Consider the following 285,099-nt stretch of genomic DNA (forward strand, 5'->3'; position numbering starts at 1 on the left):
GCTCTGTGTGGAACATTCCTCCCCACCCCTTCCACTCTAGTAATACTTTTTTCTGCCTTTTGAGCCCTAGATGGAAGCCCGAAAACTTGCCAAGTTTTGTGTTTGTCTACCTTAATCCTGCCAATGTTTTCTGGCTCTGGTATTCAGCAAAGTGTGCCCCACTTGATGACCCCACACACAATTGACACCCTACAACACTAGACTGTAACTTTAAGCAGAAGAAACCCCTCTGGGTTTTATGAAGAAATTATCTCTTCATTTTTGATTTACATTGTAATTTTTTCTATGATGGTGGATCCACTTTCCTAACAAGCAGATGTTTCCTTTAATTGGCATGTTGCCCCTTGCCTCCTAAATGACTGGTTTGACTACAAATTGCTCAGACTCTGTGATTTATTTTTCATCTCTTTTATTGCAGGCATGAATACAGGAACAGGTAAACAGCGGAGCCGTAAAAGTTTCTCTTTAGGCATGTTTTCAACAAAATGCCATCATACACTGCCTGATGATACACGCTGCTACTCAGGTGAAACAAAATGGTGTGAGCAGTCTTGCTTTAGAGCTGCTACCCACCACTCAATGCTGCAGCTGCCAAAGAAGCCTTCTCCTCCACTCACTCTCTATCTTCCCTCCTTCTCCACATCATCTACAGCTTCTTTTACGGCGCTTAACTTTACAAAACACAGTTGTGAGGCTAATCTTACATGCAATTACAGATCAGTCTCAGTATATTTATTGCAAACTCCTTGAACATCAGGACATTAAAGAAAAAAAAGAAAAAAAAAAAAAAATATTCCATTTCATAATTACAAGTAGGTTTTTTGTAGCAAATGAACCAGAAGTGTATTCAGAAAAAAATAAATAAAAGCAAAGGCTATTTGTAAACAGTTCAAACAAAACATGATGCTGCCTCCAATGAAACATTTCACTGCACTGCTAGCTCTGTTTCAAATGGGCACATAGGCATCCTGTTGCAAGAGAGTGAAGCCATGAACTGAAACTTTGGAGGAGTTAATTTTCAAATTTTGCACTTCCAGGGTCTATGAAACATGAAAAGTCTGCACACACAAAGGGATCTGAGAAAGGTGTGGAATCTCAACCAACATTTCTAAAGAAAACTCAGTTATTCCTTTTAAAACAAAATAGTGGAAACAGCTGAGCCACACAAAAAACAATTGGTTGGCTTCCATAAGAGACCGCAAAATGAGAAAATATTTAACTCCTTGCATAGCTATTTAAATGGCCAATAAATTTTGCTGGAATCACCCAAACATGACAACATTGCATTCCGCTGCTTAGAGACTTCACGCTGAAAAGCTGGGATCTGCTGAGGGGGCCGGAGCATCACTCGGGGCACTGCGAAACGCCAGAGCCACCCCGATTAGCTTTGCCAGCATGGCTATAGCAGGAGGTTTCATCAACCAGCTACTCCCAGATGGAGCATGACTATAGCAAAGCCTCTGCGCTTATGCCACTGCAAGTTGTTATCCCAGCTCTCTGTTCTCCCACAAGGGATAAAAGCTGTTCTGACAAAAGGAGTTTATTTACACCCAATGCGTGAGGCTTTCGCTGGCACAGCTACGCCGATCACAAACCATACCTCAAAGCTGAGCCCTGGATGATGCAGCTGAGTCAGCAAGGGTTTGCAATGTAGACCTGGCCAGAGGGACGGAAAGCAGGATTCATCTCACTTAACTTTAATAAAGGTAGACACTTAAGTCAGAGGCACCTCCGGAAGACAGTTCCTTTGATCTCTCACCAGGTGAGAGCTGAGCATTTTTATGTTAGATGAGATGAACCCTTTCCCAGGAGAGCTGAAGAGACAAAATCCTTTCAGCCACCCTTTTCTGTCACCGGTTCTGGAGACCATGCTTCAGAAGGCTGCTGTTCAAATGCATTATCTTTACACATGTCAATGTACATGATAATGATAGCCTGTGCTGGGCTTCATGCTGCCACAAGTACAAATGCAAGCTTAAAGCTAGCTCAGATACTTCTGCACTATTATATAGACATACCTTCAGGCAGAGTATCCTTTAACACCTGTAAAGTTAAATAATAGGAGCAAATCTGCAATATCTGCCCCTCTGCAATATGTTCATGTTGTCATTGTCTTGATCACAGCAGTTTTGGGTAACAGGTGTCCTAACACTGTAATTCCCAACCAGAGGTGAGGCAGAAGTGTTTCTTCAGAGGATGTGAAAACTGAGATGCTCAAGCATGGCTGAAGAAGGTACGTAGTAAGAAAAAACAAGATGATGACATTCCACAGTTAAAAGTTTAGTTTGATTTCAGTAAAACAGTTTTAATAAAGCTCCATTAGACTGCAGAATAGGAAACAGTGGCAGCCAGTGGATAAGACACTAAAACACGACAAGGCAACATACTTGGAGTTGTTCTGTAGAAAATGTCCCACAAAAACTAAGCAGCCACATGAGCCTTTCCCTCTTCTCCTGGTGGGAACAAAAGAAGGAGGAATCTCTGCCCTTCTTCAGCTATCCCAGAGCATGCCTCAGCTATAAAGACTTGGCCATATAAAGTAACCTTGGTTCATGTTGCTTGTTTTCTGGTTCTGACTGTTTCAGCTGAAGAAATTTTATACAATGGGAGCAAAAATGATGCATTATAAACAATAAACTAATAGACTGTTTATGAGCCATCTTGTAGGCTAGTCTGACTCAGACATTCAGTTTTGCTAAAAGGTTTTGCTTTAAGTGACCAGACAGTCCTATCATGGATGTGTTTTGCCCCCAAACCTGAAGGCATATTGTGGGGTTCCTAAAATCCACTCCATTGCAATCAGTATGACTGAAGGGTGTGTTCAGATTTTTTTCTGTTTGTTTGGTTGGGGTTTTTTTCTGGGTTTTCTTTGACAATGACTTTGTGAAACTGTTGCCAGTTCAAACACAACTGAGTGTTACCTAACAGGCAGAAAACCAGACTGAGCTAGTCAGCACTGTGCCATTCTCAACCTTACTTCATTTTCCTCTCCCAAACCAGCATTGCTAGTTGCAATTTTCTTTTAGTTGTTCTTTAAAATGCTCACTGTGATTTGGACACAGGCAAAATGTGCTGCTGCTTCTCCCTCACCAATACTTTCAGGGAAGTGGTGAGAAAAGAGTAATAGGAAATTGCAATCTTCTCTGTTTGTGCGTTTTCCCCTCCTTTCTGATTTCCTCACAGGGATTTAATGTTCCTAATCAATTTTTAAGAACCCTGGATTGGTGGGGTGGGGCATTAAAAGGAACAGAAGTGTCCTGGCACTGCATCTAGCAGGTGGACAGCATACAAGTTATATCTGATTACCCAGAAAAGTCACAGGAATGCCCTTAAATCTACAGTCCAGGTGTGGTTGTGTGGCTCCTTGCGCCCACAGCTAATGTTGACACACTCAATTAAATTTTGGAATGCGATTTTCTACCTAAAAGTTGTGTTGTGTATTTTGACCCAATTTATGGCAACCAGAAAGTGTTGTGTTTGGTGGATTTAAATGGGAAGCCTGATGTTAATTTTTTGTGCCTTCACACTGCAATCCACAGTCTTACAAAGCTCTCCAGAACCCTCATTTTAGAAAAACAGCAGTAGCTAACTCTGAAGGAAAACCAATCTCACAGCAATCACTTCCCAGCCTCCACACAAACAAACTGCTTAAGCTGAGATAAAGCCATCGTAATCAGTGCCAAATGAAGGGCAATATTTTATCTTAATACAAATAAGAGAACATAGTGTACAGAGTAACAGAAAAATATACATCTTCAGCCATACAAAATGCACAAAAGCTTTCCTGTTGAAAGAGTAGCTGACAGTCAGATATTGTTAGTTTTCTAGATGACCCTGCACTACTGAACAAGGGGAAACAGAGACCTTTTTTTTTTCCCCTAGGAGACAGTTGGTAGCGTTACCTGTGTACCATTAATTCCCTCCCTGCGGCTGTGGCTCTGCTAGTGTTGGACCACTCACCCCCCTTCATGCCTGAGATAGCTCCACTGGATGTAGAGGCTGCTTGGGTGTTGGAGGTGAATGGGATGTATAGCCCTGCACAGGTCTGCTGGGACATACATGCTGATTAGTAGAGTTAAAAACATGGGTATAGGCACAGCTATGCCTTAAACTATCACTGTTCTTGTTCCTGAAGGGGACCAATTAATTCATGTCAGAGAGGAAGGTGGTTTATTTACCCAGAAAGGAAAAAAATTCTCCTCATGTGAGCTACGTCCACACCCCTGAGGCTCTGCAACCTTCAGTGCTGGGGCAGAAGATGTCTGAAGCGTGGGCTAGCCTTAAAGCCTAGGCAAACTGGAGAAGGTAAAGCTCCTCACTTGCTTTAAAAAAGTCAGTATCAAGCTAGAAAGTCAGTAGCAAATTACTTTAAACAACGGATTTTTTTCATCCATTAATGGAAACACGGTAAGATTTTGTTGAAGGTTTAGGTCAAGGTGATAAGCTATAGGGAGTATTGGGTGTGTGTATTTGTATGGTGGGGTGTCTCTCCCCCTTGCAGCTACTTATATCTCTGAGGGAAGGTTACGGTTAGGAATTTAATAAGACAGCCGTTTATTCTGTGGAGACTAACAGTCCTGGGGTTAGGATGTAATAATCATTCTTCTGCTTTAAAAATGGTTCTCTTAACAAATAGCAGTAGCTCATTGCAATTTTCAGTTGTACAAAATGACATATTTTCTATGTTACTATCAAAATATTCTGCATAACATTAATTTCTGTGCACTTATTAACATATGTACAGAACAGTGTTTCCCAATAGAAATCAGTATGCTCCTTGCTGATCCTCTTTGCCCTAGATTTACCAAAACCAAACCAGAAATTAATTGTGTTAATAGTATAAAATCTCAGGAGAGAGAAAGGATTGAAGGTTTATTTCCCAGCAGCAAATGAATAAAGGAACTCCTTCAAGTTAAAGTCTAGCCAAGACGTAATTGTAACCAACCGCGGTGAATCCAGGCGAGCCAGGAATATCACACATTTTCCCGATGCATTATGTTGAGTACACAGAAGCAGAGGAATGTAAACAGACAGAAGGCACATGAAAGGCCCCAATCCATTCTCCATCTGATGGAAGTGCGAGTTTCATAATTCTGTCATCAAGAGTCTTTTCATCATTTTCTCTCTCTCAAGTTCACGCCTCAGAGTCTCAGCACTGTGTAATTAATGCACAAACAGCCAATTATGGGAACAACAATAAGTCTCAGATTTCAATTTAAAATAATTAACATTTTCAAAATACCAAAGGAGGGGAAAAAAAAGGTCAGACACAATTCAGTGAAATAGCTGATAACTGATGGCTGATTCAAAAACAAGTATCACTCGATATTTCTGATGAACAAACAGAGGCAAGAAGAAGGATATTAAAAGATCCACACGGCAAAACAGTTTATAATTTCATCTAACCCCCATTAAAGGCTACCAATTTCAAAGGAAGCTGGACAAGGACTCTAAAAATGGAGGAGCTACAGCAAATGCCATTATGACAGACTACTGTTACAGCCTTCTGCTTCTTGATGTGATCTGGTATTGAGGGATATATATATAGATATATAGCTATGCTGAATTTACCACAGTCCTGCACATATCAGGATGATAATCAGAGCCTGAGGTCCTTGCTCTCACCAATTCACTCCAGAGCCCAGAGGGTTTGTAACCCAGAGAATGCCTTGGTTTAGTGATTCAATTTCTGAAACTGTTGACTATGCTGTTCTGAAAGTTATGTATCTCACACTTGTAACAGTTTGGAGATTTAAACTGCATTGCAGAAACCCTGCAGCCCATTCATGGACAAGCAGGGTTAGAGTCACCCACCTGTGCATGAGACATTTTACAGAAGCTGAGTTTAGCACCACAGCTTCAGAATTACTTTTTCATTTGAATGATAAATTTTTAGATGAGTAAGCAATGTTGAATAAGTGTGCAGGTGCAATTAACCAGCTGCAAAAATAATTAACAACCAAAAATGGGAATCAACTGTGAATACAAAAGCATAAAAGATTCATTCATTATGATGTCAAATAAATAATTTTTTCTTCATAAGCCTTGAACTATTTGTGCTCCAGAAGTACTGACTATATCCACTGCCACATTTAGATTCAGTAAATTATCAGCTTGGGTAGTTCAGCTTTGATTAAATTATAGAATAAGAAGTCAGCATGCAAAACCAGTAGGATGAAAGAATAGAAAACTGAAAAGAGTCTGTCTGTGGAAAGGTGGTATAGCTTGTTGATTCCCTGAGAAATCACATGACCGCTGTAGTTTGACATTACTAAAATAGAAAAAAAAAAAAAAAAGAGAAAGAAGAACAAGAAATAAAACCAATGCCTGTTTTTCATTTAGAAGAACAGACATTTCTCAAACTCAGGTTTCCCCCATGGACATCTAATTTCAAAAAACAAATTGTAACAGCAGTTATTAAAACTTTTGTGGTTCAGACAAAATTACTTGCCTGAGGAAAATCTGCTTTGTCTCCAGGCCATTGGTCACAGAAATGGTACACTGCTGGCTGCAGCAGTTAATTAAGGCAGGCTTTTCTTTAGTTCAGAATATAAGAATATGAGTTACAGATATTTCTTTGCATAACCCACCTATTCTGAAGTAGTCAAGCAAAAATCTTTCAGTGTAAAGAAAATGACACTTTATGGCAAATATGACAGAAAAAGAGAAATCAGACTGATTTATTTAATGCAGAAAACATCATAGTATTTCTGTGAAAGAACTGCACAGTACCTGTCTGCCAGCGAAATGGGCTTATGCGACGTATATACTGTCTGGACTGTTGGAGTCGGTATAGTCTCTGCCAGAGACCTCAGGACAGGTGATGGAGACACCAGCGTAATCTTAGGAGATGACTGCACCCCACAGCATTGTAACTTGCTGTCTGCAAATTCTGCCTGCAAAAAAAAAATTGTATACACACACAGAGAAATTGTAGATTAGCTTCTACTGGTCTCGCCATCCTTCACTATCCAGTTCATTGCCAAGCACACAGTAACAACAACTAAGAATGAGAACAAATGGGAGGCTGTGCCTATAACCTCTCAGTGCAGCCTCTGCAGAGGCTCCACAGCCACCTCTTTGGATGCCTGAGGGACCAGCCTGATTTCAACATGCCCTGAGTGGGATGACACATGTGGCACTGGCAGCATTCAGGTAAAAAATGTGATCAGTTTGGAGAATGACACTTATCATTATTGTATTTTCCCTAAAAATTATGCAGAATATTGACAACATGAGATTTCTGGAATATTCTTCAGGAATCTTATACAATTTTCTGGTGGGTCCTCTAACTACTCTGTGTTTTGTTAACAGCTGGGACTCTGGGCTTTTAGGAGTCCAGGTTTCAAAATCTCCATCTCTTTCCCACTTTTGCTAACTGAAACATACCTCAAGAGAAATATTCTTTCAGTATCCAGTGAAAGGCAATATTAAAGCAATATTGGAAGTGCAGATTTAAGACAGACAGCAAGCAACCATCTCCTGTCTTTCAGGTGAGGTATTTCAGCACAACAATATTAGAGCAAAGACAGGGCTATTTTTACAACCAGAGGGAGAGGACCCCTAAAAGTCAAACAACCCTGTCTTGCTTTTTGGTGTGGGCTATTTCTTATGCCAAACCACAGCAGCTAGTGTCTGTGGTGCATGTCTGACCTGGGAAGAATACAGAGCAACTGCAATTGTCAGTGTGACAGGTCATTAAAACACGATCCTACTGGTATCTATAGCCTACCTTTCTTCCTTGGTGACTATTTCTTCTGAACCTGGTTTACAGTTTAAGGCAGGGAGGAGGAAAGGTCACCATCATAAGAAAGCATTTATTTCAAGAGCAACCTTTTTTTTTTGGTCTAATTATTTCTCAAATTCTGCAAGTGATTCACAAACTAAGTTTAAACAGTGGGAAAACTATTTGAGCCCAGGAAAGACTGTCTGTGTTAGATTTGCTTGCTTATTGTCACTTTTTAACATGTTTAAACACATCTCTAATGATCCAAAATAACCTCAGAAGCAAAAGGAATTCCATTAATTCCACAAAATTAGTAAAATGGAAAAATGTGAAATCAACTAAAGAAACTCTTGTGTGTGTAAATAATGGCTAATAGGACCTGTTCAAAATTCTCTGTAATTCAGCTTTTAAAACTCAACATAACAAACTGCAGGGGTACGAAATTTGATGTCATATGGGATCCCTGTGCTCCCAGGACTGCCAGATCTCATTCTATGGCATGAGAAGAAGACATCGCTCTGAAGCTGATGTAAATTCTCCCAGCCTCACTGAAATCAGCAGAGTGATGACAAACTACACTTGCTGAAGAATTGCCTTGAGTTCCATAGTGTGTTTGCTCTGGATGAGTATTTTACAGTAGATATCCAAAGCATCCTTTTATACATATGTCTGATTGCACAGTACACTTAAGCCAAATATTTAGCTGGTCTAAACAGATATAATTTCATTAATTTGAATCTATGTGACTTACATATGTCTGAGAATATGGCCATCATGCCTACCATTTTTCTATGGAAATCTCTGAAATTCAGGGGGTTCCTGGGTTGAAGCTTATATTTAAACATTCCAGGTAACAAAGTCATCTAATTTTTCATCTGATCAAATCAACACAACTGCATATACACCACCAAATTTGAAGCTGTACACGAAAGGTAAAGCCTTCTACACATCACTATTCATAATCCTTTTCCTGCTCAATAACTTTCCAATGTTTTCTTCCAAGGGGTGGGCGGGTGGAAAAAGTGGAGGGTAAGGGGAAGCAAGGACAGGAAAAAAGAAAAAAGAAAAACAATTGCCAAACATTACCATGTGGGTCTGCACGTGACTGGAGACCAATCAGAGTTAGATGTGCCTGCAAGTCCTAGCTACCCTTCCCTTACAGCTCCTGCCTGTGGTGTAGCTCTCTTCAGGCCCTCAGCAGTGCATCAGGATGATCTAAAATGCTGCTGTGGAGAGACACCTCCCTTTGGGCTGGGACAGAGAGCTATGAAACACAGGACGAAAGCCACTTAACTCTCCTAATTGTTTTCCCATCTCTGTGCAGCCCCATGGATAGCTGCTTGTTCACCACAGATGTGTGTACATAACTCACTAAAAGGAATGTACAGAATCACGTGATGGATCATACATAATTCGGTTTTTATTGCAATGGTATTTTAAATATTTGTGATCTCAGTTTTTCTCTCCACCCTGCACAGGGAAATGGCAATCTATGGGGAGAAGATGGGATTTCACAAAGATTAGTTTGAATTTTTCTTTGCTTCTTTTCCCCCGACAGAACATAACAAAAATTCACCATTTGAATTTGGCATGAAATAGCCATTTTCTGCAATATGGAAATTTCTGTGGGTAAGTATATCGGTATATCTTCTGTTTATATTTTAGAGTTCTGACACCACAATTATGAAAATGTATGTTATATAGCCCTCCTAAATTTTGCTTTCATCCTAACTGTCAGAGACAGAAAAATAATGTCTGACAATCAATACTAATTAGTGGGAAAGCTATTTTGGGGGCCACATCGCTTTGCTTAGATAAAGGAGTACTGTGAAAGACACAAGCACTGTAGCTTTGGGTTAGGTTTTATCAAATTTTATAGTCTGGACTTGGCTGACATAATTAAACATTGATGTGACATTCTGGTATACTTTCAAATGCATTTAATTAGAGCTCAACTGAGGCACTTACACAGCTTGGGAAGGCTAACTAACTCTGGCTTTAAAGTACCTATTTGGAGAGGAGGAAAAACACATTTACATAGAAGCCCATGATCAGGTTTATTGTGAAAGAAAAGCCTCTTTCTTTAAATCATTAAATACAGACAGAACTTTCACGTGACCCAACAGTAAATGAAGTAACTTATCTTGGATTATATGCCAGATATAGATTGCTGCAACCAGTAAAATTTAAGGTAAAAGTCTGAAATGCTTCATTTTGCAAATGTAACTTTAAAATTATAAATAATTTTACACAGTGTTTATAAGCAGAGTGTTTTTTAAAGAGTAGTTAATTTTGTCTTTTTTTTTGTCATACTTATTACATAATGCCTCTGCCACAAAAGCAAGATTTCAAACTTACTTACTTTTTAAATTGTCAGATAATTGTTTTCTGCTTGTATGTAGTTTACCTCACCAAAATCCCTAAGTCACATCTTCTGTGAATATTTAACAAGAATGAAGTTCAATATTGGATTCAAGCTCTTGGGTAAACATGAGAGTTTGTACAAGGATACCATTGCAGTCATTCACACACCAACTATTATTCTTTAAAGTTCAGCTGTACATCCAACAAAAATCGGGGCCCTCTTTGTGATGGCACAGCAGGTGGTTTCAGGCAGGAGGCCATGCAATTGCTGGACAGAGGACTAAATCTTCCCATTCCCTTACTGCTCCCTGTAAAGAGGTTATGGAGCATCACCAGTGTCCTCTACAGTCCTGAAATAAACAACACTTTGGGACTGACTTCATTAGTGGTGAACCTTGACCTTTGACTTTTAGTCCTCTGTCTAGTAAGCAGCAAAGTCTGAATGCAGGCAACATTTTATATAATGGGAATATTTAACTGCTTCATACTCTTACTTTCTACTTGGAATTGATTTTTTTTTTGAGGAGTGATTAGTGCATAGATTTCTGACACTTAAAAAAATCAGTTGGAATTGTGTTAAAACACAGTTTTTTATTTGTACGTTCTACTTACAGAAAACTGTGGTACTGTTGTAAAGGGATCGAAAAAAGGATTAGATGTATCAGCAGGGAATGTCTTTATCTTTAAAAAAGATAAAGAAAAAGATGTTACTTTCAGAGCATAAAAATGCAAAAGAAAAAAAAAAAGCAGCAAAGCATTGCAACTACATATCCAGTGACATATCCAACAAATCAGAGCAGTTCAGCAGTGCTTGAACTAGACCCAAAAATGACCCTTCCAAAAATGCATACAGAAACCTGATGATGAATAGTGAAAGCATAAATATGAAAACTTGATAAATTAATTTTACCATGTATTTAAATGTGTTGAGCAAATACAGAGCTGGTTGCATACAATACATCTTCCAATTCTGTCACCAGAATTATGATGTGATTCTTTCAGCCAGCACTACATTTTAAGATATGCAATAAGAAGTGCAGGAGCAAATTTTGCTGTACAGGAACTTTGGCTAAAGAACTTGTGCTTTAAATATTTTAGACTTCCAAATTTTCACTTACACTGTTGCTATGAAAGACAAACAATCATGCAAGGTGGGATCAAAAGAAAATCATATATTAAAAAACCATGTGGACAGCTCTTTGTTTCAGGCAGCTAGGATGCACTGTGTTGAGTAGAGGGCTGTGGATAAAGGATGACCCTTGGAGGTTTTTTGAAAAGTGCATGGAAACAAAGAGGAGACAGACCAACATATCCATCTACCAAGAGGGTTTGGTCCATGAGGATACAGTCACTGGTATGACCAGACCCTGCTGGAAGTCACTTCTGCCCTTAAAGTAGTTTTAAACATTAGCTGAAATTAAAAATATATTAAAAGCAGCAACAATCTCTGTCCCACTTCATTGTGAATGCTGTTACTCATTATTTTCCTTTTAGAATGCAGACATTATTATTCACTCATTCAGAGAGGACAAAATAGCAAATAAACATTTGAATTTTGAACTGCACTTCATGCTTTCCCTTTGGAAAATTACATTTTTTCACTGTAAAGGTGTGTTTTTCACTTTATTACAGAAACTGCTGTGCATTGCTTGTTATGCATGTCTTCAATCATAATTTACTACCTACAGCTATACAACTGTTGTCTAATAATGAGGAAAGCTACCTTGAGGGCCCTGAGCCCCTGTAGGCCAAGGAAAAACCTGGAATTATGACATCAAATATAATTAAGTAAATGTACAGTGTTTATTTTGCAAATAAAATAGCAGAAACATATTGGCTTATAAGGTACCAAGGGAAATTAACAGCTATCTGTGGGCTTCCTTCTGCAAACATGTGGAATTAAGCTTAGCATTAATTGTCAGGCTTCTTACACATGAGGAATATGGATAGCAAAGATACTGTCAAGCATGTAAATAACTTTTAAACAGAATAAAGGTGTTAGTAAATCAATTACACAGGCGTAAAGGAGCTAACAACTCTGCAAAGGAGAAATTATTTCAAATCACAATTTTCTATGCAAACTTATTAAAGGAAGTTTCACAGTCCTTTTACAATACCATATTCATGTCTGTTAACAAAGTCTATGTATGTCTGCTGTATTGCTGATTGAACCTAACTCATTAGGCTGACATAATAGCTCCTCACAAGTTTGTTATTGTACATTATACCCATAGCCAAATCTGGACAGCTGTAGCATATCTCACTCTTTTGAGAGACAGCAAATACCCATGAGCTCAGGCTGACATTCTCAGGATATGAAGGATTTACAATATGATGTTACAGTACAAAGTACAAGTGTACTCAGTTACAAATAAAATCTTTGAGCCAAAGACAAACAGGGATGGGAAGCTGGTTGCTCGTGTGCCATATGAGTTTGATATCCCACAGCTAAAATCTCTCCAATTTTGCTGGTTAGTCTCATTAAGGAAATGAAGCACAGTTACTGAACACAGGAACGGAAAATTATGCAGAATACTGGAAACTCCACTGAGAGTTGGGAGCAGAGGCACATAACAGGAGTCAGCCTGATCACATGCTGTGACCCACAGCCATGCAGAACACCCCTTGCAAAACCAGCACTTCAATCTGTGGATGTGCATGAGGCCAGCCTGTGCATCAAAACAGGGCAAGAGATGGTTAACCTGGTTTAGTTATCAGTGTGAGTCCCTCTCTCAGGGAGCTGTGCTGTTTTAATCTTGAGAATAGGACAATGTTGACAAATGAAAGGCTCACTATAAACCCCTCAATTTCTGGCCTTTTAAACAAGTGGAAAGAGAAATGGGGGAACAGAGAGGAAAAAATTTAAGAGTGACAAACAAGCCATCCCATTTAGCCTTTAGTATTTACTCTTCCCCCATATTTTTTTGCCTCTGAGAACAGGCCACTGTTACTCAAAAGGCACAACAGAGTTTATTGATTGGCTCAGGCCTTGATTAAATTATTGCTGCCAGCTTCCATAGGCAAGGCAGAGAGACAACACTGTTGTTGCCTCTTCAACACTGGCAAGAAGTTCTTATCTTCTGAATAGGAAGTTGGTACAACATTCTAATCCATACAATACAGAAAAAAATATATTCAAGAATATTGTTTAGACAGAGAATATGCAGGATGGGGAGACAGCAGTGTGGAAAGCATCACTTTAAAAACCGGTTTATGTGAAACCTGACTTGGAAATTTGAAAGGTCTCTTCAGCCAGGAATGTACTTTGACTACTTTGACCTAACTGTCCTGCATGCTCACTGTGGCCAGCAGTAGCAGTTTCCAAGACCTGGAAGGGGGAAGGAAAGCCTGTGATTCCCACCTTACCACACAAGGAAAGCAGCATCATGGGTGAGTCTCTTCCTCACCCTAGCACTGGAGTTGAGTTTATTGTGTGAAGTCAAAAGTCTCAGAGTAGCTCAGAAACCAAAACAACTCCCTGACCAGAACCTAAATGTTATGCCTTCCCAACACAGCCTCTCTCCCTGCCCTAGGAAGAAGACATACCTTTAAATATCTCCTAACTCACATGGAAGAAGCAGATTTTTAACATTTCCAGGGTGCTTTCTTCTCCCTGTCATGGCAGCATCAGTTGAAAGATGCCACCTGGAAACTGAGAACAGAAGGGCAGAGCCAACTCAATTGCCTACTTCAAAGCTGCAGCTCCTCCAGCATCTGGAGACCCTCAGCGGCTTCCAGGCTTTACTTCGGATGGCACACACAAAGGGAAAAGAAAGAGGGAAGAGGAAGTGAGTAGTTCCATGGGCAGGTTGATCTCATGAAGCTGAGCTCCAGCTGCTCAGAGAAGTAAAACACAGTAGCTGTCAGTGCATGGACTGCCTATAGACCAGAGTGAGGTTTGCTGTCTGCTTTTGTATGAAACAAAACAAGTAACATCTTTAAAGTTTACAGCTGGGCACAACTCCTGTCATGGCAGACGGAGCAGCAATCTCATCCACATCATTCAGATGGGCATTTTCTGGTACAGTCAGGCTCTTCCACGAGAGCAAAAGGGACTAACTGGTGTCATAGGGGCTACAGAAATAGCACGAGCAACAAGAGGTTAGAGCTGTGCTCTCCTTAACAGCACAGACAGACTTTTAAGTACGAAACTTGATTTCAAGCACACTTGCTCTCTCTGCAGGAGTGCCAAGAGTCTTGCAGCCAAAGTCACAGCCATAAAACAGCCTTTAAGGCTGTCAGGTGGCAGGGGCATGGCATGAAAGGAGAGTGAAATAGGCTGGCATTCCAGCAGCATTTCACATGCTGAGGGCTTGTTTCACAACCTGAAATGACCTTTGCATTGACCTTGAAAGGTCAGGGTGCATTACCATAGCAGAACTACTTTGGATAAGTAGCTCCTTGTCTGGAATATTTAGTTTGGTAAGTTGAGACTTTACTAAGCTAAAAACCCAGTTGACTCTCAAAAAAACCCAACCAAAAACAAAAAACAAAACAAAACAAACAAAAAAAACCCAAACCAAAAAACCCAAACCAAAATAAAAACCTCAAAAAAAACCCCAAAAAAACAAACCAAAGGATTGGCATAGTCTCAAGAGAAGTCCAATGCTGAGTAATCTTTAAGATGAAAAATCTGAAAACCAGTCAGATATAACAGTCACATCAATTTTCATGGGAAAAAAAAAAAAAAGCAAAAATTCATTCCTCTGTGGATAATTTTCTGCTAGTACTCAAAGATCCTAATTGCATTATTGCTGTCCGTTGGAGATTCCTACAATGTTTTGGAGGAATCTTTGCCACAACCAGAAAGAATTAACAGTGCTGATTTTCCTTGATATTTATATAGCAAGGGAGAATGAAGAATAGAGAAGGAAGAAAAAGGACAAAAGGACAAAAGGACAAGAGTCTTCTTCTTTTCTTAGCATTTGGTATAAAATCAGCTATTTGGTATTTCTATTAGATGGAAATATTATAAATGTCCTTGCTTGGCAAAAAAATACTGCTTTTGGGAGAAGGGGGCTTAATTTGGACATGTTCCCTTGCCTTTGGAATAGTATGTTCACTGCCCTGGCACAATCATCCTTCCACAAAAGTCCAGTAACATTTTCTGCTGTTGACACTTGCTGTTGACACTTTGCTTCACTGCCATCCCCTGCACCTTAACCAGAGGCATTTGTAACATTATGGTGAAGACGTGTGACCTCAGTGGGTTTGCACTGTCACTTTATATACTGACCAGATGGAAGACAGTCTTTAGGCCAAACACTTCACTGGATTCCCATGCATTGCAGCAAGAAGAGGCAGAGCTGCTAACACCTGAAGCAGTGTCATAAATAAGGCCCTCAAGATACACATAGAGCCAGAGGAATATTCTGTGGTACTTTATTTCAAAATACACAATGTAAATTGAATACCATCATATCTATACAGCACAGAGACTTTTTTCTACTCATCAAATTAATCAAATTAGAAAAAGACATCAGCTGAGATGTCTGGAGGATATTGCCATACCATTTCCCTGTCCTGACATGTGTCATGACTTAAAAAATACCACTTAACCCTTAGTCCTGGTTTCCAAAACCAGTGTGAAGATTCCAGGCTCCACAATGTTTCAGTAAAGCTTCTTGTCTGCTGTCATACCATTTCAGTGGCTGAAATGAATACCGAGGCAGAAAATGTAAAAACCCAAAGAGTTTCTGGTACTTTTTACCATGCAATATCTACAGGGACAAACAAATTCTTTTGAGTGGGAGCAGTTTCAGGCTCAAATGATCAAACTCTTGGATCATGTCAACCCTAGTTCATGTCCTTCTCATGTGGCAACATAACCAGCACGACAGGTAGGCATAATCACTGCCAGGATGCACAGGGCGATAATCAGACCAAAACAGTGCAGCAAACTTGCAACAGGACAGAAATATAAATCAGCAACATTATTGACTAATTAGTCTTGGAAAAAGCTGTGTGAACTTAATGCCCTGATGAACAATATTTGGTGCAAATCCCACACACGTTGCATGACAGGCCACCTTCTTTTCAGGGGAGGCAGGATTTTTTCTAGTTTTTGAATTGATATCCAGGTGCTGGTTTCAGCAGACAGATTCTGCTCACACTTATTAAAGAGGGCACTTTTGCAGAAATGTACTATTGAGAACACCCTGAGGCACTAAATGAGAAGTTTCTTAAGAGGATGGGTTTCTGTTCAAGCCACTAAGCCAGGGAGGAAGAAGCTACATGTTCAGAACCTCCTTGCCCTGTCACTCTCTCTGAGGAGACAGCACTGGAAAATCTCCCTCATAGTTCCATCTGGTATTTGGGTCTCCCTTACTCAACTTGTAAAAAACTAGGGGAGTCTGGATATCAAGGAAATAATTCCAAGAATATTCCTTGATTCCTAAGAACCACCTAAGTGCATCCAAGTCTTTGACTCATCTGATTTGGTGTGAGTTTCCACAGGACCACTGTACTGCAATACAGAGTTCCCCTTCCCACAGGTACCACTCAATTCCTTCTGGTAAACTGAAAAAGCTCCACTTTGAAAGCTCCATATTCATCCCACAGCATCCTTGATGAGACAAGTTCTCTTGGGGTCCCCTCAAATGGTGAGCTTACCGTTCCTCTGCTCACTGATGTATACCAGCCCTTCTTTGGACCTTGCTGCAGGCTGAGTCCACCTGCTCTGGAACATGACCTGGCAGCACACACTGCCTTCTTGATGTCTCACCAGCTGCTTGTACTTTCCTCTCCATCAGGTGTTTTCCTGCCTCTTAGAGGGACACTGTGCAATTCTTCCTAACACAGAGGCATTGTCAGGAGGTGGCTATGTGGCTCCTTGATTGTGCTCCAGTGACTTCTGCCTCCCAAACAGATGTCAAGGGAGTTCATGAGAGCAGGAGATGTAGAAGGTTCTGTCTCTGCTAAAGCTTGGATTTGCTGCAGTTATAGCATTTCACAGATACTTTATGCATAGTAGTTTGTGGCTGCAGTATAAACTATACACTATTTTCAAGCAGGTCTACCTAAATCACAGTAGTTAAGATGCTCTGGATATAATCCCGAATCTTTATGTCACCTTCTGTAACAATTTACAAGGACAGTCCTAAAAATTTTGTGGATGCTAGTAGCTTTTTTATGCTACCTTTAGGGATCAAGTACTCTAGATTTCACTCTAAGGACTGTTGCTAGCAAAGGGATTTTAGAGGTATTGGGAGAGCATGAGGGACAATGGTAATAGTGTTATTAAATCAGTCCAGCATCTCTACAGCACATTGGAAGAAAATGCAGGTCTTGGATCATTTTTAAGACATAACTTTGAGTTGCAAATGTTTTTGAGAAGACATTCTTCAAAAAAATACAGAATAAGAACAATTCAGATGTGACAAAACAAGACAGTGTCCATGCTCCCACAGTCTTCAGGATTTTCAGTACTCTTTCACTGGTGCTGTGAAGGTGAGCAAGCTTAAGCAGAACATAACCACAGAATGAGCTGGCAGCTCAGTCACCATTCCCTAAGGAAAATGTGGCAAGGCAAAATGATATCACAGTCTTGGTGTGCTGGATAAATGCAGACTAAAGATTTCTCGGTCTTTGTTTAAAACACAGAAATTAAACAAACAGAAAGCAGTAGGTAACCACTGTATATGGTTGCTCTCCAGCAGTTGCTGCGTTAGTTGCATTTCTGGGACAGTTAATGCAAAGTTACTTTTTTTGTCCCTTGGTTTTTACCAATGAAATCAACGGAGATCCAGCGGCAGGTGCCTGTACCATGTGCATAGCTAACAAAATCAAGTGGCATCTCTGCAGATGGAGGCTGTTTTCACAGAAGAAAGTCACTAAAGATGGATAACATGAAGAGGAGGAAATGAGTGTTGTGATTCCTTCCGGTTGAGAGTGCCTCAGGTAAGACATATACTTCCCACTTTCATTGCCAGCAAGCAGACTGTATTTTGTACCAGATGGAAAAACTCACCCCTCACCACACCTGATTATTTCTAGGTATAGACACTGATGGCTCATCACCCAATAACTGTTAGTTCACCAACACTTATTAACACGGAGAATTTGAACCCAGGAACATTCCCACAAAGGCTGATTAATAACCATGTGACACACCTGCCCTTTTTTAGAACCCTCAGGATCACATTCCTCTCTTGAAGGGTTATGACACATTGGCACAAGCAGGGCTTGACCTTAGTCCAACATAAACAAATAGTTTGTCTCTCTAGTGTAATCAATCTCTACTTGCGTAAGAGCAAAAGCTGGCTGAAAGTCCTTAAGCATGTAGAAACTCAACCCATCAGAGTCTCCTTGAATGTCAGGATAGTAAGAAATACTTTGCACCAATTTTCTGTCCTATTTTTCTGGGCTATTGAGCTCTGATAAAATCCCCAGGAGTTTACACAGTTCATTATTATAAAGGAAAAGAATAGCACAGGTAGATTAAAGTCAGTGGAGCTGGGGGAAAAGTTAAAATTACAAACTGGTGCACTATTTATATATCTATACAGAAGAACACTTGAGTGTATTTTCAACTTCAGTATGTGACCAGTCCCAGGGACTATTGCAGCCTTAATCTATGCATGTGCCTACAAATTTTGGTGACCTCTCACAAGTTACAATCTCAAGTACACATAAGAGTGCTGACTGCTATGCTGTGCTGCAACTGTCTCACTACTCTAAAAGTCTACTCTGAATTAAGCCTCTATAAGACAATAATAATTTCCCATTATAATATGTCACCTTTTCCAACATGCATCAAGGAAGCAGAGCATTGCTTCTTTAAATGTAGTGGATACAAAACTATTTTATCCTATCAAGACCAGCTGGAGTGGAAGTTGAAAGTCTGTAAGGAGCAATGTGTTGCTTGGTTTAAGATTCATGCATGAACAAATTCAATCTCATAACTAGTAAATGTTTTGTGATAAATGTTATAAATAAAGACCTATTTATTCATAACCTCACTCCCTTGACTATGAATCATTCATATTGCCAACCATCAAGCATTAAATAAACACAAAGATTCTGTCTTGCAAGTAAAATCTAGTTGTGTTCAAACACAAGAGCTCATTAGGCATATGCAGATTCAAACACCTGCATTGTAGTACTTTGCCAATTCAGTGTCGTGAAACACATCAGATGCCTCTGTGTCTGTGGGATATTACCCTAAAAGCCAGTCTCCCAGTCTGAGACACTGCACTCAGATATGTCCCCTGGCTAAAGAGATTAGTCCCAGCCAAGGGATAATCCAAATCAGTTAGGGCTATTAGCACATAACTCACTCTTTCCCATCCTTAACTACAAAAGAAATATCTCCTTTGGACCAAGAGCACAAGTATAGAACTCTTCTGCTTGGCCCAGGAATGACAGCAGTTTCAATGCCAGAAGGCTGTTCTCATTTGAGGAGAGCTCTGCTTCCCCATATTTTGTTTATTGGGCAAAGGATTGAGAGGATCCCTTAGTAAAGACATCTCTGTGAAGACAACTGAAGAACATTACAGGGAGCAAAAAAAGTAAAATGGAAATGAGAGAGAGGCCAAACAATGACAGTCCTCTTCCCAGAGATCTGCTTGTGGCACCTCTTCAACAGAAGAAATACACTGAATAAAATGTCACAAGCAGATCCTGGTCCCCAGTCACCAACTTCCTGCCCATCCCAACAGGAGCTCACAGGGGAGCCAAACTGGGCCTGAAAATTTCCTGTGAGGCATGTTTCCAACACCAGTACTTCAAAGATCCCTTTCCAGCACCATGCAGTGATGGACGGGGTGAAAACTGTTGTCTGGCAACTTTTGCTGATGTTGTGGTCCCTGAGGAGATTATAGTTTACCCTTTCAATTCAGAAAAACCCTTCTAAAATGTAAAAGGAGCAAAAACTGGTCCAGTCAGCTTTATAACTTGGGAATGATGAGGGGGCTTACAGTGCTTACTTTTAAATTTCTTCACAAGAGCCCTGGGATAGCTGCAGCCTAAGACCCAGGATACTCTCTTTTCTTGGGGGAGGGAAGAGCAGGGTGTCATTCTGATTTGTTGCTGAGTTTTGGTTTTTGGTTCGTTTTTGGGGTTTCTTTTGCAATCCTGTGCCTGGCGCTTTTTGAGTGTGCTCTCTATGAGGTTGGAAACTAACTGTTCCTGGTGCAGGAATATGACCAACTTGAGCCACATTACAGATGTACAGAAAAGTCTTTATCCATACTGCCTCACCACCCTGCTCTTGGTGAGGAAGAAAAGAGAAAGCACAGTTTCTTCAACCCTTTCTCAAAACCAGTAGCAGCAAGACATGAGAGATCTGAAGGGCAAAATTACTTTAGAGGCACACACAAACATGGGATCTCCTGACCACAGGTATTTTGAAGAGAACAAGTTTTGTCTGAAGTCTGGGCAGCTCAGCCACTGATGCAAACATCAGATTCTATCTGTATGTGAGCACTTGAGCTTCATGGTTACAAATTGTGACAGTTTGCTCAACTTGGATGCAGCATGAAATGAGTGCCAAATTGTGCACAAATTCAGGTGGTCGGAGGCCCACTGTGCTTGGCCCATGACTTCCCATCTCCAGCACTGCCAACAGGGCTCTCAGCAGAGCACATGCACATGGCTGGGTGTGTGTGCCAGATGGCAGGGCCAGCTCCTTCATTACAATCCATCCTGGCAATGTCTGGTACTTTGCCAGAAGAGGCCAGGTGACATTCCACAGCACTGGAGCACTTGCAAGATTCTAGTCAACCTTTTGACAAAGGACCAATAAATGACATTAACTTGCTAAATATTTTTATAGAGGTTTACTTTCCTGACCTCACCAGCTGTATCTCCTAGAAAGTAGGGGCATTTGGTCTTGGTTTGCTGAAAATGAGAAGAATGTCATACCATAAAGCAAATCATAAATCCATAGTTCTTCCATAGTGATTGTTTTGTGGACAAGTTCCAAGGAATAATTCTGAGAAGTATGCAAGAACCGTTTTCTATTAATCAGGCTTAAAATGGTTGTACAGAATATCTAACTCTGTAGAATTTTTCTTCCTCAGCTCAAAACAGTTTAGCTTTTTTTTTTTTTCAAAGAGTCATATGAGGGATATGAACAGAAGGGAACCCTTCCTACTGAGGTCATTGGTTTGCAGTCCAGTTACCATGATAGCTAATAAGTTAGAATTAGGGAACTCCTGTTTTCTTTCTTCCACAATTGAATCACAATTTTCTTCTATGATTTACAATATCTGGGACAAGGCATAGAACTGTGGAATTACCATAGATGTGCTGAGGTTTATGAAAACTTCAATTTTATCAGTTTGACTTATTGTTTATTCTACTATTGCTATTTCTCTGAATTATAAGATTTGTACGAGGCTCTGAATAAAGTCATAGCAAAAGATCTGTCTGGATATAAATCTCACAAGTCAATGATTGTATTTCTGTTTTGGTTTTGCTTGCTAGTAGACAGACTATAGAAAATTAAATATATATTATGCTTCAGTACTGTTGTGAATAACAGCAAAAAGCAGAATAGGCCAGAATAGAAAATCTCTGGTCACTTAGGTACCATTTGTGGTTCATCAAAAAGGACTGCTACTGCTTAGGAATTCTCATCAGAAAATGTTTATTTATTCAAACTGAAGGTGTTACAAAAGAAATGGTGCTGATTCAATTTCCTCTATATTAAAAAAAAAAAATTAAAGGGCTTCAATCAGCACTTTGTCAGTGCAGTTTTAGTGCCTAATTCAGAAATGACATTTTGGTTGGAAATGTGAGTTCATTGAAATTAATAACCCAACATCACTAGAAAATGAACCACTACTTAATTTAAAATTGGACTGATCTTTCTATCTACCCTTCTTACTACTCTCTGACATTCAGTTCAGGGTATTTGCCAATACAGACTTTTGAAAGGAAAATGTAGACAACCAGATTTTACTTTAATCAAAGAAGAAAAAAAAATTCTTATCAGTTCTGATTATTCAATTGTGTGGCAAATAAAAAGAAAGTTTACTTGATCTTTTTGCTGGTTTTACAAGTTGAGTCACTCAAACAGTTCAGAAAGCAGATGTTCCCATTTTCTGAAGCCTGGAGACATTCAATTGAAATTTCACAGAACAGCCAAGCTGTTAGTATCACACTTGTTATCACACTGGAAAAATGTGAATTAGAATTACACATATATCAATTCATTAGATGGCTGAGAAGAAAACAAATACACAATAGTTACTCACTGAATTCTAAATGGAATTGTCACTAATCACAGTGAGGAACAGAAATTAGGAACTTCGCAGCTGCTGAGACAAAAGGAATAATGCACTTCTCAGGTCAAAAGAAAGGTGATCAATATGCCTTTATCAAAAGTCTTTGTGACATAATAGCTTCATCACTGTACTTGTCTCATTGAGAGCAAATGTAAAAAGATATACCTGGTTTCAGTCTTTGCACAGAAGCTGAGCATTCCTGCATGGCATTGATTATTGCAGAGTGGAAGAGGAGACTCAGCCAGTACAAAAAGCTTTATACTCTGTGTCTGCAAAGCATTGTCTATGTATTGTTCACTTCTATTTTTCTTAGGCAGATATTACACTTGCTTACTGCTGCTCAGAACATGGAGCATATTTGCTTGAAAAGTAAAGCAACAATCTTAAATAAAAAAGATGCTGAGCAAAAGTATGATTGAACATATCAGACCTGATTTACAACAATTCAGAGGTTATAAAAGCTTTGCTAAAGATTTGCCTTCTCTGCTTGCTATAGGAGGTAGATACCAGCTGGTTTAAAATCTGTTTGCTTGCATTTACTTGATTCCTTTCACTTACTCTGATGTTGATTTCAAGCAAAAGAGAAAGCTGCTACTGGCATGGAATGATCCTTTATTTTTTTCTGAGGAGGCAGGAGAAAGGGATTTCAGGTAGTTTTCTTCTTATTTTTCTTTTTTTTTAAGCTTCAATAGTGTTCACGACCCTCAAGTTTTCTGACCTTCCTAAACACTGCTGAAGTGGTGGCAATCTGTATCACTTCAGAGGTACTGAGAAAATCTCTGGACTAAAAATGGTAAGTGCACTAATTGCACAAAAGGAGAAGCACACAGACAGTCTTGCACTGCCCTGTCTGTGGTGTTTGGCAGATGCTCTCCATCATCAGGGAGCAGATTCCCTGGGACCTTGCCTGTCAGCTGGCCTCAGGTCACCATCACTGCAGTCAAGCACATCCTATAACCCCTCCCATAAACTGATCAAACTTTAAAGTAATTTCAACCACCACAGTACTTCCACTACACTGCTTGCAAATGTACTTTATCACTTCTACAGTCCTCAGGAGAGCCATCTGTGAAACCCCAGGGCTTTATAGATTATTTGACCTAAAGCTAAGTAATTTCCTTTGTAGGGTTAGTGTTCAGCCCCACTAAGGAAGCTGGAGCAGATTAAACCATCCAGCACCCATCTACATGTGCAGCTGTGACACCACAACCTCAGTCCTCCAGCTTCACAGGCAAATCTGGAAATGGCCACTGAAGCACCCATCGTACAGGCACAGCAAACATCCCACCACAGCAAACATCCCACCATGACTGCAACAATCTCACAGTCATTAGCTACAGAGCATTTTCTATCTCTGCAGGCACACAGGTTCTACAGGATCCTCCAGTCGTCTGATGTAAATATCTTCTCAAATGAGATCCCATCTGCTCAGGCCTGCTATGGAGTCCAGCCAAAGTCTTAAGTTCCAGAACCAGCTCTGCTTGCATGATCTGGCAGAAACCAGATTTACTGATAGACATTTGCACATTTTATAACGTCTACAACCATAAAGCAGGTGCATGGAATGCCAGAGAATGGTTAGGACAGCATATGAAAAAGGACAAAAAGTGACAAAAAATAGTTGCACATGGCAGAATTTATCACCTCTCCAGGAAAAAGATTCTGCCTTCTTGATCCAAACTATCTTCTGACATTGCACCTTACCTTCATCTCAAGTTTTATAAAATGTTAGCCAATGGACCACTGATTATTTAAAAGCACTGAATTATATGATACATGCCTCAACTTTTTTTTCTGTTTAACACCATTCCCTATTTTTGGAAGCTTTTCTTGCTCATATACACATCATATCTAATTTATCATGGGGTCCACAGGTGCAAAGTCAGCAATGGATTTCACTTTGTGGGTCTTTTTATTTTTTTTTTGAGAATTCACTTTCAATTAATTGAAGAAATAGAAAAGTGTTGAATCATTTGTCATATATCTACAGAGTGCACCAAGTTGTTCTTCTCAGAATACAAATAACGGGGGAAAATGTACTGAGCCAATGAATTTAAATCACTTAAAACAGAGGAAAAATAAAAAGTAAATGTAGAAGCTTAGAGTTCATCTTTTCAAATTCCATCTTGTTTCTTCACTGACTATTTCTATAATGGATGAATAGGACAAAATCTGTAAATAGCAAATCCCTAAATAGCAGTCAAAAAGTTTTAAGTAATTTAGTGAATTTTAAACTAAGATTCAAGGGGCTGTCTCTGAGCCTGACACTCCATTGTCTTGCATGTTAGTAATTCAACAGACTGCTTATGAAACTGGCATCTACCAATAAAGCCCTGTACTTTGCAGAACTACATATTAGTCACAAGTCCTATTTATAATTCTTTATGTATTCACCCATTTGTCTGGTTGCCCAAAGACTATGATTGTTCTAAAATGTTCTAAGTCCTATCCCTACTTACTGACATGCCTTATATAACCTAAATGATGCTCAGGTAATCTGCATCTGCTTGATTCAAGTTGTGTGCTCCCAGGAGCCTTATGCTGGATGGGCCCCGAGCACTTCCTGCAAATCCCAGTCAAATGTGCTGTGCTCAGTTTGGCTGAGCCTTACAGCGCACCCCTTTGCAATGTGTTCTCATCCAGCTGGTGCCCTTTTCTTGCAGCAGAAAATAATGGTCCTTTGCAACATGAGTAAATTTAGAGTATTCCTTGAGTTCACATGGAACTAGATTTATTGCCTGTTGCTGTAAGTTTTTTGTATTGATGTTGTTTGCTTTAGTGATTGCTGTCCTTCGCTTTATCTTAGTTTAATATAGAGTTAAAGGGCATGAACTTGAAACTGGGAATAAATGTGCATTTGACATCCTGCTTTTTACTTTTACTTCTTATTCCTATGTGTAACAGACAAACTGTTTCTTTTGCCAATTCTTTTGCTCATAATTTGCCATTGCATGTAAATTTTAGTGTGCAAATACTGTTAATTGAGAAGCTGGCTTGGGAAATAACATTTAAAATATTCCCCATTGCATACTTATTGCATCCAATTCATCTTATACTAAGAAAGTTGTTGTTGTTGTTGTTTTTGTGATAAAGATGTAAAAGTAGAAAAGTCCTAATTCTGAAATATATCACCCAGTCTTCAAGAGTCCTATTTTTTCTTCAGTATATAGTTCAATGTAAATAAAGCATTTATAAATTTGTCTCTGACTGAGCTGTTTCAAAGATCTTGGGGGCATGCAGAGATACTTGATCTATACTTTCAGTCAGTTAGATAGTAGATACATGCTAATGTTCTTATCAAATATCAGTCTTGAATTACATTATACTCACTCTTGTTTAGAACTCAATGCCAAAAGGACTGGTTATGGAGATATTAGAGTTTGATATGTTTGCCTGTCTTCCACTGAAAAATTGCTTTGCACAGAAAGTGAAAAGTTCTTCATTTCAAAATGAAGGCAAGAAGTACTGAACTCACTTCCCACTCTGTTATTTGGCCTTATTGCAACTTTGCAACATTTTCATAAAAATTTACCAACTAAAAATTAAATTAACTCTTCCTTATTAATAAAACAAACATTAAAGGGAAGTAGAATGAAAAAATACATTACTTATTTTGCTCTATACACTACCTTTTGCTCACTAGCTACTATCTACTGAGAGTTTGAAGGGATGTTTTGTCGCCTTCATCAAGATAGAAAAACTTCTCCCATTTTCTCCCTGAACTGACTCACTTTTGACCTATTTATTTCCAAAATAGTAGATGCTAATGCATCAAATTCTGTACACTTTCAGACTGAGTGAGATCCCTTTGAATGAACAGGACTGCATACCCTAGCAATGCTATCACTAAAATAGACATACTTGTTTCCAACTCATTCTAAATAAAAATATCTTGTATTACAATGAAAGCATTTCTTTTTCTTTTTTAAACTATCATACTGGTAATTTACACCTTTTAAACATTATATCTCAAGCTTTATATAGGCAAATAATTTTCTGCTTTCCGTTTTCCACCAATAGATGGCAGGTCAAGCTCTAGAAAATTATTCATTTGATACAGCATGAGATAACCTATAATTTGAAAGCACATAGCCAGTTGTAAATTACTGCTCTCTGATACCTCTTTGGATGTGATCATGACTTAGTCCTAGCCCATCCACCTTGCATTACAAACCTTAGTCTAAGTTTAGGAATAGCTCCATGTTGCATGTAGAACTCTTATTTCTTTTGTCCCACTCCATTAGGTCAAACTGAATTTGTGCACACTGATTTCTCTCTTGGTCAAGAAGGTATTGTCAGTGTGGTGTAGCAGCTGTTACATTCATTCAGTGTCTTAAGACTGAGCTCTCTGTAACTAAACAAGAAAAGCTCTGCATTCATACACACGTTAGAAATCACACCAATCATAAGCCACAACAGAATAGCTTAAAGCCCAGTGATTTCCAGTTCCAGTTAGAAACACAAGGAGGGAGTGCAGGAGGAGAAAGAGACTACTACAGTGACAAAACTTATTCTAATATACCTCATTAAGGATGCTCTTAATGTGTTAAAATAATTTTTCATATATGATGCAGCATTTTTTAAAATCCATTTGCTTTTCCGAAACACAAAAGCAGGAGGGATTGAATATTGTTCACATACAAGCTAAAAGGATACGGTGCTAAAATTCACAATAGAGTGACAAAAAAAGATGAAGACTCATGCTATAATTGTTTTAAGGACAACAAGTAATATGTTGTAGTCAATTAATTGCAGGATCTAATTGAAAAATGAATAGAAGTGTGCATAAACCACAGGGGTTTTAGGACTGCGGAGCACAAAAGGATACCTTTCCCTCTAGGCAATCTGCATTAGTAAATGTACATTATTTTTCCTGCAAAATGATTTCCTGAAATCAGTCTGCCTCATAATTGCCCTGCTGTTACTGGCAGTCTAAGTATTGATGACTAAGTGACCATTAGAACTCAGCTGGTTCTTGTATATATCACAATACCTCCTCCAGGCTGACTGAGTAGACAAATTTGATTGCTCTCATCCCTGCATTGCAGCCTTGATGATTTCTATTAATTTACTCTATTCAGTAATCCTTACATTTTTATAAGTTAATTTGGTTTTCTGAGCTCCACTTCTAAGTGTAATTCTCAGCATATATTCCACTGTATTTGGTACCTTTCACTGTTTTGCTGGCAACAGCAGCAAAACATGGATAAAACCCAAGGGCATCAGGAGGCATCAATGGTTAGACAATGAACAACAAAGATCATGCACTTCACTCAGTGACTATTAATCACCCTCTACCAGTAATGTTACAGAAAAGAAGGGAGGATATCTAAAGCTGCTTCAAATGACCAGCTCTCCAATGAACTGGGGAAGTTTGGCAGCATACATCATGACCAAAACAAATTACAAAACCTAATTTTGGATGACCAGTTTAGGTGTCTTTTTCTTTCTAGTCCAGACAACAAAGACAAGAGAGCTGTTTGAATAACCCTCTGCAGAAAAACCTTGACTACACAGGAATCTGAACTTCTGTCTCTATAACCTCAGGCAAATACCCGAAATAAGACAACATGATTGACCCCTTCAGATACTGTATCTGCCACTGAATGTGAAATAAATGGGTGCAATTAACAACCAAATTCCCAAGGGCCAGGACACAGCATGCAAAACCAGCACATGACCACAGACTTGAGAGCAACACGATGCTAAGCTGTACATTGCCTTGACCCTCAAATAACAGACAGCACATTCTATCACAACAGAACTATTAAATAATCAGACTGTCTCAAAGCTACACATTTGCCCTTAGCTTGTCTTTGCTTGGAGCCTCTCTCCCTGAAGAGTAAACTTTTCATTCAAACCTCAACTGAGAGCAGCCTGTAGTCAGTGAAACTGCAGAGAAAGGTCTGTAAACAATACCTGCTCTGTAGAGAACAAGCTGACCTTTATAGATGTTAAACAAAACAAAAAGGGTTGATTGATGCTGGGCAGTACCTGCTCTCCAAAATATTAAAACCAAGAAAGTCAATGGAAGGTTAGTTCATGAACATACAGTGTGATAAATTATGTCAGTGGGTGGTGGGGTAGGGAAGGAGAAAGCGTGATTTGGTAAAATATTTAGGGCGAAAAGCCTGTATATTAGTCTGAAAAAGGAAAAAGTGTGTATTGCTGATTTCTGTTAAATGGGAAAAAAACCCCAAACCCAACCAAACTTATGTTATCTAGAGCAAGTCAGTTGCTAAAGTCTTTCTGATTCATTTATTAAATTCTGATTAACACAGTAAGACATCGTATGTTTTTTAGAATAAGAAATCAATTTGTAAATTCCAAAAGATAATTACAATTTAGCCACAAATGTGCTACTAATATAGAAAAGGACAATCTAACCTAGATAGAATCATGAAATCACTTATGCTGGAAAAGGCCCTCCAGATCAAGTCCAACCAAAACCCAGCACTGCCAAGTCCCCTCCTTAAACAATGTCTCTCAGAGCAACTTCTACAAGTCTTTTAAATACCTCCAGGGCTGTCAACTCAACCACATCCCTGGGCAGCCTGTGCCAATGCTTTACAAACCTTTCAGTGAACAAACTGTTACTAATATGCAATTTAAGGCCGTTTCTTCTTTCTCTCTCACTTCTGACCTGGGAAGAGACCGATACCTATCTTGCTACAACCTCCTTCCTGGGAGTTTCGGTTTCAGTCTGCCTGTGTCATGTGGATCCCCACAGCTCTCATCCAGTGGTAACAGGACACAAGCAGTTGTTTACAGACAACGACAATACTGCCTCGGAAGTAAAAGGCACAACCCCACAGCACCTTTCCAATACTGTAAACTATTACCTAACCATATACTGAAAGCAATGCCTGGGACAGAATTACCTAAATACAAAAACATCTATGCCCAAAATATAATCTGTCCTTATCACGCTTTCTGTATGCTTTAACCATGGTTTCTAGAAGACAGCAAAAATGCCTTTGGGCAGCAGAGGAGCTATCTGGCATTAGAATTTTTTGCAATGCAGGATGACTTGGAGGAAGTTAAGGATCATATTATGATTATGCAGGAAATCTGCTGAGAATCTGAGATGAAAGAGTTGAGATCACTGAAGTCAAGAGGCATTTAGATTTCAGACTGGTATCTCTCTCTGGCTTTTAAGCAAAAATATAAATCAAGTAGCTCCAAAAAAATAAGTTAATAATCAACACATTTTAGGCAAATTTGTCTAAAGTGAGGAAGGGAACTCTGCTAATGAAACACCAAAGTGCAGGTACATGTCTTGGGATTGGCTATTAGGTAAGCTCTCAACAAAATTGTGGCAAAAAGAAGTGACTTTTCAGACAACTCCCAAAAGCAAAGTTATGATTATATTAGAAATCTGTGTTAAAGGGACAAAGAAGCTTGTGAAACCAGTGCAGCAATGTGTAAAGATAGGAGAGTGAAACAAGTAGTTATCCAACAATAAATGCATTCAGAAGATCAGCCATAAAACTTGTTGATGTGGAATGATTTTCAGAAATTCTGAGCTGAGTTTGACAGAAGCTCAGGATCACTGAATATCAAGAAAACTTTATTCCTGTGCATTCTGTAACACACTGCATAGTATCCCATTCACTTTAGCTGCAGATAAATAATTGAAAAGTTCTACATTTTCCTGGTTACAAACTAAAACTATTTACCATTGGTGTGGCCTCTGTGAAATCCATCAGGAGGTCACCTGGCTCCAAAGCAAATGTACTCCCAGCATCTGTTGAACTCTAAAGGCAAAAAAGAAACCCAGCATTGGAATAAAGAACCATTTAATTTCTGTAATTTTGTTGGTTATTTTTGTTGGGTTTTTAAAATTCATTAAATCACAGATTGCCAAATGGATTTTAAATTTCACACCTTGTTTTTCAGGTATGGCTACTCAGGAAAGAGAAAAAAACATAATTACACACTTTTAAAATCCATGTGAGTAATGCTGATCCACTGCACACTAATGCTGAGGAAAAACTGTTACGGATTTTATCTGGGTCTTGGAGCAGGCTCTTACACAACAAGTTAAACATATCACTACACCTCTGCATTCAAAACTGCCTTTAAATGTAGAATTATTCCATCTAGGGAAAACCTTTTACTCACAGCTCCCTCCTATCCTTCCTGAACCCTCTCCCAAGTGACATGAGCTCACCTCTTCATGTGTTACCTTGCCACCGGGCGAAACCTGTGCTTGGCCTTCTGATGTTTGTGGTGTACATGTTTTCTGTGACCCGGGAGATGCTGAAGACACAGGTGTTGATGCTGCTGCTGCTGCTGCCAGTGCTGGAGGAAGGTCATCTTCATCACTGCCGTTGATAAAAACAGATAGATTTTCTCATTAGAAAATGCCACTGTACTTTTGTCTGCACTTGTGTCAGAGGAGGCACTGGTAACCTGTATGTCTGATGTAGTGCTTTGAAGTGAAACTTCATTTACTCTTCCCTCTGAAAAGTAGCTCCCTTTTCAAGTAAATGGATTTTTTTAAGCTTTAAAGACCCTTTAAAAATGGGTTGACTAGGTACTTCTCATCTGCAAATGGAAATCTTATGGTTATTAGGTGTGAGTAGGATTTCTATGGATTATGCATATATGCATGAGTGAACAGACTAGATATTACTCCACTTTAATGTTTTTTCTTTTCTATGGAGGCTGGCAGCATTGATAAGACCAGATATGGTGACATCCGTCCATGGATCTGACTGCTTCATTGGCATCAGACAACGGTAGATTTGACACCCATTATGGAGCCATTCTATGCTGCTATTTTCAAACTGTATTTAAAGGAATTTGATTGACTCCAAAAAGGATCTCTTTAAAAATATTCTTGTGAGGGTACCTTTTTCCTGTCCCATTTATTCTATTTACAGAGAAAACATTTTATTTAAGATGAGGTTGCACGCTTCCCCTGGGCTTTAGGCCGTCAAGCTGAACTCTTTCCATCTCACCTACTGTCACTACTAAATTAAAGCCAGTAAAGAATGTTATACCTTCATTTACTTTTGCAGAACCCCGTTGACTACAGATCACTAGGATCAGTCAGTCCTGAGTCAGGATGTTTCCAGTTGTTAATTACAATTGGATGGAGGTAAACAGAGGCATAATTTGGCCTACAGAAGCCTTATTACTGGGAATGATGTGTGAAAAGGAAAGACTACAGATTGACAGCTTAATGCACAGTGAAAAATAATGAGAAAAATTACTTCTGCTCATAAAACAGCACTAATTTTAACTACCAATTAGGTACTCACAGTGCACAGAAGCCTGCCATGCCAGCTTGACTGCATGTATCTGCCTTGCCAGATACTTCCAGAACAGAACTACACTTGATTTAGTGCCACTTGAAGGCAGCATGCCTGGACAACACAAAAAACTTCAAAACTACATGACATACAGGTTACACAACCTTATACTGGGTTGCCTAGCAATGTTTTTTAATTATGATGTAAAATGTTGGTGATTAATATTATCTTTTTCAAACTTCATTTTTTATTCCTTCTGGTTAAGGATAGAATTCAGCATGCTCAGTACACAGTTTTACGCTGGAAAGAAATTGTGAAATCTTTTGGGCCTGTTGAATGGGCATTTTATTAACGTAACAAGCCCAGAGCTGAGCTGTTGACCTAGTTAATCTCTCTTTCAGAAACGTGTAGATAACATTTTCCCAGTCCTTGTTCTCCACTCTCAGCAGGAATTCATTGGCACCCTCCCTATCCTTTCTGAGTAAAGCTCCTCTGGTGTATACAAGGAAGTGTTAAAATAAGAATTAGGGTTGATTTATCAGCCATGAAGCTTCAGCACACTAGCTGTAAGACTGAGAAATGGCCTAATGGCCTTCACTGTATTATTTTCACAATAATCCTCTGCTGTTTCTTCAGATTTCCCATATTTGCATTCCAGATACAAGATAATTTAAATTGAACAGAATTGTAGTTTACAAAAAGAACAAAAATTGCAGCCCATATTTTTCTCTAGGAAGTCTTTGGCCCAGCATAGGTGACACCTGTGGTTAGATGCGTACATCAGCTGTTCCTCACACCTTATACTGGACAACTGAAAATCCACACGGGAGCAAGACATGTTCAAAACTGTTCATTAAAATCTCATCAATCAAAAGTGATGGTATGTTTCCACATGCCAGTCTTGGCCTCTTGGGCAAATACCAATTTGGCTAATAGCTCATTTTCCTCCTAGCTTCAATATGATTAGTTCTTCTGTTTCTTGTCCTAAATAACTTTTCAGTTTTGGTAATGCAGATTGTTACAAAGACAATATTCTTAACAGTGAAACAAAAAATAACAATGTATTGATATTTATTAGAATCCTTCTGAAGAGACAAAAAAGTTTTCCTAATGTTGATATATATTTACTGAATTAGAATGTTGAAATCCTGGATGGACTAACAGTTGCCATTCCACACAGAAAACATACATATATTTTTTTCTTTATTATGGCATTGGTATTCTTGTACTAATAAGTTTATGCTGACATTATCCCTTTTTCTCCTTAATTTCTGGTGGCCTTGTCTGTCTTTTCATGGGAGGACAAATCAACACTGACTTTCACTTCTGCTCAGTACCTCAGGTCTCTAGAGACTTTCAAGTGGAATGAATTATGTGTAAATGGGATGCCAAAACCCTGTAGGCACAGATCCCTCTTTCCAGGACTAAGAGAATTCATTTTGCTGGCTGTAGCCGTAGCAGGCTCAGCAATTTCTTCATGTGACAAATCACAGAGAGGGAGGGTGTGCTCTCTGAGAGAGCATGGCTCACAGCACAGCTTGATGCCCCAACAACTAAAGAATGTTTTCCTCATTTTGCAAATGGGGTTGTAATGAAGCCAACAGAGCAGCTCGTTCCAGCTCACACCAGGTCTTTGACATTTCATGTGGCAAAGAGGTTTTTAATTCCTAACCCATAAGCTTGGGAAAAGGTGGATGGCCTGCAATTCAAAGGGTTAGCCACTGCACAGGAAAGACAAATTCATTTTGTATTAAAAGCATGAAGATTCTCAGTGATGAAAGGAATGGTATCGGTATAAGATCATTATCATGTAATTGCACTCATGCCTTTCGGAAGGCACAGCTAGAGCAATAATTAGCATCCCCTTTCATTTTCAGCTGTAGTAGGCAAAACCACAAAGATAATGCTGTGTGTTACTCACAAACTGTACTGCCTCGTTAACTTCCTCACACGGGGAGCTTTAACCTCCTGCTTTTCTGTAGGGACAGTTGTTGGTGTAGTTTCAGGCCTCACTGGAGCTGGACTCCTAAAAATAGCAAGAAAAACATATGTCATACAGGCTCTATTTAAACTACTTCAGGCATATCACCAAAGTTCTAACTCATCAACACTTATCTTGCAAAGTGGCAAGTGCCCATTGAAGTTCATCCTTTTGTTCCATTTATAGTTCACTGGCCAGTGTGTGTGTGTGTACAGAAAAGGATGTGTAAACTCACCCTCCTGTGCTGGGCATACCATTTATAGAAGTAGCCACTGGTTACAAACACAGAGCCTATGTGAAAGACCATGTGGAAATGTCACTGTTTCCAAAATACCACATTTTAATAACGGACCAGCAGTTCAGTCACATCACAAACATTTTTACAAAACATATGTTTAACAAAAACTATTTTATGAATTGTGAAACCTGTTCTGCTTAAAATATTTTTATTTGAAATTAAACATTATCCTTCCGCAGCTGAAAGAGCAGCTCAAGAGAAATGAACTAATGGATATGATCCAAGAAAAATGATCAAATTTTTTTCCAACTTGCTAGAAAAAGGCAAAACTCAGACATGTTTCAGATGCTCATTAATGTGAAATACATCTGCAGAGCTCCAGCAAAGGAAAGATATGGCAATGAGGAGGTCCATATGGAAGAATCTTCTCCTTAACCATTTATCAGTAGAATTGACTCAGGCTTCAATTAAAAAAAAAAATCATAAATAGTAAATAAAAGATTCTCACAACCTTTGGAGGAAACCATTTCAACCATGAGCTTGAGGGGCATGAAGACACATGAAACATCTCAAATACTGCTTTCATTTGAAACAACAGGTTATGATTAAATACCCTATATGTGTACTATAAACATAATAAATATGCCAAACATTAAAAAAAAATTTTGAAAGTCCTGATTAAAAATGTGTGAAATTCTGCCATCTAATCTGAAGTCAGATTCTAAATTAGTAACTTGACTAGCCCTACTGATTGCTAATGGGACTGCACATGCACTGAGGTACATTTCACAAATAGCAAAAGTTTTTCCAGTCTACTTACATTGCATTAGCCTTCTAAAGCCTTAATAAGATAAGCATGTTTGATTTTCATGACTGCAGGTCCCTCTGATGCCCCTGTGTGTTTTAAGCTTTGTTAACTCTCTTTGATAACTTCTGAATCTGATGTCAAGCTACAACAGAACCCACTGAGATGGCACAGCCTTCAGGTTGTATATTCAGTTTTCCTAAATGTTTCTTAGTCTTTGGAGAGTTCACAGAGCATAAGATGGAACAGTGGAAACTATTGAAGTACAAAGGGCATAAATACATAATAAACCTGATTACTAGTTCCACTTCTCATAAAACAACTTTTGTCAATTATTTACCTGTTATTTGGTCCCATTGATTTCAAGAAGTTAGTATAGATAGCAGCAAGATATCTATAACAGATATATTTCATTTCCCCAGCTCAAATTTCAGTATCAGTCATTTTTATCACAGATTTCTCAATTACATTAATGCAGAACAAGTCAGCCAGATCTGAAGTCCTTTTGCTGCGTTTGTTAGGCTATTAGGCAGACAAATAAGGGGAAGATAAGCAAAGGGGGGCAAAAAAGCCCAAATCATCTATTTTAGTCTTGAATTCAATATATCTGAACTGAAAATCTGTGACTCAACCTCATTATGGAAGCTCCCAAGATTATTTTGATCAAGTCAGACTTCAGATTGGAAGACAACACTAGCTCTTCTTTTGCTGAAGCAAAGGTAGCTTTTGGTTACTGAAAAAAATTACTTTTTCTATTTACCCAAAGTGATTTCCAACTGAAGTCTGACATAAGCAGGATAAATATATTAAGACACATTAAACAACAGAAAATCAAATTCTGAAGGGGTGTAAATGACTGTAGTTATTTTCAGCTCAAATATATTAGCTCACATTCTTGCTCTGTATGAGTGGTCCTCACAACTTTCCAATAATTTTGTAAGAGGGTACCTTACAATTTTCAAACCTTTTCACCAACTCAATGAGAGTGGAAGCAAACAGAGTGGTATAAACTACATGAGTTGAAGAACATTTCCTCAAAATGATAGAAGTGATGAACTAATGCTATGAAGGGGTTCAAGAAACAGCAAAGTGTAGAATAAGAACGCTGGTTATAAATCTATTTCCAGTTCATGGGTGCTTCAAATTTCTCAGGACAACATTATAACCTGTGATGTAAGTCACTCAGATACTTTCAAACAAAGGAAGATTTGAAGTGATAATTTCAGCTCTTTTATTATGTTTCATTTTACAAAACCTGTGTATCTGCTTTGGAATACTGTGGTTTGTAATTTAAAAAAAAAAAAAAGAGGAAGAGGTGGTGCTTTTGAAGCAGTTATTTCAATAGTCACAGTCAAATTTTTGTTTGAAAAGATGTAGTGCAATTTTGTAACTAAAGCGGTTTACAATGATTTGAAAGCAAGTTATAAATCTGACTTATACATATGAAAAAATTTAAAATTCTAAGTCTGAATTAATGCTGAAAAAAAATGTTTAACATGAAAAATTTCACTCAACTGTAAATAAAATGTTTGAGATACAAACAGCACCTACTCTCTAATCCAATATAAAAAAGAAAAACTTATTATTTTCCTTTGAATGCTACAGATTTTTAAGTAGGGAAAAAAAGTCAAGTAAATATTAGACACACCTACTCCTTTTTCAGCCATCATGATTGCTCAGATGAACTTCACTTATGTTTTGTACCACACCAGTAAAGTATTCCAGTCACTTCTGTTGCAAAATCAATACTATTTTAAAAGCAAAATCTTCTTTCCCATTACAATAAAATTTTGATACAAGTTTTGTTAAAGGCTGGTGGCAGCAACTACCTTTTCCCTGATATTTATCAGGCCACTGGGGAAGAGACGAGCACCATTTATTGCACATTTTGAGATGCTGCAGGTTAGCTAGGATGTAAATTGAAGTTACCTCCAAATGAAAAGGAGCTGTGGCAATGCCTCTACCCAAAGAGGCTATTAGCACAAGATGAAACGTTAGACTAGTCCTACAAACTGCAGAGCTGGAATTTTGCCCTCATTAAAAGCTTGCTAGGTTACCTCTTTCCACACCAGACTAAAAATTCCACTACAGCTCTTGTTTCATCTTCAAACACTCTTCCTCAGTCTGAACCTGCTCAAAACTGTTACTACTCTCTCAACAGCAACTAGATGCAAGAAGTCCTTAGCTTGATCAACCCAGCACCCAATCTGTGTTTTAAAAATGGCGGGCTTTTAATATCATAGAAACTCTTAAAAAAATCTCATTGATATTCCAGAAAAAGTAATAGAATAACTTCTGTTACTGTGCTTTGATTTCCACAGTCAGAATTCTTATATGGAAAGATATGATTTTTGAAGAGAAGCCCTGTAATTATTTTAATTATTTAAATAGAGTGATTATATGGAGATATCACCATTTCATGTTTGTAGTCCTATATAAATTACACAGCTATATAGACTACTGTAGTCCTGTACAAAATATACAGCTTGAGGAAAACCAAAAGTGCTAAAGGATCAGTGGGACTCAGAATTAAAATGAAAAAGAAAATGTACAGTGCATTACAGTTCCTTTAGAAGGCTCTTTTTCAATGTCATTAATTCACAAACCTTTTTCCTGTAACAGTACCCAACCACTACTGCATACAAATGAAGGTACTGAACCAAGACAGAGTTACTTAATGACCTGGCACCTTACATAAAAATCTGTCACTTCCTGGTGAGAATGACAATAACAACCACGAATGTCAGCATGCTGTGGCAGGTCATCAGAAACTGCCTGTGCACTGAGAGCCCCAGCACCCTCCTGAGCCACAGCCAGCACACTCTCCTGAACTAGCTTCAGCCTGTTCCATAAGCCTGCAAGGAAACTCAAACACGACTCAGAGAGAGATCCCCCCCAAACCCAAGGAATCTGTTTTGTTCTCAGACTAGCAGCCAAGAAGATGACTGAAACCAAAACTGCTCACAAAAAAATTACCCTGTGGAACATTTCAAGTGACCACAGATGTACACTGGTTTACCTTGAACCTTCCTTGGGAGTGGAATGCGTGTGCTCATGTTGAGAGACTCAGGGTGTCCCACCTCACCTGGGCTCTGATTACAGGGCTGAGGCCACTCCTGCACCACCCATTTGTATGCTGTGGCATCCTTGTCCCCTGCTTGGGTGGCTCTGGGGAGACCTCCATGCTTGTTTGAAACGTGGCAATTGGGCAAAATGGAATAAAATGATTGTCCACATCATAAATTGAATGGCATTAATTAACTTCTCTACCTTGGAGGATCCAGTTCAGGATTTTAAAACTATCAAAGTCTGCTGGGGGAACACACTTCCTGCACTTGTCTTTAATGGGCTTTATCCTCTTTGCTTCTCTTTCTCTTTGTGCTTATTTTGTCATCTGGAACAATCCCTCTCCCTGTGTCTTCCCAAACTGATGCCAAGAGATAGAGGATAAAACCTCCATGATTACAAGGATACAGCCAGCTGCATGAAAGTCATCCTGCTTTCAGATGCTGACTTATGGAAAAGGAAAAAAAAAAGCCTGAGAAGGCTGATTTTGGCTGCAGAATTCCCTTTGAATGGGAACATGATAGTGAAAACTTGGGAAGAATAAGCAAGAAAGAAAGGAAGGAAAAGGAAAAATATCTGATAGATGCATCCTCTTGTATATCAAAGACATAGCCTAACAAGCTAGGCAAACACAGACAAACACTCAAATCTTCCCTAAGCCTGTGCTCTTAGGATTTCACACATTTCATTTCCAAAGGTCATCTGAAGTTAAGAAACACTATGTTCTTTTTCACTTTGATAAGGTACCTTTTCTCAGAAGACAGATTAGCTCTTCAAAACATTGCTTGGACATTTTAAAGCTACTGCCCATATCAAATTTTCTAAATAAAGTTATTTTCTTCTTTTTACCTCCCATACCCTCTCGTGATAGATTGCAGATGTATAACAAAGATCCTTGTTGATTGCAGATGTATAACAAAATCCTACAGATTATGTGCTTTTCTTACTACCAAATTGAGTTCTGCTTCTTGTAAAGGAAAAAATTCCACACCCTCCATTGCCCCTGCAATGAAAATTACGTGCAGTCTAGACAAAAGCATGGTGCCCCTGTGGTCCAAAAGATAGATAATGATGATACAGGAGCTGACTTTCCTTTCACAGCTCAGGGTAATGTAGGAGGTCAACACCTGGTATCTAAGGTCAAGCTGAGCCACAAATTCTACCCTTCCTCACAGCAACCAGGACAGCCATAATGAGTCCTGTGCTTTCCAAGGCACAGTTTAGGGGACACAGGATAGAGCTAAAGAAATGCACCTCCAGTAGGGTATTTCATTAGCTTAACCTCATCTGAAAGGTCTGAGTGCTGCTCCTTTCTCTGTAGTTTGGAATACAATTACAAACAATTAATCAGCATTCGGCTTCAGGCAGCAGTTCAAAGAGGTCTTTAATACTCAGAATAAAATCAAAGAACGTACCTAGGTGTGCTGTCTGCAATGTTTAATGCAGACTGGCATGCAAGGGCTATTCAAGAGTTCAGCCTGAAGTTATGACTTTGATGCAGAAATTACTGTGTGAGGTTCCTGCAAAAAGCTAGAGCAGTAGATCCATTAACTTGTCCCTGGACTAAGGCCAGGGTGATGTGTATTTAGATATTTATTTTTGGAAATGTTGGTTGAAATTTTTCAGTTGGAGAATGATTCTTTATAATAATTTTTTAAGGTAAAGACTGAATGAGAAAACGAGCTTTTTAAAAGCAATCCAAATTTCTTAGGAAGAAACCAACAGAGATAAGTATTTTAGTTTACCTAGAATATTTCACAATATATTTAGAAGGAGATATTTAAATGTAATATTTCAGACTTTGCCTCACAGAGTTAACTCCCTTCTCAGTTTAAGAAAAAGCAGCCTGCTTGAATTCACTGAAGTTCATGCCAGGTAAGAGCAAGCACATAATTCTTGATCAGCTTCAGTTCTGAATTTCCTGGAAGTTCTTTTGGGCATATGTAGTTTTCCAGAGAACTGAAGTCTTCAACTTGGGGACACTAGCTGCCCATAATCATGCAGATGAAATATCAGGTAGCATGAAAGTTACCCTGACTAGTTTCACATTGAATTTTGTACAGATTAGACAAACATCTTTGCACCTTGCTTATACAGTCATATTTTAAGAACACCTGCAGAGAACAAGAGTTCTCTAAAAGACATGGTTCAGGTTCAGACTGAGGTATGTCAGTAGGATGTTAGCTCAGAGTAAAAGATGACAATTTAAATGTTAATAAAGTTTGTGCAGGTGAGAATGGAGAGACAAAACCACAAGAGTGCAGACATTACTTTGAGAAACACTCCCTCCTTGATGATACATGGAAGTTGTATTTTAGAAGTATCACTTTGGTCACAAAAGGTGTTGGACATTTTCCCATAAATTGTGAGGCAGCAGGACTCAAAGTCCAGTGCACCCCAGAGGCACAAGCCACAGCAGCTTAATCACATTCTGACAATTTGTATGAGCAAAGCTTACTCTGTAGTAGGCACTCAGAAGAGTGCCTGAAATTACTTCTCCTGATTCATCTGCACCCCGTAAAACTTGATATAATTTAATGTTTTCCACCCCTCTTTTCTGGTGTGCAGCATCATCAAGCTCTACGAGATAACATTTAATTTTACGTTACGTGTTGAGCAGCTCCTAATGTAATTAGTCTCAATGTAATGGCGTAATTTGGTTTTGGATGGGAAGATTTACAAAGAAAATTAGAATAAATGAATGCACAAAGCACCAGCTGGTGCTTATACCTACTCCCACATAAGAAGAATATTGCTATTTGCAATCCTGTGAAAGATGAGATAATTTGGATAACAAGGATCAACAAAGGGTGATGCAGCAGTTGGTCTAAACAGAAAGAAATCCACAGACAAATCCTGAACCATGTGGGATATAAAGCCTGCCAAAGCTGGCAGTAACCCAAAAGCATATTTTAAGGGAAATAAATATTGCAGTGCATAAATGTACCACATGGTGCATGACAGCAAATGGCAACAGCAACAAGAACAGTAACAACTGACCAGCCATCTTGAGGGCTTCAGCTGAAAAGGGCTCCTGCCTGACAACTGAACTTATGTTTACACTTTTGATCACTATTTTGAGTAAGAGGCTGTCCAATCTCCATCCTGTGTTTGGAGGTTTTCAAAATTCAGACAGATAAATCCATGGCTGACTTGAGCTGGTGACAGTCCTGCTTTGAGCCCTCATAAAATGAAGACTAACATGTAGGAGATGAAGTAGGTATTAGTGTTTACATGTACCAAACATATCATATCTAAGCTTTCCTGAGCAGCACGTGAACATGAAGAAAAGTCTATATTATCAGCAAATCCTGTTGCTAGGTAATTCCTGTCTTAAAAGTTTTACTTCAATTGCTTACCCAACTTGTTTAACTTTGGGCATTTTTACTAACATTTCTACTGTTGGACTCATCCCAAGATTAAAATTTACTTTGGCAAACAGGCTATGCCCAAAGACAGACAGTATTTTGCTTTGTCCTAAGTAGTAGCAATTCTTAACATCTGAACTATTTTGGTGCAATTCTTAATTCTGTAATTCCTTAAGCCAGTACAGCAGAATTATATCTGGGCTTGCATTCAGATATGTTTGAAGAAGAAAACAAAATAAAAAAAGTGCAGACCTTTATCTCAAATACAGTCTAAATCTGTACGTGTGAACCTGCATGCACATGCACACAGGTATCCGTGCTATAGGATTATCCAGGTGGTCATATCCAGAAAGAAAACATACTTCAAAGAGTTTTCAGGAGAAATTAATGTAATGGGCACTGGGGAAATTGTACAGCTGATGCTTCTGTCTGGCAAAGCTTTGACTAAGAAAACAAATTCTCTTCATGGGGATCTGTGGTTAGCCATATATTCCTTATATTTGATACATTAAGCAGGCTGGCAATTAGGCAATAAATTTATGCAAAGAAAGTTCACAAGTTCATCTTTCTAGCATCCATCCCCTTACTGAGAAATGGGTAAGGTTTATAAAAAGGTGAGAAGGTGACTTTGCAATTCCCATTCTCTTGATATGCTGCAAGAGAGAAACATCCATGTCCCAAATCAGAAGGCGGGACACACCCCTGATCAAGAGGAAAGTGTGACCAGAGGTGGTAGGAAAGCTGCTGCTGATGTTTTTAGTTTTTCTACTTTGCACAACACTTTATTTTTTTCACTATATTTTCTTCATTGTTTCTGGCAGACAGCTGGAACCCTGAACTCTCAAGGCTAAATTAATCAAATACAAAAAAAACCTAGTCGGTAGAGGCAGATGATGAGAGCCTTATGAAAACTATAAGAACATTCAGTAATCTCAAACGTTAATTAAATTAGATATCTAATCAACAAATTCTCCCAAAACACTTCTCCCTCAACACTTCCATCTGGACACAGAGACAGATACCTGAGTGAAAGGAATTCTCCAACAGATGAACTCTGCTGCTTCCTCATAATCCCTTCTGGATCATTTGCCACCATGACAGGTCCTTTTACAATACTAAAGAAGATAAAGAAGAAACTAATCTATTAGAAAGGCTTTTCTAGCTCTATGGTAAGATGAATTCCTCTTGTTAGCCTTTAAAGGACTGATATGATCACTTCTTCCCTTGTACACTTGGGGCCTACATCCGGAAACAAGTACTAGTAAAAATCCTAGCATGCCTCATCATGTTAAGTGGTAACTGCAAACTAACTGTATCTCTTCTTGATTCTACACAGGTAGTATAAAAAAAAAAAAAAAAGGCAGCAAATACATAACACTTTCCCCCCAGGTATTTCTTCTTCCAAAAACCAAAGTTTTCTTCTGCCTTGTCCAAAATGCATACACCATATAGCCCAGCTATATAGTTACTAGAATGTAGTTATAGAGTACATATTACTTTGGTGTTGAAGAAAATGTGTGTGCTTTCAGATCTCTTACAACAGAGTTGTAATAAAGAAAGGTTTGCTTCTTCTTCAGAGGATTCCTGTGTCTTATCAAGGTAACTCATGGCTATCCTATTTAACCTGCTAGAGAAACTCCCTTCCTGTTAGCTGCTCTCATTTGACTTTGCTCAGCTGAGAACTCTGTCACATGCAGCCCGGACGGATCCAGCTGAGGCAAAAATCCAACTTCCCTGTAGCCACTGTCCAGGTTTGCAGCTCTGTTACAGGCTATCTGCAAAGCAGCAGAGTCACCAAGGGGAATGTACAACTATGTCCCAAATCACAGTGTGCTCTATCAGTCTTAACTGAGGATTAAAGAGGATGCAAGCTGGAACACTGCAGCACGTATTGGGTTACTGAGTCACCAGCTTTTTCATCGTTTAATGTTGGAACCAGCACTTGAAACAGTCTGGGAGGAAATAAAAATCCTATCCAGAGGAGGAAAACCTACAGAAACATGCAAGACTGCTCTCCAGAAGCAGGGAGTGAGAAAGGACTGCAGTCTGCTGTGATCCCATATCCTCCTGCAGCCTAATCTGGTGTGTACAGGTTACCTATTAACGGCAAGATCAGGAGACAACCTTGCAATTCCAGCCTGTGTACCAAATGACTGAGCAAATTGAAAAGATTTCTCCTCCTGAAAGCTGAAAAATTAGTGCTACTTCAGCTTCAGCTCTGATTCCCTCTTCCTCATATTTAAAATTACTTACATAAAGAAGCGTTAGGAGGTTGCCAGAAGACACAGAAAACAGGTGGATAAACTGCCTGATACATGACAACTTTGCATAGTACAACATTATCCTGGGGCCATGCCCAAGAAAATTACTGGAGACCTACTTGTAGGAAAAGGGCTATACCACACAGACATATGAGTAATTACTAGTTGAACCAGAACTAATTCTACAAAGAGCTCTAGAAATTGTTAGCCAAATTGAGTCTGTCATGGCAGATGCTAAAATAATTGCTATGGGAGATTACAGGCCATATCCAAGCAGTTAATTCATTAAAAGTGTAATATTCAGAATGGCAATGGAAGAGCAGACAAAATGGTAGCAAAAAGAGCACAGTTTTTTAATAAAATAAGCACTACCGCCCTCCTGTGACACCCTCTAGTTCCCCATTAATACGAACAATTCATGCTTCAGTTACTGCTCAAAACTGCATATGTTTGCTAACTAGCAGGTCTGAATGAATTTCCCTATGTCTTGGGTTTGGAAATAACAAAGAATTTTGTAGTGTTTTGTACAGTTATCAGTGTGAAAAATACACAAAGTCATTGTCCCTGCTATAAATCCCTTGTATGGATGAAAAGAGTGGAGTATTGTTAAAAACTGTCACAGCTACTGGTTTCAACTGGCAAGATATTTCAGCAAAGAGTCCTCAAAGATTCACAGAGGTGTTGTTTACAGAAATGTCTGTATGAGTACTTGCAGGGAAATATATATATATATATTCCACATGAAAGGGTTTTTTACCAAGGGTTGTTTTGCTTGTCTCTGCTAAAGAGAAGAGAAAAGCTCTGAGACAATTTGTCTCCCAGTATGAACTAACCCTTGGCTCTACTCAGATGCAATTCCTAGCAGAGCAAAGGCTCATTTATGTCCATCAAATTCCACAAGACAGAGGTTATAGAGAATGTTATTGGCAAATAGATCACATGCTGGCTGGCTGCAAAGGTGCATATAGCCCAGCAGAAAGGGTAGCTGCTTGAAGGAGAAAGAAAATGGTTAGACACTGGATTTATTTTGCATTTTTCTCAGAGTTTTGAATGCATGCTGCTAAAATTGGTCTATCCCATAAAACTGGTCTACTCCTGAGCATTGATTACTTGTATATGTGCACCTTCAGGACACAGCAATAAAAGAATACCATTTCATTTGGTACAACTCACTGTAGAGGAAATGATGCTTGACATAACACAGATAAAAATAAACATTAGACAAATATACACCAGAACGCTGCATACCAAGAACTCCATAGTGACTTTTACAATTTTATAAGCTTGGATGTGTGTGAAAGAAAACAGTAAAATTTGCTTTGCAGCCAGGTTACCAACCTTACCTCATGCTGAATAGTACTTTACTAAAAAGCACTTTACAAAGCACACCACTCATTTACAGTTCAACATGATGCAGCAGGAGAGAACCTATTCCAAAATGTGGAGTAAAAAGGCTTTTCTACAGATATTATGCAGAAGTTCAGCAGAAGTGACTAAGGAAAACAAGTCTGTAGCCACATTCTCAGTCACACAGGGATATACAAATTACGTCCTCCTGAACTGCTTCTGAAAGTGACAGCAAACCAACAAAGTGCTGTGGCAGAGACAACATGGGAAACCCATTTCAATTAAACAAAGAAATAGGTTACTGTGCAATGTATGTGATGGGTTTCCTTAAGAAAGAAAAGAATTTCTCAAGAAAGTTTTGTGCAGGTCTAAAAAGAGCAATGACACAGAGGAAAAATGGGTGATTCTAAATATCAAACTGACTTTACAGCGTCTTGGACAAACAAATGAGAAAATCATGGCCTCTCAGGTGAGACATTTCAGCTCCACAGGGTATCCTGAGATAAGAGACAGAAAAACAGGGAATCACAGCTGCCCTGCAAGCAAGCCAGGCGCTGCCATGGGAGGCAATAGCATCGCTCTCGCGTCTCCTCCTGCCTCAGCCCCACCAACCATCCCCACCATTCTTCTCTAGGTAGCTGCTTTCATTAGGCAAACACAGCAACTCTGCTAGCCCAGTCTGGTCAGAAAGGAATTTCTGAATGAAGTGGTTTTTGAAGGCTAGCACAGATTTATCACATTGTAGGGAAAATACACATTTGAAAAATAGGTTAACAAATTTTCCCAACTATAAGTGTTTTTGCTTGAGTTCAGAATGACTTAGTTTTTCAAACCTAATTCATTATTCCCCTCAACTACATTTTCCTATAAAGTGATTAAATGTCTGTTTTCTGTTGCAAGAATCACCACCCAAAAATAATAAAATAAAATCATGAGATGACTAGTGCTCCAGTACATATGTATATTTCATATACATGAACATATAAAAAACAGATGCACTTGTGTAATTAGCTGATTACCAGCCATGCTGTGAATCCACAATATTTTTCCCTCCAACTCTCCCCTCAGATTTCAACACTGCAGATGTTCAAAATAATGGAACTACTACACACATAGAGGCAGGAGATTTCCAAATGCTCCTGCTGTAACCTCTTCTCTAATCACCTGCTGGAAGACAGCATACTGTGCCACTCAAATAATGTTTACAATTAATATGCCTCTTCAAAAGGGACACTCCAATAAAGACTATTATGCTCTATCAACAGAAGAAAAGTACAATCAGAAGTAGTCACTACTGTCTGCAAATGAGCCATTTTTTCTAAAGACTGTATACCAAATGCCTCTTCTTCTGCAAAGAAAAGACCTTGCACAAATCAGGAAAATGCAGACACAGGGATATTCCAGTTTGGACACCTAGCAAACTTCCGATAGAAAAGTTATGAAAACTGACTTATTTTTATATAAGCTTTTTAAAGATTGTCACTAGACCCAATATCTTACCCAGAGCTTTTGTCATTTATTCAAATAGAAACACTAAGCCTGATCTTTAAAGCTAAGATTTTATCAAGTCTTAAACTATATCTGATATAGATGTATAAAATAAGCAGTGTTCTGACAGCCACTTTCTCCTCAGGTCATTGCATGGTGAACTTTACACAGCAACCTGGAGATGAGGAAATTGAACTGTAACAACAAGTTGAAATAATGTTTGGGAAATGCCTCATTACATCATACATTAATTTTTTGCTTCCCCTACAGACAAGAAGCAACAGACCTTACATTAGGGTCCTGCAGACTGGAGGTCTTACTGGGATTTACAAAAGAGGTCTCTTCTTTCACAGCCTGTTAAAAGAAGGAGCCAAAGTTTAGTACAAGGTCCATGCACTTAGGATAATACAACTGTTTATTAAAAAAGTATTCCTGTAAGCATCTCAGAAAACTGCAGTACCCAAAATGCCTACTCTGCCCAGATTTAAAATACATGATCTTTTTGGGTTTTCATCTCCTAGAGCTGAGATTCACTGTGATGAGCAACAATGTACAATGTGCAGGGCAATAGTGTAAGGGAGAGATTGGTACTGGAGGAGAAAGAAAGGAACACCGATATTGATGGCCCCTCCAGAAAGCACTTGAACAGAAATCATACGAAATCTACACAGACAAACATACTGTAATTGAGCTGTCCTTTCAATTGGAGTAGAATAAATATTTATTCTGAAATAATGATGCCAACTTTTCATTCAGTTTTTGAAAACCTAACTGAAAAATGTGATCCCCTACATATATTCACAGTGTATGCACAATTCACAGAAAATTTCACTCACTACTGCTCTCTGCTAAATTACAGAGTCCTGCCTCTCATATGCCATTTGTCTGTTGATCTGAAAATACTGGTATTGCGAAATAACTTGCATGGAAATTGCTTTATCACCCGGGAAATGCCCAATCTAGGCAGGTATTGATATACTCTTCATCTGAGATGCAGTATTCCCAATCCATGTGTAAATGCCAGTGTGAGGACAACACTGCACCCCACTACAGAAAATACTGACTACAGAGACAAGAGTATTTCCAAATCAGTCAGGGACTTCTTAGACTGTGACATTTGCACCCCACTGTGTGAACAGATGGGGACTGAAATGGTCCCACAACAGAGTGGTTTTTCAGTGTTCAGTATCTGAACCACAGTAATTTCAGGCCATAGGTCCAGATCAAATTAAATTAAATGTGTCAGTCTAATCCTCTTAAAAAAGGATGAAACAGATTTCTTCAAATCCATCAAAACCAAATCAAAGGATTTTACAGACATGTAAAAATATTGTAAAGTTACATAAGACCTTCCATTCAATAAAAATGTATATATTCCATTTGTGGGTACTCATAAGAAAAGGAAACAAAATCAAAGCTGAGTTTCTTCTATACCTTAGTAATGAACTAAAATAAAATATCAGTAGGGATACTCAATGCTTGGGGAAATCACCCAAGCTGTGTTGGGTTTGTTTTCCCCATGTGCTAGAGGGAACAAAACCCTCAATACCACTTCCCAGATCATTATTTACGAGATCATCAGCCATGGTGGGAAGAGACTGTTCCAGCTTGTACACACAATTAATTGTATGGGCAATTAAACTGGAACCACTGGGAGCCTGACAGAAAGTGAACTCTGCTCTGGGTCTTCTCCAGCCCAGCAAGTACCTGAAGTGATGGGTTAGAGGGCATTTTGAGACTTCCTTTAGGAGGAAGTTCATCCCTTCCTATTAGAATTGTTGAACCTTGCATGTTGACACCAAAACCCCCATCTGCAGAGAGGGGACCCTCTGACCCTCATCAGCAGCTTTATCCCACTCCTAGGGGGCTAGTTTACACAGAGGAAGCTGGTTTGCTGCTAGGTTACTTGGAGGAGAACAGGATCAGCAGTAGGTACAAGGAAAAGCTCCACTCCAATGCAGTGCCCTTGCATATTTGGCTTTAATCTCCCTCAGGCAGAGGTTTTCTCAGTCCTGCACAAACACTCCAGAAATTAAGGAATCAGATAAATGTGGGACACCATCATTGTAACTCAGCCACCAAATGTTTTGCTGCTAAGGTTTTCAGTGAATTAGTCTCACATCATAAACCATTTGGGGATCAGGAGTGCAATTTTAAAATTTTAATAAATTTGTAGCTTTAAGAAATTCAGCTCAGTTTTAGAAAACATTTTTACTAGTCTTCTAGTTGCTCTGTCTAGCAGAATGTTTATTCAAAATCTATTGATTTCTTGAAAGGAAAGAAAAAAGTTTTTAAGGACTTGAGAGAAAGCATTGAAAATCATTCTTTGTTGCCACAGGTGAGCAGTGGAAGCAATATTTCTTTGTTCTACAGAAATTATAATGCTTTTTATAAAGCTGTTTGGTTTCTGAAATCTGCAAATGTGAATCCAGCTGTCAGAAACCTAATACAAGGTCTCTTCTTCCACACTGATGTCTTAGCAACATTTTATTGTTAAGCCTGTCAAGCTAGCTGCTTATTATGTGTCAAATTGGTTACTTTTTAAAACTATAAATTTTAGTTCATTCCAGTTTTCACCAAAGCAATTGATCTGCATTTTAAGATGCACTTGAACACAACAATAGAAAAGAGATTACATAGATCAAGAATGCAATGCAGGGGTTGTGATCAGCAATGAAAGTTTTAAAATTCCACTTAAATGCAATAAGCCATGGATCTCATTAGCCAGCGGAGAGGACTCCACTGTGTTAGACCCTTGACTTCTCAGCTCTGTGACTATATTATTTCTCTCTTTTGTCTTCTCTCCATTAGAAGGCTAAGCCTGCATCTCAGGAAGTCATATGTTCCTAAGCAGCATGACCAGCATCCTCCATCAATAAGGAATTTCTCTTGGTACTAATTTTTCTCCATTATTACTCATGTTTGAGAGATCAGAAAATACTCCTGTACCCACAAATAACCACTGCAGACTAGTGAGCAAATAATCCCACTCTAAATTGTAAGGAGAGAGGGAGCATGCAAAGAAATGAGGGGGCCTGAACAGCCTCAGGTGATGAGGCCTGAGCTCAGGGTGCCATGGGTGTGCACTGGCAGGTACAGATTAACAAGGATGGGCTCATTCTTGTCACCTTATGCCTCTCCTCCCTATCTGTGGATGAACAGACACAGGAAAATGTTATACTTGCAAACCCTTCTGCAAACTGTCAGAAAGTGTACCACCCCTGCTTCACTTGAGGGCTTACTGGCTTTTGGGCTGTTTGTTTCAGAATGAGGTCAGTAAGTCATCAACTGGCAGCCTGTTGCTTTTATTCTTCTTCTTAACACTGCAAATCACATTCACTAAATCAGAAGGACTATCTCAGCCTTACTGAAAAGACACAACTGTAGAACAAGGGTTATGCCTGTAGACAAACCTTGCAATATAATTCCCAGAGGGTTTGCCTTCATTTGAAAACAAGTGCACCTGCTGGAGCCGCGACTTGGGTTTCCATTGCAGGATGCCTTCCAGCAATGGAGCAAGGGGGTTTAGCCAAGGGTGGCAGGAGGTGCCTGGTAGGGAACATACACACAGAGCTGGGCAGAGGCTCTCACCCATTGAAAGCCCAGCACTGAGCTGTGTAGAGAAAGACAGGCAGAAGCAAAGCATGAAGCTGCTTAGATCTTAACTAAGGCGGATTCTCCCCTCCCACAGAGGCTGCTACTCTGAGTGAGAGATTTCAGGGCATAGCAGACCTGGAAGCCCAATTTATACAGCAGATTAATTTAATAATTACCCAAAGAGAAACAAGCTACTCTTTTGGCTACCAGACTGCAAACCAAATTAAAATTTGATCCATATAATCCATCCACACAATGCCATTCTCTTTTTTTTTTTTTTTTTTTTTTTCCCTGCATCAGGCCCAGAGGAAAAGAAAAATCATTAATGTTCTGTTTTCATATGCCATTAACTTTCTGGATGATATTAGAAACAAAGAATTACTTTATCATATTAAGCCTTACTTTATTCTATTTAGGGACAAGAAACATGACTGGGCAGCAATGCCATTGTACAGGCTCTCTTAACAGATGATTGCTAAGAAATAGTTTCACCAAAGGATGAAAAGAGGAGAAAAGTATCTAAATTTGCCCACAGCTCTCTGAACTATCTAGCTATGGGCAGCTGGGAGTTCTCAGACTACTTTTCAGTCAGCTCCTGAGCAGTGCTAATCCCTGCTGCTGTCTTGGCAGCCAGGTCCTTTGGAGCCTTAGAGAGGGGGTGGATGCTCCAGGGATGCTACACCAGACTCTGCTGAGCTTTCTAGAGGGGGTGGGAACACTTTCTGGCCCATGAGAGTAATCCCATGCATGAATTCATAAGCCCTGGTGGCTGGATTTGCCTAGTGAAGAGCAGCTCCTTCAATTTTCTTCTGAAGAAAGAGATAGCCCCAGGATAATGGAGGACAGAACCTGAAAATGGGAATTGGTTGCACCAAGCATGTACCAAGAGGGAAAATACAGTAAAGACAGAACTTTGGGTGCAGCCTTCTGTGATTTTTACCAGTCTGTGCAAGGCAGTCTGTGTTCTTCATGCCTCAAGCAAGCACCATGGGGAGCTAGTGTCATCTGTGTCCCTCCTCCTTCACAAGGGGCATTGCTGCGGCTCTCACCTCTACTGATCCAAAAGAGGAGTACCTTGGATAAGCAAGAAAACTGCATGAAGAATCAGATCACTGCAGCCAAAGGGGAGTGCCAGGTTCTCTGAGAAAGACAAGGGTCTAGAAGGCTCATAGGAAACAGATGATGGCTCTTATTTAGCAATTTCACAAAGTTCTCAGTTGCAGAAAGGAAGGGAGAGCAACACAGCTTTCACATGTTTGGAGATCTTCAAAAGGAAGGAAGGAAGGACACTCACTGCAGTGGCCTGGAAATACTTCTCTATATTGGCTCTTTCTGAATCTGTAATGATGGTAAGGAGGACTGAATCATATTTGATTTTTCAGCTCTTTATCAACAATTTAATCTTTTGTCAGCTATGCCAAATGTTGGCTGATCTCATTAGATAATAAAGACTAAGGAACAAGTCATCAGGAAGAATGTTCTGCCAAGGTAAATCTACCTTGGTGATTTAATATGTCAAATGTAAGTTTTCAGGCAGAAAAGCATGATGTTTACGTCTCTTGGGAACAGACTACTCTGTTTTTTCCCCTCTGAATGAGGCCTGGCACCATGGGCTATGGCGGGGCTCTCACACATCAAGGCAATTAACTGTACTTGTCTCATCATGTCCTGGCACGTAGAGTCACACCAGAGAGGAGACAAAGCTGACATACCCGCAGCTCCAGGAGTCTTCTGACACCACTGTCACATTTGCCTCCACTATCCCAGGGAATAAACTGAAGGTCTCATCAGTTCCCATATTCTGTTTATATAAATCTTCAATCCCCTTCTGTACCTCCAGCAAGGCTGCCACATCATTTCCTCAGTTCCTTCCCTGATTTTGAGGTATCATTGCTGACACACTTCTAATGAGCTGCCATGTATCACATATTCATCACACACAATCAAAATCTTGTAGTTTTATACCAGTGGAACCATCAAATTCCCGTAGCCTCACTTTTTAAGTTGAGCAAACCTGTTTCAACATAGCAACTGAACACAGAGAATTTGAAGCTGAGCCATTTTTAAATTCCATTGTTATGAACAATTACAACTGATGTGATGTTGCACTTGCTGCTGTTCCAGCTGAGAGTCCCAGAGCAGTTGCTTCTTTTTACCTAGCCTGAAACTTGACAGTGAGGTTATTGCTCATCCAAGTGGGTGACTAACAGCAACAGCTTTAGCAAGGAAGGCACAGTGTACATAAGGAGCTGTGGAAGCTTCCCCCACAGCCTGAACACCTCAGCTGTGACCTGTTATGCTCACATAATTTCAGTTCTGATCTCTGTGCAAAGACTGTCAAATTGTGCAGTAGCTCGATGCTGTGAATAAGGATGGAGAGAGAGAGAGAGGGAAGAAAGGAGGAGAGGGAAGCAAACAGCAACTAATTCATGATAGAAGGAGCATGAAATGTTGGAAAAGCTGATCCTTTCAGGGTACTTAAGTCAACATCTAGTGAAAGCTGAGAATTCCTCTGGGTATCCAGAAGGATTTGTTTAAGTCCTATTATAAGAAAGATAGCATATGATTATAAATCCTCAAGTGTCTTCCCCTCACCTGCTCTATTTTCATTCATGACCTGATTAGGGTTTGAATCCAGATCTCCTTAAGTGAATAAAGCTCCAAAGACCCAGCTTACATAAAGACAGGGAATTTTTTCTAGAAATATATGGCAAAAGCATCTGGACTTTGAAGAAGATAAGTCCTTGAATCTTTCCTTAAAGGAGGCAGAACACTAAAAGAGACAAAGAATCATCAAAAATGTAACCATGACAGATTGGCACTGTCGATCACCTCACTTATGCACCTTTTCTACCATAAATAATGCATAGATGCCAGTCTCATTTACATTGCAGCCATGGCTTGCATCTGTGTAGAGAGCACAGGATGACACCGGTATCCTGCATGACCTGAGCTATTTTCTGTACCATGGACCAGTCCTTTCCTCAAGAACACTTCAAACAACACAGACAACCTGCACTTAATCACATATTCGCAATACTTAAGGCAAATCTACATGATATTCAGAATGTATTTGTTTCTAGGATAGGGAGAAAAAAGAGAGAGATGGCTATCGACCTGGCCTAAAAATTTGCATGTGTATAGGCTTGTCAAGAAAGTTAGAGTGTGAAAGGAGTTAGAGGACTGAACGTCCCTTTGTTCAGCCTAAATGTCCCTTTGTTTATTGAGAACCAAGGCAGGGGAATCAATGGTTTGAGAACCCAAACCTGGCTGATTGAAGAGACCTCTCCCTGGCCAAGAGTTTCCATTGGGGTTGAAAAGGGACAAAATAAATAGGATATTGTATGCTCTTTTGTAAGGACCCTGCAGCTCCAAACCACCTTTTCTCACTACTTTTCTTTCTCAGCAAACAACCCATAATGTAGCTCACTAGTAATGACACCTCTATTTGTCTTCTATAAACTGCACTGCAAAAATGTACCTGCAGAATAAGCTTGGCCTTCCCTTATCTGCAGACAAGGGGAAAATGTGAGTGATGCAAAAATCAGCTGCAGTAGAAATCTGTAAGAAAAGGGATCCTTCCCTAGGCTAACCTGCTGGACACATCAACCCGAGGATTTAGGAAAGCTGGGTAACAGGTGCAGAATACAGACACCACTTGTGGATGAAAAACTGCTAGAACTCTGCCTGCCAAAATAAAAAGCCCTGCTGAGATAGCTGTACATTTGCTCAGGACCCTGTGCTTAATTTTAAGGATAATTAGGATTTGTCCAAAGCCAAAATGGATTAAAATAGCAACTGAAACCTTCAAGTATCTTTCCTTCATCACTTGGGCCAAGAACTTTCTGGCAAAAGGGACTCCTTGTGATACCAACAAGTCATGTCTGCTCAATCACAGCATACCAGCACTGACTCATGCAAACTGCAAAGGGGTTTTAAATGCTAGGGAGAGCTGGTCTTTTGTATTCTGACAGCTCCTTACTGCTGCTTTATACGAGTACCTCTCAAATGAAGACCCTGAAATATATGCAAAAAAAACCCCCAAAAACTGATATGTCAGTTGCTTCACAGTGTTTAGGGCTCCCCTGGAGCTTAATTATGTGGGAACTGTGACAGGTAGTCTGTCAGCTAAAAGGTGGCAGATCCCTGTGGCACAGTTTGAGAGGTGTGTTGTGAAACATTACTCATTTGCTCTCGCCCTACAGGTAACTGTATGGCATGCCCTGTGCAAATCACAGGTTCCCACAGCTGCATGTGGGCTCCTCACGTTTCTCACCTGTGGTGTCCATGGCAGTGAGCTCCTAGATCCAGCTTCCAGCATCCCTGTGCAGCTCGATTCTACATTTAGATGAGCAGCATATAAATATTCCTGCCTTTACCATATAAAAGAAAACCAACCCTCACTCATGTTAGTTTTCTGCTGCTCTATAACTCTAAACCACAAGCAGGGCTAAGTGATCAGCACCATAACCTTACAAATTTTCTGTCTAACTCAGGGCTATAACTGTGGGAGATGTATTGTCCCCTAAGAATGTGATAAGCTCTTCGGCACAATTCTGAAATGAAAAACCACAGAGATCATATTCCAGGATATATTTTCAAATGTCTTGCAACATTTCCCCTGGTTTTATTTTTTAAATCATAAGCACTGGAATAATTCATTTCTAAGGCTTTCTCTTGTGTTGGTGCCTAGCTGCCACAAAAAAAAAAAACAAAAAACAAAAAAACAAAAAAAAAAACCAAACAAAAAAAGTAAACTACAAAAAAATTCTGTCCCAACTTATATTTTCCATTTGGTAACATTTACTCCGTTCTCTGAATTAACAAGGAACAGCTTCTTCTTCTACTACAGGAGGTGCAGGAGGTGCTTTCATAAACTTGTCACATCCTGATGTTAGTAGCATATGGTATTGAAAATATTCCTACTGCTTGAAGGGAGAGCTGTTACAAATACTTCAAGCAACAGTTTGTTAATTTTGGATACAATCCTACAGTGCACCAATATTTTTCTCATGCTTTTAAACCTAACCATATAATGAAGATGCCCCATGAAGTTTCAAATGAATAAGTTAGACCATAGATTTTTTGGGGGCACTTAGAAGAACATTTCCTTTCAAACACCAATGTGCATAAGACAGAGCACTTCTTTCTTCTTCCTAGAGGAGAAAATTATCTTTTTTTCCCCTTCTTTTTTTTAAAATTTTTTTGTGCTATCATGAAATATGGGAATAACTGTTCTCTACATGAGGAAAAGCAAGGCTTTTCAACTTTGCTTTACAACTCAAGGAATATGGGCTGTGCCTTACAGACCCTGGATATACCTCTTGTTCTGGCTGCCTAGTAAATTGAAATATGACAGTACAAAAAAGAAGAGATGAGAAATCGGAGTGTTAAGAAGAAGGCCAGAAGGCAAGACTCCTCGGGGATATAATATGGAACTGGCATAAAAAGATAGAATTGGTCAGAGGATAACATCATTAGTCCTCCAGATATACTGAGCAGCAAGATATGTCAGATGGGGTCAAAGAGGGGCAGGATCACAGCCCTGGTTAAAGAGTTGTTTTCAATGAACAAAATTCTTCCTTATCTACTTTCCCGAAAGGATGCTGTGTCTCTCAGCAGTGTAATTCCATCCCAGCTCACTTTTCCCAGATGACTGAACTGACACTGGGAAATGGCTTAGCTATTGGTATTCAGCTAGTTGTCTGGGGAGCTGGGGGCAGGTAGAGAAGATAACTGGGTGGATTTATGGTATCTAATACTATAAAGTGGTTTGTCAGGTCCTCCTGTAGCAGCCTTCCCTTCTCTCACCTTCTAGATGATAAATGTTGTGTTTCCACTGGTTCCTTCACCATGACCATTTTTCCTACCCTTTTCAGGGCTTGTGTAGCCACAGCTTCTTACTGTAACAGCTGATCACTGCCTGGTCTCTGCCTGCTTATTTTTGCAATGTATCTGATATTTTATAATTGACAGGAGGGGAGCTCAAGTTCAGAAGAACTCATCTCTAGTTACACAGACAATTTTGTGGCTAATCAGGTAGTTGAATGGGGATTTCTAAGATTAAGGTGACTTCCTATTTTACTGGCTATAAATCTTAAGCCACACTTTGTTAGCAGTGAAAGTTTCAAGGATTTCAAACTGAACCTTATGCAATTATTTTCCCACAATGTATGTTCTACTGAGACAGTCTTCTTTACCTTCCTTCCTTTGAAATAAGATTTTTCCCATTGAGGAAAAGTCCACACACATCTACTTAATCCAATTTGATTTTTAAAGCCTTGTGAAAAACAAGACAGGCAAGAAGGAAAAGAGGAATGTTCAGTTTGCTCTGAAAGTTATTTACAACACAGCAGCAGCTAAAGAATATGGTTATGGCAGAAAAAGCAACCCAGGATGCTTTCTCTTGGAAAGCCTCACACTGAAAAATTAAGGCAGAGCAGGTCAATTGGGAGATGCATACTTTAAGCACATTTCCTATCTTGCCTTAATAATGTATTCTGAATGCAGCAGCACACACTGCTTCCAGCCTTTATCTATCCAGTCAAACATGATCATTAAGCTTATTCAGGAGAAAATACAAATATGAGAAGTATACCATGACATCCTGTAGAAAAAACACACAGGAAAAACAGAAGGTAAACCTAAGGGCAGAAATATGCTGCATAAAATAGAGTGGATACAACACAGAGTTCAGAGAGGTGAGAGAACTGCTTTAAGCAAAAACAAAAAGAAAAAAATCACCCAAACAACTCCTTCCTCCTTATGCTGCCAGATTTATGGTTTCTGCTATTGAGATCTAAGGCAGTCAGAATAACCAATTTCTGAAGCTTCCTCAGATCTAGCTAGAGCAGATGTAATGTAGCTCTCAAATGAAAGATCTGCCAGGGAACAACAAATACACAAAGCTGATTGTTAACCAAGTCCTTTGCAGGGCAAGTTGACCTGGTATGTTATTGTGAAAAGAAACAAAGCAATGGAAATACCAACATAATTTGTATTCAAAGGGAATAATGTGCTCAAGGATACCACAGGAACTTGGGATAACATTGTAACAATCTTTCTACCTCTATTCTTGTCCCTAAAACTTTGTATTTGGCTTTAGTTTTTGGCACTGATGGCATTATCTTTTGTCCACAAATTTTACTTAAGAAAAATCACTAATTTTAGGTTTCAACCTAAAATTAGTGACAGGGAAAATAACTTTTTGTAGTCATGCTATTTAGCATCAGTTTTCAGTTGTATGGCATAATTAAAAGAGTATTTTTGAAAAAGGATATATCTAATGCAAACACTAACCAAGCAGTGAAAATAGAAGATCAATATTTAGTTAAAAGCACACAAACAAGTAGGAAAGCAAAAGACTAGATAATATTTCACACTCAGACCCATCCCCTGAAATAATGGTTGAATTTGGATATATAGATATTATCATTAGAACAATCTTAACCCCAGTTTCCATGAGTAGTGGGTCGTCTCAGAAAACTCCAAACTTACTCTTTCTAAGCTACAAAATAACTAAAAGCTACAGTGACAAAACAGAGATTTCCTGAGGCCATCTTTCCTATTTTCTCAGCCTCTTCTGGCTGTATTAATCATGTCAGTTAGGATAAATTTCTTACTTCCACCCTATCAATCATTTGGAGTTACCTGAAGAAACTGCAGGGCAGCTAGAGAACACTCTGTCAATGTGCATACTTGACTAAAAATTATGTTCTTCCTCAGGAGGAACAATGGGATTTTGGAAAACTGGTGAAAGCTATACAAAAACTAAAAAAGCAGAGTATTAAACACAGATTACCTGGGCACCCACTCTAAAAGCAGCTTCCACTTGAGCTTTGAGGATATTGCACTTCAAATGGTCAGGTACAGATGAAGGTGACACAGGGGCATGAAGAGTCTTTTCTGATACCTTCTTGTCTTCAGGCTGCATTTATTAAAAAAACAGTGACATACATTAGAAAGCTAAGTTAATAAAATTATCAAAGGTTAAATTTTTACTTGATTCAGCAATACCGGCTAAAACTTCCATATTCATACCCTGATAGATACATCTTATAAGTTTTCAAAATATTTAATGACTTGATACTATGTTCAAGACAAGAATAGCCCCAGGGAACCTTGAGTAATAGAAGCAACAAAATGATGTGGAATGAAGATATATTAAAAAAGCCCAGCCAAGCCCTGGAGTAGTTGTTCCAACCTTTGATCACACTGAAAAAACAAAACATCATCTCAAAATATCCCACAAAAGGCAGAAGAGCAAAGAGCACAATTATAGTGAGCACTGGCTTTTTATACCACCTTTAAAATGCAAAGCTTTGTAAGTTCAGCAAGAGATGTGAAGGAATCTCCACTTAATTGCAAGCCAAGCAAAATCTCCTTCATCAGAAGGAAAAGAAAAATCAAGGAACTTTAAACATTGCTAATGCTGTTTCCAACTGATATAAATCCTTTACCTACGCAGTGATCTGAATCAGAAATGTTGGCCTCAGGATAGCTAGTGTAGTGCCCTGGTCAAACATGACCTAAAGGTTTTGTGCCTTGAACAAACTATATCCAGCAGAAATGCCACATTAATAAACTTCCCATGCAAAAAAGGAAAACAAAAAGACAATGTAAGACTAATGTATCAACAAAAAGAGTATGGTGAGACCAGGATTGTAAACATGAACCCTTAAACAGTCAAACTGTAATATGTCACATACTTTTAGAGAATAATTGGGCAATGGCATAACAGCCATTGCAAACTTTTCTATTCTTCCTGGAAGTGACACCTGAGATACAGATGAGTAACAGCCTGGATTGTGCATTCATTTTCTGCTCTCATGGCTGAGAAGGGTGAGTGGCTGTATACACCCAGGCAGAACAGATATGTAATGCTGTCATTCAGATTTCAGCCAAAACAGGTATAATGCATCAGTATACCAGTTCCAGTGATCCTTGAGGTTCACCTCTGCCAAGTATTTCAAAACAGAACCAATCATTTTTTTGCTACTGAAATTACCATATGATTAGCCCTTTAACTTCAAAATCTGTCTCCTTTATCCTTCCTTCTGCCCTCCCCCATGGCATGCCACTGGCTGATGGTAACTACAGTCTTACTGACTCTTTTCTCAGGTCCTCAAGCAAGCACAGACAAATGGGAATACCAAGATTCAAGGAACATCGTCTGCAAGTGCAACAAGTCACAAAAGCAGTTGTGCTGCCTGAGGAAACTGTTCAGCAAACACTGGGGATGGAAAGAGCCAGACCTTAGCAAAGCTCTGTTGACACTGCAAGATATTTATGTGTAAGCAAAGTTGGTCTAGCAGCCTTCTGCATCCAAAATTCCATAGCTGCCAGGTATGATTTTGAACAACTGTCTGTTAAAGGACTGCTCGTCATGAGATGATTTTTTTCTCTGCCAAATTTCTAATGATTCTTACATGATTATTTGTCAAGCTACATTTACTTTGTTTAGAGGAAGATATATTTGGACTTCCCATTCTCCCCATTCTTCTCCTAAGGGAAAAAGAAAATACATAAAATGAAAAGTGAGAGTGTCTAGCTGGGGCAACTTATGGAACTGTAGTCATCTATTCAGTCTTGATTATAACAGTAGTTCAGCAAATATATGAAGAAAAAAAACAAACTACCAAACCCAAACATGAAATATTTGACTGCCATAGGTGTCTTTTCTGGGATACTTGTGAAGCTGAGAAGTGGAGATAATCAAAAGGACAAAATTATTTGTAAAGAAAGCACAGCTTTTACTTCACCGATATTCTTGGTAGACAAAGTGAACCCATTTTAAAAAGGCTGTTATTGCTGCCAACATTCATGTGTATTGATTTCTAACAGCAGAAAAAAAACCACATTAAGCAGTGGCATTTCTAAAGGCCATGCAAAATCTCACCTTTGTCTTAACACTGTATACTAATTAAATAACATTTCAGTCAAGCAAGATTAAACAATTGTATTTTACTTGCTATAGCAAGACAATTGAGGCTTGTTTGGGAGACAAGCTTGTTTCATAACAAGAAATGTTCCCAAGTCCCATCCCTCTGTTATTCAGATGGATATAGATATTTTTCAGTCCTATTGTTCTTCTTCCACTGCACAACTTTCCCACATCAACCAAGAGGAAGATAAAAACTCCCAGGGCTGTCCTATAGTGGGGAATCCTCAAAAGATCTAAATCTCCTGCTATATTCAGTATCGTGCAGATGATTCCATTTAATGGAGATCCCCAGTGTGAGATCTGATGTGCAAGTCCCACAATGAGATTCTTGAGAGGTCCAAGTACTGATAGTGGTTGACCTGGCTGAAAGAGAAAGCTGCTGCTAGAAGGTGCACACTTCTCAGAAGCCAGTGCTGGGTATTCAGTTCTGCTTTAGTCCTTGTGTGGGTCACATTTTAAGGGTTTCACCTTCAAGCACTGCAACAGGAGCAGCAGCACCTTTAGTGACTGGTCAGACATGAAGAGCAGACACTGCAGCAACTGCTGCTTGGCCTTGTCCTGCTCAGCAGCTGCTGAGCCAGCAGCCAAAGCCACCATGTCCCCCTGCCCCAGTGGAAATGCCAACTGCACACAAACCACACACGGGGCTTAGGAGTGCTCGGCCTGACCCAGGCATTCTTTAGCTTCTGAACATATGTCAAAGGCTTCTTTGCCTGCCTGCCTTGGCACTGACAGCCTTTTCTGCCACAGAGCAGCACATCCTGAATCATTGCTGAATTCTGCTCTTCCACAGCTGATTAGCTGAGACTATTACACACAGAGTCAGTGGCACTGAGGATCCAGATAAAAAGTAAACTTTAATCACAAAACAAAGCAGCACCTCCTTATTGCAGACTATTAGCACTTCTAAGCATCTGTATAAATTCCTATTTTTCCCTAATGCCACTAATCTTTACATACAAGCTGGTTCATCTCCCAGTTTAACTCCTAAAGTATAACAGTCATCAAGAATGCAAAAGAAAATACAGTATTTCACAGCTACAAAAGCACATGCAGAATCTTCTGTGGTTCATTTCACCAGTTGGTAAGAAAATCAAAGATCTAAAATCTGTCTGCATTAGAAATCTCCACATACTATTGCTACAAGAATGAAATCTGTGTTCTACTTTATTTTGCTGTATAATAAAGAATTTTATATTTCCAGAATCCTTACTGCTCTCAGCATAAAGAGAGCAGCTATTCATATTTTGAGCCCGGCTGGCAGTTATTAACATTTTGTTTTAATTTATACACTCAGAGTATTCTATTTGGAAATTATTACAATGCCAAGCATGGCAGGATGTTAATGAAACTTCCTATTTTATCATTTTTATGACACAATTCAAAAGAATCTTAGATGCCCCTTTCAAGTGAAAGTCCTAGAGTCAAATTTACATTTGAAAGAGATAATATACTTGCTTAGAATTACAACTTAAACTCATCCCATAAGGTTTATAAATTAAGAAAAAAACCCATTAGGATTCCTCATAAAACTCCAGTTTTCCATGTCCAATTCTGCCATTCTCAATAACAGCAATGTGTTTACATTTTTTTCACCATCAATGCAGAATTTTATTTTTCCATGGAAGGAGAACACTGGAGAATTGCTTTTAAATGGAAAAAGTCAAACAAGCTCAGATATATACACATATAAAATTAGAGGCATTTTTTTTCTTTTTGTAACTGAAGTCTTACATTTGTTTTTTCTCCTCCCAAACATTTACTTTAAATTCAATTATATGTGCTGATACTAGAACTGAAGGCAGATTTGTAGACTGTTAGACAATCATGACACTGACTTTGGTTTGCAAAGCTAAGTGAATGTTAAGTACACATACTGAATATAAAAATAATTGTATGAAACACAGCAATGGCACTCCTGTAGATAACATTTCCAAGCTCTGCTTTAAAAGGTTCATGCTTTGTTCCACATCAAACTTTGTACCAAGAGCAAGATTCATGATCTTGTGCCACTGTGAATTTATTAATAGCCTCTCCTTAGCCAAACAGCATGTTTAAAACATGTATTTGACTGGAGATAACTGAAGAATAGAATGAATATTTTCTTTAGGAATGCAGGTCTATCTTTGTCGCTAGTCATCACTACTAGTGGGAGGTAAAATTTTAACAAAGACAACACAAATATATAGGTTCTGAAAGCACATTAGCTAAGTGAGGTTTCCTGGGACTCAACTACATCTGCAAATGTGCATGGAAATCTACAGACCCTTTTGCCCCTTTTTCACCAGGAAATTTATTGCTTTTAACCATGTGACAGCTAACACCAATTATGAACAGATACCACAATGATAAGAGTTGTACAATTATGTGTTATTCTTATTTGAGGTAAAGTTTACAAGCAGAAACTGCATCTTCTTTATTAGAAAAAAGTACAATTAAAAAAACAAACAAACAAACCCCTCATTAAGCTGTCAGACACAGAACATTTTCCTCAGGTTAGCTTACTTGGTCTAATGAAAAATATAACTCCCAACATGCTTATATCCTTGGAGTAAACCTCTTTAATTCTTGGTATAATATTTATTTTATAAAATGCTATTGTTCAATGTTATTAAATCCTACTTTTGTCACTGCTAGCTTCATGATAGTCTTAGAGGACCATGGCAGCCTCTCTTCCTGGGCTATACCCTCTGATCTATGTACCACACAGAAGAGTCACAGGTACATCAAAAAGGTGGGTTCATTTTGTGAGTTTTCTTAAACTACAAATGATTTTTGAAACCCCAGTGGCTTTGGACATTGCTGTTTAGCAGGGAGGAGGTAGTTCCACAGATTTTTGCAGGTGGTATCTTTCAGAAGCATATAACCTGTGTAACAGGGCAGTCCCATAATATACTTTTGCCCTGCTAGCAAAAGGCCATAAGTTCTGAGCAGAGTTTGCAAAGATGTTAAGGCTCATCTGGCTAGCTCTGTCTGAACCTCTCTCAATCTGCCTACAGCTTTGTTCTACTAAGTTTAGCTATAGCAGCTATATTTTTATATAGAAAACACTAGTGTTCTTTGTAGAAAGAGATATTTATGACCCTAACACAAACATGTAGTTTAAAACAATGTAGGGCTGATATGAAGACAGGGGCCTTGAGAAGGGAAGGCACTGGACATGGTCTAGAAGAGCGCTGATATGGAGTGATAGCACAAAGGGCACACTCTGGCACTGGGGACCCAAGGCTGTAGACAACTCACCAATGGCCAGTTAAAGTGCAGACCTGAACCTGGACAAAGTTGGGTTTAGGGGCAATAAAAAGAGCGAAGACATAATATATTGCATATATATGTGAAAGCCACCACGTACAGTAAATTTGGGTGTAATGTGAAGATGTAGATCAGTGAAGAAAGAGCAAGATGTAAAGACTTATTTGAAAACATACAAAAGGACCCAAAGTATATTGTGGAGTGAGGAGAAAAAAGAAAACATGAATATGCCTGGACAGAGCATTGGAACAGGCTGCCCAGGGAAGCGGCTGAGTCACCATCCCTGGAGGAATTTAAAAGATGTGTAGATGTGGCACTGAGGGACACGGTTTAGTGTTGGACTTAGCATTGCTGGCTTAAGAGTTGGACATGATGGTCCTTTCCAACCTAAATGGTTCCATGATTCTATAATCATCATAATTCTCTGACCCCACCAAAATGAAATCACCAACCTTAGGACCCACAGGTGTAGGGAAAGGGTGAGCATAACACCAGGAAAAGAGGTAGAAACAATTTGAAATGTATTATTTTTCTTTATTTTTATGCAATAATTACAGCTGGACTAATAATTACTAGACTCCCAAGATTTCAGAAAAGCTAATGGTACATTCTTGGCTTTTTATCACACACACACACACACACACACACACACACACACACACTGCAACGGGAGATGGGAGAACATATTTTTTAATGAAAGGCTTCCAAGCAGAAAATCAGAAATACATTCACAGCTACAACACTTAGGATTGTCTGTCTTGGAAATTAAGGAATTTGCTGGTACCAAAGGGCATGAAACACAAGTTGAAACAGACTTTCATCATTCAGTAGGTGGACAGACATGTACACCATACCAAACAGCTCTGGAAAAGAGGTTGGACACATCCATTCATCATTCCCATGAGACAAAGTTTGCTATAGCAGACAATCAAATTAATTAACTGCAGAATCTAATTTACCCAATTTCTTGCTAATTCTCCTATGGGTCGATTATTATGCCTGACAAATTCCAGCCTGAAAGCATTTTGCTTGAAAAAAATAACAATTAGCAACAGGAAGGGAGTGAAAACTGGGACTCCACAACAGATGTGGAAATGTTTGGGTTTTGGTTTTTTTTAATCAGAAATAGAGTAAATGAAGCAGCTTTGTAACAGCTTCAGTGGTTTTATTTAAGCATAATATTTTGGAGGATGCAAGAGTAGGCCATAAAAAGCACTTAGTAGACCAGAAATCAATGGAGTGGTACAGGAGAGGAGTTAACGCTTCATTTTTTTCCCAGAAACTAGACACATTGAACACTCATTGAAACCTGTTTGCTGCTGGACTGAGTAGCTAGTTAACTACCATAACCAAAGGAACTTTGAAGGCCCCACTCTCAGTTAAAAATTCTTGTCACATTTTGGGGTTGTTCAATCCGGTCTAACCTCCCTTGCTACCTTTGTGCTGGGCAGTGCTCTATGGCATTTCAACACAGAGTTAGCCCAATATTTGCAGCATGTCTCTCTCTTTCACTGGAGAAGTCATCTACTGAGGCAACTCCAGGCTCTGCTCAGAGACTTTTGGTTTGTTTGTTTTAGCTTTGTGAGCTCTGTATACACATTTCACCAGAATCTAGGTCAGACAATGGTACTTGAAGAAGAAACCAGAAGCGAAAGGCCAAAAGAACTTCAGAATTATTTGCTGGTCACAACCCATAGCCTGTAATGTAGGGCTGAACCACTGAAATGCTTTCCAGGGGTGATTCTGGGCCAGTTTCAAGAGTTTGTACAATTTTCAGATTGCTAAAACCAGTAATTTTAATACATTTTGAAGGTCTGGCCTCTTTTGCATTCACATGGTAGCTGCTGTTCATGGGAATGCTGCCCAGTTCTTAAACCCAAACCCTCTCTGACTGCCAGGGGAGGGCTTTCATTAGACAGCCCATGTCTCTAGCCTTGCTTTTTGCTGAGCTTCTGCCAGAAACAGAAGCATTTAGCAGCTCTTGGTGCTCATTACAAGACTTTTTCATCAGCTAAACTTTGACTGATGGCAGACTCATCACAGCAGACACAGGCTGCATTTACTGTGCAGCTGCATTTATTGTGAAGCTCTTACTTGTTATGATACTGGGTTCTGCTAATTAGTCCTTAAATAAATAATCCATCTGACTGTGGACAAGATTCTAGATCTGCCGGGACAAGCCAAAGAAAACCTTTAATTATAAAAGAGCTGAGTCCTCCCTCCACAGACTTGCAGTGAATATGAACAAGCGAGAGGATCAGAGATCAGGCAGAAGTTGCAGGTACAATATTTGGATTACTTGCACAGTATGGTGGAATACAGGACCAAAGTGTTTTAAGCTTTCAGTTTAAGAAAGCAGATAGACCATAAATCTACTAATTTTGAAACCACAGAGGTACCACTAAGATCACATCTTTGAAGCTTTTGTGCAGCACAGGTCAGATTGGTTTACCCAATGTGTGCTATGGTCACTGTGGAGGGAGTCCTCTCACATCTTAACTTTGGCCCTTTAAATATGCCAAATTCAGCTCTCAGTGAGCTCAACAGTGTAGGACAGTCCTTTAAAGCATGCTTTGGACATTGCACCTGAGTGAATGTTCTCCGCTGGGTTCAGATAGCGCATCAGTAATCACATCTGAACAACACAAGTCCTCTCACAACACCCAGGTATTCATTGGATGAGTCTGAGATGGAGAATTTTCCTTTGGCAAACTATGTCAGTGCTTAACAAGCTTTGCCTATAAAAAGCTGTACTTATTATCAGTTGAGAGTATTTCTAGAAGATGAACTTGAGAAATGCACATAGGAATGAAAGGTGACTTTTTCCCATTTCACCCCAGTTTGCTGACTTTATGATTTATCTTTTTAATTCCCACTTGAACTAGACAAAATTAGAACTCCTTACAGGTGAAAACCAAATAGATTTGGGAGAAAGTCTAAAATATTCCACCTTCTTCTGTTCATTGAGAAATCTCCAAAAATCATGACCTTATGACTACATTAATAAGGCATAAGGACTGCCTACCTGAACTATGCCACAATCCTATCACAAACACTGAACATAGTTCAAGCAAATCTTAACGACAGTAAATCCTCTGCATTACAGAATAAATTCAATTAACTGTAATATTGAAAAAAGTCCAATATTTAATTTTCTCATTAGAAACACCTGGTTCACTGATTTTTAGCCTTGACCTCCATCTCCTGGGATCTCTCATCCAGAGAAGAGAAAGATTTTGCTATATAGATATACGGTCACCTTGTGCTTACATTTTTTGAATGCTTGGTCATGTTCCCTTGGATTTTAATTTCTCTAACGCTTTTTGAATTAATATCAATAACAAAAGGCTGTTTGTAAAGCCAAGGTAAAATAATTTAGCTGAGTTCTTCCTTGAGCTGACGAAGAACTCTTAAAACACCATTTCTCTTCTAAAAGATCTGTACAGAGTCACTGGGGGCCAGGACCCACCTCTTTTGAAGACAGTGGCAATGCTCTCATTGACTTCACAGGGTCCAGCTCAGGACCTGTGTGGTTGCAAACCAGAGATCCTGGTCCAGATTCGGATCAAGGGATCCCAGTTCAGGCACAGTGGATTAAGCCTTCCATGGATACGAGGAATCACTGACTTGCTGATCTCTGGCAGAAACAGCAGGACATGGCTGTTTGGCCACCCCTGCAAAAACTGTCTCATAAAACGCCCACTAACATCAGATGCCAGAGGGAGTTTATGGCATAACACGGACTCCTCATGTAGAAAAACAAGATTTTTTTTTATCACTTAAAGTGTTGTTATTTTTTTACAGCTCTGGGCTGCCTAGATGACTAACTCTTCACAACTAAACTAAAACTATAGCATAACATTGTTGCAGCAGCTTCTGAAATTTTAAAAGGCAAAGCTGATTGAAATGCTAAATCTAAAAACCAAATCCCAGTCCCATAAGAAGATGGTGAGAGGTGATTAAGAGGCAAGCCAGCTGAAGATGAATATTGATTTGAACTGGAGGTGAAAAAGCAGCAGCTTTTGAATATGAAGTGACAAAGGTGCTCTGGCATATATATGTAAAAGTATATATGTATATGCTATACCTTGTTCATGCTGACGTGCAGGGCTGGCCATGGTCCAACTACCTTCACACTCTCCGTTTCTATTTTCTTCAGATGAGAGGTTTCATCATAAAGAAGGGGAAGTCCTGAGCTCAGTTCTAAAAGGATTCCCAAAAGAAAGAAAGAAAAAGACACAGTCTGAAGGGAGGCTACAGAGGAACTTCAGAGCAAGACACTCAACTGCATTTGAAGAGACGGAGGTTGGCAAAGCATCTTCTCTGTAAGACCCTCTAAAATGTTCCATAATTATGCCTGTTGGGTCATTTTGCCTTTTTCTGTTTAGCAAACAATTCCTCCCCCTCCTCCTTCTCACCCATCCTTTCATTTCAGCAGAGCTTTTGCCAGCTTTGGGCTAGATATTTCTCTTCTTACCTCCTCGCCGCCTCTACCCCCTCTATATTCTAAAACTTAGTTGACACCAGAGGGATTATTTATGCAGCCAAGGTGCCACTCTCAAAACATGTGATGTGTAAAGAGATCAGAGTATAGCTTTTGGCTTCTCTCAGACATCTTTATTTATATGCCAGCCTCTTTAAGACTGTTGTCAGGAATTTGCTGTGCTTTGTCAACAGAGATTTTGAGCAAGCTACTGGCACAGAACGACAAGGAAAAAATACTTTTTCAGACAGCCCTAAAAGATCTCTGTCATTATATTGGGGATGCTGTGGCATATATGTACATACTAGCAAGTACCCTGAGAAAAATAAACTTCATCATGTGATGATTTAATGAATCTCTGTGTCCTCCCGTATTTCTTCTTGCCATGGATTCTAGATAATAACAGTTGGGAACAATCCAGTTCTGTGGAGTCTGATTCAAAGCCTACTGAAATCAATAAAAAAACCTTGCACTGACTGACTTGACTGCAGTTTGGTTTGGATCAGGTTCTTAAGCTGTCCTAAGAATATTAAATATTACTCACTCAAGATCTAATTCTACAGCTGTTTAAATATACATTAAGTGCTTTGCTGACTAGAGACAAATTGCTAAAATCAGCTTACAGGGATATAAGCAAAAAGCTGGTTTTGGCATTAGTGAAACATTATCAGACCTTGAGGTAATAATGCCCTAGAAAGGGTTACAATATCAGCATTGACCTCCTCTTGGTGGTCTTTCATCACAAGTTAGTGTTGCCAGAGTTCAGCATTTCTCACATCACAGCTGCTTCTGTGCATATGAGACTGTGAAACTGCCTGATACCCTGGGAATAAATTACCACAGCCATAAAATCAGACATGATGATGGGCAGTTTTTTTGAAGAAACACAATCATTCTAATTTCCTCCTAAGAAAGAAAATAAGGGGTGAGGGGGAAATGCCTTATTTAAATTATTCGAGTTTGCTATTATTCAAAACTGATTTTTAAGATGTGGGGTTTTTTTGGTTGTTTAAAGGGAGAGCTCTGGAAGACAAGCAGGCCAGTTTAGCCTTTTAACCCAACCTCAAAAACAAACAAAGGAAAAGGCAAAAAAAATTAATTCCTACAAAAGGCATAAATTTCCTGAGTCAGCATCAAGTCTTGGCAAACCCAGGCTTTCATTCCAAGAAAGGATCTGGCAGCACTGTGGTTTTTCAAAGTGCTGTTTTCAGCTTGAAATTCAGTCTGTGTTAGACCATTCTCTGCTCAGGGTTATGCAAGGTCTTTCATAGCGAGCTGCTCAGGAATAAAGGACGCCTTTTTTTGAAGTGATAACCTGCAAGCTCAGCCCAGAGTTCAAGAGGCAGCCTGGGTCCCCTCTTCCCATTCCTCATTTTCTGTCATAAAAATTCTGTGAGCCGCACTGCATACGTGTTGGCATCTGCTCCCAGTGATAGCCCCAGCTGCTGACGGTGAATCTGCTCATGTGCACCAGGTAATCCATGCACGACCTTGCCATGCCAATTAGGCTCAGCAAGCAGCTCACCCTCTCTTCCCTGTAAGGCTGACTGCTGCATAGAGTGGGAATTCTGGGGTTCTGGGATACGCTAGGGGAAGATGTGCTGCACCACAAGATGTGATCTGTGTACATTAGCTTTGAGGTGAGGAGTAGCATCGTGAGTACAAGAATCAGGCTGAATGCAGGAAAACAACATCTTCTGCTGAACTGCCTTCATAAACACACACATCAGATTTGTTTCACTGGGTTTCACCTCCTCCAGTAATTGAAGTAGACAAATTACTTGGAATGTGAAAAATCAGGCAGGTCTGGCCTGGGTTTGTTTTCTGTTTGTTTCTGTGATGAAGTCCTGGGCTGTGTGTTTGCTGGGAAACATGCACTAGTATTTAAAGGAACCCTGGCTGGGCCCATTGTTATTTCCCTCTCTACTGCCTATGTCTCGCTAATGACACTGGAATTTTGGAATTTCTCTGAATAGATGTAAGTGGAAGAAAGGCAGATGCTTTCTCCCTCTCAGCCTAATGGTGGGTACATATCAGTGGGTCACTCCATGTTCCACTTCAGAGGAATTCAAAACCATCTCAGAGCTCAGTGACGAGTCCAGTCCATAGCAACTGGAACAAGTCACAAAACACCTGTGGTCCCATGGAAAAGCACAAGGTAGGTTAAGTGCTGGTGTCACCTCTGTCAGCCTTATGGGGAAGTTTCTGCTAGGAGAGTGTATTTGCCCCATGAGATCTTTTTGCTCTTCAGACATTTCCACTTGAGATATTTTGGTCACAAGCACCCTCTTTCCTGAGAGCATCCCCATTTTAGTGACCACTTACTTCCTAGAAACACTTTCCGAGCACTGGCCTTTCCACACAGCCTGGAGCCAGACATCAGTCCCCCATGTCCTCACGTTCCTGAGCCAGACTGCTGATAATGTTTCCTCTCTGCCTGACTTTTTCTTGGCCCACACACTGTGCCATGTCCTCCACAAATGACCACTGGCCAGCATGCTCCTAACCATTTCAGTACATGCACTGTGAACCTTTCCCACAGGCTCTCTACAAGAGTTTTCTCAGCTGAAATAGCCTGAGCAGCATTTTAATGAAACCATTAAAAACAAACCAACCCTAGTCCCCTGAGCACCAACCTTGAAAAGGCACTTAAACCCATCACCCCTAGCTGCAAATGAGTAAGTTGGATTCTGTTTTAAGGGAAGTGCTCCTACCCAGACTGCCACTTCTCTCACAGCATTAACGTGCCAGATATAACCACGGACTGGCTTCTCAAGGGAAATCAGCTTTGTACCTCCAGCTGAATGCACGGGTGCCACAGAGGATCGGCAGTGGGTTGCAGTAGGGCAGCATGCCAGCATTAAGACACCCAGCACACTGCATGCACAGCTGCCTAAAGAACTCAGCTGGGAGCAGTCAGCACGGCTGCACCACAGCCTCACCTTGGAGGTCTTCCATCCCTTTCCACTCCCTTAGAGAAACTGGGAACTGGCATTCCGTGCTACTGGCATTGGGCAGGAACCAGACCAATTCTCTTCTGCATCAAATAGTTAGTGTGGAGCAGCCTTCAGGAGACAAAGTGAAGAGAAAAGGTGAATCTGTCTCCAGCAACAGGTGCCATACATGCCATGGCTTCTGAAGTCCCTTCAGAGCATGGCAGCTGCCAGACAGGCCAGGGAGGGAGCTCCCCACCACCAGGGCCAGTCTGGGGGAGAGGGCTCACTCTGCCCACGGCTGGGGGAGGACATGGAGCCTTCTTGGGCCCCAGTTTCATCTCACAGGTAACACTCACTGGGCACAAAGAGAACTCTCCTGATGTTTGCCCTTGTGCTCTTCTAGGCTTTTCCTAAGGTTATTTCTGCAATAAGGAGAAGCAGGAAAGCTCCGTGACCTGAGAGTGCTGGAATAAACACCCGGTGCTGTGTGGTTTTTGCTGTTTCTTTAATTCCCTCCTGTCCCGCAGGTGGGCCCACGGCGGGCGCTGGGGAGCTGGAGAGCAGCAGCACTGCGGGGACTGAAGCGGGGGCACCGGGAGGGGAGTCTGCACGGAGCTGTGGGCTGGATGGGAGCCAGGAGAAGGGGGTCGGGGAAAGGCAGTGCCTTCTGGGTCGGGACACTCAGCAGCAGCATAGCTGGCTCTGAATTAATTTCCTGGCATGCTTCAGCTCTAATTTGGGAAAGGAAAATATGGGCTGGCACACCCCCCAGAAAGGTCACCGCCTCCCACGGTGCCAGGCTGATAGCCGGGAGAGGTTTTCCAGCACGGCCTTGCCAGCATGGCCCCAGCACCTGCGCCCAGCCCGGCCGGGGCCCAGGCCGCCCGCAGCCCCACGGCAGCACGGCCCCGCCTGAGGCCAGCCGGCGGCTGCAGAGCCGGGCCGAGATGAAAACACCTCGAAACTATCGCACTCTCCTGGGGAAAGAAAATGAAAGAAAATGTTTCTGATCTTCTGAAACCGAGTCTGATTAAAGTGCTTGTCCAGAGAGATGCCGGTGCAGTACTGCTGAGGTGGGACAGCTTACAGTCAGGGTCACCCAGTACAGTCCAAGACCCTGGTTTCAGGAATTTGAAAATTATCAGATTAACTGACCAGGGTGAAAAATTCTGTAATGGATAGCTATCTCAGGGCCATTTACAGTAATGAAGGCAAAAACCGGGCAAGGGAAGAACTCATCGTTTCCTAGAGACAAGGAATATAATAGATCATATATCTTGTTTTGCCCATCATCTGACATTCTTACACAGCTTCAGCATCTGACACACTGCAGAGTGCAGAGATTGTAAATCTGGAGAGCAGGAATTAGGACTGCTCAATGACAGGGATGTTTCTCTTCCAGTTCCTGTGTAAAATATTTGGCCAAGCTCTGTACTCTTAAAAATGCTTGTACACATTCAGCAGCAGACTTCCACCCAAACTCCCCCAGACTACATCAGGAATGGATAAGCTTCTCTCCTCGTTGCTTTCTACAAGCCAAGAATTTCTCCACTAAGGAAGCAAGAATATTCCAGTCTTGGTAGCTAAAGCTTGCAATTATTCCGATTACCCAAAGAGCAAGATGCTGTATGTCCAGGGTTCCAAAATTTCTGCTGCCTGTGCCCAGACATGAAAACAAGATCCAAACAATGAGGGCTGAGGGCCAGCTGGACAGATCAGCAAAAGACAATAGCAGATGAGGGTAGGTTTGTGAAACTATACAAACAAATAGTAACAATTAAAAAGGAGCCTGTGCCAAGTGGTTAGAGAGTCAGTATCTGTGACTAATGGGGTATTTGTTCAGCTATGGAACACCCACCTAACACTGAATCCCACAACCCTGTAGCAAACCAAGGAAATTGCAAATCTTGTTTCATTTGCACATGCTAAAAAGCTAGCAAATAATAACAGGAAGCACATTCTTCAAGGAGGAAAACCGAAATTCACAGTGTTTTACTTTCCTTTCCTTTGCCTCCTTGCCCAAGACAAGCCTGAAAGCAGCACAGTCACTGAAATAACAATCACTGCAGTGGACTTACTGGTTGGATTTGGAACCGCAGAAACAATGTCCTTGCTTTCGGGAGCAAGGGCACCATAATTGGCGTGGTGGTGGTGATGCCGATGGTGGTGGTGGTGCCTTGCAGCCATTTTTGTGGTATATGGAGTTCCACCATTCTCTTCAATGTTGAACGGATGCAGATCGCTGTTGTTCAATGGATAGCTACAAAATAAATCCAGTTCGAATTAGAGCAGTAAACAGTAGCACCAATTGTACTTTTGGAGAGACAGAGTGAAAACTTTCTTGGGAAAAAATGCACAGCATTTTTGTAAATAATTTTTTTTTTTATCCCAGATCTTTACAGTTTTCTATCTCCACAAGATTTACGTGATGAGAAAAAAGGATGCCTCTGCTTGTTAGTATGACTTTAAGATCAGAGCTCGTTTTGATTTTACACAGTACATAATCTCTGCTAGAATCTTTCCTGGGATAGGAAAGTCATCAAGCAGAAAACAATAACTCCTTTAAAGTGAAATTGTCCAAAGAGCAGAGCAAGGAACAGAGTAAGACTACATTCCCGAGAATGTTCAGCTCTCTAAATTTATGATGCAAAATAGCAATATAAAAAAAATTCTGACTTTTAGGCAAAAAATTGGGAAATAAACTATTTTACAGATAACAACCTACAAAATAGCACTTGGTCAAAAAGGAATACTACCGGTGCTGGTATAAGTAGTTTGGATCTTGGTGGGGGCTTTTTGCAAGTGTTTAGTTAGGAGATTAACTATTGTCAGTCTGCAATAGCTCACAAACAGGGACACATTGACATTTTAAGTCATCATCTCTAACTGAGAGGTGACAAATTACAGTGCTGCTTTTCTTCATTAGCTTTAACTGATACTATTTCAGTTTATTGTTTGAAATTATGATAAATTTCTAGAAGTGATATTTTCTCTCCATTCTAGCAAACAAAAAAGATTGAGATAACTCTACACAGATATTGCAAACGACTTGAATGTGCTTTCCTCAGAGGAGTGCTTAAAATTTTTATAAGGTTTTAACTTATTCTATAGTAGTGCATTAGACAGTAGTTGCAGTAAATCAATCAATTTCAACAAAAGATGAATCCCCTGCCTATTTGAAATATGCTAAAGAAATTATATCTTCAGCTGCATGGGTTTCAGTTTGCTTTTATTAATAACAGCAGCCAAAAACCTGACAACATGAAATGAAGGCAAACCGAATAATTAAAGGAACAATGAATAAATTATACCTAAGATACTTGCTACATATGTTTTCTGCAGATTACTTAGTGATTCAAAGCAAAGTTAACCAGTCATCTGTAAATAAACACATCTGTATAATTTCCAAAGTTCTACTGAAACATGCAGCTTGGTACATCATTAATAACCACTGTCTTCTTAGTAACAACTTCAGACAACATGAGGTTTCTGACTGGGTACTAATTGAATAATACTTTTATGCTGGTTACTTTTTGAAAGCAGGAGGCGGGCAGGGGAATGTTGTGTATATTAATCTTGGCAGGTTCCCTGCATGAAGCAACCGCTGCCAATAAAGGCACTTCTGATGGCTTTCTTGCCTTAAGGAAACAATAGAAATAGGTGTCTGATCCACAGGGGACAGCTTTTGTGAGCTCAAATAATGCAGGACTGGTCTGTCTTTCCAAACTGCACTATATCTTTACTGCTATAATCAAATCAAGCAAGTGCCTACAGGGGGAAAATGGTACAGGCTAATGAGATTGCACACTAATTGCAGCAGCTCTCCTGCACTTTCCCTTCAAGGGCCTTGGATTGGCATGACATTTTTTGACTGAGAGGATAGGTGGTTTTGTTCACATGGTTAAAACCCTGCCAGGAAATGAGTTTGGGGCTGGAGCCTCAGCACATTTTTTTTTTTTTTTCCATCTGATTCAATTTTTTTGAAGACACAAACCCCTACATGTTGGGAGTTTCATTTCACCCACTGGCAGGCTGGTCAGTTGGTCTTTTCAAAATGAATCACACCAAATCCTTACACTGACTCCTCATACTGCTATGGTCCCAAGGTATCTTCCGTGCTGAAATGAGAAGGAGCTGAGCAACTGAACGAGCCAACTGAATTGACCTCTGGCACAAGGGCAAATGTGCACCAAATTCTCTAGATGTATTTCTTGATGTTCCAGAGAGGAGACTAACACGTAAAATGTAAAAAGCAGGGAGAGCATTGCATCAAAGTAGTAAAGAGCTAGCCCAGCAAAGCTGATGTTCAGCTATGCACTGAAATCCTTGAGGAGAGCAGGTCACAAAGCTCCAGGCAGGGTGTCACTACCCAGGCAGCGCTCTCCGATGTGAAATCCCACGTTCAAACTGCCGGCCATGTAAAAGCGTGTGGTCATCTGCACTCTTCTAGCAACTGACAGATGTCAAGGCAAACTTATCTCAGGGTCAGCCAACGCTTGCACGTCCGATGCATATGAGGCTGGGAATTTGCACAAATACCATCACTACAAAGGAGTTACTGAGCAATCAGAAACAATAGGCCTTGCAGCAGCCACAGACCTAGCCAACTAGAAAGGCTGACAGCACCCAAACAAAAATGTCATTAGTAGTCCAAATCCCTTTTCTATGTACTCTCTCATATATATTTTAGGGGGATATTAGGTATCTTACTGTAGTTTCTACAAGGTGACATCATTATTATCTCCTATCATATGTTTTTCACTTTTCTGTTCTTCCACTGTCTTAAATATAGAGACTTGACACTTTTCCACTCAATGTATCCTTTTGTTTGCTTTCTATTGCTTGCTTCTATCCGGCTTACCTAAATAGAAAACATGCTTATGTATTCTTCCCAATCTATTGATGTAAATAAATCACTACTTTCAGTGAAGCAACTTTTTGATCATATTCTAAAGTGTTCATACTCCTGACCTCCAGGAATTTATACCTGCTCCGCAGACATCAAGTAATGCTCTCAGACTATGTGCATTATATGGACAGGTAGCAGTTTTGATACTTTCTCTTGCACCTGCCTTCTGGCCATCCTAGTATGCCAATATCACACCTTTGGTTTACTTCTTAAACATCAGTTGGCTGTCTTGCAGGTTTCCTCTTTCTCTGCTGTTATTTACTTGTGTGGCTTTCTCAACAAGCTTGAGCTGTTTTCTATACAGACGTCCCCTGTCTTTCAAAGAAAATGAGGCAGGGCCCTACAGACAAGTGTGCAAAGGAAGCAAACATGTCTTTCTTCTTTGTCCTTCACTCAGGGAAAAGCTCTCCTGAGGATTCAGTTTCTGCAGGCTGAACCTTCAAAAAGGCCACTCAGTGTTCACAAGAAGGTTAGTGCTGCCTTTAGTCTCAAATTCACATTAATTACTTCCTTATGACCAAAAAGGCAGCACATTGAGGAACAAGGAAAATAACACATACCTACTAATTTCCTTTTCTATTTTACAGTTTTCATTTACATTACTAGTCCTCTGTCTCAGTTTTACACTCCTCACACTTTACCCAAAAAGCTGTTTTCAGTTGACATTCTTAGATTTCATGTGTTCGAGTCACCTGCTGCTTTACCAAACTATGTCTCTAGTATAGAATTCACACACACAACAGTCTTAAGAGCATATAGGAAAATGGGGAACAGAAAAGTTTTTGAAGGCCTTCAAAACCAAACACGTGGGCCCGTGTTACCTGAACTGAACCTCCAACACTTTCACTAGCAGAGACTCCATGACCCTCTTGTGCAATCAATTTCAGTGTCTCAGCATGTCTACACTTATTTCTTTGTTTATTCTGTCTCCTTTACTGCAATTTAAGCCACTATTTCATCTCCCATCTATCACAGACACAGTAAGGAGGTTATTTCTTGCTACAGAAACCTGTGTTTTTGAAAATGGCCCTTTACACCTCCCCTCAGGATCTGAACAGCTCTGAATTCCTCAGTTGCCCCCTCACAGGCTGCACATTCCATACAGCTCTGGGACATTTTGTCATCCCTGTCCACCCAGCTGCCCCTTGCTCTGCTTCGAACATGTGGTGGTAAGAACTGGACTCCCCATTCCAGCTGAAGCCTTGCAAACACATTTCAAAGAGGAAGCGTTGCTTCCCGTGTCCTACAGGATCTACTCCTGTTTATACACAGGAACATGACATTTTTTATATAGTCTGGAATTGTTGACCCATGTTTAACATGTGATCCTCAAGAGCATCAGATCCTTTCCTAATCTGGCCAGGTTTCCAGCCCCACAATCTCAGCTGTTGCATCACTCCTACCTAAGAGCACAAACATTCCTTCTGAGCTGTGCCCTAATCTTTCTGATGTGCTAAGATCAATACCTGATCAGGACTTTTCTCTCATACATTACAGGCCCGGTATTCAAGGACTCCCATTTTGGTGTAACCTGTGAGTGACAAGGGGTTTTTTAAAAAACATAATTGCCTTTCCAAGCCATCGTCCCAGCTACCAGCCTCAGTCTCCTGTAGAATATAGTGGTGCAGCCCTGCAGAAACATCTTGCACCTGTAAGAGCAGGCTTACTCCTGCACCCTGCCCATGCCTCTCTTTCCCCACTCTTCCTCTAGCCATCTTCCACCTGTCTGAAGTTACACGTGGAGAGCAAATGGGGAGACTTCTCTCCTCTCCATGGGGAGGCTGGAGGGGCAATAGCAGAAAGCAGGCTCAAACTATTGTGCCCTGCGGATGACTCTAAGAGTTTAGACCTTCCCTACCATGGCTGAAAATCCCAGGCTTCTAGGTCTGGTTGTGATAAATAACCTTCAACAATTACCACACCCACCTCTATTTGCTTTGAACATTCCTCCTGCACCAAACCACTGCAATTTTCCAATATTTAAAAATCCTCAAACTTTCCACAAACATCTTCAGAACCACTCTCAGTCCTCTCCCATCTGTAGCTCAGAGCAAGCCTGGTGGAGATTTGCACAGTTTTGGCAGCAAAAATTCACACTGCCGGCGTTGCACTGAATGTGCTGGGAGATGTATCACCCATCGCCGTATCATTACAATACCTTCTCCAACATCCAAATGGGCTTTACATGCGCACCCAAATGGCAGCCAGGGGAAGTGTTGCAGTGCCTGTTAACATATATGTGTATTAATGTACACGTAAAGAAAGCAGCCACTGCGTGTGAAACTTCAGTGTGGCAGCCAGCGGGAGGAGACTTAACAGCTATGCTAAGCCAAATATTCATTTTTGGGTTTAGTATCTCCCTTTACTGGGATGAAGGAGGGTAGACTCTGGGTTAATTCCCTGCCCATGCTTCAAAAGCAGTTAAAACACCCAACCAAATAAACTACAATGAACTTTTAGCTAAACTTCCTTTAGTCATATTTAGAATCTCACATACCACTTGTTTTGCTGAAGCATGGCAAGTGGCACAGAGAGAGAGAAGGAATTTTGCATTCTCTGAAAATGTCCCTGTGGAGAGGAAAGAATGAGGGGATAGGAAGAAGGCAGTATGTGTGGATATCACTTAATGGCCAGGGCTATTGGACTGAAGCAAAAGACTTGACCCAGCATTACATGAGAAGGGAACACAGACCACAGCAGGATGACTGCAATAACAGGAGAGAGGGCGAACTTTCATTTTGCAACCAAGGACTGGGACATATAAAGCAATGAATATTCCTAAGTAAAGGAAAACTGGGATCACTAAAACCAAACCTATGGTTTTTTTTCTTCCTGCACCTGACCAAGATGTAACCAAGATCTCTTTGCTGGCCAGAATTGGCTTCCTGAGTTGTGTGAACTGTAACTAAAGATAACAGTGCAATTATACTTCCATGCTCTGCTCTGACCCAGAACATCACAGCTGGCCCATTTACTTCCTTCAGGGAAGGCATGGAAAATTGTGTTGCAGATTTCTTTCCCTGCTGCCAGGAATGATCCACAGTCCCCATCCAATCCTAGCGACACCTCAGAAAGGAGAGCAGGCAGCCAGCAGCCTGCTCCCAGACAACCTTGAAATTAAAGAGAAAATTATAGTAGGGGAAAAATATATTAATAAATGGTGACGGAAGCCTGCTGTAGGACACATGATTCTGAACTAAGTTTTGAAGCAAAACTAATCTGGAATTCTCCACAAGAATAAAGCCCGCAGCAAAGCATGTTCTAATAAAATACTAAGGAACAAATCTTGACTTAATAAAGACATTGTCCTCATAGATTTCACCTTATCTGCATAAAGATCATTAAAAAAATACTGTCTTGCAAAACTGTCATGCAAAATATGCCCACTGGGGAACTAAGTGTGCTTTTCTTAATTTACAAATGCTTTTAATTAACACTAACAATAGCTAATGATATTTAATCACCTGTCAAAAAAAAATTCATTGTCCCAGATGTCCTTGTAGATGAGAAAACTCTGAAAAGCAGACATAAAATTTTCTAAGACCAACAAGATCCTCCCTCAAGTCTGCTGTCTTCCCCTTTCAGACAGAGACAAAGGCAGATTTCCTTGTCCATAGGAAATAAAACAACGTAGGGTGGATAATCCAAGCAAGATAGCTCAGGTTAAAACAAGAGCAAAGCCAAGCAAGGAACTGTGGCCTCTGAGGTAGCCTGCAGCTGATCTCAGATTGCTAGCCATGGTGCAGCTTTTCCCACTGCTTAACTCATTAAATAACTCGGGTCCCGTGAGCTAAGCACATCCCTGTCTCATCTCCACTGTGCTCAGTATCACATTGCTGCCAAAGGATGCAGAGAGAAGCAGGCACAGGCTGAGGCTCAGCTAAGAGAGGAGTACATGAGACATCACAGGATGTGACAGAAGTTTCTGGACATTTAAGATTAATGCAAAAGCAGCTAAAAAATGCTATAGAACATGCCCAGAAGGATTGCTGGAATTCACAGGTACTTATGGTAGGGATACATGAACACTGGCCATCACAGAGCTCTGAAGGGGGAGTATCAGGGTCTCATGCAAGACCAGCACTGGCTAAGAACTATATCAGTAACTCTGTGTAATGTCCAAACTACTGTGAAAGCCTTGGGACATTTGAGTATGGACTTAGCAAAACCAGAAGCAATGCAAGGAAAAAGCAGGGGTACCTGCAAGGAGACAAGAGAAAGGAAAGAGGTGAATTCATGTGCAGGATGAATTTCATTCAGGATGCACGTGAGAAAAGTGACCAGCCCCATGTAAGCAAGTTGCTGGTCAGTCAGCTTGGCTGGTCAAGCTCTGATCACCACAGTCCAGGGCATCTTCTCAACTGTAGTCCTATTTTCTGTTTGCATTGAGGATGGAGCTCTCGGTGCTGCCCCACATTTGTGAGCTGCTGTTTGTGTATGCAGATGCTGCTCAAGGTACTGCCCTTCTCTTCTGCTCCTCAGCAAGGCTGGCTGAGTGGGTGCTCAGTGAGCATTTACATTTCTGGAATGAATGCTCAGCATCTCATCCTGGGCTGTGAAGCCAGGAACTACAGAAGCCTTGCATCTGGCAGATTAGAAAGGTATAATCCCTTTAGCCTTGAAGCCAATCCACTGGATTTATCTTCCCTTAACAATATGCTCTCATCTTACAAAATCTCTTTTCTGTCTACATCCTTACTAAGCTGAAATTCCTTGGGAAAAAAAGTTGGTTTAAAATAAATTAACCAAACTGTTAAATTCTCTTGCTTCTAAATTATTCTGATTCTGAATTGTGCCAATGCTTTACAAAAAACATGCTGTCTTGTGAATTTTCAGTAATTTGCCATAACTTTAAAGTCCAGCGTGAACACAACCTACTCCATTGCCACGGAAATTACTTCTTTTTAGGTTATAGACTTTTGCCCTTTTTAAAACACAGTATTAACAGGTAAAAGTAGTACAAAAATCAATCCTCAGCACAGCAAGACCATTCTTAATTACATACTTGCAATCTCTGCCCTATCTCTGGGCAGCTTCTCCCTTTAATACTTGGGCAACTCATCTGACTTACAGCAGAAAACTGATCATTTTACCTTTACAGCCATTTTCACAGTTGTTTTTTTTTTTAAAGTCAGAAATAGAGAATGAGACACAAACATTAAACACAACCATTGAAACTGAAAATGAGTAATAACAAACAAAGGTCTCCTGGGCTTGAAATTTTGATACAGAAGTAGCATCCAATTTTACATTCAAGTTTCTTGAAGTTTTCTTCAAGTCAGCCTCACTGCTGATTCAGAAAGCCCCAGGTACTGAAGACACAGATGCTGAAATCACAAAGCTCCCTTGCTGCTTTCATTCCTCTTCACCATTCTCAGAGTTTCTAGCAGAATCCATTGCTTTTCATTTTGTAGTTCCTTTCTTTTGCACATAACACTGTAAAACTCTGCTTCTCCTAAACACTCTACTTGAGCTTTTTGTTTGCCTGACCCATTTTTTTCCTGAGCTCTTCCTTCCTGTTTGACTCCCATATTCCTACCGATGAGAAAAACTCAGCTCAGAGGCACTGTAGTGCTGGCTCTGCTGCTTGCCAGCAAGGCCTTAATATCCAGGGTCTTAGCGCCTGGAGATGAAAAGAAACAGCCACTCTTGACATCTGTTTAGGTACTGAGTCATTACTGTGCAATTACACAATTTAGAGAGCACTGGAGATTCATTAATGATTTGTATTTCTACTTCTCTAAGGAAGACAAAATTGCAGAAATTGGTAATGGCAGGTAAGCTACTGTGATTATAACTCCAGCACAGAGTGTTATGGGTTTAGGGAGGAAAAAGTAACTTATAAATAATTAGCTTCTTATCCGGAGTTTAATTGCATTAGATCAGTACTTCCTACTTCTAATTAGGTGTGGCTAATTCTTTCATTTTTGTTGTGACTCGGAAAGTAGATGTTTTTCATTGCCTCACTTAAAAAAAAGAAATAGTGTTTTTTAGAATCCATCAACATAAGATATTGATAAGTCAGCAACTAGAGGTTTTCCAAATTGCTCTTGTATGAAACACCTGTTCTTGTGTAATCCAAAACATCATTTGTGTGATGAACTGCAGATTTTGCTGTTTGATAGTTTTAAAGATAAAGGTTATACTACTACTGCTATGAAAGGAAAATGAAGAGGAAAGGGAAGAGGAACAGAAAGAGAAAGCTGAAAATGGAAAAGAAAAAAAAAATCAAGCACACTACAAAGATAGTACGTTCATGGTGGAAATATAATTGTGGTGGCAATTTGAAAACAGAACCCTAGGGGCACTTCTACTTGTTTCCATAGCCACAGCTCAACATTTATCTTAATTTTAAATTGGCAGATTCCTCAGTTCTGAGAGGGCGTGATGATTAAGGCAGTCATCATAAATGCTTCTGCTAGTGACAAACTAGATTGCTTCTGAAGAGATACAGGCAACAGATCATAGAAGATAAGGCGCCACCAAACCCAAAGGAGCATCCCACAGCCATTAGAAAGCTGTTATACAAAAAAACACAAAACAAAGAAGTAACATTGGGTCAGGCTGTGGAACTTCTTATCTCCACCAATCTTTGTGCCAAGTCTTCCAAGATTCTAACTGAAGGGGAAGAAAATAATCTTTAGAAAAGCTGGATGGAAGATAAAGGTTTTTGGTTTTTTTGAAATTTCTTCTTTCTGTTCAAAACTGAAAGTATATTACATGCATAACTAAAAGCAATATGCAAGTTGTTACAGACATGCTTGTACCTTCCATAGCAAGATACTCATAGCTGCAGGGAAAGCACACAGGGAGGCCTGACTTTACAATGTGAACTTTACAATTAAATTCAGATTAACACTTGTGAAGTCAGCTGTGTGAAAGTAAGTTGTTTTGCTTTAAAGCACAGTCATGAAACAGTCATTAGTAAGTGCTTGAGAACAGCATTTACTCTGTAGCTTTATTACTGGAAATGATTCATACCAATGGAAGAACTCCAACTGAATTATCTGTTGGGGTTTTTTTTGGGTTTTTTGTTTGTTGTGCTTTCTTTTGGCGATGCAGTGGCAACAACACATACACTGAGGAAGGGAAACTCTTTGGCCAGTCCCTTCAAGGTACAACAGTAGGTAGAAAACAAGGAAAGCCAAACAACTTCTTCATGATCACTACACAATGCTTTGCCATGTACTGCAGGAGGTAGACAGAAAAGTGTGGCCCACCTCTTACGTGTTTTTTCTGATCTGATTTGACTAGGACTGGTTTTTTTCCAAAAGCTGTATCCTTCTATGTGCCCGCTGGGAAGGATGACTGATTTACCTGCAGGCTCTTTGGCACTAAAATTTGGGAGCAGCATAAGAGCATTGTGATTTTCTAAGCATGTGCAATTTGACTGTAACATAAGAAAAAATTATTTATTCTGAAACAGTTCAAAATCTCCATCCTCACAATGTAGCAAAAGTTTGGTTATGGTACAGATTGTTAGTTCAAGGTGGCTCTCAAGGTTTCACGGCTAGCACATAAAACTTCTGTCTTAACAAAAGAAGCCAGGGTGGATCAGTGGTCCTGGTGGATCAGTGCCCTTTCAAAGCACAACACACAGAGTCTGAGGTCAATTAAAAAATTACACTTCCTAATTTATGTCCATTAATGCTGGTATGTAGCAGCTCTGGCACCAGCAGTCTCTTGCTGCCACTAGCAATGCTGCAATGACAGCATTTGCCCTACAAGTCTGTTTTCCTTGGTTCCTTGTTTCAGAGCAATAGAAAAACTTCTCATTGCCAACGTTCTTTCCGAAGAAGTGGAATGTCAGGTTAGATGGATGTGCATCAAAACTTCTCTCCTTAGAGGTAGGGAGAAGTCTGCCTGCTTGATACACAAACCGAAAAGATTTCTCCTCTAAAAAGATATGATTGCAGTGCTGAACTGTCTCCTCTCTCTCAGAGAGCCCCATCTCACCAACTCTGATGCCTGAGAAGCAGGTAATATACTTGGTTTCATTTTTCCCCTGCTGCCTTTGATGTTCCCCAGCTCATTCCCTGCCTGCACCTGAAGTTCCATTTTCAACATTACAGGAAGGCCTGACACTCTTTCTCTTGCAAGCTGAAAAGACATCTTCTGCAGTGCTTATTCAGAGGAATAGAAAATCACATTTTACATCACCAGGCCATAATATATGCCTTGTTGCCATCCACAATGTGAGAAAACAATCCTCCTCTTGGTCAGTTTGCACATGGGTTCAATGATAACAGGGTCCAGAAGGACTTAATCCTTTCCTTAAAGTATGCAAACCCCTGACTGGCAGCTTTAGAAATGCATTATAAAACCTGATTCCTTTGTTCACTTTGCCTGTGACTCACATCAACTAGAGAAAAATAGCTGAAAATGAAAGTTTGATGAAAAAGCCCACACTAAAACAATATATTCCAAGTGACAACAGTTTCAGTATTGTATTTCAGGTATCATATTTCAGTATTCAATATTAGTCATTAGTTTGCATACCAGGGCCTGGCTGGGACTGAAAAGCGATATATTTCAGCTTGTGTTACAGATGTGGTGTCACAGAGTCACAAGCTTTTCAGCTCCCCCAGCAGTTCCTTGGGGAGAGGACATGGGATTATGGGTTATTACAAGGCAAAGATAATCCCTCTGCAAATCCAAATACACACAGTGTAGAGCCAGGCCTAAGATCTGCTAGGGAAGACCTGGTTTCCAGCTTTATTGAGCACAGAAAGAAGGCGTGCAGAGAGATGATCAAAAGATACCCTCAGCCAGGTGTATCAATTAATTCTCCAGCAGATGGAAAAAGCAATTCCATGTTGGACTTCAGAACAATGTATTTTCTCCAATGCCTATCGCTATACTCAGACTTCCCCTCCAGCTCCCCTGCCCCCAAGCTGATCCAGGGATAGTGTTTATCACCTGCAATCAAATTACAGAAGATTCTAACTGTATGCTGGATTTGTAAAAAGAAGGTTTCAGACAACAAACACACTTCAGAACAGGGTGGAGAAAATTTGCACATGCAGTTCAATGAGTACCCCTGAGAACACGTTTCATTTGGATTAAGAAGGTGTTACCTCCTTTTAGCAATTTTCAAGGCTTTTTTAAAAAAAAGCAACAAAAAAACCAAAACACCCCAAACCTCCCTGTGTATATTTAGAACACATTTAGAATGTGTTGACTTAGAGTGACTGTGTAACATGCTTTTTGGTAAAAATTGTGCAGCATTTCCTCATGAAAAACTCCTAGGTAAAGTAATTCAGTCATTCAGTGTATAAACACTCATATACCAGGGCCATCAAGTTCCTATATTGAGTTTGTGCCTATAAACTACCAGAGGATTCCTGAAGCAGCACAAAATTAAGAAGCAGTATTGATTTTTTTTTTGACAGAACTTTCCCAATATTTTAAATAAAAATAGCTGCTGTGTTTAACAACAGACTTAACCAAACATGTTCCACTTTTCTTTTTGCTCCCCTCTCTACATGTAATCTGGTTTCAGCTGCAGCGTTTTGTGTTGCTTCAAACAAAAAATTGTAATCTTAGCATTACAAGAGCTCTATGACTTGTTAAAAACAAACAGCTTTGAGTTATGACTGTGCTAATTTTAGGAAAAAACATCAATTTGATTTTTAACATTTAAAGCAACTCTTTTATACTACCCTGTTCAGACAGATACCACCCACATCCACCTTTGTTCGGGTGGTGTAAGCTGCACAGGTGAGAGCAGTACTGGGGTCAGAGAGGAATCAGGCTCTTGCTTAGACTGCAACCCCTGGTGCGAGGACACGAGGCTTGACTCCATTTTGATCAGAAGGCTGATTTATTAAGTTATATATTATACTAAAATGCTACATTACAACTATACTAAAAGAACAGAGAGAAAAGGATCAGAAGTCTACAAAGACAAGAAATAGAACAGGAATCAATAACAAAAATCCTGTGACTGCTCACAGCCTTGGCACAGGTGGCTGTGATTGGTCACTGATTGAAAACAATCCACATGAACCAATGGAAGATGCACCTGTGGCACTCCACAGCAGCAGATAGTTATTGTTTACATTTCTTTCCTGAGGCCCTCAGCTCCTCAGGACAGGGAAAATCCTAGCAGAGGCTTTTTCCCTAAATTATCACGGCAACATCAGGCAGATATGCTCCCTCTCCCCAGCTGCATCCCAGCCCATTTGCTACAGGAAGCCATCTACGTCTAGAGGAAGAAGGATAGAGACACTGATCTCTTCTTACCTAGCTGATCGCTCGGTGACTTGGCTGGTTCAGATTTCTGCAGGGAGGATGAGGGATGAACAAGTGAAAAGGGACTGCAGAATGTGTGGGCTCCTTCTCCAGAGGAGCAGAATGACAAGTGCTTCCCTCGAGGCGACACACACAAACTGCAGAGCGCACAAGGCCCACAGGTTGTTCTTCCCCGATGCGCCTGAGGCTTTTTAACACTTACAGGACCACCTGGGCCTTGAGCTGTCTTTTTCTTGCAGTCTGTCACTTGTTCAGTGCACCTTGAGCAACAACCCAAATCACACATAGCAACACAGGATGAGGTGGAACACTGGCAACAAAGCACATGGAAGCTGACAAGGTTATATGACAAGAATGATACTGTATTATGATTGTAGCTGTGTAAAGAATAAAGCACCATTGCCCCACACTTTAATGTCAGTATTCAAAAAACCCTCCTCCAGAGAGCTTTCAGAGCAGCAGCAAAACCAGACTTTTGTTCCAGTGGCTCCAACAAAGTTTCTCCTTCTTCCTGTCTTAAATAAAATGCTGCTGAACTAGAGGAAGACTAATCTGGGGAAACTGAAGTCAGCCTGTGTGATTACACACCTTAGGCTTACTCTGGCATTTTTACATTTCAGTGCACAACTGCTTTATTGTCTTGCTCTCTCTACAGATGGTACTGGAAACACTGATCCACCACAGCATTAGTAACATGAAGGGAAATCAGGTACAAGCATATCTACCCACCCTCCCCCAAAATCTTTCAAAAATAAATAATGCATCATAACCAGATCAACAAGATTGACATTTTTTATTTGTACTTAGCACATACAGGAAAGATCAAAACAAATAATAAAAGATAGCATTTGTAAACAAATGTACTTCACCAAAAGGTACAAACTATCAAATTTGCTCTGAAAAAATTCGTTATAGCCATTATAAATGTGTATTTATCAAAAATCAAGTTAAAAACTACTTCATTTTGAAAACATCCCAAATGAAGATTCATTCATGCCAACAACTTCAGAGAGACCACAGATATAAGGCCTAACTAAAACAAATGCACAAGTGAAGATGGCACTGTGATTTTTGGTTTAAAGATAACAAAAAAAATCTGCAAGTGATCAAAATACCAGCCAGTCCAATTCAAAGTCCTAGGCCTGCAAAATATACATTCAACTTCACAAATGTCTAACTTTAAAAAAATAGAGCTATTCCACTGGAATGTCCTCATTTTTTAATGTACTGATTATATGTTGTGTTTTTGAACTAATTCAGAGAAAAGTTATCAGCAGGTTTCATGTAATTATAAAGTTCACTTCCATAATCACATTAAAAATAAGATGACAGCAGCACCCTTATAGCAAAGACTAATTTTTAACATTCTTGCCTTTATAGCAGCAGGTATGGTTTTGGGGAATGCTATCAATATAATAAGTAAAAAAAAAAAAAAAAAAAAAAAAAAGATACTCTGTGGAACTTATTACAGTGTTCTTTCCCTATACTTGTTTTCAAAGTTAGGTAAGCACCTCTATTTTCTTTTGCAGAACACAAAAACTAGAAAAAATGACATTCAAACCTATGACTGCCTCAGTAGGCTCCCTTTGTTGGTGGCCCACAAGCCAATTTGATTACCAGTATGAATTCTTTTCCTCCCTCCAATCTCCTATTTGCATGCCACTAAAAACAAGGTTCTCAATCTATTAATTTGACTCAAAAGACACAAGGCAATAAAAATAACTAAGGCACAAATGTCTGATCTTCAACAGCAGGCAGAGGGTTACAGATTTGAAACTAGGGTAGAATGAAACCCCCAGAAATATTTCTGGTCTTGGGGCACTGGAAATTCTTACCAGAATTCAAAAAAGGTTTTTCAAGATTTTTTCTTTTTTAACAAAGATATGGAAAACACTTTTCCCAAGAATGTCCACAAACACTAAACAAGGATGGATGTACATACAAAGACACACACTTTATGCACAATACACTTTGAACATACTGCAGACAGACAAGGACCATGGAATGCAATGATGTCTAAGATGGCAGGTGAAATGAAGATGGCTCTTTTTCAGAGAGTCGTCATGAGTTTATCTTGGTACACCATGCTTTGGACTCCTCCTAAATTCTTCTGGTTCTGCTCCTGGATATACCGTAAATTGCTGTCCTCTCCACTTGTGGGGGGTTTCCAATAGGGCCTGTCATCATGATAGGGTGGCCTGTACCATTTGCACAGTTATTGGTTAGTGAGGAATGGAAGTCAACTTAGGAGTGCTACACAGTAACATGAGCTCATCCTGCAAGTGCTAAGCATGCACATGGAACTACAGCACAGGAAGGAAATGGGGACAGACCTATAGGCCTGATGCTGAAGCTGCTGAAGCAACTGGGAATCTTCTAGCTGATTTCAAAAGGCTTTCAACCAGAGCTCAGTCATTAAAAACCCTCTCAGTTTCCAATGTTATAGACAAGCATAGTGCATCAATGCTCCAGAATGCCAAAGGTGGGGGGGTGGGGAGGTGGGGAAGGAGAAGGAAGCTACAGGAAAACTAAATTTGTACAACAAACAAGTAAAATAAAACATATCATGCAAAACACTGAGCTCATGGCAGTACATCCTTAAAGTGCAAAGGGTTAAGAAAGGCAATCCTATTATGAATGAAAATTGCTCTGTAGTTGTTGCCATTCCTTTGGCATTGGTGCAGTTAATTAACACTAAAGCAGCCTGTAATTTACAGAATTGCATTTTCTTAAGAACACCCCCAGTCTACAGTTAGTACAGGTAATTCTCCAAGACTTGCAAAAGTCTACACGGAAAATATTTTTCATTAGTTGTTCATTACTTATTGCTGCTTAGATACTAACTTCAACCATTCCTACAGTGGCCCCTGAATCATTGCAGCGGAGTGGGGAATAAATAAAACAACGATTTTGAACACTATGTAGGAAACCACAACATTTAACATTACCTTATTACCAAATTGAAGCTGCAATTATTATATATACGGAAGAAATTCTTTTCTGTGAGGGTGGTGAAGCACTGAAACAGGTTGCACAGAGAAGCTGTGGATGCTCCATTCCTGGAAGTGTTCAAAGCCAGGTTGGATGGGGCTTTGGGCCACCTGGTCTAGTGGAAGGTGTCCCTGGCCATGGCAGGGGGTTGGAACCAGATGATCTTTAAAGTCTCTTCCAACCCAAGACATTCTATGATTCTGGTAAGTTTTTTTATAGTAGCAGAAACACAGGCAAGGTTTAGATTTTACCTTTTTTTTGGATATATTCTAAAGTTATATAATGACAGCTGTTAATTGGAATTTTTTTTTCAGAAGGTTAAATATTAAGCTAACTGCAAACAATTTCACTGAAAAAATCTGCAAACAATTTCAGTGAAAGAATTTTACTAAGAAAACTGAGACACAATTCCACATACTATTTCACAAGTTATTCAACAAAAGCTCCATATATAACACATATTACATAGGTGATTTCAGCCCATGCCTATTCCAGACTCTCATGCACAGCAGAAAGAATTTTATGCATCTGTAGTTGTGATCTCAAGTTCACAGTCGAATGGAATAAGCTTTTTCAAATCAAGCTGTCCAAGATCTTAAATATCCAATTATTGCACTTCGACTCCAAGTTAGAATAACTTGAAACTTCCACTTTAACCACACATTTAAATGCTTCTACCTGAATGGGACAAAAATTCTGAGCACCTTTTCTATCAAGCTTCTATGACTGAGCTTTTAAGTATGGGTTGTTTTTTTTTCAGCCTTACAAGCCTTGCTATAAAAAAGCCATTGTTCATATTTCACTGACCTTAGTCTTTGCCCAGGCAGTGGAGGGGCTCAAGGGGGAGGTTGTCTACACACACTACAATACATTATTGTGCTTATTTCAATATCACTCTGCTCCAGGGTGAACTATTTGGCTTTAAAATGTCACGGACTGGTATCCTAAGTGATGAAATCTTTAGAAAAATTCCAGCAAAACCTCAAATGATTTATAAAATCATTAGGTTCTCTCGGCAGCCGCTCTTTCATAATGTGAAATTGTACATTTTAAAGAGCTCATAATAAACTGGATAATGAAACCCTAAAACCAGGAAGACTCCTGAGCCTGAAATACAGGCAAAGTTCATTACACAACTTCAAGTCTCCTGTTTCTAACATAAATTTAATATCTGCTTTACTGCTGTGCACTAGGAATTTTGAGATGACAATGCCTGTCTACTTCTCTGCCTAGTATTTCTAATAATGTACTTGCCCTTTTCCTACATTCTCAGACTCAAACTCACACCAAATTGTCTTTTCATCCATTTTAAACTCAGCCTCATCCCCAGAGCCTGCCCACACTAAAACCAAAGTCTACCTATCGTGATGTAAGAATACAAATGTTAGATAAGGAGAAACAAAGATTAGGGTATTGGTATTTTTCACTGAAGACAGTAATTATTTGTCTAAAAGACTGAGTCATCTAAAAAGGTTAGTTTTTATTAGGATAAAAAAGTGGCTGGTTTTTATCATGTGTACATGTATAGACACATATCCACCAGCAGGTGCATGCCTTCACTGTGCATTCCACCAGGTGGGTCTTAACTGGACTGAACTTCTTCCAAAATTTCTTTTTGCTCAATGTCTCTCATCACTAGCTACAAACAAAAAAGTATGGGAGAAGATAGCACAACAGCACATGCAGGAATGTTTTTGTGAAACGTTTCTCAAAAACTCATTGCTGTAATTTTACTCATTATCTGTAATGTTCCTGATAAATTGTTCCAAGTACTTGTCATTTTTTCATATACATTTTCTGCAAAAGATGAAAATAGTGCTCCACTGCAAGAATATAATTATTAATAACTTAACTTCACACTAAAATGAGTTTCTTCTCTGTCTTAGGAAATTAAATACAAACCAATTTGCAATTAAGTTACAGAGCAGCTCCCTATCCAACATACTCCCTACAGGAGATCACTAACATTCTATTTTGAATTTTGAATTAGAATCAACTAGAAAAAAAATCATATTCCAAAGCAAAACTTAGAAGTTATTTAATACTGTCTGTATATCCCACACTTCTAACTTTTGTTTGCTTTTCATGTGCAGAGAACTGCCCAACAGGGCCACCAAAGCTTCATACCGAGCAACACAAAGAAAGAAGTAATCATCTTTTCTTCACAAAGGGAAAACTGCTTACCTTACATTCACAGGTGTGTGTGGATGCCAGTGTGGCTGAGCAGGATGTATATTAGGATGATACGGGGGCTGCAAATAGAAACATTGAACGTGGTTAATGAAATCATATTAAAGCTCCCTATTAGCTTTTAACTTTTATTTTCCTGGTGAACCCTAGAAACCCTAATGCTTCCGACCTTCTCCCATGTCATTGAGCACATACGTGAAGCCTCCTGGTGCTGAGCCTGCTCATTAGGACACACTCATGGGACAATGCAAAGAAAATTGCACTCCTGTTTGACAGACAACCTGGCACATCTAGTGCTTCTCGTAGAAAGCACATCAAAAAATGTCAGCTTTGATCAAAGGTGGAGTGTAAGAAAGGTTAAAAGAGCAGGCTTCAGGAGGTCTCCTGTCTTTGGTGATAGGACTTCCCTCTTATATCCACAAGATCTTGAAGAAAAACAGGAAAACAAAATCACTGGTGAGAGTTTTAATAAAAAATGTTAAGACTAAGTTCTCATGCACATACAGAGTTTGGAAGCTTGCTTTTTCTCAGTACCTACTGACTGTCAGCAGCACAGATGAAAACCAGCTAATGTTTTCCCCGGAGTGTATAAAAAAAACCCCAACAAGCATTTGACCAGCAGGGAACTCTGTAAGTGTTGTGATGAGGGAGGTAATTGCAACTTTGAAATTGTCACGATCACCTACTGTGAGAGGCTGCTCTAGACAAAAGCTTGCTCATAGAGCAGTCTCCTGGGGCCCATCACATTCATAGTCCCAAAGGCTTTAACTTGCACAGAAAGAAAAGGAAGGGAAAGAAGATGGCAAATGGAGTGTACTGAGCTTGCAGAGCATCCAAGAACACAGGGGAAAAAAAGAGAAAACTCCTTAGCCCCAGTATGGTACTGTTTATTTCTGACCCATCAGAAAATCTCACCCCAGAGTAAGGAAAGGGGAACAAAACAGCTCCCACTACAAAACAGCTCCCACTAAAAAGATGGAAATTCCACATAAAATATGGAAATGACCACATTTTCCTCTGTAACCAGTATGCTCTTACCTGGTAGTTAAGGACTTCAGGAGTATTTTTAGCACTAAGAGAGAAAAAAATGTGCTGTTATGTAATCAATACATCTACATCACAATGTTTTTTGGTTCAGGGAAGTACTACAGAGAAGTAAAATTCATATTCTTAAGGACAAAATTATTTTATTCAAGATATAGACCATAGCAGCTACCATGTGAAAGAGGGGTGTAAAATTTGTTTGTTTGCTTTAGACGTAAAAAACATTAACAAATTATGCTTGATAAAGTATTATAAGAGCAGTGAGAAAAAAGGAAGTATGTTTTACTTTACTTTAGTCTGATTTCATATATAAAAATAATAGAAGAAATAGATTAAACAGTGGTAGCAGACAGGCCCTAAGAAGAATCTGGTGATGCATAATGAGACAGGCCAAAACAATTCATCCCACGCCAGAGAATCTGTTTCTACAATTCCTAAAGCAGATATTGTCTTCAGAATCCTTTTAGCCTGAGAACAGCAACTGAGAGGTAGAAAAAAGTTGGGCAGTCACTTACCACAGCTGTGCTGCTTTCACAGGATTGTTTGCTTAAAAAGAAACAAACACAAAAATCTTAAGACAAGTGAAATATCAGCTATTTTGCAGCCTTTGTTGGCTAAAATGAATCCTTATACAGACATATTTGCACAGAATTGTCTGAATATCAAGTGCAGCCCTGTGCTTTCTAGTAATCCTGTGCAACATCGTAAAGTATGAGGCAGACACAAATCTCCCTCTGGTCCTGCAAGAGTGAACGCTCTTTAGAAATAACAGCAGGCAAGCATATTCTTCCCAAATGCCACAACAGAACTTTTGGCAGAGTATGTTCTGCACAACCAGGACACTTTTTTCCACATCTTACTGTAGTTCCATGCCAATACCATCAAGTACGGTGTTCACATTCTCTGAACAGAGAAAGAGAAGAGAAAACAATTCTTGTCTCTACTTGCTGCGCCTGTTGTTTGGCACATGTGGAATGTGTTATGGAGATTGTTTACCGAGAGTGACTTGTTAATTGGACTCTGCTGATGGTTGTTTGGATTGACTGGCCAATTGGATCAAAGCGGTCTCAGACAGTCATGGGTTTTTCTCTAGTATCTTTTTAGTATAGTATCTCTTTTATATAGTACAGTATTAGTGTAATATAACCTAGCTTAATAAAGCAATTGTTCAGCCTTCTGAATCATGGAGTCAGAGCCCATTATTCCCTACACTAGGGCCACCTTTCACCAATAATCAAATCCATTGGAAATCAGAAACTACCCCTTGCAGAAATTTTCACTGTCTTACAGAAACCAGAGTATTCACAAAGTTGGTAATGGCCTGTGTGTTACTGCAGGGAACAATGGTAGCCAAAATAACCCATTAGTTGGTAATCCTGTGAGGCACTGAGTAATCTTGAGGAACAAGGTCTTGGCCCCTGCTTTGGACAGGCTAGAAAGAATGGTGAAGGTGGCAGCTGAGTAACTGGGGTATATAATCTCTTTTTCATGATTGTGTGTATTTCAAGAGAACTGAAAAACTTCTCGGAGAGAAAGTGAAAATCCAACTGACTGCTGAATGCAGGAAGTTAATGACACACTGCAGAAGTCTCAGAAGTGACAGAGCTAGGAGAGAATCCAACCCTTGTGGGCTGCATTTAGGTACAGAGCTTGATGGCCAAAAGGTGCATGAAAGACAACAACCTACAGGGAGTTTTTGCATTAACTTAACAATCATGCTCTTGAGCTCTCTATAAGGCAATCACTTGTGTGTGAAAGAAGTTGACTGGCTGCAATGAACAGAGAACATAATTAAGTATAAGCCACACTTTCTCTCTTCTGCCTCTATCTCACAGGCATAAGTACAGAAGCACTGAGACTCAAGGCAAAACCTGCAGGTCTCTCAGATTCTGTTGCAGCAATTAAATTTAAAGAACTAATTCTTCCACTTATAAAATGGCCCACACTATACAGTTGTCTCTCATGTCTCACATAACAGCATCTCACAGATTTGCATTTCAGTTAAACAAACTCCTTCCATGTACTAAGGAAGGAAGCAGGAGAAAGAGTTACAGCCTCTAGAAAGCATGCATGCTTGTTACCCCTTCTCCCCCCACTGTAAATAAGACAAAATGTCCCGATAATACCACAAGGGCTGCTCATGGAACGGCAGTTTATATTCTGGGAATGCAAACGAGTGCAAAGACATTCTAAGGGAAGCTCATCTCACCCTCCTGTGTTCAGCAGCCTTGCTCCATACGGCAACTATAGCTGCAGGCTCAAGTAATACAGAATTTGGAGAGGGTTATCCTGCAGTGCTCCTTCCTAGGTTTTTCTACATAGAACAAAAAGCTCAAGTTTTTAAGGACAAATTACAAAATCACAAGGGAAATTACTTCCTTGTCATTCCATTTAAATTCAGCACATCTCAATTCCCAGGGCAAGCTAAGGTCAGAGTCTGGACAGGTGAATAATATGTCATAACAGTCAGGAAAGCCACAACAACTGCATAATGAGACTACCCAATAACCCTAAAATTGTCTGTCTAGATAATCAAATCAGTGAGGCTTCTGGACACTGCTCCACCCCACATGACAAAAGCAATTCTTAAAAAAAAAACCAAAAACATGCTTTGCCTTAATGGGTTTTCTGCAACTTTTCTTTCCTCCTCAATAGAGCAACAAAAGAAACCATAGGTACCTCCTCCATAGATGGGGGTGGAAGAATTAATTGTAGATAGAGATTAAAAACAGAAGAGGGAAACAACGAGTTCTGGCAAAAAAAAAAAACCTCCATGCACCTTCTGATTTTTTAGGTGGTCTGATATACTCTTCTTTTTATAATGTGGTACAGATATCATTATTGTAATGTGACATTTATAGGATTTAATGGGACACCTGCATGACCAGCTCAGTGCACAGATGTCTAAAAACACTTACCCTTATAAGTGGAATGCCTCCGAGAAGGGTATCTCTTGCTGGGCCTTCTTTCAAATGTACTAGTTCTGCGTAATCTCGTCCCGTGTGTTGCTTGATATTCTGTCCTCCCACTTGAAACACAGAAATAAACAAAGTAAACTGCTGCCTTCTGCTGGAAGCTGTACCTGCTCCTTTGTATAAAGATAAATATATTGCTGTTACTTCACTAAATACCTGAATCTGAAGCGTGATCCCAGCCTTATGAAGTCGGATCTACTAGATTTACTATTTGCTGGGGCTCGCAATCTGAAGAAAGCGTGGTGCTCCACCGCACACTTCCACAAATGTTTGCACGTTTTGGCACTGTCTAACCGGAAAACAAATGTGTGCTCTTGCTCTCTGCCCTAAATGCAGAAACAAAAGCTTTGGAAGTTGGCATGCATGATATTAGTTATCGTCCTTGGTAGGAGAAAAACAGCCTGGGCCAACAGTGTGCTGAGCCTCCCTTGTGTTCTCACCAGCCTGAGCACACACCACACTTTGTTGGATCAGGCTCAAGTAAGGGAAAGAAGTTACCTGTTCATCATCTTCTACAACCACGAGCGTTAGTTTGCTCTTTTTGAAGTCCATTTTTGTGATTTTAGGCCTAAACACAAGAATCAAAAAGAACAGAATTAAAATAATATTAAAATAATTTTATTTCTACAACTATTTCACATTTAAGAGTGGTACTTCTAACCAGGCCAATCCACCTTCAGATTTAACCTTCAGATTTTAAACTTTGTAGATTCAATTAAAAATTACAAAATACAGTCAAGATCCCATTATGCAAAGAAGAAAGATTTCAGCGTTTTAACAAAAAGGAATGTAACACAAAAGCAGATTACCAAAAGAATAAGCCTATTTTGTTGGCTCCTTCAAAGATCAATATGCCTGTTGGTGTCAGTCCAAGAGCATATTCACAACCATCTCTTCCCTGCAAGCAAGTACAGAATAAATAATGAATCTGCCATGAGCAGTGTAAATTTTAATACAGTAGTATTGCAAAATCCATAGGTCTTAAACTAAACAATAAAGTTGCCATTACAGAGCAGAAGAATGTGCATCTGTATTGGGTTCAAAGTGGCATATTTTGGCAATAGGAGGCTGCAGGGTGCCCTTTGTGGGAGGAGGCCCTGTGCTGTTCAAAGAGGCTCTGAGATCCATGGAGATGGATCCACACCAACACTGCATCCAGGGCAGCACACACCTCACCTCATCTGTTTAAGAGCAGGCAGTTCCTGCCAGGGGAAGGAGACACAACAGGAAGAAACTGAGGGACACAGGAGAAGGCATGTGGAAAGGGATGCTGTGGGAGCCCAGAGAAGCACCCTTGGAGGGGGGGTGCTCCAGGTGGGAATGACTTCTGAGGGACCATGGTCCATGGGACACCCCAGCCCATAACAAGGACACTCCTCAGGGCACAGAGCAGGGACCTCACACTAATAAAATAAAACATCACATGGATCTTACCTTAACTACATGCATATCTACACCATACATTTCTAGCCATTTAGCTTTGTTCAAGTAGCACAATTCAGCCTGCGCCGGGCTCTTTCCCCTATGAACATAAAATTCATACTTCATGGTAAAAAAAAAATTATCTGCTTTAAATGCTTTCAGATTAATTCCCCTAACACTTTTCTTTGAGTCCTCCATCTTAATGACACTAAGTGCTATTTCAAGCTTAGCTGATGTTTTTTCCCTCCTAATGAAAATAAAACTGAAAGAGGACTGAAAATGCAAAAAGGTCTAAAATTGCCAATAAGGATGAAAGTTCAGGTAACAAAGCATCACTAAAATGTACCATTTATTAACAAAATACAGGAAAATGAGTTTGCTACCACCCTGAACATAAAATTTATGTTTGAATGAAAGAAGGGGAGAAAGAGGGAGATTTATTTCCAATATAAACAGGAAAAAAGACCCGGCTCCTTACATAATTACAAAATAATCTAAAGAAAAACCATTGAAAAATTAAAACTCACCCCACCAATCTTCCCTAAATTACTGCCTGCCATTTCTAGGGAAGGAGAGGGCTCAAAGCCTTTTTACAATACTCCAGTGACAAATATAATCCCCATTTCATGCCTGTTGAAAGGATTTGACTTTGGAGGAGAAGAAAACCTGTTGCTAGAGACCCCACTCCCACACAGGTACTCTACCTGCACTCTTTCCATTTCTGAAAAATGTCAAATTCCATTGCTTCAGTCTGGTTTGGTGCAAACCTGAATTCAGACACGAGCTCTGGTGTGTGCTCAGGGTGCTCACACTCTCCCAACTCAGCTGAAATCAATCAATTGAGAAATTAAAAATATAAAGATCTTAAGATGACCAGAAATATTTAATTCCATTATGCCTAAAAAGACAAGGATAGTTTGTAAGTTCCTAAGCATGTTGCAAAATGCTTTAAGTTAACACCCCATTCCCCAGCTCCTGGCCCCAGTAAATTCAAGCCAGATTTCATAGCAGAAGTCAGATAAATGCATTTGCAGGAGCAGAGTAAGGTTGTGGTACAGAATTCTGACATTCAGGAATGTTATGACTGAACCAGCTCAACTAAAGCTGCTTCTCTGAATTTTAAAGCACTTATAGGAAATAAAGTTTCTATTAAAAACAATCATCAATGCATCTTCTGTTTTAGAAGAGGTGACTTTGAAACTTCCCCTCACTGCATGCTTTTCCCTAACCATTCCCATTCTATCGCACGCTTTGTTATTTGTCCCAGTTTAGGACAAATTTAGGAGTTATGTTTCTGTTCATGTCAAAACATGAAGGAAATACCTAGTCTCATTAAAGCAGTGATAAAGCTGTGTGGTTTTTTAAATAACAGTGGTGGTGTAATATTCAGATTAATAATTTTAAGGACAAAAATGCTGAAACAGTGACATAATTAAGGTGTCACTTTCTACTTATATGCTTAGGCTCTGGTGTTTTCTAGGAGCAGAATACTTTCCAGCTCCACTGAGCTCAGCAGGAGATGCAAGTGCTGAGCTTTTCAGTGGCTGTCACCTTTAACTGCCTTATGTCTGTGACAGCTTTGCTCCTGGAGCCTCTCAGCTGTACTCAGAGGCTGCAGCATTGCTGCCTCAGGACTGTGTGGCAAGCATCAGTGGAAAATACACTCTTCAGCAATACCATGTGTCACCTGACACACGATGTGATTCCCAACCAGGCCTTTGTCAGTCAGCCTTTCTTAACTGTTTACTACTCTTCCGACTACTACCAAAATAAAAATAAAAATGAAAAAGCATAGAGGGAAACAAAATCCCTCGAAGAAAACAGTTTTATTCCTTCAGGGCGCTTTTACACTTAACAGCTGCAAAAATTTCAGTCACAGCCAGACTTCAAAAATACTTAACAGGATCCATCAGTAGATAGGAAGTTACATTCAAAATCCAATCTGTTGGCTGATAACACCTACTAGGTGGTTTTGAGGACTTGAGCTTTGCTGAAACATTTAGCAGTCCTGAGCATAATAGAGAGATTGAGTTCATTGGTCTTCATTTTTAATTACTGTCTCACACACATTTTTTTCTCTCAACAGTAATCTTCCATAGTGAGTTACAGTATTCTTATCTCTGTCAAAGAAAAGGACATACAGGTATCTCAGCTCCGTGGCTGCTCCATCAAAGCTGGAAGACTATTTAACACAGATACTATTAAGAATTACTGGCACTCCAGTTTCCAGTATACAAGAGGGAGCTACAGCAAACACATTAGCAAGGAGGACTTCAAGGGGAGAGAAAAAGGTAAGGATCTGAAGTTTGATGTGTTGCCAACCATCTAGGAAAAACATGGGAGATTTCTCTACTGCTTAACTGAGAGAGAAGGTGGGGAACAAAGGCTGACTGTGCTGTGAAAAGGATGTGTAGGGATAAGAAGAATCATGAGCTTGTAGGACAGAAGACACACAGAGAGGCTCAGCAGCACTAATATTTTGAGATGCAAGGGCACAGCAGAAGACCCATCTCTTCCTTTTTGTCTTCATGACATGCTTTGGCACGCCCCTTCTCAGCCCTTTTTTGGGGGGTGGGTGGAAGGTGGGGCAGGCATTACAGAACACACGCATATACATTATCTGTGTTCTTCAAAAAATAACCCGGGGGACATTTTCAAAAGGAAGTTCGCTAAAAAGCTTTTGAAAACTCCAAAAATATATTTATTTTTAAATATATAGCTGATTCTTTTATACAGAGGGAAAAAAAAAAGTTTGCAGTATTCCATGAAGATGTCTTATGATTAGAACTGAAAATTGGAGATGTGAGAAAATGTTTTCCTTTTCAATATAATCAGCAGCTTCAAAAGTATATCTGGTTAAACACTAAGACCATACAACACTAATGATGCAGTTAAAAACTAACTATAACAGTGAGAATTCAAGTTTAATGACAACATTTCCACAGATAATCCCTAAATGAAGCATAAAATTACCTATCTGCTTCATATGTTACCCCATACTACAAACCAATGTTACTTGTTACCGAATTTTCTTCATGGGATTGGCAACAAATCAACTATTTATGTTTGAAAGATGATTCACCAAAAAAAAAAAAACCCCAAAAAACCCAAACAAACAAAAAAAAACAACCCACCTTGGAAACTGCTATTGGAAACCAAGAATTACTTTAACAGAAAACTCCCTTAATAAAAAAGAGACATGTATGAAATGTAAAGCTTATCTATAAAAAGACTCTCTTAGGAAAAAGCACACTAAGGAGCAAGACTGCATTTTACAAAGAAAATGTAACCCACTGAGGAGGCAATAATCAAAATTTCTTTATACTTTTCTGCTTAATTATGTCTCCAAAGTCTATAAAATGTAGCAAACTTTACACCAAAAATGCTTATTATTATGTATGTCAGCAAAGAGAATTAATGAGTTGCAATAATGAAATAATTTTGGACAAGCTTATTGCAATGATGTCAAAATAGTGGAAAAGTGACACTGCAAAAAAAAAAAAAAAAGAGGAAAAAAGTGTAAAAGCATGTTCCCACAGACACCATCAAAGAGTATTAGTTATGGTAGATAGCTGGACACATCATAAACATGATGGGCAGCTATTGTATTGCATTTACACAGTAATCACAGGTGGCAGCTACTACCCAAAATGTTGAGGCATCAACCTATTATTGTTTGCTTGGTCCTCTTTGCTTGGACCAGATGTGAGGCTACTGGAGTTTTTATCTGTGAAAACATAAGCAACAATTCCAATCTGGGCTCCACATTTCCTTCACCTCAAAAAGACAAAAGGAGTCTGCCTTGAGCAGTTCTTTGCACACCTGACAATCACATTTGTGCCAACTGGTGCAGTAAAACAATCCACTGCCTTAAGATTTACACCTGTTGCTGCCTGGAACTGAATTCCCAGTTTTGCCGGTCAAGTCCATCAAGAATCACTGAGTTACTTCCATTGTTGTATTAAACTAAGCAACTCTGTTCAAGCTCTCTGTGTGCCATGGCCCAACCACCAGTGAGACATGACGAGAATTTTTCATTTCAATTAATGTTGCTGCTGATATGCTTAAAATGGTCAAGCTCACTGCACTTTCTTTTACAAAAAAATGAACTTGATTTAAGCTTCATTGCAATAATTTCCTCCCCATCTGCAAAACGAATTGCTTGGAATGGAACAAATATTTGTTTATTAACAAATTAACATGCTTTCAGCAACAAAAAAAAACCACATTGTCCTACAATAATGTAATGAAACCCAGTGCTTTTACACAGTGAAATCCGTGCTCCTGCCACAGAAGTGATCTTAGTTCTTACCCTCCCATGTAATTCTCTCCTCTCCAGTACCTGCCACTCCCTCCCTCCTGCCCTGTAACCATCTCCTGAGTCACCCACTGTGGAGGCTTCCTCTCCCAGGCACTGTTCAGGCAGCAGGAAGCCCAAATTCACAGGCACCCACCTCCAGCTAACTGTGTGAAGGGCCAGCTGGCTCTTCAGGCTCAAGTGGTAACACTTGTGCATGCACCACAGCTTCTCCCTCAGCAGGGAGCTATTTTGGGTCCTTCTTCCCTGATCAGCCCTGGGTTTCCATGAAACTTTTGTCTAGCCATGCTTTAGAGTCTCCCTCCCCAGATCAGGTGTGCTGATATTGGCTAATGTAGTTCAGAAGTTATGAATGGAGGCAAGTCAGGAAAGTGATCTCCCTATAATTCTTCTCCTTGGGTAGAAGAATGGCATTTATATATGATCAGTGAGAATGCATTAGTTACAAAGGAAAAGGAACCAGTAGGTGAGTTTTTTAATAAATTAGGACAAACCACTTTCAGAAGACAGCATACCTTGAAGACACAGAGCTGCTAGTTCAACAGCAGTTTCGTATGGGCATTTCAGTCTTAAAAACAAAACAAAAACCAAAACTATAAAAATCATGTCTCTTATCTGTGAATTCTTGCAATAAAGCTAAAAAAGAAGCCTGATACAAAAACTGGAAACATTAACTACCACAAACTACTAATGCTATGAAGCATCTACAATTAATTGTTACTTGTATATGATTATTTGGTACAAATATACCTAAGCTGGTACATTCTGATTAGCATTAAACATGATACACTTCACCATAAAACAAGTTTGAACAGAGAAAACACTAAATCAATTAAGGAACTATTTTTGTTTTAACACTACATTTTAGAATATATGGGTTTAAGGTTTTTTGTTTAATTAAAAAAAAATAAATGGTGCAGGTGTGAATGAATATTGGTCTGGGTAAGACTATAAAAACACAAAGTATTTTTTCAGAGTTGACCTGAACAAAAAGTGTTGCACTTCAACTTTCTCATTCTCTATTTCATCCACCATACTGAAAAAATGTGGCAAGTCCATGTTACATTTTCAAGTCAAAAACCCAGAACAGCTTTCATTCTCTTTAAACATTTCTGTTACCTCCTCAATCTATCAAAATTTTTACCCATTCTGTTTGTCAGTAATATAGGACTTTATGTGTATCAAGACTATATGTCTGTATTCTAAAGAAAAACAAAATGCACTAGGATGTTAACTATTATAAATTCTTCAAATTACAGTTGCAAGTGTAAAAAGGTACTTACTTCCCTGAAAGAATGTCTTGCCGGAGCTGTAATACAAACAGGTACCTGACAAATAAAAAATTCAGAAAGTCAACAGTAATTACAGTGGCATCCTTCTAGTTCCACTGGCTGGAAGAATATTCCAATTCATTAAGTAGTAACAGCAATTTGAATAACTTGCTCTTTACAAAAAAAGACTCTTTGGGATCACACAGATACACCCTACAAACTTCAAAGTTCCCTTAGTTTTCACTAAAATCAAAGAGAAGAACATTTTTTGTCCACTGGTTGTGTTCAGGACATTGTTCAAAGTCTTGCTGTTTAGGATGTGCTCTATCTGAGCATACACCACAGCAACCAGTGTTCTCCTAAACTTGGGTCTTACCTAATTCAGGCAGGAATCGAACTACAGTATCTAGAAACAAAACACAGATAAAGGCATGTAGGCTTCAGCGCTGCCTTCTCAAACACAAATAGAGAACATGGAAAAAGTCCAAATTGGGCAAAAGGAAAGCTTCATACCAAAATGTCACTTAAAAATAGCAAAGTTCTGAATAGAAGAATTCCATAGAGCTCACACAGTTATTTAATACGCCTAGTAGGAATTTACAGCCTTCACACTGCTGTAGTATTTTAAGCTGTTGCTTTGCAAATCTTCAGTTGTAGGCATGCTTCACTGACACCACTCAGAGCTGGGCTTGAGGCATGTACAAGTGCCCTGGGTCATGCAAGGGGTGTGTAGAGGACAGGAAGGCAGAGGCAGGCTCTGCACTGCTCTGGACACTGTGGGGTGAGGCTTGCAAAGATGAGTGACTCAAGAGAAGAAGGCATGAAGCACTCCTGAGAGCCCAGTAAATGCAGACACAGACCTCTCTTGTCTTTACAAAGGATGCTAGAAAGGCAAAGTGGGGTTTTTTTTCATCACAGAGGATGTGCAGTGAACATGGCGAAGGACAAACAGCTGGAATCAGACAGGGAAACAGAAATGAAAAGGAAGATTAAGATTTCTCATGATAACACTAGAGCAGAAACGATTTATCCATGTTAGCTCTTTGGTACATCTCTGATTCACATACTTGGCTAATACCTGACTGCCAATCAAATCTGGGTATTTGCACGTGTAGATTAAGGGTAGGCAAGTTTACATCCTGTTCTTATTGATAGCCCAGATGATTCACAATCCCATGAACTCTGCTAAACTTGCAAGAAGACTCTGGGCAGTGCACCTATCAGTTTCAGGGGGCTTGTGCAGGGCTGCGGCCCCACTGTGGTGGGTATGGCTTACCCTTCTTCCTTTTCTGTGCACAGGCTGACAAACACTGGCATCTCAATTGTTGCTACTCCAAATCAGCAAGATAACTTGGAAAATTCTCCACAACACAAAGTACAGACACGTTCCTCTGTTTTTCTTCTAACTAAAGTAATGAAGCAGGTTGCATACAAGTGACAGATAATGTCTTCCAAAATGAACTGTATTTCAACTGTGTTTTTAAGCCAAAAAACAAGAGCAGGTGAAGGGTTTTAATGCTTCCCAATAATGTGTTAATTATGAAAATTTGATGTTTGTAGCTTCACTAGATATTGAAGTCTACTACAAAGCAGATCTCCAGAAGGGATTTTGAACATCTTCTACCTGGAAAGTTCACAGTTATTGTTAAGGATGATTTGTCTTCTACTTGGAATTATTTTAAGTATACAGTTATTAATCTTCACTTTTTACTCAACATGCTACATGGAAAATATGATCCAACTAGCATAAAAACTCTTTAAAAAACCTCCATAAATCAAAGAATTAAAAATTTAAGAACTATAAAATTCTTAAATTCAAAATTACTTCCCCCCCCACCAAAAAAAAGGCATCCCAATTTTTCTTACACAGTTTCACAGTGGTCTCCTGTCAAGCTTATAATTAAAAGAAATTGTTCACAACACTGAATATTTAGCTGACTAAAGTGTTTTTCTAATTAAAATAGTCTTCTGAAATGTCACCTTTCAACAATAATTAGATCACAAGGCATCAGAGGTTAATACTTTCAGACAAAATGTCTTACTTGATCACAGCAATGATCACATAGCTCAGAAACCCAATTTCACTGTGACTAAGATCATATGCTTCAGAGCATTAAGCAAGAAATCTTGTGGTAGACAGTAATGCCATAATTTGACCACAGGGGAAATGTAATACTTATCAGACATGCACCCTGATGTATGAAGACTTACATCAATTTCCAGAAAACACATATTATTCCTACTAATTTAACTGCATTTTCTCATTAGAGATGTCCATAAATCACACAGATTTTTGGATTCTCTTAAGATCTTATACTTAGCTGCATAAGGCAGGGATTTCTGTAAGTTAATTATACATTCTATAGGAATATGCCCTTTTATTGAATTATCACTGCTGGACTAAATTGATAACAGATATTGAAGACCCTATGTCTCTATCATGAGGTGGTGACAATTAGCCCTTTAATCTTGTCTCAGGCAGTGAAAAAACCCATGGTCGGCACAGCAGACAGCGAGGGAGACAGGAATCATCTGCCTGCAGGCGAAAGTTTAATGTAAACATCACATGCACATGAACTACAACAATCAACCATCCTTAAACACCTTAGGCTGATTAGGAGTACACTGATTATTGCCAAGCAAATTAGAAGACACAGAAAGAGCCCTGCGGTGAGAGGCAGAACAAAAGAAAAGATAAAATGACATTAAGATAGATGACTACTATATAGAAAAGACACAAAGTAAGCAGATACAAAAGATAAGTAAACCCTTTCCTACAGCTGCTCCTTTCCCAGCTTTCAGAATATCCTCTGAACCAAGGTGCTATGGATCCAAGAAGGTACAGGCCCACAGAAAGAGCCCAGCAGACTGAAATGAAAGACTTCCAGGTATTTGTAGTGTGACTTTATACAATGCAGGCTTCTGCTTCACAGAGAACCACGGGAAGCAGAAGCGATTCAATCAACTCTCAACCCAGAGCTCAAGCTGGCTATTCCCACAATTCTCTACCCTTGGTATCGTTATTAAATCACCCCTAAGTCTCAGGGCAGGAGGAACAAAGCAGGACATAATGGAAACCTCTCTCAGAGGATGGCAGCTATCAAGAGCAGGTGTCTCCCAGCTGCAGCTTTCCCCACCCAACTCTGCCTTTCTTTGCCAACTTCAGAGCACCAGAACACAGCATCTCCTACACACCAACACGCTTGGAGAGGCCCATGAATGCTTTCTGGCAGCAAATAAAAAACATGATGTTTCTCTGACAGCAGGAAAACACCTAAGAAGGCAGACAAGATGAGCACCCTTAATAAGAAAGCTCGAATCACCCACTTGCAGTACCCCCATGTGCCTCAGGTGTGTTAAGTCCCCGTCGGCCACACACAGCTCCTACCTTGTAAACTCTTCGTGAAGGTTGTTCGGCTCTGACGAGTAGTACTTAATTCGAAAATGCAACGTGTACGGAGGTCCAACTGCACATGCAGAGATTTTAAATGGGGAAGAAAGGTTTATAATCCTTACAGTCCTGACAAGGCAGAACAGTCGCCACACCACCCAAGAAACCCAAAATTATAACATTTTTCAGATTCGTCAAAGAAAATATTTAATTTTTTTTTTAGTTAAAAAATGCATGCAATAAACACAAAATATAGATGATTACCATACTTTTTGATACTCATTAATTCAAATTTATCAAAGCAATAGTCCACTTGGCAAACACATTTTTTGTCCAAAGAGGGGTGCCTCACAGCATGCTGTGAATGACAGCAATTTCTAGGTAATACTCCCTGTTGCTGGACCCAGGGGGAAATGGAAGGAAGAGGGAAGGAGATGATGTTCCTTCTTGCCAGGCACAAACACTACTCCAAAAAAAACCCCCTACCCAATAGATCAGCTTTCAATTGAAACACATTAATTTGAAAAAGTAGGATAAATAGACTAAAAAGTGCTAGACAGGACTCTGGAAGGCACCCATGAATACAGAAAGCTAAAAAATTCCATGGGGTTTCAAGAATTGTGTTTCCTAAAATCAGAAGGTGAATGCTACATTGGACTTCCCATGTAACACAGATAATAGGAAGTTATCTAGCTGCCATCAAACTGTGACCAATGCATCTTTATCTGCCTAATCCTCGTCTTCTGACCAGCTGCCTGCTGATGCATTAATTGATGGAAAAATTACTTTTCCTCGCTTTTTTTAAGGTCTTCTGTAACACCACATCAACAAGCAAACATATGCCTATTAATGACCCCTCTGTTAAATGATATGCAGCTAAAAGTCAAATAATTAGAGCTTTATTCTGTCTCCATTGCAGCTCCTGTAAGTCAGGTTGTGGCACCCTGAGCTCACAGCTCAGCACCACTGGTGAGGTCTGCAAAGGTGAGATAATGACTTGGAAAAGACAGTAGTGAGCAACATCCGTCGTGAAAGAGGAACTCTTCACAAAGCATCTGCTGAATTCAAGGCAAAGGAAAGTAACCTGTTGTGAGACAGACCTTTACAACACCCAACAAACTGCTTCCCTCTCCAGCCTTCCTCAGAGCCAAGACTGGCCAAATTATTTTTAAAACAGGCCCTCGGCTCATTAAAAACAGACAAAAACGTGCAACTAACTTGGCTGAAGATGTTACAGAATCACTGATTTTCCAGGACAAGGCTATTAGAGAAAGTGCAGCTGCCAAGGAGCTAGTCACCTAAGGTAAAGCAGTCTGTGGTGTGATGAAAAGGGGAGAGAAAACCAAACAGCAAAAACCTTACCCATAGCAGCTGTCTTCACCATGGATTCTAGCAGGCTGACACCCACACACCATGGCATGACAGCAAACTATCCTAAAGGCCTCTGAAGAACTCCACTGGTAACAAAAATCATCTAGATACTTGGGTACTCATCAAAAAGAAAGGCAAAGCACCACTGAACTAATCAAGATCTGTCTCTGTGAGGTCCTCCAAGGCAAACAACAATTTTCTTGAAAACCACATTTTAATCTCACAGAAGCCATGTCTTCATGGCTTATGACTGTTGCCAGCTGCAGTGTTGTAACAAAACATGATAATGCCAATGGCTGTACTGTACCCAAGCCTGCAACCAGATTATCAAAAATCCAGGAGCTACTTCCCTGCCCTAGAAAATTTTCACAGAAAACACAGTCCATCAACCCCTCCATCCAAAACTACCTTTGATGGAACAGCAGCTATTTCAAAACTACATTTCACAAAACAGCAGGTATTTCTGCTAGTTTAACTCCTAAAATAATAATCTGGGAAAAAAATTTAAAAATTAATCATTACACAATGAAGTATTTTCCATTTACTCTCTGAAAGAAATTGCAGGATATCTGTTGTGGATCAGAAGCAGTGACAGGAACTGCGATCTGTGTCCAGGCAACCCAATTTCACAGATCAGACTGAAATTACCTGGCAACCTACTCTGCCTTAGACAAACAGCACAGTTTTAACAAGAGCTTCTGAAGGCTGGGCTACTGCTTAATAAGCGCTCTTGCCCTTAGACATAATATAGTCATCCAATTATCCATTAAATTAAAACTATTTTCTAAGGAATATTTATTCAATTAAAGGCCATATTTAGACATTCTCTATCATGTTCTAATACACTAAATTAAAATTCTTTAGGAAGTAACAAAATAAACAGGCAGAGACACAGTACTTACTTTTTATTTGCTTCTTAATGAATTTTGAATGGTCCAACCAGTGCTAAAAAAAGAAAATCCACACTTAGAAGCAGTTCCATTTCAAAACTTTTTTGACTCCATAAACTGATTACAATAAAATTTAACAGATAAAAATCTCTTATAAGAAAATATTGCCATATTTATTTTCTAAACTTCTGCATATTGGTAAAAGTGTTTATTGGCACGTTTAATAACTTCCCTTCTTCCACATGAGAAAGCTTGATTTTTAAATTCATCAGTACTGCCAGGGAAGCCATTCCTCCAGAGAAGAAGCTTCAAAATGCAAGGCCACAAAGCAGTGGTGTGTAAGGAAGGCATCCTTTTGCCCCAAACCCCCGAGTTTCAGCCTCCTTTGAACCTCTGTTTGATGGAGACCCTCCAGGGTCTGTACTGTCCTGCCTTCAGGACAGTCCTGCTCCATAGGCAAGCTTTTTCAAGGTAAGGAAAGAGACTTAACCCCATTAAAAGCATTTGGGAAACACTGATGTATATCCCACCCCTTCGTTTTTAAACTAAGGCAAAAGATATGGAATAGTGCAACAATGATGACAAAAACATATGATTCCCAGCAAAATTTATGCACCCTCTTGTTGTTGCATGTACAGAAAGGCAGCAATAAACACAAGCTGGTGTAAATTTAGCTTAAATCTTTGACAGTGTCTGCTCAATGTCCTACAGAAGGCTGCCATCTTATTTGAATCAACTCCATGTAAATGCTTCTGTCATACAAAGTGGTAAGAGAGTTTTGGATTTCTTTGAAATAAGTGGTTTTCTATCTTTGAATGTATTTTAAAGTTATAAACTAGGTACTATGAAACAAAATCTCAGGAATAAAACCCTCTTCCTTCTTTGCTATTACATAATTAATGTTTTTTCTGAAAACTGACTACTTTCAGTGACTATTTATTGTTACACCACCACCATGCTACTATGGCTGAATAAATGTGCAATATTATTTGTTGTCTAGTAATACTGGTATTTATTTACTAACTGTGTTCTAAACCACGGCAAAAATTTATCACAGGTATAGATGTGCACAGATCAAAAGTCTGACAGCTTACAACCCTTATGGTAAATAAATCACACAAGAGGGAGAAAGAGAAATGGAACAATGACTCTGAAGGTGATTTTATTTGCAGGAGACTTGCAAGACTCCCTTAGGTGAGGCTGCCAAGAAATCAATTCTTATAATCCCTAATCTGGTAGAAATCTCTAGCAGAATGGAAATAAAACATTACAGCTCATATAAATACATTCCTTAGAGTTGCAAGTAATTTATTTTGTCCCTATTTTGCTCTCTTATGAAAAATTACAGCTTTGTGAAATCTCAAATTTTTGATAAAGAAAAAAAAAATCAACATTTGCCTTTTTTTTTAACTGAAATTATATAAGTCTGTTACTTTCATAGCTCCAGGGCAGATAAATTTTTTATTCTTCAAATACCTAGCTGTGAAAATGTCTTTTTATTCAGTATTTATTTTGGCTAAAAAAAAGCCCCTCAAAGACAAATATAATTAATGCATTAAAAGAAAAGTTTAGCTTCATGTAAAAAGCATCTATACTACATGCCAAAAACTCCTGCTAGTACCATGTTCTGGAACAAGCACCGAACAACCTGAACTGTAATAATTCCAATGAAAAAACAGCTGATAGTCCCTTTTCTTGGCATGTGGTCTTTAAGGTACATTAAAGCTCAAATAAGAGTAAGTTTCAAACTGATTATTTGCAAGTGCAAATACTTCAAATAATGGCTAAAAAATACTTAACAAGACTCCAGGAACTACTTGTGCAGACCATTAACTGAGACTACAGCTTAGACAGGAAGCTATCATCACTCTCTGCACCTAAGCAGGCAGAGGCAGACGGCTCCAGGAGATAAAGCACAGCAAGCATTAATGTCACCTCTCTTCAGAGGCAACAGTGAGCTGCTGTTTTACCCCCATCCTGCACTACACATCCAGTGTGTGATGTGCCACCGCACAGATCATAAATACATGGCAGACGTAGGGCATGGACTGGCAGTACTATTGGCCCAGAGCTCCCAGGCGTGGAAGTTTTTATGCAGATTTATGAACCAACTCCAATTTCAGAGTTGGATATTTTGTGCAATTTCTGTGAAAATCAGGCTGAATTTTAACACTTCTTTGCCTCAGAGGGCTTCTTCACACTGTGTACCACACCAGCCTTCCAAATGTCCCTCTCAGCCGAAAAAAAATCAAAGCATTCTAGCTAAAGCCTAAAATAGGTTTGGGCTTGGCTACATACTGCTTGCTGACTCAATTAGAGGGAAGTGAAAGCAATGAATTCTGAAGTCTCACTAGGAAGCTGAATAAAACCAGAGGAGCCTAGCTCTTCTCTCAGCACCTAAGACAGCCTATCTTGTGCTCTGGCTAAATGACCATACATAATTTCAGGATCTGGACTCACCAAAGAAACTTAACGATGGATCTCACAGTGTAGGACCAAGATGACCAAACTAATTTCAACCATACCCCCCCCATAATCCCTGTATCTTGTTCAGACTCGGAAACATCAGTGCAGAACAAGGAGGAGAAAAGGGATTAATCGCTTTAGGACTGTGTTATGATAGGAAGACAGTGTCTAAGCTGCTTTTCTTCTTTTAAGGGAAGAAAAACCCAAACCTGATCAAACTGCAGGTAATCAGAATTCTATGATTATGCTAGAAAAGAACAAGTAGTTCAGCTGGAAGGGACCTACAATGACCATCTAGCCCCACTGCCTGACCACTTCATGTTAAGGGCATTGTCCAAACATCTCCGAAGACTGACAGGCTTGGGACATCAATTATGGTAGGAAGTCTGTTCCAATGTTTGACAACCCTCTTGGTAAAGAAATTATTCCCATTATCCAGTCTGAACCTCCCATGATCCAGCTTTGAACCATTCCCATGCATCCTTTCCATGGATACCAGGGAGGAGAGCTCATCACCTCCCTCTCTACTTCCCATCATCAGCTGCAGAGACCATTGTGGTCCCTCCTTTAATTTTTTCAGGTAAACTGGAAGGTTAAATGCTAGATTAGCTTCCATTTATTCCTCTTTAATCTCAGCAAAATTTCTTTGCTCTATCAAATGAATAATGCTTCCTATGGTATTAACTGACATAACACAGTAGTCATTGACTGGGATTCATGTCTTTAAAACAAACGCCAATCAGTTCCACATGAAAGAAGCACCATTTAAAAAAAAACCAAACAACTAATTTCTTAAACTACTGGAAGTGTGTATTTATCTCAGCACGGTCTCCTGTTGATCACTCACTTTATTGAAGTGAAGAGGAAAAGTAAGTAGCTCAGCATTTCCTAATGGTAGTAGCCAATATTTTCTCAAAATAGATATACAGCATGGGAAGGATATATTTGTGTCGAGATAGAGCAGATAAACTACAGCTGCTAAAGCAGTCAGCTTATAAGGACCACGTGAGTGCCAAATGAAAGGAGGATTTCCACAGCCTGACACAATCCCATCACACACCTGAGCTTTGTAAATTCCGCCACCTCTCTACTTGCTTCCTAAAAGAATGAAAATTCCTTGTCTTGGTTTATACAGCCCTCAAAGGTGACCTGAAAAGGAAAAAAAATTGCATCTGACCCTTTTTGGTTGGCTGTCTTTGGTAGTTTAAAATGGATGAAGAACATCTTGAATAGACTGCTCCTCCTCATGCTTATTTATATATTCAACTATCAGTAAGAGAAAGCCCATTTTTACTGATAGTTTTATTTGTCCTCTGAAAAATATTGGTTGAAAGCATTCTCAAGTCATGCTGGAGGTACAAGAGAGAGAATTATGCTCAATGATCAAGTTCATAAAGGAAGGTGTGCTAAACAAAAGCCGGCACCTTTAAAACCAAAAATCAATTATCCCTTCAACTGTCTTCTTGCTTTCTGGTTTCCTAGGCACCTGAATCCTACCAAGCTGCCTGCCATTACTCACACAACCTTCTAAAGCAGAGAAGTTAAAAATGCATGTATCACATGCAGAAAAGAAACACCAAAAAATCAAGCCAATAAAAATTCTACCCACCAAACCGCAGCTTGGGGATTTCTCTACATTTACAGATTTAAAAGGGAGCAAAAGCCCTCTTTTCTTTTGCAGGTCACCTTTCAACATTATTATGATAGTAACAGAAAACCAAATGAGGACTGGGGTCATGTAGAAACTCAGGGAGTACACAAACATACCCTTAGGACAATCTCCCAAGAGCTCACAATGTAAAACAATGAGGTACTGTTCTTGTGTTTCTCTAATCCCTTCTAGAAAGTTATGCTCCTCTTGAAAATGAAGGCTCACCTGACAGGTGACTTCAGCTGCCTACTGAAAGACTGTAGAGAAGATGATTGACACTTCTCAGAGGTATTCCAAGGCAGAAGGATGAGTGGCACCAGATTCAGGAGAAATCCCAGCTAGACAGGAAGACTGTCTCCATGAGGCTGTTCAGACAAAGCACAGGTGCCCAGAGGGACAGTGGAGCTACCGTCCTTGAAGGCATCCAACATGACTGAACAAAGCCCCAAGAAACCAGATACAACTGAAGCTGCTATGAAGAGCTTGGATAGAGACACCTTTTAGCAGACGAGACCTGCAGGGATTTTTCAGGATGCCACTCTACAACCCCACCTACCCAACTTGAAAGAAAAAAGAGAAAAGGGAATGCACTTCTACTCAAATAGCATTCACACAATAAAACCAAGCTGGGATTAAAGAGGTGAAAAATTTGCATTTGGGCTCAGATGAGACCAACTTTTCATGGAATACTGGCAGGATCTTACAGAAGTTTCAGTCTCAGCTGGCCAGTTTTGATTTAGGCCCTCTTTGAACACTGTTGTCAGCACTTTATTGAACAGGGCCTTGGCACAGTGGTACAGAACCACATCAACACCACTGAGGACCAACCTGATCCAGGTGCAAAATTTTATCAGTTTTCTAAGTTGTCCCTGGCCTGAACAAGACAGACCAGCTGCCCTCTTCAACTGACACCATTCTACAGCTCCCATGCCAAGTTCTCTTCGCCCTGTGAAGAAGAGCTGCCACCTTCCACAAGTCAGACACAGTGGGACAGTGCAGACAATGCAGGGTGCAAGCAGAGCTGTCCAGCAGCAGAAGGGCAGATGGAGCTGTGATAAAGCTCCAGACTGTGATCTTGGGAAGTACAAGGCCACAGATGCTAATTCCAGAGCCATGAGGGCACTGGTAGGCCTTAAGGGTCTTTACCAGCCCTGACCTCCACATATTGTGTGGCATTCATGGAAGCCTGGCCTGTCCCAATCTGAGTCAGCACAGAGCCATCTCAGAAGCATCCTGATAAATGATGTGGTTTAACTACAGACCAGAGAAACTAACCAAGAATAATAGAGAGATGCAAGGACATCCTTCAAGACCATTAGCCTATCCTAATTCATATCCATGTGATAAGCAAATAATATTTTGCTTTGCAGACTTGACAGAAGTAAAACACAGAATTATTAAAAAATATATATTAAAAACTTTCCTGGTCTAGTATATTTCTCATTAGATTTACTTAACAGACAATGAAAGCAGATACCACTCCAGATCAATTCTAGCAATTTACTTTTAATTTTGATGCCTACGTCCAAACATTCAAAAATAAACAGAAGGGATTTGTAACAAGTAGGCAACAAACCTGACTGTATCAGTGGAAGAAAACTGAGAAATCACGTCATCTTATGCTCCAACCACACAGAAAGACAAAAGAAACCAGCACAGACTGTTTGCTGTCCCAGAGAGAATTCTTTACACTCTGCAGAGAGGTGCAGAAGCATCACTGACAGACAGCACAACAACCACCTGCCCTGTACGCCTGCTTCTCACGTCTGTGTCAGAGAAATATCCTCCCAAAACAGCAGGTGCTACTGGAAGACTAGAGACTGGAATTTGTTAGTGTTTTGGAGTCTTCCACCACTTGTTCACAAACCACAATGCAGACTTGGACAGCAACAGATGGGAAGTGTTCCACATTCACCAGGTGCTCTGCATCGCTGTGGAGTCAGCCACACTGCCTGTGCCCAGTTCCTGAACTGGCATTTCTACCACTGCCACTATTAGAAACTGAAGCGTCGAGTGCTACAGGTTGTTCTACAGCTTTTAGGACTCTCGATCTGTGACTGGTATTTTTTGCCTTTGGTTACAATCCACAGACACATGTCCTGCAACCACCACAGTCCTAAAGTGCTAATCATCCAGACGAAGAGAGTCAGGGAGGGGTAACTGAGTCACAGAAGAATATCACAGCTTATTCATGGAGAAAATAGCATGTTTAACAGTAGCAGAAAAGGAAATACTTAGAATTATCAAAATATTTACAGCAGTCTCCCTTCTTTCCCACATCCAGTATGTTGAAAAAAAGGCTTGTCCCTATTTTCTTCTGCTTCATGAACACTCGTTAAAGTATAAAGAAGTACAAAGAAAAAAGACTCCCAGATATCACACTATGAGGCTAATTGACTGGTTTGAACTGCTCATTTTTCCCCATCCCTCACATTTTGAGAATCACAGCAGTAATATTAAAAGCAGCAGCTGAAAAAACCCGATCAACGAGCCCTTACAAGAAAATTCAGACAGATACAGCAAAGGCAGTCTTAATGAACCAAGGCCCTACAGGTCCCTGACCCAATACCTGCTGAAACATCCAGGAATCTAGTTCTTGATGTGTAGAGGAAACAAAGGTACTTACATTATTTGTTGTCCAGCTTGCTTCCTACCTGCCCCCTAGCACTGCTGAAATCCTTTGTCATGAATCATACACGGTCCTGACTTTCTCAGAAAAAGCTGGCCAGAAGGCAGCCTTTCATAGGGGTGAGGATGTCAGTGTCAGAATCACTGCATCCTGACACACTGCTGCTGGTCAGACCCACTCTGGGCAACACAGTTCTGGCCATGTTTTTTCCCTCTTGTTTTTCTGACTTGGAGCAATTGCTTTCATGAAAGTCTATTTCACTCCTACACATCCTTCTCCATGTCCTCCTTCCACTCTCTTCTCAGCTCTTGCATTAAAACCCAATTTAGAAATTGGTCAATACTGAGAAGTTCAGATGCAAACATGGTTTACCAGGACAATTCACTGCAGGCTGGTCCTAGCACACATCTTCCCAGGAAACCCTGGTCCCCACCATAGCCATGGGCAGCATCTGCAGAAGGCACAATGTGCCCTCACACACCAGTCTTGCTGTACACACAGTGTAAATCCAGTGCTTCCCAATGTGCCAGACACACTGGCTGCAACCACACATCCTCAGAATGGTTCAACAGGCTGCAGAGCACAGCTGGGAAAGGCTGTTCCATATGGACCTTCTTTAGGGGTCTTTGTGACATTAGAGATCAGACATAAAGGACTTAAAAGACTTAGAGGATCACTGAGACACATGTCAGAAAAGGGGCATTTTAATTCTTTTTCTTCCATCCATTCCCACAGATGACAGCAACTCATTTGCACAAACTAAAAAAAAAAACCAGAGAATTCAAAAATTTATCTTAAAAATTCTTCCCTCTCAATTACTCTGTAATTGCTCTTGTGAAGAGAAACAAAATCACGATGAAAGCAAGCAAATTCCAAGCTAATAAATGTGGGCAATTTTTCAGTTATGAATTCTTGTAAAACACAGGAGGGGCTGGGAGGTATCCATGTTTTAGCATCACAGGACAAAATATTGGAACAAAGAATGCAACTGTAGAAATGGAGATATCTAAATTTTGAGAGACCCTATAAAATACAAAGCTCAAAATGAGCTGCTAACCACAGAAAGCCTTTTTTTTAGTAAGATGATTTAGAATAAGACACAAAGAAAGGACACTCCTGGATTGAAAATGGATAAACATCAGCTACCAATGGCTAAAAACAAGTGTCAAAAACCCAAACCAACCATTGAAAACATTGCATGCAACCAGTTCCTACAAAGTTCAATTAAATACTTCCTCGTGGCAACTGAGCTTCAATAGCTCCTAAGATTTTATTATTGTTATTCCCAACCTCAGCTAAAGGTTTCAAGGCCTCCTGCTTCACTAGAAAACACAGACTGTAGTAAAAGTAACTGAAAACCCAATAAGCTTTGCATTTTCTCTAAACCACTGCAGAGACCTCCTACATCAGAGTGACAGCCTCCAATCACCCCAAACACTACATCTCTGTTGAAGTTCTATAACACCTAGATTAAGAATTTGCTTTCTTATATTAGAATTTCTATTTCTAGAGTTAATAGCAAGTAACTCAAAATACAACAGTACACTAAGATTTGTTTTAAAATAAACTATTAGATTATCTACATTCTTCTATCCTACTACATCCTTCTACATTCTTCTGATGGATATCTTCAAAGAGCACAAGATACAAAGTAATGCAGAGTTCACTGAATAGTCATTACCGTATTTTCTGGATTACTGCTGACATCTTGCTTTTTGGGGGGGGGGGTTGTATTAAAATAAGCTGTTCAAACAATTAAAGTTTTTTCTCTCTCAAAGCAGATAAACTAATCACGATTTTGTTTTCTAAATCACAGCTATCAACACTGCTTGTCCCAACTCCTTGGCAAAGTTACAGGACTGCAGGAAACACAGTGCACTCAAAAGCTGCTGGCCTTGGAGCACACAGAAGCAATCTCCACTATTCAGAGACTATTTTGTGCTCTCTTACTTGTAATGGTGGCTTAAACATGTTTAGCCCTTAACAATACATACTAAAGACAAAGGCTTAGAGCCTCAAAGGGGTTTACACAACTTTAATCTCCCAGTCCCCCACTTGGCATTGTGTCTAGGTTGGCACTAAGCAGAAGCCCATGGAGGCCATGCATTAATTGCTGTGCAAACAAAAAGAGCAGGTCACAGGTTCAAAACAGCTGAAGGAAGGCTCTTAAAGCATGGAACCTTTGGGCACAGGGTGCTGGGCAAGATAAAAGCTTGTGCCTTGAAGTTCTCTAAGCTCTACTCTCTGTCCAGCTTGAGCCAGACAAAAAAACCAAGAGCCAAGAACTTTTGGCCTTGCACTTCAGTGAAAGTAAAGAACTTTGCCCTCAACACTCCTCTTAATTCAGGAAACTACAGCCCTACCACCAAAACCCCTCACCAGAACTGTCTTTTTTCAGACCCCCCTAGCAGCTCTCATCCCTGTTGCAACTGCAGATGCATCATGCACTTCCTTCTTTAACAGAGCAAAGAAATAGCAAACAAACAAGGCTGAAACACTTTTTCAGACACATTTTTCCCTCAATACCAGTGAGGTACATACAGAAGACATAGCTACTCACATCTGCACCTTTCTTATGAGTCAAAAGAGCCCTTCAGTTTTGCAAACATACAAGAAAATGAGTCTTCCCAGCTTCCTCAGCCCCACTTTTGGCTGATCTGCCCTCATCCTTGGTAAGAAAGGATATTTCACTCTCCCTTCCTGCTTCCCTTCTTTCAAAACATTATGGAACTCCTTGCTAGGTAACTATTCCTAGCTATCAAATTCCCAATTGGATGATTTGACAATCAGTGACAATATAATGTAGTTTTCCCATTACAAGCAGGGTCTGCCCTATTAGCTGTGTCCTTATAATCAGATCTATCACAAAAGTACACGCAATGTATTTAGAAATTTTATCAGGAGCACACACACACGAAACCACCTAAAAATCCCAAACCCATTATGGACATACTTCATTCAAAACATCCATTTTCAGTGCTATTAACCTAAATTCATTTAGACAACAGGATAATGTTTAAATAGTTTAATACTGCTTCTCCCCAAACACACAGATTCTCTTCTTCCAGTATCAAGTCATTAGTACAGCACCTGGATAGATTTCTTGTTTGTTCTTTACAGAAACACAGATGATAATGTAGCTGCTTAAACCCTGATCCATCCTTTGACCCAAGCTCATTAGAGAATAAAGCTGAGAATTCTGGGATGATAAACTTAGAAACTAGTCTTCCCAGGATGTCAATATTGCAGCTACATTTTCCCATTATTTTATTATATTATCCCAGAGAAGACATCTTCTGTTCCTTCATGGAAAAAAACATTTACGAACTGACCAGAGAGCACTAAAAGAAACACTTATTTTTTCCAAATATGCATGTTTTTTATCCACAGTGCAGGTTTTTGTCAAACTTCCTACTCACACAGAGTGAGCAGACAAAGGAAAAGATTAAATATATGTCAATACAGTGTAATCACAATGCTGTAGTCTTTTAACCCTATTCTATTAATATATCTATTCAGATCTGTAAATACTTTTTGAAGATTTATTTATTTTACCTGTAGATACTGGAGGTCCTTATATAAGGAAGAGAAGGAGAACATTTAGTTAAAACGTTTTGCTCTTGCAAATGAACCTAAACCTACAAAGCGACACAATGTGTGCACAGAACAGCAGAGAGAGCAAATTTACAAGAAATCTTTGCTTGCAAAACATTTTGAACACCATGAGTCTATCCACCATAAAGCACATTTTTCTTTACCAAAATTCATTGTTGTTTTAACTTGTGTGCAATCAAGTCACACGCATGTGTCCTGGCTTGTAAAGTAGGCATGTATTCTATTTTGCCATCTGTTGGGGGTTAAGCAGTTTTTTCTTATCTCTTTCAAGAACAATGACACTGCCTGGAAGATAATCTCCTGCTAATGGGCTATATAATGTCCTGGCTTGTAAAATAAGCATGTATTCTTTCTTGCCATCTGTTGGGGGTTAGGCAGTTTTTCTTATCTCTTTCAAGAACAATGACACTGCCAGGAAGATAATGTCCTGCTAATGGCCTATTGAATTACTCACTGTGGCTGGTAAGATTAGTTACATCATCCCATTTGGAGATGCTCCACCCAGAGGGAGGAGCCAAGCATCCCTGCCACCATAAAACAAGCACTTCTGAGACCACAGACAGCCTTCTTCGCTGGATTTCCGAGAGGAATCAGGAACTGAGGCCCAGCTGCTCCTTCGCCGCATTTTCGGAAGGGATCTACACCCTTCTGCAGATCGCCACTCCAGGAGGAGCAGCCACCATTTGGCTGGACTGCTATCAGCACCCTGACTTCTCAGGGTGTCAGGTTTTTTCTCACTCTGCCAGTGGTTGTTTTGCTTGTACTAAATTACATTGTTATTTAGTTTTTTTCTTCCTAGTAAAGAACTGTTATTCCCGTTCCCATATCTTTGTCTGAGAGCCCTTTTTAATTCTGAAGTTGTGATAATTCGGAGGGAGGGGGTTTACCTTTTCCATTTCACAGGAGGCTTTTTGCCTTCCTTCACAGGCTCCTGTCTTTTCAAACCAAGACAGCATGTCATGTAGGATGACACAGGACTCATTCAGAGGATGTAGCTTTATGTGCAAGAACCAAACATGGCATCACTTGTTTCAGCCCCCAGTGCTGACATCTCTCCATGGAACTGCATCAGCAACAAAGTTACAACAGACAACACAAACTACCGTAAAACATAAAAATCAAGTTATACTCACTGTAATTTGGGAAGCATCCATGAATTGCAGGCCAAAGTAATCAGTTTCTACAAGGTCCAAATGATACACAATCTGGTCAAACAACTCCTGTCCCTTTGCATTTTTCTGTAATACAAAAGAAAATGCTGTTTTTAAAACTGGTAGTGTGGGTTTGTTTGGGTGTGTTTCTTTTCAAGTTCAAATGTGTGAGAAGAGATACACAAACGAAAAAATATCAGAAGAGCAATTCTATTTATTCTGAAGAAATGCATTGACATTTCTTTTTACTTTTCTCAGAAAACAGAGTGAGACATGCCGTTCTTGTCTGCAGCTATTCCAACAGCATCAGATTTCACTCTCAAAGCAAGCTTTCAAAGTTCATCATAATTTAAAATGTACAAGAGAAAGGGAAGGCTTATGCCCTACAAGTGTCCTAATCACAGAGCCATCATTTTGTACCCCAGGAAGTCAGATTCTCCAGGAAAAGCTTGCTTAACATACACTGCCTGAAATTTGCTGGCTATCAACAGCAACTGCAGTCACACAGTGCCAGACCACCACTGCAGCTGGAAAATAAATTCTGGACAGCCTGAACACTCCAAGAGCATTGTGAAGAAAATTAATGGGATTTGATAAGATTTCATTTATGTTGCCAGTTGCCATCATATTTACTGCCTTTAAATGAAGAAACAAACAAGGACCAAAAAAGCTGTAAACCTTACTTGGCATGCCGTCTGAAACATGCAGGCATGGAAATAAAAGTTAACAACTAAAACCCCAACTATGGCCTCCAGGTAAGGGTAGAAAATTTAGCATATTCTTAAATGTAGGCTGCATTGGCCTGGGTACTTTTTATTAGGTTAAGACAAGAATTTAGGTACTCAGTCTTCAACACTAGAAAATCAAAGTTTGAAGATTATAGGTAGGCTGAAGGAAAAGGCAATAACAAACCAATTTTTTTTTTTTTTTTTTTTTTTTTTTTTTTTTTTTTGAGCTACTTGGGGAAGAAAGTTTTCAAGTTCTTGAGCAAAATCACCCCTTGGACAAAAATACATGAGACCATCATAAATCTGAGGAAGAAACTGAAGCTACAGCTGTACTTTATACAGGGAAGGATCCACCTTTATACAGGATCAGGATCTACCTGTCCCTCTTACAACTTTAAGGATTTTAAAAAAAAAAATTTTTTTTTAAAACTAACATAGTAGGCATTTCCACTTTACCCCCAAATTCACAGTTAAGCATTCAGCTCCTTTAGTTTGGTCTTCTGCACAAAGGCACCTTCAATCATAACACGCAGAACTCCTGTTCAGGGTTCTAGACTGCCTAACATCAGTTTTTTCTTCAGTAACAGACAAGATAACGAGTTACACCACTGTTTTTCCAAGGAAGTCAAGCAAGCTCAGGAATAGACAGCAAATTTTATTTAAGTTGTATTTTTTAGGGTTTTTAACTAACATAACAGAAGCACAGAAATTGAATCATATCAAATTTCAAGAGTGGAATTAAAGCTTCATAAAAGCTTAATACCAACATTAAACTGTCATTGTAAGATACTGTTTCATTATTTTGAAGGGGGCAAGAGCAGGATAATAGACATTATTAACCGAAGTTCAACATTCTATTAAAGGTAGATGAGAATACAATGGCTTCTTAAAACAGTACATTGCTAAGATGTCATCATCTTTATTTGTACAGCAATTGTTATAAACTGAACAAAAAATATCCAGAAGATATTTTCTCATATGGAGTAAAATCAGCACTTGTTAAAAGAAGCCAAACCAAAGCTCAACAAAATCTAAACAAGTGAGGGAGGAGAAAACCCTCAAAAGCAATAAAAAGAGAAACAGCAGAACATGAAAAATTCAAAACGTAGGAAAAATGCACTTGATGCCCTACTCTGCTCGTGGTTGCTTGCTTTATGGCATTAACTACCAGTATATGTTTATCTTCCACTGCCACACACCCAATAGAAACCAGAGAGAGCACACTCCACCTTCTGTATCCAAGCAGTGGTTAATGTTTAACACGTGTTACATGCAGAATAGCTCTGCACTGCACAGCTAGACCATAAAATGCAGTATTACATACACGGCTTACAGGAGATTGTAACATTTAACTTGTCACTAAATGAGCTTTCCCAGCAACTTGTACCCCTTAAATGATAAAGCTGCTGCAGCTCGCAAATTGCTGACCAAAAACTTTCTTTGAGACGTTGCACTACAAGGGGAGATAAAAGCAACTGACTCTTTACTAGCAGTAAAGGATTACCTGTCCCTTATTCTGCCTCATCACTGACTGATAATCCAGCAGGTCAGACTGTGGACTGATAAATAAATGTACACTGAATGAAACGGGGGGAACAGTCAAAATAGAAGGCTTTTTCCTTAGGCATTACATGTGCATGATAGTGGTCTCAAAAGCAAAATTATTTTGATTTTCATTGTCTTTTTCTTCTCCCCTCCTTCTAGACAAAACATTAGCTAAACGACAAGCTTCCTCTTTCACAATCTGGTACCACATAAAGACAAGAAAATTATTTTGTACAGTAAAATTTTCATAGTTGATCTAATAATCTGGAATTCAATAAATCATACTCTCTCTACAGACCCTTGACTTGTACTTATTTTCTGAAGATATAGCTACAAAACCCCAACCATAAACTAAACATATGTTACAGTCATACCTTACTAGACAGATGGTTCAGAAGTATCAGATGTAAATGGTCTGCATAACTTATATCCCACAAAATGAAGTACATAGCAATAAACAGTATGTATATATTATTATATAGAGTTACTATTTTGTTGGTATGGAAGTTACTATAATTGGGAACAGTGATGCAAGAAAAGTTGCAAAACCTCGTGTTGACTTGGGTTTTTTTGTTTGTTTCTGTTGGGTTTTTGTTTTTGCTGGTTTTTTCTTGTCTTTGCTTTCTGTTTTGGTAGGGTTTCTTTTTGGCTTGTGAGTTTTTGTTTGGGTTTTTTTGTTTTGTTTTGAAACATCAATTAAAACACTGCCAGTGTTTCTTGGAGCTCAGGAGAACTTGTGTGAGCACCATGAAACCTCACAGGCAAGCACTGGGAGGGTGGGCATGAAATGTTCAGCTTACAAACAAAACTACAGCTGCAACCTAAGGCAAAACTGAATTATCATGAGGCAGGCACTTGATGAAACACAAAGACTGAATTACACTTGCAGACTGGGAACCTCCCTGATAATGTGCAATCACTGAGAGAAAGGAAAAAAAAAAAGTTTCTCATGTCAGTTGTCCCTGTTCCACCTAACTGTTCCACAGTTGTGCGAGTTTTGTCCACTGTTTCATTAAAGCCATTCTCAAATAAACCCCCATATCATCTTCCTTAGGATCATGAATCACATGCAGAGAGAATTCTTATGTTAAATGAGGACTCACTGCAAATCCTACAAGGACCCCAGTTGGGATAGGTATACAGCACCTTGCAATGACAGCTGCATGGCCCACACTTCAAGTAGGCTACATTTTCAGCTGCCAGAGAGTTCCCAGTCTCAGGGAATCTATGGAAATTCTTGTCAGCTAAAACATGACAAAACAAAGATTAACTTCTCTAATTAGAAACTCTTCCAGACTTGACATGGAAATAGGCAAGAGAATTTAATGTGCTTCTGGTAGACATGAAGGAAAGAGAAAATTGATCAGCCAGGGACATTTTACACCAACCAGTCTAAACAAGCTGATTAGTGTTCATCTTAGCTATTCCAGAGCTCTTTGAAAGGTTTTTGCCAAAGGGCACAAAAATTGGACATACATGCCAGAAAAGTCCAATTTTAGTGCAGATACAGTGCAAGGATGCCATTGATCACTCTCAGAGCACATACAAGCAGAGCTGGAGAGCTTCTGCCCCCACTTTCCTCAAACCCAAGTGCAGTTACTTGAACCCAAGTGGAGAGGCTGAAATTCTTGAGTCATATTAGAGAGCTCAGACTACAGGGCTACAAACAAACTATTAACAGATTTCAGAAACAGTTGAAGCACTGCTTGGGAAAACAACCTGTCAAATAGGCCAAAAGGTACATGAAATAGTCTGCCAGCTGACAAAATGACAACCAAAATTAAGGAAAATAAGCTATCGCCAAGAGAAAAGTCAAAGCAAATTAGCTTTCCAATCAAAGCCAGTGCATCTCAAACTGAACAGTGAATAGCAACAGCAATGGGTAGGTAGGGCAGGCTTAGTTTCTGTTTTGAACTGTATTATTATGATTATGTATTGTGTAATATGCTAAATATTTCTTCAGAGTGGGCTGCTATGGTCTGATGGTCAGTCACTCCAGGTCTGAGCTTCTAGTAAATTCTAAAGGGCACCTTTGCAGCTAGCAAGTCTTATCTCCACAGGCCTGATACCGCCCTGCTCTGATGGCACCAGCATTTCCTCTCCTTGGCACCTCCTGAAACAAGAGTAGCTCAATATGGTCTGCTCAGTCCTCTTACACCTGAACTGTTATTAACTCAATTTTCAAACCTAAAGCTCATTTTCAAACTTAAGGCTTTAGCTGTTGGCCATACTGCTTAGCAGTGAGAATTCGCTTTGCCTTTTAGCAGTCACTGGCAGTGCTGTCTGCAAGTGTCTCAGACAGGCTAAACATGCATAAAAGCCATCTGCGCTCCTAATTAGCCTTGACTCCTGGTGCTCAGTTATCATCTGTCCTTTAACTTGCTTTCTTCTGGATAATCAAGCCTTCAGTTTCTCAAACACATTCAGCTGTACTGAAAGCCAGCACTATTTCCATAATTTTAAGCACGAAAATGCCACTGTTCTACATTCTTATAAATCCAGGGTATCTAACAGCTTCAGCCAAGTACATGTTGGAGGCCATGGCTGGGCTTGCAAAAGCTGCACTGAAAACCATGTTTTCCATCCCAGTAGTGCTGCTACAGGCAGTATTGTCAAAGTCAACTGCTTGTTTTCAAGTTCCAGTTTGCACTCTGCCATCTAGAGAGGACACTGGCAGAGGGCACACGGCAAACCAGCCATGACCTTGGTGCCTGTCCCACCCTCTTCTGGTGGCCTAATAAGCACAACCAGAGGAGTGGAAAAGAGTCACATTTTTTTTTTTGCTTGAAATCATGGAAATACTACTTCATTTTCATAAAATCAGTGCTAACTGAAGAACAGCAAGTTATTTACTAACACATCATAGTTCCATGAAGCTGGCTAACTTGCTTAAGCTGCATTGAAGATGTCAGGTTATTTTCTTATCAGCCAACCATTGACTTAAATTTTCAGTTCTGGCTACAAACTCACTTGAAAATGTGACACTGTTCAAATAACCATTAAGCCTCTCACCCTGTCATGGCGATAACACCAGTACTGCTTCAGAGCCTGCTACTGCATGCAAATGATGTTTAAATGTAGTACAGACCATAGGAACAAGCAGCTTTGCTGAATGTGCCCAGAAGAAAATGCAAGTGATGACGCATGTGAACTTTTATGTGAAGGAGAACAAAATTCAGTTTAGTTCCTTTGAGAAATTAGCTGAAAATAAGAGTCAAAATCCCCTTAACTTCCCCCTGCATAAAAAAACTGAAACCAACAAAAAATGCCGAATGCATACACACACCACCAAGCCCTCAGCCCTTCATCAGCAGACAAAAACATCCCATTAATGGTATTTACTTATTATAACCTGAAAGAACAAACATTTTGCTCCCAGTCATTTCTGTCAAGGCCCTAAACTAAGAAATTCCTATTTCCTGAGTCGAAGCGGCTCAGAACCAAAGTTAAAGAACCCCTTGAAGAATGACAAAAACACCAAAGCAAAAAGAACCCCAAATTCCCACAAATAATAAACTAAACCAACAGACCACCAAGCTGCTTCCTTCAAATTACTCTCTAAGCCTATGATAAAAGTCTCAAAAGCTAGCACTGTCACAAGTCACATCCCATCTAGGGGATGGAGGGAACCTCAGAGAAGCACACAACCACTTCGGAATATTCCCTCTGTGGGCAGATTGGCCGACAGTGCAAGCAAGCTGGGTTCCTGCAACCAAGATGCCAATGAGAATTTGTAGATAGCCATTAAGAAAAAAAAAAATCCCCTAACAGTGGGTGTAGTAAATCTCACTATTGCTGCACAGCAGCATTTCTTACCAGCAGCCAGACTTTCAGCTCTCCACAAGCTACTGACAAGAAGAATCAGCGCTCACTGGAGGAGAAGCCTGAACAAGGACAAATAAATAGATCACTGTATTTTATATGTACCAAGTCTCTGCATAAACCCAAATGGCACTGGGCTTCTAGTACATTTACCATGCCAGTGTGACATTGGAAAAGTCTCTTGCACTGGCTTATGCTTTCTATTATGTAAGGGCAGTCACTTCTCAATAAAAAATAAACAAATTTATAAATGGTCCAACAACAAAAAAGTAACAATAAAAACAAATAAACAAAGCAAACAAAATCAAGAAACCCAAACTACTAAGAGCTAAGGGTAGGGAAGGATAATATGTTATTTTCAAGCTCTGCAATAGGAGGAAAGAAAAGATTTTTCATTATTCATAAAGTACAAACTCATTAAGATGAATCAAAGATTGAATTGGCAGCACAGCATTACAGAGAACATACAGAAAAAAGAGCAGAGAGGGAATTGCCTTAGATGGAAACAATCTCTAAAGAGTCCAAAATCCTGCCAGGAATCTCTCACTGGAGAGATTCCTATGTACAGTAACACAAACATAAAGCAGATCCAGGAAAGTCAGATGAGATTTCAAAAGAGAGTGTAAGGTTTCCTTTGCCACTTCACACATCCCTGCTTCCAGTCACTTCCTTCCCCACCTCTCAATCACATTCTGTCTCTTCCTCAACTGGACAAGTGAATCAAACTTATACAATGATCTGAACAATGCTAACTTTTTCTGAAAGCTGGTTTTGCACAGCTGTTTTTGAAATAGGCACTTTTGCTAGCTGAATTTTACAGTACAGCCCTTCAAAAACTGATTATAGTAGCATATCCAGAGGCTCAGAAGCCTGTTTTGCTGCTGAAAAAAAGGAGCAAGAAACTATAATGTCTTGAGACCTCCATTATCTGGAAGGGATAGTTTCACCACTTGCTTAGTTTTTTTCAGAGAAGATGTGGCTGTCCCAGGCTGGACTCAGCTGGTTTCAGTCATCTCCAGGACAGACCCACTGACTACTGGTGGTGGGGCTACAGAAGTTAGGAGTGAAGGAGTGGATTTGAGTTAGGGAAAGAGCGAGCTTTACCTCGACCCACAAGCCTTTTAATTCCCATTTTTTTCTCCATATTTTCTACACCCCCATCCTGCAGACTGAATGAGGGGCTGGGTAGGAGCCTGGCTGATGGCTAACCCACTGCAGTGGGGAAACCCTTGTGCAGGGTAATTTCACATTTCCATCACTCATCTAAAGGGCACGCTGCCTTTGAAAAGCCTTTAATCTCTCCAAAAGTCACAGGAAGGGCAGGCAGGTACTACCACGGTGGGTGCCCTATATGTGCAATTACTATTGTCAACATTATTACCAGCAGTGACATTTTTATTTTATTTGACTCAGATGAGGGTGAGGTTCTGCTCATTGTCCCTATCACCTACATGTACTACTGGCAACACAGATCTCTTCCCAAGAGAAAAGCACTGTCAGCACTTCTAAATGGGATCCTCAGGCAAGAGATAAATGCAACCACCAGCCACAGAACAAAACAGTAAAAAAAAAAAAATCCTTACTTGCAACTTTATGTTCTGGAAGTCAGTCTGGACTCCAGTTATTTCAGGAACAGACAGGTTACCCCATCACAATTATAAATTCAAAGGCACAATTTTTAAAAGGGTTACTTGTATGTAAAGAAGATTCCTTTTCACCCCTAGAATGCCAGCTCCCTCTCCTGACCCACTTGAAATATTACACGCCCCTCATACACAAAGCAGAGGTAAAACGAAGCAGCTAAGGATAAAGAGAACAAAAACCTATGCTGAGACTCCTTAACCTACATGATTTCACACAAAATAAACTTTACAGTTCTGCATTCCCAGAGGAAGAGGTATTATGTAATAAATCTAAGCTATGGGCACTGAAGTGGAAGCCACCTCTGAGATAATGCCATCAAGCACAACACAATGTTGTGCTTTAGGCTGCCCTTGCCCATTGCCTTCCTGCACAAATCACGATGGGATAGAGGTGCCATTTTTCTGGAGAGCTAGAGAAAATTCTAGGCCATGACTTTAAACTGTATTTGAGAAATAACACTGGCATAAGATGACATTAAAAAGAACAAGGAGAAATAGGCGAGTGCTGTCAGAAGAGCTCCTGGGAGAGTTTAGCAAAGACTCTGCACTTTCTTATGCTAATGCAGTACCAAAGTTTCAAATGACATCTTTGCTTTCTTATATACCTGCATTTGAACTCTCCAGGAGTAGAAATAGTTTTAAATAGATGCAATTGCACAAACAGAATTTTCCATATAGACACATCCTTCATATACAATTCACATGTATGGGTGCCTGACTCAACTATTTCCAATTTTTTTAACTTGTTTTTAAATAGGACACATTTATGACTGCCTACAATAAAGTAATTTACCTAAAAGGCTCTACTGGCAAACTTGCTTCAGCATAAATGTAGCTCGGACCAGCAGTAATGGCCAGTCAGACGCACAAGCAACACAAGTAACTGTACTTGACAAAAATTAAGGCTGCAGGGCTCCCACTCTCCAAGCCAGACAAGTCACAGGTTCTGTTCCTGACTCCTACCCAAGAGGTCTGTCAGGGCAGCTGAATGCCTTGTAAAGAACTGGCTACAGGGGGAAGTTACATCAGTTAAACATCACTCCTAATTCAAGCTAACAGCACTTTCAAACCCCTCCCCACCCAAACGACCACACAGCACAGCCTGGCGTGGGCCTGGCATGCCAAAAGCTGCTTTCTAACACTGGTATCCAGGCAAGGAGGAGGCCATGAATCTGTGATGTGGCAGGAAGGCAAAACCTAGGACATCTGCTCTAGGAACTGCTATCTTACATAATGCCTTAAAGATTGTCACTTTTGGGTGCATAGAACAGGATCCCCACCACCAAGTGCTGACCCGTAAAAGCAAAAAGGTGCAGATTCCTTTAGCAGTATCACATCATGTATGCTGCATCAATTTACTTTTATGTCTGGATAAAACATAAAGTTCCTTAGAACCACTTCTCTCCTCCAGCATAAACTTGCACACTGTTAATGCTCACATAAGTCACAGTCAATTATTTCTATGTCTTTTTTTTAAACTTAAATAGCATATACTATTTGTGGCACTTTTCATAGCACAAAATTAATTCCACATGCATGCTAGCATTAGAATTAATTGCCTATATTAATTACCCTATAATGTGCTAAACCTTCCATATAAATCATATTTATTATTAATCACCCTGACAGTTACAGCCAGTGAAAGAAGTTCAAAGATGTGAAACAGAAGCAGTGACCAAAAAGGGAGTTTAGGACTTGAGGACAAAGCTCTAATGTGGTCTTCTCCTCAGAAGCTCTGAGGATTTAAAAATCCAAAGAAACTCTTTTTGAACTTGTTTATTCAGCCAACTGACTTCAGTACTCTTCACTTTTTGTTCTTTCATACACTAAGTCACAGTCTTCTCCAAAGAATCAACCTCAATTATTTGCTTCTCTCTGAAGAGACCCAAAAATCCAGAGATTCAGAAAAATCAGTAAACCCTCTTAAACTGCAGGTTTAAAATCAGCAGGTTTAAGATCTTCCTCAGATCAGAGGAAGATCAGGGAAGTTTGCCAGTAAAAGTATTTAATTTAGTGGACAGCCAGGAAGACAATTATTTTTAAACACAAACATAATTAGACAAGTATATGCAATTAAAGGCAATCACTACAAATTACATTTACTTTCAAGAAAGACAGAATAAGATGAAAAACCGTGTGGCTCTTATTCAAAAAACTTCATTAGAACAACTATAAAAAAGAATAAACAGCAGTTAATAGAAAACACCTCTCTCAGACGATGCTACTGCTCAGTTAAAACCAATGGCAGACCTAGGTTTATTATAACGAAGTTTAGCACTCTAATCTTCTCACTTCTCACTCTAATTCCTTCCTGCCAAGGAATTACATGACCAGATAAATTCTCATCATACTATAGTATTTAACTTCATGCTCTCTTATAAATATTCAGATCTGAAGGACAAGTGAACACCTTATTGTACTGAAATAGGCATGGCAGCACAACATTCTGTTTACATTTATTCTAAAACATGAACAAGGACTCATGTCTGGGGGTTTTTACTGAATAAATTTAGAAGTTCTGAGTGGTAATATGAGGAGCAGAAACACTGGGTTTTAGCCAAAAATGATTTGTTAATATTTCACACCAATCAACAGAACATCCAATCCAGCTAGGTAAGATGCTCAGAAGATAAAAGTTCTCATTATAAACAGAACCTCTGACCCCAGAGTCAGTATGCAGAAAAGCACAGTATTCATCAGAATCTGGAAAAGGGATGTTTTTGAAGAAGTGAGAAAAGAAGAACCACTAATCTGCACAAGTGTCAGGCTTCTTTCCTGTCAGGTTCCCTGAATGCTGCAGTTTTTGCTGCCTACTTGGAGCGAGTGTTGCGTGCCAGCACTTCCTCTGGATGTAGTTTAAAAGACAGCCTTCAGAAATTTTAAGGCAAAAAATACAGATGAAAACACATGATCAAAGGTACATGTACATACATTCCAGAGAGACTTGGAACAGCCAGAAAGCTGCCCCACATATGGTTTGATTTGAAAATCCATTTGGAGCAAGCTGCAGCTTTTAGTAGTCTGCAGGAAGGTTTGAGTTTTGTCCTTTGCTTTCAGGGTCAGCTACCCTGCCTGCTCCATGCCATAAAATGAATTCCGGACATGTGCATGGCAAGGGGAAATAAAACAGAATAAAAGAAAACTCTCATGGAAATTAAACCCAAGAAGCATAAAGGAGTAAAAAAAAATAGTATCAGCTCGTCAGCTGGCTTATTATCCATGTTTATTAACAACATCTCAATAGGAGCTTGCATTTTTAATTCAGACCACCACATAAACGTAGGGAAACTTTGCTATTGCCATAGTGTCTGCCAGAGATTCAGCAGAACTCATTAAACTGGTGACACTCCCAGTTCTCTGTGATAGGCTGATGGGGCATTCCTTGTGGCTGGTTGTTTCACCGGGGTATTTTACCTCAACATAAGTTTTGCTCTGCTTGACAACTTTTGCATTTTTTTTTTTCCTTAGAGTCTGACTCAAGATAGATCAGACCTGACACTCCCAATTGGCCAGTCACAAATGACTGAACTGCTACCACCTCAGATGTTTAAAATAAAAATTAAATTTTAAGTGAAAGTTCATTTTTTTTTTATTTCAGGGAAAAAGTGTCACTAAGGTCTTATAGTATGAATACATAAAAGTCCATATTCAAAAGTCACTGCAACACAAAGCCACTTCACAGAATGGGTTTTAGTTGGAGGGATAACAAACTACTTAAAAATGAAACCACTCTTTGATGGCTCCAGCAAAGACAGCACCACCAGTTATTTGCAGACAACAACAAAAACCTTCATTTATAAAGCCAACAAAATTGGTAACAGTCCCTTTGTCTCAGAAGAATTTTATTTCACAATGAAAGTGAACACAAGAGCAGAGAACTCCCACAAACATGCAATACCTCAATTAAATATCCAACAGAACTTAAACTATCAGCATTAATACCAAATATTCTGATGGTCTGAAAAGTCACTAAGTCACTGGAGGATCATATTTTGCTGCCCTAATTCTGTTTTCTACCACTAATCATAGAATCATAGCATACCAGGTTGGAAGGGACCTCAAGGGTCATCTGGTCCAACCTTCCTTGGCAAAAGCACGTTCTAGACAAAATGGCCCAGTACCCTATCCAGGTCAATCTTAAAAGTGTCCACTGTTGGGGAATCCATCACTGTCCTGGAGACATTAATAGGAACAATGTTTCTCATTACCTGACTTACAGACTTGGACAGAGTCAAGAGCAAACTCAGGCTTTTCTTGGAGCAAAGTTCTGCGAGCCAAACTCTGGCTGTAGGGACAACTTTGTTGCCTGACAGCTTTTAGATGACACCAGCAACTCAAATGACTTCAAAGTCACACGTATGTAACCAGCAGAGCCTTTAAGGGCAACCAAATACAACACCACACTGATGATACAGGAAGAACAAGTGTCAACTCACTTGTTCGGCTGTGCCGATTCTGAAAGAGACAGCATGTCGTGAAGTTTATTCAGGCTGAGCAACAAAGCACATATGACTGTTGATACAGCCAGAGAGTCTGTAGACTAAGAGAGACTAGTCTTTCATCTCCGTGTATGGAAAATACCATATGTTGGGGGAAAACAAACAATTTAGATGAAGGGAGTGATAAGCTGAATGCTAACTCACCAATCACACACACTGAAGATCTTTAATTATGCCTTTTCATCATCTTGGATGAGAAACCAACAAAAGTTGTTTATCTCGATTGCTGGGTCTTCAGCATGGTCTCCCACAACATCCCCACATCCACACTGGGGCACTACAGTCTAGATAGGTCCATTATTGATGTCTAGATCACTTGTCTCAAAGGGAAGTGGGCAGTGGTTTGAACACTACCTGGAGACATGCTGTAACAGGAATTCCCTAAGGCATCTATCCTGGAACCTATCCTGTTCAACACCTGCATTTAGCATCTGGAGGAAGAGATGGAACACATCACTTGTCAGAAGACACCAAGCTGGGGTGTGCAGGTGACCTGTGTGAAGGCAGAAGACAGGGACACTGCCAAGCCAGAGATCAGGGAAGAGACACAACAGTGTTACAAGGCTGGGTCATATATCCTGTCAGGTTGACAGAAGTACATAAAGACCACTACTGAGATAGGCAAAACAAATTCAACTTGAAGAAGATTAACTTATCTTATTGCTAATTAATAACAGCAGGATAGTGAGACATAAAACCAGAACTAAACAAACTCCCCCCACTTTCTTCCCAGGCTCAACTTCACCCCAGACTCTTCTACCTCCTCCATCACTGAGTGGGTCTGGGGAAGATTGGTAGTGTCTCTTCACTGCTGCTTCCTCCTCTTCCGTTGCTCCTTCCTTCCCCTGTTGCAAGATAGGATCCAATCCCATGGGTTACAATCCTTCACTGGCTTCTCCAGAGTGCAATCTTCTCATGGTTTACAACTCTTCAGGACTTGCTCCAGCATAGGGTCATTCCACAGAGCAGAGTCTTTCAGGAACAGACTGCTCCAGTGTGTGCTCCAGCCCCTGCCCAGCATGGGCTCCTGTCTCCATAGGGGCACAGTCTCCTTTGGACATCCATCTGCTCCTGCTTTGGGTCCTCCATGGACTGAAGGTGGATCTCTGCTCCCCTGTGGGCCTCCATGGACTGCAAGAGTGCCATGGGCGTGCCTCAACCCACTCTTCACCACAGGCTGCAGGGGAATTTGTGCTCCAGCACCTGAAGCACCTCCTGTCCCTCCTCCTCCAGTGACCTTGGTGTCTGCAGGGCTGTTTCTTTCATGGTTTTCTAGCTCCTCTCACAGCTGCTGTGCAGGGCTTTTTTCACCACAGAGGTGGTCCAACATTGCTGATGGACTCAGATTTAGCCAGTGGCAACTCCATCTTGAAACTTGCTGGAACTGGCTCCACCTGACATGAGGCCAGCTTCTGAATCTTCTCACAGAAGCCATCCCTGCAGCCTCCCTGCTACCAAACCCTGCCACATAAATCCAATACATATGTTTATGCCCTTTTGCAGACTCCACTGTCTTGACCTTGGTATGCACGCTTCTCATACATCACATACAGATTACTGGGCCATCAGTATGAAATTCAAAATAGCCAGGGTTCCAGAGGGAGGGCAGAGAGTCTTGCTGTACTACCTCAAGGCAAGGTTATCTTAGATTTGCCATACATATCATTACTGAAAGCCAATACTCTCTCTACTGACAATATCACTGAACTCGCGTCCTCAACAAAGCATAAAAACTCTTTCAGTGTCTGAGAACTAGGCTGTCTCCTTTGTCTGCCTCTCTCATCTTCCCTCCCCACTCCCAACTTTCAGAGGAGGAAATGATTCCACACTTGTTATTCAATAACTCTGGGCATTAAATTAGAAGCCAACCTTTTAACAGATGTAATATATTTACTGATACAAGCACAGTCGACCAACAAAACACAGCTCTCTCCTTTCTGCTCAGACATTCCACACAAAGGGAAGTGCCAAGACTCCATGGGCCACAGGGAGTCAGTGGGGAGTGCACACCTGCCTGCAAGTAATGCCAAATGTTTTCCAGCTTCATTTTCACAACACCCAGGGGCTGTGAAATCTCATGTGCTGGAAACCGGCCTTCTTCAGCCTGAGCTATTCTCCCAGTGAATTCATTTTCCCCAGTGAATCATGAAGACACAAAATTTACAAACCACAATATGACAAATATTTAACAGTTTGAAGCATTTTTTAAGCCTTATGTTTTTTTAAATGTAAACATAGGTTTAGATTTATTATTTCCCAATCCATGTGAGTCATAAATGCTCCCACTTCCCCCCCCACCCCCCAATTTAAGCTTCCTGCAAATGAACAGACATAAGATTGACAGTTTGTTGGTAACAAGCCTTTTCTGACGTTGTGTGTAACTCGTACTGAATTAATGCCATTTTGTTTACATGCAGCATTTAGAAGCAAAGCATTTTCTCAAGTTATGTTCCAGTTGTCTTCTGGTTTTCATCACTGTTAAATCTGTTGGTTGTTTTGAATTTTCAGGATGAACCATGATCTGGGGTGAGTATTAAATTGTAAGATTTGCTTAAAGCACAAGGGGTAGGGTAGACATCAAACTAAAACAATGATCTTTGTTATTCTCCTCTGAAGCACCTACTTAGTTAAGTATAACTGCATGAAAAATGGAAGCCTAACTACTCAAAACAAGCATTTAAAAAAAAAAAACCCACTGCCATAATACATCTGGTTCCCAGGACACAAGATCAAACAATAATTTTCAGAAATACACGTCTAACCAATTTGCTTTAAACCAACAGAGTCAATGCTTAAAACATCATCATCCAGAGGGTCACAAGTTGTCTTCAGGACCCTGGAAGGAATACACAAATGAAGGGACGGGTTACAGCTTGTTTACCATCTGGATACAGGCAGATGCTTTCATGGTCAGTAAGGTAACTTGACACTCCGCTTCCCACATGAAGAGGTTGTGCCACAAGCAATTTGTTCTGGAATAACTTCTGCACTTCAGTAAGCTCAGCACCCATTTCAGAATAGGAAGTCTGCGAGGTAACCACAGTAGAACAACTCTGCTAGAACTACTACGGCTAAGTTTCTTATGGTGTTAAGTCTTAATACTAAAAACTAGGTTAAACACGTATCACTTTCAACTGCAGAGTGAGACTGACTCAGCAAGGACTAAAAAGGGCTTAAAAGGCAAACCAAAGACATTGCTCAAAATAAAAACAAACCAAAAAACCCAAACAACTACAAGTAGTTCTGAACATATCCCACCAAGATGAATAAGAGCTCAGTGTAATATGTACTTAGTGGTGTTTTTCACTAATATTATTTGCATCATCCTTAGACATGAGGATTTACAAAAATTGCAAACATCTTCCTCCCTTTGGAAGATATCAGCAGGTATGCTGCACTATTTACAAAGCTTCACAAGGAAACCAGAACTGCCTAATTTACAAGTCAGAACAAGCTGGTGCACATGTAACACCACAAAATGGAACAGACGTCACATACCATACTTTTATCATGCACTAAAATCACATCTTAATTTTTCTCAACAGCTTTAGAAGGCATCTGTATTTTTTGTACTTCATAGCAGCCCAGCTATTGATCCTGTATTATTTTGCATCATCTCTATAAAGAGACAAAATCTTATTTTGATGTTTTCAGACAGGATAGAGATTAGTGGAGTCAAGTAATATTCTGTTTATATAATATCACAATATTCATACAAAAGCAGTGGTTTATTCTGTATTGAACATGGTAGGCAGATCAGTTAGCTGACAGAGAAAGCATGCAATACCAGGAGGGCACATCTAACATCTCATACAATACTGATCCAGAAACCAAAGGATGAAAGTCATTGTAGTGAAGCAGAGGAGAAAGACTTGGACTGAAAAAAGAGAAGGCTGCAACTACGTGTAGCATTGAGGAGTCAAGAGAAGACAGCAATAAAATGGAAAAGGAAGGAACAAGAACCACAGAAGGAGGTGTAAATTTTGAAATGTATGAGGTACAATTGAAAAATTCAACCTTGAGAAGAGACAATGTGGAAAAAGACAGGAGACTAGCTGGTGGTCATCTACTAGCCTGGAACCCATAGAGATTACCAGCATTAATACAACAAACACCATTCTCTTTTAGATGGTATACACACTGAGCCTTACAAGACCAGTTTAAGGTCATAAATTTATCTTGCTGCATGATCCTGCAATGCCCAGCACAACCCTGCCTTAATTATGCCTGGTTGGGCAGCATTAACAAGATCTAGATGTTCATCTTTAGGACTTGCACAGTTACAAGACTTGTAAGGAGACATTCTGTTTACTTTTTGCCCAACACAGCTATTTTAAGTTCAAGCTACTTAAGAACTTCTTCAATTACAAAAACAAATGTAAATATTGAAACCGGAGGGCCCAGAGGGGGAAGTGGATGGCATTAGAAAAGTTAAGCAGAAAATATATTTACAAACAATTTTTCCAAAACCGACAAAATTATTGCATGTGCAAATAATTGTACTGGAGAACTGAATGCAATGCTAGAATCAAGGTATAGGAGAGAAAAGAGTTGGGCAATTAGTTGGCAAAAGGCCCTGCATCAACAGCCTATGATTGCCCAAGCAACACACTACCCAGACAAACAGCTCCAGAAAATTGTGCAACAAACTCTGAAGTGCCACTGCCTGAAATTAGGAGAAAGGAAGCACAGCTCTCACACAACCCACTACCATGCTACAGCTTTCAAACACAAACTTATGAGCAACTCACTCAGATATTATGCTTCCAGTTCACTACATCTGCCCACTACGGAAGAGCTAGACTTAAATATTTTTATAAAATTACTGTCAGTTCCAGACAACAGTATCAGAGGTGTAGAGGTATGGCATCCTACTTCTGAAGGTAACAATTAAGAAGCAACTATGATGAAGGTAGAAGGATAATCAGTGGTGTCCTAGTGAGAATAGAGGATTATTTCACATTAAACATATCAAGCACAGACTTAGACTATGTTGCTGCAGCAAGTCAATGTTTAGTCTCACAGAGTAAACTCAGCCTTCTGGTGTGAATACACCTAGTCTTTACTAACTCTTGAAGCCACAGACAGGAATTGCTAAATATATCTAACAATTCTCAGGATCTCTAGTGCTTTCCAGTTTCTTGCTTCCTGCTATGCTGAACTTGAATTGCCATCCAACAGTGACAGAGAAAGCCCTTGTGGAAGAGATGTTGATTTAGTCATGCTCAAGGAGCTCAAGAGCAAACTGCTTCCAAGAAAATCCCAGCTCCTCAAAGTAGTCAAATGTGTGCATGGGTGCACATATGAAGGTAGCTGGGCACACTTAAGATCCCACTTTCTCAGCCCCATTTCAGTCAAGAGGCTGACTGGAAGCAACAAAGCCTACAAGGATACTAAGGGTTCCCCAAAAGCTCCATTAGAATGTCATTACTAGGAGTGAATGTCTCATCATTATGAAAAAGATAAAAATAAAAACCAACAAAACTTGCCTAGTAGAACTCTGCCTAGACTTCCAGTCCCTGAATAGGAAGAAAAGGCAGACTATGACCTTGAAGTGTGAAATATTACATGCTTTCCTAGGACAAAGCCCAAGCAACTACTGCTGCCAATGCTGAACAAAGCATTCTTGTTTGAAGGGACACAACTGTGGTTCTTTCTTTTCCCATCTCTTTGCCTACACGCTAGAGGTACATCCATTACCTCCAAAACTTGCTGCTTGGGCATGTTAAAGCATCTCCACTGAATTCAGAGAGATTTCATATCTATACATACACACTCCCAAGAAAAAGAGAAGAAAAACAAAATGAGACAATGTAAAACTATCAAAGGGCAGGAGGCTTCAATATATCCATTACCTTGCATATTTAAACACAATAAGGCTAGATGGATGGATATCTATCCACTCAGCTCCTGAAAACTTTTATGGGGAGAGATCTCATGGCTTCTCTGGATAACCTGCACTAGTGCTACACTACCTTCCCGGTGGATTAAGTTCTCATAATGTTCACTGTAAACCTCTCAAGCTGAAAACAGGTTTAGGTCTTGTTACATCATCTGTCACTACCAAGACAAGCTTGGCTCCATCATCTTTATAACTGCCCTTCAAATAGTTGCAGACTGTTGTTCACTTACACTACACCAGACAAGGCTTATTCCCCTCAGCCTCCCCTTGCAGGTCATGCAGACCACCCTGACAACCATCCACTGAAACATCTGCAGTTTCCTGACATTTACTTTTCTAAGTAGGCCCAAAAGGAATGTTCTGAGTAGAGGATCCTCAGTGCCAAGGACCGAGCAGCAATGATTTCCCATAATCTGCTGGCTATACTCCTAATGTAGCATAGCACCAGATTTATTGACAATGATGGCACACTACTGGTTAATATTTAACTTGCTTTCAACCATAATTCCTGGTTCTTTTGAGCAGAGCTGCCACTTAGCCCATTCCCAGCTGTACTGATTCATGGTATTGTTAAACATCAGGTGCACCACTTTGCCCTTCGTGTTCTACTTCATGAAGCTTTTGATGGCCCAAGCATTAAGTCTCTCAGGATCCCTTGGGATTTATGTTTTGCCATAAGTCATGTCAGCCACTCCCACTAATTTAGTGTAATTTGCAAATATATGTCATCATCCAAATCACTACATATTGAAAAATATGGACCCTAGAACCCTTGGCATACTGCACTCCGTCAGCTGCCAGCTGGATGCTGAGCTATTGATAATAGTCCAGCTGATTTTCAACCCATTAAGCAGCTTGTTCATCCAGACCATACTTCCTTAGACCTCTAAATGTGAGTGCAGTTGGTAGCATTATTCAAAACCTTGGTAACCTCAAAAAGTGACACTTCTGTCGTGCATACAGAGAGCCATTTTGCCACAGAGGGCAATGAGATTGAGTAAGCACACTCTTGTTACATGCACACTATTATGTGTGCATAATTGATCATGTATTTACAAACTTAATTCTTTGTCATGTATTTACAAACTTAACCAATGTGGAAGCAAGCCATGACCCTTCCAGGGATGGAAATAAGGCTGACTAGTCTTTTACTTTCAAAGTTTTGCCGTAGTTGTTTTGCAGATGAGCATACAATTAGCCTTTTCCTATAATTTTTCCTTTATCTACTACTAAAGAAGTAGAAACTCTTGCTGTTAATCTTCATTAGCCCTGACTCTGCTGGGCTTTGGCCTTTCATTTTTCATCCTTAAACACCTGAGTGATACTTTCATACTCTTGTTGCTGGTCCATGTTTCCATTTATACATTCTTTTCTGTGGTTTTGTTCATAAAGAAGTTTCTTGTTCAGTCAAGTGGGCTTTTTCTGTTCAAAGTCCTGATATTCCTGGAAAATGAGATGGTGTTTTCTTGAGCTGTCCAACAGCTCTGATTTTTAAATTTCCTTTTCTAAGTCCTTTATTAAACACCTCCTCCAGGGATTCTAATCTAACAAATTCTCAGATAAGCAACAATCCAATCCACAAGCCTAATTTTACTGCCCAGCTTTCTCCAAATCCTGAACTCAGTCACCTCATGATGACTCAAGATCCACCAGACTCTTTCATCTTTGCTGCATAATAGGGCAAACAGAGCATTAGCCCCATCTGCTAAGAATTTATCAGCTACAACTTCTAGGAACCTCCAACATCATCTGCCCAAAGTTTTGAGGCCTTCTTGGAAGGTGTCTGGATGACTGAAAGCCTCTCTGATCACAATGGGCAGGAGACCTCTAGCTGTTTTCAGAAAGCATTAACCACAGTATCATAGGGCACACAAAGCAGATGATGGATAAAAACAGCAGCATGTATTTACCAAGGATAAATCTGCTTGACCAACACAATTGACCACTATGATGAAGTGACTAAATCTGTGAATGAGAATGGAGGAATCAAAGTTGCTCACTTTGACTGAAGAACTTTCACCATCATAACTGACAGCACCCACGAATCCAGGTCGGTGTATTGATAGCTAACACATAGAGGGTGGATGAAACACTGGCTGGATCACTTGGCTCAAAAGGCAGTAGTTATCAGTCCACACTATACCTAAAGGGCAGTTCTAAGCAGAGTTCCTCAACCAGAATCCATCCTCACTGAGATTTTGGCACACAGTGAGCTGAGAGGTCTAGCCACAATTGAACAGCCCCTCAAAGTAACCCAGACAGGCTGGCAGAAAGGGCCAAGAGGAACATTTCTCATGAAAATTCAAACATGGGCAAATGCAAAGTTCTGTGCCTGGGACAGACTAACCCCCTGCAGCTCACTGTACTGGCTGGGGTCTGATTAGCAGGGAGCAACTCAGCTGGAGAAGACCCAACACTCAGGCAAACCAGGAGCATGCCCTGGCAACAAGGCAGGCAACAAACATACTGGACTGTAGCAACAGGAGCTTTACAAGCAGACTGAGTGAACTCACTATTCTCTCAATGCTTCTTAGATCACATCTGGGAGAAAGCAGCCAGTTTTAGGACAAGTTACAAGAAAGACATTGACAACTGGAGGGGTTCTGCAAATGGCAGCATCTTCCCCATGAAGAACGGCTGAAGGAGCTAGGATTGTTGGGCCCAGATAAAAGAAGGTTTGGAAAACAGAAGAGCAATCTGATAGCTAAGCAGAAGTAACTGCAAAGACAGAGCCAGGGACTGAGATGCATGGTAAGAGAACAAGACACAAATCGACTTGGAAAAGGTTCCAATTAAATGTCCTAAACCCTTTACCTTAGGGTTGCCCAGAGAAGTTGCAGCATGTTCATCACTCTTTTCAAGACAAGATGATACCCTCAGTCTGAATTCAAATAAGAAGTCTAAATTCAGTTTTGACTCTGCTTTGAGTAAGAGCTCGGAACAACCCACATGACTACCAACTAAAAGCATCTAGAAAGGTCTCTAACAACAACAACATCCTACAGTTCTAAGCATTTTCCTCTTGAAGTTCCTATGAAGACACAAACTTTGGACAGTAGCTTTCTGTCTTTATATACCACATAATCTTTTCTTCTGCTGGAGAATTCCAAATTGTTTTATAACTTCAGGCTTTTACAGTTCAGTAGCCTACAATGTATCAACTTATGACAATTCATTGTGGCCTCTAAATATAACATGACACCAAAGAAAAGAAACTGACTTCAAAGAGGGAAGGAAAATACCTCTCAACATTAAGATACTTCAAGGTTTTTCTGTGAAAAAATCAGAATTATATTCACTGATAGAAGAAGGCATATGAAGGTATTTCCAACATTTTAAAAGTATTTCTGTATTGAAAAGTACAGAAGCAACAGTCAGCATGTTGCAACAAAATACACATGAGAACACAGACCACAGTATCTCTCCACCCTTGAGAGAGGGGGGAGCACTCTTTCAATTCCTGATCCTTTCTGACAAGAGTAGAAAGGCTGATAAAAATACTGCACTGACCAGCAGTCAACAGAACAATGCTCAGAGATCTCTGTGGTAGATGGCATTTTCTGGTGGAAAGAAGAAACTGCATTTTCTGCAGAAGGCTGGAAGAACTGATTTCAAAATAACAATGAACAACTCACGAGGTATCTCGATTTGCAGACAGGCCATGAAGAATTTGTTTGACTGTGTGTCTGTACTTCTGTCCTGAAGGGCCAAGGCAGGAATCTTTCTGCTCTCCTACAAATGGAGGGATCCACATGCTATATTTAGGTATAACTATACCTCAGCAACACAAGCCTCAAAAATGCCAGCTGGCTTTCTCCTCGCAAAGGTGCAGGCTGGTCTGGGACCCTGAACCTGCACAGCCCCACTGTCAAGCAGGCTGCAGTCAGAAAGAAGCTTTGCACTGCTGATGCAAACCAATTTTCCATGAGCCATTTTTTTTCCCCAAAACTTCTACTTTTAAAATGGAAAAGTCATCTATTTATTTTCTTTTGCCAGCATATAATACCAGAAAAGCAAAGCTGCTTTCATAACCAATCATTATATGAGAAAAGTTACCACTGAAGTGGAAAAGAGCAATATCCAAAATAAATCCTCATAACAACACAGTGGTGCCTCAGTGAGATAAATACAAAGGGAAAAACTCCCAAAATACAAAGCAGCCCACTCCAAGAAAGCAGTTTAAGTAAGCTCTTCCACAGTATTGGATTCAGTCTCTACTGATTACTAGCAAGTAAATACGCATTCAAAAAAAAAAAAAACAACAAAGGAAAAAATCCTCCTGATACACAATTCAGGTACCACATTCACTTAGAACTAAGGTCCTAGAGAAATATTTTTAAAATGTATGTATTTTTTCTCAGTATACCTTAGAGGGTGGTTGATTTCTCTAGAAAATGGTATAGTAAATAGTATGAAGTCAAATGCATTTATAAGCTAGGACCCTATTTATATACTATTTCTTCAATCCTACTACTTAAATAAAAAGCCAAATACTCTTGTGTTACTTTCCCCAGCTTGTGGCCTCTATCAGAATAGGAGAGGCTGCTCTTTTTCTACAGTTAGAACAAACTGTTTCTGCAAATTCTCAGTATTTCAGGTTTCAATGTAAAATACTTGGCTTCCCTTCACAGGAGAAGTTCATATGAGATGCTGCACTACTTTTCTTGGTTTTTCCCTTGGACAAGGGCATTTCAAATATTTTCACAGGACATGTTACTTTCAAGGTTTCCACAGAGATCCAGGTCTCCCACTTAAGAGTCAAAGTACGGAAGATGTATCTGTGAGGAGGACTAAGACACGTGTTATGTAATGGCAAACCTTCCCCATTCTATTCCAGCAGAGCAATTAACCCAAAGATTGAAAGGAAAACTATAGGTGAAGTATCAGCCTATTTTAATGTGTTCTCAAAACATAAATTTTCCTGAATACACTCCTAAACAAGTTAGAGAAATGTAATCTAAAGTACAATTACGTGGGGACTCATATCCTTGATCAACTGTACTCACAAGAGAGCAGCTGAATAACCAGGAGATAGACATTTTAAGTTATTTCCTGGATGTTATTCTTTCCAACCGTTTTAATTGTTGGCTTGAATGACAGAACAGGTATGCTTTTAAAATTTATAGATGCTATCAAGACATAGGTCAAATAACTTAGGTGAAAGTGCCCAAAATAAACAATTCTGTACCAAGATTTCTTTTCTAAAGATTAAACCCAGAAAATCAAAGCAGCACTAGTAAAGAAAGCATCAACCAAAAGAGGTTTCAACATTAAAAAAAAAATCCATTAGGCATAAGATACCATACAAAGAAGATAAAATCAAGAAAGCAGTAGAGCAGAGAGAATGGGGTGTCCACAATGGATTAAAAATTCCATGCAGTCAATACTAGACTGTTGCCCAAAGAAGCAGGTCCAATTTCCAGCAGGAGTGTTACCCTCCTAGGAGGGTTATCAGTGACGTCTCTGGAAAGCAATTACAGTTCCTCGGTGCTAATAACAAATCACAACTGGAATCCCATACTCAGTTTGGAGCACCGTGTTTAAAACTGCCGACAGAAAAAGAGAAAGCACCCAAGAGAGAACTGCAAGGACAATAATTTTAGCAAATGTGGCTCATACAAAAAAAACCAAAACAAGGCTGCTTGGATGTTTGTCTCAGAAATGCTACCATCTAAGAACACAGCCCAGTCACAAGAGTCTCCATGTTCACTCCTTCAATACACCCAAGTGCTTTGTGAGGAGGACAGCAATCAGTGATGTTCTATATGGAACAGCAAAGTTTGAATTTGCAGTTGAGCTTGTTTAGACTAGGAAAAGTTGTGACAGAACATAAAATCAAAGGAGCGAGATATCCAAGGATGGTGTGGGATCTCTTGCCTTTGACAATTTGCAAGAACTAGACTGACAAATACTCCGAAGAGACTTGATGCTGCCCCAGCATCCTGGGCAAATGAACAACATCATTTGCATTTATGTGGTACAAAGTGACTTTGCAGTACTAGATCCACAATACCTTCAGAGTATATCTGTTCTTTAATTTCACAACTGTCCATGTTAGAAATGGAAATCAGAATGGTTGAGGTTGGAAGTGACCTCAAACAGGGCCAGCACAGAACTCTATCCTGGATGTGTCCAAACTGCTTCTCCATGACCTTTCTGAACAACTTATTTCAATGCTGGGTCATTCTTACAGTATAAAAGCTTTTCCTGATGTTCAGATGGAGCCTCCTTTGTTTCAGTTTTCACCCATTACAACTGGTCCTGTCCCTGAGTGCCACTGAAGAGAGCCTGTCTCCATCTCTGCACCCACTTTCAGGTATTTACACACACTGGTAAGTTGTGTGTGCCATCTGTGTGTCTCCCCACAAGAGAAGCCCACCAGACTTCTCTTGTATAGGCTGAACAGTCCCAGCTTTCATGCTTCAGTCACCTGATCACTTTAGCAGCCCTTCATTCAGCTCTCTCTGTCACCTCCATGTCTCTCTTGTGCTGGGGAGCTCCGAACTGGGTCCAGCACTCCAGCTGTGGCATCCCCAGTGCGGAGCAGCAGGAAAGGATCAGCACCCTTGGCCTGCTGGTGATATTCCATCTATCTCCATCCAGGATGCCGCTCACCTCCTTTGTGCCAAGGGCACAGTGCTGGCTCAGGCTCCACTCGCTGTCCACCAGGACCCCCAGGGCCTTTTTGTGCACAGCTGCTTTCCAGCAGCTTCTCTCCAACACACTGTCTGATGCCTGGGTTTGCTCCTCTGTTGGTGGAGAGCTTGGCACGTGCCTTAGCTAAGGGACAGGAATGGAATAGTAGGACTTAATAACCTTCCTTTCGAGACTGATTCAAGCAACCTGTTTCCCAACTGTCTTCCCTATACTCTTCCATATTTTTCTGTCTTCTACCAAACCTTTCTTCTGTTCCCTGCAACATTTCAACAACTATTCAGAGCTATAAACTCCTTGGAGATCACATTTGCCTTGCTACTACTTACACTTCAAGATCTTGTCAAGCCTGTTCTTCAAGGCGCACACACCTTCAAGCTAAATGAAATATATTTAAATCAAGTCTGAAATTACTGCTTGATAAACAGCACTGCACATGTACCATGTCTCAGATGTGACTCATCTCTACCAGGGGCTAATATATATGCATGCCAAGATCAAACGGAACAAAACAAATGCCATCAAGATTAAGAAGAAACACACATACACAGAGGTTTGTATTTACAAAGCAGCCCAAAGAAGTGTGCACCCAGCTAAACTGAAGTGAAATTCAGGCACACAGCACCACCCTCCAAGGCACATAACCCTCAGCTACACTTCAGGTTCAAATAAAAAACAAACAAATTTAAAAAAAAAAAGACAACAACAACAATCAAGGCAGAAATAACTCAGCGCTGGGAGGCAGACTTCCCTAGATTTTGTTATTGCTTCAGTCCCCTTTTTTTTTCAATTTATTAAAAAGCTGTCTGTGAAGTTTAATATATAAACAATGCACAGACGATGATATTGCTTTAAATTAAGCCTGCACAAAGTCCAAGTAATTTCATTGGAAACATAATTTACAAAAAGCTGATTTTGTTCCCAATAATATTGTTAATGAGTGTTCTTTACTTGGGGTCATTGTGCATTTCTGTCTGCTTCCAAGTACAGAGGCAAACTCTCTGTTACCAGTCAGCTGTTTCAACACCCAAAACTCAGATGGAGAGATGGTTTGTAATGATTCTTTCTACCTAAGTTTCTCCTCTGTATTACACTTTGCAACAAGCAAGCTATGACTGGTAGAAGCTTGCTTTATTCCAGGGTATTTAATAGCACTGAGTTCATATTTCCTCCAACATATGAGGAGCACTTCTTGATAATACACATCAGATAATCCAGGAACGCAGGTTCAGCTTTCACCTGAAGCACTGCTGCTTTATTGCAAGCAATTAGGCTGGTTTCTACATACTCAAAATGCTTTTACTGAAACGATGAAATTCTTTGCTACCTGGGACTTTCACATCTTTACTGGCAGAAAAGTGTTCCAGGCCTTCAGAGTTTGTCTTTCAGAAAAACATATTTAATGTCACTGTTCCTACAGCTCTAATTGTCTCATTAATCCCTTCCCATATATGAAAACAAACAAAAAAAGAAACCAAAAAAACCCAGCCAAAAGAACCTGGGTTTTATTTTATTTTTTTAAATGCTATCAGCTTTCAGGAAAATATTTACTATATTCAGAAAATCAACAGACATGTAATGGTTTCTGTGGAATAGGATTAAGGGTCCTTTATTCTAAGGGTGTAACTCCTTAGCATCTTGGAGGAGAAGTACAAGAAGAAATTAATAAAATTTCAGTTTTCTTCGAAGTTATGTAAAAACAATAAGCTATCCCTCTTGGCATGTATGTCATTTAAGACTAGAAAAAGAGAACAATCAAAATAGATGTCACTAGTAAAAGCTGTAGCATAAATGTCTTTTTCAAATTGCACACACATACACGAGAACAAACAACATTCCAGCCTCATTCATGTTTAAATTAAGATTTAGAATACCTAAAGGCTGCTTTGAAAACATCTGTTAATTCAGCCTTTTTCTGAGGGGAAGAAGGGGTAAGACACAATCTCTCATTTATTTAAGCAGCTATTCCAAGAAAACTGATTATCTCCCCAAGAGAATGTTATTTCTTCTACCTTTTAATTCAGCAACTGAACAACAAGACATACATACTCGTAATACACAACAAGATTGAGGCATGCACTCACAAAAGGAAACAAAGACATTTTTGGATGCTTTCAGCAAAATTTTCTTTATATGGCAATAGATTTAAAAGGGACAGAAGTGTTTGTACTATTAGCTCCTGTAAGCAGATCACACTACAATGTACAGCAAACATACAGGAGCTTTGTCAGAGTAGAACAAAAGTAGAACACTAGAAAACTGTGCCTTAGCTTGAAAAAGAGCAAAATCTTCCCTGAAGTGCACACGCAGGCTCTGAAACCCTATCTCACTATCACAGGCAAGCATGGTAACTGGGTAAATGATAAAAGTTCTTGCCAAAGGTCTTTTGTGATGACCAGGCAGAGCTGTAAAGACATCTGCAATCAACATATATTGTGTGATAGTGCTGCTGATTTTCTTCTCTTCCTTTTCCTAGGAGTTATTATTCATGGCATGTAATACAGGTACTATAAAGTTAACCAGGTTATAAAGTTAACCAGAAAATAAAATTAAGTCTACAGGAGAATTAGCATAAAAATCATTATGTGATTCTGTTATCTTTGGATGGCTAATTATCATACAATAACAGATTACAATACAACAAGAAAAGGCATATACCAGAGGTTAGATTTGTGAAATTTAGCTGCAATTTCTAAGTTTATCAGAAGGCTGGCAAGGAGACAAGGCAATGAAACCTTCATTTTCATTTCAGTGCTCAGCTACACTCCTCTGTTCTGAGCTCAGTCTCTGCCCTCTCTTGCTCTTGGGAAGGCCAAAATATGTCCATAGTTTGTATAAAGAAAAAAGCTCTCCAGCATTACTTCTCTTAAAGCTCTTTTCAAACCTGAATGGTTCTGTGATTCAGTAACTGGGTCTCTACAAAGAAAACATATGCCTGTGGATTCCAGATCTCCCAGGCAAGCATCTCAGACTTTTCAGAGTGTATCCAGCTGGCACAGTGCAGGGAGACTGCTCACCTGTGCAGAGCATGGAGCCTAGAACTTCCCAAAAAGCCCAGATGTGAGCAGTTTCTATAGGAACTCAGCTTAGGCTCTGCTGTCCCACTTTCCTGGCTAATATCTCATCTCATCATCAACCATGGGGGCTGAGGAGGAATGCAAGTCAAGTCAGACTTGCACAGAGTCCAAACAGCCACAGGTTGTGTAAGATCTGCTCCCTCTTTCCCTCACATTCCGCCTGCTCTCATCCCACTTGTGGCAACAAAATACTAAATCCCTCAAAGTCTGCAAGATAAGAATCTGAGTCTTAGCTACCTTTAGCCACCTAAATAAGAACAAAAGAACTGGGCTCCTGCTGAACTATTTCGGGGAAAGGAACACCCAGGATGAAGCAGCAGCCCTACAGACATCCAATACACATACACTCTTTCACACAGACAGAAGCTGCCAGGACTTCTTTTTGAAGTGGAAAAGAGCATCTCTGTTAGCTAGAGGTATCCTTGGGGAAACCAGGAACAAAGCCCTCATTTTTTCCCCACCAGCAAAACTAATGGACCTAAACATCTTCCAAGTGTAAAAGTGACTTTGGAAAAGTGAGTAGAACTAATTTTCTAGTTTAACTGAAAAAAACCAACATGCTAAGAAACTGGAATAGAAAAAGCAGGTAGGAGGACCACAGCAGCACCTTAACTCAAGTTACTTAAAGCAGACAGAGCTGGGCTGACCTAGGTATTGAGACTGAATTGTTCCAGGGGGTAAGCTTCAAGAATCAGCATCTGAAGACAGTACATTAGCAGGGCTCAAAACCAGCTTATGATATAGGCTGTAACACTGAAAGGCAAAATTGCTGGAGACACAGCAACTAGGGCTAGCATAAAACACACCACTAGAATTTTTTTAATAATGAAATGCAAGAGATGAGCTCACGTGAAAACCACCTACTTTTGGTGTTTCTGCTTCATGATTGATCAGTCCTATTTTCTTTAAAAAAACAGTTTCTTAAATGGAAGACAGCAAATCTGAGGGGTATCTAAATGCTGTTGACTGCTAGATTTGTACTGACCCTCTCCTTTCTCAAGTCCCTACCCTGCAAACCATACTTAGAAAGAAGCAAACATAGAGAATACAGAGGGAAAAAAGGCAGTCTGAAGCTTGACACCTGCTTCAAAGCATGGTATTTTCTGTGTAGAAAAACAGATCTAAACCAAATCTGAACTGTGAAAGATGAATTCATCATAGCTGGCTACACATCATCTGCCAAGAGTGTCTACCAGATCAGTGTTTGTTCTGGGCAGGTGAAAGGCCTATTGAGATATCACTGTTTGCACTGCCTACTTGTCTCCTGACAAGGGTGGAGCACTGGAATAAGCAGGTCCCAGCTTGCTGGCACTACAATAAACTGAGAAATACTCATCTTACTCTGGTTCTTTCCAAAAAACTGCAGCTGTGCCTTCCTGAGTTTCGAGTACAGTGTTGTGGCATCAAATGGCTCTTTGGGACAAAGATCTAGAATGAAACAGGACCTGAAACATGGCTTCAAGGAGGGAAATGCAAGGATATATAGGCTATATATGTCATGCTACTGGACAAAAATAATACAATCTCAGTATGCCTGAAGTGTACATCATAAGAAATGGATCCATGCAGGTAAAAACACCCAGTTGCAAATTAGTACAATTCACTGACATTAGCAGTAGCATACTTTCAGCACAAGCCCCCATTTAAATAAGTACTCAGTTCCCATTTAGTACCAAGACTGATAGCATGTCACCATATCAGCTTTCTTAGAGCCCTTAATTAAGGGGACACACTACAATTTTTCCTTCAGTGTTTTTCTCCCCCCCATCCCTGCCTCCCATCACACCCACAGGGAAAATAAATCATGCTGCAACAGTTAAGCATCCTTCCAGCATCACAGCCTTACATTTTTCGGTATGAATGAACACTGGCCTTATATTCATTTCTAAGGCTCATTTACAATACAGCTGGATCAGTTCTTTCCTAGTTCATTTGCTTTCAATAGGGGCTTCATTCTCAATTCAAATGACAAATCACTCCAGCAACCACACATGCACATGGCTTCCTCAAGCCTGGCAATTTTTAGGTTTAATGAAGCCTTTTAAATGACTGTTGTTTAAATTACTGTGTAGCAATATATACATGTTAATTACTTTGGAAGACCTGTGCAAAGCAGACAAACATTCAACTTTAATACACAAATATTGTGGCCAAGGATGTTTTAGATACTGAATAGAGTTCATACTGTTGATTCATTTCATCTTTCATGCATTTTTCTGGCAAAACGCTTCTAATAACATGAACTAAAAGAACATAATCCCTTAAACATCAGGAATAATAGCAACTCTGTTGACCTGAATCTGTTCCCTTCAACTTCCTTTATCTGAAAATTGGCACTCATGCTAAATGGACAACATAAATAACAGCATTTAGTGATTGTGTTTGCTGGATAAGCTCCTCTATTTTTCCATATTACTCTAGGAGAACTGTATTTTTCAAGTTATGATCTCTTTCAGATATTGCACCCTACTGAATACTTCTTGCTTATTTAGGGCTGCCAGAATTCTTAATTTCAGAAGAAGGATGGCAAAGTCATCTCAGTTTCTCAACACAATAAATCATAATCTGTACTTTATCTTTGCTAGACCTTAAAATTGCACAAAGAGTTTGTAAAACATTTATTACTATAAATAGCATTGAGTGCAGGAGAGAGGATGCAAGAAGAATTAGATTTGGAATATGTTACAGACGTGCCTACGTTTGTTATTAGCAATGTGCGTGCACATTCGGTGTGTTTAGTCAGGAAGCAAGAGTCCTTCTCCATTCTGTGACACTGGCAGACACGCAGAGGTGATGACTATCAACAAAGAGAGCTTGTGATCTGGAGCAGCTCAAGGTGTGCACATGATGCAGCCAGCAACAAAGCTGCCTTTGCCCTTCCTCTCAGTTCCACTGCTCTTTTATTCATGTGACACTTTATATTAACACAAGGTTCTCAACCTTTACACCACACCTTCCACAGCAGAGGCTTTAGTCTCATTAATTTCCAGAATCCTTATGTTAACCCTGATTTTAAAAAATATGTCAGCACAAAAATTTTGATGAAAAAGAATCCAACACTGGAAAATGCAAGCCTGACCTAGTTCAACCTAATTTATACAAAGAAAAGATGCTTTGGCTCTCTACAACAGAAACACTGTAATAACCAGAAATCATTTGACAACTACTAAAACATAGAAGATGATTATCCTAATGAAAACAGATACGTTTTCCCCTATTCTATCAAAAAATCATTTTCTTCAGGAATGCAAGTCTGACTACCCACAAACCTTTTCTCTATTCCTTCACTTCTCTCCTCAAACTAAACAAGTACATCCTCAACCCTGGAAGAACAAAGGCAACAGGCATTTTTTTATTTTCTTGAAAAACTTATTATTTATCTTTCCAAGATCAGGTCTGCTTTTACATCAAGGTGGCAGTTTTCCCAACACTGTGCCAAGTACTGTTGCCAGTTAAATTTATCTACTGATTTATAAGTTTTTATCATTTGCTAGATCTTTGGGTCCCAGAGCTGTACTTTGAGTTTCCTTTGCCCAAAGCAAGTGCAGAGTGAACCAACATACAATTAGGATGGGAAGTCAGGCAACAATCATCAAAAATTAATGTGAAGAGCACAACAGCTTCAGGAAGCAAAACCCAAAAATTGTTAAGTGTCATGAGTATGGTTTGTCACCACAGCCCATCCCCAGATGAGTCACAGTTACTCAAAACAATGATCATTAGAGTCACAAAGCATACATAACGAAGTTTTCTTGAACAACCAGGTACACTTTAGCATTATTAAAGCAAAACCACCAAGTTACTGCATTCTATATAATCACTGAGGAATGAAGTAGATTTTATTCAAATACAGCAAATGTTCATGTCTTTAAAAAACTCAGCCCTTTCTCAACTCATCTCATATTTGCACCTATTTCTATGCAACTTAGCAAACACTTTCAATTTATTAAATGTGGGGAAAACCCCATACTTGACAATCTCAGGTTGCTTTTTTTTTCCTTAAAAATGTGCAGCAAACTGAAGACACATTATTTTTGTCAAAACTGTAATGTTAGCATGCAAATTCAGCACGTCAAAAAGAAGAATGATTACACTGAGTTGCATGGTTTGTTACATTCTTTCTTCCTGTTATGAACAAATTATGATAAATTACACAGACTTGCAACAGTTAATGCAATTTCTCCTTTAACACAAAAATATAAGAGCTCATCATTGTTTAGAAAAATGCACTTTGAATGGATTGCTATAAGCTCTTCTGTTTCTAACTTCAGTATTTTGCCAATAATCTTTTCATGTGTTAACGCTTAACATTCCATTTAACTAAATCCAAATATCTCTAAGTTCATAAAAAACAGTTTAACCCATCTTTTGACTGTTATTTTTTACTGAGCTACAAGACATGGTCTCATTCACTACAAGGCCTAAGCAGAACAACTTGACAAATATTTTCCCACCAGTTAAAGAAATTCTGCCCATTGAAGCAGCAAACTCCAGATCATAAGGGTCTCTGCTACTTGCAGCAAACTCCAGATCATAAGGGTCTCTGCTACTTGCAAAGGAATACTTCCTTTGCAAAGTCTCCATAAAAGCCAGTTTACAACATTACTCCTCACCTAATCAAAACAGATACAGTTGTTGTACTTCGCTTACTGTCCAAAATGACATTAGCAGTCTGAGGCTGGGAGCATCACTCTCCTGCCTTATTCTTAAGAGACACTTTTCCAGATGATAGCCACCGGGTATGCCTTCCAAGGAAATGAGATTTATACCACTCGTTTACTTTTTGAAGGAGACAGATTCCTCAAAATCTAGATAAAGTTAAGACACACACACAGTAAAGACCACAACACATTCTCATCAAGTACCAAAATCACACTTCATGTCATAATAAACAAGTGCTAGCCTTGAAACATTTCTAACAAAAGATGCAGTTTGAGAGAAAACATCAAGAGAAAAGAGTAGGCTCCAGCAGATGTGGGAAGATAATTACCTCTTGACTAACTCATGACCCACAGCACTTACGCAAGTACACATGCTGTCCACCAGGCTGGAGAACAATATGCTGTGAGCCTGGCACACCAGAACAGAGTATTTCAGATTCAGAGAATGAAACCAAGTGCACAGCAAGAGCCTGAGAAGGACAATCATTGGGAGAGACAGGTTGTTCCCATTAAAAGCATAGTAACACAAAAGTTCAGCTACAGCACCAGCCACATTCATGTATAATTTTTGGTACATTGGCCAAGGCAGTTGAATCAGATGGGAAAGGATTATCATGGTAAAGTAGATACCCTCGATATCAGCAGCATGAAGTTTGGAGAAAGCTGCAGTCATCACTAGGCAGATTCTTAGATATTTACGTATCAAAAAGTAGAACATCCATATCTTTTAAGTGCTGATCAGGAACATGTGGGGAAAAAACCAAACTAGAGACAACGCTAAGAAAACCACGAATCTAGCACTTAAGAGTGAAAACACTTTAACAGAAGTCTGCCATTTACAAGCACTCACATGTTTCATTGTGACTGGCAAAATTGTAAAGAAAGCGTATTAGAGCATTTTAGATGATGCACAACATAAGAGTATCATATTCAAACTTAGCTGGTTTTGATTTGTTTTACACTGACAGTGAACTAGTAATTTGTGTGTTTAGACAGGTCATAAACTCCTATCGGAAAAGAAGTCTAGCAGGCAACATGTTCAAAGTCTCAAGTTCTATTCTGATACATTTTTATTCTGATACATTTTTGCCTGTGCAAATTGGTTCTCTCTCCCTTTCAGAATGAAGAGATGTGTTTAACAAAAGTCTCAAAGAAATCAGAGGTCTTAATAAGTTTGAAACTGCCTCCACAACCTGCCTCCTACACCCTGTTAATCTAAAGTACTTGGGCAGGGGGAACTTCAAAACAAATTTTATCCAATAATTTGAACCGCTAATGACAAGTATCTGTTTTTCTGTGATTTCAAGTGTGTAACAAGCCACTAATAAATAATTATAATACCTTTAATCTGCCTAGATTAGCTGCAGCACAGAGAGATTTGGATTTTAGCAAATTATCAGCTTTGTCTATGCTTTATCACTATTCTTAACCAAATTCTACACTGCTAGTTTCATGCAAAAAGAGGTGCTTTTGATTTAGGCTTATTGGGTGTTCCTCAAGTAAAGCTCATATCTTCTACCCTACAAGGTTATCACGAGACACTCACCTCAATTCAATAAAAAATGTCAGAGGAAAAAGAACTTTGTACTGTAACACAGCAATACCTTTAGTCAGCTCCCAGTATTTGTGTAAGGTGAAATTCTGCTTCTAGAACAAAGTCCAGACAAAGAGGCACTACAGCTAAACTTGTTTCCTCAGTCTCACATAGTCAAGGGGCTTTGCATCTATAGATTATGTCTTAAGTACTCAGACTTTCACAATCTGATTTTTCCTTCCAGCAGTGTTTCAGATCCTCTTTTGGCCGGTACAGAACTCAAGCATTTACTCCCAAAATACAATGGCAATAGTTTGCTGGGGCTTTCCAGACAAAAACCTGTCCAGAGGAATACTAGGTGGGTGCAGAAAGAGCAATCCAGAACCACACCAAGAAGCCTGACAGGGCAACCTTACTGAAGCTGATGAATTCATTGGTAGTCTACCAAACCCACACATCCCCATGACTCTGCTAGAGATCACCATTCCCTGCACAACAGCACGCAAGCACATTTACCTCAGTCACTGCAGCTGAGTGTCTCTCGTGGTTTAAACTCAGCTGGTTATCCAGCAAAGCCTCCTGTCAGTTTAGCCAGAGCGACACAGCTAAAGGCAGCAGCGTCTCCGGCAACCTCCGCTAATCTGTTCTGCAGCAGTTTATCAGAGCCTCACGTCTCCTGTCCAGATGGGGATAGCAGACATGGTCACCTCACTACCCAGACAGTATAACACCTCCAAAGATGCTTTGGGAGTATCATAAGAGGAGTAGCAAATGCATAATAATTTTTAAAAATCAGATATTAAATTGGAAACCATCACCCATGAACACTATAACCAACACTTCCCAGCTCTGGTCAGCATCATCATTTAAGTTTTCCAGATCTAAGTTGATCTCCCTCACCCTGAAGCTGCAGCACAGCAGCCCTGACTGTAAATGGATGCAGGCATGCATGTACACAAAGAAGCACCAGATGGCCTGGGAACTCTGTTTTCTTTAGCATTTTGAAAACAGGATTTATGCCACAAGCCATCAAAAGAACACAACTACTTAGTCATAAGAAACAAAATCCTGAAGCAAAACTTTTTTCTGTGGTTTTCCCCTAAAAAAACCCAACACACGCTCCCCCCCCCCAAAAAAAAAAAACCAAACAAAACCCATGTTTATTCAAATGTTTAAAATAGTTGTCATTCTAGTAGAACCCTGTCGTTCTAATGTAACTTGTGTACTTGGAAGTAAAAGCATATTTTCCACTGGAACACTTTCAGCATGATTCAGAGCTACCCATTTGTTCTTTCAAGACAAATAATCTTCCACCTGCTTCTTAAAAAGCATTGATTTAGATCATTCTCTTAAACAACACTTCCTTCCATAAATGCAGTAATTTAATAGTAAGCCTTAAAAGGTTAATTTGGAAAATGTAACATGAAGTCAAATTCATCCATAGTCTCCTTTCTACTTTCACAGAGACTAAACTAAAAATAATTGAGGTATTAGAAATGGAAAGATAAAATTTAATTGACATTTATTCGCAATCAAGAATTACTGAATTGGTAGTAGCAAGACCCATTTCTGGAATATCTACAATTAAACTCAGACTATTTGAATTTTATGGATCCCTGATAGATTAGGAATCCAGGGCCTGCTCAATGCAGCAGTCATTTTCCCTGAACAGCACAGTTTCCTTCCACCTCACCTGCAGCCAGCCTTAAAGGGATAAGGGATGCACTCCATCACAGGATATGCGGATCAAATAATGACCCTAAGACCACCTTTTCAGTCCTGGTTCCACTTGAAACTCCACTGGTGAAGCCTAGACAAAAGGTGACTTTCTCTAAAATTCCTAATGTCTTTCTAAATTCAGTATCAGCTTTGTTATTCTTATTATCTCTAGCTGATGGTTAATTCAAGATTCTGCAAATAAAAACTAGAGACAGCTGGGTCCAGTCAGCAATTGATTAGATAACAGCAGCATAAATTATACCACTCATCATGATCTCAAGAAAATTGTCTCACAAAACAAGTCTAACTTCTTCCTCCATAAAACTACACTGTTATTTGACTACAGCAATAAGAATCCTTGGAAGAATATCTGCAAGATCCCCAGCTTCGGACCAGATGAGTTCTTGCAGATCTAGCTCGAGCTATTTGCCACAATTTCTGTCACTGAACAATATGACTGCAGCAACCAAGCACTTACTTCTTCTCTACTTCCCACTAACCTGTCTTACTTTGGTGGGACAGCCCAGAAGCACTCACATGACCAAGCTATGAGAGCACCAAGCACATGAACCAATCCATTCCTAAAGTGATTACTTAGAGCCTCACAGCCCAACTCAACAACACAGGCTGTTGCAGAACTTTCACTTTAAAGAGCTCCTGTGCCCTCTGGCTACTGCTTGGACCTTCACTTATGCCATACTTTTAACAAATTTCTGACATTCAATGCTGCAAATGTTCATTTTTTCACCCCCACAATGAAACATCCCTGGGTCCGATCCCTGACCTGGCTTTCAGCACAGCCCCACAAACAGCTGATGGTGCTGTAGGCAGACATCTGCCCTATGATGGGATGAGAACACAAGAACTGTTTCAAATTAAACTGACCACAAAACACCCATACTCTCAAAACACAGCTGATGAGTCTGACAGAAGCAAGCAGAAGCATTCCTAAAATAGATGTGTGTAGTTCACAAGAGGCAGATTTTTAAAAAAATTAATCACAAAGGGAAAGGAGGAAAGCAGCCAGCAAGAAGCACTGTCAGTGCAATGCAAAAGTGTTCTGCTCACAGTCACTCACCAGTTTTCCCTAGAACTAATAAAATTACTCCTGCTGAACAAAACTGGCACAGTAGCAGGAGATGATGGGTCCTGTTGGTTGTACATAGTGATTTGCAAATCCTGGGGATGCAGAACTGCATCAACGCACTGTAGCTGAATTCAGTGAAACCACAAATCACACGGGGAGGAACGTGAGTTTCACTCACACTCATTAGGTCAAAGACAGTGCCCTGAGTTTCAGCAGCACTGCAAGAACCTTGCTATAACAACAGAAAAACAATGGACTGTGACCTCTCAGTGCAACGTTACAGCCAAGAAAACAAACAAGGGAACATTAGGTAAGAAGCAATGCCATTTCATATAACATTCAGCAAACCATTATAACTCATCATTGCTGGGCTCAGCTCAAATGTCTGCACATTAGTCACAAAGTCAGAAAAAAGCTATAAACAATATTTCTGAGCCTGAAAAGCATCTGTAAATAAATATTGTTTTTATCTACTTAGACATAGACAAGACTAAGAGGTGGCATGTGTATGAATTTCACATACCTGCATGTGGAGAATATTTTTCCCCAGAGTTCCATGAATTTTTGTTGACTGTCTGCTCAAGTACCAAGACAGGGGATAACAGGGACCATAAAAATATCAGATACAATAAAAGACCAATTATTATACTGGCAAGTCCAAATGCAACATGAATAAGTAACTGCTTCTCATTAAAGACTCTTGAAGACAGATAAACTAATGAGATCCAAGGAGCACTAATGGTAAAAAAAGCGACAGGCTTAAAACACATTCTTGGAAGAAGTTCTAGAGACTGATGAGGGAAGGGGAACAGATTAAGGGTTCACAATGACCCTTTCTGACTTGAAACAAACCTACAGTTCAGATCCTGTTTATTTACAAGCCATTCATCTGACTGTCTCCAATACAAGCAGTGATAGAAGAAATGATGTCTAGGAGAATAATCAGCTGACTTCCATTTAACATCATCCTAACAGCCTTAACAAAAGCTGTTAAAAGGAGGAAAAAATGGGAACTGAGACAGCTGGAACACTTGCTAACACTAATGCACAGTAAAGTTTCTTAGCAAATGCAGTAGCTTGGTCAGAAGTGGCAGTGAAACAGCACTTGGGGGTGAGCGGGGTGGAAATAAAAAGCAGGTAACAATAATCAGAGACTTTCTGCATATATTTAATTCTAATAACTCCCTTTGAAAAATAATTGTTTGTAAAAACAAGAAGTCCTGTTAGTATGTGTAAGTTTGTATTCTTTTACTCAAGCCTTAAGAACACTATTTCCCCCTCCCTATTCCAGCACAAAAGGAAAACGTGCATCACAAATCCTAGCTACCTCAAACATAAATCCCATTTTTTACTGCCACTAGGAACCATCAGCTTCACAAAAGCTTTTGAGATACAGGCACTGTAGAGCTTTTGAGATATAGGCACTTTAAGGAACACCATAAATTCATTTAGATCTGAAACCAAAGCTGCAGGCTTGGCTACAGTGCCATTTCTGCATCTATAACCCGTCCTCTAGCAGTAAAACCACCCCAGGTTTATTAGTACTGTGGGTTATGTCCATGTACAAGACAGAAAGAGAAGTATACTCCAAAGCATACATTTTCATTTTAGAACCACTGAGTCATTAAGGTTGGAAAAGACCTCTGAGATGAAGTCCAAACACTAACCTAACACTGCCAGGTCCACCACTAAAACATATATCTAAGCATCACATCTACACATTTTCTGCATACTTGCTGGGATGGTAATTCCACCACCTCTCCAAGCAGCCCATTACAATGCTTGACAACCCTTTCAGTGAAGAAATTTTCCCTAACATCTAAACATCTCCTGGCACAACTGGAGGCCATTTCCTCTTGTCCTGTGTCTTGTTACTTGGAAGAAGAGACTGACACCCACCTGTCTACACCCTCCTTTCAGGCAGCAGTGGAGCAGTAAGGTCACCCCTGAATCTCCCAGGACATCAGCCCTACACTCAGCCTCCCACGCCCTGGTCTGCCTCTCAGGGAGCTTCCACTGCCATCTGTGCAGAGGCAGAGATTACCCAAGTTTGGCATTTCACAGAAGATATTTTCCAAGCAAAGCAGACAACGGTCTCGGAAGCAGAGGAAGTGGTCACATTTTGTCCCTCCAGAACTGCACTGAATTCATGTTTTGCTTTCAGAGACATTTTTCAGCACCACAAACTGGAGTTGGATCGCACAGGGTCAGTCAACTATCTGCTGTTTCCAGTGAGCATTTTCACATCATGCACAAGACAACAGAAAGAAAAGAACTTCGTCCTCCACCTCACCTGTATCAGCTCTGCAATGCAGACAGATGACTGCACCATTTAACAAACCAGTACAAAAAAATATATGTAGTTCCCTAAAACTCAAAAGGAAAACTGGGGGAAAAGCTTCCTTCCCATATACAGGATTTTGGAGTCTAATCCAAAACTTGTGCAAGGAAAGCAGGCAGTGCTGCTCAGAGAGCTGCTGTCTGTAGGGAGAGCTCCTCAGGCCTGAGGCTTTCCATGGGATCTGTATTTGCTGGCTCCCACAAGTCATTTAATGCTGCCCCAGTCTTGACAGTCTTATCTTGTTAATGAGGTTAGTGCATATGCATCAAAGAGGAATTCATATTCTTTAGATGTTTCCCTATCTCTCTCACAACCTAACCAGTTGTTTGCCCTGTAGCTTGCACGAAACAACTCTTCCAAACACCTTACTGAAGATTTTGGTATTATGTAAAAGCTCTATTTGCCTTAAATTAAAAAGTAACTTTTTATTTCAGTAAGCGGTAAGGTGCCTTACAGAGTGCAAAAGAAACAAGGTTCATTTTGAGGGCTGTCCTTCAAGCCAGCACTTGCACTGCAGCTTTCCCACTCCCAACAGCTCCTGAAAGTCACAGCAAGCTCACACAGAGGTGTCACACAGAGGTTCTTCTGACTATTTTCTCCTCCTAGAAAGCTTCCCGCATGCAGCTGAGTGAAACAGCTGGGAAAGTTCTCCCCTCCTGGCTGAGAAACAAATGCTGAGAAACTGGCAACTTTTACAGGGAAAAAATCTGCTTTCTGGAACAGAATTTGGATGAACAGTATTTTCTATTTACAAAAGAACATATCTTTCTGCTTTGTTTGACAATTTTTCAAGATTCTGATTATACTGGAAACGCTGTCAGTTGATCTGTTTTGCTCTGTTGAAGTGAGATGAAATTCTTCAAGAAGAAACCATTCTATCAGTAGCTAATACAATAACGTGTAAGGGGATGAAATCATGGTCCACTTTCCTGACCATAACAATGTTGTTAAAGGAAAACATTTGCTGAAACAGATTAACTTTTTTTTTTTTTTTACAAAACATGTTTTATGATCAAATCACAGACCAAAATATGCTGGGTGTTTAATGTGAAAATACAGAAAAATCCAAGCACATGAACTGTAAAATGAGAATATCTGCTGACAAATTTCAATAGCAGCAAACAAAACCCACTTGTTTTTGTTTCACAGCACTGAATTTTTCTATTCCCACTCCCTTCTGAGAAATGCAGTCATCAACTTAGGCCTATTTTTTTGCTAATATATAGACAAATGCTCCAACTCCTTCCTCATTTTTTCCATCTTTAAAGTAAACATCTTTATTTTCTAAAGCCAGAAATGACACATCAGAAAAGTTTTACTGCAGGATAAATTTTAATGCATATAATGGATCAACATGCTACACAGAAGAAAAAAAAAATCCAAACCACTTATATATAATACCAACAAAAGAGGGAATGGCTCAGAGAAGTCAAGGGAAAACATGAAGGCAGTGGGTAACTTGTATTGCACTGAGGGCAAAAACTGACAAATAACCTCACCTTGTTTACCATTATAACTTTAAGAAATATTTGTTGTTGAGATTATTTCTTCATAGACTGACCTCCCAAAGTATATTATACCCTCTCCATGAACTAAACCCCTTTAATTGAAAGAAAAATTCCTCTCCAAGTGCCTACTGTTCGCAACAGTTTGAGTTTTGATGCCCCAAAGGCTCACCGATTTTCACACCTAAAAACAGGGGAATTGATTTTATAAGTTTTGAAACAGTTATATGAACAGAGAAAAGCCAAATGTGAAATATCATTGTATGAGAAGAAGGGAATGAAGGCAGACAGAGCACACACACAGGCTGATAACAGCTTAAGCAACCAGCTTAAAGGAGAAAGGGAAAAGTGCTACAGTCAACATTTAATGGCTTCACTGCCCTCTGTAAAAGGAATCAGGGGTCTCTGCTGTCTTAGCAAGCAAGGCTCCCCATTAAAAAGAAAACCCATCAAAATGAACATCTAATTAACTGCAAGTCAAGAACAAAACTCCAACGTGCTGCTGAGAGCTGCAGGCAGAATTAGTCGTGCCAGAGAGATGCTGGGCACACTGGAGCCACCCTGCAGCTGGGTGCTGCCAGCCCCAGCTCACAGCGTGCCCTTGGCAGATGAGACTCGTGGGCTGACTCCAGACAGTGGGAGCAGGGCTGGAAATGCTCCTCCTCAGGGAAAGGGGATGCCAGCCACAAAGAACATTTCCTGCCACCCTCTCTTCATTGCTGAACAGCAGGGAAAGAAACTAAATCAAACCCAGTAAAATGAAACAGCAGGAAGAGGGAGGAAAAGAAATGAAGTCTTTTGCACAACAAAGTTATGTTGTTACACTATTAAACCAGCTCGTTCCTCCCCAGGGCTTCAGCAGGATATCTGAATTCACAGCAATTTCCATCGGCATCCAAAGACCAAAAAAAAAGAGAGAAAAGTGGATACTGCTAGCTGGACTTTACACTTGCAGGGTGCTGCCCTTCCTAGCAATACGACCTACTTTGAAGAATACCACCACTCTTCACTTATTTGCTTAATTCAAAGAGATAACAGACTCATCATTCATCATCTCTCAAAGCAAAGCACTCATGGAAGGTTCATTATTCGGGAAGAATTTCTACTCAGTAAGTAGCTTGAATATAAAACCTCCACACTGAGGATCGGCATCTCTACTGAATAGTGATCTTTATTGCAACACAATGATTGCACTGAGCACTGGTGTGTTCAGACCTGCTTATGAGAATGGAAGTTCTTGAGTTTGGTCTTTTTACATAAATGTAAGCTCTTAATTTAAAAAATTTTCATAGATCCAGGAATCACTAAGAGGATATTAAAGAGCCGTGTTTAAATGACAGAAAGCAGCCTTGACCAATTCCAGATGGAAACGGGAGAAGAAGGAAAAAAATTCCATAGGACTGCTTCTTTTCTCAGAAAACTTGGAAAATAGTCACTTGCACAGTTAAAGCAGGTAACGTTTGGACCTCATGCCATCAAGAGATATGTGATACAGTTAGCCTGTTAATATTATTTATCAAAATTAAAATGATAATTTTTTTAAGAACCTGGGATAATTTCAGTTGTCTTTGTTAAGCTTTGAAATTGTTTAACATCCAGTACATAACCTGCAAGACCTCACATAGTGAAATGCACACAAGAGGAAACTTTAAACTTAAAAATGGGAAGTGGTATCCTTGTTTAGTCTCAGCTGAGGACATAAAAGAAACAGGAGTTTTCCCAGTCAAGACTGCTAAATTACAAAAATCCTCTCATAGATATACACATAACATACAAATGAAAATAATACATACAATCAATTACTAACACTACAAAGAACTACTGAGGAAAGCATTCTTTTCAAACAGCCACCAAAGAATTAATCCTCAAATAAGTTATCCTTCAAAATAATGTTACAGTCTAGAATAATTGAATTACAGGTCACAATCCATAAATGGCAACACTGCTTTTCCAGCTGTATATTTGATATCTCTATGTTCACATAAAGTGAAGTTCTTCAAAAGAAAGTACCACCATTCTCCATGTATTTATGTAATATTTCACAGACATTAAACTGATTCTTCTATTAGGATTTCCAGTCCCTTATAATACAAACTGTACCAGACATATTAAGATAATGAAATACAGAATAAATTCTATGTGTTTGTTAGCATACTTAAAGACAAAAAGGGAAGGGAAAACAAAAAGATAACATTTGGTATTTGTTTGGATAAACTATCTGTGGTTCCATAACAACAAGGAAGGGAAACAATTTGAATCTGTAAAGATCAAAACCAAACAGCCAACATAAATTAACTCTTAGTATTTTTCATGCTTCACAGGAGTCTGAGTCTGTAACTTCAACAAATATTTCAAAATAATCTCATCACAATATAGCTAATGGTCCAGGACACATTTAAATTGGTGCATAGAAATAAATGGAAATAGTAAGTCAAATGAAGAGCAGATGGTCACTCTAAACACTTCATTACCCTCCAACCTTTTATTTCTAATGCAGAAAATAAAAGAACATTTACCATAGTCTATACAGGAAAACAAGTACTAAAAGCCCCCTGTTTCTCAAGTATTAAAATACTAACCCAGAAACACTGTACATACTGCTAGCAGCTGTTGACTTCATCCTTCTAGCAAAAAAGGAAACTATTTGTACTTATCCTTATCCTTCTATTTACTTTGCAAAGAGCCTAAAAACTCAATGATTTGTATGTTCTCCCTTCTTCTCTCCACATCATTTGACTTTTCAGGTCCATTTTTGTTGTCCCATGTGAAACCACACATTTTTAAAGTATGGAGGTGTAACCTTTGTATTAATAATTTCATCAATAGCTACCAGTGTTTACCTAATGTCAGCTCTACCAATGTTCACATCAAGCTGTCCTCAACCTGCACCACTTGTGCCCTGGCAGAGGGGACACTTAGGTGAGTCAAGCTGGCTGAATGAGCTGCAGAGCCAGCCACCAACTCATGGCCACAGCAGGAAAATTGAATTTTCCTGGGAAAGGAACAGGGCTGAGGAGCGTTTCAAATTCCTGACAACTGCAGGAAAACACAGACATTTTCTAAACTAGTAAGAGGGAATAGGACAGAGAGCTATGCTCAAGCCCCAAACCAGAAGGAAGCAGACTTCTAATGCTCTTTAAAAGAGTGCTTTCCAGAAGAGATTCCTCACAGCTTGTGTTTCCTCCTCCTAGGAGGAAAATAAAACTACTTTTACAGATTGGGAACACAGAGTCAAGTTAAGGAAGACCCATGAAACTAAAATAAATCATCTCTTATAAGAAGAAAATCCATTAGGTATCATGCTAGTAATACAGATGGTATCCACACAGAAAAAGTATAGATAATTGCTCAAGGAGAAGATTGCAAATTAAAAGGGAGAGTTGAAATGGTTGGGAATTTAACAACAGAAGCCCTGAATTGAAAAATGGACCTAGGCTTGAAGAAGGTGTGACACTAAACAAGGCCTCTCAGAGAAAATTACATAAAAAAGGTATTTACAGAGGCATTACAAACAGGAGCACAAGGAAGTACATGAAGACAAAGCACATGCAGAGAAACAGGAGCAGAGATAGCTGTCCCCTTTCTGTTTCAGAAAAGAAACAGATGAACAATAAATCCTGTACTTTATATATAGTTATACTGCTATTCACATTGTCTCTTCAGCTTTTTTCTTCCTGTGCCATCTTCTGCAATCCAAACAAAACTAGTCCTCTGCTTGCTCTTACACATGTACTGCACTTCCAAAGTCTCTTTGCACCTATTTCTTACCTCATAGAAACTTTTTACATGCCCTGATGTTCTTTTTCCTCTTCAGGACTCCTACTGAGAGCCCAAAGCTACAGGCTTGCCACCCAGCACTATAGGCTAGGACAGAACCATGGGAACAAAGCCCCAAAACATATTAGAGGTACACTGTTGATAAAAAAGTTCCTGTATGATCAAACTGTTCTGTAAGTTTCCTTCTTAGAGACCCTCTCTCTTCAAATCCATGGTGGTCTTCAAAGTTTATCCAAGGTTTGCTATGGGATAGGTCAGCCCAGGGTGACCACCTGCTATGAAATGCATTTTTGGGCTAATAATGAGAGCCACAGTGACTTTTCACATGCTTACTCTCCTAAGCATAGCTGTCTTCCAGGCCACTGCTAAAAGGCTTCTGAACAAACGCATACAACAACCTTATCCTCTCCCCATCTCTCCAAGCACATAATCTCTCCATCAGAGAATTAGTTCTGGGTGCTCTTGCTTTTGCATTACACTGCTCTCATCACTGGCTTTCTCCTCCTCCCTGGTTGTCAACTCTTTGCAGCAGCACTCCTGTCATCCTGTCTAACTGTATTACACTGAAAAAATTGCATTGGTTTTCATTAATAACTAATGGAACTCACAAGCAGATCTTTCTTACATATGCCAAAACAAAATGCTGCTTTTTGTCTCCTTTTCCTACTATGTACTCCCTTTTCTACTATGTTTCTTTTATCTGCTGTAGATTTATTGGGGATGTTTGGCAAGCACATCAAGGGCCAAAAATTCCCTCTTCTCTCTCAAGAGCCTAACCTCATGCATTTCTGAAGCATGGCTGCAGTCATGTGTGCACACCCCATCTCATTTTTCTATCTCTGGGGCTGTGCATGTTCCCAATTCTGGATGTGATTGTACTATGAATGCCTTTCACACACCTTCAGTACACACTGCAGCAATGCATCAAGGCATATGGAACAGGGATAACATAATTAAAGGTTATTACCAGCAGACAACACATTGAATTCCAGATACAGCTGCTTAATCAGAGCTGTGAGGTACTCAAAAGGCATTTCAACATGAACTGAAGAAGCAAAAATAATCCAACCTCTTCTACCAACAGAGCCTGATCAGTTTATGAAGGAAATTACAGGAGCTCATGAATGTGAGAGGCCTTTCCCTTTCCAGTGTTGCAAATATGCTTTTAACATTTTCCAGCAAGTACTCTAATTTTATGTTGTTGAAAGGTAACTTCTCCATAAAGAAGGCATATTACCAATTTTATAAATGATAAAAGCTTTAAAGAATTTATTAAAAAATCCCATTACCCATGTGATGTAATATGTCAGTCAGAGGCGGGTGTATGTGTTTGTAACTCCTTAGCTAGGAAACTCCAAAGCAGGACCTGAATCCAAATATCTACGTGCATATTAGAGCATGTCTCTAGAGATAATATTCATGAAACATTATTTGGAAGTCATATAAGATATGAAAGCAAGGAAAAATGCGTTGCATTTCTCTCCTGATATTTATAACTTTATCAAGTCAAATATACTAATCAATAAAACTGAGATGACTGCTCAAGAGTTAGCATCTATATTTGATGTAAGCATAGAGGCCAGACAGCAATTTCTGCTATGCTCATGTTACCCCAATAAGAAATGAATACAACACATAGCAGATCAGAGATTAGAAAACAGTATTGAAGAACATTTACTATTCCTATCCTGAAGTGTTTCCATAGCAGCCAAAACAATTATTAAAACAGATACACCAAAAGGATGGCAAAGAAATAATAGAAAAGCCATTCATCTGAAAATAATTCACAGATTTGAAGAGTTATATTTGAGTTGTTGATTAATTTAATCCTTAAACATTACATACTTTCTAATACATCACACAAGTCTTTGTAACAGTCTTCACAGCAGCAGAGGAATTTCTCAGAGCAAGAAGATTTTTAGAAAAAAGTATTTATAACAGACAACATGTTGACTGCTGTGGATTCAAATCACAGGAAATGTAAGGTACCTCAGATCTGCTTTGCAGGATGAGGATTTTCATAGTGGAGGAAGCTTACCATTTGCTTCTTCTTTTATCCCACTTAAGACTACAGAAAGCCAAGAACACTCTACACATTCTCCTCCTGCCCTCCCACAATTTATCAGAAAATACTGTTTTCAACGGCATTAAGCAACATTAATTCCTGCTACTCTTGACAGTCACACTGAATAGCCATCTTTCATATCTGCCCTTTAAGCTTTCATAAGATGCACCTAATTAAAAATCAAAGGCTCGGTTTTTAGAAATGTCAGCCATCATGCCTTAGAGTTAAGAAAAATTTGGCTTCTTGGCTTTATCTGAAAGCTATCCATGTATTAACTGGCAGGCACCATCACTGCTACCTAAATGTCAATGCTCTCTCCTTGCATTCTTTCTGTGTAGAACACAGCATCACCTACAAGCAGTTTTCCTTTCATTAAAGTCACGAGTCCTCCAGAAAAACAGAGGCAGGATTGTTTTGGCAACAGTGAGCAAGTGGCCTTCCATCTACCTACAACCAAGTTGCAAACTCTGACCAGCTAATCGCCCCCAGTGTAAATGAGAGGGCAACACAAAAGATACTGAATGGGTTCCCAGTGGTAGAAAGAAATACAGACAGCTCTGTGTGAGGGAGGAGAGATGGTTTCTAATGGAAGCGTTTTTCTCCTTGCATCAGCTCTCATCACTGGATTTCAGATGTGCAGACACGTGGTGTCAGGTCAAGAAGAAGTAATGACACCATTTATTTTCCCCTTCCCATGGGAAATCACCCCACAGCAACAGAACTGGTCAACTGTCACTCACCCCTGTATAACAGATCCAACCTTAATAGCATCCCACATTCAATACAGGGCCCTGAGGAGCTCGTGGGTTTAAAAAGCCATCCAGTGCATTATTCTGTTTAGAAAGAATACTTTTAAAGTACATGATTCTTGCCTTAAGAGTGAAGAAAAAAGCCAGCATCATTAAGCAATCCTTGAAATTTCATGCAAGAAGCTGAGTACAGAAACCATTATCCAGGGATATCTGCAGTGCTCAGAATAATCTTCTGTTGACATTTGTGTGGGGGCAGCTGGGTACGAAACAAGTTTGTGAAAGCCAGAGAACACCTACAAATGAAAGAGTACACAGCACGGAGAAGGGCAGGCAAGCAGACCGGGTAGTCCAAGGGCAGAGCACACGCAGTAAAAAGCATAAAGTGCAAATGCTCTGGTAGAAAGAGGGTGTGGAAGCACCGATAAAGAAGGAAGATTACTCTAGTTCACTACTGCTATGCAGCCTAGAGAACAACGAGCTAAGGAAGAACTTGGAGACCAGGACAGATCTCTGCTTCTGTTACCACCATGAACTAACAAGAGCTTACAAGACATGTACTTTCTGATACAGGCTATCACACAAATTATAACATTAACCACAACGCCAGTTATCAATTTACTGATGCAGGATTTATTTTTCCAACAGCCCCCACCTATAAGACAGTACTGTGGCAGAACATGATACATTTAACTTGGACAAAAGTTTCAATGTTTCAGTTTTATTGGAATATTTTAAAAAATGAAACAACAGCTAAAAAGAAAAGAACTCTGAACCTTTTTTCTGTGTATATAGCTGTTTTCCCCCAGTTATGTCTTTTCTGTCGATCCTCCACACAAGCAAATAAGCCCCGTAGTCTTTGAAATCCAATAAACCTTTCAATTACTTCTAAACAATGTCTTAGAGATAGCCTAAAAATTTGTATATTTGTATTTGCAAGAGTATTGTGTTCTAATACCAACAAGTTCCTTTTTCAACTAGAAAGGCAAGAGGGGTGCAATGTCAGCATGAAGAGCACATTTGATAGATGCCAGTATCTCCGAAACAAGTGCTTGCAAACACAATCAGCAGCACAGTGAAATCCTCTGCAATCATCTCCGTACTTGACTTCATGAGTAAGCTGCTCATTGGTGATGAAGCCTACACTCCCTCCTTTTGATAAAATTTGAGCTAAAATGAAAGAAAGCACCACACACTTTTTTAAAGAGATGCTACTCAATTCATTCAGCTTAACCAGTCCCATACCTCAGCTTCTGCGTCTTAAAGCACATTCTGTTTCACGCCCTATTCCCATGAAACCTAGACCGGCAAAGCTCAGAGGAACTTTACTGATCAACTTCTATAAACGGTGCATGCCTCTTTCAGTTTTTCTACCTCTCAGCGTGGGTGTCACTTTCTGTTAAAGAAAGGAAAAAAACATGAGGAACAGATATGTAATTCAACAGAACAGTTTTTAATCCTCAAAACACTGACAGCTTTTACATGCTCCAAAGTCCTCCATCACTCTAGGGATTTGAGTGGAAAAAAAAAAAGCCAACTTCTTACTCTGCCTTTGGAGAGCTGAGCTACAACACCACATGTGCAGCTCACATTTGGAAAGCATTGGTAAGTCTAAACTTCATTTGGAGGTCAGTTCAAGCAAGAATGCTCCACAGCTTCTTTACTGGGCCAAGCAGATATGTCCATAAGTTTTCAGCACTCAAGGACTATGAGTGTCATTACATCATTTCCTTATCCTACAAATCTTCAGACCATCTTTAATGGGCTCTACAGCAAAATCTGACCTTTGACAAATCAGAGTATAACCTTAAACAAAATATTTACTGAGCTTATTGACATAGACCTCTGTAGGTAAACCCTTAGCACACTGATAACAATCATCAACTCTACTTTATAAAAATTTGTGCTCAGATGCTAGGAGGAGTTTAGCAAGTTGAGAAGGAGATGTGAGGAGAGGAAATATATCAGCATTTCAAATCTCTAGAAATGTGCAATGTAGTCTGTAGGCAAGGGAGGCCTGATAATGCTGCAGCAAGTATCTCTAGGTGGCTCCGTTCACATACTTCACTTGTAAGAGTCTTACTCAATCTCTTCTGTTTCTTTCAAGCAGAAACAATAGGGTTGCCAAATTCCATGTTTTAGTGAAATGATGCCAATATATACAGATGACAGCTAATACGAAAGGCACCTAACAAGAGTCTAAAGGCACTCTGAAAAAACCCTCTCTTTTGTATTGCTGAAGATTAAAGCAGTGCACAATTTCTCAGGCTGTTGCATTCACTATTACTAAGTTCTCCCACCTGTTTTTGGAGACCAGGCTTAATGGCTGGTGACTATTTAGGTTGAAATGGAAAGAAGATTAAATGCTTCTCAAACATAGTAAACTTCCGTACTATTTCATGGGAAACTTGGGTTTCAAGAGGGAGGGAAAAGGTCAGCAAGCAAGGATGGGCGGTGAGTACTTAGCAGCTGTGAGGAATGAAAAAAACAAAACTGCAAATTACAAAATACACACCGTGCAGATGAGTTTAAGAGAGATAAAAGGACACACAACGGGCTTTGGAGATGCCGAAACACCTACAAACGCGGCCCAACCTCAGCGAGCAGGCACAAACAACACACGCACAGCCCCGCAGGCCAGCACCGTCCCTTCCTCATTCCTGCTGCACAGCGGCGGGAGGGGAGAAAGTTCAGCGCCGGCACCGCCACGCACCCGCGGGCCGGGCCGGGCTGCACCCCCGGAGCCGCCCGGGCTCACCCCTGACCCCGGCCCCGCACCCGGCCGCCACGGCACGGGGAGAGCTCCTCGGGCATCCCGAAGGGCCCACCAGCCGGCCCCGGCGGCGGGGAAGGTGGGAAGCAAGAACTAAGGGGAAGAAGGAGGCGGCGGCCCCCCGGAGACCCCAGCGCGGCGGGGGCAGCGCGGAGCCGCAGGTGCTGCGGGGCTGGGGGCTGCAAGCCGCAGGGCAGCGAGGCCGAAGGCACCGCTGCCCCGCAGAGGCTCCATTCTGCCCGCCTGGCACAGCGGGATGCCCCCCGGCCGGCGGTGCCGTCGGGCGGGCTCAGCGGGCAGCCCCCCGCCCCAGCCGGGGCGAGGCACAGGTAGCGCCCGCACGGCGGGGACGGCCCCTCCCGGCGGGAGAGGCGCCGCGGAAGGCAGCGCTGCAAGGGGCTGCTCTGGGCTGTGCAGGGGAGGAGGAGAGCGGGTGCCCACCTCCCCGCTGGCTCCCGGGAGAGGGAAGAAGGGCGCAGACGGCTCCCGCCGGCAGGACGGGGGCGGGCGGCGGTCATGGCGGGGAGGCGCGCCGCGCACCTGGCAGCAGGTGCATGCAGGCGGAGACGGCGGCGAGGGCGCCCGCGGAGGGAAGGACGAAACTAGCGAGGCTTTCCCGGAGAACGGCGCCTGTTGTGCGGCCGGGGGGGGGCACTCGCAGGTGCCTGTCGCCAGCGAGGGGGGGACGATGCGGAGGAGGGGAGAGGGTAGCTGCAGGCGCCGTTTTGCAGGCGGCGGAGGTAAGCGCACACTACTCACCGGCAGCTCCACGCTGACTTCGGTCCCGTCCAGGAGGAGGACGCGGCACTGCAGCACCGGCTTGCTGCCGCCGGCCGCCGGGATGTGGACGGGCGCTCCGGCGCTGTGCACGACCCCTCCGGGCAGCGGCGAGGAGGGGAAGGCTCCCGAGCCGACGGCGGCGGCGGCCGCTCCTCGCAGCCCCCCGTCCCGCTCGTCCCCCTCGCCGCCGAGCCCACCTCGCCCGGCTCCGCGCCCGGCTCCTCGCCCGTAGCGCTGCATCGACCGCCGGCCAAAGGTCCTGCGCAGGAACCGCAGCATCCTGGGGGCGCCCTGCCCGGCCGCTCACACCCCCGAGCCCGCAGCTCCGCGCCCGGCCCCGCGGCGCCTCCCAGAGCAACGCAGCAGCGCCGCCCGCCGGGAGCCAGCCCGCGCCGGGCGCCGGCCGCGCCGCCCGCTCCGCCCTCTGCAGCGCCGCCCGGCAGCGGCACGGCGGGGCGGGGCGGGACGCGGCCCCTCCCGCCGCCGCGCACCGCGCCGTGCGGGCAGGGGGAGCTGCTGAGGCGGGCGGCCACCTGCGGGGGAGGCCGGGGAGAGCGCCCGCAGCTCCGCTGGGCAAGAGCCGAGCCCAGCCGCGCTGCTCCGCTCCGCTCCTCTCCTCCAGGAACAGCTCCGCGGCCGCTGGGGCGGTGTCTGCGCGACGGCAGCCCCTCGCCGCCGCCCCCGGGCCGGGGAGGGGAGAGGAGCGGCGGGGGCGCGGAGCCTCTTTCCGCGGCCGGGCTTGCCGGGCTGCCCCCGCCCCGCGTCCCTCCCGCGCCCGTCTGCCGCTCCCGCCCCTTCGGACGGGCGGGAGAGGGGACGGGGGAAGTTGTTTGGAAATAAAAAAAGCACAAGGGGGGATGGAGAAGTGAGCGCAGGCAGTAGGACGGATCTCGCCTGTGTTGGAGGTGGCCGAAGCGGCGGATCCCACCTGGAAGAGGAGGAGGAGGAGGAGGGCATCGCGCCGCCTCTCCCGCCGCCGCCTACATCCCCCGTGCACAGACACGTCTGCCCGGTGCGTGGGAATGCCCCCGCATTTGCCTCTGCGATCAGCGCGGTCTGGTGGTTTCAGGAAACCGCTGTGGGAACTTGGCCCCGTGGAAAAACCAGACCCTCCCGACCGTCCCGGGGTTTTACTCCCTTTCGCTTCTGTAAGGAGTACGGGTTTGTTTATCTGTCACAGCACATACATAGGTACAAATACTCTCACGGTCGCTCTGCCAAAAAGTTAAGTATTTATGTATTCTGGCTCGGGTGGGAGCGTTTTTGCTGAATTGCTACGTATAAAGTACTGGACTCGAATCATGTCTTGCAGAAAGAATCAGTGAGGCTAATTCTGTTACCCTATGGCCAGTGTGATCTGAAGAGCTTTGAACTGAAATAATTTGCTGCTTCTAAAGTGTGGGTTTGGGGATTTTTTCTGCTTTGAGTTTGTTTCACTGCACCTCACTGCCAGGCCCATTTACACAAGCATTGTCCTATTAGGTATTCAGAAAGCCTGCCAAAATGTCTCAGCTTGTCATTTTTTTATTGAGACTTGATAGTATTAGGTAACTGCCTGCTGCTCCTGCATCCTTTTCCATGTTCCTTCAATGCCCTGGATCAGGTCTTGAAGTGTCTCATCAGCCAAGACTGTCACTAAACTGCGTGATCTTTGGCAGAGATCTGCCTGCAGCCCTTCTGCACTTTATGGCTGCATAAAAGCAGAAGGGCTGCAGAAGAACAGGGCTGTTTACAGAAACAGAGAGGAGAGGTGCTAATCTCTGCCTGCTAATGCTCACAATCAAAAGTAGACATTTAATACAGATTATGGGGGTTTTCTCCATTTTTCCCCCTTGAATTAGGAGTAGAATTTCAATTTTCTTTCAGATCCTGAGTGCTGCAGCGTACTTTGGAGTTCTTTCACTGCTCTGAACACTGTGAAGATATCCCAGTCCCATAAAGCTTGTTTGCATACCACAAGCAGCACAAATTATCTTAAAGAGTTGGAAATTCAGCAGAAATACTCTTGTCTCTTGAGGGAGCTATAGCAATTCTGGTACAAAGGAGAGTGGGGTGGAAGAGAGGTCTTGCATCACTTGGGACTGGACTGGCAGAAAACCGAGCAAATCTTTTGCCGTGCTAAAATCTTTTTTACTCTGAAGCTGTGAGACTTCAGCCCTTTGTCTCTTTCAAGTTCTGTCATGGAAACAGGAGCCTCGTGTTTTAAAATGCATAAACGACGGCTTGCTCGACTTACATTAGCAGCACACCTGATACAGGCCAGTGGCCATACCCCAGAGGCAGTCCTGCATTTAGAGAACTGCCCTAGGGATGCTGAGGTCCCATTAAGGCTCATGTTAAGAAATACAAGGTAATGCTCACAGTAAAGCATCTTTTAGAAGGAGCTGGTGGTGGGAGGAAATAAAGCTGGTTCCTTAGTACCCAGCCTCTCTTGGAGTAAAACAATTCCACCGTTATTTTGTCTCATGTTACCAGCAGAGCTATCTTTAGCCGTGAAACAAAAACCTTGTGCAACAGTGGCACTGAGGATGCCTAGAGAAGTATTTAAACTAGCATTTATATTCAGATTTCCACATACGTGTTGCACCCATATCCTCTCTCCATTTTTAGATGGACAGGCGCTGAAGGGGTTTGGTTGGCTGGCACCTGTCCTGCAGTCCCTCCTCCGAGTGCCTGCTTGCTTTCCAATGAGAGACACAAGCATGGTCCTCGTCTTTACTGTAGTTAAGGGCATTTCCTTTAAATCTTTATCAAAATAGCCTTCCACTGCAACATTGACCTACCACAGAGTACTCCAGACTTTTCTGGAAGCCATGATTTGACTACTGCCACAGGAAAGGTGGTGACCTAGGCAAACCATTTTTCCTAACTCATATTGAAGTTCTGGTAGCAATCCCTGCAAGTAACCATGGCTTTGCCATGGTGCTGAGCAGTGTGTAAAAAACATTTACCAAAATTCCTCCTGACATCAGTGTAGCAGCAGCAAGATGGGGAATCTTTAACCATTGGAGCCCCTGTTGCTGCTTGTACCTAAATAACTACATAAAAGTTTCATAGATACAGTAATAACTACAATAAAATTTTACTTTATTCTTGCTCTTTCAATCAGCATTTTGGTTTTGTTCAGATCTTGTCTGGAAGCTTTTGGAAAGCCTGGAAATGGAGGCAATGATGTCATGGGGATGGGGGAGCAAAGCCATCAACAGTTCTGTGAAGAGACTTCTCCTACACAGGGCATGCATGTGCTGCCTGGACATCAGAGGCCTCTTTCTTGTTTTACTTTCTGTCACTGCAATCACATTTATGGATTTTTCCTGGCTTGCCAGACTTTCACTCTATGCAAAGGAGTATTCTAAATTTAATTTACATGCAGCTAGAGTTTCTTATTCTGCATTTTTGGAGAAATGTTATCTTTACTGAGTAACTTAAACAGGCTTATATTTTGCAAGGTTCTGCCAGGGTATGTCTTGTTACAGTTATTACTTGGAGGAAACTTACATATAGAGATTCAAAGAGCAAGTATTGGTGCAAACCCAAATGTCTATGTTAATAAAGCTGGGGGTGGGGGGGAAAGAAACTTGAGAAGTTATGACATAAATTCACTCAAGCTTTTGGATATTAATTTTCTGGGGCTATTTCTCTAAACACATAAATCAAATTAATTTTTTTATTAAAAATTTCATTAAAGGAGACACTTTCAGCATTAGCACTCATTCCATTACAACATTCATGCGGCAGCTAGCAGTTCTATCTGTTTATTTTCCCCAAAAGCATGTCAGTTATATGAGCAGGTCTAATGTCACCGATTTTCAGGATTTTTATATACCCAGATACAGATTTAGAATAAAATACAAAGGTAATTCTGAATGTGTGGCTAAGGATAATTTGCATTTCTAGTCCATCTTTCATCTAGAGAGATCCCAAAACACTTTCATTTCAGAAAAGGAAAATTATATGTAGAACTATTTTACCAACACTGAAATGCAGTAGCTGTTTAACAGCCAAGAAAAATACTAATAATCTCTGTCCTGCAATTGTAATGGAAATATGTGTTTGAATAGGCAGAAAGTTACCCCAATCATAGAGCCATGGTGCTGGAGCTGGTGGATGAATTCCTGCAAAAGATATCACATTATCAGAGGTAGTCAGGATTTTCCTTTTTTATGTTCTACTCCAAGTGTTTCAAAAGTCCTCCATTAAGAAAAAAAATAATTTATACTTCTCCATTTAGAATATCAGTGTTTCAGTAGGCATGAATTGTGGCAGCTATTGCTGTTCCTGTTAATCCATATATACAGAAAAAATAAATCATTTTTTTTACCAGCATAAATAAAACAGTAGCTCACTGAAGAATAAATGTGTTCACTCAAAGAGCTGTTTTTGTATATCCAGAGAGGTTTGTTCATAAACATGTAAGAACAAAAAACTTTTCATTAGAAAATGTTTCTTGAGAAGTGAACGCTTTACAATGCCTCCCGTCCATCGAATAAGAAAGTTCAATATGATTTAATCATATGTTCTTTCCTTTAGTGAGAATTTTATCAGGTTTGTACTGACTTCAATACACAGAAATAATATTGAATATTATTTATATTCAAGCTTATGATTAGGTTTAAAGCATTAATGAAAAAAGTTTTCAATGCTTTTTTAAATTACAAAAATAACAGGTGCTCAGCTGAAAAACTGAGGTGTCTTTCCACTGGTGAACTGTTTTGATGTTAACCTTTGGTGAGCCTAGAAGACTGCTTAGAATATTACCTATAAGCAGTCATCACATGCTGAAAGAGTAAAGTTTTCTAGGAAAATTTTCTAACTGTAATTATGCATCTTTTAATTATATCTCCACTGAAAATAGATATCCATGGCTTCTTGTGCTGTGCAGGAATTAATAAGGTCTAAAATTTGCAACAAAGATACCTTTGGCACTGCAGTGCTGAATGATAACTTGTATAGGTCTGATGGGCAACAAACCACTTAGGTGAACTGCTGGAAACTTTCAGTGCATACTAAAAACCAACTGAGCAATAAAGCACAGGTGAAGGTTATAGTGAACAAGCATCACATTAGATTTGGTTAATTAAAAGAAGCGTTAAGTCAGATACTCTGGGTACTCCATTGCCTGGGTGTTATGCTGGGGACAGAAAGGAGATCCCCTCCTCATTTGGAGACTTCAGCTCTTCACCTGTTGAACTGTTTGAGAGAACAAGGGACAGGAGGCAGCCAGGGTGCTGTACTTCAAGAGGAGGAACTTGCTGGAGGCAAACTAGTCAACAAATGAAGAGATGAGTCAATGAAAGTAAGTAATTCTAAGAGACCAAGAATGGAAAAGCAACAAAAAGGAAAGAGATGAAGCCATTGAGGCTGCTGAGTCAGTTTATTTGTCCTGTGCCTACCAGTAACAAGAAAACAGGAAAGAAAAATCCAAACTGAAAGACTAAACCATCAGTGCCAATAGTTTAAATAAAAATATTTTAATCAATTTTTATTTCTAATCTTACATTGTCTATCACAGGTTTTGCTGAAACCTGAGGGATGTGGACCCAGTTTGTTACAGAATCACAGAATCACTAGGTTAGAAGAGACCTTCAAGATCATCAAGTCCAACCCATGCCCCAACACCTCAAGTAAACCATGGCACTGAGTGCCACATCCAATGTTCTTTTAAACACTTCCAGGGATGGTGACTCCACCACCTCCCCAGGCAGGAGGACATACTATGTTGTTGACATACTATGAAGTTGTTTCATAAAGTAGATGTGTTCTGTAACTCTTGTTTTTTAGAAACTGCATTTTCCTAAACAGCAAACAGCTCATTTTAGGAAGTAAAATACATATTAATTAAAATGTTATTTATATCTGACTGATAATCTGAGTATAGAATGAAACAACACTATCTACTTCCTAATGAGCTCTCTTGTGTGTATATGGACTTTAGCTTCCTAGATAGATTGTCAGACACAAATGCAAATTTATCCCAGTAAAAAAAAAAAAAAAAGCAAAATCTATTATAGGATTGGAAAGCAATATCTCTTCATAGTATGTGACCTGGACGGGAAAATCTTTGAGAGATTTTGTGACTTAACATCTGCTTGATCATTAAAGTTTCCTGACGTGCTACTTGCCTACTGAGTTTGTGGGGGTTTTTTTCATAAGTGCAGCACCAGATGAAGGAAATCTATTCCAAATCCTTCTCCTCTCCTTCCCTTCCTCCATCAAATATTAATAACATACATGCACTGTCAACAAAGGCTCCTTCTTGCCCAGCATTTTCCTTTTTTTCCAGGCACTGTGCTGTGCACACACTGTCCTATGCCATCTTGCAGTGATGGCATCAGAAGACTCTAACGTTCTTCTGAGTCTGTTTTCTTTCTCTTGTCACGTACATGGATTTTTATTTAACAATATTTTTAGTCTCTTGGGATCCTCTGTCAGATGATGGCAGTGTAAGGTGGAGACACAGACCACAGAAAGGGTTGTGATGCTGCCAAAGGGCAGAAAAGGGGGTTCGTATCAGCTTTGTCTTGAGCTATTCCCATGCCTATGGCATTTACCAGTTGGAGTCACTGGGAAAAACTTCTGGCAGGTTTTCAGAAGCCATTTCCCAAAAACAAAAGTCATGTAGACTGGCTGGAGTATGCAGAAAGATCAGAAAGATCCTCCTTATATCACTGGGACGAAATTTGTATCCTTTGAATTTATCAGGAGCAAACACAGTGAATCCCAAAACACCAGAGAAATAAATTTATTTTTCTCATCTTTCTAAAGTCAGTGATACCGAAAGGTATGTTTCCTCTAAAATACAAGCATGAAGGGCTGCTTCTGCTCAGAAGACAGGACTACATAATAACACATAGTAAAGTGCTGGCTACTACATCTTGAGCCAGAGAAGTCTAAAATATATAAATTATTAATATAATAAATTTCCTTTTATGCCTCCTATGACTTGATTATAAAGAAATGTTTTTATATTTTCATAAGAAGGTTTGATAACTTTAGCAATATTACAACACATTGCTGAAGAGATGGAAACAATTATTTCTTAGTTTAGCTCGATTTCCCTTAAGTGTAGTCACAGTTACAGTGCAGAAGAAATCTGTCTAAAAATCAAGTAATTCTAAAAAAAAAACAAAAAAAAACCAAAACAGCCTGATACAGACAGTTCTGTTTGAAATGAACAAATAAATTTACATAGCATCATTTTTATGTGAACAACAATATCCATAGTTATTTTCTCCAAAATACTTAGTGTGCCTTCAGCCACACATGAACTCAGTTGACTGGATGCATTGCTTTCAAAAGATCCTGACTCCTTTACAAGTTTGAATTTATGAACTCTTCTAAATTTGCAACACAGAAAATATCTCTTACACCCTGACAATAGGACCATTTGCAGACCTGAAAGTCACTGGGCAACTTTAGGTGAAGACTGGAGATTCGTGGAGTGTTCCTTTACTGTTCACTGGCGTGAAGCCATGCAGAGAGAAGTTTGCTGGGCTGGACGGGATTTTTTTCACCCTGGCAGCTCATAAAAGAGTAAGGCATGTGTCATTCAAATTATTAAGATGTAGTGAAAATAATTGCAAGCCTATTTAAATGTAAGTTCTTTTATATTGTGTCTAAGATCATTTGTTGAAACTCTTAGCAATTAAAAAAAAAATCTGAGCCCGAAATAAAGAATGTTAGTAGCTGTACCTCACTGTAATCTCTTTTCCTGCTGAAAGCATAGCAGATGTTTGATTCCCATGTTTACAGTTTTGGAGGCAGGCGTAAAAAAATTGTGCTAACAGGCAGGCAACCATAAGTATTCTCTGTTTGGATATTTAAGTATTCTCACCATCATAGATGAGCAAAATTAAATGGGAGAATAGACTGGACTGTAAACATTTATTCATTGAGGTTGCCTTGCCTGATTCAAGAGGATCAGTGCTAGGGTGAGGGGTATTGACTGCTCCCATCCTGTGCTCCAGGGAGGTGAGGGGGCCTTTTGAAGAGCGGTGGGAAGAAATGAGATTTCAACTCTTCTGGACCTGGTTCTCCACAGGGGCATGCCAACATGTTACCGTCTCAGCCAGGGCCCAAAACTTATCCCAGAACCATTGAGCCAAACACTTGCAGCTATCAGCTTGGAACCCTGTAACATTAGAGTTCCACTGTGTCCAGGCTAGGATCCTGTTTAGTGGAGAAATTGAGTCAATATAGTTTGTTTGACCTGAGTGAAAAAGACTTTCAGTGCACTACTGGAATAGCTCTTGAGTGTGGAGAGATGGACTGCTTACTTTTTGTCAGGAGGTCTAATGTTTCCACAGGCTTTGCTGCAAGATTAAATTTAAAAATTAAATAAACCCAGGTTTTTGTGGTTTTTCAATGTCTTTTGAAATTGCTGAGCAGGTTTATACAGTTATCCAGAAAAGGTAAACAGAAAGTTACTGGACTAGGTTTACATGTAGGCATTGAGATAAAGCATTATGATTGAAATCTTGCTTTCACCGTCTTTCTTAAATGTTAGCAGCTGAAGTTGTGTATTCTCAGCAATTAATGTTTTATTGCATTTGAAAACTAGAGCAGAGGGAGACTCTCAAGCACAGAGCTGCAACAAGTGCATCCAGTGACAGAAGCTGGCAAAACCCAAGTCAGAACTGAAGTGCAGACAAATGATGCAGTCTTCAGTGGTGGCAGAGCCCAGGCTGTAGGCAGCTGTTGGATGCTGTGGGAAGCTGGGATTGGGTCCCTCCCCAGACTGTGGGAACACCAGGGCTGCATTTGCATAGTGGCGCAAGCTAATATTAGGAACGGCTGGGCTCCCAAGCTGGAGCTTACCAAGTGTTCTTTCACTGTGGGAGAAGGAGTCACCTCTCAGGTTAAAAAAAAAAAAAAAAAAAAAGGAAAAAAAAAAGGATGGAGAAAGTGTTTATTTGTTGACGCACATGTTCTTTCAAAGACCAGTTTCTCAGAAAATTGTGTTTTGGGTGAATGTGGCCAGCCCCCTCAGTCAGTCAGACAGTTTCTGTGAAACACCCACTTAAGCAAGGGGAGAAAGGTAATCCCATTTTATTTTCCAAGAGTAGCAGAAAAAATGGAACTGTATCCAGCCAAGCCTAGTGCCTGGTGTTACCATGTACTCTCTCTGACTGTCATGCTTATCATCCTTTCTCCAAACTCAGAAACTAAGCATGCATTTTATTCTTCCTCTGACCCACTCATGAAAATTTTGGTTTTTTGTAAGGATGAGAGCTATAAATCTTTAAAGTGCATTGGATAGAAAGAAATTATTTTCTAGACTTCAGATAGCCCAGAAAAGAACACTGCCATGTATAAATTATAACAGACACATATCTTTGGAAAGTTCCCTCTTATCTACCTGTGTTAGAAGGGCCATCTTCATCCTGCATGGTGAAATAACTCCCTGCTTGCCAAGATCAAATGTGTAGCTGAGGTATTTATTCAGTTCCTAAATGTATCTATACCTGCCTGGAGGCACATCTACTCAGACTAGAGAGTTGTTTACCTAAAAAGAATGAAATCCAGAGGGATATAGCCTCCTCTGGTAAAAAGTCAGACAAAAAAATCCCTCTCACTTGTGAGGACTGAAAACCCTTCAGGCCTGGTTTCAGGCAAAAACCTCTGCAGATAAGATAAGCCTGGCTGCAACCCCAAACTGAATCCCAAACTGGAGTTCTGCCCAGCCAACTGGGAGAGCTGGGAGCTGTGCAGGGGCAGTGCCTCCAGTTCTGAGATACAGAGGATGCCTCAGAAAGGGTGAGAAGAGCTCCCTAGCTGCTTCTGCTGGAGGTGGGGAAAAAAGGATCAGCAGGGAGACAGCCACACTCCAGATCTTAAGCAGCCTTTAGCATGAAGTGAAGCCACTGACTAAGCAGATACTGCAGCCTGTGCTACACCAACACCAAGCTTTCCACAGCAGGAATACATCGTGACAGACGGGTAGCTGGGCTGCTCGTGACAGTGGGAGACCTTGAAGTCCAGTCCCAGGTAAAGCACATCCTAAATGCTGATGCAGGACGGAGCTAATGGTCATGCTAACAAGAGTGGTGCCCTGCTGGCTGGAATCTTCCTACTGCCTTCTTTGGCAGTCATAGTTAATAGCACAACTACAGATCTCAGCTATCATCTAAGGTATAATTTTGCAAGTCTCAATCAGCAATTGATGAGAAGCCCATTGCCAGCATGGAACCTGGCTCTTCACCCATCAAGCAGCAGGGTTGTCTAACATCCCACATCACAGCAGGAAAACAGCCCTTTCTAGTCTTCCTGATACAAATTCAGGGGAGACTTTTGTAGGTATAAGATCATTAAAAATGAAAAAACTCAAAACAAAAGAATTGGTGTTTAAAATAACTAAAACCAAAATAAACTATTCTGACAATATGAACTTGGCAAAGAAAAGAGTAAAGCTCTGTATAATAAAATTTTAAAAATATAGGGCTGCTTTTCTATTCTTTTTCTTGTCCAGCTGGTGTTGTTGTAGAAGCACGGAGCAGAGTTAAAGCTCTGCTAGTCTTTCTCCTGAGAAGTGTCAGGAAAGATGAGTGCCTGTCCTACTCCTATGTTTGTAGTGAGTTGTACTGCTTTTGTTTCCATCCACCCAGTGGAGGCAAGATCTGATATCCCATCTACAAGCAGAGGAGGAACAGTCATGGTCATATTGTTTGCCTTAGAGGATGGTCAGTCACTTTTTGTTGGTTCAGAATCAGCACTATTTGTGCTTAGGGGAAAGGAAAGATTGCAGTCTTGGAGCAGAGTTGGTTGCTAGCTCCAAGCTCGTGCTGACCCTGAAAGCAGCACACTGGCATGTAACAGCTCATCAGACCTCCCTCCAGCTTTGCTTAGGGAGAAGAGAGGATTGTGTGGGTCACTCTTCCTCCTATGAAGGGAAAGGGTTCTCATAGAGGAGTTATCATTCTCCTCTTCCTTCTGTTCCAGAACAATGAGAATAGATGTAACAAGGCATGTTGTGCAGTGAAGGGTGTGCTTAAACAGTAGGGCTCTTTTGTCAAGAACAAAGCAACTCCAGCTCAGGTATACTTCAGTTTGCCTTTTTTAGGTGGGATTAACAGAGTTCATGTGCACTCCTGCAGTCTATTTCTGGGATTTGCTAGTTTATGTAACAAATCTTTCACATCATTGTGGGCCCAGATCCCATAAGAGCATTCTGAGCAGATGTGAAGCCTGGGTGATGGTCACAAGGAAACAGAAGTAAATATACAGTCAGGAGTGAGCCAGTGGCAGAGGAATGGACTGGATGCCTTTGCTAATGATAGGATCTGCAATTTTATCTGACTTGAGTGCTCAGGAAAGAGTGACGGGAGTGTTTGAGAGCTACCCACTCAGTATGCCAATATGCAGACACCTCACCTTTGTTTTTCTGAGCTAGAGCTCTGTCATCTGATAACACCTAAAAATTATAAAATAAAATGAACCAAGAGGCAGATATAAAAACTCACAGCAGCACTGAACTTTGCACAGTTTAATTAAAATGCCTAATTGGATTAGCAAACAATAATTTGGATTATTAGACTTGCCATGCAACAGTTTTCAAATGCATGATGAATCTCAGCAATGCAAATTCTGTCTGTTAAGTGGGGCAGCAGTTGAAGTGCACTAATTGTTCCAAAATATAGCTTGGAAACAACTTTATTAAATCTTTATTAGAAACAAAGAAACAAAATAGGAGGGCAGGGTGTCCCATCTCTGAAAGTCTTCAAGGCCAGCTTGGACGGGGTTTTGAGCCACCACCTGTTGTAGTGGAAGGTGTCCCTGCTATGGCAGGGGATTGATCTAGATGATATTTAAGGTCCCTTCCAACCCAAACTATCCTGTGATTCTATGATGAGTCTCTGAGTCTCAGAAGCACTTGAAAAAAAAAAAAAAACAAACCAAATTGAAACAACAACAACAAAAAAAAACCCTTGACAGGAACTTTTTTGGCAAAGTTCTAGGATTGTCAACAGCATCTACTAATTTCATAAGCCTGATCTGTAGCTCACATCAGCAGCTTGACTTTTCGGGTTGGACTAAGTAACTCTACTTTGAAAATACATGTCCATATATGCTGTGTCAGGTATCTAAACTGAGCAGCAAGATCAAACATTTAGTCTTGGCCTGTGGTCATTGCTCTAACTCTGTATTTTCCACTCTAAACAATCTTTCAGTAAAAAAATACTGTGCTAATGCTCAAGCTTGAGAATACCTGGGAGCCAAGGTATCCACAGCAGAACTAGCAAACAAACAACATGGATTCAGCCAGGTTAGTGGCTGCTGATCATTACAGACAATAATCTTCCATATCTGACAAAAGACAAACTGATTTAGATGTTTGACATTTTGCAGACATGGTTAAAATGTAAAGAATGGAAACACAGTGAGGAAGTCTGGCACTCATCAGAATACAAAACCCCAAAGCCAGTCAGGTGTCTGATCCTTAAAGAAATGCCTAGGAACTGGAAGTGCTGCAAATGAAATTTCACTGTAGAAGCTTGTTGGAAATGTCACTGAAATATGATTCCCAGTAATTATTTGTAGCCCTGGACAAGTGTCATTGTTCGTGATCAGCAGTGTGAAAGTAACATAAAGTGAATATGTGGAATTCTGTCAAAAACAAACAGCTCAACATTATTTGCTCAGCTAGTGAGGAACATTGTTTCTGTGAATACCAGCCATAATAGAAGTCTGAGCACAATATTTCAATAATAGCTTAAATAATCTTTGATCAAAGAGCAACAGGGTGGTATTAAGAGCCAGACAGATTAAATCTTCCTCAGAGAAGAATATGGAGTCCCAGACCTCAACACTGCTCCAGATGAATTGACTGGAGGGACGGCCTTTTCTCATGCAAGGGATGCAACCAGGCAGCATGTGAGCAGGGAGGGAGCAGAGCAGGGCCTTGTTCCTTGGGCAAGGCTGTGGTGACACCCACCTTACAGGTGTAGAAAGAAGGACAGTGAAAGATCCCCACAGAGAGGCACAATGTCCCTGCATTGTCCCTTTGACTACCTGACTCCTGCTCTCTGAGGCACAGCTTGGGTCCCAGTCCTCCCTGTCTTGGTGCTGCCTTTCTCCATTCACTTGCTCAGTTGTTCACTGTAGCTCACAGCAGTTGATTCTTTCCTGGCCAGGAAGTAGCAAAGGAACTGGAAGGAAGATGAGAGGATGATGGTCATCACCTGCTGTGTGCTGTGAGGTGCAAAGACAGTGTCCAGATGGACACATACCTGTGAGACCCCATGTTTGCATGGATTTATGTGATTGTCACCTCTCTGCTGAGTGCTGCCACATGCCCAAAGCCTTGCTGTCCAGCCATCCAGCATAGAGAAAATAGTGACATGAAGACTGAGGGCATTTGGAGAGTTGGATACAGCAGGCAGGGCAATGCCTTCTGTCCCTCTGCAGCACACTGTGGATGCACCACTTGCTTCCCTGCAAGAAACTGCCTCAGCCACCTTATGCAAGTTATGGCAGAGAAGAGTCTGTGCCTTCATGGTGGCAGCAAAACACAGCATCCATCACAAAACTCCCGTTCACATGCTAAGGAAAAGGCATTTGGATGCAATGCTGTCACCTTGTAATACCTGCCACTGCAGTACAGAAATTCTTTGGTTTCCTACCTTTAATCTGTATTATACCTGTGGTTTCCCTATACACAGAAAGAGGATATTGTGCATTCAGTCCTTGCTATCACAGACTATCCTATCATCTGGAGTTGTACTCCATTTTAAGGTGGATCTTGGTAAATCAAATTGTTTGTTGTCTGCAGAATAAAGAAGAAGAAGGTGGGAAGAGAATGTAAGAGGGGATTCCATCAATGTCTCTGATTATCTGAAGGAAGAGTGTAATGGGGATGGATCCAGGCTCTTCTCAGTGGTGATGAGAAGAGATAACAGGCAGAAACTGGAACAGAGGAAGTTCCACCTGAACATGAGGAACCTCTTTTTTGTGTGGGTGACCTAGCACTGGAACAGATTCTCCAGAGAGGCTGTGGAGTCTCTCTCACTGAATATATTGAAAAACCATCTGAACAGTCCTGTGCCACGTGCTCTAGGGTGACCCTGCTGGAGCAGGGAGGTTGGACCAGATGACCCACTGTGTTCCCTTCAACCTGACCCAGTTTATGACTCTCAGCAAGTGCTGCACACCAATCTTCTTAGGAAGAGGCACTCCCAAAATGAATCCTGCCTGCCCAGGACTCAAGCCTTGCAATGCTTACCTTTGAAGGGGTACAGAATAGCAATCTCCGGTGAGTACATACAGATCCTGAGTTATTCAGGCAAGTCTGGCAGCACCATACCAGCCAGCTTAACTAAATAATCTACTTCTTAGTGCTTTCCCTCATTACAGCATTTTACAAAACCTACCTTAATTAAAGTTCACAGCAGTCCTGTGAGTTAGCAAAATGTCATTATCCCAATTTTACAGATGAAAAAATTGCAACAGAGAGGTGAAATGCTGTGCTTGAGAGCATAGAAGGAGAGTTTTAGGGGCAGGATTAGCCATTGGGAACTTTTGGCTCTGTGCAGCATAGCCAGACTCCGAGGGCACTGAATGGGCTCTCAGAGATGCTGAAAACACTGCGCTCCCCCAGGGCTTCTTTGCAATCTCTGTGTACTGTCCTTAAGGTGACAAAGGAGACTGGTCTGGGATCTGGGTGCTGGCATTTGTTATCCCATACTTACCTTGCAGAGCTAGGCTGTGACGGGCATGTGCTAAGGAGAAAATCAGCAACATGACCTTTCTTGGGCTATTGTGGAGTCTCAGAGAGCTGCTCTGTGAACAAAGAGGGGCCACAAACAACTCAGAGAAGTCTGAGGCTGGGCCAAGCCACAGCAGGCACTGTACCACCTTTGACCGCTGCTGAATTCCAGAGGGCTCAGGACTTAATCCCCAAACCATGCTGCCTTGCTGAGCCAAAAACCTAATGGTGACCACAAACATATCAAAGACAACTTCGAGCAAGCTGAGGCAAACACGGATCCAACTGATGTGACATTGGCAACCCATCTGGAGTGGTGCAGGAGGCAGACTTCTACTCTGAGTCATGCAGCAGAGATGTGAAGCTGGGTCTCCCACCTTTTGAGCCACCACCCTAGCCAGAGGGCTCAGATGTGTGCAGCTGACACTCCTACACCTTCCATTTTCATGTAAATATTCAGAAAGGTTTATTTTTCCTTATAAGAAAGGAAACCCCCCCATTCTACATGTTTAAAAAAAAAAGCTTCACTACAAAGCAGAATCATTACCTGCTACTCAGCTGACATGAAACATTTGGGTCAAAAGGCACCTCGGGATGTCTCTAGTCCCACTTCCTGGTCAAAGCAGGGTCAGCTCTGAAATCAGACCAGGGTACTGAGTGTTTCATCCAGTTGTGTCTCGAAAATCTCCAAGGATGGAGATTGCACAATGACCCTGGGCAACCTGCTCTAATGCCTAATTTTCCTCCTGATGATTTGTTTTTCCTTATATCCAGTTGGAACCAGTTGGACTGGTGTCCTAGAAAGTAGTGTGTTGTTTCACCTGTGGCTACTTCCATGATTTTTTTTCTTCGTTTAAAGCTCTGCTTAAAAAGAAGAAAAATTAAATTAAATTTAAGAAAAAGAGACCATGAAAACTTTTCAGTATGGATTTCAGTACAGTAGCACTCTGTCAAGATCTCAAGCTGGAGGCTCAATACATCAGAAATATAACAAGAATATATCTTTTTTTTAATGTGACAGAATGCACCAACTTTAATTTTCCCCTCTTGTTTTTCTGAGACAATGCTTTTATGTCCCTGCCATGAAACACAGATCAGAGATCTCCAAACCCCTCAAGTCTGCATCATGCCTTAATACCCTAAGGCAAAGGTAACATGATTGAGATTTACTGCTGATATTCACCTAATATATTCTTGTTACATCAGTAATATTAGTCACCTGTTACTTTCTTGAAATTCTTTTATAGAAACATAATACTCAAATTTTCCTGTGAAGTTATTTCTATATTTACTTCCCTGACTTGGGGGAAGGGGGGAGCCAAATGCGTAGTGCAGGATCTGAACCTCCCTGAATCACTTCTCAGTGATTATACATGCACCAAAGCCAGGAATTGTGCGTGCCATGTGAATGAGGGAGGCAACATGGATTTCATTTGGCATTGTTGTGACAAACTGCACCAGAATCCTGTGTTGGAGTAAGCCTAACATTTATCTGGTTGTGCCTGTAACTGTGTATGGCATCACTGTGAAATATTCTGCTGTGTTTACTTTGTTCAGTGGGCAGGAGTTGCTGCACCCACCTCCCAGACAGACCTGGGATGGAGATGGAGAACTCCTTGGTCTGGCAACCAACAGACATGTAGCATGAAGTCTGCCAGAGATCAATGGACAAGAGAGTGAGGAGTTGGATGCAACTGATAAGGGGGTGTGCCAGAAGCGGTGCCAGGCTATTCTGCCACTGGTATCTTCTGCTGGGAAGTTAATGAAAGGATCCTTCCCATGGAATGAAATGCAGAGGGATGCTATGCTAAAGCTGTAGTGGTTCAGCCTTCAGACAGTGCCATTTGATTGTCCATATTTAGGGCCATGCCTCCTACACCTCAGACTGCAAATGAAAGCGTGGTAATCAGTGGCCACATTTCCTGCTGAGTGCTGAAACTCCTCTGTGCATCATCCAGGACCTTGCTCTGAGCTCCTTGATGCTGTCGCTGCCTTTCCTCTCCCTCTCAGGTTTCGGCTGATCTGCACTGCATGAGCAGGAGGGCAGCACACGGGGCAGCCAGCTCTGCCGTGCCTGAAGGGAGAAATGAAGCAGGGAAGGCTGATGGTAACAATTCACTGAGATCCCTGAGAAGCAAAGGGAGTCATACACCTGAACTATCACTCAATGATCAGTGCAGAGCAGCTGTCATGAATTGTTCTGGAGAATACGGACTTTTGTAACTTTCAGTGCTCCTTTCCCCTACCCCACTCTTTTTTTAATGTTTTCATTGTTTCTACACCTAGTTGGGGGTCAGAGAGACAAAGCCGTGAGCTGGCTTAGGCACTGCTTAGACCACAGGTGCCACAGTGATGCTGCCAAAGGAGCTGGCTGATTGGAGAGGCGAATTTGCACTGATGTCCCTGCTGCCAAGGCAGGCCTGGGACAGAGCTCAAGCCTAACTCAGGTTTACTCATGCGACCTGCGGTGGCTGCAGTGTAGACATATGGTCTGTTTTACGCCAGGCCAAAAGTGACAATTATTTATAACTCAGTCTTAGGCATGGGACTGCACTCTTTTATCTCTCACCAAGATGAGTAAGAGGCAATAAGAGGGTCTTATTGTCATGTTCTTTTTTCTCTCCCCCCTCGCCGACAGAAGGATTTTGCTTGGTTTCTGCTCTCCTTGTTTTGAACACTCACGTGATTTCATCGTGGAAGGGTCTGATGTGAAAAATACCTGTCTATACTTTGACAGAAGTTGACAAATAGCTCGGTAAGATGAAGTTCCTGCATTTGTAAACACAACATCATTGCTTAGTGTTCAAAGTTCTGCAGTGAACCAGCCATATAACCACTAATATTTCACTGAAATTCAATACAGAAATTCTTACCTGGTTTTGTGCACATACCTTTTTTGTACAAAATGGTCAAGGGGAACCTGTGTCCTTTTAAAAGCAGGACTTTGATGTTTAGGAATGGCACCCTGGTAAATGGGACATGCAATCCTATGATTTTTTACACTTCTAGAATGAAGTAAAATTTTATTAAGTACTGAGAAGAAAAAAAAAAATCAACAGAGTATTGTGGAGTTTCCCCTAAATTTAGCTGTGAGGATCTTATTCGTGCTAGAAGGTTCATCCTGCTGTCCCTGGTGCCTTGTTCCAGAGCCCATACTGAACTGAAAGCACAGAAATTACTTCACTAAAGCTCATAAAAGGACAGGGTGACATGCTGATAGGAATCCCGAAGTCTGCAGCCCTGAGAGGTGGGAGCAGTAAACATAGTGACTTGTGAGAAATGCTGTGCCAGAGCTCTTGGTGAATCATGTAGCCTCAGAGGAAGAGTTGATGAATTTTCTCTCTCCTGCATCAAGGATAGCAAGAAAGCAGCACCAAAGACACTGATGGCTGTCACCCACTGAGGTACACCCAAACAGAGCTCAAAATGAATTTTTAATAGGTTAATATATGTTGTACCCAAGGCCAGGTTTTGACTTCTGAGTGGGTCCTGGCACTGTGAGCAGACTCCTTGAAGTCAGTGGGAGTCCTCGCAGAATAATGTGTAACCCACCAAAGTCAGTGCATCACAACATGTTTCAAATAATATTCAAGTGCCTAAATCCAAAAAGCACATCTCCAGCTGCTAGAAACTGCATCAGCAGAGAACTTTCCCTTATTTCAGTAGAATCACCTGCAAGTTTAAAATTGCCCACATCCATAAATTGGATCAGGACCTTGAAGCATATTTCTGCTGGAGCCAGAACTGAGTACCTGCATTTTTGTGAGCATAACTGAATATTCTGCACATGCTGAAATCACAAGAATAGACACAATTTCTTGACTCTGGAAGAAGGTCCACATGCTTTCTTTCATGCCCTGCCCTATCTTCACAGACCAAATACCTGCTGTAGGAAAAATATGCAAAAGAAACAGGAAAACCCCTGTACCTTCTGCTTGAGGTAAGACTAGAAATATTTTAATTCCCAGAGGCTTGTTCCATAACCAGTAATGAAGTGAACTCTTAGTCCATAAGATATATACTGAAAGAAAGCAGATTATACAGTGGCATATCTTAATTGTCTCTGCACAAAAACTGAGGTATTTTTTTTACATGTTATAGGAGAACACAGAATGGTTTGAATCCCGCTGGTATTTTATTAAAATTATTATTTTCATGTTTGTGGTGAAATATTTTTAGTTAGGAAAGACTTATGTAAAAAAGTGCTTATATCTGTAACTCCAGAGTTCTGGCACATGTAGGATGCATTAGGCACTTTTGGTCATTGAAGTTATAGATTCTCTTCCTCAGTGTGAGGAACGAGTGCATGAGGAGTGAGTTGTCAATAGAGGTATCTATCACAAAACAACCTCTGTGACACTGTAATAGTGCCCAGGCTAGTTTAGTAGGTTCCAAAAATGAAGCCAGAGAAAGGTGATTTTTGTCTCTTCCCTTTCCATGTCCCAAAATTGCCATCTATTTAATCTCTGTTTGAACGTGACAGGTATAATCTGCCTTTGATCTTTAACAGGAAAACCAAGCAACAAATGACATAGTATAAAGGACATTTTTAATAGATATTCAATATTACCCCAAATAGGTGCAGCATGAAGAAGCAGAGGTCAACAATGAACACATGATCTAGCAACTCTGTCTTCCAACAGCAGTGCATAATTTGCATTAGTTATGTCTATAGCCATTGCGTCTGACATCAGCCTAGGCTTCTCTAAGCAAATGAGAGATGTCAAATTTGTATCAAGAGTATTGCTTTGTCTGCCAGTGAATTAGACTTTCTTTCTTTGAGCAGAGAGCTTTATGTTCAGGCGTCCCATAGCCATGTTTTTCACAGCAAAGTTTCTCTGTTTAAAGCCTTTAGCATTGCATGAGAGCATTCTGCAACTTGGAAGTGATTATATGTTTGATGGTATTCAAATGATGTTTGAAATGCTGAGGTGCATTTTTGTATGCAAGATTTGCAAGTTGTGGTTAGTTATACATACCGAAAATAGCTTTTTAAGTATGTTCAGCCAAATGGTTTGCTTTTACACAAGAATATACACAGAGACCAAACCAAGAAAATTTTAGATTTAGTCAGGAAGCTATTGCCTAAATATCAATCTAAATTTTAATATAATTGCAATGTGAACTGAAGAAGAAATCTTGAAGTGATTTTTCTCTGTGGCAGTTTTCGTGGTTAGCAGTTCTTTGAAATGTTTCTTTTTCCTCAGGAATAACTGTGAAGTCCTGCAAGACAGCTGCCTTGTTATTCTGGCAAGTGTACTGCAACACATCTGCAGTAGCCCAAAACAGAGAACTGCTTGGGACTCTCTGACCTGAGACAAAACAAATGTAATAATCATTTACCTGTTTCACTGCAAGTTTTGTCAGAAAAATTATATGCATGTAGGATGATTTATATAATTAAGCATACTGTCTATAATATTAAGAGTAAATTCTAGATTCTATATAAAATAAAACATAAATAGAAAATTGAATCCACTATCTTCTGACCTTCTTAAACGGGAGACTGTTGCAATACACAGAAGCTTCAGGAATCCTCTATTCTTTAGGAATCTATTTTCTAAATAGATTTTATTTGAGCAACTATTTCCACAGAGGTTCTCAAGCTAAAAGTGACTAAAATGTAACCATTTTTACTACTACCCGGAATAGCATAATTATTCCCCATCAATTTCATATACTCATGAATATGCATGCACTACTACTTTCTTCTCAAAATGGGAGAAATGTGAGAAAACTAACTTATGGCTTCAGAATATGTTAAATATTTCACTTACAGGAATCCATGAAGACTGATTTTTCCCCCCCTGGATTCTACTGACAACAGGATTTGATTTGCTGCACTCTCTTCAGAGAAAAGGTGCTTGGATACAAAGCTGCCAGAAGCTGCAAAGAGGGTCTGCCTAATATTCTTGCCTACACAGATATTGCATATGTGAGTGTACACACATGCCAAAGCACCAATGCTTGGAAAAGCTGCTTGGGGCATATTCAGCATTTAGCTCGGACCAAGCTGACCTAGTGCTGAGAATAGCTTCTGGAGATGGGAGGAAGTGAAAAAGAGTCCACTGAGAATAGCAAAACCACCACCAGCACCATCTACCAATTAGTGCCCCTTGCTTATGCGTACTGGAGACAATCCTACACACCATTGTATCAGTGAGCATCAAAGTGCAAGCTGATTCTTTGAGGAGTCACAGAATTGTAGCATTATAGAATAGTTTGGGTTGGAACAGACTTTTAAAAGTCCCCTAGTCCAAATCCCCTTCAATGAGCAAGGACAATTTCAAATCAGCTTGCTCAAAGCCTGGTACAACCTGGCCTTAAAAGTTTCCAGGGATGGGCTATCCACCACCTCTCTGGGAAACCTGTTCCAGTGTTTCACCACCATCATTTAAAAAAAATATCCTCCTTATATAAGAATATATTCTTACTTCTTTCCATCCACCAGGTTTCTACTCAGCTCCCCACCCCCAGGAGACTTCTGCTAGTGAGAGAGAGACTGGTGCCACAGCTGAGAGAACTGAAAAACAGGCTATGCCAGGCCCGGCAGGACCAGCCTACTAACCAGCAGGGACAGGCAGCCCATTTTCAGTGCTGCTGCTGACACTGGGACAGGCAGAAGGGTTTCTGTGAAGCACTGTCAGTGCTGACTGCCTCACTTGTTTAAAAATGAGCCTGCAAAATTTATTAGATGGAGCCATCTGCTTCTCAGTCATTCTCCTACACTACCTCTGACAGTGACTGACAGGAGAGAAACAATGAATTTACAGCAGTGGGTGAGAATCAATTGCATTTCTGATCCCTCTTCCAGAGCTGCTTGGAGCCCTTACAGTGCAACCTGGAGTACCTGGTAACACATCTCTTGAACTTTTAGGATGCAGGGTTAGTATTCTTGGTCACTTTTGCTTTGCTCCTTGCAAAAGCCAATGAAGAAGAGTATGCAGAGGAGTTGAGTTTGCAATCTTTATTGTTAATCAAGCTAGGAAAGGGGGAACTTCACTGTGACAGCCCCAAGTTTTCTTTTGTTTTTAAAAGGGAGCCATTCAAAGGTCATTTGGATCTTATTGACATATAACTTCTGATTTCAGTAGTCCAATAGATTTTAATAGTTCTATAAGCCTTAATATGGTTATGAGTGTATGAGTGCATGTTCTTTGAACAAGGAGTGAACAATGAATTTTTTCATTAATGGATTCCAGTCTAGAACATTAACTTTTTCTGTCACAAGTACATAATTGTCATTGCAAAATGACATGCAGTTGTGTATGTTTCTTTTGACTGTTTATTCAATTTCTAATGAAAACTGAAAGCATTGTGGGTTGGTTTTTTTTCTGATATTTATTTGGTGTGAAAATCAGGTGCAAAAAATAATGAAGTTTTGTCAAAACAAGAGAAGAAAGTGCTTTGATTCACTTGTATTGCAAAGAAATGTATTAGTTCTGCTCCTTCCACTCTAGACCTAAAAAAGAAACCATATGTCCCAAACTTTGGCTACTTTTCAAATTGTACTGGTTGATCTAACTAGCAATACTACTTTTGCCTGCAAACCTCAGATGACAAAAATATGGACTCTCTTGAAGTTAATCAGTGACTTAAGGCAGCAGCATAGCTAATTTGTTTCAGCTACTCAAGCATATGAAAGAAACAAGTGAAAGATTTTGCTGCCATTTCTAAAAGCTGATTCACATGTCCTCAGGAATTACTTTTTATTACCTGCTGCATAAGCTGTGTATGTTCTTGGTAGGGTTTGTGAAGGAAGCAAAGAGGAGCACCAGCAGCAGCTCAGCAGAGAGAGGAGCCCTGGGGTCAGCTGCTGCCTGAGGCAGAACACAGGTCCTGATCTTGCAGTGCATGCTTGGTGGCAGGCACCAGACCTGCTAAATCGGACCTGCTTCTCATTAGCCTGCACACCTTTGCCAAGGGCAAGTCTTCACCCCAGGCTGGCTGCATGCTTGGGCTTCCCCTTCTTGCAGAAAGCAGCACCCTGCTGGCTTCTTGCTGGCCAGGCAGCCACCACTGGCTGGCTGGCTGAGGTGAAAAGTCCTGAGACAGTGATGTCTCCTCCTTCAGCAGCATTGCATGGCTCAGGGGCTCTTTCTGTGTAATGCCTTGCTGGTGCTGCTGGCAGGGCCACCCACTCACAGCTGTGCTCACCACAGGCTGGAACAAGCAGCACAAGTGGGCCAAAGCCAGGCAGCATCCTGTCTGTGTCGGCTGCCACCCCCATGGACTCAGGATCCATGACCAGTGCTCGTCACTGTGTGGTCAGCTGCTCTTCTGTACTTCAGGATCCTCTCTGAGTGGCAGCTGTGGTCACTCACGTTTTAAAAGGTCCAAGCTCCAGGCAGGGTAGTGCCCAGGTGGACTTGGTGACCTGTGCTGCAGCTGCAGGGTGTCAGCAAGCCAACAGGGGTGCTTGCAGGCAGCCCAAAGGAAACACTGAGGGTAGGCTGTCCCTTAAGCATGTCTATCTCAGGGCAGAGTACCAGGAGCCACTTCTGTCTTAAAATGCACAAGTCTTTACTATCACCTGGAGACTGATGCTTAGAAAATTCTTGTTTTCCTCCCTTTGGTATTTTTGAAGTATTTTGGTGTTATATCTGATTAGCCAGCTCACCATACAGGTGACAAAAGGTTGCTCACTGCTCAAGACAACTTAGGCCAATGTCTCTCACCTCTGCAGGCTGCAACACACGGAGAGATGGAACTTGGGGCACTCATGCTTCTCCTGGAGGAGCTGTCCATCTCTCTGTGGCATTGCTAAGCACCAGCTGGAAGGCAGAAGAGATCACAGGTAGCCCAAGGCCACTTTGGTCTCAGCATTTCCCTGGGGAGAGGGGATGGTCTGTGCTCCATGCCCTTCCTCTCAGACCCGGCTTCCCTGTGTGCAAGCCCGCCCCTGTAACCATGGCTGTACAAAGGCAAATTCAATCTTGTGTTCTTTCTTGCCCTCAGTGAACATTTATTTATCCCATGCAAAGGGGAACAGCATAAATAGGGCCCTGTGCCTTCCTGGAGAACAGCATTTGCAGACATCCAGCTCTCGTGGCACATTCCTGGGCCAGAGTTTGGCAGTGCCCTTGGATCAGGCTCTGCTGGAGGGACAGGAGAGGAGCACCTGGCCTGTGACTCCCCAGGGGAGGGAGATAAGGGTGATAAAGGACTGCTGCTCAGCATCATAAAAGCAGGAGCACGTCTGGGCATGCTGAGAAGCAGAATGTGACAACCCCAAAAAATGCAAGTTTGGGAAATACTAATGCATTCAAAATGAAGTTGCTGTGTCAATTTTTACAGAAACAGTTCATCTATTGTTTGTGAGCAGTTTGTTGTATCAGCAAATACAAAGTAGATACAGTGACACCAAGAAGGGTTTTGAGCATTATTAGATTAGATGTAAGAAACATAATGTTGTACTGAGCCATGTGACTGGGTGATGATTATATTCTTAAACCTACAAGACACAAATGAGTGCTTTATAAAAGAAAGGGGAGAAAGGTGTCATGCAAAAGGGGAGAAAAATGTCATGTTATCTGTTGGAATTGCTGCAACGTGATGAAAGTGATTTGCAGAAATATGCACAACTCACCAAGAAATACTGGCTGTGTCTCATCCCATCCGTAGGAGAAGAAAGCTGGCATGTGTAGAGCTTCTTGATGAAAGTACTGAGCACATCCTCCCCCTTCTCCTGCCTTGCCTGGTGGCATAGCAAAGCACGTTTAGCTCTCACTGAAATCAAAAGCTGGGGTCATTTAACATCTACCTGAAACATTTTTGCATCTTGCAAAATGAGGTACTGTGAGGCTTGGGGTTTGTTGTTTTTGGTTTTGTTTTGGTTTGGTTTTTTTCCCCCCCCTTGCTGTGCAGGGTACCTGCTAAGAGCAAGTGCTAGAAAGCAGAGGCAGAGGTATTTTCTGGTATTCTCTGGAGAGGTTGAGCTTTAGCTCCAGCAATCTGTGTTTTCTTTTTATAACAGCACCTCTCACTGTGGTATCTTAGCACTTGCTAAAAGGTAATCTCAGAGAGTAAATACATGTCCACTCCTCTGAGTTGCCTAGATTGGAATTTGTCCTTCAATTCCATGTTCTGGTGGGATTGCTTATGTAACAGATTTTTTTTTTCCTTCCTTAAACTAAGGTTATAATTCCATGGTACATAGAATTAGGCAAACATTTCATATCATAAAACTACTGCCTGTGGGTGTGATGGGCTTTGGGCCAGCATCTATGAACAGACAAATGCTTTTTGTCATTTTGAGGAGTTAGGAAATCAGACAGATCACACAGAGATGAGAAATAGTAAATGTGTTTAATTAAAAATTATTTTCTCAAGATGGTTTCAATAAAAATATTGAACATTGGAAATGTTGGAACACCTTCTTCAGCATGGCAAATGTAGGCCAGCAGGCCTGCTTTAAAGGAATAAGGGGGAGGAATGGAAACAAAAGTGGATAAAAAGTTCCCAAAAACCCCAAATGTGTCTCTATTTCTTAGGGAAGCAATGAGTTTAACACACATGTTGATGGCGAGGGTGATACGCTTTATGTTCACAAGAAGGACTTGGCAGGCACAGTTTGAATGGCTGCGTGAGGGACACATGCATAGTGTCATTTTGGTGTCTTGTGCTAAGGTGGCTTTTGAAGGAGCAGTGGAAACCACCCATGAGCAAGCTGGTGAGCTGCCTCTGATTCTTCACAGAAATGCTTGTTAGACCAACTGGAAGGGTTGATACAGGCAGGGTCTGTCCTGTTTCTGTACATCTGGGCAGCATGTGTGGAGCCTGACTGAAAGCAGCTCACCCTTTAAAAAGTGACAGCCCTCCAAACCCTGGCAGGGTAGTTCCTTCTAGTACCTCTATTCTATCTGTTTTCTTCTACCTTGTGCCTGAAGGATGAAATTACCTTAAACTTGTCAATTCCACTTGCAGAAACACTGCTCTGGCCAGCCTCACCACTAGAAAAGTCAAATCTTTGGCTCAGGGTGGAGGGGCTCCGTGTCTTTCATCTCCTTGGTGGCTCCAAGACCAGCTATCCCATTCACCTGGGATGAGCTATGACTAAGGCTGATGGAGCAGTCCATCACCTCCCAGAAATAGCCAAGCCAAAGGGACACACGGGCAGATTTTCAGCGGTGTTTCAGTGGACTTTGAGAAGGGCTAACACTGCCTTTCAAAGATGAGAGGGGTGATTCATTAGCTGCCCAAGAAACATTGTTTTCCTCTGTAAAGCAGTCTCTCCTTTGGAGCTGGGAGACACACTGCTAATGCTGCTTAATCACTCATTTGGGATACCAAGATGTCACAGGCTCACCACAGCCCTGGGAGGAGCTAGGGCTTGGGAGGGTAATGCCAGATTTCCACACTGTCATCCCAGTTCCCAGCAGGTTTTCTCTGGGGCCATAAGCTGGTCATTTCTGTCTTTCTACCTTCATTTGCCCACCTGGATGAATTAAAAATGGGCTTTGTTGATTAGTTGTCTAATAAATTATATTGTGCTTTGCATATGCAGCACATGATTTAAGCATCCCCGTGGCAGTTCATTAAAAGCCCTAGAGCCATTGTATAACAACAGGTAAGCACATAAATTTTGGCAGCCCCACTTTTGCAGATGCATCTGGTTACAAACAGAATTTAATGTGACTTCAAATAAACCATGTGAAAACAAGCTCTTCCATTTGTCTGGATTAGCATAAGCTCTTCCTCTCCTCATCTAATTTCCCGCATGTTTGAACTACAAATACAGCTGAATTTGAATGTAATCTTCATGTCTGTACCAACTCATCTGCACTGACAAAAGCACATCATTAAGAAATAGTAGTGTAAGAAGGGGAAGGGGGGGGACAGACTAGCCTCCTGTTTTTAAATGTGATAGAAGCAGACCCATCCAAATCTGTGTTAGTGAGTAAAAAATTTATTCCCTAAGCACAATAAAAGGTATCACAGCCCATACAGGCACAAAAAAAAATAAAAAAAAATCTAGCTTCAGAATTACCAAAGCATTTCTGCAAATTTGGGATGCTTTTCTCAGTTCATAAACACTTATTACATGTAAGCAGACCTAGTGCCTGGAGAAAATGTGCTGTTTAACCTATTATTGATTACTTTTACAATCTTCAGAAGCAGCCAGATTGTGTTTCAGGGCAGAAATGGAGAAGCTGAATGTGCAGAGCATACTCTGGAGAGCTGCCAATTCCACCTGTAAGGTAACAGGGGGTTGATCCAAGCCCAGTGGACCTGGGAAAGGCAAGTGGTCACAACCTGATGACCTGATCAGGGTAGCAGTGTGCAGTCAAACAGTATATGTTTGTTTTGGGGATGGGAGTTTTGGGGGTTGCTACAAGATGAGCTGCTGCAAGAGACATTTCTTTAAGACAAGGATAAGTGTCTAGGACCTGAAGCAACTCATCACCTGGAAGTTATAGAGAGATCCCTGAAGACTGATCCAGCTGTAGCTTGCTTTGCCCTGGCAAAGTCTGGGTCTGTGGGAACTACAGCCAAGTGTACCAGCAACAAGACCATAAAGTGGTAAAAGTGACTTCAGCGTAGAAACGTAAAAATCACTTTTCAGGAAGATTTTGAAAACCCTTCTTCCCCAATTTAGATACTACTCTCTGTTATTGCCTGTCCCACCTTGGAGAAGATAGTGACCACTGAAAGAGATGGTTACTGAAGGCACAGAAATATGTAGATTGATCATCTATCCACTGCCACAATAAATACAGAGAGAAGTGAAACAGCAGGGTTGGCCTGGTGCAGCTCTTGTGCTGTGGCAAGAGGAAATACACAAGGAAACCTGATCATCAGAGACAACAGAGTGGCCATACTGAGTCAGACTGTTTGCCAATTTGACCCAGTATTTAGTCTCTGACCACAGACACAGTGGACATGCAAGCAAGAGTGCAAGAACAGGATAGGTCTGTTTTCCCAGAATATTCTTCCAGCCTTTGAAAATTTGCAGCTCCTGATCCAGAAGAGTTATTCTGGTATTTAGAAGCTGTAGTGGATATTTGTGAATTCACCCATTTGTTTTTGGTCCAAAGTGGATATTTTACCCTGTCCCTGTGAAGAACTGTTTCCTTTTGCCAGTTCTGCCCTAGCCACTGTCTGGTGTCACTGCATCCTGGTGTGATATCAAACTCATGTGGGACAGCCAACACTCACTCCCTACCCATCCTTCAGTGATGCCTGGTGGACCTAGAGCACACCAATCCCAGTTGTCCTTTCCTGGGCTGGAGAGTCTCTGTGGTTGCTCCTTGTGTAAAAGCCGTTCCACACTTTTGAATATCTTGGTAAACCCATCTCTGCATCTTTTCCCATCCTCTTATTTTTGGGATAAGGACAGGTGTGCCCTTTCTGGAGCAATACTACATTTATGAAGTGCCAGCACTACCTCTGTTGCTGAGACCAGTATTTATCCAATACTAGTCACCCTTCTGAAGATGCCCACTACCTCTGCAACTGAGAACCAGGGCACAGCTGGCTACAGGGCACTCACCAGCCCCCAGCAGTGATTTTGGCAGGGGGGACAGTTGTGCCACCCCTGCTCTTCCTGGTTCGGAGTTGATTGCAGGAGCAGATCCCTGCAAAACTGGCCAAGCTGGGGACAGGGAGAGGATTCAGAGAGGAAGGTGCTTGAAGGATAAACACTTCTGAGACCACCAGCCTTTTCCTCACAAGTTTAATACTTGATGGCATAACAGTAATCTTTTTTCCCCCAGCACGCCAGTCCTGTGAAATGAATGTCATCCTTTCCACGTTGCTCAGACTCACAACAATGAGCTGTGTTTTTACAGGCTGCCCAGCCTAATTGCTGTGCCACGCTGGGAGCTTACAGCCAGTTTCATGGCTCTGCTGCACATCATCTCAGCCAGCACTTTTCCAGCATTGCTACTTTATAAGCACCTCCAGCCCCATCAAACAGCTACATGTGTTTCTTAATTTCTTCTGAGTGTATTAGCTGGTGTTGTTCAGGTTGGATTTTATTACTATATCCTCCAGATAAGGCTGCTGCCTCTATGATAGAGCTTTTGCCACCTACTATGAGATTAGCTGCAAATTTAATTTGAGAGCTATTCATCTCCTCTTAATGCCTACCATTAACAGCAATAAAAGTAGAAATCACAACTGAGATTCCCAGAACCCTTCGGGTACCTGGCCTTATTTCCGTATACAGTTGTTGATTGTTCAGTTTTATCTATTTACAGTCCTTCAAGTAGTGTTTGGTATACAGAGCAGCTCTCTGACATGCTATTAATCACCTTCTTTGAAATGACTGTAGAAAAGATATTGGGCCAGGAGTGAGCAGTTTCGGGATCATGTTAACGCTTTGCTGTCGTATTTCAATCACTTGCACTGTGCAAAATAACCCAAGATGTCCCTCCCTCAGGGTGTTAAGTAAAGATTGCAGCCCCTGTGATAAGGGAAGATTCTGAAAAGCATTAATCTGAAAGGAGCAGTTTGGTGGGAAATACAGGACAGGAGCATTGCTGAATCACCCATTCCTGCACAGGGATTGCATTTTTTGAGGGCATGCACTTTTTTGGAGGAATCCTCTTTCCCCAGCATTCTGTCATTGCTACAAATATTGGGGTGCTTTTCAACATCCAGAGCTTTCAGTTTATACAGATTTAGAAAATCCTTAATTAAACAACAGAAGGCATATTATCCTGTCTCCTTTCATCAGCTTGGTACCCATCAACTACAGCTGGCACAAACCAATTATCCCTGTGGCAACCACAGCTTTTGACAGCTCTTGACACAGACCGTTTTCAATTTGTAGGCACCCCATGCTATTTTTGTGCTTCTGCAGATGATGGATGCACCCTGCACCTTCTTCTCCTGGACTTGTGCTGTGGCAGTCGGGAGGGGGCTTTGGTATTGCCCTTCACCAACAGCAGCAGCCAAGGCTTCCAGGACAGTGGTCACAGCGCAGTGCAGAATTTGGCCATCCCCATCCTTAGGAAGTAGGCTGTTTCCATCAGGCTGAAGCTCCACCTTTCTCGCAGTGGCTGTCATTCCCTGCAGCCCAGCACTGCCAAGGTCAGTGATTGTACCCAGAGATAAGCCTGTGTGATGGAACTGCCCTGCTGTGACACCCATGCCACTGTGCAGGCTCTGGGATATTGTCTCAGACTGCCTACAGAGCACCGCAATCGCCTGTTGGCTGTGGAGCAGTGTGCAATGTGAGGGAGACCTGTTGCAATATTTGAGAGGAAGGGAAAAAAACTAAACCATGAGGTCTTTCAAGCTAGCAACATCAGCTCACAGCTAATTAGAAGGCAGGAGTCTCTTTGTGGGCAAGTGACCAGACTGGCTCTGCTTCATGGCTGCCTGCAGCTGACAAGGAGCCGTAGATATCTGGGAGCTCAGGCTTTGGGCTGGGTGTCACCACCCCACTCAATGGCAGAGCCAGCCAGCAGTTCAGCAGTCACTTCCCAGGCAAAGATTGCCTCCCAGCTCAAAGGGAGATTTAGCATTTCTCTTAGTTTGATCCATTTATCCTTCTCCAAGAGCCCAAGCCAAAAGCCATTGACTTAAATGGGCTTTGCATCGGGTTTCCAATTTGTTGCAATGAGACACATATGAAATTGTCCCAAATTTCTTCATTTATAAGAGTCTTAATTATGTTCCCTCTGTGCTTATTTCCATGACCCAACAGAAATCTGAAGCATGTAGTAGGAGGTAGTTACTGACTTAAGGACAAAAAATTGTATTTTCCTTTGTAACATCTCCCCATGGATTTTTAGTCCAAATCTCTTCTCATGGAAATCAATGAGCATTTTAGAAGTGAGATCAAGGAGGATCCAGAGCAGAGTCTCTCAACACTTTTTGTTTACCTCAGCTGGGCTGCCACCCTGGGTTACTTTTTTCTTTTAACAGAACACTGTGTTGGCACATTTTCTGGATAAACCTGCAATATACAGACTTTTAAGGAATCAATATAGAGATTGTCAAAGAGTCAAGAGTCGTGATTTCCCACACACACAGAGGATGGTTGGCTTGTTTGGGGTTTTTTTTTAAATGAAAAGCAGAATACCAAGTAAGAGTCTGAGGAGTAGGAGAACAATTGTATTACCAAATGCAGAACATTCTTTAATTCCTTGTGTTTACCTTTAAAAGGAAAACTCTAAGAGCATGAAGTTGATATTTTATATGTTGCATTTGTGGGTATTTTCTTAAAAAAACATTTAGAGAATTTTTTCTTCAGGTATCTCCACAGATAATTAACTGTATTGACCTTTCAAAAATTGTATCTTCAGTAGAAAGATAATACTTTGTAAAGTTCCATAAAATTGTATGGATTTTTGTGAAGTTGGATGGCACCAGCAAAAGTTTGAATACTTCTTTAATACACTGGTAATTTAGGCTCTATAATTTTAGCCACTGGAGGGCTCCCCAATTTTTTAATTAATTTAGTAGGACATAGAGTATGAAAGAATGGAGGAAGAATAGAAAGCAGGGTGGTCCTAGTCACTACAATCATCTCCACAAATACTAAATTTACTGTGAATTCCAGGTATTCCTTGGCACAATAACTCAACCAATATACTGGGAGAAAATAATAGTATTTTTGGTAGAATAAATCATTCACTATGAGTTGACCAACCAGCAAGACTGAGTGTAATTCAGTGTGTATTTTTTTGCAGCTTCCCCATGCTCCCAGCCTACCAGCTCACCTCTATACTGCCACTTCACTGATACCCTTTCCAGAGGCAGCTGCTCAGAAAAATGGCCTTGTTTTGGTTTTTTTTTTGGTTTTTTTTGGTTTTTTTTTTTTGTTGTTGTTTTTTTTTGTTGTTGTTGTTTGTTTTTTTTGTTTGTTTGTTTTTGGTTTTGGTTTTGGTTTTTTTTTGGTTTTTTTTTTAATAATTATCTACACAGACATTTCTATAGTGAACATGGCTGCTCATGGCCAGATCAGGGGCAGCAGAGAATAGATTCCTCTCCTGCTTCCTGCTCTAGCTGTTGCACTCCAAGCACTGAGCTAACCATCTTCCAGGATCCTAGGTCTGGTTACATGGCAATATCCATGCCTGCTCTTGTCAGAGACCTGGTGGTGTTCTTGCCACAGCTGACTACAGAAGGAGAGGCCAATAACCCCAACCATGACAGATTTGTGGTGAGTACAGGAAGACAGGTCACAGGCAGGCCTGTCCCTCTGGCAACCACTTCATCAGAGCTAGGACTGAGCAGATTTTATAGGGAGTGTTGCAATCCTCTCTGTCCTGCTGACCTGCTAGCTGCCATCCTGATCAGACACAGACCCTGGGATCTGGCATGGTTTGGATGATGCAGCTACACAGTGGCTGGTACGTACTGCAGAAAGCAATGTGAGTGGGAAAAAAGCTCAGCTCTGAGATTCAGGCTTGCAAATCAAGGCACAGAGAACACAAACGCTCATCAGTATGGATTCGTTTGGTGCACCTTAGGAAAGAGAAATGAGCGGCACCAATTGTTCCCTCAACTCTTGTCTTTCATACTGCCTTTGTGTAAGGCAAAGGCACCCACACCTCAGCATGGTGAGCAGTAGTTGTAGACTCCTTAGCAGAAAGGCATATTTGCTGCTAATAAAATGTTAACACGGATGAAGGGCTGGTAAAATATTTAAATATCCAACATTCCTCTACTCTTCAGCTTCCCAGCTGGCACAAATCACTACCATGATTTGGAATCTGATCAAACGTGTTTCATCGGTACAAAGAGGCTAATTTATAAAGAAGGATTAAACCCTTTGCAAGACCAGGCTGGTTGGAGTTTCTCTTTCTCCTTTTCATGCTGTAAGGCTCTTAAACATTTTTCCACACAGCGCTTTTCTCTAACTTATCTTACAGCCTTTTGAGGCCACGTATTTTAATTCAGAAATCTGAGGGCTGAAAATTCCTATTTATCCACAAGGCAAGTTCTATTTTGCCCTTGGCCCTATGAACAACTTTGCAGTAACCCTTCAGCATACTTTGAGCTTGACCTGTAGAAGGGCAGACAAGGTTACAGCAAGTCTTGGGACCAAAAGAGATGATGAGCAAAGGTGGAGAATTGTGCCAAATGTAGTGCAGATACCTAGAGGTGGTGCAAATGAAGTTTGCCTGGGACATGGCAAGGGGGCAGAAACAAGGGGAGCACATGACAACCTTGGCCTCAGATAATGCAGGTGCACATACCATGGTGATGAGGGCCATGTTTCAATTAGAAGTGGTGTGGAACAGCATTGCTTTTTTTGTTAAAAGTGGGCTGCCTTGTCATTTCAAGGGGTGCCCCTGAGCACTCTGAGAAATGGGACAAAGAAGGAAGTTCCTGTACTTGTCCTGTCATGGCTTTGCTGGTTGACCTCCCCCTCTTCTCTACTTCAAGCTGACAGAAGCCAACTTAGCTGGTACTGAAACACCAACATCACACAGAAATGCCTTACACAAAAGCCATTGCCTCTTGGCTGCAGGCAAGTCTGAGTCTTCTGTGGCATTTTGAAGCAAGATGCCCTCCAAAGTCTGCCTTGGAAGAAGACCCCGTTGGTAACAATTAAATGATATCAAAGGAATGCTTGGTCTGAAAAGTGGATTTTTTACCTCATCCAGAACCAACTAGCTACCCAGCTTACTCCAGTGTCCTGGGACAAGATCCATGCCTCTCTGCATTTCTTGTTCAGATCATCACAGAGGTAGCAGAGGTGCAAACACACACACAAGAGGTGAGCACCTTCCAGACATATGTGTTGATCATTTGCTAGGTAAATTAATTTAAACACCAAATTGGCATTAGACCTATCTTGGAACTTTGAAATCATTAAGTGTTCAATTATTTCCTAGGAAAGCTTTAAAGTAGTGCAGTTAGATTCAGCTCTCCAGCTGCTATCAGTGAGCTGCAGAATATGGCATTTGCATATTCCTGGTTTGGATGCTGGCAGCTTTCCTGTCTATTATTTTATTGGGTCTAGGTGCAGATTATAGTGGTGATGTAAAGGTTCGTCAAAGTGGTTTTTATTATTTGGTTTCAAATTTACATTACAAACACCTCTTAAAAAAGATCCAGTTAATCTCAGCTTGGCCTGTTGCCTGGGAATTTTCCTGTGTGGTGTTTAATATTAAATATTACTCTTGAAGATTTCCTTATTTTTGGAAGTATTTATAATTATTTCTGTTTTCATCACAGTTTGAAATTGGTTATTTCATGAGTACACAGGTAAGAATGAGGCTCTTCCTATGTTTCATGCAAAAATCACCATTATTTTGTTAATCACTGGAGAGATGTTGCTAATACAATAGCCTGCAGAAGATGAGAAAGGGAGAACAGAAACGTTTCTGTAAGAATGCCTAAAGAAATGGCAGAAACATGATACAGCTTTCAAACACAGACAAGGCTTCATTCTTTCTGTCTTGTTTGATAAAAAATGAACCACATAGTGAATACTGTAGCTTCATGTTACTCCTGTCAAATCTTTAGTAAGTGGGTGTCCAGGGAATTAGATCATAAGCAGAGGGAATATTCCTCTCATTTGAAAGGTTTCTCATTGTGTTTATTAATTTAACTGTTAAGAAGGCAAAATTTGCTATTTTCAAAGGGATTCAATGAAGTGAGATCTGCCTGACCCCTTTGCAGGCTATTCTGAGACACTTATCCTATGTATCAATGGAAATACCCAGAGAGAATACATGTAATATAATTATTCATAAAAGAGAGCTAAATCACCGAGCAGTTACACATCACTTAGGCTGAAAATATCTTCAATTAAGGTAGGAATGAAGTAATATCACATTTTATGCAAGTTCCCATCAATAAGCCTGACACATGTCAGCTCTCATTTAATAACATATTTTACTTCTAATAATTCTACTTTTTTTCCAGGTTCAAAAAATATCTAAGAAGGCTCAACTGTTCACAGAAATGAAATGTGGTTGTAGGAGGAATTAAGGTTTCATGTTTCAGGGCACAAAATAATCCCCTTCTGAGGAGGCTAAGATGCATTTTCCTGTTTGGAAAGGAGCACTAGCATCACTGGGATGCCACATCACTGGACTCAGGAAATGGCAGAAGTGGGAGCAGAGGTTATAACCAGCTTGACAAGTCCTGTGGTTCATACACCTCCAGTTCTGTCCCCAAAATGTTTGGGAGGTTCTTTCTGCCTGAGCCAGCGCTGATTACCTCATGTAAGTAAACAGAAAGGGCCACGTTGTTCTGGCACACAAATGTTTCCAAAGCATTAGGCTTTCTCAAATTAAGTGAACAAAATGCAGCTTCATCCTGAGCAGCAAATGGGAAGGGAGACAAGTGGAAAAAGCAAGATATTGGAGATGGGTTAGGACTGGGGAGTCATCCTGAGTGTTGGGCTCTGGGCAACCAGAACAACATTTCCTGCCCAGGCAACACTGCAGCTGGTGAGCTGGAGAGATGAGGCTCTTTGCCCCCATTAAACATCCTAAATCCTGCTCTGCATAGATTGCAGGGATGCACTGCATGTAATTCCACCCCTCAGCACCTGCATCTCAGTGTCTGCAGCATGGAGAGAAACCAGGCTGGGAAAGGAACCAAGAACGCATAGAAGCCATTCCCACAGGGAGCTTCACTTAATCCAACCCCACACAAACACGCTCAGTCAGGAAACAGAAGGGCTGCAGCTCCTGCCAGGCAGCTCTAACAGTAATCAGAGGGAAAAAGCAAATCCATCCTGCAGCAGCTCTCAAAAAGAAGCTGCCAGGCTGCAAGAGCAGCAATGTAGGCAGCAACAGTTAGAAACATAAATTTCCATGTCAGCACCTCAGGCTTCTCTCCCTCCATTATTTCCCTTAGTGAAAGGGTTGCAAACTGGGGTTCAGCTCTTTAGGTGTGCGGTGCCATTTTGGGCACCCTCAGGCTGCAGAGGAGTTTGCACAGCACTGGCAGGACCCTGGGCCAGCCACTGAGCTGTCTCAAGAACGTCTCAAACAGCATCCCAGCCCCATGTTAAGCAACTAACTCTAGGTAAACTAAGAGAAATCCCAACAGATACATGGAACTAAAATTAAAGTGATGAAAGGCAAAAATGCAATGAATTATTGTCAAAACTCTAAATTTAATTTCTATAAACACAGAATTCTATAAAATATAACTATATATATTTGTATAAAGAAATAAAAGTAAAATGTATTTTTAATGTACTATTATCCATTGTGAGACACATTAAATCAACTGAATAGCAAATACAGTGAATTCTGCATAGCAAACACATTTGCTGAGATGTTTTCTGATGCACCTCGCTAGTGCTGCCCTAGCAGCAGAGACCCAGATTTTGTAAGCTGTGTGACTGGAATGATTTTCTTGGGCTTTTTGGCCATTTTTTATGTATTGGGATATGCCAGCCCTAGGTACAGCCTGGCCTCCTTCATCTCACAGAAAAAAAGTTACTTTTTAGTTCCAGTGACAGCGCTGTCAAATTTCTTATGATTTTAAGGTATGGGAAGAGTGGGAGTAGAACTTGAGCTTTTCTTGCTCTCTTGCTTAAACCTATCCATATTTATATACTTACCAGTAGCTTACTGGTATTTCATAACAGACCAATTCTCCCCATGCTCATTAAAGAGGAAATATGGAAGCAAGAGGGACCAAGGAAGCTGCAAATTAATGCTGATGAAAATGAAGAGCACAGAGGGTGTTCCAATAAGTCTTTCCTATCTCTCCCAAGGTGTGCTCCAACAGAGAAATAATCTGACCCTCCAAACTGCAATCTAACAAGTGCAGGATTCCTTTCTGACTATTAACTACACAGAAAGCCCCAAGTGTAACTCTTGCTCTACAGCTTTTGGGAATGTGATGATTTCTTAAGTAGACACTGTTTGCAACAAGTCACAATGTCGAGGCAGAAGAGATTCTCACTGAATGATTTATGGGAATTTATATTACATTTCATATGGCATAGCTGTAAGTGAAACTAACCACAAATGTAAAGAAAGAGAAAGGTCTTTATCGTGTTGAAATAAATTGTCCACATATGACTTGTGAGAAAATTATTAAGTATCAAGTCAACATTTCCCAGAAATTCTGGGTAATGCAAAATTTGAATTTTCTTATATCCTGGTTCCAGTTTAGGTGGATTTTTTCCCCTTGTATAAAATGGCAGGATTGTCCTTATAAAAGATATTTAGGTTCCCAGCAAACTCTGCTGTTGCTTTGTTCATCTCCAATTCTGGTCTCCTGAGCTAAAAGAATATTGTTGTGTGTATTAACTCTGCTCTTATTGGCATGAGCTGGTTTACTTCACCTGTTCAGAAGCCACTTAGAAAGTGTGAGCTGTCTCTGAGCAAAGGCAGTGGCTTTCTTCTGTCATTCATTACAACACATCTTCACGGCAGGCAGAAGCATCGATTTCAGTGTTATCCTTCTTGAATAACATTAGAAAGCTTTATAGTCTGTGATCATGAAGACATCTCTGTGCAGCCTCTGGATACAGCTATAATGAATATACCTGTATTTATTGACCTGTAACAACTGGCTTTAAGATACACCTGGATCACCCCTCGCAGCTGTCCTCCACTGCTGTTCTCAGTTATATCCGCCTGGTTAGGAACAAATGATCCTGATTTCTCTGGAGCTTTGGGATCTGGTAAATGAAGTGTGAATGTGATTTCGCACTAAATGAGTCTATAAAAGTAATGATTTAATGCATGACATTTGTTTGTATCTTGAAAACATCATAGCCCTTTGCACAGATAACATGGCCAAAGCCCACAGGGATCGAGGCAAATCTAGGGAGCAAAGGCACAGAAATGGGGCTGCTGTAAGGCCAGCAGGGAATTCTTGCAGAGAAGCACGAGGGCACACATTGCATTCCACACCCCCCAGAGCTGCTGCCAGCGTTCCTGTGAGCTGGTTGGCACAGGCAGAGGGTGCCTGCCCGGCACCTCTGCAGGCAGGGCACAGCAGAGGGGCGCTGCCTGCCCCTTCAGAGTGGGCTGAGCTCTTGGTATTTCTAAAAAATACAGAAATGGCAGGGTATCAGGTACAACCCTGGACAGAGGAAGGAAACACAGACATGGAAATCAGGTTCCCAAGGAAAGTTTCTGGTTGGAGGTTACGTGCACACCCCTCCTGGTTTCCTAACTGCAGCGGAAAGATCTAAATTTTGCTTTTGTAGAAAATACTGATGTCTTTCATGGGAGCTCCCCATGCACAGTGGATGCCTTGACTCCAGCAAAAACCTTGGCATTCACTGCCAAGGGAGTCAACTCCTGGGTTTACAGGTGGTGGTTTCTCTGATCTGGGGCTTAAATGGCCAAAAACTAAAAAAATGGGGAACATGTGACTCAGAGTTTAAATCTGCTGTGGTTTTGTGGGATAAATATTACTGTTAGTGTAGAGGGTGTGTTTTCATGGGCAGTGCACATTCGAAGAAGTGAGTTCCTTTACCACAAGTCATTCATATTTACCACATATCATACAAACATGGCATATACAAAATCTATAGTGAGAGAGGGCAATCCTGTAACTGGCATTACAATAAAGGAAAGAAATAATAGGAACACTGAAACAACTCTCTAAAAGTCTCATAAAGCAAACCAGATTGAAAATCGTTAGTGATAACACCAATGTAATTCCAGTGTAACTCCATTACACTGAGAGATTACCAATAAATGACAAAGAAGTTCTTGCTGCAAGCCAGAAAGTCCAGACACAACAGATTTTGTCAGCTTTTCTCACATTATCTATAATACAATACTGCTCAACTTCTTAATGGAAACAAGGTTTGAAGTTGATTTTGCTTTGTTCCAAGCAATGGTGTCTCCTGTTGCTGTGGCATGATTGCTAGATATTTTTTCCTGAATACACAGTCATTTCCTTCTGCCTTTACATTTAAAGGTGTTATGCCTAAAGACAATGTCCCATGAAAATGTATTGTACAATCTGTGACTACATTTGAGTTCACACATTCCCTGGATAACAGTGGAATATATTTGTTTGAGATTCAGTAGTCACCAACAATTTTCACTCATTACCTGTTGGCAGATTTGTTTGCAGTGTACCATAGGCTGTGCATGAATGCCTGTTTTACATTTCCTGAGAGGCTGTGATTTTATTTTAGCACACCTGTACACACTGTCAAGCACGTAGATTCACCTGGAAATTTCTTTCACATCAATGGGTTTTTCTGTTTCCTTTTTTTAATAATACTTCAGAAAAATCCACAAGAGCACAGCAGTATAAAATGGGCATACATAAGCACATGTATCTAGTCAAGATTAGAAAGCAAGCTCCCAAAAGCATTCGGAAGCAAACAATGAGACAAGGCTACCCTTGAATCAAACTGCAACCCTTTTCAGCAGTGTTAGCAAATACTTTTCTGAAATATGAATATTTTCCCCTTTTCTGGAAGCAGTTAAAAATCTTCAGTTCCGCTCTGAAAATTGCCTGATACTGCATCTAATTTATCCAAATCTAATCTCCCCATCACAGATGTCATGTGTTCACTCCAGGAAAAAAAAAAATGCAAGCTGTGCATAACAGAGCTCTGAACTTGGAAAGGCTGCTCCTGTGTGTGCACCCCCACACGTGTGCTTGTGTGTAGGCAAGGGGACATGGCCAGGAAGGCAGCTGGATAATGAAGCAGCTGGAGAAATAGGTCTAACTGTCCTTAGTCAGAGCTTTGCCATTTCCCATCAACCTCCCCACCACCACTAGAGCCTCTGGGGACTCGTCAGAGCAGTTCCCCCACATTGCTGGGAGCAAAGCTTATCTGCCACACACTGCCAGGAAAACTCGCCTCCAGGCTGGGGAAGTGTCAGGACCTTCCTGACAGGAAGCCCATAGTGAACCTCATAACTCAGAGCAAGGGCTCAAGCCAGGATGTAAACAGAAACTGGTTATGAAATCCAAATCTGAATTTGGTGGTTGGTGTGAGAGCCATAACCTAATGCTGGTCAAAAACTGGTCCTTGGAAACTGAGTGCCTTTTAGGGGTGTTAATAACACCAAGATCATGGATTTGATCCTTGTACTGGCCATTCACTTAAGCACTGGAATTGATGATCCTTCTGGGTCCCTTCCAACTCAGACTATTTTGTGATTTTGTGACAAGCACAGAAGCTGACTTCAAAGGACAGACTGTCACCACTCAGGATGCGTCCCGGTGCAGTGCAGCAGATGGGCACGAAGCTGGGCAGGATTTTGCTGGAAAGGTTCAGTTCATGAGGGTAGGAGAGCAGTGACCCAGCACTAGATGCCTGTAGTCACAGTCATCCTTGGGGTGCCGGGATCTGTCTGGCCCAATCAGAGGATGACTAGGCAGTGACTCTTCTCAGAATGGGGTTAATCCTCTTTAAGCTTCTGACTTGGGCCCAAAGCTTTCCTGATGGCTTCACTGGCACCATGTAAATTTCTGTCCACAGGGAGGGAAATGTAGTGTCTCAAACAGCTGCCTCATGTTGGAGCCCATCTCAAATATCCAGATCCTGGTACTGCCCTAGCTGCTTCCCTAGGTGCTGGGGAAGGGAGGAGCAGAGAGCAGTGGCTGGGAGCTGTTCACAGAGTTTGTGTGACCTGGTCTAACCTTCAGTACAGATGTCATCCATAGGTGGGCTGTGATAGATCATGTGTAGGGAAGGCATTTGAAGCAATCTTCATGTTAAATGAAGATTTTTTTTTCCCCTGTAATTACCAATTATCATAACAAAGAAACTGAAGGGGCTGATCAGATTTGTATTGAGAACAGTTTTGTTTCCACCTCTTTTCTCTTGTCTTGGGAATAAAACATGCAAAGTACCAGGGAAGAAACTTTCTTATAAATTGTTGAATTATAACTAAGCATTTCAGAAGTTACTTATGTATCTATGTATACATATATATGTAAGAAAGCAAAGTATCAAGTTGACACACATAATTTCTCTTACCTTTTGACTAATATATATTTTTCTCTGCCTGTATTTTGCCACCATAATTTCTTTTACACTCAACTGCCTGCCCCTGCAAGCCAAGATAACAATTCAAAATCTTGAGTTCCTCAAAGAATCCTAATTACTGTGCCCCACCACTTGGGGCAGACAGTGAGACATGCACTCTGTGATGCTTTTGGGTGTTACCCCAATTATTAGATAAGCAGTAATGTCAGAGTGCTGCAAATACAGATGAGGCAATTCCTGCTTCCTCCTTTTCTTCTGCTTTATTTGTGATCAAAGCAATCCCATTTCCCACCTTGACCACTCTTAGGACCTAATGCAGCACATGTGCTGTGGAGCTGCTGCTTGCTGGGCTCCAGTTCTGGTTTTCTGCAAGTGTTGCATCAGCTGCACTGGTGCACAGTAGCCATGCAAGTCACTGGTGGGTTTATGTGACAAGGTTTTGATAGCAAGGGTGCAAACATTAATTTCCCACGTGATGCCACCAATGAGGCTCTCAGCAGTGTCAGGAATCTGGAGGATCCTGGCACCTTTGATCAAGCCAGGTGGAGTCTAGAAACATTGAACTGTGATGTATCAACAGCCCTCCCATTCAGATTTTTTAGAAACAAGAAAAAAAACCCCAAAAACCTTTACTCAAAGAAACATGGATGATCATGCATTTTTTGGAACCTGCAGCCTTTTCTACTGACTTCTCTTCTTTATCCCTCAGATATTTGAGCATCAAGGATTTCTTTCTTTTCTCATCACTGATTTTTCCATTCCACTTTGTAGGTAATTTTAGGCCCACAAACTAGTTTTCCTTTCTCTATCTAGCAGTCAGTATAACTTCAGAGCATCCAATTAACTTTCTGTGCTTGTCTTCTTCTCTACCTTGCCAGTTCACCATGTGTGTTCTGGGCTTTTCTGACTTCTCACAGATGTCCTGCTCTTCCCTGCCACTTCTTACACTAGCAGTTAAAATTACCTTCTGTCATGTACCTTACCTTTTTATCCCTTCTCCTCTCCTTCTGATTCTTGTAAATCCACTTGCATTAGGGTGTATTCCTGAAACAGGAGCTGTCCCTCTTCTGTGACCCTCAGCATTATATCTCATGGGCCTCCTTCGATCAAAGTGTCTCCAGGGGAAATGGATTCTCTTCACTATTCTGTGAACTTTAATCAGTAAAGCTCCAATCCTCACCTGCTTGAAGAAATTTAAGGAATTTGTATATGGGCAGCAAGAGCACTGTAAGTATCATCTTTTCCATAGAAATGTAGACCAGTGAATACAAGGTTAGAAGGCAGCTCTGCACTTACATTATTGGTAAAGTGTGCTTAAAGGGACATGTGATGAATACAGCTCTGTAATGGATTCTGGTTACCATAGGATTTGCTTATTTTTCTGCACTAATGTATCTTCTCTGAAGGGCTGAGAATGAAGGCTTGACTGGGTGTGGGTGCATTTATACCAAACTTTGTCTTCTTGTTTGTCTGCAGATGCTCATTCTCAGACAATTAACTTTTTGAAAATAAGTCATGGAATTTGGAAAACATCAGTTTATTTGGCACAAAGGATTAAACCCAAAGAAATAAGGCATTTTTTTACAATCTTTGTTAATTTAGCTCTGTTTTCTTTTGAAGATTCTTATTAAATAGTAACCACATTTGAAATGTAGTCTAATTAAGAACAATTCATGAAAAAGAAGGGAAGAGAGAAAGCTTTGACTTGGTTGGTAATTGTTAATAGTTTTTCTACAAGCACATTCTAATTCTGCATCATTTGCAGAGTTGAAATATCTGAGCCTGGACTTCTGTGTAAGAAGTAATCCTAACTTCTATTCTTGCATAGGTGATTAACAGTCTATTTTAATTTATTTTGCTGCCTGACCAGCAGTCCCTCCCCGTGGCTGAGTGGCTGTTCCTTATTTACTACATTCCCTTCAGCTGCATCCATTTTATATGTGAATAAATGCATTCCTTCTGGTCCTGTGATCTGAGACCAAAAGCTGCAAAGATATTGTGAAACACCATCTTCAAGCACTTTATCTGCTTTAGACAAAGAGGCCTTTAGAGCTTACTCCAAAGCCTACATCTCTGTATTTCTGCAGTTCTTTATTACTTTTGCTATTCTTCCAGGCCTACTTGCACTTTTGACTACTCAAAAAGTTCTACTATTTTCCACTGTTATTTTCCTCTCTTTTTTCTCACATTTCTTATAACCTGCACCTACCAGCTATTTTCCCATTATACCCAAGTCTCTTCTTTTAGATCATGGAGCTGCCTTCTGGGCACCACAATTAAAAATATAAACAGAAGGGGAAACTTTGTGTTTGTGGTGGTATGTGGAAGTCATTGTTTTGGGCATCCTACATGTTATTGATGTACGCCACCGCAAGACCATCATCACATTTACGTTGGTCTCACTTTTGTTTGTGTGTTAGAAAGCATCCAGCGTGGTGTTTGGTTGATGTGAAAACAACACTCTAAAACCGAGCTCATAACACAGTAGCGTCACTTATGACAGAGTGATGACACTGGCTGTTCCTTCTTGTCATTTTTTAATTCCATGCTAAGTCAGGTGTGCTCATCAGGATGCTTTATACTTATTTTGAGAGATTTTCTGATATTTCAGGCAGGGTTTTTTTAGTAGATGATCTTTCTCTTGTAGGGACAAAATTTCAGTGTTTTCTAGGTTTTGATGCTCATCTGAATTCAGCAACACTCAGAGTTAGAAAAAACAAACCTCTCTAGAGGAGAAATATAACAAAAAGAATTCCTCAGCCATGCCTTGTGTATAGCATCCATGCAAAATCAGAAAAAGCAATTGGAAAAAAATACTGTGGTCTACCCAAATATCTCTACTAAAATAGGCTGCTTAAATAGATGGCATTTTCATGCACAATGTATGAAGTGATACTTGATATGGAGTTATTTTGTCTTTCCGAAGAGAAAATGTTGGTAAGGTGAAACAGAACTTTTCCATTAAAAGGTTCAATTAACTTGGTATATTGATCTAGAAGGCTTACTAAGCCCAGGATCGATTCTAGGAGGTGAAAGTGACTGAGATTCAAACCAACCAGTACTTAATGATTAAAGCATTCTCCTGAGATGCATTAGGCACAAACTAAAATTCTTGCCTTTCCTTTTAGGCTGGTAATTATTTGGCTAAATGTATAAAACATGGTAGTTTGATTTGAGAGGTAAAGCTAGTTTTTCATAAATCTGTTTGTCCAAAAAGCTGCTTGAATCATGGTAAGTGCAGGCAGCTTAATCCTGTGACCACCACATTCAGCCAATTTCTGTCCACAGAGTAATTTCCAGGTATTGTTTGGACTCTCTTGTCTGTGTTCTCTTTTCTAAGCAAGGTGGTTTTGTTCACACTCTGTTCAGAATGGAAATTTCAGACAATTTTTTAAACAAAAAGCAAACCTCCTCAGTTTTCTGCCCCATGCCAAGTTAGATCTGTGTAAATGGCTAAAGCCACAAGAATACCACATTCTGCTGATGTGCCCCTGTACAAGCCTGGACCTATCAAACTTAAATAGTGCAACTATCTTATATACATGTGCTTGAAACGGGATTTCTGTCTCCTCCACAGTACTTCAGTTATCTCACTTTTTGCTGCTCCTCATTACTCACAGCAATTTTGTGTACTGCTTTCCATTTATCATCTGGCCAGGATGAAAGCTGCTGAAAATGAGAATCAGGGCTCTGTAATCCTTCCCATTTCTGATGCTCCCAGTATCACATGTGGCCCTGGGACATATGTCCAGAGAGAGCTCTTGTAGAAAGTGCACAGTCACAGGGATGCCCAGGTGTTGGCAGGACATGTGTGGGAATGCATTTGAAAACAAAATGAGTAAACACATTAATGGAAAGAACCTGCAGTACTGGGAAAAAACACCTTCCAGGAGCAAATGATCCCTTGTCTAACGTGGCATTTGTTTGATGTGCTCCTGCTCGTCTTAGCGAAGCCCTCTGAACTTATGAACTGGACCTTTGTTTTCAGTGTTAGCATTACCAGACTTAGGTATGGCACGAGTTGCTGACATGTTCAGACACCGATCTATTATTGAAAAATGTGCCTCTCCCTAAGCCTGATTGGTAGTCATCATGTATTTCAGAGGTAAATAGCACCTGTGGTGAACACTGAATCCAGCCAACAGGAGCAATGAGTGTTTATTAAACCAGCATTTGTGTTGAGGTGGTTGCAGCAAAACCAGATAAATGAGTTCTGTTGTCCTGTGTGGTGCCTCTCTCAAGATCCTTTCTTCAATATGCTTCTAAAACCCTGAATTATTTTAATGACACACGTGATCTGTTGAATTTGAAAATTAATATTTAACTGCATTGACTTGTTGGTAGTTGCATCACAGAACCAACCTGGATCCCCTTTTGACAACAGGAAATGAAAACAACAAAAAAAAGAATGGCTTAGGTCTGCTTTATAAGACTGAAACAGTATTTGTGTTTGCATTTTTACAGTAGGGGAAAAAACCTTGCTATACTGGTGTGGAAGTCTTTATCCTCCATTTCAGAGCTCTAGGATGAAAGATGCTAAAGCGTTTCTAACTGTACACTGTCTGTGAACATAAATCCTACCCTGTATTGTAGCAAAAATCAGTTTCGTGCCTGACCAGATAACAGGTGGTGGAAGTTTTCTATGTGTATTAACATGGAACTAAAGTCTAAGGAGATACATGTCATACCTATTTGTACATGCATAAATAGAGAAGTTAGTTTCTGATTTCTAAACACTGTATTTAAAATAAGTAAACAGAACTATAGCATGACCACTGAGTGACTTAATGAACAGCATATTAGAAAACAGGATATCACAGTTCTTGTTAAAGTTCTCATTTATCATAGAAGACTTGAGTGATTTTCATCAAATAACTTCTTCCTGCTGTGCCTTATATTCTTCTCCAAAAAATCAGGATAGATAGATCTCTTACAGAGTGAGGCAAAGATTTGCTGTCATTCTGTGCATCATTTCATTAAAAAATGCCATTTAAAAAAATGTGCATTCAAAACCTGTAGAAACTGTAATTTTCATCAAGAAACGTAAATTTTTTTTTCAGAAATATTTGAGACTCCTACAGTGCTGGAGTTATAAGGATAGGGTTGGGAGCACTTTACAGGACTCAGATGTTGTGCTGTGCAGGACATGTTACAGAAGTTTCCATATTTCCTCATGGCTTTGTTTTGCAGCTAAGGAGGATAGTGGCAGTGGTGATTGAATGTCAGAGTGGGATGTGCTCAGGGATGAACACTGTGGCTATCCCAGAGTACCCAGAGATCAAACAGCATGGCTGCTGTCCTTCACCAGCAAGTACAGTCTGACATCTCCAGTGAGAGCCCACCTGTGACCTAAAGCTCAGCAGTTAAGCAAGTTGTCATTATGGAGAAGAAACTCTGCTTTTTTTCATAGTGCTGCTGCTGCCCTGTAACCCCCATGCTGCTGCCCCTGGGGCTCTGTGAGCCCTTCTGGTCACCTAAAATCATGCAGAAGGGGTTCAGACTGATGTTGAGCATGTAAATGTGATGACTGGGGAAGGTAAGCATGGGCACAAACAGCTGGGGACAGGTCACAGCAAAGTAAGTTATGGAATGGCAGAGAGAAGATAAAAGGGGAACAGGAAAGGAAAAGAAAGGAAAGAGCTCAGGTGGTTGTTCCCTTAATTAGGACAGGAGCTCACTGCCACAAAAACTCAGTGAGTCATTCGTAAGATAATTGAGCTGTTGTAGGTGGCAGATTCTGGAAGAGATACAAAACCTGTTTCAGACCACAAGCCAATTTTGGACTACTGAGGGCCTACACCTAACATGGATGCTGTTCACTTCAGGTTTACACAGTTTTAGAACAACCAAACCACACTCCCTCATCTATGACAAGACCCTAAACTGGAAAGGTAGGTGGAGCAATCCAGCCAGATCACCGTACAGCAAAAGCATTTTAAGCAGTGAAGATAAAACTCATGTGAGTAACAGAATCAGCTTTTGTCATTACTTGCAGTGAAACCCAGGTGACTCATCTACCTTCAAAAATTTATTTCCATGGTACTCTCAGTGTCATTTTTGACTGCAAAAGGTTCAAGTGAATCGTTTATGAACATATTCTGGCAACTCAGCCGAGGGATATTCTTCCAAGCTTCGTTTCTTGACGAGACAAAAATGGAAAAAGAAAACCTGCATGTGATCAAACTAAAGCTTTTTACAAAATTTCACCTCAGCCTAGGAAAACTGAATTCAAAAATCTCCTCTGGTCTAAGGCCAATTCAAATATCTCTGCCTGTCAGAAAGGATAACATATAATTACCTATCTCATCAGGGTATGGCAAAAATTAGTTATTATTTGCATAGAGTGATTGAGGAATTTAAAAATCTTCATCTCAGCTCTCATGAAAGATGAGAGTTGAGATGAAGATTTTACTTTTGTCTTTCTAAAGTAAAATAACATCTTAGTAATTTCACATTAGTAGTAGAGGAGAAGGCAGATCTCCAGATGACAACTTGAGTAATTCAGTGATGCCCAAAAGAAACAGGCAGGTATGAGGGAATAGATGGGATGTGAAGGACCAGAGATCTTGCTTCTGTAGCAGACCTCCTCTTGTAAGAATTGGGATCACCTCTTTGTCCTTCAGATGGAAGACAGAAGCAGTAATTAAAGAAAACATCAGGGAGTTGCTTGGCTTTTTGTTTGCTTCCAGTTCAACTGGCCTGCACTTTTATCACAGCTTTCCCTCATTTCTTGGTTAACCACACCTAATGGCACCCCTTTGTCCCCTCAGGGCTCAAGGGGTGTGCCCCAAGTGCAGTGAGAAAATGTACACATCCCAGGATTTTGGGCTGCTTTCACCCCACACAGCAGAACTACCATGACACGGAAGCTGTAATTTGTTTTCGGTATTTAAATTGCACTTATCAAAACAGTTCACTTGTATTCACAGTCTCACCCTCAATGACACCTGACATTTGAAGTCCATTATATTTGAAATGTCTTGTCTGTTGCTTGCAAGATAGGAGAAACAAGGTGTGCTGTGTTCCTAAAAATTCCACGGCAAAAATCTCTTCCATCCACTTGCTTCCTCAATTCAGCATTAGTTCTTGTTTCCATCCATGTGATGGGGCTGGCACATCAGGACTGAGCAGAAGAGGATTATGCAGAAGAGACCTGCTCCAACTGGTTTTTAAGTGCTATGCAGCAGTGCCAGCAGCTGTGGTCAGGATCCCATGCTCCATGCACCACTCTCACAGGCCAAGGACGCTGGGTCTGCATTGGGATGTTTAGGGTAGGGGCTTTCCAGTCACAGTGTATCCTGGCTACACAGTGGCAAGAAAGCCTGACTAGACTTCTTTCTTGGACTGTCTGATTTAAAAGGAAGTGCTCAGAAATCAAATTGTTGCACACTTCTACTAAGATTTATTTAAAGTCCTGGTATCCAGGTTTCCTCCATCCTTCACACTGGATGCCACCACGTTTTTTAACCAGGGGAGATATTTTACACAAGGCTGCAGATATGCTGCCATGGATAGGTTTGCAATAAGAAAGAACTGTAGTAATCTCAGTGTAGGAACTGAGAACAGTTATAGTTTGTTGCCTGAGTGTTCATAGGCTACCTAAACACCATTAAATCCCTACATAAAGGGTGGAGGAAGGAAGGAGATCAGGATGGGATTACCATGAAGACAGGGTGTTGAGAAATCTCCTTGAGGTATGGGAACATTAGTTTGATCTCCTAGGCTTGTGCTGTCTTCTCCAGTATGAACTTTTGCAATTTCACCTTCAGAATCACTTGGGTCTGTAAAAGTGAAAAAAACAGTAAATACAGGCATTTCATTTTTCCTTTCCAAGGAACACTCACAGATATGGTTGGGTTTGATCATTCACACATTTATTTGTATTAAAACAACTTCCTGGCTAGGAGTTTCCTAACTAAGTGTGTGTCATCCCATACCATGGCATAATGAAGTATTCCTACAGGAGCATAGGGCTTGCCTTGTGCTTTGTGCCTCCATCCAGGATCACTGGAAAAAATGAGAAAATAGATAAAATAGAGAAGAAAAAGGGGCATACAGAGGAGATAAAAATGAGCTGTATGCTCACCCTCCTAACCACTGCGGAATATTCTTTCCTAATTGCATAAGCATTAGTTTTATTATCTCATTGCTTCTCCCCCTCTCTCTACCCTTAGCTTTGTTTGGGGTTGGGATTAATTAGCATAAGATGTTAGAGCGTATGAATTGCAGCAAACTTCTGCTTTATTCCACAGCTGGGGTGGCCAAGGCACTTAAAAGCAAATTCTCATTGATGTTTCTGGGAAGAGATTCAGAAAGGATTTTAACCTACATAGTTTTGACATGTAACAGGAACTAAAGGAAAAAGGATTACATTAAAAGAAAAAGATATCCTTCTCTACTCATCCAATCTTTCAACAGTTCATTTCAGTTATTCATATAATGAAAAACAATAGTTCCAGCAGAGAGGGCAATGGGCTATGAATTTTCCACTTCTGTGTATCTACCCCCTGTGGTAAAGTTCATATCAATGACAAAGCAGCTACTCAAAAAGAACAACTTTTGGTTTTTTTTGTTTCGCATTCACAATACCATTTATAACTAAAATCCCTCTGAACCTTATTAAGAAATTCAAACAAAGATTTTTGCTGCAGTTTCTCACTCATATCAGCCCAAAGGCATAAATTAGAAGCTTATGCTTACATGCATACCTTATGCATGTAAATGCCCTTGGGCATCTGCATTCACATGAGAGCCCTAGGTCTGCAGGAATATTACCAAAAGATTATACAGATGTGAAAATATCTGTAAGAGTGCCTTTTGAAAGCAACTGTCCCTGAATGTGTTCAATGTATTTGAAACTAGATTTCAAGACTGGAAGCACTTTTCTTGTGAAACTGGGTTTGTTACACAGAGATCTGTGTGGCTGGTGGAAAAGCACATAGAAGGTCCAAATGTACCATTCTATGAAAGTCTCCCTTATTGTCTTCATATTCTCATAGAAGATGTTTCTTTTTTCTTTTTCCCAAAGCTATTTCCTTCCCCTTCCTTGTACCTACAAGTGATAAGTACACTCATTAAGAGCAGTGAGATCTACTTTTCTTCATTAAAATATATTAAAAAACACAAACCAGAATTAGACCTGCATAATGCAGTCCCCATCACATGATAAAGTACCACCAACAAGAAATATTGTTATCAACACTGTCTTATACTCATTAAGCAAACACTGCTGAGATGGTGCTCAGATTTCCTTCATTTTTCTACTACATGATCCATTGGACTTTATTTTCGTGTGATTATGGAAACAACAGAACATTACACCTATAAGTTCTAGTTGCTTGCTCCATCATTTTCTTTTAATAGGTTTCAACAGCAAAGAGAAAATTAAACCAGGGAAATCTTGTAACAGAAAATGAAGAATACCTGATTATGTGCATTCAGCAATTACTGAGGAGGAGGGGGTGGTGTAGCTCTTTTTAAGCTATGCCTACAGGGCACTGCCACTGCTTTGGTACATAGGCGTGCAGTTTGCCACTCACTCATCTGTTGTGAAGACATTTCACATAAAATTCCAACTACTTGCAAGACAGTGCTTTGATACCTGCTTATCCAAAATGGAACAGGGATTGGGTTTGCAGTTCATTCAATGGAGCTGGGTTTGCAATTTATCCAACAAATGAAAATGGACTTAGACTTCAGCAAAATTCCAGCAACAGCCAAAACCAAACAGCTTGACTGTCACTGCCTTGAAGTGACTGTGTCTGACTCAAAACCTGCACCTGCAATTGGGCATTGTCCCATGCAATAAGGTTCTCCTCTCCCAGCTGGGCTAAGTGATCATGTACTGTATTTCTGCTAAAACTTAGTACAATTCAGGAGATGAGGATGCTTCTGCCCATGGAAAGGGGTGAGCTGCCTTCAGTAATCATTGTCTGAGCCTGCTGGACTGATGGGACAGGGCACAGAACAAAATCCAGCCGTTGACATTTGGAACAGTGATGGCAGCTGTTGCACTCTTAGTTTCCATGTCCCTAGACCCTTCCAAGGTGCAGAGTTTTCTTAGCAGTGGGACAGCTGCTCTCGGGGGTTCAGTTTCCAACAAGAAACCAGCAAGCTGCATCTCCCTGTGGAAACTGTGCCATCTTGCTGGAAGAGTTTAATCAGAACAGAGGGGATGCAAATACCTGCAGTGACAATGGGGCATTCAGCTGAGCTTTGAGCCTTTGATTCATCAGGACTCTCAAGACTGCCACAGGATATTATGCAGAAGCTGCAAAAATAATCAAACATACCCAACCAAACAAAACCCTACCAGTGAGAAGCTCCTACTCTGCTCTGGGATTTTCAACAAGACATGGATATAAGGTGCCATCTTCCCCCATGATAATGTTCTAGATGGCAGATGGAGCTTCTGCCCTGTAGCTCTTGATAAGTGCCTAAGGCATTGCCTGACTCGACTGCTGCAGCAGGATGCAAATTTGGTTGATTGCAGGTGACTTGCAGCTCCCCAGTCAGGCTAGAAACTACTGCTGGTAACTCAACAGGATGGGAAGAATAGGCATGCAAGTGTCTCCTTGGAGGCAGAGAGGTTCTCATAAATTAGGTACTGCAAAGGTCACGTTTAACTTTTGGTCCTGTTGCTACCAATCTCTGGGGCCTCTCTGGCAGTTCAGTACTACCTTAAAAGGGAAATTTAAGTTCTCTGCAAGCAATTTGCAGCAACATAAAGAAACCCGACTCTAAAGGAGAGTCAGGCATATGTAGAAGATATATGTGCAAAGCTCTGCAGGTTATGAAAGGACTCTTTGTTTCCACCACAGCAGCTGCAGATGAACTACCACCATTCTTTTTCTTCCAGGGCAAAGACAGCCTGGTTAAGCTGAGCTGCCCTCAGTCCTCTTCCCTGATGGAGGTATCATGCTGCAAGAAATTTATATGTTATGTGAAGGTAAAAATAATTCAGCCAGAGATTTGCCTGTCTTCATAATAGCAATTTTATGCTGATTTTTACCTCTAAAATTGTCCTTGTTTAAAGTCTACCTAGAATTATTAAATGAAAATTATTTGGGCTTGTAGCTGGAAGGAACCGTGGTCCTACCTTCTTCATGCATAGGGAGCGCTTGGCTGTTTGTTGCTGGAAAATGTGTCACACAAGAGGACTCAATGTCAAAGTTACAAAGCTGAAGGTAATCCTTGGCTCAGAAAAATGTGCCATGAACTAACTGCACTCAGCTCTTCTCTTCAGAAGACAGAAAAGAGGAATTTGTACTAAAGCACCTTGCTACAATACATATCAGATTGTTAATCTCACTTTGAAGCTGAATGCAGAAGCAGCATTTCAGTGCTTCTGACTAAGAGGTAGAACAACTCCACATACAAGCATCCTTATGCTGAGAATATTTGTGACAACCCCACTGGCATAAGGGTCTGAAGCTCCAGGAGACTTTGCTCATCAAGATCAAGGGGCACAGTGCACGTTTTGTGAGGTTTCCCACCCTATCCTCAGATATTGCAAGCACTCCCTCTCTCAGGCATATCTCCAGTGATTGTTCAAGGACCATCTATGAAGACACTGTTCTTATAGAACTGCCATACTTTGCAGTTTGGGAGAGTTTGCGCCTTTGTTTTCCCAAGCAGAGAATTATTAATATGTGTTACTGTAAGAAAAAGAAACAGTTCAGAGCATGTATACACCATTTCCTCAGCTGCTGGTATCCATGAATGCACAAACTACTGCTTCTTTTAATCTCACATGACTACAAGTTGTTTCCCAAACACTGGCTTTAAAATCAGTCTGTAGTTTTGGAGAAATACAGGGCAAGTAGCACAACCAGATTTGCTGCGAGCGCTACGACTGCCTAGAGCACCTAACGGTGAAGAAGAAACCAAGAGTTCATCACAGTTCCCTCTCTCCTGCCTCCCCAGTCTGGTGCAGCTGCAGCAGTGTTCTGCCAACAGCTCTGCTGCTGTGCCAGCTTCAGTCAGAGGTTATCGGTGTGGTAATGCACAGCTGCTTGCAGGCAGCAGCGCTGCTTTAATAGCATAGTACAGAATAAATGAACAAAATGAACATAAGTTGCTGGAGGACTGCAGGGCACTTTCAGGAGCAGCATAGCACTTGCCACTCAGCCATATAATCTGTGCCATGTCTGCTTGCTTTCCCTGGGCACGGGCTTACTATCCAGAGTTCATTGGCAAAGCCATCACATCCACATAGCATGCAAGGAGAATTGTATGTGTGTCTCTGTGTGTTCCTGCCCTGGGGGGTTTGGTTTCCAACCTAATTAAAATACCTTGGGATTTTTTCTCATACCCTGACGGCCAACATGGTCACTCCTAATGATCTCTGTGGGTCTCAGGCCAGTGCCTGTGTTGTATAACACATGAGAATTAAGGTTCTGCCTTCTGGTCATTGTGATTTAATTGTGATTTAATTATTGGTAGCTATGCTGGTACTTCCACTAGACATTACTGGCCCAGTGACAGAGGCAGTGCCACTTTTCCAGAGCTCCAGCAGCTCAAAACCCCAAACCACTGCTGATTTCAGCTTGTTCACGTATTTTTAGCAATAAACTGCTGTGGATGAGAAGCATAGGTGCTCACTGTTCTGCTGCCTTAGCTGGCATGCAGTAGCTCCTGGGAGGTGTCTGGGCATAATTCCACCTTAAATTCCCCTCCAAAATGAATCTTAGTGCAGTGGAATAATAGAAATGTTGAGTTTGGAAGAGATGTCTAAGGTCATCAAGTCCAACCATTAACCCAGTTCTGCCAAGTCCATGTCATTAAACCATGTGTCTCAGTGCCACATCTACATGTTTTTTAAACACCTCCAGGGATGGTGACTCAACCTCTTCCTTGGGCAGCTCATGCCAATGCTTGACAAAACCTTCTGTGAATAATTTTTCCCTAATATTTAATCGAAACTTCCTCTGCCACAACTTGAAGCTGCTTCCTCTCATCCTGTCACTTGAGATATGGGAGAAGAGGCTGACCCCCACCTGGCCACAACCCCCTTTCAGATAGTTATAGGGCAATAAGACCCCCTTGAGCTTCCCCTTCTCCAGGCTGAACAACCCCAGTTCCCTCAGCCACCCCTCATCAGACTTGTGCCCCAGACCCTTCAGCTCCTTTGTTGTCTTTCCCTGGACATGCCCCAGCACCACAGTGTTTTTCTTGCAGGGAAGGGCCCAAAACTGAACACAGGATTTGAGTGGCAATTACAGGGGAAGAATCACATCCCTGGTCCTGCTGGCCACACTACCTCCAATACAGGCCAGGATGCCACAGGCCATGAAAACAGCAGGTGCCCAGGAAAATTAGGTTAGCTTGTTTTTGAATTGACAAAGTTACATTTTAATGGAAAGAACAGAAGCATCTAGGGCCTGATTTTTAACCCCACAGCTTTCAGTGTGACCCAGAGACACGCACTGGTTTAGGCCACACAGGTGGCAAGATGTTCTCCTACAAACTCTGTTAGACCAGCAGATTCCTAGAAATTGCTGCTGTACATGTTTTGTTTCTCTGTGCCCCACTCTTCTTTCTTTTTTTGCTTTTGCATGTCTGTTTGCATTCCATTATCCTAAATCTTTTCTGCTATTTCCTATACATGCCGGTGCCCAGTACAGCATAATACAGCTTGATTGGCTCACAATCAACACTTCATAATAAAAATCACATATTATTGTCTGATATAAGTCAGACATAGTGGAGAATAATTTAATATTTTTCTCTCTCTTATACCAAGAAATTTGAGGACACTGGTAATTCTGCTATAATTCTGTGTGTCACTTTGGAGACCTTCAGAGGCCACTGCTTTGCAAAGAGCTATCAATTTATGAGACTTGGACAAGCTTTATGTAGCAGTTTTTGCATGTAGCATAACTGCAATAAGCACCAATTTTGCCTATAAACAGGTACTACTTCCCATTCTTCTGGGATTTCTTTGGTAGGAGGAATTATATTAAAAATAGGCACATTTAGTTTTGCAATTATCTCTGAAATCAAGTTTAAAATGCAGTTTTAAGGGTAACCCTTTACTGACAGTGGATTTTGCATTAAATTTTCTCCTCTGTTCTGTGCAGACTATTTTTAAACAGTGCGGTATGGTATCGCTCTATGAGGTCAGCTGAGATTTTGAAATTAAAGTCCTTCACTCTGTAACTTTCCAAATCTTACTCTCCATTTCCTTGTCCTTCCTACAGCACAGGCTGCCTTTTTCATCAGGTTTTTTTCTTCAGCAATCAGATAATACACTTCAGTGCCATGAAGCCTCAGCACCACAAAATTCAGGTATTGTCTTGATGGTGTGAAGATGGTGTCAAACTCTTCTTAAAAGAAAGTTAAACTTTACACTGAACAAAACATACTTACATTGGAAATTTGTACTAAAATAAGAGAAACAAACTTCTGCCTCCTTCGAGAGGTCTGTATTACTTAAAAGCTGCCATTACCTAGGCAGGCGGTGAAGTAACTTACCCATATTGCACAAAGAATGCAAAGGCATCTCACTGTGAGATGCTCTGTCTACAACACTTTTGAATGGGGTATCAGTAGACCTTTACCCACCAGTTCCCTCTTGAGTGGCACTCCTGTGGCTTCTAGGAAACGTATTGACCTGATATCAGACTTTAAATAGTTTAGCCTCAGCTGACAACTAAGAACCAGGGAGCTGCTATCTCACTCCTCACCCTGCCCCAGGTAGGTTGGGGAAGAGAATTTGAAAAAAAAGGATAAAACTTGTGAGTTGAGATAAGAACCCAGTTTAATAAATGAAAAAACCCATCATCCTCATCCTCATCCTCATCCTCATCATCATCATCAAGATGTAATGAAGATGGTGGTAACAAAAAGAGAGAGGAATAAAACCCAAGAAACAAAACTGATGCACAGTGCAGTTGCTCACCACATGCTGACTGATGTCAGATCCTGTTCCTCAGCAGTGATCAACCCCCCTCAGTAACCCAGCATTCTGTGCTATGGAATATCCCTCTGGACAGTTTGGGTCAGCTCTCCAGGCTCTGCTCCCTCCCAGCACCTCCCCACTGGCAGACCATGGAATGCTGAAAAGTCCTTGACTTGAGGTAAGCACTGCTAAGCAACAACCAAGTCATCAGTGTGCTACCAACATTATTCTCACGCTAAACCCAAAACACAGCTCTGTACCAGCTGCTAGGAAGAAAATTAACTCTATCCCAGCTGAAATCAGGACACCTGGCTATGTATATGCAGTAAGGTGAAGTAAGAAGGAAACTTTTTTCTGGACATTCTTCTGGACATTTCTTCTTGCAAAAGCAAGACTGTAAGAGGAAAAAGCCAGACACCAGTCATTATGGCTTAGCATTAATCAAAGAGCAAAGCAAAACTGGAGATTTGGCCAAGAAGTGAAGTCATGCTGAACAGCACAAAGTCACCTTATAGATAAAAGCCTTATGTGACACCATTCCTAGTATGTCCCATCTAGGTTGTGTGGTTCTCCTGTCAGCACCCCATCAAATGTGGTTTTTCTCTAGTCCTGTGCAGGTTAGGCATTAAAATGTCCCTCACACTGTGTGAGCAGTGTGAGCAGGACTAAGCTAGTACACAAGCACTAACATAATGGAGATTTTTAGAGAAAGTTTCCAAAATTTCAGTCTTGCTTTTGGAAATGACCAACTTGTGTCAGCTAAGATTGAGTCCCTCCTTCCTTCAAAAAAGTAAATATAAACAAGTTAGTCCAAGACCAAAATCAGGAGAAATCCAGGATTTTACTCCCCATTACAATTAGTTAAGCTACTAAACCAGATGGCATGTACATGGAGTTGTGCAAAGCCTGTGACACTGGTGGCACTAGTGACACTGGAGCAGGTTGCCCAGAGAAGTTGTGGATGTCCCATTCCTGGCATTGTTCAAGGCCAGGCAGGATGGGGCTTTGAGCCCTGCTCCAGTGGGTGGTATCTCTGCTCATGGCAGAGGGTTGGAACTAGAACATCTCTGAGGTCCTTCCAACCCAAACCATCCTATGATTCTGCAGACCTTTCTGACAGCTTCACAGCACAACAAGCAAGACATCTTTCAGAAGAAGATCCTTTCAGAAGTTGTCTTGCTCAGTGCTCACCAGCTGTTAGAGGCAAAGGAATCTGTATCTCTATAGCTTCATGGCTTGGCTCAGCAGTCAGTGTTCCAGCCACATCTAAAAGGATTGCTAGCTAACTACTCTTTGCTATTATCTGTCACTAGACATCAATTTTGGGGTAGAGATTGTACATTGGAGCTTTTAGGAGAGTGTTAATGATGTAATGGTAGGGGAGGGGAACCTTTTGATGCCACAGTAACTGAAGAGAGAGAAATTAAGCCAAAATACCGCAAACCAGTAATGAATTTAACAAACTAATACAATCAAGTGGAGCAAAAATCACTTTAAGTGGCTTTGTATTTGCATTCACCATCAAGGTCTCATTTATGCAATTATTGTAATATTGATCCTTTTGCAAAGGAAAAATGTAGTTTTTTTTTTTAATATAAGCATAATTTTTTTTAAATGTTCTTGTAAACAGAGATGGGCTGGAAGATTTCAAAAACATTTCATTATCCTGAAGTCTGGTGCTCAATTATTTACCAGCAGTGGTTCAAATTCTAAATTTCACTCTGCTCATCCAAATCACTTATGAGAAGGACTTGGTTTACAGTAAATTCCTTTCCCTTGGAGCTGTGTTCTGCATTGTATATGCACTTACACATATGAGAAATGGGAAAGATTTCTGGAAGCACTGGGTTTCTAAAGAAAATTATTATGTATTTAGGAAGGTTTTCTGAAATATCTAAGTAGCTTGTAATTTATTTTTGCAGGTTTCAGCTCACTGTGATACCTCTGCAGACCTCACCAGGTATGTATTTGAATCCCAAATGTCTTAGAAAATATACAAAATGTACTGAAACCACCTCTCTTAGTTTGTGTTACTGAGCGTTTCATAATTTATCTGCATTTTGGAAATCCTTTGCATGCATTTTAAGTAAATATATTTCTGTAAACACTCTCCAGGGATGAGATAAGTGCATTTCTGAGAAACTGTAAGAGAACCTGGGCAGATCTATCTCAAGTATACTGTTGCCTTTCAATAGGGGAAAATGGTACCAGTTTCAGGCTCAGTGCATGTCCTGAGGTACAGGGAGTTTGTGTGCAACCAGTATGTGGTCCTTGCCACTGATTCCACAAAGCCAGCACCTATTTTACAGTTTTAACATAGGTTAACTGAGCCTAGATTGAACATTTATGCTATTCCAGCAAGTTGTAATGCAAGTCACTCTGTCAGTCATGCCCCCACACAGATCTATTATTCCATTTGATTGCCAGATACAAGCAATTTGAAAACAAATGCTCCTAAAATGGTTTGATTGCTCTTCTGGTAAGTAATCAATCACTCTTGAACTGATTAAATATATATATATAATTTTATGATGTCTCTTGTATCATCTCCCTCTCTGGTTTGTCCATGTACTCAAAATACGTATGTGCCCTATGAAAAACCAAACCCCTCCTCCTTGCTAGAAGCACAAAATGATCCTCAGCCAGCAGCTGAGATTGCTTCCAGCACAGAGCAATCTAGTCAACAGTGGCCTTTGATAGCCACCTCTGGTCCGGGCAGGCCTAACAATCCCTCTGAACATGGGAAGTGTTGAATTTCAGGTGGAGCTGGGATGAACTCTATTCATATCAACCTGCTCAGCAGTGCCTGCGAGCAGCAGGGACTGCAGTGCTGTGGGGACAATCAATTACTAGGTGCTTTGGATAGGCATGAGCAGAACATACCTGATGAAAGATAGTTGGTGAATCAGTCATAAACTAGCTTGTTACCACTAATGGAAAGATAAAAAAATGAATGTCATGTAGTTAGGATGTGATGTCCCCTGGAAAAAAGGCCAGACTTCAATGGACCACTTCTGCTAAGTGTCTGGGAATAACCTTGCATAGCTCTGGAGAGTGCCATTTCTATGTCAGTTCAGTCTGATTTAGGACTGCATTGCTGCTGCAATTGATGTCCTATTCCCTCTTCCAACTTGTGGTTTCAGGTCCCTCTACCTGACTTGCAGTACTGTAAGTAAAAGGACAGCAAAACATGAGGAGGGGGAGGGATTCTTTCTGACTTGGTGCAGAGCAATAGCCAGACTGCCAGCTGAAAGGACAGCCCCTGCTGTCTGGTCGAATACACAGAGAAGGATCACACTGAAAGCTTTCTAACTGCTAATAGCACAAAGTAGGTGATGCACTGCAGGAGTAGCACAAATCTCCTTTCTGCAGTGAGCACTCCTGCATTGTCTAGAGGGAGTCTGCTGCAAAGGCAGAAGTTGTCATGGCAGAGCAACAGAAGTGCAACAGCAGCACATTAGCACTGAATTCAACTTTCAATAAATGGGAGTTGGTTAAGCTTGATGTCTCAAAATCAGCTGTCTTCTTGTGGTTTTGACTTTTTGAAATTTTCAGTGTGGGAAAGAACAATAGGTAAAGTCCCAGCTACACTTAGGAAATGTGATGTTAAATTATTGTATTTGAAGGAAATTAAACCACCTCCTTCCCAAGTGCTGATCCACAAGCACGTTCAATTTCTGCCCTTCTACTGCACAGCTTCAGACCAGAGCTATGTCTTTCCAATTCCTCAGTGTGCTGCTTTCTGACTTCCTTGTGTTGCATCTCTGCCCAGGATTTACCCCCCAGGGTGAAGGACTTGTGTGAGAGAGTTTAGTCCTGACAAAGGCTCACGCAGAACAAGCACAGGGACCACGACCTACCCCTCACAAGGCACCAAGTTAATGTGTGCAGCAGCCCCATAAGAGCAGCTTGCAGCACCTTTCTCTTCATCTGGAGCACATCTGGGCAAGGTAATTTAGTAGCTGCAACTGCCTTTCTGTCAGCTCAGGACAAATGCCAGTGCAGAGGAGCTTCATGGCATGGAGTAATTCCATGGGGTGAAGGCTGCCTGGGCTACCTGAGCTTTCATACAACTGCAGGAACAGTCCCTATCTGCCTAAGACTTGCTTTGGAACAACTGAAAGCACATCCAAGCCCTAGCAGAACATGGACTCTTTAGCCCTCTCCTCATGGAAAAATTGAAATTGGGTGTTTATGACATCACAACAGCATTTAGACATTTCCTCAACAACAACAACAATTTAAAGTAAAAGAAACCCCCAAACATTTACCCATATTCCAGAAGGATTTCACTAGGGGAGAAGTCTGAAATCAGCAGCTCAAATGCTCTTTGTGCATCAACATATGGAGCTGTAGAAGTTGTTAATCTTTCTGTTCCCTGTCCTGCTCTTCTGCTGTCACTTCAGCTTCAGGAGCTTGCTAAGCTTAATACATCTTCTGCCAGAAATAAGGAGAAACAGGAAAGTAGCTGCAGTTGAATAAAAAGGTTGAAAGCCATAAGAGCAATGCAGAATCTTTGACGCTGGTTCTCAGTCCAAGGCATTCTTTATCTTGCTCTGCACAATAATGTTTTTCCTATTCCTACCTGTTCCTATTCCTACCAAAGCAACCACAGCTTTGTTTACCATTCATTTAGTGCACAGTCTTTAGGAAAGGATGTTTATGAGATAATTCGTCTCTCTTTACATGCATAATAAAGAATAAATTAATAACTACATTAATAAAGCAGCTACATTGTTATAAGTTATTTTCTTTATTGCTAACATAAATCACGAATGCCCCTCCACCAAATTATAGCACAGAGCACAATTCTTACTCAAATTCAGAACTTTCAATTATTTTTTCAATTTATAGCAACTTACCTTCTCTACCTACTATGTCCCCAACAATTCTACTGCCTGAAGACACTAACTAGGAACAAAGCATGCATTACAGATTGTAGAAATCACATTGCTATTTCAAAATTTAAGCAAAGCATTAACAAAGTTATACATATCAAGAAGTGGGTTAGCACTACATGTTTCTTCTCAAATGATTATGTAATTAGTTCTCATCAACCTCCAGACTTCCATACCAACAGCTGGAATCGCTTTCACTATTACTTCCTGGCACATATTGTGAATGATGACTACAGAAATCCTGTGACATTCAGAACTTTGACATGATGAAAATTAATCTTCATTTTAGGAACATGGGAACGAGAAAATGTGAATATTAATGTAATTAAAGACTTGCCAGTTGGGGAATGTTGGGCACAAGGCTTGAACTTACGACTAACATCACTTTTTCACGGCTATGATGCATGTGTTTAGAGAGAAGAGCGATGCATTGAATCCTAAACCATTTAACATTTGCAAATAGGTGTCATGCTCCCTCTGTGTAGTTGGGTGCAATTCAAAATTAAGCCACCAAACCCACTTCCATTTTGTACTTGGGATATTTTACTTACCTTGCTCTATATGGTGCAGATCTGCTAGTCCCAGTGATGGAGCTGATGGCAAACCATAAAATCTGGAAATATATTCAGTTTTCCACATGATTCTGTATTTTGATCCTATAACTCAGAAGGGGATTTCCTCTTCCCAATTTTCTTTGCTTGTGGTCAGCAGGAGAACATATTGCAGCAAAAAGACATTTTATATATATTAACCTAATCTCAAGCACAAGGAGTATATTTCTTCTGAAAAATCTCTTAATGTAGACCGTAACGACTAATATTATGCAACTGGGCTAAAGAAATCCAAAAACCAACATGATTCTTTCTATTCTCTACCAATATTTCTGATTTGGCACAAGAAGAAGGTACATGAGTGTGTCACAGGACGTGAGGTACTCAAACAGTGAAATGCTTGGACGTCTGGGAGCACATTTATCTCCAGGATAAGTGTTTCACAGGCATTTGATCCATACCCAACATACTGAACCCAACCTTTAGACTGGCATCTACCCAGCAAAACTGGCCATTACCTCCTTTTCATTTTTATTTCAGGCAGAAATGAATTCTTTAGCAGCTGAAGATACCCAACATTCATTTCCCAACTAGGACAGGACTAGCTCAAAAGCAAAAGCTCTGCTGTTGTCTTTCAAGGTCAAAGGCATGCTGTCCCTGGGGTTAAATGTGTAATTGTAGCAAATATTTATCTTTCCCTCAACACAACTGTATAAAACTATGAGGAACAGGGTGGGTTAAAGCGCAAAGTGGACATGCCACATCCAGGTGCTCAGGAGGACCCCAGATATTCAGTAAGTTGTGAATTTAGATCATATTTATTTGATATACTTGCCTTATAGGCAGTATATATATACTTGCCTTATAGGCAGTGCCTCTCTAGTCTTCCCTTCTTTCCTCCTAGTCATAACTCGTCCCATTGAGCTTCAGCCAAGAAAGAAAAGTAGATGAATCTCTTTCTCTTTGAGACTGAAAATGGGATGTGATTTTCCTCAGCCAGGAAATAAACCAGGGAGGTCTATGGACCTCAGGCCCAGTCTAATTTTTCTCATGCCTTCTTTACCTCAGGGAGGATGACAGCAGTGGGGAAGTGCTTGCTGTCAAGTGGCCCAGGACAAGAGCAGGGCACTCACACCCTGAAGGGACTTTTCTTCTCAAGGGCTTCAGCACTGGCTCTGCCCCTCAAACTCCGTCCAGTTCTGCAAGGAAAGGAGGGTAAAAATCACCTCTCCAGAGGGGAGGGGCAAGGGATAGGCAATAAGAAAGGGACTGCTCCCAACACTCCTTGAGGACAGGAGAAAGAGGACCAAGGACAGCCTGGCCATCTGTTCTGTTCACTCGATGGACACCAACATGTTGCAGTGGGATGCACTGAAATTAAAACACCCTTCATCTACTCTTCCAATGAGCTATGTTGTGGGATCCCTCATTTCTCCTCCATTCTTCCTTTCCCAAGAAAAAAGCAGGAATGGACCTCATCTGCCTTGAAAGGCAGTTTACCCCCTGCTTAATGAATTTACCTTACTTATAATGAGTTTCAGCATACCTTTGTGGAAGGTTCATGCTCTTAGCTTGGTCCTCTCTTTTTTTTTTCAGTTCATTAAACTGATAATGAAGATAAAGCTCGAGTACTAGGACTGCTAGTGAGCTGATCATGGCTAAAGTGGAACACCCATTAAAGCCCAAACTAACTGCTTCAGGTAGACTCTCTAGTTATGAAACTATCAATTTAAGGATTTCACCATCTTAACAAGTCATGTTTCTTTCATGTACGTAATAAAAATGAATCTATTAATCTTCAATGTGCATATCCCCAGAAAGAAATGAGCAGGAACATTTTAATTTTCAATCAGCATTTCTGGTGGATGAACACAATTAAGTACTGTCATATAAAATATCTATGATAGCTTAAGGGCTTAAAGTAAAACTACATGAATAAATAAAAGGGCCAGTGAATGAATCATAAAAACTTACATCTAAACCACTGAATTCTTCTTTAGATAATAAATCAGGATTAACCTAAACACACAAACATATTTGTGTGTACATACATATGTGCTCAACCTGCATTTGAAATCCCTTCAAAAACATACACTTTTTTAACAAGTGAGCACACATGCAGTTGTGTGGTGTTATTCCAAGCAGCAAGAAAATGCTGGTAATGAAAACTTTATGGTAAAATATTTTTAAAAATTAATTTATAAATATCCAAATTCTGCCCCGTTTCCTGTTATAAAGGCTGTTCCACAAGACCAATTGTAAAATCTTGGTTTCCATTATGTCCCACATCTCTGCTCCAGGCAAGCTCCAAGCTCTCCATGTATCCTGGGCAATCCTGGCGGAAAAAAAAATTATGATTTAGGTGAAAATGGGACAAGTCATAGGCTTGCAGAAGAGGAGGCATAGGAACAGGAGCAATAGGAGGTAGACAGGAGATAGAGAATGAGATAGAGCATGGAGATCAGATGAAGATTGAATGGGATTCACCAAGCAAATACATGGATAAAAAGCAAATAATGAGCCTTTAAAAAGATTTCTGTAGATAAATCTGAAGGAAGAAGATGTGCTATGAAGTGGTGGTGGTAAAGTAAAAAAAAGAGAGAAAACAGATCTCTACATGCAAAATTATTTAGTTTTCCTTGCACATTTTCAGGCAGAGTGGGATTAATTTTTCATTTCTATTGAACATTTGGATTAATTAACTTTTCTTTTTCTCATTTTAAAGTATTTTGGTGCGTAGAATTTATCCTCTGCACACTCCCACAAACACATGTACCTATGTCACAAAGAAATGAACTGCTGAAAGATAAAAAGTACTAGCTAAAAAAGTGTTAATGAATTCCTCAGGGCTTTGAGAAATGATGAGTAACAACCACCAAAACAAATATACATGCTGAAGAATATTTTTAAACTGACTTGTTCACAGAAGACTTTTCCCAGACATATTTATTATAAAATTCTGTGAAGTGGTTTGTCTGGATTTTGAAGAAGAATAGCCTGGAAGCTAAGTCATAACCAAGTCTGTAATAAAATTTAAAAAAAAAGAAGATGAAAAATGTGCAAATAGACCATATTAAAACTTGCTTATTACATTTCACTATTCTCAAAATGTTGTTTACTGTATATTTTATCTTTCCTGATGGTAGATCCACATTTCATTTTTCCTATCTGTCAAAACTATTTCACTTACAGTATTTGTAGCTTAAACACTTTTTCAGTGGCAGCAATTGTATTTCTCTGTTGTCTCATCATGTGCTCCCATTCAGGTATAAGTTTTAGCTGTGGCAATATAAAGCTAAATGTGCTTGAATACTGTTTCACATGATCTATGGAGGCTTTATATTTCATTAAAAGTTTATTTGTTCTACTGAATATATGTACTATTTCAGTCATGTGAGAATTATTTCAGCAGTGTGAGAATAAAATTCAAATAACCAGAAATCAGTATAAGGTCTGCTAACAGTATTTGGCCCATTAAGATTGTATTTGAAATGAGCTACTCAAAATTACTATTTACCTTCTTTTTAACAGTCGCAGAATGCTTAAATTTGAATGTCTATGGCTTTTATTGAATTAAGTAAAGAGGATGATGTCTATAAACAAAAAAAAATAATTATTTTTGAGTTGAACAACAAATCAAAAGTTCTTGTTCAGGTTCTAGCAATGCAGGAAATAGAAGCAAATCTATTTTATGTTTTATGCCATATACAGCAGAAGAAAGGGATTTTTCCTACTTAAGAAGTGAATCTCCCTATTCCTGATTGAAACAGGCACCTAAAATGTGCAAGAGTGGTAAATACCACAGTTTAATATTTAATAATCCTATGATCAAACTGATTTTTTCCTGTAAATGGAATAAATGTATCACTCATTATGTTTTTATCTGATATCCAACACTGGGGGTTTATTTCAGTTCTAGTTGATGATGAGATGGTGCCTACTATTCTACTGCAGATTGGTAGACATAATTCAGGTCAACCTTTGCTGGCTGACAGAGATGAGCAGTCTGATACTTGAGAGATTTTATTCTGAACAAGTAAAGTTCCATCAAACTCTCTTCAAGTGGGAGGGAAAATTTACCACTCTTATCTGGTCATCAACTCTCAGAACAAATCATCAACATGTAATGGAATAAGATTTGGAACAGAAAATCAAACATGAAAGCATATTTTTTTCCCAGTTTTTAGTGCTGGTTAGTCCTTTGCAAACTTATCTTCCATTAAGGAAGAGGTATGTGGAAGTGTCATCCCCAGGGTAAATCTGCTGGAAGTGTCACCTACTCCAGTGGACAATCTGAGCAGGAAAAGGAGTGTAAATGGGGCATGCCCTGCCAACCCACTGCAAGATTAAGTATTCCCTGGATGAAACATTTTTCTTGAAGACCTGAGTTTTTTCTAAGTGTTACACTTTTGAAAGGAAAATATGAAATTTTACCTTCTGTCAAAGTCACGTGTGAAATTCTCCAGCTCTGACTCACCCAACATTGGCTCCTTCAAACTTGCAGCAATATTGCCTGAAAAAAGAGCTCCACAGAATTCTTAAAGGCTTTGGAATACAGTGCATTGCTCTTCCACAAATATCATTAAAGCCAAAGGTGTGTGTGTCTCATCTCAGTAAATCCTCAACAGCAGACCTTGTGGCTGAAGCATGGAAATTATGTAGAAAATAAGTTTTTGGTGTGGGCTCCTCTCCACCACTACTTCTTCCCTGAGGGAGTTCTCTGTTGCACAGTTATCTTTGCTCTTTTTCACTAGCACACAAGTGTATGCAAAATCCAGTCCAAGCAAGATGTAATATTTGGACTGACTGAATATTTGCAGATGGGCTGCAGAAGAAGCAGAAGAATTGCCCCACACTGCCCCTTCAGATGTGATTTTGTCCTGCAAGGTGTGGCAAAATCACATCTGATGCCACAATTACAGTGCAGAAAACACTGAGTCCCTGATAAAGGGTACTTTGTGTTTCCAGGAAGCTGAGGACAAAACTTTATCTACTGAGATGATGCACACTACTGCTGAGCACACACACAGAAAGGGGGCATCAGGCAGAGAAGGGCATTACATGGTGCAGCACAGAGCTTGAAATTAACACAGGTGTCTGAAACAAATTGCTCTGGACAACCCACATCCATCTCTCTACAGATAAAATTTGATGCAGAAATTGTATTCCCAGCAAGGATGGCAGATGGGGCAAAATATGGATGTACTTGTATAATTTTAAGAAGGATCTGACAATTATTAATGGTTAGTCTTTAGATTGTACTTTACATTTACAAATCTCAGTAAAAGCTGTATTAAATTAATGATAAATCCTTAAATACACTGGAGTTGAACTAATGCAGCTTAGAATGACTGATGCATGAAGAGAGAAGAATCCTTAACCTTAATGAATCATGTTTGGGACAGTGGATTGAGTAAGTATTAGAAGAAATAAACATGGACAGTGTGTGTCAGGTTGGTAAGATAAAAAATTAGTCACCAGCTGTTTTGTAGCATTCCAGCTTCTGACAGTTTTGCTGGTAGATTGATGGCCATGGGGTGAGTTGAGGTTGCAGTGGGCAGCGGTATGAAGATACACAGTGCTTGCTCATGATGCCACAGGCACTGGTTCCCTCTGTCTACTACCAGGACTGCCAGGGCACTTAGTGATTCCTGAGGGTTTTAGCAGATGCAGAATCAAGTCTATGAGTAACCATTACATCACTGTTCCTTTCAGGCTTTTGGAATGGGACATAATGGAGCACTACTAATTAATGTGTATAATTTTAACATCAGTAATGTCAATATTGCAGAATCAAAATGAAAGGCCTGAATGAAGACCATCACCTGCTTAAGCAGAAAACCATGATGATTGTGGTATGAAATTACTTGAGATGAAACTGTTGCCTCCCCAGTCAGGCTGAGCGTGATTCTCCTCTGGGTAGAACAGCACTTCAAAATCTTTGACCATCCATTAGTTACAGGCACTGCATCCTCATAAAAACCCTGCAATTCACTGGCTCTGTGCCCTGTATTGCTTTTTGGAAATACCAGACACTATCTCAATCTAATATATTTACAATTGCATTTTGAATGTATCTAGAATAACTGGCAGACAGATCAATTTTTTTGATAAAAGTGACTTTTCTATATTAAAAAAAATCTGTCAAAGCAGTCTGCATTTAAATTTTTCTATAATACATTGCTGTTAAACTTTCTGTGTCTGCTTCAGTGTTTATAAGTAACACCGTTATTTCATGACTAGATAAGCACTCTTCATTTTCCATTAAATTTTCTCATCCTTAGCCCCTTGAATTGAGGGAAATGGCAGGCACATCTGATTCAGAGGTTGCTAGCAGAGGCTGCAGCTGAGTATCAAGTCACAAGAGCACTGATTACCCACCCTTGTACCCACGGGTGCCTGAAGGGCTCCTCCCAGCCTTGCTGCTTAAGCTTCTTTATCTCTGCTGGGGCAAACTCTGGGTTTGACTGACATCTGTTACCGACTCCAGAATTCTTGCAACATCATGAAACTCCTCAGGTTATAGAAAAACCTTTTCCCGACAGCACAGTTGTTATTTAACTGCGCAAAAATCCATGGCCTACACCAGGACAGTGACATCCAGGTATAACCACACTGAATGCTGTGGTTAGACTCTCCTGTGTTTCAAACTTATATGCTATTACTAATAATATCATAAAGCATCTCCGTATTATTCTCATTCCTTTAAGTGATCTGCCACATCTGAATAAATATTTAACAAATATTTATTCTTTAAGCCATGTAAGATACAGAGGCTTTGCTCCTTTGTGCTTATACAGATTAACTCCCCCCTGCAGAAGCAAACAAGAAGAGGATACAGGTCTTGCTGTAAGTATAGGTAGCCTGGTAGCTATGGTAGCAAGACTTTGCTGGAGTGAGCCCTGTTTTGGAAATAAGAGGGAATAGGTTACATGAAGTAAAATAAACACAGATTTGTTTACTAGTAAGTTGCTGTGATAAATAGAAATGAAAAGGATTAGGCATTCCTTTGGGAAACGTGTCTCTTCCTCATATTAATTACACTGACAGTAGCTTATTAATGCTGTGTCAGCTTTTGTTTACAGTTTTCACAGACAAAAAAGAGAATTGCTACAACAGAATGTGAATGTAGACATTTATTTTTTTGCTCGGTACATGTTTCAGTGATTATTTGAATAAACAAATGAAGATACCCTCACCATTATAAGATAAAATAGAAGAGCTGAACTAAAATTATAACAGAAAACTGTCAAAGCTTCACATTTGCTGCTGAGGGTATGCATAATACATGTAAGATTTTCTTTGTGGAATCAGAAAGTCATCTTACTCTGTTCACCTTCAATCTCATTTTCCCAGGTGAAGTTTCAGCTTAAGTTTTTTGAGAGAACATGAAGGGCTCTAGGTCCTTGAGAAGCCACACTTCTTGTTCTTTTGCTCAGCTAAAAAAATCATCATAATACGTTTATATTATAATGATATACAAAAGTCTGTATTGGTCCCCTATAAGACATTTGTGATCCATAGCCCCAGGGAAACCCACATAACCCCCTGCCCTAACACAGCAGGAAAGGCCTGTACTGAGGTCATGCTGTAACACGTACACTCCTGCCAAATTTAGCAAGAAACACAGAGGAAACTGCCTGGGTTTTACAAATAAAACAACAGCTATCTGTTTTGTTTTAAAGACTGAAATACCGAGAGGAGGGCTAAAGAAATGGACTGTGTTTTAAATAAAAAAGAAACTTAATGCTTGATCAGATCTCTGTTCTAGGATATATAAAAAACTTTGGTCTTGCTTAATTTTGTGTGTAGCTGTATCAGCAGTTCCATCGGGACCCTGAGAGAATAGTGGAAAAAGTTGGCATGCAAGTGTGTTACATCGTAAAACCTCCTTTCCAGTTGTTTTTCTGTTTAGTTGATTGATTCTTATCAAAGTTCCTCAAATTTTGTTTTCTCTCTTGGGAGTTTATAGCTTATTGCTCGGTTGGTTAGAGCATGGTACTAATAATGCTGGTGTTGTGGGTTTGATCCCCATATGGGCCATTCACTCCAGAACTGGATTTGATGATCCTTGTGGTTCTCTTCCAATTCAGAATAATATTCTGTTATCCTGCCTCAGTCCAGATGGGAATACCAGGGATCTCAGTGGCAGGTACTTCACTCACTAAATGGGGATCTTCAAACTGAAAATGTAGTAATTTTATAGCAGTCTGCCCTGCCTGGGTTATTAATCATGCATTGTTTGTGGGGGTTAGGCCTTGGTGCTTTGTCATGGAATAAACTCTAAAAATATAAGTACCAGTAATAAAACCACTCTGGCTGGCTGGGACGTGCTGCTGAGGTTTGCTGTCGGGGAGCTACAGGGTCCGAAATCCATCACCCTGAGTTGTCCCTGGCATGTTTCCCCCAGTGCTCCCGGCACCGCGGTGAGTCAGCCGCCGCTCCTCAATTGCCAAGGCTACGTCAGCCACCCGGAGTTAGTCAGAGAGGGACCAGGGGAGACGTCTGTCCCTCCCCACACAACCATCATTAAAAAGGCTGTGGCCTTGAATACAGAGTGCTGCTGCAGTGGGGAGGTGGCCAGGCTCTCAGGAGGCTCCAGGAGATGATGGTCCACAGCTTCACAGGGCCTGCTTGTTCTTAATTGCCACCGTCCTGTCCCCTGCCTGGGGCTCAGATTTGGGTGTGCCATCAGGGGTGAAGAAGGTGTCATTCTTCGTCCAGGAATGGGCTGGTGGCCCAGGATCTGGTGTCCTCTGGAACCTTTGTGTTGTGCTGTCTGGCATGACAGGGTGCACCTCCACCCCAGCAGGGCAGAGCACATTGTGCCCACCACCTTGAATGACACACAGGCTGGCACCTCTGCTACCCAGGAGATTCAGGATGATGCTTCAGAGACCAGGGGGATGCACACCCAAATCTCTGGAAATCCAGTGGGACTAAGTTTTCTAAAGAAGATGGCCTAGTTTTCTAAAGAAGTGGCCTATCACTAGAAACCCCCTTATTATACTGATGAATACTCAGATACCTTTTAGAAAGGCTGTGAAAAGCAATAGAGGAGGGTGTGTGTTTGCACACATATATTTATAATGTAAAACAGATGTTCAAAACCCATTATTTTATCTCATGCAAACATTTATAATGTTCCCCTAGAAACAGGCAACCTTCTCTTCTTTGGCAATTAAATGCATGTTTGGCTACATTCCTATACATTGATAGCATCTCTTTTTTGTCACATAAACAACTGAGTTAAAGAAATAAATGAAATTAAATAGGAAATTATTTCTCGCTTTTTCTTGTATTACTTGTCACATGCAGCAAGGAAACTTCCCAAAATCCTGTGTATGTTGCTGGTGTTGTATAATGTTTAGAGTTGTGAGAACCTTGTTATTTTAAGCATATCCAGACATAAAATAGCCATAGAGTGATATTGAGTATTTACCATTACTGTAGATGGTTTTATTTATAGAAATCCAACAGCCTAATTTCTATTTTACTCATGTTTGGGTGGATGTTCTGTCACAGACTAAAAAAAATGACCTGATCATACATCAAACAGATGGGTTCAGTTCTTCTAGGTCTGGACTGACAGTTATTACTTATGGGAAATACAGCATGGATTGTCAACAGAAGTTTTCTTGCCTTAAGTTACCACATGTGTCCATAGCATATGGAAAAAGGGAAAGAAAGGGATAATTAAGAACCACATTCCAGAAAGTGAAAAAATATTAATCTAGATAAAACCTCAAAAAATCCAATCATTTAAAAGTGTAAGTCTTGACAAGTCAGATCCCTTCAATGCTAACCCAACATCATCAATGACAACTGTGGCCTGAGTGGAGTCATAAAGGGGAAAGCCCATAGAAGAACACTTGTATTTTTTTTTAGACACAGAACAATATGGTCATCAGGCAATACTCAGCCTGACAGTAATCATTCTGACTACACGAGAGGACTTTTCACAGTGCAATATGGAAAAGGCTGCCTTTTGATACTCAGTTTTAGCCTTGCCGTTGTCAGGGTGACTGGAAAAGAGCTGTGCATAGAGAAGGATAAAAGAGAAGAAAAATTATAAAACTTTTTTGAAGAAAAAAATCAGTTTTACAGAAAGAAAATACTGGTTTCAAATCATACCAATCATGCAAAAAATTACTAGAACTAAAATTTAGGGCAAAAGTTGATGTCTGACATGACAAAATGTTTACAAAATGATTTTCTTTATTCCAGTTAACACTAAATGAGAGAGAAAATAAAATTACTTGAATGAAGGAAATGAGGCAAAACAACATTTAATGACATTTTTGACTGACTTATCAGTGAGGCCACTCCTCGTATCTCATAGCTCCCAGTCTGTAGGATTTCACTCACTTCAGTGACCAGCACGGGCAGGCCCTGTGCAGCAAGTTTCACAGGTACCCAGCTGTGACTCAGGTGCTGCTGTGCTGCTGCCTCACTGCTGGGTGTCGTACCCTGTTGCTGACCTAGTGCAAGATGACCCACTCGAAAAGGTGTGATGATCCTACACCTTCCCAGAGAGGCATTTCCTTGGCTTCAGTAACATACACCAAAGGCATTGTGTTTAGCCCCAGTGCTGTGGCACATGGATTTGAATGAGTCATGTATATGAGTAGGACCTTGTTTTATCCCTCAGCACTGGTGAGGGGGAAGAGAAACAGCCTCGTATTTTCTCATTCATATTTTGAAAATCTAAGACATTATATAATAGACCTCTTAGAATTAGGTAATAAATTAAAGGATAGAACTAAAGTATACATGAAAAAAAAAAAAAAAAACAACAACCAACTTTCAAAGTGAAATGCCAAAGCTTATCTGCGCTAATACTGAAATCACCAAGGAAATTTAAAAGTATTCCACTTCCCTACTTCACTTCTATATACCAGATTGCTGATTTGTCTCTATCACATCTCGTGTGTTTTTCAAAGAACTCTGCTCCAGGATAGACCAATGTGTGGATTTGTATTGCTTTTAAAATACAAATATTAATCTGTGATAAAAAGCAGTTTGTGGGAAACCTGCAAAGCAAGCCGTGCAGCAGGGAGAACAGTCCCCCCTGTCCCAGTCCATCTTAAGACCACAGCTCCTGAATGAAGTCTTCAAGGGCTGGTTTCTCTGTCTACCTCTGCTAAAGACAAGCCAAGCTCTTTTTTAATGGCCACGAACTGTGGAGTCACTGCTGCCAAAGTGCATCCATCAGGATTGTCCCTCTCTGACTGAAGGAGCATGGCAAATAAAAGTGTTCGTCAAGTACCACATAAAGGCCCACAAAACAAGGAATAACTCATGGCATGTACAGCACTTGGTAATAGCCCATTAAACAATAAAAGAACAACAAAAATTTATGTTTACCCATAAACTAGGTACTATCTGCTTTGTGTGCCAGACACAGTTTCCTGGAAATAAAACTGCGGTCATGCAACAAAAGGTTTTGTCATGTGCATGGGGGGATGACAGCCCCTCTCTTTCTACCATCGTAGCTCTCTACTTGGTGAGCACCACGGCCCTTCAGCACTGCCTGCTGTGTACAGTCACCTTATATATTGCTGGTTTCTGACTCAGCACAGGACATGCAGACAATGCGCCTCGCTGAAGGAATAAATAATGCAAGAAGGCTTTTTTTCACCAAACTGAAAGAGAAATGGAAACGAGCACAGAGCAACAGTGCAAATTCGCAGGGAACCTACACGTGACCTACATGTGACTATGCCAGGTGGCTGTCAATTTTGTCCCCAGATAACCTGTGCTTAGTGGGGGTTGAAGCCATGTCCAGTTCCTTGGGAACTGAAATGATGTAAGGATGGCTAAGGAGAATAGGAAAAGAAAGTCAAGTTTACTCAAAACAAACTCAGGTTACTTAAAGCACATGACTGGTTTTCATTTTTTGGCTGAAACAACTCACTGAAAATGTGTTATGTGATGACAGAAAGAGGGAAATTGCCATCTGCTGGTATCCAATACAGCCAACAATATTTTCCTATCCAAGCACCAAAACTGCTTTTGTGCCATATATTCTTGAGCAGCTGGCAATCATAGCAGAGCAACAAGCTGCTTCAGTGCTTTGACACATGGTTAAATGAAAACAAAAGGAAAAAAAAAACAGTAAGAAGATATTGGAGAGTGGTTAGAAATTGGCAAATTGTTAAGCACTAATCTGTGTCTAGACCCCAAATCCTTCATAGCTGGGAGTCGAGTGGATCTATGGTTTGGTTTGCTCCTTTCAGAAATGCAAAATTCATCTTCCTTCCCATGCTGAAGGCATCCAGCTAATACACATTGGAATCACCTGCAACCCAACAGATTCAGCACGTTTTTGTGTTTATGTGTGCTTGTGCTCCCAAGTGACTGGTATGAGGAACTGCAGCGACTCGGTGCTTAGCCCTGAGGAACACCTCAGCTGCAGGCCAGGAGAACTGCACTGTGCCCCGCACAGGCACTGTGACATGGGTTACTGTGAATGACCAGGCGGCCACAGATACCTCTGCAGTGTCATCTCCGTGGTTCCATTGGTGTTGGGTGTGAATGACATGCAGGAAGAAGGCAGATGGAGACCCTGGAGAAGCAGCCTTTGCAAAGCCAATGGATAAGGAAAAATCATGTGGTTCTTTCTGGCACAGACAGTGGACCAGTAGATGACACATAGAATGTCTTTCAGAAACTTTTTTAATTTTAGGGCAATCTTTGTAAGACAAGCCTGTATGGCCTTACACTTTTTGATAAATGTTATAAATAGCAGATCTGGTTTTGTTTTCTTTTTTTAACAATGCCTGTGGTTTTGCTAGAAAGTCTCTGAAGTTTTCTGTTTGCTTCTGCTGCTGACATCTCATCTCATCAGATCAGGAACCTCTGTCTGTGTCTGTGTACTGGTATAACCAAAGTACATATTAGCTTCAGGTGTGAACTTTCAGAGCTACTTCTTTCTGTAATTTTGGCTCTCTCATAACTCTTGTTTTCCTTTTATCCTTCTCTCAATTCCTCTAGTCACTTAATGTGAACTTCTCTTCTTTTTTGAAATCACAGTATCACAGAATTGGTAGGGTTTGAAGTGACCTCTGGAGATCACCCAATCCAACCCCCCTGCTAAGGCAGAGTCACCTAGAGCAGGTTACACAAGAATGTGTCTAGGTCACTTGAATGTCTTCAGAGAGGGAGACTATACAACCTCCCAGGGCAGCCTGTTCCAGTGCTCTGCCACCCTCAATGTGAAGCAGTTTTTCCACATGTTGAGGTTGTGGTTGAGTTTATGTCCATTGCTCCTCATCCTGTCACTTGACACCACCAAAACTGTCTGGTACCCTCCTCTTAACACCCACCTTTGAGATAGATACATGTATTAATGGGATCCCCTCTCAGTCTTCTTTGCCTTGTCCAGGCAAAACATTCCCAGTCTCTCCTCACAAGAGAGATGCTCCAGACCCCAAATCATCTTTGTGGTCTCTGCTGGAGCCTCTCCGTCACCTCCTTGTCTTGTGCTGAGGAGCCCAGAACCGGACACAGCACTCCAGATGTGCCTCACTACAGCCAAGTAGAGGGGCAGGATCACCTCCCTTGACCTGCTGGCCACACTCTTCCCAAAGCACCCCAGGATCCCACTGGCCCTCCTGGCCACAAGGGCTCTGCTGGCTCATGGCCAGCTTGTCATCCAGCAAGACTCCCAGGGCCTTCTCTGCAGAGCTGCTCTCCAGTGGGTCACACCCCAGCCTGTGCTGGGATTTGGGATTTTTCCACCCCAGGTGCAGGACCCTGCACTGGCCCTTGTTGAACCTCATCAGGTTTCTCTTCACCCAATTCTCCAGCCTCCCAAGGTCCTGAATGGAAGCTCAGGCTTCATGGGTATCTGCCATTCCCCCCAGTTTTGTACCATCAGTAAACATGCTCAGGGTACATTCTATTCCTTTGTCCAGGTCATTGATAAACCACTAGAATAAGACTGGAGCCAGTATTGATCCTGGAAAACACCACTGACTACACACCTCCAGCTGGATTCTGTTCTGCTGATCATGACCCTCTGAGGTCTGCCATTCAGGCAGAGCTTGCCTATAAAATAATCTAAGCAAATTTGGTCTCAGAAAAGACAAGATAGAAAAGGTGTAACCTGGAAAAAGAAAACACCACTTCTTTTTCTTGCATTTGAGAGAGAAAAATGGAGCCTATTTTCAATTTCTTCAAAGGATCATACCACTTGTTGCTTCTTTTATGCTTTTGCAGGTTTCAGAATATCTGGGGATTGACTATCACTGATCAAGAAGGACAGGGTGTTACAAAGGGTGGTAGAGGTATGTGGTTTCCCATATATTTTTGTTCACTGTATCACATTTTTAGCATCCTGCTGCAGTATGCCTTTTTCTGGCTGATGCACAGACACTGTTAAGTAGTGTTCCACTTCACAGCCTAAATTCCTTACTAAACATGAATAAAAAGTGCAGCTATATCTGGGATTTCAATTACTATTGTGGAGAAATCTCCTGTTGACACAGAAACTAAAGAGAAGCTCCCTGTGTTTAAAAAAAAATAAAAGGTTTGCATCTTCCTTGAAGAGCTGGAATAATAGAAGCTTTCAAAATACTCCATGGCCTGTCATTTGTAAGCCTCATCTGGGTCTGTGTTTCAGGCACAGCTGGTGTATCTCCTCCTGCTCCACACTGCAGGCTCCCAGAAATGCGGCTATTGGAAAAGGGGTAGTTTGCTGACAGAATATACAGAGGCATTTCAATTGATTGAACATGGGCTCCTATTCCATTTTCAGATGGTACAAATAATCTTGGATAAAAATAGGACTATCTATCTATCAGCACTAGCAGGACAAGACTCAAAGCTTACAGGAGATCCCCACACATCTGGGGAAACAGCTGAGGACCAGGTAGTTTGTAATACCTGAAATGATGCAGGATCTGTGTGGAGAATGGGGCCAAGCCTTGTAGTCTGCATTGTACTCAGCCACTTGTTTCCTTCTTTCTAGAACTCACTTCTAACATAAGATGTAGGCAATGTTTTCTGTGTTACCCAAAGTATGTTTGTTTCAAGTAATTTTGTTTCAGAAGCCTGTCTGTCATTTTGGGCTTCCCACTTGGACTTACAGATGTTTGAAATATCAGCAGCTAACCCTATCTTACTTGCCCTGATCCCTATAGTCCATGTATCCTATCTGTGCTCCACAAAGACAGGCATTGTCAGCTGCTTGAGACCAGAAGGAAGAATTGTTAACTAAAACTACCACCAACTGTAGAAGAGATAAGTTTGTTAGACTAGACACTCATTTCAGGAAGTTCAAAATTAAATTAGAGTCTTCCAGTTTGAATAAGACAAATACTACAAACAAGCCCTTCTGTGCTGCACTTTTATCCTGAATCCTGGTGTTTCCACAAGTTGCAACACAAGTCTCACTCTTCAAAGGGAATCAAGCCTCCTTATACTTTGGGAAAGCCCAAAGTTCTTTGCCTTGCTAACTTCGTTATAACCATGAATAGCAAATTTAAATACACCAATATAAAACCTTCCAGCCCATTAGTTAAGGAAGATGCACTCACATCAATACAAACACAAATAACACAATGCTGTCTCTGCAGGTGTTGATTAGACCTTAAATGAGGAAAAGAAAATGGATCTTGGATTCCTGGAATGACATTAAGTGCTTAATTAAAAAAAAAAACCTCTTCCATAAAGTGAAATTTTACTTTTTATTTCTTGAGATGCCAATTACTTTTAGTGAATAACAATGATGGTTGTTTATTTAAAATGGTAATTATGGCAAGCTTCTTATGATTTTAAGGTTTTCCAGGCTATTAGAAGGTTACAAATATATATGGAGGGTTGGACAACTTTTAGGCTTCCATGTTTTTCTTTATTTACCAGTAGAGAAAGTGAAATTGTGAGAAGATCCTGAGCAACATGGGATGCTTTGAGAAGAGACACAGTGCTCAGGTTCACAGTTAAGCTCCATTGAATTAATAAGTTTTGCATCTGTTTGTTCCAGGTCTGGGAGGCACGTCCAGCTGGGCAAAGTGGCTCAGCTCACACATAGGTGCCATCTGGATGAATATTTAAAGTCTCAGCCTCCCTGTATTGTGAGAAGCAGTGGGAATCAGCTGGATTCCTCATCAGCTGTGAAAGTGGTGCCTGGCATTACAGTGTGATGGGATGTCTTATGCTATCCTTGATTCTTTAGACATTTTACTTGAAGAAGAATTTGGGTTTTTCACCTGTGAATAGATCTGGCCTACAAGGAACCCTTCTGCCACAAATTATGATCCTGACACAGAACTTCAATGCCTGTAAGAGACTCAGAATGCTTTTCTGCCTGTCTTTAAGCTATGAGGAAAGATGATAGAGCACTGCTGACAGTTGTTGGTCTGCTAGGTATTTCTCAGAGAAAGTCAGTAAATAAAAATGTCGCAAGTAAACATTACAAATAATCATTGCTAAAATAAGAATAACAAGGAATTAAGATGACATGATTATTCATAATGCACCATTTTTTCAAAGAAAATAATAAAGATCATTTGCCAAATATATCCCATTTCATACAATGGATAAAGTTCACACCTATAGAGTATAGTATGAGAATTGCCCACAGAAATCACTTTGGCCCATAAGTGTGATCAAGACTTTGTGTCACTCCAATAAGTATATTGTAATTTATATTTTTATCCAACCCTCTTCTTTTTTTTCCTCATATTAGTCTGCTGATCACCTGTCCATGAAAAATCACCTGTACAAAAAGCTGGCACAAAATTTATGCTACACTTCTGTAGACTCCAGCTCCATAGCAAAAACCCTTAGCTATGGACAGGGAGATCTAATGACCCTCCTCTATGGACAGGGAGATCCCAAAAAGAGTGGGAAAGACTCTGTGGTGGATGAAACCCCATTCACTCAGTAGCTCCATAGATGTAGGCAGAGAAGTAAAGCTGCACAACTCAGTCAGAAGCAGAAGCACTTCACAATGACAGATTATTTGTAAGAGAAGGTATTTTTATAGTACCTATCAAGTGAATTTGGCAGGATATGACACTGAACATGACTCAATAACTTAGTTACCTGCCTAGTCTAACTATCTGGTCAGCTCACTGACATAATCATACAACATCTATGCTAGGATGCAAAGGAAGAGGAGAAAACACCTTGGTGCCCACATGCTAATAGATGTGCCTCACCCATTTTTGGGTTTAGTAGATAGAAACTCAATATGCTAACCCTTCCCCAACCCCTCTCAGTAATAATAAAAGTAATCATTTCCTGGGGTAAATATTTACCCAAGCTTTGGCCTATTCCTCTTCACTTCCTAGATGAGTACATCCTAATATTGCCCTTGCCGTGTCACAGATTTACCCTATGCAGTCATGTATTTCTGAGGTAAGCCTTCTTAGAAACACACCATACTTAAATGCTGATGGTCAGGAGCTGATTCTGGCAAGCAATTAGCACTCAAAGAGTGACTATCTACGCGACTATCTACACAATTACAAACTTTCACAATAAATTACCTGGACATAGAATCTGGTTCTCACTTTTGTTTGCCACGGGAATTCTAGGATGTATGTCAAAGTAACTAAGTGGGAGGAGATGCAAAGCACCTAACAGCTTATACATTAAAACCTTTTTCTAAATTTCCAGCAATAAGCTCTTTCCACAAAGGTCCTCTCAGGGAAATGAGTCTGCCATTTACTTAATATAATTATCCCAGAGTATGCCTTGATCTGCTATCTTGATAAATACTGTATGGCAAAGGCACTCAAAGAACTACCGCACAGAAACATGATGCCTTACAGGAAGCTATTGCTAATAATGGAGACTTTTCAGGGAAAAAACCCAAAAACAGTGTACCATGTGCAAATGCATTGTAATGTGGAATTGATGGAATAAATGTACCCAGGAATACCAAACATAAAAACTGGATAGGTCTGTATGAAAGTAATGTGTTCTGTGTGATTTCTAAAAATAATTTTTGGTGATACCAACTATATTTGATGCCAATACCAAGCAGATAAGCAGCTGAGTCAAAATTATCCTCCTTCCCATGTATTTTTTAAACACATATAGTCTTCCCTCCTATAATAAGTATTTACACAGAGATATGGCACTGTCCCAATAAGACTTGACTGCACATCAGCTACGCTACCAAGTAAACAGGGATGTGGAACTGAAGCCACCTGATAGCAGGCACTTACCTTTGTGCCAGACACATAGAAAACATCTCCCCTAGCTGATGTGTATCGTTTTCTCTCCACCCCATTATGTTTCATGTGTCAGCTTTCGGCAGGTCCTTCCTAAATCCCACCCTTGCCACAGGCAGACCAGATTATTCCACCTCCCCATGCAGTTCTGAGAAATCAGATTCCTCCCAGCTCAGAGGCAGCGGTGCTGAAAAGCTGGCAGCGAGACAAGAGTAGAACATGAAGTATGGACTAGGGAGGCAAACAGTGTCAGGTATAAGACTGGAATGAGAAGGGACCCAGTAAATAAACCACTTGGATATTCACTTATGCTAACCTTGGCCAGCAGCCAGGCATCCAGCCTGCGACTCTCTCGTTCCTCCTTCCCAACAGGGTCAGGGGAGAAAAAATGATGAAAATGCTGGGAGGCTGAGGTAAAGACAAGGAGATTGTTTGCCAGCTGCCATCTCAGGCAAAGAAACCTGGGGATAATAAAGCTAATTTACTGACAATTAAAATAGATTTGAGTAGTGAGAAACAAAGTAAAAAAAAAAATAAAAAAGGAAACAAGCCTTTCTCCCTACCCACACACTGCTTTTTTCTTAGACTCAGCTTCACTCCTTCATACCTGGTTCCTCATCACCCCACCCCAAGCAGTGCAAAGATTTGAGCTGTCCATGACATGCCCATCACTGGCTGATGGGCTCAGATGTATGTGGGCCCAATGCAGACCTGGCTGTTCGGCACAGGATAGTCACTGGCTGCTTCTTACTGTGTTTTCAAGAAGGTTTTCAACAGTCAATAGGTCTATCTGTGCTGGTAACACCCTGCCATCTGCACCCAATACACACCGCCATTGGTTTTAGTTACTGTTGAACAACAGCTGAAATCCAGCTTAACAAAGTGGTAGGTGGAAAGAGGAAGGGCATTGTGTTGCATGGCTCTAACACAGTATTCTCTCTTTATGGAGAATATCAGCTTATTCTCCCTTGCTGACCTTCACTGTCATTAACACCCATAATGCAAAACAGCCACTCAACAGCCTCATACACACAATTCAGCTTAAAAAGAGTTTAAGAACTCGTCGTCTGCATTTTGATTAACCTTACTGTGCCTTTGCAATGAGACCTGTCATTACCATTACTGTTCCCCGGCACAGAACCCAAAGTGCCATTTGCAAAGATAGCTGTGTCTCAGTCAAGGCAGGGTGAAGCCAGAAAACATCACAAAACAACACTTACTGAATTTGTGTTTATTATGTGCAACATATGCGGAATCCCCCTGAGTCCTGGAAGATGGAGTCCTCCTAAATCCCTTCTGATTTGGTGCCTCTGCCTCCAAGAGCAAATACAAACAATTATTACTTCTTAAATGAAGCAGATGAGAATTTCTTGGCTTTAGGGATCTTGAAAAACATACCCGAGCTTTCCCAGTGGAATATCTGCACTGGTTTATTTTTTATTAAATGAGTACTAAAACAGTGATTTATATTTACAGCATCTGACTGTATGTAAATTTTTTAAATAAGCACGTATTGAGTAGGAAAGCGACACCTATCATTATGAACACACTTTCATTGCTGCAAAGCTTTCTCTCTAAGGACTTCAAGCCTGTTTTATTTGCAGTCCCTATAGCTTATCCCTGGGGATCTTCCCCCTATGTAAACCTGAAGGAGGTTGGAGGCTTTGCTGGATTACCATTGAGACACATGGGCAAATGTAGCTAGGACTATGCCTGGATGATTTTGATTTACAAAACTAGGTTGGAAATATTCATCTGTCTCTGGAGGAGTGAACAGCAGCTTGTCACTGCTTTTAACATCCCCCTTTCTGCGTAGGGGGTAAATACATTACATTGGATGTTGCAAGGTGAGTATTTAGAGTGGGGAAATATATTTTGTTTCTTTAGAACATGTACATATCCTTACTCTTGGGTGAGCCTCTGGGACACTGTTACTTAATGCTACTGAAATATGTTTTCAGGTTTTTTCCCTTCCGGATACATCCTTCTCCACAGTTCATGTTCACAACTTCTCCTAGTCTGTAGACTTTAGAAATCTGTGTACCCTATGCACTGTGAGTTTCCTCTGTCCTTCTGGTGCTATGGCTCTGAGTTGTAATCAAACAGTGCAACATGGGACAGAGGATCTCCCTTCCAGAGATGATGACTCCTGATTCAGGCTAAATCCACCCTGTGAAGGCAATGCAGAGAAAGCATCACCTCCAGGCCTGACTGCAGATACCCTCTAGCTTTCAGGCAATGGTCCTTGCAGAAAGAGACCATCTCCTGCCTTCAGAAAGGTACACTTTCTACCATTCACATGTGTTATATCTCCTCTTCTTGAAATTCTCTCCAATGAAGATAGCTGTAAAAAACCCCACAGCTGCCCTTCTACTGAAACTTTACTAATTTTATGTCCTTCCTTGCTTTATTGATGCTAGTTATAAACACCCATTTGCCATAGCACTGATATTAGGGATATCTTTTCCTGAAGAGAAGCAGCTGTTTATTTGAGTATTTTTTAATTTTTCTGGCCCGCCTAAACCACCAAACTTGTTATGAAGCTTTTATGTAGATTATTACAAACAACATTAGCATATTAATTATTCCTCTGTGAATTCCTAAAATGTTAATTCACCACGTACTGCTAATTAAAGAGGGCACAGCTATGAAATTAGGCAGAGACTACAGTTCAGTATCCAACAGAGTTTTCTGTTACCTGACAAATAAATCAGCTTTCACTACTTTTTTTTGATAATGAACTGAAAACACTGCCTGCTTTGCCTCACCAACACAAATAGCTTGGAATCCTCAGGGTTGTTCCTAGATTTGCCTAATAAATATGGACACCTGGATATCACTATATGCTCTTGTTTCACTCTTGTTTCACTCTGGCTTGGTTTGGCATCAGGGAAGTAGGGATTATTATCCAGTAATACTGTTTGGGCTCTGTATTGGACCATTAGGAATCATGGATAAGAAACCTGACCTGGATTTAACTTGTATGTCATGTTGCATCCCAGTGAGCTGGTCTCCAACTCAAAAGACAGTTTCAGTTTAAGGCATGTTAAGAATCCAATTTCATTTACAAATGAAATATCAGTGAACCTGGGAGAAGAACCTCTACTGCCATGCTGCAGTGAGCTGGAAGCACCAAACCTCCCTTTTCCCTTCCTGTTGAGGATGTGTCTGAATGTCCAGCAGGACCAAGCATAATTGCTGGTGGCCTACAGAGCTTCAGGCTTCAGAAAAGGGAAATTTCCCAGCCTGTAACTTGCATGTCCCTAAGTAATGTTTCAAGACCTATGCTGGTCAGAAGGGTAAAAATCACACCTAAGGAGAGGCTCAGGCTCAGGTCTGAGACTCAGAGATGCAAATATAGTGTTCAGAGATTTTTGGTCCATGAGTTTTTAACTAATAGGTGCAGAAAATCCACACCTTCTGATCTGATTCCCTTTTTTTGGCTAATTATTATGATAGATTCATGTGAATACATCTCCTTAAGACTTGCTGGTTTACCACCCTATGTAGCCAGCTAATCTACCAAACAGGCAAATTTTGTGAAGAAAACCCCAAACTGCTGTGATTCCTTTCTGCAAGAGATTGCAGGAGATGGAAAGTTTGGTTACCAGCTCCATGTAGCAGAAGCTTGCACTGCATAACTTCTCACTCAAAATCTCAAAGCCTGTTTAATTAGACTGCAGAGGCAGGTGCATGTTAGAAGCTCTCCAAAGCCTGCTTTATCTCAAAAGATGGACTGACTAGGTTGAAAAATACCATTAATGGAAACAAAGAAGGAAGATAATGTATTCACGAGAAGAGACTGTCCCTTGGTAGACTTGAGCAGTCAAAGTCTGCAGAACAGAACTGAACAAGCCCTTTAGCTTCCTGATCTGGGACAGATACAATTTTTCCTAGAAATATACAATCACTTAGATTGGAAACAACATTTAAAATCAGTGAGTTAAACCACAAGTCAAGCACATGACTGTAAACCATGTCTCTCAGTGCCATATCTACATGTCTTTTACACACCTTCAGGGATGTTGACTAAATCTCTTCCCTGGGCAGCCTGTGGCAACGCCTAAAAACTCTTTCAGTGCAGAAATTTTTCCGTAATATCCAATTTAAACTTCTCCTGGCACAACATGAGGCCATTTTCTCTCCTTCTGTTACTTGGTACCTGGGAGAAGAGACCAAACCCCATCTCCCTACAGCCTCTATTCACATAGTTGTAGAGAGCCCTCCTGAGCTTCCTTTTCTCCAGATTAAACAACCCTAGCTCCCTCAGATTCTCCTCATTGGACTTCTTCTCCAGACCCTTCTCCAGCTTCATTGCCCTTCTCTGGACACTCTACCCCAAATCTGAACACAGGATTCCAAATGCAGCCTCTGAGTGCACTACTGAGTACAGGGGCATAAGTGCCCTGCTCCTGCTGGCCGCACTGTTTATGATACAGGCCAGGATGCCATTGTCCTTCTTGGCCACTTGGGCACACACTGGCTCATGTCCAGCTGCTGCTGACCTGCACCCCAGGTCCTTTTCCTCTGGGCAGCCTTCCAGCCTCTCTGTCCCCAGTCTGTAGCACTGTCTGGGGTTATTGTGACCCAAGGGCAGAGCCCTGCAGCATTTTGCCGTAGTGGACCTCACACCACTGGTCTGGTTCCATTGACCCAGCCTGTCCATATCCTTCTGCAGAGCCTTTCTGCACTCTGGCAGATCAGCACTCCTGCCCAACTTGGTGTTATCTGCAAACGGCCTGAGGGTGCACTTGATCCCCTCATCCAGATCATGGGTAAAGGTGTTAAACAGGACCAGGCCCAATACTGAGTCCTGGTGAACACCACTGGGACCCACTGATGTCTCACCATTCACCACCGCTCTCTGGGCCTGATCATTCAGACAGTTCTTAACCCAGTGAACAGTGCACCTGTCCAAGCCATGGACAGACAGTTTCTCCAGGACAATGCAGTGGGAAAGGGTGTCAAAAGCTTTAATAAAGTCTAGGTAAAAAACCCATAACCTTTCCCTCATTCACTAGGTGGGTCACCTTATCATAGAAGGACTGGTTGGTCAAGCAGGACCTGCCTTTCATAAATCCTTGTGGGCTGGACCTCATCCCCTGGCTGTCTTGCATGTGTCACATGATGGCACCCAGGATTATCTGCTCCATGACCTTCCCCAGCTGACAGGCTTGGAGTTCCCTGAATTCTGCTTTGAACTTCCTTGTGGAAGGGTGTCACATTTTCTCATGTCTTGTCAACTGGGATCTCACCGAGTAGCCAGGACTGCTGATAAATGATGGAAAGTGACTCAGTGAGCACATCTGCCAGCTCCCTCCGTTCCATCTGGCCCCATAGTCTTGTGTGTGTCTAAGTCTCATGACAGGTAACTGATCATTTCTCCTTGGATTATGCTTCGTTCTGCTCTCCATTCATCTCCCAGCTCAGGGGGCTGCATATCCAGAGAACAATGGCCTTACTATTGAAGATGCAGGCAAAAAAGGCATAATGTACCTCAGCCTTTTCCTCAGCTTTTGTCACTTGTTTCCTCCCACATGCAAGTTTTTCTTACTTTCCCTTTTTTTACTCAAGGTAATGTAAAGTTGTATTTAGACTTGCTGCTAAAGAACTCTGGGATCCTCCAATGAGGAGTGCTGTAAAAAGTTCAAGGCACTGTCAGACTGGGGATTTTCTAAACCACAGGGAATTAACTAAAGAAGATAAAGCTATTAAACATTCCATAACCCAGTTGTTTCAGGGGAAATGCAGAGAGATAAGTATTAATAGGGTTTTTTAGAAGATAGAAGAGTGAAGAAATGAAATACTGATAATATGTCTTTTGTCCCTTAAATAAGAAATAGTATGTCTAGAAAAAGCAGAATCTCTTTTTCTTAGAAATAAAATTACAACAATTACAGGAAAATATCCCACATGCAAGTTGTTGTCTCACAATTCCTATTAGGACTCGAAAGCATGGATTGAAATTCTGTATTTTAGGTAAAGATGGAATAATCTTTGCAAATTCATGGCAATGTTGCACATTTGATGGAAGGATCCCACAGACTCAATATCATGAGTATATTGCTTTGGCACGTGGCTTTGATTTGCACGAGGAATATTGCTTCCACTGGTCAAACACAGATGGTTTGGTGAGAGCAATGGAAAAAACAAGACATGAACACATAGCTGATGTGCAATTTCAGCTGGCTGGCACACACAACTCTACTGAAAGAACAGAGGACTCATGAGAAGAATGATATCTGAGCTAATCTGTTGAATAACAATAAATCACCACAACGATATTGTAGGCCTCAACTCCCTTATAAGTACCTTCCCAGAGCAAATCAAACAGGCAGAACTCTCATGGCTCTGTTACTGCTGCACCTGCTAAAGCAAACACAGTCCTATTTTAAAAAGCATGTCTGCTACAGTACTGGTTCACTTTGAGTCAGTGTTCATATCCAGGTCTTCTTTTGGCTGCAGTCAGTATTTTACTGGCACCATAGAGATATACCTTTCCTACATAACCTTTACAGTTTGAAATGATGCAGACAATCCTTATTAACACCTTACAGGCAAGATAATGGCAGCTCTTTGTTTAAGCTGTTTATCTGAGTTCCACTTCTTATGAGGGGATTTAGCCCCAAAGCTGCCTGAGTGCCTCTGTTTATCAATTTCAGCATGTTTAAAAAAAAAAAAAAGACAAATAAAAAGTAGTGTATACAACTGGTTGATCATAGCCAAAGGATATATTTTGAGTCAAAGCTGTGTGTGATCCTGCTGAAAGTCATACACTTCCCTGGCTTTAATCGTTCTGCCAGAGTACCCTTATTTAGCAGCTATGAAAGCATAAGGCAAAGGCACTTATTGGGAAGGAAAGTTTGTGTCTGGCTCTGTCCAGCTGAAGTGAGCCCTTGGCTCAGCATGGCTAAATTGGTCTCTCTGCATGTCAGCCCCTCTCTGCCTGCTGGCACTGACATTGCTGTGCTCCTTAGTGCTGCTGCAGTTTCACTGCTCATCCTCCTCCTCCTCTCCCTACAGCACACGGAAGGCAGGAACATAGAGACTGCAACAGAGGAGGAGTACAACTGCAAATGCCTCTAATCCAGGTTGTAAAAGGCACAGAGAAACAAAAATCCCACTTAAGCATGACACAGAATACAGGTCCTGGAGCATGCTTTGGAGTTTGCTTCCTTCTCTCCATATGAAGTCTCAACAGGCAGCCAATTCACACTGGTGTCAGGGGTAGCTTAGCTGGTAAACAGCCTGCTCAGGTCAAAGGAGCAGCGGAATGAATTGTGGTCACATAGTTAGCACTCTAATAATTAGCAATTGTAATAGCTTGACAGTACATTTAAGGCCCCTTGATTACCCTCTGGAGGTACCATACAAGGCTGCCATCACCAAATTCGCTGGCTGCACCTTGTCTTGGCCACAACCCCTGAGTAAGAAGACTGTGTATAAGGAGCTGACTATATCTCTGGGATGAGTGGTGTGGTCCTGATCCTTGTTTGTTCATATATGGTGTAATCTGCTTTTTGGCCCTGCTCCCTCTGTTTAGTTTGGGGGAAAGCAGCTAGAAGAGTTTCTCTCCTTGCCTTCTGAATGCAAGGTGTAAAGGCAAGCCATTCCCACAAGGCAGGTTGGAGTGCTTCTTCCTGCAACCCTCTGTCCCAGAATGGGGATGTATTGCACTGAAAATAGTCCAGCCCTTAGAGCACATATTTTATGGAACTGCAGGTGGAGGGAGAACAGCCTCAGCACTTGCAGAATAAGATTTTTTTTAATAATAAGTTAAATTTTGGAATGGAGTTGGAGAATCTGATGATGAAGAGAAAAAACTGACAGAGAGAAAGAAGCTACAGCTAATGTATTCATAATGCAAGACTTAGCTGTCTCTCCTGGGACAAAATGAACATTAAACTACCCAAAGCAAAAAAAAAAGAAACCAATTTGCATAGTAGAGGAGGGGAAGAGCTAAGTGTACAGTAGTGTGCCATACACTTTGAGGGCTCTGGTTGAAGAGTGGCATGTTGTTTCCATTGGAAGTTGCCAATTTCAATCCTTTATGAAAGGAAAGAGAAAAAGAAGTAGCAAAAAAGAGAAACATATTCAGGTCACTTTTTTTTTTTTTTTTAATTTTTCCCATCTACAGTCCTCAGGTTGCAGTGACATGTGCCCATTCCAGGCCTCACTTTTTCTCCAGGCTGGGAGTAAGTTGGCTGCAGATCAAACAATCAAGTTCACTTTCATTAATTCAGGGCTGAGCTGCCTTGCCATCATTCTTACCTTGTCCACTGACACAGAAAAATTTCCCCCTCCTCACATGTCCTGGGTAGCACAAAGACCTGCTGCTTGGCACCAGGGAGGATTCATAAAATTAGTGTCCATGTTCAATAAGCACAATGGAGTGGAAATGGCCTGGGTATACTAGTAAGACTGCCAATAGAGAACTCATGGGGAACAGCAGCTTTGACAACTTTGAAGCAAACAGAAAAAAAGCTGTCTTTGGTGGAAAGGTCATCATGCTGTCTGCAGAGTGAGCAATGTGACAAGTCAAACAAGTTTAGCATTTTGTGCACGGTGCCCACGAGAAGACAACATGTCTGGCCGCCAACAGCATCATTGTTGCTGCCTGTGGGCTTCCCACTGTGGTGCTAGCACTGCTGCCCCCCATTTTCCCAAGGTGATGCCACAAGGGAGGCTTGGAGAAGACGCTCAGTGACCAGGGTAACACGCCTGGATGAGATACCTCCAAGATGAGCTCCACAGCCAAGCACAGCACAGGGCACAGCTAAGCGTATGTTGCAGTGGTACTCAGTAAGGACATCAGCAAAAGCTCTCTTCAATGCAGTGCCTTTGTGTGTGGTAATGGGTCCTTATGCTCACAAGATACTACTTAGATCTACATTAGATCAGTTCATTGCAAATTTCAATTCCAGCTGGGGCTGCAAGCATGTAAATTGCTGCAAATGGGAAATGTCGAGAGCTTCTCCACAGATCCATCTAGACCACGTGTAGATGGCAGGTTGAGTATGAGTCAGCAGTGCCCTGGCAGCCAGGAGGGCCAAGCATGTCCTGGGAGGCATCAGGCACAGCATCACTAGCTGGGCAAAGGAGGGGATTGTCCTGCTCTGCTCTGAGCTGGGGTGGCCTTGCCTTGAGGGCTGGGGGCAGTTTCAGGCACCACAATATGAAAAAGATATTGAGTTGTTGGACAGCATCCAAGGGATACTACAAAGGTGGTGAAGAGTCTTGATGGGAAGTTGAATGAGAAGCAGTTGAGATCACTTGGTCTGTTCAGCCTGGAGAAGAGCAGACTAAGGGGAGACCTCATCACTGTTACAAATTCCTCATGAGGGGAAGGGGAGGGACAGACACTGACCTCTTCTCTGTGGTGACCAGTGACAGGACCTGAGGAAATGGCCTGAAGTTGTGTCAGGAGAGGTTTAGGTTGGATATCAGGGACAGGTTCTTCACTCAGAGGGTGTTCAGACACTGGAACAGGCTCCCCAGGGAAATGGTCACAGCACCAACCTAACAGAGCTCAGAAAGTGTTGGACGATGCTCTTAGACACATGGTGTCACTCTTGGAGTGGTCCTTTGCAAGGCCATCCTGATGAGTCCCTTCCAACTGAGTATATTCTATGATTCCATAATCTTTTCCATGGGTATAAAATGGATCTGGTAGGATTTTGCACATCATTTGTGTGAGTACTCAGGACTAAAGCAGAGGACTACACAGGACTAGATCAGAGCAAGTCAAAGAAGAATCACCTGCTCATATGTGATCCAGTTTTTCTCAGGTTGTTCTCATTCTCATCAAATAGCCTTTAGAATTCTAATTTCTGTTCCATTTTAAGGAATCAAACTAAATACCTCATGGCTCATGATACTCTGTGGCTCACTTTCCAATCACTTGCTGTAATGAAAACAGGGATTTGTTTTGCAAGGATTTTTTTTGTAATTGTTGAAACTGACACTTTTAAATAGTGGGTACACCAAAACATAAATCCTAAAGTAACTGCTGTGATAATATCATTTGCACTGTATTGCAAGTATCTCTTAACTCTAGCCCATCTCTCCTGCTTGTCTGCATGACTACCCTCAGCACTGCCAGGATCAGCTTTTTCAGCATGGAGGGCACTGAAATACCCTGCCTTGTCACCACTTAGATTTACTGATAAATTAGAAAATTGCAAAATATGTTATGGGGATCAATGAATGCATCTATTTCACGTAGCCCATTTCTTCCCTCTTAGTCAGTCCCACACAGACTGTTCTCTCTGGAAATTATGCTGCCAGTGAGAGCCACTATGCAATGCATCTGACGTCCTGATAGTGCATACTCTCATTAGGCAAATCCCAAGGATAACTCAGAAGCTAATGAGAATGGTTACAGATGCATTAACAAGGTCACTGATAAGAATATAGTCACAAATCACCTAATTAGGAGGGGGAAAAATCCAGGCAAGCTCTTTTATATTTCTGTTTTACAAGTGACTCTCTGCAGCCAGCTGGTAGCTATTGCTTCTCTTTCCCCTACCTGTACAGATGGCTGCCAAAATACCTCTCCCAAGCCTTGAGGCCTGAGAAAAGAGGAAAGAGCAAAAAACTCCTGAACTACAGCATTTTGATTCAGCACGGAAAAACTAGGTTGTGATTCTGAGAGTATCTCTTCAGGCCCGCTTCTTTCGTACCCTGAAGTGTTGCTCACATGCCCCTACTGCCCTGCTGAGAAGTCTCATTCTGCACTCATTTTGTGTCAAAGGACATTGATGGGGGTGTGGCACTCACTACACTGAAAGCAAACCCTACAGAAATTATAAGAATTATTAATCAGTTTTTCATAAAATCGAACCTCAATTTAAGATAATTAAGGTCTGGCAAAATCAATTCTGGCACCATTAGGAAATTTTGCTTTCTCTGGGTTCTGTTTGCTTGTCTAGAACCAGGACAGAAAACCAAACACAGTGGTATTCCCAAGGGACAGAATAAAGGCACATTTAAATCTGATAAAATGAATAGGATGGTACCTAACACTGACATAATTATATAATTATACAGGAAATATAAAGTTGACATAATCCATTCCAATTTAATCAAATGCTCTATATTTCTATGAGGTCAAAATAAAACCCACATCAACTGCATGAAAACAAAATGTTTCAATTTAACCAAGGGTTTTTAATTTAGCTGAATCAACACCTTTTGAAATAAAACAAAAAAGTGCTTTTATAAAAGTTTTGATGCTACAAGGAAATGCAAAATAAAAAAAAGTCCTGCATCTGCAGCTCTGCTCTAACTACTGCCTTATTGTTAATGGGCAGGACAATTATTCTACTCCTAATAATGAGAATTTAAAATATAAACTGTTAAAATATAAACTACTACAGTCTCATTCTATTATGGGTTTATGACACAAATAATTTGTAAAATTACAATAATGTATTCTATATATAGTTACAATAATATGTATATACAAATATAAAATACTATAAATACTGAACACAAATATTTATAATAGTTGTACAAATCCTAGACCAAAATTCTTACATAAGTTATACTGGCTGTATTTATATAAAAGCAGAATATATATGCTGACTCTAGGAGAGGACAAGGCCTTGCAAGCAGAGATATTATACAAGATCAACATGCCCTTAAGATAGAAATTTATTCCCCTCTCTATTAATTCACTAAATCCTGCTCACTCTTGCTCAATACAGCAAACTTCCCTACTATTCCCCATCTAGTGAGGCAGCTTCATTCTCTGCTGGCACTTTCAAGGTTACTCTCTGCCTGAACAACCCATGCTGTCTTTTCCCGACTTCGACAGAAATCATCTTGTCCTTCATGATCGGTGTGCAAATGTGTGAGCACTAATAAATAACAGCACTGCTCATTCAGACAGCGTCCTTCACAGGAGCACTTTCCAATCCAGCAAAATTAACAACAACATCAAACAAAACCCTTGCCAGCTGGGATATAATAGCTAAACCACGCACTGACTGAATCAGTAAGAAAATAAATCAAGGTGAGGAATAAATATGGGAAATTTATTCATACATTTCTGGAAAAATTCGGTGGAGATCTTTTGTAGACTGGTAGCAAAATGCATGGGGAGCCATGCTTGAACATAATCTTTTTTTGGGTGCTCTGGGCCAGGTCTCCCTACCCACACAGGCACCAGGCAACACATGCAGACATGTTGGTGGCAGGGAGTTTCCCTGAGGGAACAGAGGTTATTTCATCCTCTGGGTAGGGAGGGAAACACAGATACTGTCCTAAATATTAAGGTAAGTCTTGCTCTCAGGCAGCTTTTAAGCCCTGCCTAGAAGGCAGGGAGAGGAAAGGAGCAGGGACAATGCCCAGAGCAGATGCATGAGGAGCCACTTGCCGAGTCTGCTCAGGTCCTCAAGAGTGGACTGGCAAGACTTTCAGCTCCTGCTGTGAAGTGACTGGGGGTGTGCCCAGCTTGGTGTCGGTACCCCAAAGGCTTAGGCAGACAAGAGCCTGAGGGACTGTAAATGCACTCAGCAGCTCCTCCATATTTTAGGTCTGACCCTGATGCTGGCTACAGCAGAGCTTTAAAACAACAAGGAAAGGAAGGTAAAAGCTAGCAAGAAGGTACCAATTCAATGTTAGCACTACCTCAGAGCCAAAGTTCCAATTGAAATCTAAATCAGTATTCTAAGGAGAAATCTGGGTATTTTCCATTATCAAAGATCTCTATGCCTCTTGGATGAGCAGTACATTTAAGCTATCAAGTACACTAGTTAGCTGGAAAAACTGTAGAATCAAAGATTGCCTTTAGAAAAATGCCAAGTGGCACAGGTAGTGCTGCTCAGAGCTGCAGTGGGTCGATGGAGTCTCAGCAGCCAGAAGTTTCACTGCAGCAAACATTTTGGTGATAAATGGATAAATAAAGCAGCCAGCACAAGACCCTGAGTGAAGCCCATCAAAAGGCAGCACTCAAAGGGAAACACGAATGACCAGCAGCTTGAGAAAGCACAAAACATAAAATAAACAAACCACAGACAATCCTGACTGTATTTTGGTGGTAGTCTTGAATGTCCCTCTTTCCACTCCCACTGACATAAAAAAATGTTATAAGATTGAAAAGCCATAAAAACACACTTTCCAAATCTGTGGCCCAGCTTTTCCAGCCATTGCCCCAGCCCCAGCAGAGGCTGCTGGCCAAGGGCATGCACCCTGAGGGGCAGAGAGGGGAGGACAGGGGGATGGAGCAGGCAGCTGCAGGGGCCCTGCCATTTTCAGGGAATATATCAGCAGCAGCTTGCTTGGCAGACTCTAAGACACCAGGCATATGCATACACAATTCTGCATATGATTATTTCTAGTTTAAATTAAAAGATGAACTAAAGTAGGAAGTTCATCAGTGCAGAATAAGACAAAGAGTGAGCAGTCATGCTTGACAGCCACAGGTTTGTGGAAACTTCAGGAACTGTTGCTCTGAGCTGCTTGCAGAGGTTTGCACCCACGTCCCTTCATCGCTAACATGCAGCTCCCATCTGACTTCATTTCTGGATGCCCCATTTATGCTCTGTATTTTTAAAGAAAACTGAAGCATATTTAGAGGATGGGGTTCCTACTGATTTTGTTGAAAAGCCAAACACTATCTTTTGGTGTTTGGAAAAAGCACCATTGTATGTTGGAAAATTCAGACTCTGATCTCTGTTCTTTCTTCTCATCATGAAAGTCAGTGTATGTGCCTTGATGCTTTCTGTAAGGGCTGCATAATCAAGGCTTTTTCCCTGGATTTAGAACACAGAGGTCTAAGCCAAACAAAAGGTCTTCATGGTTTGCTTTTGTTGGTTTTGGCCTTTTTTTTCTTTTCTAACATAGATGTTTTAAACAGCGTTACCTGTAAGACTGAGATAAGTAAGACCTCTCTCTTGCAGCTGGCATGCAATAGAAATTACAGATCCTAATTTAATCTTTTTGTCCAACTTGCATGATTCTAGCTAATCAAGTAGAAAAAACCCAATAATAATAAAAACGATGCAGCTAGAGCATCAGCCCTTCCAACTTACTATCTTCTCTCTTCCTAAAACAGTCACTTATTTATGCCAACATATAGCTTACAGTTTGAAGGAGAATATATTAATTTCTTCTGGATCTGAAGGAAAATATACTGTACATTGACAAACCCTTTGCCAGCAGGGACAAATTCAGACTGTACATTAACCCCAGGCCTGCAAAACACTGTTTAAAAAAGGGAATGTAATGTTCTTCATGTGTGAAAAACACCCTATTCTTCAAACTGAATCACATTTCTTTTCACAGGCAGGTCAATATTTTATCTTGATTTGCCATATTTAGTGTTCCCAGAATGAAAGTGGGTAAAATAGAAAATCTCCTAATTGTCACAGATTCTGTGAGAAGCCACAATGGCTGTATGTCACCTTGAAAAGCAGCTTATCCAGTACAAGAGACCTGCGTTCACAAATTAATGTAAATTATGTGAAAGCACCAAGGAGTGGAACACAGGGCTATTATTCGCTGAAATGAGTGACTCACAGTATTGCTGCTGGAGTAGAGCTCAGGAAAAAATCCCTACTCTTCAAAATCCCAGCTTTGGTTTCATTTTACAAAATACTGTAATTCCATTTTCTAATGAAAGTAGATTTGGCCTTCAATTCATTGGTGTCATCATATTAAAAATTGATCAAATACAATTTAAATTAATATTTTATTCCTTTTGTTTCCCCATGGCCTTTCCTTTCTGAAGGTAGCTGCACTCGGGTGTTTCTTGCAACAACAGTGTCCTGCAGGCACTGACCCCTCCAGGCTTCAGGAGCTCCGTGGCATGTTGGCAGAGCTCCTGCTGGCTGTGAGGGCTGTGGGAAGGGTCCCACATCCATTTTGTAAACCTGTGGCAGAATATGTGTGGGTTTGTCCTGATGGCATCTTGCGTGGTGGGTGCAGTTTGCTGAGGGCTCCCTGCCCTGAGGAATGCACAGTTCCCAGCCCACAAGGGATCTTACAGGATTTTGGGCTAGCCTCCTTCACTCCAGTGCATGACAAAATGAGTGGCCAGACGAGCTCAGCCTGGAGCTTCCCAGCCTTGCATTGGAATTTGTCTGCTGAGCACCAAGCTCAAAGCTTGTCCAACACAAGCTTCATGTTGGAAAAGCTCTTCCCAGCACCAGGCCTCCAGCCAGTCAGGTGGGTCATCCAAGAAGCTACATGAACCAAGGCTTCTTGTGTCTAACCCTATACTAATTCCACATGGTACATATTTTTTTCCCCCACCAGATGAATTTTTCTCTGATTTTTTCCTGAAAAAACAGTGGGAAAGTGCTCTGGTCACATTAAAGTTATGTTTTGCAAATGTTCTGCTATTCATGTTCCATGTCACTTATTAAAAGTGAAATCTCTTGGAGCTTCGCGAATGTACACAGCACTCAGAAGCTGCAGGCAGTTTTCTTCCCTCTTCTGTTTAGAAATTCCCTAACAGCTGGTGAAGTCCCACCTTGAGTACTGTGTTCTTTGGGTCCCTTGCTGCAAAAAGAACATTGATGTGCTGGTCTGTGTGCAGAGAAGGACAAGGAAGCTGGTGAAGGGCCTGGAGCACAAGTCCTGTGCAGAGCAGCTGAGGGAGCTGGGGTTGTTTATCCTGGAGAAAAGGAGGCTCAGGGGAAACTGCATTGCCCTCTGTCATTACCTGAAAGGAGGCTGTAGTGAGGTGGGGCTCAGGCTCTTCTGTCATGTCTCAAGAGGAAGGACGAGGGGAAACAGCCTTCAGTGGTGTCAGGGAAGGTTCAGATTGGATATTAAGAAAAAAAAGTCACTGAAAGAGCAGTCAAGGATTGGAATAACTTGCCTGGGGAGATGGTGGAGTCACTGCCTCTGGAACAGAGGAGACGTCTGGATGTGGCACTTGGAGATTTGGTTTAGACGCGATTGTGGTGGTGTCGGGTTGACAGCTGGACGAGACGATCTTGGAGGTTTCTTCCACCCTTGACAATTCTGTGAAAGACACATTATTTTCTTTCAAATTGGAGACAGAATTTAACTGCAAATGAGACAGAGTTTATTAAACATGATTTGTCATGCTCTTGTAAAAACCCAAGTTCTATATCAGCAAAAATTTTAAGTCTATCCATACTTGTAGCTTCTGCCCTCAACAAAAAACATCTTCATGTTGATCTCAGTCTTAAATGCTTCTACCCTTATTTTAGTATTCATATCCTAAGGTCATCCACAGCCTCTTCATGGAGTAGCTACAGATCAGACTCTGACTTTACCTCCTTTTGTTTTTTTCCTCCAGAGCAGGCCTTGCCTCTGCTCTTGCACTTGGACATGTCAATTCTGGGTGAACAGGCTTTTTTTAGTTAACTCTTACCAACTGCACAGTGTTTTTGTGCCTCCCCAGATCTTCCATCTGGCCCCCCTTTTTAATTTCTGTTTAACTTTATATGATTCAGCCATGAAAAAGAATTTTACAGTATAATCTATAAGATAGATATTTCACAGAATAAAAAGCTGAAATGCATTTCTCAGAAAACAAAAAAAAATGTTAAAAGATGGTATGGTCTCTATTTAAGATATTTGCCATTTTTAAAATGCTTTTTCCTCTGCTGCAAAAACTTCACCCACTCTTGTATTCCAGCCCACAGCCACTGTGAATAGTTTGGAGCACCCACACACATGTTCAACTTCCACAGGTCTAATCACAGAGTCCTTTTCACAGTGATTTTCAGAACAACATAGATGGAAAAAAATAATAAAAATTTAAAAATCAAGGTCGATTCAAAGTCCTGAAAATTTCCAGGTGGTTCTGCAGAAGTTGAGTCAGACTTGACCATGGCATAAGCACTGTCACAGGGATGTCATGCTGCACCTGCCTCCCTGCCAACAGCTGATGGGACTTTCCAGTCGTTGATCTTTGTGCACAAATCCCTGTGATATTGCTGCAAATAGCTGACATCCACGAATCAGGCTTGTTATTTCTTTTTTATACCCTAAACTGTCTTATCTTTTTACCAGTCAGTGTAATTTCAGACAAATGAGCTTAAAAAGTAATGGCAGTCACTCTCTTGCACAGTGGGAGGAGAAAATGAAAGATAAGATTGTTTTTCTCCTATCTGTCTTTATAATGACCATGAAAAAAAGCCTCTGAAATTAGTTGAATGAATCTTGGCACTTCTTTTTTGGCTGAGATCATAATTTCATGGTTAATTATTCTGTATCTAAATTCTCTCTGGTTGCAGCTTCCATGAACTTTTATTACTTTAGCAATATTCCTGGTTATCCAAATCTCAGTTTCTGTTTACCAAGGCAGCAACACTCACACTCAGGACAATGTCTTGACTTGACTTTGGGCTGTCTAGGTTCAGTATACAAGTATAAGTATACAGGATACAAGACAGCAAGTGGGGTTACATATCTTTTCTTGTCGCATTGTAGCTACTGAGCAGCATTAGTGCAGGAACCAATGAATTTTTGTTTCTCTTAAGGGTACAGTAACCTAAAATTAAAATCGGAATAACAAGTTTGGGAAGTGTCTGTCTCTTCTCTTTGTCCCTCGCACTGCCAGCTGGGCTTTGCCATTCCCAAAACACCTTTTGCTCCTCTATTGACAGGAGATGCAGATTCAAAATTTCATGCAAAACAGAATTAAATACTCAATCTGGGAAAATGAAAGTGTGGACTTTTCCTTTCAATGTGTTTCAGATATGTACTATTTGCAGTAATATTTTTTTAAATAAAATCTGCCTAGAATACCTGTGATTTTAAGCTGTGTGTCTCTAAAACATTGCAAGAAGAAACTTATATTTTCATGTGAGTACTAATGAATAGATGTCAAAGCTCACTTTACACAACAGCTAACAATAAAAACGCTCCCCACCCCAGATTGATTTTGCTTTTGAATTCCAGTTTAATGGACAAGAAATGAAAATTTAAAGTCCAGAAATTTTACCCTTGCCTCATTCAGAAGTGCTTTTTCTCCTTGGCATTTCTATTGACTGTGCTGTTTCAATGGGGGGAAAAGTAGTTGTCAGTGTGGAGACAATAATACTGAGTAGCTGGGACAGGATCTTGCTCTTGAACGTTGCTCAGGAAGGGCTCTTATAGTCTCAGGTGGATTCTGCTCATGGCTGAATGTGGATCTGGCTGAAGGCCGGTGTGGCCACAGGCACCCCTTGCCCTTCAGGTGGCTTTCCCACAGCTGCTGTCCTACAGCATTTTTTGCATGTACAAGGAGCACACATAAGTAGTCACAGATTGGTGTCCCCCCAGCAGAGGCAGCTCCCATTTACCCTTGACTTGGGAGGGAGCTGAGAGCATGCACTGTAGGTTCAGGGAGTTCATCAGCTTTCTGCAAGGTTTCCAAGAGAATCTCTCTGCCAGCCCTTGTCGCTGTCCCTGCCGCACACGCTCCTGCAAGCGCTTGTGCGAGAGCTCCTTGGTCGCTCGTCAGGCGCCAGCAGAGATTGTTTTGACAACACAGCTATTCATGATGATTCCCCCAAATGGAAACATTTCACAGCAAAGTAATTCACGCTCTGGGTGAGATTTCTGAGCACAACCAGCACGCCCAGTGGCTGCTACTTGCACCACTAAGAAGCTGCTCACCGACTGACAATAAATGAGTAACTTGGGTCTAAGTGTGACACTGCAGCAGGGCGGAGTAGAGAATTGAAGCTGGGCATTTTCCTCTTAGATAACTTTGCTAACCATTGGGGAGCTGGCTAAGAAATATTTTCGCTTTTTGGAGCTAAACTTGCAAATTTCTCGACAGGTAGAACAGGAAATATCTTGAAGCTAATGTAACTTTTTGTCATGGGATGAGGTAGCCTTTTATTGTCCAGTCTCCACATCAGAAAACTGCTTTTCAGGTGATAAGGAAACATACTGCATTGCTAATATGACTGTGAGCACAAATATTAGAGTGTCCAGTAGACCAAACTCATGCTGAGATGTGCAGATGTGCTGCCTGAGGATGCACCTTCTCACCAGTCTCTGAACAAGCTTCTTTTTTCTCTCTATGTGAAAATAGTAGCTTTTTTAAAGCTACTTTTAAAGCTACTTTTTAAAGCTCTTTTTTATATGGTATACAATATGGCACTTTATAATCATAGGTGTCTTCAGAGGGCAAATAGACATCAACAGCTCTGTGCTCCATACCGGAAAGTAGACAGACTCCAAAAGGAGAGATCCAGTTAAAAATAGTTAAAATAGCAGTAAAGTAGCCATAAATGAACGTTATGGAAACTAAAGGTTTCTAACTATTAAAATGACAAAACTCTGGAGCAGCTCTGCAGAGCTACTCAGACTAGAGAAAAACTAAGTAAATGAACAACAAAAGAAAGCTCAACTAAATAAATTAACATTAGGCTATCAAACTTCACAAAGTTAATAAAACATAGCCCTTAGCACCACAGAGCTCATCCTTTTGTTGAGTGTATTGACCTTGTTATTGTTTCAACAAATCTGCTTTACTGTCCTTGGAAAGAAGCAAAGTCCTAGTTATTTCTCAATATTATTTGCTTTTCACTAATTTTCTTCTTCTTAGTATAAACAATAAAGATTGATAAATAAGTATTGCTGGCATCAAGTACAGGGATGATGTTAAAAGTCAAGGTAATACAGGGAATGAGCAATTTAAAAGACCTGTCAAGAAAAATAATTCTTAGGAAAGGGAAGATGAGTATTCAAAAATAAAACTAAAACTTTTCTTTTTGACAAACTTATATTGAAAACTGGGGTTTTTTTCCTTACTTTCGTCTCCTCAAAGATCTGTATGTTGGAGGCCCTACTGAAAATTAACTACTAGAGAAGACTCATCTAGTTTGTTTTGATATGGTGTGAAATGTTCTGAGTGCAAGAAGGCACTTCCCCAAGGAATGGCCATGCAGGAGGCCTTGCCAAGGCAGACGCAAGTGAGCAGTTTAAGGGTTGGCAATGTTTTCCCTAACCAGAGTAACTTCAGGAATACCTACAGAACAAGGCAGTCAGATGCAAAAAAAGCCTTGCCATTGGTACCATTCATGACCCTTGGGAGACAGAAAATATTATGTAGCAGAGAATGTTGTGCAGTCCATTAATTTTCTGGTGTACAGGGTTCCTGTGTGCAGTGTTTAAGCAGCACGAAGCTGGAGGGTGGGAACAGAGCTGGAGAAGAGGTTGTTTTCAGTGCTGCAGAGTATCTGAGAGAATGCTGCCTTGCTGAGTTGCTGAGCTAGTTCTTACAAGCAGGAATTCTTTTCCCATGTGTGCAGATTTCAGGCTTTTCTTTCCTCATGAGCACATAGATGTGCATATCACCATTGAAAGGCAACCAAGGAACGTGAGGTGAGAAAAATACAGCTGATAACTTTTGGGTCTCTTCCCTTATTCTGTCAAAGGAAAAACTCACTCAGCCAAGAAAGGGAACTGATAAACCTTTGAGACAGCCTAATTCATTCAGCTCATCAAAACGCGAAGAGATACACACACAGCCCTATTCATCCTGGTGCCCTTGCTGTACATTAATAAGAGATGTATTCACCCTTTCAGGGGCTCTCAGTACATCCTTTCATTTTGGACAGTGCCTCATTCACCTTCTCCTGAAGTGCTTATTTCCAGTAGCATCAATCTAGGAGGCCATCAGCCCTGCATGCTTGATAATTTTCAATTAAAACAGTAAAATCTGCATTGTATAGGAGGAAAAATGCTGGGATACTAAGGAGGACAATTTCTAAGTTTAGCTATCAGAGGTGAATGTAACCTAATTTAAATGTGATGAAATTAGACCATTTGCCCTAATTTTCATGCATTTAGCATTATCTCAAGAATACTGATGAGGATAGAATGAACACCTGAGAGCAGCTGGCAGGCAGCATGGTCACTGTGTTGCATCACATTCAGGGTTTGATTTCAGATGGAAAGATAGAGATATAAAAATGGGGGACACAGGTAGATTATCTGGCTCTCCAACTTGTTTGGGAACAGGAGAATGCCAGCATTCTCCTTTCAAAATCACGTCGATTTCTTCTTTTACTTCTGCTAGCTTGCTCTGCCTGTGTATTGAAATAAACTCAGTACTGTTGTTTTAGGGGAGGGGGTTGCTCTTTGAGAGGTGTTGGTGGGAAAATTGGGATTTGGAGGATTGTTTGCTTGCATTATATTTTTTAACTAAATAGAGAAAGGAAGAGGAAAACATTACTCCTTGAGTCAGTCCATAAGTAGCAAACACATTACTACTTCCATCTATTGGTAGAAAAGTAAAAATTATTTTACTTGCTTTCCAAAGACAGGAATTACAAGAATTTCTAGTGCCATCTATGAGTGAACACAGAGAATTGCCAGTATTCCTGTGACTTATTTTACACACACACACATGCACACACAGAGATATATAAAATACAGAAATTCACATTGCTTGTCTTACTGTCTCTAAGTCTACACAAGATCTTTGTGAATAAAATCCTTTTGCAGCTATTTAATACACACACTTGAATAAATCCAGTTGGAGTTAGCAAAACTTTAAAACTCATCCCCATAGTCTAAACTACCATCCAAACCACCTGACATTCAATGTGCCGTCACAATGCAAAGTTCTTAAAGGAAAGCCTAAAGGAGACACCTGAGCTCCAGTCTCTAAACTTCCTAAAAGGCAGCAATCCAGGGTCAAAATCTGCTTTTGACCCATACCACACTGAAGAGAAACATCTTCCCACCAGCCCTGCTGTAGATCAGGTTTTTTAAAATACATCTTAATTGAAAATTAGCAAGATTCAAAATCCAGTTGTTGTCCTCCACTCACCCCTGAAAAGAAAAGAACAATCCACCTGGAATTCCCCCCTGGATCTTACTGGCAAGCAATTTAAAACCTTGGAATGATAATTATCTTTTTTTGATACTCTATAGGTTGAATTTAAAATGCTTTTGAATGCTCATCTTTAGAGACTGTCAGAAGCAGGGATGTGGAAAATCACATACTCTAATATTTCTTTTTTGGATGTTCCCAGATGTATCAATTTCAAAAAGTGTAACTTATGCCTGGGAGACACTTTCTATTTTATTTCTCCTCACCCATATCTCAGTCTATTTCCTGAACTTTTTCTCTCCAAAGAGAATAGTAGCAAAGAGAATTGGCGATCCAGAAAATATATAAAGAATGGTTATATTGGATTCCATGAGAGAAAAACATGGAGAGAAGGACTACAACATGTCTTAAAAGACACATTACTTTCCCCTGGGGAAAAATTTAGGCAATATTCATTTACAGAAGCTTCTTAACACAAATTTGCTACATAAAGTATTATAAAGGCTGTCATAAAGAGCGAAACACCAAGCAAATATTTCCTGGTATTTTTTCTACTATTGTTTAAAAAAGCACAAAACCAAGCAGAGCATGTGAGCTTAGCTCAGCGCCGGCGCTGCCTCTCAGCGCTCTGCAGGGACATTCCCTGTGCAGCAGCACAGGCAGTGTGGACATTCCTGTTGCAAGTTCTCACATCCACATTGCCCTAGGTCCAGTGAGTGCAGCCACCTGTGCCAAGTGATGCCCTGGGTTGTCATATGGAAATAGCATCTCATTAGGCTGTGGAAAGATGTACACAGAAGTAAAAATGTGACATCCGCTCTGGCTACAAAGTTATTTTTAGTTTTATGGAATTGTTCAAATTATGGATTATGACACAATTTCTACATTAAACAGTAAAGAAAGTGTATTATTTGTTTTATGCTTCCTTCAGTTTCTCTCAAAAGCAGAGGTCAAAGGAGACTTTCATTAGCTGGGGACTTGCATTTTCTTGATATTTAGGTTCGTGGTAAAAATTCAGCTAAATATGGATTACCAAAGGAGCACTTAAACCAAAAAATGTCTCCCAGAAACAGAATCCCAGCAAGAAATTTACATAATGGTGCATTTCTCATCACTGAAAGGCATCAATGGAAAATGTGAGGGGAATAGAGGGGGATGTTACATCCATTGTATTTTCACCTCACTATTTTCCTCTGAATAAGAACGTTTTATGTTAGTTTTAAAATTACATCTGATTTATAGTAGACCTGACTAAACTAGTCATGCATTTTCCAGAATCAAGCACAAAGGCGAGATAAAAATCAAACTCCAGAATTTTTAAGTTAATACGTTTTATTTCAGAGATTGTGAATGTGCAAAACCAAAAAGATCTACATTTGATTTTCAGTAACCAAAGATCAGCAAATTACTAAGAAGGGCATGGTACAGCAGAGTCCTTGACTGACACCCGTGTTTCAAAGCAGCTGTAACTTAGTGAATAAGTTTGTAAGTGTTCTACATGGGATTCTGACACTGCTGTGTGAAACTCACTCTGTCCTGCTATGTTCTTTCCCTTCTCCTTATAATCCTTCAAATTCTGTGATGTATGTGTGTGTCCAGATTGTACGTACCTAGATTTGTTCTTTATTCCATCACATGGAAGATCAGTTGGGAAAGTATGCAAGTACTCCCGTCCTTGGGCTTTCCACCCACACCCTAGGGCATAAAGTTCTTCTAACAAATCCATGTGTATCAGTAATTAAATTATAACTGCAGACAAGTATTTCCCCTACACAGAGGCACTATTGCATGCCTCATCTTTCTTTACGCCATTTATTACAAGACAGCAAAAAATTTGATTTCTTTACCCAGGATTTATCTGTTTTCACACCTCAAGAGTCTGTGTAGATACACAGTGAGAAGCAATGGCACAACTGCTTGTAAATTTATTATGGGACATGTTACTGCAGTTTCAGCACATTTCCAGGCAATAATGATAAGTAGGTTTTTAACAAAGGTCCTTTGTCTGATATGGTTGCCTGAGGATTTACCCTTCTTTCTGTAAGGTACCACCATGAAAAAGACAATGTCTGGTTCCTTAATCAGAAAAGAACAAGAAGATCTTCAATTTTCTGATGAGCATTACTAGGCTTTTGTTTTTCTAAATGTTGATAAGCCTTCATTGGGGTTTGGTTTTGGGGGGTTTTTTTGAGGGGTTTGGATTTTTGTCTCATTTTCCCTTGGAGTTGGGATTTTTGGAGGGAGAGCTTTAGTAATCTGTATTTAGCTGTATTTTTACCATGAACCTAATTTCAAGAAAATGCAAGTCCCCAGCTAATGAAAGTCTCCTTTGACCTCTGCTTTTGAGAGAAACTGAAGGAAGCACAAAACAAATAATACACTTTCTTTACTGTTTAACATAGAAATTGTGCCATAGTCCACACAGTTTTAAGAGAAAAAAGGATACACTTACTTTGATACATTAACAGTAATTTGGCTATGTGGTAATTTCCTGTTATAGTTTACATACAGCTCTTTGTGTGCATGTTAAATGGCATAAGTAAAACAATTGAGAAAAACAGTTGATTAAAAAACTAAGGAAACAAACATGTAAAAACCCAGGAGAGACCTTCAGAAAATACATTTGCAGGCAGTGGGCAGTGACTACCATGCACATTTCTTCATGGGAACTGAGCTCAGAAGATGCCCTTTGGTTTTGCCCTTGAAAGTAGTGCATCAAGGGAAGAAAATTTCGATTAACTAGAAAGCAGAAAGACAAGTTTTTTGAAAATTCTTCTGAGAGCTATGAAAATACATCTTTATTTTTCTCTTCTTTATTACTACACACTGCCTACATTGATGTAGAGTTTATAACAAAGGTGACCAGAAACACAAATCTCTATTAAAAGAAACCACAAATACAGAGGAAATCAAATTAACACCTTTTGCCAAAACAAAGACATTAGGGGGCCAATTTGTTTTGGCTTTCTCAATAAAAATATGATAGTCCTTTTATATTAACATAATTTTTTAAAACATAAATTGTGAGAATGCATCTAAAAAGTAATGAAATAACCCCCAAATTTCACAGAGCAGATTTAATACAAAAGACCTTCTTTGGAGTCAAACTGGTAAGATTTTTTCTCTCCTTCATTTTAAAGCAAACCCCCAAGCAAACAAAAAAAAGATGCAAGAGAATTATTTCTCCATCCAAATACTCAGTTTAGATATCCATTTCATCCCCCTTCCCACTCAAATTCCTTGCTCAGCTCTACTTTTGACCTTTTATTTTTAAAACAAAGCAGGAAATAAGAAGAGAACTTGAAAATTCATGCAAAATAAGGCTACCTAATTTACTAATGCAAACATTCGTATTTAGAATCCTGGAATTGACCAGCATATCAATTTGTTCCTGACATTGAAGTTGGAATGTGAATCTCTCCCACTTGCTTGAGATTCAAATGTGTCATACCTCTGCACATGTCCTTCCCCTGCTCGGGCTGAAAAGGATGAGCAAGAGTAGTCCTGTGAGTCAGTGTCTTCCCTGGAGAGCCTTCAACCACAGCATTATAAAGGTAGTAGTTTTATTAATTCAATCAAAGAGTGTTTGCCTTCAGCCACCAATCATGGCAGAAAGAGTCGTTCCTTTCATATTTTAGGAAATCCGCCTTTTGCATCCTCAGTGGAGTCAGGTTTAGGGGGAAGTTTAACAAATCTGTACCAATTTCTCCCCAGTTTCATATCCTTGACGGCTCAGCGGGTTTGGCTCAGTCTCTCTCCCACAGTGACAGCACTTCAGCTGGCTGCTGCTCTTGGCATGGGATAATAACCTGGTACATCACTGGTGCCAGGGCAAAGAACCTGCTGGTTCTGCCATGGCATTTCCATGGCCCAAAGCAGTTTGTGTGGCAAGGGCTGGAATACAGCAGTGGGGTACTCACGAGAGTACAGCTCGCTGCCATGCCCGTGCCATGAAAATCCCCAAAAGCTGAGGTCCCTACACTCATCTATTAATGGACTCATGACAGAAATGGATGAAATAAAAGCCTGCTGGAACAAATCAGAATGAGCTTGTTATTTTCACCAATACAGAGTTGACAATTATTTGCACCAGTTACAAAACTGGCCTCTCATCTGTAATGGATGACACAACACAGCTGCTGGGGAGGAAGAATAGATATGTCCTCCCACTTCTTTATGAAGAAGTTCCATTCTTTAAAGTGCTCAACAGATAGAGGTGACTCCTTAGAAGTCAACAAGCATCAGACGTTCAAAGATCTCAGATATTCCGCTGGTAGGTGATCATTTTATCTTCAGCTGTCAGTGTCAGTCAATTGTAATGCTAAGTAAGGTTGCATCACTTGCTTTCCTCAGGTGCAAGGAATGGGATGTTTTGCACAGGTCTGCACAAATTTTTGCTACAAGCCCTCCAGTAATTCTCGAGGTTCACTTTGAATTTAAAAAGCTTTTTTACATCTAAGGACTAAGAGTGCATTCCTCTTTGAAACAGGTTTGATTTATTCCCATGGCTGGTGCAGCTGAAAGAACAGAACCAGCAGCAAACAGCTACATCCAGCTCAATTTGTTGTATATTAAATTCTTGCTAGTTGTTTTCTCCCTGCAAACATATTCCAAAGAGGCAAAACTTTTCAGGAAATAAGTCTCTACTGCTAGTAAAGCACATAGAAGTTGGAGTAGGATGTGTCTGCCATGAATATCATCTCCAAGGGCTATGAGAGCTGATTTTAAGGCATGTCTGGCACTTCTGCAACAGAAACTAATGCTGGGATGACTTCTTGGAGTCACCATCCTCAAACATTGCCTTTCCACAACGCTTTACTGTGACAAAACAGACAGCAAAGTCTTTCATTTGAGCAACTTCTGGCTTCAGCACTGCTGTCTCAGCAGGATGTGAAGACAAGATAAAAAAGCCAGCAGTGACTTTCCCTGTAGATGGGTCAGAGAAAATTTTCATGAAAACAACTTCCATTTAATCTGTAAGATGAAGTTCAATGACTGCAGCACAGTCAGCTCCCAAGCTATTACACATGTAAGTAACAGCTCAGATATTAATATACAGCAGAGATAATCTGTAGGGGTTTTTTTTCCTTTTGTGGTTTTTTTTGGGTTTTTTTTGGTTTTTTTTTTGGGGGGGTTTTTTGTTTTGTTTGTTTGTGGGCGTTTTTGTTTTGGTTTTTTGTTAGTTTTTGTATTTTGGTTTTGTGGGGTTTGGGTTTTGGTATGGTTTTTGTTTTTCTGCTGTTATTGATTGGGATTTTTTCTTTAACTTACTTTATACTTGGGATTTAGCTGAGAAAGGATTTGTGACTGTGTCTTTGCAGACACATGACACTGGCCAGGCTCCTGCTCCAAGTACAGTACATTTTTCCTGTGATTTAATCCTCATGAGGGGCAGCAAAATATTATTTAATATTTAGATTTTATAAGACCTGCCAGCACCTTTTCTTGGGCCATCCAGAAAAATCAGGGTACAGCAACCAGCACTGCACTGAAGTAACTCAGACCAACACAGGACTGGCCCAGCCTGTCCCAAAGCAGCACAACGTAGATCAAAGGACTTAACAGAAAAGCCAAGTTTCAACAGAGGTAAGTTTCATAAAACAAGCCTCAGATTAGATAAGCAAACACCCAGGTCTCGATAGCTGAAGGTGAAAAATTCAGAGGCTCAGGGGCTGAGCCCTTGCTGAGACCATTGCAGCGGTGCCCACGCCGTGATGGAGACAGCCAAGGAGACAGCGGCACCGGGGGAGTCAGAGCTGCCCCTGAGCAGTCCTGTTGAGCAGCCTGAGGACAGCAGGGTTTTTTATGGGTGGAATGATGGTGGTGCAGGGGGGTGAGCAATGTCTGCCTCCTGCCAACCTCTGGAAAGCAGCTTGCAGTGATCCCCCAAAGCCCAGGGCAGCTGCAACATGCAGAGGGCACCTTTTGGGGTTTTTTTCAGAGCATCTGCAGTGTAAGTGCCCTGTGCCCAGGACCTCATGTTCAAGGCACAGAATGGTCAGACTGCCCACTGTTTTCTGCCTGTTTTGAGCCGTCTGAGGATCAGAAGGGGACACAGATCATTTCCACCAGGCCAACTGTGAGCAACTATGTGTGTTTGGAAAGGGATTTCACACACAATGCTGCAGCAAGGATGACCTTGCCTGCTGTGCTCTCCAGCATGTGGGAGCAAGCTCTGAAGAGCCCATCTGTCTTGTTTAGGCTGAGACCCCTTGTGCGAGGACACGAGGCTTTTTCAGAAGGCTGATTTATTATGTTATATATTATATTAAAATACTACATTAAATCTGTACTAAAAGAACAGAGAGAAGATCAGAAGGCTACAAAGACAAGAATAGAATTGGAATCAATAACAAAATCCAGTGACTGCTCACAGCCTTGGCACAGGTGGCTGTGATTGGTCACTGATTGAAAACAATCCACATGGACCAATGGAAGATGCACCTGTGGCCTTCCACAGCAGCAGATAGTTATTGTTTACATTTCTTTCCTGAGGCTCTCAACTCCTCAGGACAGGGAAAATCCTAGCAAAGGATTTTTCACTAAAATATCATGGCGACACATCTGTAAAAGTGGCAGCCTGTGTCAACCTCCTCACTCCTCCATGGCACAGCAGAGCCATTGTTCAGGACAGCATGCATTCATTGAGCATGCACATACATTTGGCTTCAGTCAGGGAGGATGTTTGCTTTGTACCAAACAGATTTGTAACAATAATTTGTACAGGACCAACCTACCTGCAGCGAAAGGGATCTAGGAACATGGAGATAAAGCTGAATGGTCTCTTCTCAAAGACACAATATCTGAAGAATAACAGAAGTGTATTTCTGGGTTAGTGGAGTGGAGATCAGAGACTGGAGTGTTTTCCATCTGCAAAGACTTCTTAGCCCACCAAAGAGGAGCTTTTTTATGCCTGTATCCAAAAACAAACAACAGAGTTGGGGAATTTTAACCTGAATGGATAGACATGTTGCCAGTATCTTCCCTACATTATTAAATGGCCAAGAAAATTGCTCCTTATCCATTTCTGGATGTAGACAGGAAGCATGGTTCTGTCAGTGAACTCATTACCAAAAAATCATTCCTTGTATTCCATGACTATCTTGCAGATATCTCTGCTACAGTCCTTTGCTATGTTTGATCAAGCATTCATAGCTAGTTCAAAAACTGTAGTAAGCTGCACAGTTACTAATTAATCAATATAAACAAACTGCTGTGTCTTGAGTCCCTTAAGAGGAACAGAGGAAAAGAGATAGCAGCTATTTTTGCATCCCAGTGACTCAGGGGTACTGCTCTACGTGCTGAGCAGTTTGTATTTTCCAGAGAACATCCACACCTTTTCATTTCAACAGTAAACTCCAGAGAAGTGCTCCTTCAGCTGAGCACACACTCCACAAATTTCTCACATAAACCTGAGAGAGGATATTTAAGAGTCATACACCTAAAATGTGTCTTGAATACTTGAAAAGGAGAGGTTTTGATATGTGTCAAAATAAGAACTATTCAGCCAGGAATTCTCAAAGTGAGAGCTTATATCTTACAAGTTTAGCACTTCCACCTGGAAAAAGAAACACTAAAAGAAAGTTGAAGACCACCAGTAATGTGGGAAAAAACCCTCTGAGCCAGCATGGACAAACTGCAAGCTCAAGGAAAAGAAACATAACCCGATTTGAAGAAAAGGCTTCATGTGTCAGGAAGAGAATAAATTTGGACAGTACAGGGATAACAACAGTTTACTGCTCTGACTTCAAAAATTTGGGGAAATTAGGGAGGCAGGGAGCAGGGGGCAGGGCTGGAGACCTGTGTGGTGGATCCCTTTGCTGAGGAGAGCCCTGGAGGGACTGCAGCGCATGAAGGACCCACAACACGATGAGGAGCAGTGGGTGGCATGGATCAGCAGAAAAAAACCTTCTGTGCACCAGCCCAACCTCAGGGATCACCTCTCACCTCACCCAAAGGGACAGGGAGGGATTGAGAGTAACATGCTGGGAAGTGGTGACCAGGAAAGGTGGAGAAGAAATGTTGGACTGAAGACCAGTATGAGAAATGTCCTGAAGAAGGACATTTTCCTCAGGGTTTGTTTCATTTATCAGCCTCTTATTTTTCCCCTCCATAGCCAAAGTAGATATTAAAAGTTTCTGTTAATCGGAATTAAATTAAATTAAATTAAATTAAATTAAATTAAATTAAATTAAAATCCCTGGGTGAAGGCTGCTTTGCTTGTGATGAGGGGTCTTAATGTACTTGGCAATTTCACACAGGTCTGAGCTGCTTTTTTTCTTTTTATTTTTCCACCCTTTTTTCTTTTTGCAATCACCCCAATGTGCTGATAGGGGGATATTTCTTCTTTAGGATAGGGATGCTCAATAGGCAACATGTGATACCTATGGAAGGGGACTGCAGGGCAATGAAAATGTTGGCACTTCCTGGCTATCACTTCTGAGCACACAGTGCTCTTTCCCTGCCACAGCCCAGAACGACCTGGGGACAAGCAGCAAAAGCTGCTGTGCTCCAGCCTGGTCCTGAAAACAGAGTGTGAAGGGAGGTTGCTACTCTTGTTGCTTCATACAGCCTTGCACCTGGCTGGGAACAAACAGGGTCTTACTTACCTGTGCATAAACACCAGCTTTTCTGGCTGCACCACCCACACCTAGTGTGTGTGTATTTGGGAAGTGCAGCCCCCTCAGGAGGCAGGCAGGACCCTGCAATCACACAGGGGGCTGGCTGTGTGTACAGCAGTGAGAGCCACTGCAGCCCATGAGGAGTAGCCCTGTTGGGGAGCTGCAAGTGACAAACCCGGTCATCATCCACATGGTAAGGCCCAAAAGGAGCTTCTCCTCCTGAAAGAAACTATACAGCTTTTCACACACAAAACTGTCCTCTCCTGCCCATAAATCATCGCAGCTCAGGAGAAACTAATGCCTGCACCACTAAAGGATTACAGAGCTTTCCTTATGAGGTCAGGAGAGTCCAGAGCGTTTCAATCAGCTCTTTGATATTTGCAATCTAGGCAAAGCCCCAGGATACTGGTTTAAGGATTAGAAAAAATAACAGAAATATTTCTTAAACTGGCTTTGAAATCTGCAAATGTTTTATGCAACAGAACGACCAGGCTCCAGGAACAAGGCAGTGCCAGCAGCTTAGGAGATGGTGTCCACTCAAGAAATATTTGCATCTTTTGGGTGGGACCAGGGTTCATGGATAGAGAAGATAACAGAGCTGTGTGAGGCCTTCACAGTTTGGCATCACTGGCTTAAAAATGAAGCTGTATTGGTCTCAGTTAAACATTACATGAGTGCTTAAAATAAAAGCAGACAGGAGCACACCAAGCTCCAAAAACCATTCTCCACTGTTTGAAATTGAGTTCCACTTCCAAGATTTGCTGATGACACTGAGCTGTTTTGGGTGCATTCCAGAGGAAACTGGAGAAAGGTGGAAAATCAGACAAAATGCTGTCACATTAAAGGCATGCAGTTTGAGCTGTTTCCAAATTATACTAGGTACTGAATTGAGTACATCGATTCAGAAGAGATAACACTGTATTTTAGAAAAGAATTTAGTATCAATCTCTGGACAATATGCCAGTGGCAAGATAGACAAACAAACAAACAATCTAAAAGAAAGCCAAATGTTACAGATGATAAAAAGGCTTTCAACCAGCTCACCAAACAAGTAAGCTAGCATCTAACTAATCATTCAAATTCTGTTTCTCTTCTTTTGAGCAATACAGCTAAGGCAGAATTTTAAGGCACCACAGGATAAGCGTGTGAGTTCCACAAGAAGCTGGGCTGATATAAACCAGCTTTTTAATAGGTTACTCCAGGACATGGGGCTTGAAGTTCTGACCATATGAAAGAATAGCCTGGCTTGGGAGTGGTAGTTGTCAGCACACAACATAAGATTTTTAAAAAATAAAATTACATTACTAGTTGCAGCAAACTTTGCACTCCCACCCAGCAAAACACTAAAATGCACTCTGCTCTCTCTTCACAGAAATGTAAAGCATCAGTGCTGCCTCAAAAGTTTCTGCAGGTAAGCAGACTCAGGAAAGCTCAGAGGGCCCAGGATGCTGAGGGAAGAGATGTGGGAAAAGTGTTTTTAGACAGAGATTTACTTTGTCACCCACAAAGGTAGTGCCAGAGGGGAGGTTCAGCCATCTGCCTCGTAAAGTCAAAGTCCTTGGGTCATCAGGGATATGGCAAAAGCCTTTCAGGGAACCCTCTTCAGGATGGGTTCCATTTCACATCTGCATGGATGATTAGAAAAGATGAATACCATGTTCATGACATTTGCAGATGCTGATTAATTAGAAACTGAAGAAAAGAGCTAATATGCAGCTGAAAGGCAGTAAAAAAATCAATTATTGGTGTATGAGGCATACACATAGAGTCAACACACATTTATATGAGTGTGCACATCAGCTTCCAAACACAGTGAGGGAAATTATTTTCTGAATTACTGTTTTTATTGACATTGGACTCACTCTGTTGAATGGCTGAATGAAAACACTTTTCCATCAAATGCAACCATCTTTTACTGCTGTGTTCAGTACTGTTGATCTAGTTCTTTGCTTCCACAAAGGTGATTTTGACTAGATTCCTGATTTTTTTTATTCCTATCCTGTTTTATCTTTTGTATATCTGTGTAGTAAAAGCAGCATGTCAAAGCATTTCAGGTGAAGTCCAAAAGGGAAAAGGTAAAAGTACAAATTAAAACCTGTTAATTTTTACCTGAGAAATCAAAACTTTGGTGATGTCCTGGACATGACCTTGTAGTGAGAGGAAGGAGCAAAAGGGGTGTGATTCCTGCGGGTGAGCAGTGCTTGCAGTGACTGTTGGAGCTGGGTCTCTTTGCCAAACAAACACATTTTCAAGCCCTTTAAAGCCCTTTCACTCTGACTGGATTCCAGATGAGTCTGCCAGCTGAATGTGGTAGCAGGGGGATGGCAGCCAAGGCCTGAACATCTTCCCACCTGCTTAAGGCTGGCAGGATGTTTCTTTTCTTTGCAATTACTCTGTGACCTGTGAAAGAAAAGTTTTTCATGTTTCACTTCTGAACACTGGGAGTCAGGGCCACTTGCAGTCAGTGCAAGGTCAAATCACTGAATTATTGCTCATTTTCCATTGTTTCCTTCCTCTGGAAAAACAGCTCTGCCCCTTTTCACAAACTGCTTGAAAATCCTGGGTTTGATTAGCACTGCCAGGTCCATCTGCACAGGCGCAAGGATGAGGATGTGAGGCAACAGGGTCACCTGCAAGCAGCAGGGAGAAGTATCAGGAACATTGATCTGTGCTGTGCACTCTCACTGGCCCCACATTTTACACTTTGATACACTGGGCCAAGGATGCCTCAGTAAGCTGAAAGCATCTCACAGGTTTGAGTGGGGACAGATTTTTAGCTCTTGAATATTAAGGCTAACTGTGCTTAGGGTTGGAGGGTTTTTTTCAATTTTCACATACACCAATCTGAAGAGAAGAAAAAGGAAAAGCCAGCAGCCCTCACAGACACACATGTATTCAGAATGGGTTGGACAAGGTTCTTCAAAGGGCTTATTTCCTTTGAATCTCTCTGCTTACAAATCCAGTGATGTATTCTGGATTAGAGCTGTCCTGTGAGAAGTCATATCCCATTTTACTCGGGGCAAATCAATCACTCAGTCCTGCTAGGGCTGGGGCAGAAGCTCCTGTAGCAGTAATTGCTGCTGATCTCTTGCTTCCCCCTGCGATCTCTTGCTTCCCCCTGCTCCTCATCTGTGGCTGCTCCCCCAAGTGATCTCTGTGCTCTACAACTCTGGTGTGTCACTGGAAATACAGGAAAAGAAGATGCAACTCTGGAAAATCTGGATGACAAAGCCAGCTGATGATGTACCCAGGGCAGCAGGTCAGATGGACTGTGAATAAAATGATGCTGGTTTTGTGGGAGTGGTCTGCCCAGAGTAATTTAGCATTATAGGGTAGCCTATAGCACATCCTTTCCTACCCCACAACTCTACTGTGCCATAAATGCAAAGAAGAGCCTGCAATTTCCCTGGCAAAATTGCTACAGAAAAACCTCTTAGGCTAATGAAATCATTCAGACTTTTATGAAAGGGCATGTACAGCTTTACAAGAAAGCCTGACAATTTAACTATAAGGGGCAAAATTAGTGTGACTTTGTTAGCCTATTTTCAAGGTGCCACAGCAACAGAAAGGTATCAGCATGACACTCTTGTAACTCCTTGGGTGTCAAATCAAGACTCTTTCAGAAGGCAACATAAAAGCACAAACCACCCTCCATTAGCAAAGAGAGCTTTGATAGCATCTGTGTCTCTCAAATAGTTTCAGACTGTGGCAGGCAAAATCCCCAGTCTTTGCTGTGACAACAGAGGTGAGTGCAGGAAAGCCTTGGTGTGGATCCATGCTCAAGGCTTGACCTTTCTGGCTGCTGGTGAAAGAACAGACACAAGGTGAATGAATGGGCAGGAGCTGTGGGGAAATTCCACCTCTGCCAAGAGGAGTCACAGATCTCCATTCCTGCCCACCTGCCTTCCCCTCACACCCAGACACTGTTCAGGTTCCAGCATTGCTGGCTGCTGACTTTGCTGCTTTTTTGGGGTTGCCAAGCACACCTGCAGCAGAGCAGGACATGTCCATCAGCCCTTCCACCAGCATTACAGCAAAGCCGGTGTGCTGCTGTGGCTGACACTGAATAGCTGCCTGCTCCAAGAGAAAGGAAGTTGTGCTTGAGTGAATGGATTTAAATCCATGTGTTCAAGCCCAAGTTCAGTAGTGCATATATGATACAACACCAAGATGTCTCACAGGAATTCATGCTTCACTCTCTCCTGCACAGCCCACGATGCAATGCAGTCTCTCCTGGTGCAGCCAGAGTTTCACTGTGGCAGCTGCAGCACTGCAGAACATCCCTTTGCACAAATGGCTTGGCTTTGTCTTGCCACAAAAAGAACAGCAGTCCAGCAGTGATATCTCCTATGGTCACCAAAAAAACAGCTGAGATATAAATGAGATTTATAAATGTGAATAAAACCACTGAAAGAGAAGCATTTCATGGGTAATTTGTAACACGCTAAAGTCCTTGTCTGCTTTGCAATTTAGAGGTCTTAACCACTGCTTGAACTCTTTGTGGACCTGGGAGATATACAGAACAATTTGGTGATTCCCTACCTCTCATAGTTGTGCCATGCCACATTGCCATCTTTCATTCTGCAGGGATGATTACAATCCATGCACCTCATTTGCATTAGCCTGATCAGGCTTTGTGGAACTTAGTCAGCTAAATATCAAATCCAGCAATTCTGCTTACCTAGAAGAAATAAAGCTGGATGAATTGAGGAAAAAGTAATCAGCTTATGTTGTTCTGATGCAAAATACTTGAAGCTGATCTGGGATCATATATCTGGGTTATTACATTGGTATTTAGAAAATTGTGAATGTGGGTATTGGGGGCCCCAGTAAAACCCTTAAGAGGAGAAGTTGTGTCTGCTGCTCATTTTTAGCTGTGTGGCACCTGAGGGTTGCAGCACACCCTGGACATGCCCAGGTAACTCTGAGATCCCAGAGTCCAGGTGCAGCAGCTCCTACATGCAAGAGACAGAAAAGAGAAGCATGCTGGGCAACAGCTGGCCAGATGCATGATTTTCCAGAAATCATGGAAAATGTTATTCTTTAGGAGGACTTGATGGGACTCATACCATTCACAACGCAGAGTCTTGCTCCAGCTCCTAGAGCAGGCCACAGAGTCAGGGTCCTGGTATTTGCCTGACACTGCTGCTGAACCAGTCCTGGGTGAATCACTCAGCATCGTTTATGCTGCTCCACTGTCCTACAAAACAGATGGTGATTGTGCATTTTCCACAGCGTTGGGAAACAGAAGGGATATTATCATGTCTTTCTAGGACCTAAACTCAGATTAAAAAAAATAATAAATTAAAAATTCTCTTTAAATATTTACTAGTGGAGATTTTGTTCTAAGTAATGAAAAATGTCTGATCAAACATAATACTCCTCTGCAAATATTAGGGTAACAAGGCAAAGACAGCACAGAGTGAACTGCTCATCTTTTGAGATTCTGCCTTCTTGTGGAGCAAGAAGCTCTGAAGACTGTTTAATTTCAATTTCCCCCTAAGTAAAAGCATGTTCAAATAAAGCCCAGGGCACATATATCTTTGCACTTACAAATCTGTACAAGTTATGTGCAAATGTGACACACACAGACCTATGCTATTATTTGAACTGTGAGTCATAGAAAAAAGGAATGTAGCAGCCAGCACAAGGATGGCTGAATGAGTTTTCATCAACCTCCTTGATAATGATGTGATAAACTGCCATCAGAGCTTCCTCCGGTTTCCAAAGAAAACCCCACGGCCTGTCAGAGCAGTAGGAAACCCTGGCAGAGCCCCTGCCAGGTCTCAGTGTAGACACTGCAAGTCCTTGGTCGTGCCTGATGAAGGCAGCTTGCACATGAAGCGTGGGCTTCATCAGATGATCACTGAAACCAAATTTGC

General features: G+C 40.8%; 1 protein-coding gene and 1 long non-coding RNA gene across 6 annotated transcripts; one reads left to right on the top strand and one right to left on the bottom strand.

The window, feature by feature from the left end:
- Positions 1-392: 392 nt before the first annotated feature.
- On the bottom strand, positions 393-170,602 carry EPB41L4B (erythrocyte membrane protein band 4.1 like 4B). Of its 5 annotated transcripts, none has more exons than XM_064429992.1 (26): positions 169,724-170,602; positions 118,866-118,970; positions 107,384-107,426; positions 105,108-105,186; positions 101,732-101,776; positions 100,964-101,016; positions 96,835-96,955; positions 96,143-96,230; positions 95,518-95,606; positions 95,207-95,276; positions 94,865-95,034; positions 94,652-94,761; positions 92,249-92,279; positions 91,728-91,761; positions 90,684-90,751; positions 88,457-88,567; positions 72,424-72,605; positions 67,014-67,129; positions 57,533-57,658; positions 46,421-46,488; positions 33,502-33,606; positions 30,494-30,647; positions 30,000-30,077; positions 10,703-10,771; positions 6,733-6,896; positions 393-5,155 (listed from the first exon to the last, which is right to left on the bottom strand). In XM_064429992.1, the coding sequence occupies exons 1-26, from the start codon at positions 170,021-170,023 to the stop codon at positions 5,086-5,088; spliced, it is 2,649 nt and encodes an 882-aa protein (XP_064286062.1). In that variant the 5' UTR covers positions 170,024-170,602; the 3' UTR covers positions 393-5,085. The 5 variants fall into 5 exon arrangements, with proteins under 5 accessions (XP_064286062.1, XP_064286069.1, XP_064286075.1 ...); XM_064429999.1 differs by having other exon boundaries at positions 30,509-30,647; positions 169,724-170,596; XM_064430005.1 differs by lacking the exon at positions 88,457-88,567 and having other exon boundaries at positions 169,724-170,592.
- Positions 170,603-223,485: 52,883 nt separating this feature from the next.
- Positions 223,486-229,140, top strand: LOC135288952 (uncharacterized). The gene is made up of 4 exons (XR_010351763.1): positions 223,486-223,617; positions 224,499-224,586; positions 227,122-227,159; positions 228,972-229,140. It is a non-coding gene; the product is annotated as an uncharacterized LOC135288952 (long non-coding RNA).
- The last annotated feature ends 55,959 nt before the right edge of the window (positions 229,141-285,099 follow it).

Source organism: Passer domesticus, chromosome 1 (assembly GCF_036417665.1).
Source record: "Passer domesticus isolate bPasDom1 chromosome 1, bPasDom1.hap1, whole genome shotgun sequence".
NCBI lineage: Eukaryota > Metazoa > Chordata > Aves > Passeriformes > Passeridae > Passer > Passer domesticus.

Coding starts and splice junctions, on each gene's coding strand:
- EPB41L4B (XM_064429992.1), bottom strand. CDS start 170,023: ATGCTGCGGTTCCTGCGCAGGACCTTTGGCCGGCGGTCGATGCAGCGC. Junction 88,568..90,683: donor CACACACCTGTGAATGTAAG/GTAAGCAGTTTT, acceptor GAACACTTCCAG/GAATGGAGCATCCACAGCTT. Junction 72,606..88,456: donor AGCTTCAATTTGGTAATAAG/GTAATGTTAAAT, acceptor TTTATTTTGTAG/CTATCCATTGAACAACAGCG.